The 250,168-nt window shown below is 36.6% G+C and overlaps 10 protein-coding genes, 1 non-coding gene and 4 pseudogenes across 14 annotated transcripts; 8 read left to right on the top strand and 7 right to left on the bottom strand.

Annotated features, from left to right (window-relative positions):
* Window positions 1–9,981: 9,981 nt before the first annotated feature.
* Window positions 9,982–14,204, bottom strand: LOC126698557 (MDIS1-interacting receptor like kinase 2-like). Its single transcript, XM_050395866.1, has 2 exons — window positions 10,912–14,204; window positions 9,982–10,542 (listed from the first exon to the last, which is right to left on the bottom strand). The coding sequence occupies exons 1-2, from the start codon at window positions 14,201–14,203 to the stop codon at window positions 10,154–10,156; spliced, it is 3,681 nt and encodes a 1,226-aa protein (XP_050251823.1). The 5' UTR covers window position 14,204; the 3' UTR covers window positions 9,982–10,153.
* A 4,223-nt stretch (window positions 14,205–18,427) lies between these two features.
* LOC126701071 (MDIS1-interacting receptor like kinase 2-like) lies at window positions 18,428–21,429 on the bottom strand. The gene is made up of 3 exons (XM_050399210.1): window positions 21,038–21,429; window positions 20,521–20,917; window positions 18,428–20,353 (listed from the first exon to the last, which is right to left on the bottom strand). Exons 1-3 carry the CDS (start codon window positions 21,427–21,429, stop codon window positions 18,584–18,586), a joined length of 2,559 nt encoding a protein of 852 aa, XP_050255167.1. The 3' UTR covers window positions 18,428–18,583.
* Window positions 21,430–25,125: 3,696 nt separating this feature from the next.
* Window positions 25,126–27,576, bottom strand: LOC126698556 (eisosome protein SEG2-like). Its single transcript, XM_050395865.1, has 4 exons — window positions 27,234–27,576; window positions 26,640–26,734; window positions 25,468–26,491; window positions 25,126–25,387 (listed from the first exon to the last, which is right to left on the bottom strand). The coding sequence occupies exons 1-4, from the start codon at window positions 27,321–27,323 to the stop codon at window positions 25,307–25,309; spliced, it is 1,290 nt and encodes a 429-aa protein (XP_050251822.1). The 5' UTR covers window positions 27,324–27,576; the 3' UTR covers window positions 25,126–25,306.
* A 4,362-nt stretch (window positions 27,577–31,938) lies between these two features.
* Window positions 31,939–32,023, bottom strand: TRNAM-CAU (transfer RNA methionine (anticodon CAU)). Its single transcript is given in 2 exon segments — window positions 31,939–31,974; window positions 31,986–32,023. It is a non-coding gene; the product is annotated as a tRNA-Met (tRNA).
* Window positions 32,024–32,101: 78 nt separating this feature from the next.
* Window positions 32,102–36,170, top strand: LOC126698555 (heterogeneous nuclear ribonucleoprotein 1-like). The gene is made up of 2 exons (XM_050395864.1): window positions 32,102–32,521; window positions 34,825–36,170. The coding sequence occupies exons 1-2, from the start codon at window positions 32,300–32,302 to the stop codon at window positions 35,932–35,934; spliced, it is 1,332 nt and encodes a 443-aa protein (XP_050251821.1). The 5' UTR covers window positions 32,102–32,299; the 3' UTR covers window positions 35,935–36,170.
* Window positions 36,171–55,328: 19,158 nt separating this feature from the next.
* LOC126698553 (protein NRT1/ PTR FAMILY 5.2-like) lies at window positions 55,329–116,705 on the top strand (annotated as a pseudogene).
* On the top strand, window positions 55,488–61,061 carry LOC126698554 (protein NRT1/ PTR FAMILY 5.2-like). Its single transcript, XM_050395863.1, has 4 exons — window positions 55,488–55,697; window positions 56,123–56,340; window positions 58,537–59,108; window positions 60,004–61,061. Exons 1-4 carry the CDS (start codon window positions 55,565–55,567, stop codon window positions 60,914–60,916), a joined length of 1,836 nt encoding a protein of 611 aa, XP_050251820.1. The 5' UTR covers window positions 55,488–55,564; the 3' UTR covers window positions 60,917–61,061.
* A 4,506-nt stretch (window positions 116,706–121,211) lies between the features above and the next one.
* LOC126698552 (BRCA1-associated RING domain protein 1) lies at window positions 121,212–128,192 on the bottom strand. The gene is made up of 13 exons (XM_050395862.1): window positions 127,896–128,192; window positions 127,727–127,780; window positions 127,533–127,603; window positions 126,885–126,980; window positions 126,360–126,784; window positions 125,543–125,845; window positions 125,291–125,391; window positions 124,795–124,984; window positions 124,571–124,677; window positions 123,530–123,620; window positions 122,801–122,966; window positions 122,254–122,372; window positions 121,212–121,771 (listed from the first exon to the last, which is right to left on the bottom strand). The coding sequence occupies exons 1-13, from the start codon at window positions 128,015–128,017 to the stop codon at window positions 121,433–121,435; spliced, it is 2,184 nt and encodes a 727-aa protein (XP_050251819.1). The 5' UTR covers window positions 128,018–128,192; the 3' UTR covers window positions 121,212–121,432.
* A 25,820-nt stretch (window positions 128,193–154,012) lies between these two features.
* Window positions 154,013–212,813, top strand: LOC126698550 (uncharacterized). Of its 4 annotated transcripts, none has more exons than XM_050395859.1 (12): window positions 154,013–154,160; window positions 154,301–154,543; window positions 154,645–154,705; window positions 155,092–155,162; window positions 155,917–155,981; window positions 156,799–156,843; window positions 156,944–157,024; window positions 157,270–157,337; window positions 158,456–158,507; window positions 158,929–159,089; window positions 159,319–159,424; window positions 212,652–212,813. In XM_050395859.1, exons 2-11 carry the CDS (start codon window positions 154,435–154,437, stop codon window positions 159,389–159,391), a joined length of 786 nt encoding a protein of 261 aa, XP_050251816.1. In that variant the 5' UTR covers window positions 154,013–154,160; window positions 154,301–154,434; the 3' UTR covers window positions 159,392–159,424; window positions 212,652–212,813. The 4 variants fall into 4 exon arrangements, with proteins under 4 accessions (XP_050251816.1, XP_050251815.1, XP_050251814.1 ...); XM_050395858.1 differs by lacking the exon at window positions 212,652–212,813 and adding an exon at window positions 160,351–160,512; XM_050395857.1 differs by lacking the exon at window positions 212,652–212,813 and adding an exon at window positions 159,525–159,892.
* On the top strand, window positions 154,018–210,706 carry LOC126698551 (uncharacterized; annotated as a pseudogene).
* On the bottom strand, window positions 160,880–166,801 carry LOC126701070 (exocyst complex component EXO84B-like; annotated as a pseudogene).
* LOC126698544 (hyoscyamine 6-dioxygenase-like) lies at window positions 173,977–177,497 on the top strand. Its single transcript, XM_050395852.1, has 4 exons — window positions 173,977–174,325; window positions 175,269–175,519; window positions 175,618–175,936; window positions 177,106–177,497. The coding sequence occupies exons 1-4, from the start codon at window positions 174,125–174,127 to the stop codon at window positions 177,355–177,357; spliced, it is 1,023 nt and encodes a 340-aa protein (XP_050251809.1). The 5' UTR covers window positions 173,977–174,124; the 3' UTR covers window positions 177,358–177,497.
* LOC126701069 (uncharacterized) lies at window positions 182,475–183,047 on the top strand. Its single transcript, XM_050399209.1, has one exon. The coding sequence runs from the start codon at window positions 182,475–182,477 to the stop codon at window positions 183,045–183,047; it is 573 nt and encodes a 190-aa protein (XP_050255166.1).
* Window positions 212,814–222,463: 9,650 nt separating the features above from the next.
* Window positions 222,464–227,573, bottom strand: LOC126701068 (exocyst complex component EXO84B-like; annotated as a pseudogene).
* Window positions 227,574–229,686: 2,113 nt separating this feature from the next.
* LOC126698545 (hyoscyamine 6-dioxygenase-like) lies at window positions 229,687–233,663 on the top strand. Its single transcript, XM_050395853.1, has 4 exons — window positions 229,687–230,066; window positions 231,073–231,323; window positions 231,436–231,754; window positions 233,393–233,663. Exons 1-4 carry the CDS (start codon window positions 229,866–229,868, stop codon window positions 233,642–233,644), a joined length of 1,023 nt encoding a protein of 340 aa, XP_050251810.1. The 5' UTR covers window positions 229,687–229,865; the 3' UTR covers window positions 233,645–233,663.
* The last annotated feature ends 16,505 nt before the right edge of the window (window positions 233,664–250,168 follow it).

Raw genomic sequence — 250,168 nt, 5'->3', positions numbered from 1 at the left:
TCTATTTTACACAACCATTTTTACAAAACACCCATATTAGATTATCTATTATACACTATATTTTATTTAAATAATTATTTTTTATTATTATTTTTACATTTATTTTTTCCCCTAGTTCTTCTAATCATTGGCTATAACCCTACACTTGCATAAAAAAAGAAGGAACATTTTGAATAATTTTTTCCAACATAAATTTATGGAATAGGTTTGATTAACGGATGTCCTTATAGCATTTGTTAATGGACTATTTTAGAAAAATTTTAATATTACTTTCATGAGAAATAGAAAAAGTTGTAAAAAAAAGAAAAATTTTGTTTTTTTTTTTAATAAAAATATTTCTTAAATCAATACCCTTAGTCCATTGGTAAACTTTTCCCACCGAAAAGTGTTACGTCTATGGCATTTTCATAACAAATCCTAGTTAGTAGATTGTTATTGGTTCTAACTTGAACCCACCACTAAAATTACTTTTTTTTTTTTTTTGCCAATCAGTTACAATTAGAGCATCAATATTGGTAGAGGCATTTTGCTAAAATGCTATTTTTACCACCACAAACTACAAAATGTTGTGCAAATTGGTGATGCCATAGTTTAAAAAATATGGCAATTTGCTACAGTAAATTGGTACTAGTACCAATTGCTATTAATACTTTTTTTTATTCTTTTTTCCTGTTTCTACTCTCTTTTTTATTCTTTTTTTCTTCCAGCTCATCTCTCTCTTTCCATTATAGACCAAAGTTCCTCTCTCTCTCTCTCAAGTCACAATGTTCCTCCTTAACAACCACTCACTTCCTACTACTTCAACTCCCTCCATGACTGCACCAAGGATATCCTTGTTAGGATTAATGCCCTTAAATCATATTGTATGATATTATGTATGACATTATGTATGACTTAATATTGTAATTAATAAAATTGTTTTATTATTATCTAAAATAATGGTAACATGAATATTTGGACATTATCATATAACCCATTAGATGCATAGTATGTGATTTATGTGATTTAGTCACAGAAGATATAAATCACAAGTTCTTTGTAAATTTGGAATTTTAGTTTGTAATCGATGATGAAATTGAGCATTTCATTTGTGAAGACTATAACATATAAACTAAGATGATTTGTCTTGATCATGAAAGTGGAGACTTCTAATTGATATGTTGATATGTTTTAAGAGTTAAGACATATTAAACTGGACTGCTGTGAGATTTATTATTCTCCTAACGACTGTCAAATGAATAATAAATCTCACGACTTCTATTTACATGAACTCTTAATCCTAAGAGAATAATGGATCTGATTATGAAGTGTAGACTGCTTTGATATATCAGGATGAGATCTAAAGTCAAGATCAAAATCTCAGTATGTTGGGCAGCCACATTTAGTGTTGATGGAACATATATTCTCAAGATGGAATATATAATCTCTTAACGGAGATATAAAATATTTCATTGAGATAAGTTTAATGGGTTTGGTTATTCAAAATGTTAGGCCTAACTACTTTAGTAAGGAATTACTAAAGTATATATTTATGAAATTAGATTTCATAAATATATGATGAATAACTTAAAGGATTAAACTGGGTACTCAAGGATTAAAATGTAGTAATATTTAAAGTGGCAGTCTACATTCATGACTTTGTATTACTACAAATATTTTATGAAAGGGTTGCATGTATAATAAAGTCTTGGGATATAATTTACTAATAAGGCCTAGAGTACAATTATATTTATATAGTAGTATTAAATATAATTAATGGTAATTTTGGATTTGCCAAGAGTTGACAGAAAAGTCTAAGGCCCATTGGAGCTAGAATCTTATTTGTTCCCTTTTGGTCCCACTCCAAGCCACATACAAAAGCCAAATTAGAATGGCCTAAAAGGCTAATCCAATTAGATAATTAGTTAAATATAAGGAGAGAAACATATATAATTATATAAGAGTTTTTCATAAGGAATGAAATGGTGTGTATATGAGTGTAAGCCACTCTCTTATTCTCTCATTCGAAACCGATTGAGAGACCACACTTCTTGGGCATAAAGTGGAATTGGAGTGAAGATTAAAAGTGTTCTCAAGTACTTCTAATTTTTTGTTTTAAATTTCACCGCATCAAGGTACGCTCATTTGTTCTTGAATTCTGAAATTTGCATAGTACATGTTATCAATTGCGAATGAAGTAGATTCGTTAATTTTCCGCTGCGTATGTCTTGTATGTGATACAAACATGTATTTTTCCAACAATCCTAAGTGTTGCCGTCGCTCTCTTCTTCGGCATTAGCTGCAGAGCCCTCGTCAATGCCACCATGTACCTCGCTTGGTCTCGCTTTTCCCTCTCCTTTCTTCGACGATGACAACAACAATGACGATGATTTTTTTTTTTTTTTTTGGTTTGTAGCTCTATGATTTTGGCCCTTGATTTTAGCTTGTAGCTCTTCTTTCTTCAACGAAGACGACAATGATGACGGTGTGGCTTGTAGCTCCATGATTTTTTTTTTTTTTTTTTGGATTTTTTCTGCTAGTTTTTATTTATTTATTTATTGGTTGCTGGTTTTTTTTTTATTGAGCTTGCCGTTACTGTGATTGTGGTGAGAATTGATTTGGAGAAGAGACAACGAAGAAGAGAGAAAAATAAATAAATAAATAGTGTTTAACTTTGTTGTGAAAATAAGGATATTGATGTGGTTCTATCAACAAAAAAAATATATATATATTGATGTGGAGCAAGTTGTGAAATAGTATTATTATTATTATTTTTTTTTTTTTTTGGGGAGTGAAATGATAAGTTAATAGGTAAAGTAACTTCTTTTAGTGCTAAAAAATAAAATATTTAGCACCATTAAGTGAATTAGTGACAAACTGTCACTTAAAGATTTATTGTGAAAGTGGACATTTGGCAACCAAAAAGAGAGCCTTACACACCTTTTATTTATTTTTTTTTTGTGATTAGAGCCTTACACACATTTTATCAAGCAACTAGTCGCTAACCTGTGCAATGCACGGAATAGTTGAATGAAGGTTATACACATTCACTTTTATTGGTACAATCATTTGAAACCAATCAAATTAGATAATTCTAATTCTAAATAATTGTTGAAAATATGTATAAATAGATTAGTCAAATAAACAACATTCATCTAAACGCCACTATGATATGGTTCAAGCATGTTCCAATAAAAAACAATTTCAAATAATTACAACATATCAATTTCTAGAAAGAAACTTGATCAAACATTGTATTACTTTCTCTTTTTTAAATTATCCACATAAAAAAATAAAATTAAAAAATAAGAGACTCCATACAACCTAGAGATCATTACCAATTATCACAATAAAAAATGATATGACTGAAAATAAAGGTGGATAAATACTAAAAAAATTATATAAATCACAACAGTGAGCTATTATACATTTATAGGATTTGAATCCCACATTATTTAAAAAGAGATTGAGCTTAAGAGTAAAATAGTGATCCTAGACCAATTAAATATTTTATTAAGCCACTCTACCACTCTCAGTGTCCTCAAATTACTAACAAAGTGCATTAAACACACTCAATTCAAATTCACTAATTCCGAAGAATTTCCAAATATTATTTTATATACTACAAGCAACATGCAATGCCTTATCTACTTTTGACTTCCATCAAGTGTAACAATTTATATTTTGATAATTATTAAACAAATGCAAGAGAATCAAATTTTACAAAAATATTTCTTCTTCATAAATTTATTTATATTTATTCCTTTTAAAAAAATCTATACTATGCAAAAAACTAATCAATTTATACAATGCAAACTATTGGGCTCTCTTAATTGTTAGACAATATACCTTGCATTTAACTTGTGTAAAGATTCTAATCCCAAACAACATATGTTTGTTTAACGAATAAATTATAGACAACTTTTAGCCTATGAGCACGACATCACCTATTCTCATCCCAAACAATACGTATGTTCATAGTCTTGGCATAAATTACGGAAAACTTTTAGCCTTTGAACACAACATCATCTAATGTTAGTTGGTATGAGAGAAGTCTTTTGCTTCAAGAATCCAATCAACAAAAAAATATTTCCCACAAAAACCATAAGTCTAGAAATAAACAATTATATATTGAAAAAAATGCATTCACTCATTTTTCCTATTCTATCGCAACTCTCGCACCAAGAAATAGACGTTGGACCAAATGATCTAGGTGAATGTCGTATTCCCATTTTCCTTGTCTCTTTGTTTTTCTCTTGTCAACTATCATTTGGCCAATCCTTGCAATTTGAGTTACTTCTCTAGTCACCTCTTTCTATTTTATTGTATTTAAATTAAAGATTATATAATATAATATTTACAAAGGGAAAAAAATTAAAGATAATATAATATTTACAAAGGGGAAAAATCATATAATGAGCCAATGAGCTTTAATCTTTAGCTCAAATGACACTTCCTCTTCCTATAAAAGCAAGGTGATGTGTAATTTACCAATTAAAAATGCAAATGGAAATTAAATAAAGAACTTGAAAAACATTGATTCTTTTTTTGAAGAGAAAAATTTTAATTTATGTTAAATAGAGTTCAATACAGCAGTGGCAATTGGGGTTGTAAGAATTGTGGACTATGACCAATCCAAAAATTCCTATCAACCAAATGAACTAAAAATATAGGTAAAGAATGTGATCCTGTGCTTGCAACTCCATGAACAAAAACTTTAACTGCCTAAACTTCTCAGCTCTCTCTTTAAATGTGCCATTGAAGCTTGTCATCCCCTCAAGTATCACTTGAAATCATCACATATCTCTAGCCAACCTTATAGCTTCCATGGCTGCCATTAATTACCTCCGCTGTGGTTGAATCCTTATCATAACACTTATGCTTACTCAGTGTTGCTACTATTACTCTCCTTGCATCCAGATGATTACTCTAGGGCTTCCTTAAAGAACACTGCACACTAAAGTTTACCTTTACATACTACATTGAATTTATAAGGTTTCCAACTCAAATTGATTCAATTTTTAGATGTATAATACTATTGATATATTTGAAATTAGACATTACATGATTTCATTCTTGTGAAGTGTGAAACTGCCTGGAAAATATTTATACCATTTAATCATCTATTTCAATAAATTTTAGAGAGTTAGAAAAATAAAAAAAATAAAAGGAAACATTTTTAGAAGGTTTTTTTTTTTTCCTCTCTTTGAATCAATAACCTATTGCCTTATATCTCAAAACAAAAAAAGACAAAATCATAATAAATAAAGTAAGAATAGCTACAAACATTGAGAGAAAATATGAGTTTCAATTTTAATATATATTTTTCAAGATTTAAACAACGCTAATGAGCTAAATCATATAATAATGGGCATAATGCATAACCTTGTCATTGTCAACATTATATTAAAATAATAAAATATTTAATTAGAATGGATAAGAGGAAGCTTGACTATGCTCCATCTAAAAGCTCTCTAGCTTCAGATTGTACATGCCAGTTTAGGAAGAGAAATGAATGAATTGATAGAAAAACAAAGAATCAAGTCAACCCGAGGGGGGGGGGGGGGGGGGGGTGGGGTTGGTAATAAAAGGCTGAAGAATTGGAGTTCAATAACATATAATGAGAAAGGATGCTCACAAACCTATTAAAGAATGATCATTTGAAACACAACTCCTACAAAATGATATTAACTCAACAAAGCAATTAAAATTTTACTTTTAGTAATATCAGAATTGATGCATTGTTCAAAAGAGTAGCATATATTTTTTTTTTAATAAGCATGGAGGTGAAAGCTTCCAACTATATACTATATTCAACTTTTCTTTTTATTTATTGAAAATGATAGATTTTTATTATGTAAACAACAATGTGTAATGGTTCAAACAAATGTGCTAAGAAAGGAGGGCAACCCATCCAAACACCCTCCACTTTGTCAACCAGATTTGCACTTGACATGATGATGTATACAAAAGAAATAGTTCTAAACTAAGAATTGAATGAGTGAATTCAACAACAAAACCAAGGTAAGTGAGATTCGGGAGATTGCTATCAAAAGTCTGGAGTGTTCTTTGATTATCACCTTTACAATAATGTTCCTCAGCCCAGTCCTGATTGCCAATTGAGCTATTTCTCTCATCACCCACCCAGCTACCATCACTACTTCTATTTTACCTAGAAGAGCTTTGTTCATGGGAAATAAAACACACCCAGAGTGATCCCTAGCCACAGTTCCAATTCTAGTTCATTTTTACCATAGCGACACACCAGAAAGACATATCCGATGGTTTTAATATTCTAGTAGGTCCTTAGAGTCTATAGGGGTCATTTCATTGCTAGTTAAAAGTTAACGCCCTTCCCTTTCATATGCAGGGATGCAAAGTTTTTATTTTTTTTATATTTTTTTTAAGTCAATCTAGAGGTAGATGTTCATATCTATACAAATATAACAACCATCATTAATTAACCAAATCAACTAACATGTGTAACCCAATTCATGAAGGCCCCTGGCTCATGAAAAAGGTGGGGTTGAATACCTAATCTTCTTGCACTTTCCATGCTTAATTTATTTCAATATGAGAACATCGTATTTTGGGAAAATGAAAAAGATAGAAACAAAAAAAACAAAAAAACAAAATAGAGGAAATCTTACTACATAAGTGGTGGTAAGCTTTTCACATCATGCAAATCTCTTAGAGGCCTTTGGTCGAACACCTAGCAGATATGGGCATTTGATTTTCCACACATAATCTTTCTGCACAAACGGGGTAAGTTTTTAACACCTGCAATCCATGAACCATAGCATTACAATTAAATTCAAAAGGTTAAATGATAAGATTTATATATATATGTATATAAACCAATGATGTTTGGAGCTTTATAAAACAAAATCTTAACTGTTGTCTTTAAGCTTCTCTTGTCCTACGTTATGTGTTGTTCTTCCTGAGCAATTCCACCAATTTCTCCACATGAACTTGAGTTCAACCCACTTCTAAATATAATATACTGGTTGAAAGTGGAACAATACCACATTTGTGTTGCAATTGCGGGAGATGAACACAAAACGACTCTCTAAATTCCTTTAAAGGTAACTGTCGTTTGAAACTCCCTGTCATAATATTGAATTTTCTATGGTTCTACACTTTCAATCCTATTTATTTAGTAACAGAAATTTAAGGGCAAACATCAGGATAGGGAAGGACACTGAAAAGGCACAATCAATACTAAATAGAGAGAGAGAGAGAGACAATTACGTTGTGGACCTTAAAATGAAGAAAGAAGACAGAAAGTCCATGTTGAATTTGAGGTAAAGAAAAAGGGAAAAAAAAAACACATCAAGCAACAAAAAAGAAAAAAAAAAAAAGACTTTCCCCATTTTCTGTTGTAATAAAAGGTTCGCTATATATCAACTATTTATTTTTGTTCTCCATCGCAATACAACTTGTTTTCACACACCTCATTACCACTTCATACAATAAGCTTTGTCTCACTCACAGAGTTTGTGTTGGTATTTTAGAGTAAGACAGCATCTTTAGTTAGTGAACATGATCTTCGACTTTATTTGGATATAACTCCTAGTTTTACTGCTAATTTTATATATGTTTCTTTTGAGTTATAAAAATAAATATATGGATAGGTATTTAATCCTTGAAACCAAAAAAAAAAAAAAAAAAAAAAAATGTCAAATTGAGCAGAATTCACGTATGTAAATGTGAAGTAAATGTGAAACTATAGAACAAAAAGGTGGGGAGAAACAAAACGTGTGGAAGGGGAAGGCGAAGGAATCTGAAACCGTAAAGGAAACGGAAAACAGAAAGTTTAAAACCGTGAAAAAGGGTTTGACAAAGGGGTTTGTGTGAGAAACAAAAGGTGGGGAAGGGTTTAGGTTGAAAAGGCTTTCAATTTGGGCTTATAGTGGAATTAAATTAATAAGAAGTGGTCTTTATGGTGGAGAAAGGGGTGGAAATTAAATTAATAAGAAGTGGGCTTTATGGTGGAGATATGGGTGGGATTTATTTTATATTTTTTAGTATTTTAAAAACTATTTTTAAATTGTTGAACAAATACAAAAAAATATGTTGGAAATGGCATGGCTGTTGACGTGGCTCAACGTGAGCCTAGCATCATTAAATAAATTATTTTTAAATTGTTGAACAAATACAAAAAATATGATGAAAATGACATGTCTGCTAATATGGCTCAACGTAAGCGTAGCAACATTAAATACTACGCTTCAGCTTTTAGTAATATATAGAATGGCGTAGTTGCCCATTGGAATCCCAAATGGAAAACTGGAAACACAAGTACACAACCATGGAAAAGCGTATTATGAGTTTTGGACATCTTCCCTTGATATCAACCAACCCCAGTCCCTAGTAACGCAGTGGTTCAGATGACTGAAAATTTAGTTGTTAGGAAGGCATTTCAAAACACCCACCAAGGTTCCAAAGATGGAAGTTTCTCTCTCTTCTCTACAACAGCGGTTTGGGAAATAAAAAGTGGAAGGTGCAGTTGGGGTTCTCTAACACAACAATGGTTTGGAAGTGGTGAGAAAGATGAGGGGGTGAGAGCAGGGGCAGAGCCAGAGGGGGGCGAGGGGGGCACCTACCCCCTCTGACTCCTAAAATTTTCTTGTCTATGTAATCTTAAATAGTTACTCACTGGCATAGAGAAAAAACAAAAAAGGACTCTCGCTTGGTTGAAACTTGAAAGTGACTTTGACTAGAAAAAAAAAGTAAAAAATAGTTTTCTCAAATATCAAACCATGTCACATTTTCATCTATTTCACTGTTCTTGTATGTAGCTTTTGTCTTGCGCCACGTTTGACACTTATTTCACAACTGTTTTCTTTTTTCTTTTCTATCATTATTTTTATCATTTTCACTATAAATGGTACTTTTCACAGTATTTTATTGTTGAGTAATGTTAGAGATGTTACAAATTTTACTATTTATATATCTTACAAATTGGCACGTCACCAATCACAAAAAAGTAATTCTAAATATCTATTCATTATATTGTTTTTCACAGTATTTTATTGTTGAGTGACGCTAAAAATGTTACAAATTTTACTACTTATATCTTACAAATTGGCATGTCACCAATCACAAAAAATAATTCTAAACATTTATTCATTATATTGTTTAAGTAACGCTAATCACATTTTTACCACATCAATTTATAAACTTTTTGTTGTAAATTTTGTATTATTTTTGTTTTTTTATTTTAATGATATGAAATATATTTATTTTCTTATAATTGTTTATTTATTTTGTTATTATTATCTATTAATATTTTTTTTGATTAATTTCACTTTAACTATTGTCTTTCAATTTTGCCCCCTCTTAACCAAAATCTTGGCTCCGCCACTGGGTGAGAGCTTGGATAGATGACGGGAGAACAAGAAAAATCAGAAATCAATCGGCACATAGACTTACCGAAAGATATTGCAATGCCCAAAATGTTTTAAGATACCTGTTGATCTATAACATCCTTCAAAATCAATTCTTGGTTGTCCAATAAGGTTGTTGTAGTTGACGTCAACGATGGTGATAGGGACACTAGGAGTTCCCCCGGGTGCCATCCTATCATTACTTCCAATACTATGTTTATGTAAAGAGTAAGAGTAAAGAACACAAAGAATGCGAATAAGCTTTTCTATATAAACTAGAGGTGTATATATCCAAATAGGAGGAGGAGGAGAACTTATTTATAGGCTTAGTGAATTGCTATATTGAATTAGACTGCATTCTTGCCAAAAGACATTACATGTCTAAAGAGTTTAAGATACTGTCCACATACCTTGACATAACGATTGAGATGTTCTACAGCCATAAAGTTGTTTACAGGTTACAGGTTACAGGTTACAGCCTTGAATGCTCTAGATCTTACTATTCAATCATAGAAAATAATAAAAAATTTATATATATTTTTTCCCAGTCCATAAGAAATCTTATTTTGAGCCTAGAGATTGAACATCTTATTCACTCAGCACTTGCATAGACTTAGAAAAAAAAATTTACACAAGCCATTTCAAGAAAACTTTGATCCTAACTTCCTAAGATTATGAACTAGGATTTAGTATTCTTCCAAAAAAAAAATCTAGGATTTAGTAAGCATAGCCACAACCCTTCCTAGGCCATATCCAGAAAACACACTCACTAGCCAAAGAGTGTTTTATTTTTGAAAGCCTGCTAGCTTGCTAATAGTAATCATGCCAAACGGCTCAGACTGAAAAGCGTGGGTTCGAGCTGATAGTTCTTGTGCAACAAAACGCATATTTGGTCGTGATTTTGGAGTGCTACGCGTACATGCTAAGGCTATGGTGACAACAAACACCACTGCCTCTGCCAATTGACCTGTGGGAGGAGGAAGGCGTTGGTCTAGAATATCCTTCAAAAGCAATTCCTGGTTTTCAAATAAGGTTGTTGTAGTCGATGATGATGATGATGATGACAAGGATGCTAGAAGTTCCCCTGGATGCCTTCCCATCATGACTTCCAATGCCACCACTCCAAAACTATAAACATCACACTTATCTGTGACCCTCATTGTGAGTGCCAGTTCTACAAATTAAAATAAGTAGAAAATGAAACAAAATAAATGTTATTTGAAACATTTCCAAACCAAAACTGTAAAAATCATTTATGTTCAATGTATAATCTAAATAAGAACATAGTAGAGATATGAGGAAAATACTTTCTATTTTGAGAACATTGTCTTTGAAAAGTATTATAGACTGGAAAATAGTTTACCATGTGACAACAACCCATATTGTTTCAATCTTTTATTGTAAGCAGGGTTTGAACTGCTAATCTCTTGCTTGACAACAAAAGATTTTACCAGTTGAACTAACTGGAACCCACTTTTTTGACTTGGAAAACTATTGAAGAAATGGGAACAAGAATATACAGATTAATAAAATGTTCGATTACCTGGAGCAATGTAACCATAAGACCCAGCAATTGTTGTCCAGTTGGATGACTCTGAGCTTAATAGTCTCGCAGTGCCAAAATCTGAGAGCCGTGGTTCGAATTCCATTTCCAGCAATATGTTGTTCAAAGACACATCCCGGTGCACAATTGGCGGAAAGCAATCATGGTGCAAGTAGGCCATAGCATGAGCCACTCCTTGCACAATTTTCACCCTTGTAGACCAGCCTAGTTCCGCTTCCCCTTCCACCCCATACAATACTTTTCTTAGACTACCTCTCTCTACATATTCATAAACCAAGAACAAGCATCCTTTCCAGGAACAAAAGCCATATAGCTTAATGATATGTCGATGCCTAACCTCTGTTAGAGTTCGTATCTCATTCTCAAAACTTCGGCGATTTATTGTGGGAATGTCACTAGAGTCTGATATGTTAAGCTTTTTAACTGCTACAACTTGACCTGTTGGCAACACCGCTTTGTAAACGCTTCCAAATCCTCCTTTCCCAATGCAGTACTTCTCATTGAAGTCCTCAGTGGAATTCAGTATATCCCCAAACATAAATTTTGCTTCTCTTTCCCATATCATTGATTCAAATCTCTCATACTTTATACTACTACCCTCTTCATCATAGAACTCGGTGGTTCGACTATATACTAGAATTCCAACAATAACAGTTGCAAGACATAATAAGCCAGAAACCCAAACAATGGCACCAATAAGGACCTTTTTCTTAGTATTTGAGGATTTGTGGGGAAGGGATACTGGACTGCAGGGAGTTAATCCTTCTACTTTTCCACAAAGACCTGAGTTTCCAACATAAGATTTTGCTGGCACTTGCTGGAAAATTTTACCAGTTGGGATTTCACCCGTCAAGTTATTGTAAGAAAAATCAATGGAATGTAGACTAACCATGCTTGATAATGCTTCGGGGATTCTCCCAGAGAGGTGGTTATGTGAAAGATTGAGATACTCTACCGCTGTAAGCTTTCCAAGGTTTTGAGGTATTGTTCCGGAGAGGGAATTACTGCTGAGATCCAACATATATTGCAGTGATACTAGGTTGCCAAGCTTGGATGGTATGCCACCAGATATCTTGTTGTGGCTTAAGTTCAAGGTCAATAAGCCATTACAATTGCCAAGCTCTACTGGTATGTTACCAGTCAGGCTGTTCTCTGAAAAATCAAGAAGCTGGAGCTTGCTTAAATTGCCTAGACTCTTAGGGAGCTCCCCTGTCATATCATTCTGGCTCAGATTAAGCCTGTAAAGCAGGCCTAGATTTCCCAGCTCATCTGGAATTTCCCCAGACAGTTTGTTCGAGTCCAGCGTTAGAACTTGCAATTTGGTTAACTTCCCAAGCTCAACAGGGATTTTTCCAGAAATTCTATTTCTGTCCATCTGTAAATTGGTGAGATTTCTACACTCTCCCCACATTGATGAGAGATGACCAACAAATTGGTTGTCCCTAAGAGCGAGGAAATTAAGATTTTGATGAACTCCAAAGGATTCTGTAATGTTTCCAGTGAATTTATTCCCATCAAGCCGGACTCTATGTAGCTTCGAACAATTCCTCAAGCACTCTGGCAAGGATCCTGTAAATCCGTTGCTATTCACTGTTAAATCTTCAAGAGCAAAACCACTGCACAATTCAGATGGCAGTGCCCCAAAGAAGCTGTTGTTTGAAAAGCTAATGTAGCTTAAATCAGGACTATACTTCCCAAAGTCAGTGGGTATGCTGCCAGAGAAATTATTGGTGAACACAGAGAATGACTGCAAACTATTTAGTTGAGAAATGGTTTCTGGCAACTGTCCATACAATCGGTTAGTGTTGAGATCAAGAGTAACCAAAGACTTCATTTTTCCAATCTCTGGTGGAAGTATGCCACTAAGATTGTTATAGAAAAGCTGTAAGACTTGAAGGTTTGTGAGATTCCACAATGTCAGAGGAATTGGACCGGAAAGCTGGTTCCCTGAAAGGTCTAAAGCAAATAGATCTTTCAAATTTCCTATCTCTAAGGGAATTGATCCAGAGAGCGTATTATTGTACATAAGAAGATAGTTTAGCTTTGTCAACAGGCCTATTTCTGATGGAATTTTCCCGGAGAACTGATTATTTTGGAGTTGCAATGAGACTAATTGAGTCCAATTGGCAATTAAATTAGGTGAAATATCACCAGAAAGAGAGTTATCAGATAAACCCAAATTGGTAATTTTGGTCAGATTGGACAATGATAAAGGACGCAGGCCAGTGAGATTGTTCACTGCTAAGGCCAAGTAGGTGAGGTTGGTACAAAGGCCTAGCTCAGAAGGGATTGTGGAATTCAAGGCATTTTTTCGAAGATCAAGGGACTGAAGCTCCCTGAGTTGGCCTATTGAGGAAGGAATCATCCCTTGGAATGAATTGTTATACAATTCAAGTGTTTGAAGATCGGACATCAAATCCATTTCTCCAGGAATTGGACCAAAGAAATTATTATTTCCTAGGCAAAGTTCTATGAGCTTGGAAAGCTTGGAAATATTTGATGACAATGGTCCTTGGAATATGTTGTTAGTCAGGTGGAAGTGTGTGAGCTTGCCCAGATTGGTATATACCAATTCTGGTATTGGGCCCGTCAAATAATTCTGAGACAAGTCAAGGTATGTCAAATTCTGGCAACTTGTTATGAACTCTGGGAATTCAGAAGTGAGTTCATTGAGCATTAAGTTGAGGTGGGTCAAGAAAGGCATGCCTGAAAAGTTGGACCAATCAAGACATACTAAGTAGTTTGCTCCAAGGTCTAAGTACCATACCTTTGGAAGATTGCTGAGTTGATAGGGGATGGTACCATTGAGACTGTTGTTGTAAAGACTAAGATACTGAAGCTCTGTCAACTGTGCTATCTCAGTAGGTATGTTTCCTTCAAACTGGTTGTTTCCCAAGTCCAAGTAAGTGAGCATCCAGAGGTTGCCGATGGCTGGTGGTATCGATCCTCCAAGTGTGTTGTTGTTGAGGTCCAAGTGGGTGAGATTATAAAATGAAGTGAAGTTAAATTGGGTAAGTGTGCCAGAGAGGTTTGCATCGGATAGTTTTATTTCTGAGATAGTTCCTGTGGTGTGGCAAACTATGGCTGTCCAGTTGCAAAGATTGTTGAGGTTGGTGAGGTACCATGAATTAAGAGATGAAGAGGGAGAGAGACTGTTTTTCCATTTGATGAGAGCTTCGGCTTGTGTTGTTGGAGATGATGTGATCCTCACTGGAAGTAAGGAGAGCAAAAGAATATGAAATAGAAGAAGAGACTTTTGAATGGTTGTCATGCCTAGCTTTCTAACTGCTAAGTATACTAACTTATAACTGATACGAATTCTTGTCACCCCCCATGCCTGGTTATATAGTAAGGTATGAGTTGCAGTGCCAAGTGACACTTGGCAGAATTACAAATTACTGGCAGTCATACTTGGGAATCTTTTTTTCTCCTTCAGTAGGAATATTTTGGATTCTATTCAATTGGATGGAACTTAGTACCACAGAAAGCACGGACAATTCATTTGGGATGTCGTATACGAGAAACGTCTGTGACTTTTGCACGCATATCCCAATTGTATCCTTTCTAAATGAAAAAAAAAAAAAAAAAAAAAAAAAAAAAAAAAAAAAATTGCAGGACACAACTGGGACACAGGAAGGACACTTATTATTATTATTATTATTTTTTTTTTTTGAACACTTATCTTGTTATCTTTTATTTACTCTTTTGGATCTTATTATTAGTTTGTATTTTAATTTCTAAACATCATTTATTAGTTATGAATTCATTTTATTATCTCTTAAATTAATATAAGTTTAACATTATATGAAAAAAAAAATGTTTAAAAATATATTTAATAATTAATTAATATGCATATCTTTGTCGTGTCATGTTCTAATTTTTCAAAAATTGACTTAAAGTGATAATTTTAGTTTAAAATGCACGCGTGTATAAGTTTAAGTCACGATTTCAATTTAAAACTCGCAAGCGTGTAAGTTTGTGTGTATAAGAGTCATTTTTTGTTGCACATATTTCATATTTTTTGCATCGTACATATTTTTAGAGTCAATGCATATCAATTGGCATTGGTTCAATCCTCATCAAAATCATCATATCAACTAGCATTGTGCTCCATTTCAACTGGTTCGAAGCTATTTGTTTGCTACGTTGTCTCTTGTTTGTTACTGCTTTTTTTTTTTTTTTTCCTTTTCTTTTCTTATCAGTACCCACTTGTTCTTTTATTTGTACAATATTTACACTGACAGGATTTGAAGTAAAAATTTTCAAGGAAATATTGAAGAATGTTAATTTTGCAACAAAATGACCAAGATTGACCGAAAATCAGACCGTCCAATCAGGATAATTCTAGCTCCATCATGAAGGGAATGAAGCCTTTTTCTTTGTGGTTGCTCATACGTCAAAATCGGTTTTGAATCTCATAAGATATTGTAAAGCAATTAGGTCAACACTCAAATCATTTTTTTACTAAGTGTTGGAAGAGTACAACGTGGTCAACAAGCGTCAAAGAACGTCAAGTTTGGGTAAGAAATGTCTTTGGAATGTGCATCACACAGGTTCTGATTTATTAAGGATGGTATTATAGACCATGGACAAAGACAACAATCTGTGCTCCTCTAATTTTTAGAACGTGAAGTGGGGACTGATGATGAGCACTTCTCTTAGTGGAATTCTAACTATGAACGTAGAGAATAAATATTCAACTGTAAGAAGACCCCGTGTATTTGTACCTAATTACTTACTCTTGGATACTGAGTGACCAAATCCCTACTTCACTAGCATTCGGTCCATGAATCATAATTGTGGCTAACTTGACTTGTGGATAGCACAATTAATTTGCAGCATATTGACTTAGAGAAAGATGTTGAAAGATTAATGGATTTGACATTGAAGTCAGGGCTGAACAAGTCTAAACCCAAGTTCTACCTTCATTGAAGGCCTCCAGGAAAGTTAGATTTGGATACAAATTTATCAATGAGAAAATTCCCCAATTGATACCAATTAAACCGACAGGACCATGTTTGCCTTGCCCAATAGTCCTCCTAACCAATAAATCACAGCCACTTGTTTCAAATGATGATATCAGATCTTTGAAAGCCTGTGACATAGTTTATGTTAGGGGTTTAGGTTATTTATTTATTTATTATTATTTAAAATTGCTAGGGTTTTGAGATCCGGTTGTGTGAATTAACAAATTTAAGGCCAAGTTATTAATCAGTCAAATTATAAACAATCTTTGCACAGTGATCAAGACCATTATTGTGTAAATAAGATGAACTATGGAAAATCAATCAACACACAGTAGAAAAAACCAACGAAATAACTACTTCAAAGTAAAAACCACAAGGGGAACCCTCCCAACAAGTTAATCCACTATGATTAGAGAAGTTTTACAATCAAGGAAAAAAAAAAACTTTTTCTAAACCCTACTACCTATGCACAAGTTATAGAGAAAACCTTTCATTGTGTCAGTACATCTAGACTTTTCAATCACATGGACAACTTCACAAACGACACACTGCGGTATGATTGGAACTTCCGACCAACTCTAAGAACTTCTTGAAGGTTTTCTTCACAACAGCTAGTCTGTGTTGGTGGTATGATTTCATCTTTTTACTGACAAATTTACTTAGAACTCTCTAGTATGGTGAATTTGAGAGAAACTTTGTTACCCAACCCTAGCCACACAAATGAAGTGTTTCTCTCTTTGAAAAACCACTCTGGGGATGACTTATGATGTCCCTTTTATATCCAAATAAGTAGGGCTTCAATCAAGCTTGAAATGGACAAGTTATTGGGCATTTCACGTTGTTATGTTTTTTGTTTTCCATAGTCTCAATCTATCGAGTTGGTGTCAAGTTGCTATCAAGATGGTGTGGAGCTTGGAAACTCTGCCCAAATTTCTCCAAAACACTAAGTTTTGTTAGGATCATCAGCCAAACCAAAACGAATCATAATCTTTGTTTATGCAGGTAGTATGTCTTTTTCTTTTGAGTGTTTGATCTTGCTTGATTACCCAATTATTTCATAAACATGTTTGTTTATAATGATATGGGCTAATTTAGGATCAATGCAAGCTAGATTTACTTTATTTAGTTTGATTGTTCATAGGTTACGCTTATAATTTTCACATGCTAAAAAACTCTTTTTCAAAATCCTAGATACTAGGGGCCTATTTGGTAGTGGCTTTTAAACATCAGTTTTCAGTATTTAAACAACAATAATACTTCTGACATGTATTTTTATAACACTCAAACATGTATTTTCACAACACTGAAAACTGAACAACAATACTTAAACACTGCTTCCAAACGAGCCCCTAGATCTTTCTTCTATGAAAAACATGTTTTTATGTCTTTCTATGACATGTTGGATGAATGGATGATATGACATGATTAAGGTCACCATAATCTAGAAGACCGGTTCAATGGGCAAGGTGGGTGCCAAACACGTTCCAACCTCATAACTTAACCTCCAATCTTGGATCAACGGTTCATAGACAAGATCATATCCAATGTAAATTTTATCTTTTTAGAATGTAACTACAATTTCAAGCCATGTAATTTTGTAGAGCACATCTAAAACTAAAGCCACGTAATGTTCTTATTATAATCAAATATATATATATTTGTATAAATTTGATATCATTTCTCCAATTCAATCCATATTTTTTCAACAAAAAAATTGTGAGTACTCTCTCTCTCTCTCTCTCTCTCTCTCTCTCTCTCTCTCTCTGCTTTAGTTGTATTTTGGTTTGGGTTAATACTTAGTTTTTTTGCAAATAGTGATTTGAGTTTATATCAAAACATAATCTACATGGCTATGAATTTGACTATGCCTACCAATTGTTTGAGTATAAAATATTATAAAGTCTTTTTTGTATTCCTTTGTTTCATTTTAATTTTGATTAAAATAATATTGTAATTTTGTGATGAGTTTTTATTGTTACAATAATCTCCTTTTTCCTTGAGAGGTGAGAAATTTGAATAATAAATTTGAAACTTATAAAATTTTATTTTATTTTAGGCAAATATTGTATTACACACTACAACAAAAGTTAGAAAAATATAGTTCACCTTAAAAATATATTAATCAAACATATAAAAAATACTTTAATATATATATATATAATACTTGAAGTAATTGTTACTTTTTATTTACTACATCCTATTACATAATATTTATATATTTCTACGCATCGCGTGGGACTGCAGTTACTTTTTAATATTTTAATTGTGTTGTTTAGGGCTTTGAATGTTCTTGGCAGACAACGGTTCTTAAAAATAATGAATTTTATATTTTTTCCAGTCCGTAAGAATGATATTTGGAGGCTACGGATTGAACATCTTATTGACTCAGCACTAACATAGACCAAGAACATAAAATTAATACAAGCCATTTCAAGCAAAGCTTTGATCCTAAGATTTTGAACTACAATTTAATAAGTACTAGTCACAATCCTTCCTAGGCCAAATCCAAAAATCACTAACTAGCCTACGAAAAGTAATCGTGCCAAATGGCTCAGATGGAAAATTGTGGGTTCGATCTGATAGTTCTTGTGCGACAAAACGCATAGTTGGTCGTGACTCTGGAGTGCTACGCGTACATGCCAAGGCTATGGTCACCACAAAAACGACTGCTTTTGCCAATTGACCTATAGACCTGAGTTTCCAACAAAAGCTTTTGCTGGTGCTTGTTGGAAAATGTTACCAGTTGGGATTGGTCCCATCAAGTTGTTATAAGAAAAATCTATGGAACCTAGACTTACCATGCTCGACAATGTTTCTGGGATTCTACCAGAGAGGTGCTTATGTGAGATATTGAGATACTCCACTCTCATAAGCTTTCCAAGGTTTTGTGGTATTGTCCCGGAGAGCGAATTACTGCTGAGATCTAACATATACTGTAATGATCTTAGGTAGCCAAGCTCCAATGGTATTTCACCAGATATCTTGTTGTGGTTTAGGTTCAAGCTTAATAAGCCGTAACAATTGCAAAGCTCTATTGGCATGTTACCAGTCAGGCTGTTCTCTGACAAATCAAGATGCTGGAGCTTAGACAAATTTCCTACACTCCTAGGATTCTGTCCTGTCAAATGATTCTTACTAAAATTAAGCTTGTAAAGCATACCTATATTTCCCAGTTCAGTTGGAATTTCCCCGGATAGTTTGTTTGAGTCCAGGGTTAGAATTTGCAATTTGGTTAACTTCCCAAGCTCAACAGGGATTTTGCCAGAAATTCTATTTCTGTCCATCTGTAAATTGGTGAGATTTCTACATTCTCCCCACGTTGATGAGAGATGACCAACAAATTGGTTGTCCATAAGAGTGAGGAAATTAAGATTTTGACGAACTCCAAAGGCTTCTGTGATGTTTCCAGTGAATTCGTTCCCATCAAGCCGGACTCTATGTAGCTTTGAACAATTCCTCAAGCACACTGGCAATGATCCTGTAAAGCTATTGTTATTCACCGTTAAATCTTCAAGAGCAAAACCACTGCACAATTCAGATGGCAGTTCCCCAGAGAAGTTGTTTGAAAAGCTAACATAGCTTAGATCAGGACTATACTTCCCAAAGTCAGTGGGTATGCCGCCAGAGAAATTATTGGTGAACACAGAGAATGACTGCAAACTATTTAGTTGAGAAATGGTTTCTGGCAACTGTCCATACAATCGGTTAGTGTTGAGATCAAGAGTAACCAAAGACTTCATTTTTCCAATCTCTGGTGGAAGTATGCCACTAAGATTGTTAAAGAAAAGTTGTAAGACTTGAAGGTTTGTGAGATTCCACAATGTCAGAGGAATTGGACCGGAAAGCTGGTTCCCTGAAAGGTCTAAAGCAAATAGATCTTTCAAATTTCCTATCTCTAAGGGAATTGATCCAGAGAGCGTATTATTGAACATAAGAAGATAGCTTAGCTTTGTCAACAGGCCTATTTCTGATGGAATTTTCCCAGAGAACTGATTATTTTGGAGTTCCAATGAAACTAATTCAGTCCAATTGGCAATTAAATTAGGTGAAATATCACCAGAAAGAGAGTTATCAGATAAACCCAACTCGGTAAGTTTGGTCAGATGGGACAATGACAAAGGAAGTGGGCCAGCGAGATTGTTCACTGCTAAGGCCAAGTAGGTGAGGTTGGTACAAAGACCTAGCTCAGAAGGGATTGTGGAATTCAAGGCATTTTTTCGAAGATCAAGGGACTGAAGCTCCCTGAGTTGGCCTATTGAGGAAGGAATCATCCCTTGGAATGAATTGTTATACAATTCAAGTATTTGAAGATCGGACATCAAATCCATTTCTCCAGGAATTGGACCAAAGAAATTATTATTTCCTAGGCAAAGTTCTACGAGCTTGGAAAGCTTGGAAATATTTGATGACAATGGTCCTAGGAACAGGTTGTTATCCCAGTAAATAACAAATACCTGAAATATTAGATAACAATCAATAGCTAAGATAAAGATAAACTCCTAAGGAAATTCAAAAGCAAGAACCAAATCTGATATGGCAGCTGGTACGTAACACTCCCTTCCCCTTAAAATCATCCCTTGTCCTCAAGGGATCCTTCTCCATGCTCATCCGGCCAACCCACCTCAATAAAAAATAGCTTCTTACATTGATGTCCTGGTGCAAATTTTTCATCACAATTAAAGCACAAGCCCTTGTCTCGCCTCTCTTTGAGTTCAGTAGGTGTAAGTTTCTTGATAGTCTTAGTAGTAGGACTCACTTTGCTAAGAGATAGAGGCAAAGGTTCTTCATTTTCTTTAGATGGAGGTTGTTGATGTTGAAATTGGGACTTGGCTTCACAGAGGCGAGCTAAGCCCACTGCAGCAGATAAGGAAGCTGGTTTGAGGGCTTGAACATCAATTCGTAGATGTTCTTTAAGGCCACTAATGAAGCAACCCACTTGTTGTGCTGGTGGTAATTTTCCTACTCTGCTAAGCAATCTTTCAAATTGACTTTGATACTCTCTCACAAATCCCATTTGCCTAAGCTTTGTTAGATCACCAAAGAAGTCATCAAACTCTGTTGGGCCATAACGTGTTTACAAGCCTTCTTTGAGGAGAGGCCAAGTGATCACTCTCTCTTCTTCCTTTAGTAATTGATACCATAATTGTGCTTCCCCCTCCAAATGGTAGGCAGCCAATGAAATTTTTTCTTTCTCAACAATATTTTGGAATTCAAAAAATTGCTCTGCACGGCAAATCCAACTAGTTGGATCTTCATTTCCGTTGAAGCATGGGAAATCTAGTTTTGTCACCCTTGGAATGACAGCACCATGTGAGCCGGATGGTCCAGAGTTGAATCTACCTGAAGACCTTTCCCCCTCACCACGCTTGTGAGAACTCTCGCTGCTATGATTACTCGAAAGGTTGTCAAAACGAGTATGCATTGCAGCAAGCATTTCCTGTATCTCCTTCATCATCTTCTGTTGTTCCGAAACCATGGAAGTCAAGTTGTTAACCTCACCTTCCAATCTGTCCACACGATCCTCAGCCATAACCTGCTTTGATACCAATTTGATACGACCCCCTCCACGGCCGCGTGAAGATCCTCTTTTCCCCCGAGAGGCTATGGTTAGATCTAAGGATTTTCAGAAATTAAACAGTAGACAAGAGGAAATTTATGGTTATACTTCGAGGGATAACCGAGACCTCCTTAACAAACAAAGCTTGATTTTTACTAAAATATTCTCCTCCCTCTTTATTAAACATAATAGGCCTTATATAGGCTTACAACTGATCATAAAAAACAAATCCAACACCTAAACGATAGAAACAATTCCTACAATCTAGCCTACTAATCTGATAAGGATAAAGGCAATTGTTATCCCAATAAATAACAAATACCTGAAATATTAGATAACAATCAATAGCTAAGATAAAGATAAACTCCTAAGCAAATTCAAAAGCAAGAACCAAATCTGATATGGCAGCTGGTACGTAACACATTCAATTTGAGAACATCAACTTCAGACACTGCAGAAATTCTTTTGAAGGATGTGCTAGACCAAGGACTTCCACCACCTACAGGCCAAATAGCAAAGGAGGTGGTGTTTGTAGTTACCACAGCCTTAGCATGTGTGCGTGACACTCCAACGGCACGACCCACCATGCGTTCTGTGGCACAAGTACTATCAGCTCAAACCCATGTTTGCCTGTCCGACCATTTCGACAAGATTACCATTAGCAAGCTATTACAGGCCTTCTGAAATAGATCAAATTGGCATCAGAGGTTGAGTTGTGAGTCTTGTGACTAGTGTTTGTCAAAGGTATTGTCAGGCCTGAAATGGATTCTGCAATATTTATGGTCCTATTCCACGTGGTAACAAGTAAGTGAGAACAATAAAAGAAACACCAATTTCACGCAAAATTCACAAACTATCTAGGTAAAATTATGTAAGTGGTGGTTCCAAGTAAGAATTAATAAAAACTGGTTTACACAACTATTGTGAAAGATATTATAAAATTATTGCATTTGTAACGTTGTTCAAATAAAAATGTTACTTTGAGGTCCCTATTACAATAATCTTTTTCTTTTTTCTTCTTTTTCCCTTTCATTTTACTCGAATCTCATTCTGCTTGAATCTTCGGTCGCAACATGGCTCTGCCACTGCTTGAATATATGTTGGGCGGAGCACTAGTGAGGGCTGTATTGGTACTTTTGCTCTGTTATATATATAAACAATGTTTCATGTATAGACCCCTAATTTCACAAAAAAGTGGTGTTTATTACACATACTCAAAGTCTCAAACAGCAAATTCTCAACAACAAAAAGAAAAGTCTCAAACAGCACTTAAATTGTGACTTGAATTGGAAGCTATGACTTCATGTCACGATTTATGTGCAGTTTGTGTGTGTATAAAAGTGTATATAATAGGGTGTGTAAGCTAGATTTTACCCTCAAAATAATACCTGCTAGACTTTTCTTTTCCTCATTTTCTTTCCTTCCCTCCAATGAAGCTCACGACTTCCTAATCATTTTCCTCTTAGTAAATCTCCTTATTTGTTTACTAATCGTTTTCTATTTTTTGATGAATTTTCTACCAAGCACGTGAACTAAAGAATATCAGCATCCCTTTTGTCTCTTTTCTTCTCTGGCTGCTCAAAGTTGACTTCTGACTAAGTGGAAATGTTTGCAATCTGGTTAAACTTAGCCAGCTTCCCATGGTGGTTCTTGAAAAGCAGGCACAAGTTAACATGGCTGTGAAAGGGATACCATATGGTTCCTGGGAAAATTAAACCAGCCAACATGCCTGTGAATTGGACAGGCTAATGAGTAATGACTCTCAAAGAACATTTGGGATTCTCTTGAGTACATTTGGCAACAGCTTTATCTTGGTTTTTTCTGAAAATTTTTTACTTAAAGTACCATAGATAAAAGGTAAAAGTTAAATAAAATAAGTAGGTGATTTACATGGAACCCGTAAATAGTAAGAAAAATAAGCAATAAGCTAACTTATAAATGCATTCCAAACAGGCACGTGTGTTTGTATGGAGGCGAGGAGAGGAGTAGATGAAAAAGGGTATGGAAGGTTAATTCAGCATGTTTAGATGCCTTAAGGGAAGGAAATGATTTGATGAGATTTAAGAGGTAAGATATCCTCTAAAACCTTTTTTTAATTTAAATCAGAAGACTTTAGAGGACAGGTTTCACTTAAATTAAATTAAAAAAAATAATAATAATAATCAATTTATATCTATTTCTTTGAATTGAATAAAAAGATGGTATAATTATTAATTTATATAATATCTTATCATTTTCTATTTAATTTTTAAAACATGCGAGAAGAAAGGATACCATTCCTCCCCTCTCCTCTCAGCTTCTTCTATTTCTTACTCTACTCCTTTTGCCCTTCAAACTTCGATATGCTTAGTAAAAAATTCAAAACAGGGTTATACAAAAGAGTATATTGTGTAGGAAGTCAATAAACTGGGTTCATAAGGCAATCTACCTATTTAAATCTTAGGCTTCTGGAGTTCTGAATCTTATAATGATTACTTGAAATAAGATAGGTATGGATATAATAATTTCACAGAAAATAGCATAATTTGCATCGCTCACACTTCTTCTATGGGTAATTCGACTTTGCTTTTTCTTTTCCTTTTTTTTTTTTTTTTTTTTTGTTGTGGGGGGGGGGGGGGGGGGGGGGGGGGGGTTCTATTGGTCTGACACTTACAAGAACAAGTCTTATAATGCTGGTGACTGAAACTCAGATAGAGAGAGCCCCTAAAGTCAGCATACTACCAATTTTAAATCGATTCAAGAGTCAAAAATATTTTGTCATTCTATACAATTGCTGCAGCTTCAAACATGCTGGCATAAAAAGTTTCAGTTATGGAAAAAGACACTCCAATTACTAAAAAGAAAAATAGTTGGGCAAAATTGTGGCCTATCATTGCAGCCACTATTGCGAGAGTGGGATCATCAATTTATCTTTTCCAAAAATGGTTTACACATCTCACCTTCTTCTTGTTTAGCAAGACGGAGACAAAAATGGTTTACAACCAACAAGCCCAAAGCTAACAAACTTAGACCAAAAATCAGCTTAAACTTGCTCCCATCAACCTCTTAGATTACTTGAAATAAGATAGGTATGGATATAATAATTTCACAGAAAATAGCATAATTTGCATCGCTCACACTTCTTCTATGGGTAATTCGACTTTGCTTTTTCTTTTCCTTTTTTTTTTTTTTTTTTTTTTTTTTTTTTTTTTTTTTTTGGGGGGGGGTGGGGGGGGTGGGGGGGGTGGGTTCTATTGGTCTGACACACACAAGAACAAGTCTTTAGCCTACAAACCATGACAATGAGATTTGTTGACCATTACATTATGTAGCCATGTCAACTGCCCCAATAAGAATTGTTAATATTACATTATGTAGCCAATAAACGTTGTGATGTTGGAAATCAAATTGTGATTAGACAAAAATGTACAACCATTACTGGAATCTCCAACTAAATAGATCTCTATGCTTTAAAAGTCATCAAACCATATAGAATTCTGATCTAGTGACTGAAATTCAGAAAGAGAGAGAGGCGAAGTTTTGGTAGCTGTAAATCAAGAAACAGAATGTAGGACTTTCCCTGGTTTAAAACTGAAATCCAGGGGGGCTGAAGGGCTCTGGAATATATAAAAACCAAACTGATCTTCATAAAATCATAGATCAGCATTGCAGAAAGAATTATGGATACAATTAAAAAGAATAAATTCAATTATATTAATCACGAAATTACAACAGGCAAGCAGATGTCACAAACAACCAAATTGAATTTTACAAAAGAATTAAAAAAATATAGATGCTGAGAACATAAAACAACAATCCAACACCAAATCACTCACAAGCTTGTCTAGCATACACCAAGAGTAAGAGTAGTTTAAGCCTCAGCAGAACCACTTTTCAAAGCTCTCTCCAACCTTGCCTCAAATGGAGTAGAGTGCCAATTCACTCTCTTATCCTGCACACCCACAAAAACTTAATCAGAACACTCCTCCATCCCCTAAAACAAAAATTTCACTAGTTTTACTTCACATATACCTCTCTGTACTTGCTGGTTGTGTTTGGGATTCCTTTGTAGGAAGAGGCTGAGACAGAATTCTTGGTAGAGCCAGTGTGACTCCAGTAGGTCCCAACAGTCCCTATTATAGGCATGTCATCGGGGCTTGGACTTGGTGACCTCCTTGGTGAAGAAGTAGACGAAAACTGTTTGAGTTCTTCAACAGTTAATGCTCCCAAAATAGGTCTATCTTCTGGGCTCCTTGATGAGGTTGATCGTTGTGACATGCTTATCTCAGGTGTAATGGTGCTAGACTTATTGATGGGAGTCGCCTCAGATGATTCCAACCAGTTGGAAAGGCTAGCATCAACTGCTACTTCCTGGCTTGACTTCTTGGATTGATTAGTTTTTGACTTAAAACTGAATGAAACCTCAGATTCTTGATTCAAAACAAAATTCTCTTTCTGAGGCCTCAATGGTGATGCCCCTTTAGCTTTAACAGCTTTCCATTGCGTAAGATTTTCGACAGGGTTTAACACAGGATGAACATAAGCACTCCTATCTCGAACATTCGGGTTATACACATATGGCTTAACCTCCCGTTCATCACATCTTATTGGACAATCATCAACCACCTCGGTAACCACAGGAACAACAGGAATTCTTCTCCTTGACTCAACAATTCCATCATCATCATCCTCATAAATTTCATTCACCTCAAGTACCCCATCATCGTCGTCGTCGTCGTCATCGTCATTGTCATCATCAAGATCACTCTCCTCATAATCTAATTCTTCAAACTCATCATCACTGTCCCTGCAATTCTGGTATCTATGATTCGGAGGATAAGATACTGAACTTGAAGTGATTGAATTTTCTTCTGAAGAAGACTTTGTTTGACTTGATTTTGCTATATTTTCCTCCTGCCCCTTTTTCCCACTGCCTTCAGTCTCTGGTACAACATTCTTGACTTCCTCACACAAAACATGTTCATAGGTTTCCACATTGGAGTTGAATGTTACTTTCCTTCTGCTTCTAAAGCTCGACTCTCTCTCAGGCTCATCCCTACACTCAAATCATATCAAAAATCAAAAAACGAAGAAAAAATAATAACAATAAGCCTATAAATAAAACAAATTTTGCTTTTGCTCTCAAAAAGCAAAAATTAGGAAAGCATTGAATCCCAAAAAAGATAAGGAATTTGATAACTCACTGGACTTGTGAATTCGTGATGTCGATGGGTGTTTGGGAGTCCTCTTCTTGAGTAGAATGAACAGCAGATTGCGCAGGCGTGCAACTTGCAGTTCTCTGCAACAATTTTCAGAATTCAAATTCAGTTTTAAAAGTTCTCTAAAAACAATAATCAACTAAAGTTCTGTTTGACTGCTGAGCAAACTTAGGGGGCCAAAAAAAAAAACCAAAATCTTCAATCTTCAATGAACTGTGCGTCAAGATACAGGTATGCAACTTTATGAACTTGACTATATGCCCTTTTTAGAAACCATATAAAAGAAACAAAAAAAAGCTTTCAAAGCTTGAAAACAGTACTTAAGCTCTGTTTGGCTGTTGAGAAAAGCTAGGAAACTAAAAAGAAAGCGAAAATATTACTTCTTGAAGAAACTGGGCGTAAAGATTCAAGTCTGTAACTTTATTAACATGACTATTTGACCTTTTTTAGAAACCAAAAAAAAAAAAGGAAAACATCAATCTTGATATCTTTTCTTTCTTTATGTCAAACAAAGGGTTAAGAAAGAACAAAACACTAAAAGACATCATCGCAAAAACAAATCTTGAAGACAGTACTTACAGGTTGATCACGAGGTTGAACCTTGTTGCGTCTGGGTTTCCTTCTTTTCCCATCTTTGGAAGAACCAAAACAACCAAGAAAACAACCCATTTTGACAACAACAAAAAAACCGAAAAAATTTCTCTCCCTCTAGAAGAAAAATCTCAAAGATTTGCCAAGTGGGTTTTCTGAGTTCTACCCAGAGAAAGATTTGCCTTAATGGGTTTTCATTGTTTACTAAAAAGAGAAAGGAGAGCGTCAAAGAAAAATTTGAAGTGTAGAGAGAGCGGTTCTGTAATAGGGGCTCTTCCTTCTTCTACTTCTAGTTGGAGAGTTTGTTTTGTAATTTTCTTTAAAAAAAATTCTTATTTTAGTGAAAAAGAGGAAGTGACCGTTGGGACTTAGGATTCGTTGATTGACTCAATCCATATCACAGCCTGTAAATCTTTTTGTGTTTTCTTTTGCCAAAAAAAACAAACACAACTCTAACGTGTTGTTCACAGAAACAACGTTTGTGTGTGTGTGTGTGTGAGAATAGGCTTTTTGATCTCAGCCATTGCATCATTTGTAGGGACCCACTTTGTAAATGATGACTGATTTTTGTATTTAAAGTGTGATTGGTTCCATCAACTCTATAACGTCTATTTTGTATACAAAAGAAGTAAAGTTCTTTTTCAAGTACCAATAATACATACAATAGGAATTTCTTTTCTTGGAAAGAGAACTTAAGTGGGAGTTTTTCAGATTAGATATTAAAAGATTTTACTATTTGCTTCTTCTTTTTTTCCTTAATGATCTTTTGATCAGATTTTATTAGACAAAGATTGTGTTCGAACTTTCCATGTTCGAATCCCACTTTGTCTTGTCTAAAAACACAAAATTGTCCTTATCAAAAATTGAAAAATAAAAAATAAAAAACAGAAAATTGTATCACATGCGTCTTCTTTAATAGGCTCAAATTATTGGTTTTTCGGTTAGTTTATTGGTGTCTTGTAATTTGGATGCACCATCTCACATAATTATAATTATTAAATTTTCTCTTTAAAAATAAAAAATATTATTGGATTATTAAAAAAATCCAATTTCTTAAAACAACCCTAAATAATACCTCCCTAAAAAATAGAACAATATTGGTATGACAAATTTCGACTTTGAGATTAAGATTTAAAATATATTCAGTATTTTTGTTAAAAAATTTTAAAAATATATAAATAAAAAAGAAGAATAATAAAATAAATATATTCAATAATATATTAGAAATCAATCCCAAAAAATATATGCAGAAAATAAAAAATTAAGAATGTGGGGGCAGGTGATCCGAGCACATTTTTGGGCTACGAACCCTGTTTGAGGATGATCAAATATCCGAGGACAGTTAAAAGATCCATGTGTACATGGGCTAAAAGGCCGAGGAAGAAAGAGGGGACTGACATGGTAACCGAGGTTCCTGAGGAACAAAAGCACCTCGAGAACACTTTAGGAAACCAACCACTCTAGAAAGATGAGCTCTAGGGGAAGTAGCAAACTGTATCAGTAATGTAGAGAAGAAATATTTGGGATGACTGCCAGCACCACATTAAATGCAATGCACCAACTGAATGACCGCATTTATGAAGAAATGACACCTAAATAGTATTTTTCTAGCTCACAACTCTTCTTATTACCTCCAAAAGAGCCTTGATAGGACAAGCATCCAAAGGATTTCCTAGAAATTGAACAGGTGGAAAGCTAGAATGTATTGGGGGGGACTATATAAGGAAATTGTCTCCATTAAAACGGGCATGCAAGATGGAGAGAAAGAGAGGAGAGAGAAGAACACTTTGTAAACAAAAAAACTTGATCAATATAAGAACACTTTGTCCTCGGATTGGTTCGAGGAAGATATTTTGTTGAATTTGTGTGTCTAATCCTATCAACTTGAACCTAATCTATCTTGAGCCTGAACTTACGTGGTTTAGTAGTTCGCTTATAAGATCCACTCTCTAACAAATTTATCGTTTTGGGCTTATTGGGCTAACCTTCACTGTTCTCGGTAGGCTTGGGTTGCAATTCTAGTCCTTACAAAGAATGTTTTGAGGATATTAAAATTATGTCTAAAATAAAATTTTCATCCCTAAAAATTTAGTTTAAATTTAAGTATATTTCCCTACATTTAAAAAGCTATAATTTGTCCTAACAAAATTTAATAGATATCAATGTTACACTTTTGTCTATTTATCATTATATTTATTTCAGGCCATATTAGCTTTTAAACATGTCATGTTAACATTTTGTTATTAAAAAAAAAAAAAAAAAGTAATTTCTTTATGACATAGATGGAAAGACAAAGTTCATATCAGAAAAATTTGAAAGGAATGAATATTACAATTTTTTTTTTTTTTTTTAATTTGAGAAAGGAAAACCAATCTATATATACATGTTTATGCTTAGAAATATTGAAGATTGATTCACAATGTCCATATTTTATTTTATTTTTTATAACAAAAAATTTATATTAAAAGATATATTGGGTGTTTTCTCAACGAGATTAACCATTATGAAAACATTTGGTTTTATAGTAGACCGATTAAATGAATACTTACTAACCAATCGCCTCTTAGGGGGATTGGTATCTCCTGTGTGCATAAATGCTTGGAATGCATGGAATGGAGGGGGTTTGGGATTTTTAACTAATATCTAAAACAAAACAAAACAAAAAATCACAATTTGTCAATTATCAAAATAATATGTCATGAGCTCAATCAGACCATGGGATTAAAAGATATGGAAAAATCACATTTTAATGGCTAAAGATGCATCCGCATGATGGAGTCTAATTACATGTGATTATGGACAAAAAAATTTGATTAGTTCCATGAGGAATTAATTTGAACTAAAAATTTGTCATAATTCTACTAGATTAGATTTAAAATATAATCATGAGGTGCACACATAATCACATTAGACTTAACAACTAATTTTCCTACAATTTCAATTTTGAATTCAAACTTCTCCGGGCCTTCTATAAATAGAGGATGTGATTCACTATTCCCCTATAGCTCTATAAGAAGTGAGCTCTATGTGGTAATCTTTCAAGAATTAATTAAACTTTTCTTCTTTCCTTTTTTTTTTTTTTTTTTTTTTTAAATTATTTTATAATGATTCTTTTGTATATAACAGAATGCACAATAGTAATCTAATGTTTTCCAAGGTTTTTCTAATAGTCCAATACTTTTGACATCATGCGAAATTGCACAGTAATGGTCTAATACTTTTCATGATGCAATAGTAGTAACTTTAAAAGAAAACCTTGAGATTAATATATATTTTGTGGCTTTTAGTTTTTTTATTACTCAATAATTAGGAAAGAATGAAAATACCAAAATGTGTCAATCAGTTGAGTTATAAAGCTATTAACATTTTTTTTTTTTTTGTGGTTTATGAATTTATTAAAAGCTTTTTCTAATTGTGTACTTTTTTTAAGGGTTATTTGTGTGTTAAGTATGACCACTGCCACTGGTTGGTATTTGAGTAATTGATAAGTTTTAGTTTTTATTTTTAGAAATATTTTTTCTTTAATTTTATATTTTAAAATTAATTTATTTTTGTAAATTAATTAGTAATTGTCAAATTCGCAACTAAACTGATATCCCACTGGTTAAACCAATAAGCCGGTATATTGGTCTTTTTAATGGTTTGATGCTTGACACAATTATGATAACTATGGTTTAAAACCTTTATTTTTTAGGAAAACTATGGTTTAAACTTTACAACTATTTTTTACTAGATATATATATATTTGAATTTTACTCACCTACGGATCTTACGGTAGTGATTCTAGTGACTTTATGTTTGCTAAATTTTTTTCTTCAATGTTTAGAAAATTTAAGTTGTACTTAGCGATTTAATCAAGCCTTTTTTTTTTTTTTTTTGGGATAGGAATCAAGTCAATTTTGTTGTTGACTTGTTGGTCTTTGTGTATGGTATTTTTGTATGACCTTTAAAAAGTTAACACATTATTCTAGTATTTTTGTATGACCTTTAACAAGTCATTGTGTATAGTATTTTTGGTCACTATGTTCTAAGACCTTAAAAGGAAGATGCAATAGCCAATGAAAGAACCTTCTCAATTAGTTATCTATTATGGGTTTGGTTAATAGATGATCTTATCGCATTTGTTAATGGAAGATTTTAACGTCCCTTTAATTAGAAAAATAAAAAGCTGTTAAAAACTTAGTTACTTAATTTTTTTTTTTTTTAAAAAAAACCAATTATATTTTACGGTTTACTCATAATGGGTTCCCTTACCCTAATTATTATGTAAAAGTTAATAACCATTTAATTAATGCAAAGGTTGAGTAACTTAAATGTTAAGAAGGCCTTAAAAGGAAGATGCAATAAGTGAATAAGAACTTTTTCAACTAGTTATATATTATGGATTCGGTTAATGGAACATTCTAATGCCCCTTTAATTGGAAATTAAAAAAAAAAAAAAAAAAAAAAAACTGTTAAAAAGTTAGTTACTTTTTTTTCTTATAAAAATTATTTAAAAATATTTCATAAACCCTTAAGAGAGCATTAATTAACTTTTCACATATATTATTTATTATTCAAGAAAAAAAAACAGTTTTAGTTTACTCAATTTCTTACAGGGCTTGAAAAAAAAAATCTAAAAAACTTTTTTCCCATATAATTTATTGAGGGGAAAAAAAAAACCAGTTAATAGGTCTTGAGAAAAGAGATACGTTGGGGTGAGAGAGGCTCGAACTCTCGACCTCAGGATAACTCAGAAGCTATGAGACCTACGCGCTAGCCAACTGCGCCACCACCCCCGTTGTTTTCTTACGTTGTTTAATATCTATAAATAACTTATTTGTAAAGACTAAATTTCTTCCATGGAATCTAGGCCGAGCCCAAGTCGGCGTCGTTTCAAAACAAAACCCTAACCCAGTAATCGCTTCTCTTCCCTCCTCGAGTCCACTCAGTCTCTCTCTCTCTCTCTGTCATATTAACAAAAACTCACAGAAAACCAAAAACAGAGGGCTTTTCCATTTTGAGCCTCTCTAAGAGAACACACAGAAAAGAGAGGCAAAAAAATAAAAGAAGATATGGATTCAGACGAAGGAAAGCTATTCATAGGAGGCATAGCATGGGACACCAGCGAAGAAACCTTGACTGAGTACTTTACCCAGTACGGTCAAGTCACCCAAGCCGTTATCATGCGCGAGAAACCCACTGGTCGCCCTCGTGGTTTTGGCTTTGTTGTCTTCTCTGACCCTTCTGTTCTTGACCGTGTCCTCCAGGATAGGCACACCATCGATGGCCGCACCGTTAGTCCCTTTCCTCCCTCTATTTGCATTCACTTTCTTGTTTCAATTTTTTTTTGCATCTGGGTTTTGGTTTTTTTTTTTTTTTTTTTTTTGGGTTGGCCTTAAGTTTTGATTTTGAGTTGTTTTGGTTTCTGGGTTTGTTTTGGGTTGGCATTAAGTTTTGATTTTGAGTTGTTTTGGTTTCTGGGTTTTGCTTATTTTTTGTTGGGTTGGCTTCAAATTTTGATTTTTAGTTGTTTTTGGTTTCTGGGTTTTTTTTTTTTTTTTTTGGTTGGGTTGTCAAGTCCAATGGCTTATTATCTTTGAATTGCTTTGTCGATTCTGTTGAATTTTTGTGATATCTAATGGGTTCTGCCTATATTCATCTGTTTGTGCCTGTGGACATTGGGTTTGCCCTTTGCGGTTCCTTAAGTATGCTGAAAATCATGAAAATAACAGGGTTTAGGACAATTTTACCAGTTTTATGATAGGAAATCTGCAAAGGTTTAGCATTACCAAGTAGTGGAGCCAAACTAGTTACAAGTTGTTTCCTGGTTATCTTGGCCTTGCAAGAAACTTGTATACATACTTGTAATCCATAGCATCTCCTCATTGAGGAAACAACTCATAACTTTTCTCTCTCTAGTTCTCTTTCTCAATTCTCCCTTCTTCTTCTTGGAGGGTGACTACCTCAAATTAAGTTTATTTCATCCATTCCTTTTCATTTCCCCTAGAAACCGGTTTGATCCATGACATGGTCTGTTGAATAATTAACTTCACTTCCACGCTAACTTTTTTGGAATTATTTTTACAACCCTATAACGTGTGGTTAAGTGTTTCATTATAGGGTTTTACTACCGTATGCCGTTAGGGCATGCATTAGTAAACCATTTTAGAAAGCTCTTTATGGGAAAATGAAAACTAACTTTTTTGACGGTTTTTTCAATTTCCTATAAAAAGTTATCTAAAATAGTTCATTAATGTATTCCCTTGGACAGACCCTTCATTATATCGGGTTTGGTCACTGTAGTAATTTATTTTGATTTCATTATCATTACTCTTGGTTACTGGCCGGGGGGGGGGAGGGGTCTTTCTTTTTCCTCTGTTTGGTTTCCTTTTGTGTGGTTTAGAAATTATAAAAATACATTCTTTATAACAAGCTCACTTATGTTTGGGTAAAAGGGATGAGACTTGCTCTTACAATTATGTAACTTCATTTGTTTATTAGATTTTCATATTTCTGTTGGCTATGTGTATACTTGTTCGTAATTTTTATTTTATTTTAGGGTTCTGTCATCTTCTATTAGTTTTTCTCTATCAGTTTACCCTGTTAATAATTATTTTTCATTAGTAATGGTCACTTTCACAAATGTTTTGCCTCTTCATTCCTTCATTTGGGTTTCATTTTGTTGAATTGTTTAGGACAAGCACCTTATCCATGGTCAAACATGAATAGTCTTTCATCCCTCAATGATTCAATAGTTAATAAAAATTATTTTAGTGTTATTTTGCATGTGTTTGAGATTTTGTTTATTTTTCAAAAGGGTTTTCTTTTATGTATTTTTGTATTAATTTATTGCAGATGTACTACTATTTCTTTATGGGTATTCCTTACTTGACAATAATATTTTGCAGTCACTTGATTGCTTTCTGGAGTTTGCCATTTGCAAAATTTTTTTTTATTTTTTTTATTTTTATTTTATAAAAAAAATGGGTTCGTGTTTTCTTCATCATTGCTAATGAATATATTATGCATGGGAATGTCAACGTTGTTTCCATGTTGCCTCCACATGATAGGAAAGAAAAAAAAATTATGTTTTAAGGAAACAAATTGCATATTAGTAAGGATAACCATGAACAAGTTTTTTTTTTTTGGTATTGTGAGAGAGCATGAGCAAAATAATGTCTGTGTCTTCTTTTTGTTTCCTTTGTTTTCTTATTGGTCTATTGGTATTTCATCTTTTCTTTAGGTTACTGATAAATTGTATATGAGAGAGAGAGAGAGAGCCTAGGAAGCGAAATCTTCCTTAAGTTAGCTTGCTGCTACTTGTATCGCCATTTTTTTCTTTATATTATGGAGGGTGGCATAGGTTAAATAGTTTTTAAATAATGTGTGCAAAATGCACCCACAAAGAGATGAAAATGATCTTTTTTGGTTCTTGCGTGAAAGGATTATCCAATTGTTAAAATAAACTTGTTGGGCACATTGTAAAATTTTGTTTTCCTAGATCATTGTATATATATACATGAACAGCATGCTTGTATATGTCTTTTTACACTTGTTATGTCCCTCCAGTCATTAAAATTTCATTTCAACTACACAGGTGGAGGCAAAAAGGGCTCTATCAAGGGAAGAACAGCAAACTTCCTCTAGAACTGGAAATTTTAACACTGGCAGAACCTCTGGAGGGGGAGGAAATTTTAAGACAAAAAAAATATTTGTTGGAGGATTGCCTTCCAACCTGGCAGAAGATGGATTTCGTCAGTATTTTGAAACTTATGGACAAGTAACTGATGTGGTAATAATGTATGACCAGAACACTCAACGGCCTCGTGGTTTTGGTTTCATAACATTTGACACTGAGGATGCAGTTGATAGAGTTCTTCATAAGACCTTCCATGACTTGAATGGTAAATCAGTCGAGGTAAAACGAGCCCTTCCCAAAGATGCAAATCCAGGTGGTGGGGGCCGTAGTGGGGGCTATCAAGGTTATGGGGCCTCTGGTGCAAATACAAATACGTTTGATGGTCGAACAGATGGAAGTAGATATATGCAGCCTCAAACTGCTGCAGGTGGTTTTCCGCCATATTCTGGCTATGGTGGAGCAGGTTATGGTTATGGAGCTGCTAATAGTGGAGTCGGTTATGGTGGTTATGGCAGTTATGGTGTTAGTGGTTATGGAACTGCAAATGCTGGATTTGGCGGTCCCATGGGGGCATATGGAAACCCAAATGCCCCTAATGCTGGTTATGGAACTGGGGGGCCAGGTGCAGTAAAAAATACTTGGACAAATCAAACTCCTTCTGGGTATGGCACATCAGGCTATGGTGGAAGTGCTGGGTATGGAACTGCAGCCTGGAATGCTCCAGGTAGTGGTGGTGCTGTTTCTGCTCCAAGGGGTCAATCCCCAAGTGCAGCTTCTGGGTATGGGAATCAAGGCTATGGATATGGTAGTTATGGTGGAAGTGACGGTTCTTATTCTGGTGGGTATGGGGCTACAGGGGGACGTGCTGGAAGTGCCCCAAGTAGCAATGCTGGTGGTGGTGCTGGTGGTGGAGAGCAACATGGAATGGGTGGTAGCTACATGGGAAGTGGCTATGGTGACACAAATGGAAATTCGGGGTACTCCAATGCAGCATGGAGATCTGACCCTTCACAAGCCACTGGGGGTTATGGTGGTGGATACGGTGCTGCTCAGTCCAGGCAGACTTAACATTAGTGATCCAATGGTTTGATTTTCTGTCGAAGGAACTGTTATGCAGGAGGTTGTACTTGCTATTAGCAAGGATGGCAACGGAATTGAGATTGTTTCGATTACTTTCTTCTCACTGGTGTATGCAACTGGTTTGATTGCTTTATTTCTGTTAGTATATTGTGATGGGTAGTTTCTATTAGTAGTTTTATTTGTTCTATTACCTTTATATAAGGAAGGTTTGAAGTTTTGCTATAGTGGGTATGAGCTGGTCCTATTTCTGTGCTATCCTCTATGTATGATTGTTCCTTGCTTCCTCCCTCTCTTTTTTTCCTTGATAAGTGTTACTGTTCCTTGCTTCTATTACCAGTCCCCAGCCCTTGCCTCTCCAATTTCTTGGTTTCTTATTAAAATATGTGACTGGGGCATCAACTATGTTGTTCTTTTTGTCTCTTCATTATTATATTATTCTTTATTTTACTTTCACTAGTTTTTTACTATTGAATACCCAACAGGAGGGACTTATATTGAAGTTTTTCATGTATTATTATTTTAATTTTTTATGGATAATATTTTTCATGTATTACTCTGCGACTAAGTTTTAAATATAAGACGCTAGTAGAGCTTTATATTTGGTTCTGCTCTCGCGAGTTCAACATATTTTGAACTCGTTATGCTTTTCTTTTTTTTCTTTTTTTGAAAGAACTCGTTAATCTTATTAGATGTTCATAATTTTGAAAAATTATACATTCTAAATTAATGTACGGCTTTGATTCCAACTGATTTTTATTCCAAGATCTATTAAATATACGTAAAACTTCAATATATTTGCGTTTGACTCTGAAAGAAGAGGTTACGGTACGGCTAGGCTTCTTTTAAATTTAAAAGAAATTTGCTTTGACTTGGTTAAAAACTAGCTGCCTAATCAATATTTTTGGTTTACTGCTGAATTTTGCTCCAACAATATTACAAACAACTATTTTCACACTCAATTTCACAGCTCTCTGACTTATACAATTGTAAGTAGTTGATAAAAAGTAACAAGTTTCACAAGTTAGTGGTGGGTAGACAATGTCAAACACTCACAATCGCACAAGTTAACAATTGTGAAATTGGGTATGCAACTGGATGTTTCTCAAGAATTATTCATTTGTGGTATATTCAGCCTGCAGGTGTAGCATCTGATACTGTTTGCTTGGCTTTAAGGAATCTATCTAATGCATTTTCTTTGATTCTCGAATTAAAGATTTGGCATGTCCTTGTGAAATGGAAATAAGAATCGGAAAACACATCCATCGGGTTCGAAAATAACATAAAGCTTTTTAAAAACATCATGAGAAAAGCTTTTCAAAAACATCATGAGAAAAGCCCAAAAGGCGATATCTTTGCGGATTTGATGCCTTCTAGAAGGCTTCTACGAACTTCTTGTTGGGAACAAGATCAGTGAGTGTCATTTTGGACATTCTCCGCAGCCTGCATAAAGTTGAAAATCTTAACATCTTGAAATGTGGAATTATATCACCGGAACTTTAGGACTTACTGTCTGCTATTCTTTTTTTTCGTTGAATAGCTGCTTTTAAACCAAGAAGCTCCTATATATCTGGGTAGGAAATAACCCAAAGCCTTCCGGTCTTGTAATGAGATAAAACACATGACTGGGCTGTAAGTTGTAACAGTAGAAACATCGAATGGCCTGATGATAATGACATCAGTTACCTTACCAAGAATGTGCAAATTCCAAATACATAGACCTTAATTACGCAAAGTTCTTTTTTTGGTAAATAGGGAAATATATTAGCTAAACAGAAGGAACAACTAGATACAAATGTCTGAAGAAATATCCGAATCTACAAAGGACTTAATACAGTCGGGGGGAGGAAAACAAAACAAATCAGTAGTCCAAGTCCGTTAAAAGGAAGCTAAAGTATTCACACATTTGTTTGCTTTCATGAACACATGTTTTATGTGAGGGATCCTCCTCAATTGACACTAGTAGCAGTAGGGGTAAATTTCTCAAGGGAGAGAATTATACCAAGGATAACAAGTGAACAAGGCATTAGATAGTGATCAACCGGTGGGTTGATCGGAGGTACTGCAAAGATTAAGTTGGTGAAAATTTTATGGAAAGAGAATTTTTTGTGTACATACCTCCTTTGATTCAAAAGGGGTATTTTTATGTTTTTCTCGGGTGGGGTTGGTAACAAGTTCTCTACATGTGGAAGTCTAACAAACCACTATTCCCCAGGTCGATTGAGGGGATATGATTCAAAGGTACTCACCTAATGCTGTATAATGTGGGTTTATCACATTGCATTTAATACAAAAGGGGTGGCAATAGGTCGTGGTAATCAATGCTAACATGATGGTGCAAAGACTTTCTTTCAATTAGGAACGAAACCAAGATTTCGAGTTAGGAGAGCACCAATTAATTTAACAAATTATTAACAAAGACAAAAACATAAAATCATTGTTTTGTAATATATTACAATGCAATTATCTACTAACAAAAACAAAGACACAAAACATCATTATTTCTTATTTCATTAGAGTATTCACATCAGTTCGTGCAAAAATTCATGTCTAGTTTAGCATAAGCACCTACTTTTTCTATTTTTACATACTCACTTTTCAAAACACTCCACATCATATTTTACATTACATTTCATTAAAATGCTATTACTTTGTCAATTTTTTATTTATTATCCCAAATCATATCTCTCTCTCTCTTCATCAACCAAAAACCACTACCCTAAATCTAAAGAATTACTAAAATCTTCATTTGCCTATAGCAATTGTGTAAATTTACATAATTACTATAGCACAAATTTTTTATTTTATTTTATTTTTAATAATGATACATAGACTGATGTGGGCATATTTTGAGATTGATTGAACAAATTTGGGATTTTATACTATTTTACAACAACTGATGCAAATACTCTTACAATGAAATCAATGTAAAAATTGTAGGGCCTCAGGGACCAAGATTTTCGGAAGAGGGCCCAAATATAAAGTTTAAAGATTATACCAATTTTCTTTTTCTCTTCTTGATTGGAATTACAACATTGTCATCATCACTCTATTTCCATCACTCAGAAACACCTTCTTTTCTTTCTTTTTTTCGTTCTCACTCACCCATCACTCATTTTGTTGAGGTATGGGCGATGAGAACTAAGCCAAACATGCATCTTAGGTGTGGGACCCATCCAAAATGAGTAATGGGTGATGGAAATTGAGCATTAGTTGTTGGAAATTGCCTAAACCAAACGGGCTCTTGGTCAATGAGCTCAAGGAAGTATGGGATCAATCCAATGGCCTGTGGCTAAGCACTTTTATCTGAGTTTCCTCCCAGAGACATAATCGGTGCAGAAAGTACATTGATTAAAGGGGTAAGGTAAAGTTGTTACCTTTGGACCAAGCACCCTTTAGGTTTAAAGTTGGCCAAGGGGGTTCGTTGGACTTAGGCCCCAATGCCCTTGTTCAACATTAGGCTTCGACCTTAACGATCCCTTTTTGACACTCTTCAATGGTCACCTAAGCTTCCGCTCTTCCGGAACTTACTAGATGAGTGGGATCTTGACACATACACTACCAATTAGGCCCCCAATTACAGTCACTACTCATGCTCTTTAAATACCCTTTCTCCAATCCTCATTTCTCTCCTCCTCTCTCTCATGTCCTTAGCATTCTCTCTTATTTTCCAATCTCGCTTCAATGGTTGGTCTCTTGCTCTTCAATCTTGTAAATATCATACCAGTACTACTCACTAAACCTGAAACGTACTAGAGAATATACAAATCTATACCAACTTGTACTGGCAGTAGCCACAGTACCAAGATTTTTGAAGTGTTTTGGTCAGTTTAATGATTCAATTGGTAAAAGAAAAATAACTAAAAAAAATTTCAAGATAAGGTCCTAAAACATGTTATTTGAGCAAAAACCTTAGGTTAAAGTACTTAGGCTAATATTTTGTCATCAGCCCTCAACTCCCTATGTGTTTGTTTAGAGGTGAAATAAGATGGATGGAAAACTTTTGAGAGAAAATAGAAATGAAAACTTTTTGGAGTGTGTTTGGTTGAGTGGGGAGGAAGGAAAATAAATGGTAGGACTCAGGTGTTTTCTCCTCGGGCCTACCAAAAAGTTTTCTCCCCAAAATGGAGAGAAAACTGAAGTGAAAAATTGGACATCATTTTTGGACGAAAATGCCCCTGTGCAGTTGCACATGAGCTTGTCCACACTGATCTTCTTCTTTTTTTTCTTCTTTATTTCTTTTTCTTTCCTTTGGATGCTGCCTCTTTTTTTTTTTTTTTTTTTTTTTTGATTTACAGCCTTACAGGGCAGGCTTTGTACACGTCTAGTGCTCATATATATATATATATATATATATATATATATATATATATATTTTTTTTTTTTTTTTTCTTTTGCTTTCTTTTATGTTTTGTTTTTGTTTAGATGTGATTTTTTTTTCTAGACATGATTTTTATTTTTTAATAAATTTAGGTGATTGATTTTTTTTTTTTTTGGTTGTTTATCACTTTTTTGGTTTTAATTAGGCATCATTTTTTAACAAAGGTATATACATAAATTTATACAAACTCACTTTTTCCATCCTTCTACTTTTCCACTCCTAACCAAACAAAAATGAGGGAAATTAAAATCTTTTCTATCCTCCCACTTTTCCATCCTTCCACCATTTTCTATTCTCTCACTTTTCTACACCTCTAACCAATTGGACCCTAAATAAGAAACTGCAACCCCCATCTCCATACATGTGGATTTTAAATGGTACGTTTATAAACATATAAATAAGTAAATACATACATACATACACACACACACACACACATATATATATAAAGTTAAAATACAAAAAATTATATTTGGTCCTCTTAGATTAAAAACTAGCATTTCCAAATTGAAAGCTGGCCAAAAAATCAAATCAAATCAAATAATCACTTAACCTACATGCGTTTGGCATTACATTTTGTGTTTGATGTTTGGACTTAAAAGTAAAAAACTTGAGAGTTTGAGTTTTGAGTGATGTTGTATTTCATGTTTCCACTTAAAGGATCTTTTGAGTGCTTTGTTTTTTAATTAATAACACTAATTGATTTTTGGTATATATATTGGATATATAAGGATAATAAAAATGATTTTCAACTTCATTTAATGTTATTTCCTTTATAAAATTGTTGCACTTCTAATAACCTTTGTATATTTATTGCAATTATAGTAACAATCATTTTCAATAATAAATTTTATTTAACTAGGCTTCACAACAAAAGAAAATATAATTTTCTAATGGATTTTTTGATTTTGTGCATTGAAAATAAATTATAACGACATTTGGTCCAAAATCAATTATAAATTATTGTTATAATAGTAAACCAAAAAAAAAGAGTCAAGTTCCATTTTGATAAATCACAAATAATTAAGTAGTAATGTATTAAGAAAAAATCATTTTATATCTTTTCTTCTGTTTACATTTTGTTAATATTGACTATATGCCAATTTATTTTTCATATATTAATTAAGTTTGAATTTTAGTTTGTTTTATGTGGGGCCCGGCCCAAAAATGATGGGCTATTCCAAACGCAGGCCCAGCCGAGGAGCGTCCTGGCCGAAGAGAAGCCTCATATGAAGCGTTACTCAATCCCAATAGCGCCAAGGAGACCTGTCCGAGGAGTAACTCCTCCTCGGACATCATGAAGCCCAGATGAGGAACTTTCCCCAGCCATTTCAGCTCATCTTCACAACATATAAAAAGAATTAAATCCAAAATATCTCATGGAAGGCTACCACCACATTAATTGCGCCCCAACCACCCTCTTGGCCGCATTAATGAGGAAAAGACACCTGAACAGTACCGCCTTGGCCTCTGCAACTCACAAAGGGACTGATGAGGGCGTCTGATGGGACAGGTGCTCAAGTGGATGCTTAGATGATCAACAGGTGTAAGGTTGAGATGAAAAGAAGAGAACTATATAATGTAGTGGAGTCCCTTAAAGAAGGGGACAGAAAAACTGTATCAGGAACAAAAAGAAATAAAATCATACTTGAGAAAGATCCATTCTGGTGTTTTTATTTTCCTTTTGCAAACAATACTATCCATGCGTTAGACCGAACAAGTTCACTGAGACTAAGTTCTTTGACCCATCCTCTACAAATATTTATTGTGGGTTGCGCTTTGGGCCAAGACCTAATCAACATAAGTTGGGCCAGGAAAATCGTGCAACTACAATTGGCGCCGTCTGTGGGGAGAACTAAGGCATTAGCTAGTACAGCGGTCGAGCATGGCAGAGCTAGGCCCGCACCAGGAAGATCCTCACCAAGCTGACTCCCAACGAACACAACCCGCCGAGTCCCAAAGGCAAAATAACCCAACCAACCCAGGCGGCAAGGGGAATTGTGAGGGAAGTGTGCATACTATCCGGACGAGCCAGAGTCACACTCAAACAGGAAGTCACGTGTCTCAGAGGCGAAATAGTCACCAGGCCATGCAGCGAGAGATAGATGACCTAAAAAGGAAGTTACGACGTGTACAGCGAAGACGATCTCCCACTGACTCAGGCGAGTCTTCTAATGCGGAGGACGTGAGTTACAGACAAAGGTCAAGGACCCCCCCCAAGTGAGACCTTTTCTTACGAAAAGGAACCACGCCCAGTACGGAAGTATGAGAGCCCATCCAGCAAAGGTTCGGGGAACGACGCCATGAAGAAGGCGCTGGATCAGGTCTCGAGGTCACCCTTCACGAGTAGAATCGAAGGGGCTAAGCTTCCAAGACGCTTCAACGAACCGGTGTTCGCCATCTATACCGGCAGAACAGACCCGGTAGAACACGTGAGTCAGTTTAACCAAAAAATGGCGATCTATTCGCAAAACGAAGCCCTAATGTGCAAGATCTTCCCATCCAGCTTGGGATCGATGGCAATGAGGTGGTTCAACAGCCTGAAGACAAACTCCGTAGGCTCCTACAAGCAGCTCACTCAAGCTTTTTGCTCCCGTTTTATTACAAACACCAGAGTCCCTCGACCTCTCAGTTCGCTACTGTCCTTATCCATGCACGAAGGAGAAACCCTGAAAGCGTACTCGGATAGGTATTAGGAGGTGTATAACGATTTAGATGACAACCATGATAATGTTGCTATCAGCACGTTCAAAAGCGGCCTCCCCACCGGGCATGGCTTAAGGAAATCCCTCACCGGAAAACCAGTTACTAACGTCCAACAGCTAATGGATAGGATCGACAAGTACAAAAGAGTGGAGGAGGATCAGCTGTAAGGGAAGGGAAAGGAGAAGGTTATCCCCCTTAAAGCAAATGATTTCAGGACGAAACGTCACAATCATGGTCATCAGAGGAGAGATTTTCCGCGACAGGCTGGGCAGAGCAACCCGCAAACAGTGAATGCCGTATTCAGAGAGCCGGTACAACAAGTACTGGAGAAAGTAAGGGATGAACCCTATTTCAGATGGCCGGGAAAGATGGCTGGAGACCCTGCCAAACGTAATCAGAACTTGTATTGCCACTATCATCAGGACCACGGGCATACTACTGAGGACTGCAGGAATCTGTGGAATCACCTGGATCAATTGGTCCGAGAAGGAAAGCTACGTCACCTGCTGCACCCATCGAGCGGCCATTCCAGCCAAGCAACACAAGAACCTCGAAGGGACGTGTCTTTAAGACCCCCCACCGGGACGATACATGTCATCCTCGTTGCACCGGGAAGAACTGGGCCACCCATCCCCAGGGTATTAGCCGTGGATCGCCTTCCCTCCGAGGGCAGGCAAAGGGAGCCCAAAAAGTTAAAAAAGGGAAGCTCTTTGATACTGGGATTCTCGGATGAGGATAAGAGAGGAACAATTCAACCTCACGATGATGCCTTGGTGGTCACCTTGCGGATTGGGGGTTTCGATGTGAAAAGGGTGTTAGTAGACTCTGGAATTGCGGTGGAGATAATGTACCCCGACCTATACAAGGGGCTGAACTTGAAGCCGGAAGATTTGACAGCTTATGACTCCCCCCTTCTCAGCTTCGAGGGGAAGATTGTTACGCCAAAGGGGCAAATCCGACTGCCCGTATAGACTGGGGCGGAAGTGGTGGAGGTGAATTTTATCGTGGTCGACGCTTATTCACCCTACACCGCGATAGTTGCAAGGCCATGGATCCACAGCCTAAAGGCCGTGACCTCCACACTTCACCAAAAAGTAAAATACCCATCCAGAGGACGAGTGGAAGAGATCCGAGGAGATCAGGCCGTGGCCAGGAAGTGTGTGGTGGCCGCCATTTTACATCGGCCCTTGGTCGAGTCCTCGGTCCCAAAGAGCTTATAGCAACCAACCTCCTCGGCAAAGCAAAACGAGGGGCTGGCCGAGGAGATAAGGTGTGAAGGTTTAGATAAGGTTGCTGTCAGCAATGACTCGGAGAAGTTCTTTCAGGTCGGCTCTGAATTGCCCTCTCAAGAAAAGGAGGAACTGGTCATATTTCTCAGAGAAAATGTCGACGTATTCGCTTGGGACGCCTACGATGCCCCGGGAGTTGATCCTAGCCTCATCTGTCACCACCTGAACGTCAACCCCTCTTCCACTCCGAGGAAGCAGCCACCCCGACGCTCTTCAAAGGAACACGCTAGTGCCGTAAGAGACGAGGTGGCAAAATTTAAAAGAGCAGGGGCTATCAAAGAGGTCTTTTATCCCGAATGGTTGGCGAACACAGTGGTGGTAAGGAAGAAGACGGGGAAGTGGAGGGTCTGCGTGGACTTCACGGACCTGAACAAGGCGTGCCCCAAGGACCCCTTCCCTCTACCCAAAATCGATCGATTGGTGGATGCAACCGTGGGGCACCCTCGAATGAGCTTCCTGGACGCCTTCCAGGGCTATCAACAGATACCCCTTGCGCTAGAGGACCAAGAGAAAACGGCTTTCATGACGCCCATCGAAAATTATCATTATAAGGTGATGTCATTCGGGCTAAAGAACGCGGGCTCAACCTACCAAAGGATGATGACTCGGATGTTCGAGCCACAACTGGGCAAGATCATTGAGGTGTATATAGACGATATGGTTGTGAAGAGTAAGAGGGTGTCCGAGCACGTGAAAGACCTTGGAACAGTCTTCGCTATCTTAAGGGAGCACCGGTTGCGGCTGAATGCCTCCAAATGTTCATTCGGGGTCGGGTCTGGGAAATTCCTAGGTTACATGGTCACCCACAGGGGAATAGAAGTAAGTCCCGACCAAATCAAAGCCATTAACAGTCTACAGACTCCTCGGAACCCGAAGGAGGTGCAGAAGCTCACTGGCATGATTGCGGCATTAAACCGGTTCATATCGCGATCGGCGGATCGATGTCGGCCTTTTTACCTCCTGATAAACAAGTGGAAAAAGTTCAAATGGTCGGAGGATTGCGTTCAGGCTTTCCAGCAGCTTAAGGACTACCTGTCCCGACCACCCATCATGTCCAGTCCTGAGGCAGACGAGGTGCTGTTTGCCTACATCGCCGTAGCTCCCCACGCAGTAAGCCTGGTACTAATACGGGATGATAATGGGGTGCAGCGACCGGTGTACTATGTGAGCAAATCACTACATGAGGCCGAGGTGCGATACCTACCTTTAGAAAAGGCAATTCTGGCGATAGTGCATGCAACCCGGAAGCTTCCTCATTACTTTCAGGCGCATACGGTCATCGTTCTGACTCAGCTTCCCCTTCGAGCCGTGCTTCGAAGCGCTGACTACACAGGAAGGATCGCCATGTGGAGTGCTCTTTTGGGGGCTTTTGATATTAAATATATGCCCAGACCCTCCGTCAAAGGACAGGTCCTCGCAGACTTGGTAGCGGAGTTTGCTGAGCCCTCTATAGAAACGATGACCGAGAAGAAAGACCTGGGTGGAAAACTGGTTGGCACAGTTTCAGCCGGGGAGACCATGCATTGGAAGGTCTACGTGGATGGCGCGGCCAACCAGAGAGGATCAGGAGTTGGGATAGTTTTAATATCGCCGGACGGCGCTGTCATTGAAAAATCATTAAGACTCGGATTCTCGGCTACGAACAATGAAGCCGAATACGAAGCCTTACTTCAAGGAATGGCAATGGTTCAAATATTGGGTGGAAGAGTAATAGAAGCCTTCTCGGACTCCAGATTAGTGGTCGGACAAGTGATGGGAGAGCTAGAAGCTCGAGATACCAGGATGCAAGAGTATCTGGGACAAGTCAAACGGCTACAGACGAGTTTTGAATCCTTCAGTCTGACGCACATCTCCAGGAGCGTAAACACTCATGCAGACTCGCTGGCCACTCTTGCCACGTCCTCGGCACGTAATTTGCCACGAATGATCCTAGTCGAAGATCTAGCCAAGGCCAGTCCCATCAGCGGAAACCCGACCCAAGTCCATTAGATTAGACAGAGCCCCAGTTGGATGGACCCCATAAGGAATTTCCTCCAAGACGATATCCTACCGGAAGAAAAACTAGAAGCCGAGAAGATACGTAGAAATGCTCCTCGTTTTTGGCTATCAGAGGACCGCAAACTTTATCGGCGCTCCTACTCTGGACCGTACTTACTCTGCGTACATCCAGAAGAGTCCGAGTCTCTTCTTGAGGAGTTGCATGAGGGAGTATGTGGAAGTCACACCGGAGGAAGATCGCTGGCGCACAGGGCACTCACCCAAGGATACTGGTGGTCGAACATGCAGAGACAGGCCCAGGAATATGCTAAGAAGTGCGATTAGTGCCAAAGATTCGCCCCGAATATCCACCAACCCGGAGGGGTTCTCAACCCACTCTCCAGTCCATGGTCGTTCGCGCAATGGGGTCTTGATATTGTCGGGCCTTTCCCCAAGGCTGCGGGGAACAAGCGATACATAATAGTCGGAACCGATTACTTCACTAAATGGGTGGAGGCTGAACCTTTGGCCAACATCAGGGACGTGGACGCCCAGAAATTCATCTGGAAGAACATTATCACCCGCTTCGGAACTCCGAGAACACTCATTTCCGACAATGGTCTTCAGTTTGACAGCAAGAATTTTAGGGAGTATTGCCGTGAATTTGGGATCATTAATCAATATTCCACCCCCGCATACCCCCAAGGAAATGGGCAAGTCGAGGCCGTAAACAAGGTCATAGTGAACGGATTGAAGAAAAGACTGGATGAGTCAAAGGGGAGATGGGTAGAAGAACTACCGCACGTCTTGTGGACCTATCGGACAACGCCGCGGCGTTCAACCGGTGAAACCCCCTTCTCAATGACTTATGGGGCTGAGGCCGTGCTTCCGATCGAGAACAATTTCCCCACGTTGAGGTCTAGCTCGTTTACCCCAAGCGATAACGATGAGTTGCTAGGAAGAAGTCTGGACCTAGCCGAGGAAAGAAGGGAAAAGGCCACGATTCACATGGCCTATTATCACCAGAAGCTGAGACAAGGGTATGATGCTAACGTCAAATTGCGGCCTTTGGGTCCAGGTGATCTCGTGATGAGGAAGATTCTTGGCAGCGCAAAGAACCCCACTTGGGGCAAGTTAGGGCCCAATTGGGAGGGACCATACCGTGTCACGTCCGTGGCCGGAATAGGCGCCTACTACCTAGAAGATTTGGATGAAAAAGCTGTACCTCGACCATGGAATGTAAATAATCTCAGAAGATATTGTTATTAATGAGAATGGCTTAGCATACGTTTTCTTTCATGACTGTCCGCTGCTTGCTGTTCCACTAACAACTATTTATAAGTCTTAAACAGAACCAAGGCCTTGCATGGTCCTCGGACTCAAGCCTATGGGAAAATTAATACTTAAGGCAACTATCCATAAGTTTTGGACAGAACCAAGGCCTTGCATGGTCCTCGGACTCAAGCCTATGGGGAAACCAAATGCACGAGAGAAAAACCATAAGTCTTAAACAGAACCAAGGCCTTGCATGGTCCTCGGACTCAAGCCTATGGGGAAATTAATACTTAAGGCAACTATCCATAAGTTTTGGACAGAACCAAGGCCTTGCATGGTCCTCGGACTCAAGCCTATGGGGAAACCAAATGCACGAGAGAAAAACCATAAGTCTTAAACAGAACCAAGGCCTTGCATGGTCCTCGGACTCAAGCCTATGGGGAAATTAATACTTAAGGCAACTATCCATAAGTTTTGGACAGAACCAAGGCCTTGCATGGTCCTCGGACTCAAGCCTATGGGGAAACCAAATGCACGAGAGAAAAACCATAAGTCTTAAACAGAACCAAGGCCTTGCATGGTCCTCAGACTCAAGCCTATGGGGAAATTAATACTTAAGGCAACTATCCATAAGTTTTGGACAGAACCAAGGCCTTGCATGGTCCTCGGACTCAAGCCTATGGGGAAACCAAATGCACGAGAGAAAAACCATAAGTCTTAAACAGAACCAAGGCCTTGCATGGTCCTCGGACTCAAGCCTATGGGGAAATTAACACTTAAGGCAACTATCCATAAGTTTTAAACAGAACCAAGGCCTTGCATGGTCCTCGGACTCAAGCCTATGGGGAAATTAATACTTAAGGCAACTATTCATAAGTTTTAAACAGAACCTAAGTCCTGCATGGTCCCTCGAACCACAGACTTAGGGGAAATTATTACTTATGATAGATTAAGAGATTATTACTTAAAGGAAATCATTTTTAATACATGCGCGCAGTCTAGCACCATCACGACCCTCAAATGCGCAACCCAAAAACCCATTTTCATTTTGACCGTTTGCCTGTATCTACATCGTTGCAAATGTTTAAAAAAGAGCGCTACTGACATACATCCATAGTAAGCAAAACGAACATTTTATATTAATATTCCGAATACATTAGAAAGAGAGGTCCTTACAAAAGAATGAAAAAACAAGACAACTCTCATTTAAAAAAAAAAAAGAGTGCAAAGATCAAAAGCCTAAAAGGCTAAGCCTTAGCGGGAGGATCTTCTTTCTGCTCGGGCTGAGGAGGAGGAACCTCAATGGTAGAGTCTGTGGCAGGATCCTTAGCCATATCAGGCACGAGGACGGCATCAGGCACCGCCAGGTCTTGCTCCGAAGCGACTTGGGCTTCATCAGGATTAGCACGGATCTCCGGAGGATAGAAGATGCTCTCGGGCAGTCTTAGTGCCGAATCCGTAGGAACTTCTGCAGCATCGAGAGCATGAGCCCATGAAATACTACAGTAATCCCTGCACACCTCGGGGATCTCCTCGGATAGCCTGGCTTCCGTCTCTTCAGCCCCGAGCTGGCGAGCAGCATTCTTCTCGGCCTCAGTAGCCTCTCGGATCAGCTGGGCCTCCTCTTTGGCCTGCCTCAGCTCATCCTCAACTTTTTGCAGGGCAGTCTTGAGATCCTGCACTGCCCGCCTCTCAGTGGCGAGGTTAATCTGTGTCAAGAACAGCTCTTTGCGCTGGTCCTCCGCCTGGGTCTCGGCACTCTTTAAACCAGCCTCTGCACTTTTGCGCCGGTTCTCCGATACCTTGAACTCGTCTGTAAGTTTAAGGTGCTCGTGCTTGAGGGACCCTAAGGCTTTCTCCATCTCCGCCCGAGCCTGGGTCTCAGCCTCAACCCGACTACGGCTGTCACGGCAAAACTCATCAGCCACGAACACCTGCTGAGTAATCTACGAACGAAACAAGATTGTTTTGAAAAAGAAATCCAACAGGGGTAAACAAATTAATAAAACAGTAAAAGGATTACTTACCAACGCGAGATCCCTTTTTAGGGATAGGAAGAGCTCGGGCTGAGAGAACCGCCTATAAGCCTCCATGTCCCGAGGAAGGAGTAAGGGTTGCTCTAAGGCATCAGCCACGTACCCTGCCCGGCCTCGGTTATACTCTCGGACCGAAGCATTGGAAAGGATGGCAACCCCATCCAGTTCCAACTTGGGGTTCCATGCACGAGGGGAAGCGCGCACTTCAGCAAGGTTCTCCTCATCCCGGCTCTCCGAGGAGTTACCCCTTCTGCTCCTTGGCGCCCGTGTGGTCTTTTGCTGCTTGGTCGGCTGGGCAATCACCTCGCCTTCCTCAGGAGTGTCAACCGGCCTCTTCTTCTTCAGGTCCGGATTAACCTTAAGGCCAGGGTCCGAGACGCCCTGAGGGACCACAGGGGGAAGGGTTTTGACCTGTGATGGACTTGGTCCCTTCGATGACTGACTCTTCGATGACTGACCTTTCCCTCGGGAGGACATCAGCTCCTTTAGAGTCTTTCCCTTTCCTGCCATGGGCTCTACCTCTTCGTCTGAAGTATCGTCCGAGCAGATAACGACTGAGGGAACACCAACTACGGAATGTTGGTCCTGCTCTACTTCGGGATTAGAAAACTCCACCAAGGGGTTTTGCTGAATTTCCTCCTCGAAATAAAACTTATCTATCTCTTCCTCAAGGGAAAGACGAGATGATTCAGCCTCTTCTTCAACCAAAACAGCAGCGCCAGGCTTGTTTACCGGAGGAAGCTGCTCTGCTAAGTAGGGATTTCTGACACCTGGCAACACAACTGGTGGCAAATTGTGGTCAGCTAGGAATCCGTCCTGGGACACGTCAATTCTAGCCAGCCTCGGACTGCCAGCCCTTATAGCGTGACCGACTGCCTGAAAAGTGCTGCTCAGAGGTTGATAACCCAAAACCAGATGGGCCGCACGCAACTGTCCGTCCTCGGCGACGTAAATCTCCGACCTAAGGAGATAGTTCAACGCTGGCACGTTCGCAAAGTTTATCCGAGGAGCGACGTGAATTTTGTCTGCAAACAAACCAAGAAGAGTGAGGTTAGACCATGAAATTTTCCAATTACAAAGAAAGCAAGAAAAATAACCCCTCAACACTAAATCCTTTCCCAAAAAGGACCGATCCTAAAAGCGCCGCACCTGGGTTTCCTGCCCGAGTTGGACAATGAATACCGTCGAACCACTCCCCAGAAGCAATGAGGAAGTCATTCTTCACGGTCTTATTGGAAACTGGAAGACAAGAGATCAACCTAACGTCCTCGTTCCGGGATTTAAGATAATACCCATCATCCCCGAGGCGGTGACATTCGTACAGATAAGCCACATCGTGCCAAGTAAGGCCTAGATTCATCCGCTCGTCTAAGACATCTACACAGCCTAGTATCTTGAACATATTCGGGGCACACTGATACGGCGTCAACCTATGGTTGAACAGGTATTCCCTTGTGATCCTACGCATGGGAAGTGTCATCCCTCCCTCTATGAAAGCAATCATGGGGATAACGACTTCTCCCTCAACTCTATCTGTCAATACTCCTTCCAGAGGACAGTACCGCAGCCCAACCCGAGGGGGAATGTGGTATTTAGCCCTAAAGGCCTCCATAGCGGCAGGAGTTTTTACTAATTTTTCGAATCTACCCATCTGAACTGAAAGGGGGAAATGAAAGTAGAGACCAAGAAGAAAAGAAAAGTCCGAGGAGGGACTTGAAACGGTGAGAAAAACGAAATGTACTGGTACCTTCACAAAACGCTCAATGGGACGCCTGGAAATCTCTCTTGGACGAAACGCTTCACAAAGACGGCTACGGCGGCGTAACGGACGCAAGTGTTCGTATATCTCTGGGATTCGATGGAGTTCTCTGGAGTCCTTTGAGGTTTGTGAAATGCAGATGAAAGAAGGAACTGAACCCCTCTGACGTCTTATATAGCCGGGAGGAGAGAGAAAAGATCATCCCTGCCTAAAAATACGGGAAGAAACGATGGCCATTCGATCCATGCCAAGCCGTTGGATGAAGGGAACATAACGCCTCCAGAAGTTAATGGCCGCGCCTCGTAAATTGTAGCGCGTCAAAAGTAACGGTCCGCACGCGCGCCCCACAATCTCCTTATTTCCACCCTCTCACAAACATCAAAACCTCGCTTTTCTCCTCGGAGGGAGGTAAAAACCGGAGTTTTGAGGGGCTATTGTGGGGCCCGGCCCAAAAATGATGGGCTATTCCAAACGCAGGCCCAGCCGAGGAGCGTCCTGGCCGAAGAGAAGCCTCATATGAAGCGTTACTCAATCCCAATAGCGCCAAGGAGACCTGTCCGAGGAGTAACTCCTCCTCGGACATCATGAAGCCCAGACGAGGAACTTTCCCCAGCCATTTCAGCTCATCTTCACAACATATAAAAAGAATTAAATCCAAAATATCTCATGGAAGGCTACCACCACATTAATTGTGCCCCAACCACCCTCTTGGCCGCATTAATGAGGAAAAGACACCTGAACAGTACCGCCTTGGCCTCTGCAACTCACAAAGGGACTGATGAGGGCGTCTGATGGGACAGGTGCTCAAGTGGATGCTTAGATGATCAACAGGTGTAAGGTTGAGATGAAAAGAAAAGAACTATATAATGTAGTGGAGTCCCTTAAAGAAGGGGACGGAAAAACTGTATCAGGAACAAAAAGAAATAAAATCATACTTGAGAAAGATCCATTCTGGTGTTTTTATTTTCTTTTTGCAAACAATACTATCCATGCGTTAGACCGAACAAGTTCACTGAGACTAAATTCTTTGACCCATCCTCTACAAATATTTATTGTGGGTTGCGCTTTGGGCCAAGGCCTAATCAACATAAGTTGGGCCAGGAAAATCGTGCAACTACATTTTATATTTTTGAATGATCATTTTTTTTTCACGCTTTAAATTTTAAAGGTCAAATCTTAATGCAATGACAAGTGTCATTCATCCAATGCGATGGGTCACGTGTTCAAACCTAAGAATTAGCTTCTAAAAAATAGTACACTAATATTAACAAATATCCAAATATTTTATTCTTATGGATAAATCGAAATGGATTCCAATATACTGTTGGAATCGTTGACAGTAACACCAAAAGAAGCCAAGGTTACATTAAAGAAAATTATAAGTTCACAACAAATTTCACACTCATTTTCACAACTATTAATTGATATGTTTGTTTGTGAGTGGTGAAAAAAAAAAGTAATTGGTCAATGTGAAAGTGACAAATCACAATTTGCCACATAGTATAGTTGTGAAAATAGGTGTGGAATTAGTTGTAGTCCTAAAATAAATACACTCTAGCACGATAAATCAAGTGTGCCTAGATGAATCTAATCCCACCATTGACCATTGTACTTCTTCCTCTTGACAATGTGGTATTATATGTTTTCACTCTTTCACATGGGAGTAGACCCCACACATGTGGGAGTGGAATCAACGGATACGTGTATTGGAAATGATAGATTTTCTCAATGATAGATTTTCTCATTTTTGATAATACATGGAACCTACCTCATGTGAAAGGATAGATACATATATTAGATACGTGATAGATTTTCTCCCTCTTGACTATGTGTCTACGCCTCATTTTTCCTTACCAAGAAGGCATAGCCAAGGGACTAAGGGACCCTAATACAGTGCATCCAGTCGTCTTCCTGAATTTCTTCGGTATCAAAACCTATAGGTTTACTTCTTCGACTGGCTAGTAACCATCCTTAACATAATCCAAAATTAGATATGTGGCCTGTAGATAGAGTTGTTGACTATCTTAAATGAGACAATGAAGTAGAAGAGTTTCAAAATTTCTTGGACCCATTTGAACTTTGATTGCCTCGTTGATTCAAATGGGAGGGATCTAACAAAGTGAACTTGTCTTTATGGTTGTCTTGTCTTCATCTACAAGCCTTATCTGTACCACAGCTAGCCCCCCCTTTTTTTTTTTTTTTTTTTTTTTTTTAATTTATTTATTTTGATTTATATACGTATCAACCTCCTTTCTCTCTTGAAGATTTAAGTTCTCACAAGAATCATACTTCAGCTCGATCTTCTAGAGGCTGTAACAAAAACAAAATAATTATCATTGAGGTTAAAAAGGTTAAAAAAATACCAAATAATTATGGAAAAAATTAACAAATACCTTAAGGACATTATAGTTTAGAAATTATTTTTATAAACTTTTTATGTGAAAAGAAAATTTCAAAAAAATAACTAACTTTTTTTTACAACTTTTTATATTTCTCATGAAAGCGGCATTAATTTTTATTTATTTTTTAAATGGTCTATTAGCAAATGTTCGAAGGGAAATTATTAACTAAACCCAATAATTCATTCTCAAAAAAAAAAAAAAAAACTAAACCCAATAATTATTTTAGTAGGTTATAACCTACATAGGTTAGTCATTTTAGCTAACAAAGGCAATCTAGCTAGGCAGCTGTATAGTCTTCCTTATGGATTTTGTAGGGACAATTCAAATATATGGATAGCAATATATTCTTCTCTTCTGTAAGCAAATGTTATTATGTCTAGTAAGCAAAGCTCGTCGAAAAATATCTTCATCTAAAATTTACAAAATTACCGGTATTTAGTTAGATTATCCAAAAGTATAAGAAAAATACTAAATATATTATAAATTTTACTGTATTATATATTGGTAATGATATGGTGGATTTTTAAAATATAATAAATAAATATTTGAATTATTATTCTTTTTTAATACATCAATCTGTAAAAGTTATATAATTAATTTTATAATATATCCTGCTAACTAGCATCGTTTAAATTTAAAATAAAATGAATAGGTTGAGAATAGAGCCGCAATTTCACATGTACTCATGAGTCATGCATATATAAGCCTTACGTAAGAATGAGAAAGAAATTTGAATAAAAGGAAGGACCACGTTTGGAGGAGAACACTTTTTCTCATATGCATATGTACATTGTACATGTGGTGTCACACTTCTTTCTAGAGCTCCATTAAAATTAAAATGGACTTTTTCCCCTCCCGATTTCTTATCCTATTTTATTTCTATATTATTATAATGTCATTTGTGAACGAAAATTAATGTTTGATCATTAACAATCTGATCATTTCGGATAATCAAAGCATATCCATGTTCTGATAAGTGTTTCCCAAACAAAAATAAACATTAACGACAACAAAGGCATTTTCAGTTTTTTTTTTTTTTTTTTTTTTTTTTTGGAAAGAGAGTTTCAACCTATGATGTCTACTCCTGATGATATTTCTTTATCATTAAACTAAGATACCAATCAGTTTTTGATGTAGGCGGGAATTGAACCCCATATCTCTTATACAACCATCAGAAACTTTATCAGTTGAACTAACTAGAACCCACATTTTCAGTTTTTTTTAGTAATACAGATTACAGAATAATGTGGGCTGTCAAAAATAAAATACAATTGATTATGATGAAATTAACTCTCGCAGTTATAATTATTAATTAATCCTTAAATTCAATGTCATTAGAAATAAAATAACCATTTCTATTATTTTGTAGTTTATGATCTTTACTACCATGTCAACATCACTCTTCCTCTCATAATTGGTGCTAGTGACTAGTTCGATAATTTGGAGGCAAATTAACATCACCAATAAATAAATAAATAAAAATGACAGTATGCTTGATTATATTGGATAAAAGGTATTTAATAGTTTGAAAGGAAAAAGAAGTGAACAAGAAAGCAAATAGAAAATATATGATTCTAGAATCTCGAGGTGGAAAAGGTCTTTTTCATTTTTTTTTGAGAAACAAGCCTTAGATAGTGTGGTTCAGTGGTTCTATATGGAGCCAGAGACGTAAGATAGTGGTTCAATGACAGGTGGAAAAGGTCCTTGGCTACCATATAACTTTATAAAAAGCTAAATGCTCACATGATTTCAAATTAGACGACCCAAGTAGTCCCTATTTTCTTCTCTTTAACAAGATGGCAATGGTAGAAGAGAAAGGCCCTGCAGATGAAAGAGAGGATTACACGCAAGATGGGACTGTGGATCTCAAGGGTAGACCTGTTTTAAGATCAAAGACTGGGAGATGGAAAGCTTGTTATTTCATTGTAGGTAATGTATATAGCCTTTTTTCTCAAGGGTAGACCTTTTTTTTTACCTTTTTTTTATTTCATTGTAGGTAATGTATATAGCCTTGTTATTTCATTGTAGGTAATTCAGCTAGGCCAAACTTCAAAAGTTGCTGAATAAAGATTTAACTCTTTCATATTTGTTAACCAAAAAACTCTTTCATATTTAAGATACCTAGCTAGCCCTAGCCAATAAACTAAGAAACAGGCTTACATAGTCACAAATTTTCAAAGAGAAACTATAACTCATATATGGATCGTAAACAAACACAACTGTTTTCATTTGAATTCTATTTCTATTAATATTTCTCATTCACTTAGAATAACATATCTTTCAAAAATTTCCTAGGATGCTTCACAATTTCACTATTTATTTTATTTTTTTTTTTTGTATATGTTTTTTTATAGGGTATGAAGTGTTTGAGAGGATGGCATACTATGGGATTGCATCAAATCTAGTGATATATCTAACAGATAAGCTCCATGAAGGCACTGTAAACTCTGCAAACAATGTGACCAATTGGGCTGGTACTGTATGGTTGACACCCATTTTAGGTGCCTACATTGCAGATACTTATCTCGGCCGATATTGGACTTTTGTAATTGCATCAGGAATTTATCTCTTGGTAAAATCTCGAATCCCAAGTTATTAATATATTTCTTTTTTTTTTTTTTTAATTTTGTTAAATAATTAAAGAGAGAAGAAAATAAAATAGGTGAAATTGATCATTTAAAAGACTCAATGTTAACATTTATTGCATGCATGATGCACCATGCACAATCGAACACGTATGTGATTATTGTCCAAAGAAATAAGAACCTCATGCAAGATCTAATAGTTTCTGATGGTGGGGAATCACTGTCTGATTAGAATCCAACATGGTTTTTAATGTGATTGGCACATATTTTTTAGATGAAAGCAAACTTTGGCCTTCACTGGGGCCTCAAGTATAATACTTGTGACCGTACGGAGTGTTGCATCATTATTAATCAATGATAGATAGACAAAAGATAGATAAACGAGATATCTTTTTTTTTTTATCCTAAAACCTTAAACCATCAGGTTTTGGGACCGATTTTCAAGTCCACACAAACAACCCCACCCCCAAAAAAAAAAAAAAAACTCCCAAAACATAGATCGGCTCAATACAATTTAAAGATTAAGTGACAATTTTAAAATTTTTACTTTTTAATATTACTTACTTTTTTTTATTAATATAACTAATTCACTGAATGATAATTGGGATGGATTTATTTAATTCATAGGCCTTCTTATAAGTGGAGGGAAATATAAGTACAGTTCATACATGTTTTTCTAAATTAAAAATAAATAAATAAATAAAAAATCACTTATTTCACTTATATTTGAGAGCCTTTCTCCATAGGTTCCTGGATTATGGCCTAAAGTGGCCTATAGGCCTAGGATTAGCTCTCCCCCAAAAGAAATAAATAACAAGTAGCCAAAACAAAATATGACGCCAAAAGAATATATTGAGCGAAAATTCTTGTTTGTTGTCAATTTGTTAAGTTATATTTTTAAATAAGCTCCATTAATTTTTTTTAAAAATAAAATAAAATCAAATGGTAATACTATTAGACTACATTATGTAGAGTCCTCTCAATCCTAAACTCTCTCCCTTTAATAAAGTAGGACCTAGTTAAGAAAAAAGCTACAAAAAACTATTACTTTGATTATTTATTTAATAAGATCTACCCCCATCTCCTTCTATTCTATTGTGTTTCATAAGTTTGTAATAAATAATAGTATTGATTTAAACCCCAAATTTTATGGCTTATTCAATTTTAAGCTAAGTATGGAAATTAAGCCCAATTGTTAATATACTTGACCAATAATTGACATAAGTAAAAATAGATAAACACAATAGCAATCCCAATTACAAAAGATATCAAGCACTCACAACAACAATGAAGTGCTTACAAAGAGAAACACCCAAGAACCAAATGGAAAAAAACTCTCTAGGGTCTCTAGCACCAAATGATCCACAAATCAAGAATAGTTGCAATGCATATCTCTAGCACAAAATGATCCACAAAACCCTTCAAGTTAAGTAATGATTATGTACTTAAGCTTCTCGCTCCTGCTAGCAACTGATTCTTTGAATCATTTCTTCTTGATAATCTCTTGATCCACAATTGAGCCTCCAAGTGCAATGACCAAGACTACTTGGTGATTTTGGGATATTGCTCTAATGATACCTCAAGACCAATCAGCACCAAGAACCTTGAAGGTTGCTTTGTGTATGATGGTTTTGATCTTCTTTCATGAAATTGGTTAAATGGAGAGGGAGAAGATAGAGATGTGGAATGGGTTTTAGGACTTTCTCTAACTCTTTAATATGGAAATTGGGTCTTAAAAATTCATGGAAAATGGGGCTTATAAAGAGAGGTTGAGGGCTCATTTTGTAGTGAGGGTCATAACTAAATTCTCTCAAAGTTATAGAATTTTAACTCAAGCGAAATGTCCTAAAAGTGAGAGGCGAAATTGTTGCCTCAACTGTTTTTCAAAAAGTGAATTCGCTAGACCCTCCAAGCTCATTCATGCAAAGTGTCACCTCTTCAACGTATTACAAATTTAAATCCACAACAATACATTAATTGCATTGTAAAATTGAATTTCAAAATTACACCCAAACTTATCATATAATTTGCCATCAACCTAAAGATCCTAACAATTAAAAGTATTCAGGCATTTTATGATAGTTTCATCAATACATTAGTTTAATTTATTCAAAGTGAATAAAAGAATTCTTTACCTATGTTCACTCATGGTGACACAGTATTACGTTAACTGTTGTACACAGGGAATGTGCCTCCTAACCCTAACAGTCTCATTGCCAACCTTAAAACCACCATCTTGTGGTCATGAGGTCAAAGTAGTGGACTGCAACAAACCAGCCTCTTCTTTGCAAGTGAGTATATTTTATTTTGCCTTATACATAATTGCTATTGGGACTGGTGGAACCAAGCCCAACATTTCAACCATGGGAGCAGACCAATTTGATGACTTTGAGCCCAAGGAAAGGTTCCACAAGCTCTCCTTCTTTAATTGGTGGATGTTTAGCATTTTCTTTGGCACCCTCTTCTCTAACACTTTCTTGATCTACATACAAGCAAATGTGGGTTGGAGCCTTGGCTATGGCCTTCCAACAATTGGCCTATTGATTTCAGTTTTGGTGTTCTTGGTGGGTACTCCATTTTATAGACACAAACTGCCTTCAGGGAGTCCTATGATTAAGATAACTAAAGTACTTGTGGCTGCTGTAAGGAAGTGGAAGGTAACTGTCCCAAATGACCCAAAAGAGCTTCATGAGTTGAGATTGGAAGAATATGCCAAAAATGGGAAATACAGAATTGAGTACACCCCTTCATTAAGGTTAACCCTCTATCCTATTTTTTACTTCAGAATTTTCGGTCACAATATTCATACACATGTTCACTTTTACAATACATATTTACTTCTGAGCTTTTTTTATTTTTTTTAATGAATGAAAATTTCCTAAAGCAAAACAAAATTACACAGCATAAGCCTGGGCACACAACAGACCAATTGAACAAACAAGCATACTACATCTGCCAACCAGACCAACCTACTCACTCAAGTAGCAAACATACAGGAATCTTCTAGAGACCAACCTACCCTATAGTTTCAAAAGTAACAAAGTAAATCCCAAAATTTCAAAAAGCAACATATTAAACTTTCAGCCGATGTTAAACGTCAAATTCAATGCTCTCAGGTTTAATTTGTGCTTTTCCGAATATTATGGTTTAATTTGATACTTTTGAAACTATAAAGTTTAATTTGTTACTTTTTGAAACTTCAAGATTTAATTTTGTTATACCCCTAAATTATAAGGTTTAAAATGTCTTTTGGCAAAAGCAATTTTATTATCTTTTGCCAAACTATTCAGTTTCTTTGAGAAGATTATGGAAAACAGCCAAACCTACAAAGTACTAAAAAGATCATTTTAGCATACCTCCACCATCTTACAAACTGTTAATCCATGGCATAAATTTGAGGACCACGATGCAAAAGTTTGGCCAAGACTTGGAAAAATGTTGTTTGTGTTGGAAATATTTTCTGATAATGCACATATTCTTTGTACATTTCATAATATGAAATGGAAAATTCTCTTCCCAGAATTTGATCAACCAAAGAACTCCCATATTTAAAAAAAAAAAAAACAATCATACAAAGGGAACTAAAATACTTGCATTATTTGACCCTTTTGGTTCCCCATCTCCCCCACCTTGCTCAAAATTGCCTGCAGATTCCTTGACAAAGCAGCGATAAAGACCAAGGCAGCCTCACCATGGATGTTATGTCCAGTGACCCAAGTAGAAGAAACAAAGCAAATGATGAAAATGCTTCCAATTTTGATTGCTACAATCATACCAAGCGTCATAGTAGCTCAATCAAATACACTTTTTATCAAACAAGGCACCACCCTAAATAGGAGCATGGGTCCTCATTTTGAAATCCCTCCAGGATGTCTCCAAGCATTTGTGACCATCTTCATGCTGATAAGCCTTGTAATCTATGACCGCCTCTTCGTTCCAACAGTCCGGCGCTACACAAAGAACCCTAGAGGGATTTCATTACTACAAAGACTAGGAATTGGCCTTACGTTGCATGTTATTATCATGGTCACAGCTTGCCTTGCTGAAAGAAAGAGACTCAAGGTTGCAAGAGAAAACCAAATATTTGGCAAAAGTGATACAGTTCCTCTTACTATTTTCATTCTCCTCCCCCAGTTTGGATTGGTGGGCATCGCTGAAGCCTTTGTGGAAGTTGCAAAGCTAGAATTGTTCTATGACCAGGCTCCAGAAAGCATGAAAAGCCTGGGGACCTCATATTTCACTAGTACCTTGGGAATTGGTCAATTTCTTAGTAGTTTTCTTTTAAAAACAGTGGCAAATATGACCAAGAGGCATGGCCACAAGGGCTGGATTTTGGATAATCTAAATGCATCTCATTTAGATTACTATTATGCTTTCTTGGCCATCCTCAGCTTTCTCAACTTCTTCTTCTTTCTGCTTATAGCAAAGCACTTCATTTACAATGTTGACGTGACGGAATCCAGGAGGGGCATAGCCATGGAAACTTCAAGCAAAGCATCATCTCAAGATAATGAAGTATCATCTCGAGATAATGAAGTCTTGAAGACGGGACTAAGCTTATAAAAAGTTATGTATATTGCTTGTTTTTCATAATCAAATACAATTATTGTAAGCGTACCTCAGAAATTTTCAATTTCCATTCTAATGACTCAGAAAACTCAGGTATAAAAGAAATTTTATCCAATCTTAGAAGACTCATTCCAATGAATTTCACAAGCATGTTTCACAATACTAAGGAGTGGCATTGACATGGTTGTATTTTCCCACTGAGGGGAAATTTAATTACTACAGCCAAAGTGAGAAGACTGTCAAGGGTTCTTTTTACGTTTCTTGTACCTTAGACACGAGTCTTGATGTTATTGGACAACGCTTAGTTTAGGCTTTTTCTAAAAAGGAAGTTGGGTCTGGCGCTTCATGGAATGGGCTCCAAAGTACCATTCTACCATTGCCAGTTTGTACGTAAACGTTGAGTCCAAAGTCCAAGGGAAGACGCTACAAAGTGAGCTTATTCTCTATTTCTGCCACAAAATGAACTTTTCTCTAGTTTCTGCCACAAGATTGACTTTTCTACTGTACAGTAAAGCCTTCTGCTGTGCAGTAAGGATCTGTTTGGTTAGGAGGATAGAAAAGTGAAAGGATAGAAAATAGAGGATGGAAAAGTGGGAGGATGGAAAAGTTTTTAGTTTTCCTAATTTGTATTTGGTTGAGAGTATAGAAAAGTGGAGGAATAGAAAACTTTTTTTTTTTAGTTGAAAATAAGGTTTGTATAAATTTACCATCATGTCCCTATTAAATAAAACAAAAAGTAATACATTATACTTTAAAAAAAAAAAATTGTATATAGATGAAAGTGGACATTTCAAAAAATAGCACAAAAAATAATAAAAATTAAAATAAAATAAAATAAAAAGGAAAAGAAGAAGAACCCACCACGTCCTGAAAAAACCAAAGAAAAAAAAAACAAAAAACAAAAACAAAAACAAAAAGCTAGCACTACCAAAGAAAGGAAAAGTAAAAAAAAAAAAAAAAAAAAAAAAAAACATTAAAAGAGATGGAGACAGTTTCGTCCAAATATTTTTCCCACTTTTCACTCCAATTTTCTCTCAAATTTGGAGAGATTGTATTTTGAAGGGGGAGGAGAGAAAACTTGTAGGCCCCACCACTTTTCTCTCCCCCTCCCCCTCTCAACCAAACACCCTTCCCACTCATTTTCTCTCTTATTTTCCATTTTTTTTTCCATCCTCCCTAAAATCCACCCAACCAAACATACCCTAAAGCTTTCTGCTGTGCGGTAAAACCTTCTGCTGTGCAGTAAAGCTTTCTACACTTTTCTACAACATGAATGACCACTCTTCATTTCTTACTACAGAAATATTTTTCTACTTCCTTCACATAAACAAATCTAAAACCTGAAACGTACTAGAGAATCAACAAATCTATACCAACTTGTATAGGCAGTAGCCATAGTACCAAGATTTTTCAAGTGTTTCGGTCAGTTTGATGATTCAATCGGTAAAAGAAAAATAACTAAAAAAAATTTCAAGAAAAAGGTCCTAAAACATGTTATTTAAGCAAAAACCTTAGGTTAAAGTACTTAGGCTAATATTTTGTTATCGGCCTTAGACTCAACTCCATATGTGTTTGTTTGGAGGTAAAATAGGATGAATGGAAAACTTTGGAGAGAAAATGGAAAGAAAACTTTTTGGAGTGTGTTTGGATGAGTGGAGAGGAAGAAAAATAAATGGTGGAACTCAGGTATTTTCTCCCTATGTCTACCAAAAAGTTTTTTTCTTAAAATGGAGAGAAAACTATAGGGAAAAATTGAACATCATTTTTGGACAAAAATGCCCATGTGCAGTTGCACTTGTGCTTGTCCACATTGATCTTCTTCATTTTTTTCTTTTTTCTTTTTCTTTTTCGTTTTCTTTCCTCTGGATGTTGCCTCTTCTTTTTTTTTCTTTTTCTTTTTTTCCTTTTTTCTTTTGATTTACTGGGCAGGCTTCATACATGTCTAGTGCTCATATATATTCTTTCTTTCTTTTTCTTTTTTTTCTTTTTTCCTTCTGCTTTCTTTTATGTTTTTTTTTTTTTTTTTTTTTTTTGTTTAGATGTGATTTTTTTTTCTAGATATGATTTTTATTTTTTAATAAATTTAGATGATTGATTTTTTTTTTTTTTTGGTTGTTTATCACTTTTTTGGTTTTAATTAGGCATCATTTTTTAATAAGGGTATATGCTTAAATTTATACAAACTTACTTTTCCATCCTTCTAGTTTTATACTCCTAATAAATAAAAAAATGAGGGAAATTAAAAATTTTTCTATCCTCCCGCTTTTCCATCCTCTCATCATTTTCTATTCTCCCACTTTTCTACACCTCTAACCAATTGGACCCTAAATACAGTTGGGGGGAGGAAAACAAAACAAATCAGTAGTCCAAGTCCGTTAAAAGGAAGCTAAAGTATTCACACATGTGTTTGCTTTCATGAACACATGTTTTATGTGAGGGATCCTCCTCAATTGACACTAGTAGCAGTAGGGGTAAATTTCTCAAGGGAGAGAATTATACCAAGGATAACAAGTGAACAAGGCATTAGATGGTGATCAACCAGTGGGTTGATCGGAGGTACTGCAAAGATTAAGTTGGTGAAAATTTTATGGAAAGAGAGATTTTTTGTGTACATACCTCCTTTGATTCAAGAGGGGTATTTTTATGTTTTTCTTGGGTGGGGTTGGTAACAAGTTCTCTACGTGGGGAAGTCTAACAAACCACTATTCCCCAGGTCGATTGAGGGGATATGATTCAAAGGTACTCACCTAATGCTGTATAATGTGGTTTTTCACATTGCATTTAATACAAAAGGGGTGGCAATAGATCATGGTAATCAACGCTAACATGATGGTGCAAAGACTTTCTTTCAATTAGGAACGAAACCAAGATTTCGAGTTAGGAGAGCACCAATTAATTTAACAAATTATTAACAAAGACAAAAACATAAAATCATTGTTTTGTAATATATTACAATGCAATTATCTACTAACAAAAACAAAGACACAAAACATCATTATTTCTTATTTCAGTAGAGTATTCACATCAGTTCGTGCAAAAATTCATGTCTAGTTTAGCATAAGCACCTACTTTTTCTATTTTTATATACTCACTTTTCAAAACACTCCACATCATATTTTACATTACATTTCATTAAAATGCTATTACTTTGTTAATTTTTTATTTATTATCCCAAATCATATCTCTCTCTCTCTCTTCATCAACCAAAAACTACTACCCTAAATCTAAAGAATTACTAAAATCTTCATTTGCCTATAGCAACTATGTAAATTTACATAATTACTATAGCACAAATTTTTTTTATTTTAAATAATGATACATAGACTGATGTGGGTATATTTTGAGATTGATTGAACAAATTTGGGATTTTATGCTATTTTACAACAACTGATGCAAATACTCTTACAATGAAATCAATGTAAAAATTGTAGGGCCTCAAGGACCAAGATTTTCGAAAGAGGGCCCAAATATAAAGTTTTAAAGATTATACCAATTTTCTTTTTCTCTTGTTGATTAGAATTACAACACTGTCATCATCACTCTATTTCCATCACTCAGAAACACCTTCTTTTCTTTCTTTTTTTCGTTCTCACTCACCCATCAGTCATTTTGTTGAGGTATGGTCGATGAGAACTAAGCCAACCATGCATCTTAGGTGTGGGACCCATCCAAAATGAGTAATGGGTGATGGAAATTGAGCATTAGTTGTTGGAAATTGCCTAAACCAAACGGGCTCTTGGTCAATGAGCTCAAGGAAGTATGGGATCAATCCAATGGCCTGTGGCTAAGCACTTTTATCTGAGTTTCCTCCCAGAGACATGATCGGTGCAAAAGGTACATTGATTAAAGGGGTAAGGTAAAGTTGTTACCTTTGGACCAAGCACCCTTTGGGTTTAAAGTTGGCCAAGGGGGTTTGCTGGACTTAGGCCCCAATGCCCTTGTTCAATATTAGGCTTCGACCTTAACGATCCCTTTTTGACACTCTTCAATGGTCACCTAAGCTTCTGCTCTTCCGGAGCTTACTAGATGAGTGGGATCCTGACACATACACTACCAATTAGGCCCCCAGTTACAGTCATTACTCATGCTCTTTAAATACCCTTTCTCCAATCCTCATTTCTCTCCTCTTCTCTCTCATGTCCTTAGCATTCTCTCTTATTTTCCAATCTTGCTTCAATAGTTGGTCTCTTGCTCTTCAATCTTGTTAATATCATACCAGTACTACCCACTAAACCTAACTTGTACTGGCAATAACCGCAGTACCAAGATTTTTCAAGTGTTTTGGTCAGTTTGATGATTCAATCGGTAAAAGAAAAATAACTAAAAAAAATTTCAAGAAAAAGGTCCTAAAACAGGTTATTTGAGCAAAAACCTTAGGTTAAAGTACTTAGGCTAATATTTTGTCATCGGCCCTCAACTCCCTATGTGTTTGTTTGGTGGTGAAATAGGATAGATGGAAAACTTTGTAGAGAAAATGGAAATGAAAACTTTTTGGAGTGTGTTTGATTGGGTGGAGAGGATGGAAAATAAATGGTAGGACTCAAATGTTTTCTCCTCGGGCCTACCAAAAAGTTTTCTCCCCAAAATGGAGTGAAAAATGAAGTGAAAAATTGGACATCATTTTTGGACAAAAATGCCCCTGTGTGGTTGCACATGAGCTTGTCCACATTGATCTTCTTCATTTTCTTTTTTCTTTTTCTTTCCTTTGGATGTTGCCTCTTTTTTTTTTTTTTTTTTTTTTTTTTTTTTTTTCATTTACAGCCTTTACAGGGCAGGCTTTGTACACGTCTAGTGCTCATATTCTTTTTTTTTTTTTTTTTTTTGCTTTCTTTTATGTTTTTATTATTATTATTTTTTTGTTTAGATGTGATTTTTTTTTTCTAGACATGATTTTTATTTTTTAATAAATTTAGGTGATTGATTTATTTTATTTTTTGGTTGTTTATCACTTTTTTGGTTTTAATTGGGCATCATTTTTTAACAAAGGTATATGCGTAAATTTATACAAACTCACTTTTTCCATCCTTCTACTCTTCCACTCCTAACCAAACAAAAATGAAGGAAATTAAAATCTTTTTTATCCTCCCACTTTTCCATCCTCCCACCATTTTCTATTCTCCCACTTTTCTACACCTTTAACCAATTGGACCCTAAATAAGAAACTGCAACCCCCATCTCCATATGTGGATTTTAAATGGTAAGTTTATATACATATAAATAAGTAAATACATACATACATATACATACATATAAATATATATATCTATATATAAAGTTAAAATTCAAAAAATTATATTTGGTCCTCTTAGATTAAAAACTAGCATTTCCAAATTGAAAGCTGGCCAAAAAATCAAATCAAATCAAATAATCACGTAACCTATATGCATTTGGCATTACATTTTGTGTTTGATGTTTGGACTTAAAAGTAAAAAACTTGAGAGTTTGAGTTTTAAGTGATGTTGTATTTCATGTTTCCACTTAAAGGATCTTTTGAGTGCTTTGTTTTTTAATTAATAACACTAATTGATTTTTGGTATATATATATATATATATATATTGGATATATAAGGATAATAAAAATGATTTTCAACTTCATTTAATGTTATTTCCTTTATAAAATTGTTGCTCTTCTAATTACCTTTGTATATTTATTGCATTTATGGTAACAATCATTTTCAATAATAAATTTTATTAAACTAGGCTTCACAACAGAAGAAAATATAATTTTCTAATGGATTTTTTGATTTTGTGCATTGAAAATAAATTATAACGACATTTGGTCCAAAATCAATTATAAATGATTGTTATAATAGAAAACCAAAAAAAAAAAGAGTCAAGTTCCATTTTGATCACAAATAATTAAGTAGTAATGTATTAAGAAAAAATCGTTTTATATCTTTTCTTTTGTTTACATTTTGTTAATATTGAATATATGCCAATTTATTTTTCATATATTAATTAAGTTTGAATTTTAGTTTGTTTTACATTTTTGAATGATCATTTGTTTTTCACGCTTTAAATTTTAAAGGTTAAATCTTAATGCAATGACAAGTGTCATTCATCCAATGCGACGAGTCACGTGTTCAAACCTAAGAATTAGCTTCTAAAAAATAGTACACTAATATTAACAAATATCTAAATATTTCATTCTTATGGATAAATCGAAACAGATTCCAATATACCATTGGAATCGTTGACAGTAACACCAAAAGAAGCCAAGGTTACATTAAAGAAAATTATAAGTTCACAACAAATTTCACACTCATTTTCACAACTATTAATTGATATGTTTGTTTGTGAGTGGTGAAAAAAAAAAAAAAAGTAATTGGTCAATGTGAAAGTGACAAATCACAATCTGTCGCATAGTATAGTTATGAAAATATGTGTGGAATTAGTTGTAGTCCTAAAATAAATACACTCTAGCACGATAAATCAAGTGTGCCTAGATGAATCTAATCCCACCATTGACCATTGTACTTCTTCCTCTTGACAATGTGGTATTATATGTATCCACTATTTCACATGGGAGTAGACACCATACATGTCGGAGTGGAATCAGTGGATCATACGTGTATCGGAAATGATAGATTTTCTCATTTTTGATAATACGTGGATAGATACATATATTATATACGTGATAGATTTTCTCCCTCTCGACTATGCGTCTACGCCTCATTTTTCCTTATCAAGAAGGCATAGCCAAGGGACTGAGGGACCCTAATACAGTGCATCCAGTCGTCTTCCTGAATTTCTTCGGTATCAAAACCTATAGGTTTAATTCTTCGACTGTCTAGTAACCATCCTTAACATAATCCAAAATTAGATATGTGGCCTGTAGATAGAGTTGTTGACTATCTTAAATGAGACAATGAAGTAGAAGAGTTTCAAAATTTCTTGGACCCATTTGAACTTTGATTGCCTCGTTGATTCAAATGGGAGGGATCTAACAAAGTGAACTTGTCTTTATGGTTGTCTTGTCTTCTTCTACAAGCCTTATCTGTACCACAGCTAGCCCTTTTCAGTTTTTTTTCTTTTGATTTATTTACGTATCAACCTCCTTTTTCTCTTGAAGATTTAAGTTCTCACAAGAATCATACTTCAGCTCGATCTTCTAGAGGCTGTAACAAAAACAAAATAATTATCATTGAGGTTACCAAGGTTAAAAAAAATACCAAATAATTATGGAAAAAATTAACAAATACCTTAAGGACATTATAGTTTAGAAATTATTTTTATAAACTTTTTATGTGAAAAGAAAATTTCAAAAAAATAACTAACTTTTTTTTACAATTTTTTATATTTCTCATAAAAGCGGCATTATTAGTATTATTATTTTTTTAAATGGTCTATTAGCAAATGTTCGAAGGGCAAGTATTAACTAAACCCAATAATTATTTTAGTAGGTTATAACCTACATAGGTTAGTCATTTTAGCTAGCTAGCAAAGGCAAACTAGCTAGGCAGCTGTATAGTCTTCCTTATGGAGACAAAATCGTAGGGACAATTCAAATATATGTTGTAAGCTCACGATTCGCGTTAAACCGCCGTTGAGTTGGGTTCGCACGTAAATGGGCCCGTACAATATCATTTGTAGAGAGTGGGATCGAAAGGCTAAGCCATGTTTTCCCGGCTGTGTTTGGGTTAAGATATTTATGCATGGTTCCAGTATATCTGCCTCTGAAACCTCTTTTTCTTTCCGTGGGGCTCCCCCCATTCAGGTTACATATTTGTTCTTTTATACTCGCATGCGTTCAATTTCCTTCGTCCACGTGTAGGGTCGACCCTTTCAAGACTGATACTTGTCCCATCAGTTTTAGACCCGAGTTGTTGGGGAGTGGTTGAATAGGCTAAAGAAACACGACTCTGTGAGAGGCAAAGCTCTGTCTAGGGCAGGTGGTATGGGCAGCCTTTTCTAGATATTTTAGATTTCTTACAAGATTATCACTATGCCACTTTTGCCCCTTCCCTTAGTGTAGTTCTGGGCCAGCTGAGGGCTGTACCCTCCTCGGCGGCTTCTCTGGCCCATTGATGCTTTGCGTTATTGGGCTTGGATTACTATCTTCTTCGGCTTGGGCCTTAAGTCTTCCTGTGAACAGGTGGATCTGGCCCATCTGCTGTCGGGCCCCACATATGTATAGCAATATATTCTTCTCTCCTGTAAGCAAATGTTATTATCTCTAGTAAGCAAAGCTCGTCGAAAAATATCTTCATCTAAAATTTACAAAATTACCGGTATTTAGTTAGATTATCCAAAAGTATAAGAAAAATACTATATATATTATAAATTTTACTGTATGATATATTGGTAATGATATGGTGGATTTTTAAAATATAATAAATAAATATTTGAATTACTATTCTTTTTTAATACATCAATTTGTAAAAGTTATATAATTAATTTCATAATATATCCTGCAAACTAGCATCGTTTAAATTTAAAATAAAATTAATAGGTTGAGAATAGAGCCGGAATTTCACATGTACTCATGAGTCATGAATATATAAGCCTTACGTAAAAATGAGAAAGAAATTTGAATAAAAGGAAGGACCACGTTTGGAGGAGAACACTTGTTCTCATATGCATATGTACATTGTACATGTGGTGTCACACTTCTTTCTAGAGCTCCATTAAAATTAAAATGGACTTTTTCCCCTCCCAATTTCTTATCCTATTTTATTTCTATATTATTTTAATGTCATTTGTGAATGAAAATTAATGTTTGATCATTAACGATCTGATCATTTTGGATAATCAAAGCATATCCATGTTCTGATAAGTGTTTCCCAAACAAAAATAAACATTAATGACAACAAAGACATTTTTTTTTAGAGAGTTTCAACCTATGACGTCCACTTCTGATGATAGTTCTTTATCATCAGACCAAGACACCAATCAGTTTTTGGTGTAGGCGGGGATTGAACCCCAAATTTTTTATACAACTATCAGAGACTTTATCAGTTAAACTAACTGAAACTCATATTTTCAGTTTCTTTTTGGTAATACAGATTACAAAATAATGTGGCTATCAAAAATAATATACAATTGATTATGATGGAATTAACTCTCCGCAGTTATAATTAATCCTTAAATTTAATGTCATTAGAAATAAAATAACCATTTCTATTATTTTGTAGTTTATGATCTTTACTACCATGTCAACATCACTCTTCCCCTCATAATTGGTGCTAGTGACTAGTTCGATAATTTGGAGGCAAATTAACATCACCAAAAAAAAAAAAAAAAAAAATGACAGTTTGCTTGATTATGGGTGTGTTTGGATAGAACTTATTTTGCTGAAACTGAAAACTGAAAACACTGTAGCAAAATAATTTTTAAATGTGTGAATAGTACTGTGGGACCCATTTTTAATGAAAAAATTGATAAAAAATGAAATTTGTGGGTCCGTAAACAGTGCATATGTGCACTGTTCACTGCAGAAAGTCAACTTTTGTGATTACTGTTCATTGAACAGTAACCGCAATACTCAGTGTATGTTTGGATAGCAAATCTCACATCTGCGTCCGCGTTTTCCTTTTTTTTTTTCTTTTTTTCTTTTTTTTCCAGCCGCATATTGTTGACTTTTCAGCCATGAACAGTGACTTATATACTGTTTATGGGTCCCATAAACTCCACTTTTTATCAACTTTTTCATTAAAAATGGGTCTCACGGTACTATTTACACATTTAAAAATTATTTTGCTATAGTGTTTTCAGTTTTTAGTTTTCAGTTTTCAGTTTCAGCAAAATAAGTTCTATCCAAACAGACCCTCAAAACTCGTAAAAAAAAAAAAAAAAAAAAGAGCAAAACGCAGCTTGGAAACGCAGAAGCTGAATACAAACACACACTATATTGGATAAAAGGTATTTTAATAGTTTGAAAGGAAAAAGAAGTGAACAAGAAAGCAAATAGAAAATATATGATTCTAGAATCTCGAGGTGGAAAAGGTCTTCTTCTTTTTTGAGAAATTAACAAGCCTTAGATAGTGGTTCAGTGGCTTTATATGGAGCCAGAGACGTAAGATAGTGGTTCAATGACAGGTGGAAAAGGTCCTTGGCTATCATATAGCTTTATAAAAAGCTAAATGCTCACATGATTTCAAACTAGACGACCCAATTAGTCCCTATTTTCTTCTCTTTAACAAGATGGCAATGGTAGAAGAGAAAGACCCTGCAGATGAAAGAGAGGATTACACGCAAGATGGGACTGTGGATCTCAAGGGTAGACCTGTGTTAAGATCAAAGACTGGGAGATGGAAAGCTTGTTATTTCATTGTAGGTAATGTATATAGCCTATGTTTTTTTCTCTTATTTGTGCCTTTTATCCTTCCATTAAGAGACTAATTCAGCTAGGCCGAACTTCAAAAGTTGCTGAATAAAGATTTAACTATTTCATATTTAAGATACCTAGCCAGCCATAGCCAATAAACTAAGAAACAGGCTTACATAGTCACATATTTTCAAAGAGAAACTATAACTCATATATAGATTGTAAACCAACACAACTGTTTTCATTTGAATTCTATTTCTATTAATATTTCTCATTCACTTAGAATAACATATCTTTCAAAAATTTCCTAGGATGCTTCACAATTTCACTATTTTTTTTTTTTTTTTTTTTTGTATATATTTTTTTATAGGGTATGAAATGTTTGAGAGGATGGCATACCATGGGATTGCATCAAATCTAGTGATATATCTAACAGATAAGCTCCATGAAGGCACTGTAAACTCTGCAAACAATGTGACCAATTGGGCTGGTACTGTATGGTTGACACCCCTTTTTGGTGCCTACATTGCAGATACTTATCTCGGCCGATATTGGACTTTTGTAATTGCATCAGGAATTTATCTCTTGGTAAAATCTCGAATCCCAAGTTATTAATTTTTTTTTTTTTAATTTTGTTAAATAATTAAAGAGAGAAGAAAATAAAATAGGTGAAATTGATCATTTAAAAGACTCAATGTTAACATTTATTGCATGCATGATGCACCATGCATAATCGAACACGTACGTGATTATTGTTCAAATCAATAAGAACCTCATGCAAGATCTAATAGTTTCTGATGGTGGGGAATCACTGTCTGATTAGAATCCAACATGGTTTTTAATGTGATTGGCACATATTTTTTAGATGAAAACAAACTTTGGCGTTCACTGGGGCCTCAAGTATAATACCTGTGACCGTACGGAGTGTTGCATCATTATTAACTTATATATCCTAAAACCTTAAACCATCAGGTTTTGGGACCGATTTTCAAGTCCACACTTTTATGCTTAGATTTTTTACATGTAAATATGTCACTCCTACACTCCAATAATCTATACAAACACACCCCTCCCCCCCCCCCCCCCCCCCCCCCCACAAAAAAAAAGAAAAAACTCCCAAAACATAGATCGGCTCAATATAATTTAAAGATTAAGTGACAATTTTAAAATTTTTACTTTTTAATATGACTTACTTTTTTTTTATTAATATAACTAATTCACTTAATGATAATTGGGATGGATTTATATTAATTCATAGGCCTTCTTATAAGTGGAGGGAAAAATAAGTACAGTTCATACATGTTTTTCTAAATTAAAAAAAAAAAAAATCACTTATTTCCCCCATATTTGAGAGCCTTTCTCCATAGGTCCCTGGATTATAGCCTACAATGGCCTATAGGCCTAGGATTAGCTCTCCCCCAAAAGAAATAAATAACAAGTAGCCGAAACAAAATATGGCGCCAAAAGAATAAATTGAGCGAAAATTCTTGTTTGATGTCAATTTGTTAAGTTATATTTTTAAATAAGCTCCATTAACTTTTTTTTTTAAAAATCAAATGGTAATACTATTAGACTACATAATTATGTAGAGTCCTCTCAATCCTAAACTATCTCCATTTAATAAAGTAGGACCTAGTTAAGAAAAAGCTACAAAATAACTATTACTTTGATTATTTATTTAATAATATCTACCCCCATCTCCTTCTATTCTGTTGTGTTTCATAAGTTTGTAATAAATAATAGTATTGATTTAAACCCCAAATTTTATGGCTTATTCAATTTTAAGCTAAGTATGGAAATTAAGCCCAATTGTTAATATACTTGACCAATAATTGACATAAGTAAAAATAGATAAACACAATAGCAATCCCAATTACAAAAGAAATCAAGCACTCACAACAACAATGAAGTGTTCACAAAGAGAAAAACCCAAGAACCAAATGGAAAAAAACTCTCTAGGGTCTCTAGCACCAAACGATCCACAAATCAAGAATAGCTGCAATACATATCTCTAGCACCAAACGATCCACAAATAATGATTATGTACTTAAGCTTCTAGCTCCTGCTAGCAACCGATTCTATGAATCATTTCTTCTTGATAATCTCTTGATCCACAATTGAGCCTGCAAGTGCAATGACCAAGTATCCTTGGTGATTTTGGGATTGCTCTAATGATACCTCAAGACCAATCAGCACCAAGAACTTTGAAGGTTGCTTTGTGTGTGATGGTTTTGATCTTCTTTCATGAAATTGGTTAAATGGAGAGGGAGAAGATAGAGATGTGGAATGGGTTTTAGGACTTTCTCTAAATCTTTAATATGGAAATTGGGTCTTAAAAATTCATGGAAAACGGGGCTTATAAAGAGAGGTTGAGGGCTCATTCTGTAGTGAGGGTCATAACGAAATTCTCTCAAAGTTATAGAATTTTAACTCAAGTGAAATGTCCTAAAAGTGAGAGGCGAAATTGTTGCCTCAACTGTTTTTCAAAAAGTGAATTCGCTAGACCCTCCAAGCTCATTCATGCAAAGTGTCACCTCTTCAACCTATTACAAATTTAATTCCACAACAATACATTAATTGCATTGTAAAATTGAATTTCAAAATTACACCCAAACTTATCATATAATTTGCCAACAACCTAAAGATCCTAACAATTAAAAGTATTCAGGCATTTTATGATAGTTTCATCAATACATTACTTTAATTTATTCAAAGTGAATGAAAGAATTCTTTATCTATGTTTACTCATGGTGACACAGTATTACGTTAACTGTTGTACACAGGGAATGTGTCTCTTAACCCTAACAGTCTCATTGCCAACCTTAAAACCACCATCTTGTGGTCATGAGGTCAAAGCAGTGGACTGCAACAAACCAGCCTCATCTTTGCAAACGAGTATATTTTATTTTGCCTTATACATAATTGCTATTGGGACTGGTGGTACCAAGCTCAACATTTCAACCATGGGGGCAGACCAATTTGATGACTTTGAGCCAAAGGAAAGGTTCCACAAGCTCTCCTTCTTTAATTGGTGGATGTTTAGCATTTTCTTTGGCACCTTCTTCTCTAACACTTTCTTGATCTACATACAAGATAATGTGGGTTGGAGCCTTGGCTATGGCCTTCCAACAATTGGCCTATTGGTTTCAGTTTTGGTGTTCTTGGTGGGTACTCCATTTTATAGACACAAACTGCCTTCAGGGAGTCCTATGATTAAGATAACTAAAGTACTTGTGGCTGTTGTAAGGAAGTGGAAGGTAACTGTCCCAAATGACCCAAAAGAGCTTCATGAGTTGAGATTGGAAGAATATGCCAAAAATGGGAAATACAGAATTGAGTACACCCCTTCATTAAGGTTAACCCTCCATCCTATTTTTGACTTCAGAATTTTCGGTCACAATATTCATACACATGTTCACTTTTATAATACATATTTACTTCTGAGCTTTTTTTTTTAATGAATGAAAATTTCCTAAAGCAAAACAAAATTACACAGCATAAGCCTGCGCACACAACAAACCAATTGAACAAACAAGCAAACTACATCTACCAACCAGACCAACCTACTCACTCAAGTAGCAAACATACAAGAATCTTCTAGAGACCAACCTGCCCTATAGTTTCAAAAGTAACAAAGTAAATCCCGAAATTTCAAAAAGTAACAGATTAAACTTTCAACCTATGTTAAACGTCAAATTCAATGCTCTCAGGTATAATTTGTGCTTTTTAGAATATTATGGTTTAATTTGATACTTTTGAAACTATAAAGTTTAATTTGTTAGTTTTTGAAACTTCAAGATTTAATTTTGTTACACCCCTAAATTATAAGGTTTAAAATGTCTTTCGGCAAAAGCAATTTTATCATCTTTTGCCAAACTGTTTTAGTTTCTTTGAGAAGATTACGGAAAACAGCCAAACCTACAAAGTACTAAAAAGATCATTTTAGCATACCTCCACCATCTTACAAACTGTAAATCCATGGCATAAATTTGAGGACAACGATGCAAAAGTTTGACCAAGCCTTGGAAAAATGTTGTTTGTGTCGGAAATATTTTCTGATAACGCACATATTCTTTGTACATATCATAATATGAAATGGAAAATTATGTTCCCAGAATTCGATCAACCAAAGAACTCCCCTATTAAAAAAAACAATCATACAAAGAGAACTAAAATACTTGCATTATCTGACCCTTTTGGTTCCCCATCTCCCCCACCTTGCACAAAATTGCCTGCAGATTCCTTGACAAAGCAACGGTAAAGACCAGGGCAGCCTCACCATGGATGTTATGTCCAGTGACCCAAGTAGAAGAAACCAAGCAAATGATGAAAATGCTTCCAATTTTGATTGCTACAATCATACCAAGCGTCATAGTAGCCCAATCAAATACACTTTTTACCAAACAAGGCACCACCTTAAATAGGAGCATGGGTCCTCATTTTGAAATACCTCCAGGATGTCTCCAAGCATTTGTGACCATCTTCATGCTGATAAGCCTTGTAATCTATGACCGCCTCTTTGTTCCAATGGTCCGGCGCTACACAAAGAACCCTAGAGGGATTTCATTACTACAAAGACTAGGAATTGGCCTTACGTTGCATGTTATTATCATGGTCACAGCTTGCCTTGCTGAAAGAAAGAGACTCAAGGTTGCAAGAGAAAACCAAATATTTGGCAAAAGTGATATAGTTCCTCTTACTATTTTCATTCTCCTCCCTCAGTTTGGATTGGTGGGCATCGCAGATGCCTTTGTGGAAGTTGCAAAGCTAGAATTGTTCTATGACCAGGCTCCAGAAAGCATGAAAAGCTTGGGGACCTCATATTTCACTAGTACCTTGGGAATTGGTCAATTTCTTAGTAGTTTTCTTTTAAAAACAGTGGCTGATATGACCAAGAGGCATGGCCACAAGGGCTGGATTTTGGATAATCTAAATGCGTCTCATTTAGATTACTATTATGCTTTCTTGGCCATCCTCAGCTTTCTCAACTTCTTCTTCTTTCTGCTTATAGCAAAGCACTTCGTTTACAATGTTGACGTGACGGAATCCAGGAGGGGCATAGCCATGGAAACTTCAAGCAAAGCATCATCTCAAGATAATGAAGTATCGTCTCGAGATAATGAAATCTTGAAGACGGGACTAAGCTTATAAAAAGTTACGTATATTGCTTGTTTTTCATAATCAAATACGATTATTGTAAGCGTACCTCAGAAATTTTCAATTTCCATCCCAATGACTCAGAAAACTCAGGTATAAATGAAATTTTATCCAATCTTAGAAGACTCATTCCAATGAATTTCACAAGCATCTTTCACAATACTAAGGAGTGGCATTGACATGGTTGTATTTTCCCACTGAAGGGAAATTTAATTACTACAGCCAAAGTAAGAAGACTGTCGAGGGTTCTTTTTACTTTTCTTGTACCTTAGACATGTGCCTTGATGTTATTAGACAACGCTTAGTTTAGGCTTTTTTTAAAATGGAAGTTGGGCCTGGCGCTCCATGGAATGGGCTCCAAAGTACCAATCTGCCACTATCAATTTGTGCGTAAACGTTAAGTCCAAAGTCCAATGGAAGACGCTGCAAAGTGAGCTTATTCTCTATTTCTATCACAAAAGGAACTTTTCTCTAGTTTCTGCCACAGGATTGACTTTTTTACTGTGCAGTAAAGCCTTCTGCTGTGTAATAAGGATCTGTTTGGTTAGGAGGATGGAAAAATGAAAAGATAAAAAATAGAGGGAGGATGGAAAAGTGGGAGGAAAAAAAGTTTTTAGTTTTCCTCATTTGTGTTTGGTTGAGAGGGTAGAAAAGTTGAGGAATGGAAAACTTTTTTGTTTAGTTGAAAATAAGGTTTGTATAAATTTACCATCATGTCCCTCTTAAATAAAACAAAAAGTAATACATTATACTTAAAAAAAAAAAATGTATATAGATGAAAGTGGACATTTCAAAAAATAGCACAAGAAATCATCCAAAAGTGTTTTCTTAAAAAAATAATAAAAATTAAAATAAAATAAAATAAAAAGGAAAAGAAGAAGAACCCACCATGTCTTGAAAAAACCAAAGAAAAAAAAAACAAAAACAAAAACCCAGCATTACTTGAGAAAGGAAAAGTCAAAAAAAAAAAAAAAAAAAAAAGAGCCAGAAACATTAAAAGAGATGGAGGCAGTTTTGTCCAAATATTTTTCCCACTTTTCACTCCAATTTTCTCTCAAATTTGGAGAGATTGTATTTTGAAGGGGGAGGAGAGAAAACTTTTAGGCCCCACCATTTGTCTCTCCCCCTCCCCCTCTCAACCAAACACCCTTCCCACCCTTTTTCTCTCTTATTTTCCATCCTCCCTAAAATCCACCCAACCAAACATACCCTAAAGCTTTCTACTATGCGATAAAACCTTCTGCTGTGCAGTAAAGCTTTCTATATTTTTCGGCAACGTGAATGACCACTCTTCATTTCTTACTGCAAAAATACTTTTCTACTTCCTACACATAAACAAATCTGAAATTTGAAATGTACTAGAAAATATACAAATCTATACCAACTTGTACTGGCAGTAGCCGTAGTACCAAGATTTTTCAAGTGTTTCGGTCAGTTTGATGATTCAATCAGTAAAAGAAAAATAACTAATAAAAATTTCAAGAAAAAGGTCCTAAAACATGTTATTTAAGCAAAAACCTTAGGTTAAAGTACTTAGGCTAATATTTTGTTATCGGCCTTAAACTCAATTCCCTATGTGTTAATTTGTTTGGAGGTGAAATAGGATGAATGGAAAACTTTGGAGAGAAAATGGGAAAGAAAACTTTTTGGAGTGTGTTTGGATGAGTGGAGAAGAAGAAAAATAAATGGTGGAACTCAAGTATTTTCTCCCCATGTCTACCAAAAAGTTTTTTTCTTAAAATGGAGAGAAAACTATAGGGAAAAATTGAACATCATTTTTTGATCTTCTTCATTTTTTTTTTCTTTTTTCTTTTTTCTTTTGATTTACAGGGCAGGCTTCATACATGTCTAGTGCTCATATTCTTTCTTTTTTTTTTTTCTTTTGCTTTCTTTTATTTATTTATTTTTTTGTTTAGATGTGATTTTTTTTTTTCTAGACGTGATTTTTATTTTTTAATAAATTTAGATGATTGATTTTTTTTTTGGTTGTTTATCACTTTTTTGGTTTTAATTGGGCATCATTTTTTAATAAGGGTCTATGCGTAAATTTATACAAACTCACTTTTTTCATCCTTCTACTTTTCTACTCCTAATCAAACAAAAATGAGGGAAATTAAAATTTTTTCTATCCTCCCGCTTTTCCTGTTTTCCATCCTCTCACCATTTTCTATTCTCCCACTTTTCTACACCTCTAACCAATTGGACCCTAAATAAGAAACTGCAACCCCCATCTCCATATGTGGATTTTAAATGGTAAGTTTATAAACATATAAATAAGTAAATACATACATATATACATACATATATATATAAATTTAAAATACAAAAAATTATATTTGGTCCTCTTAGATTAAAAACTAGCATTTCCAAATTGAAAGCTGGCCAAAAAATCAAATCAAATCAAATAATCACTTAACCTATATGTGTTTGGCATTTCATTTTGTGTTTGATGTTTGGACTTGAAAGTAAAAAACTTGAGAGTTAGAGTTTTGAGTCATGTTGTATTTCATGTTTCCACTTAAAGGATCTTTTGAGTGCTTTGTTTTTTATTAATAACACTAATTGATTTTCGGTATATATATATTAGATATATAAGGATAATAAAAATGATTTTCAACTTCATTTAGTGTTATTTCCTTTATAAAATTGTTGCATTTCTAATTACCTTTGTATATTTATTGCAATTATGGTAACAATCATTTTCAATAATAAATTTTATTAAACTAGGCTTCACAAAAAAAGAAAATATAATTTTCTAATGGATTTTTTGATTTTGTGCATTGAAAAGAAATTATTACGACATTTGGTCCAGAATCAATTATAAATTATTGTTATGATAGTAAACAGAACAAAACAAAAAGTCAAGTTCCATTTTGATAAATCACAAATAATTAAGTAGTAATGTATTAAGAAAAAATCATTTTATATATTTTCTTTTGTTTATATTTTGTTAATATTGAGTACATGCCAATTTATTTTTCATATATTAATTAAGTTTGAATTTTAGTTTGTTTTATATTTTTGAATGATCATTTTTTTTTTACGCCTTAAATTTTAAAAGTCAAATCTTAATGCGATGACAAATGTCTTTCACCCAGTGCGACGGGTCATGAGTTCAAACCCAAGAATTAGCTTCTAAAAAATAGTACACTAATATTTACAGATATCCAAATATTTCATTCTTATGGATAAATTGAAACGGATTCCAATATACTATTGGAATCGTTGACAGTAACACCAAAAGAAGCCAAGGTTACATTTAAGAAAAATTATAAGTTCACAACAAATTTCACACTCATTTTCACAATTATTGATCAATATGTCTGTTTGTGAGTGGTGAAATAAAAAAGTAGTTGATCAATGTGAAAGTGACAAATCACAATCTGCCACATAATATAGTTGTGAAAATAAATGTGGAATTGGTTGTAGTTTTAAAATAAATACACTCTAGCGCGATAAATCAAGTGTGCCTAGATGAATCTAGTCTCACCATTGACCACTGTACTTCTTCCTCTTGACAATATGGTATTATATGTATTCACTCTTTTACATGTGAGTAGTCCCCACACATGTGGGAGTGGAATCAGTGGATACGAGTATCGAAAATGATAAATTTTCTCATTCTTGATAATATGTGGGACCTACCTCATGTGAAATGATAGATATATATATTAGATGCATGATAGACTTTCTCCCTCTTGACTATATCTCATTTATCCTTATCAAGAAGGCATAGCAAAGGGATTGAGGGACCCTAATACAGTGCATCCAGTCGTCTTCCTGAATTTCTTCGGTATCGAAACCTATAGGTTTAATTCTTCGACTGGCTAATAACCATCCTAAACATAATCCAAAATTAGATATGTGGCCTGTAGAGTTGTTGACTATCTTAAATGAGACAATCAAGTGGAAGAGTTTCAAAATTTCTTGGACCCATTTGAACTTTGATTGCCTCGTTGATTCAAATGGGAGGGATCTAACAAAGTGAAGTTGTCTTTATGGTTGTCTTGACTTCACCTACAAGCCTTGTCTGTATCACAGCTAGCCCTTTTCAGTTTTTTTTTTTTTTTTCTTTTGATTTATGTACGTATCAACCTCCTTTCTCTCTTGAAGATTTGTTCTCACAAGAATCATACTTTAGCTGGATCTTCTAGAGGCTGTAATAAAAACAAAATAATTATCATTGAGGTTAGAAAGGTAAAAAAATACCAAATAATTTTGAAAAAATTAACAGATACCTTAAAAACATTAGTTTAGGAACTATTTTTATAAACTTTTTACAGTTTTTTATATTTTTCATGAAAATTGTATAATTTTTTTTTTTTAAATAGTCTATTAGCAGATGCCCAAAGGGTAAGTATTAACTAAACCCAATAATTATTTTAGTAGATTATAACCCACATAGGTTAGTCATTTTAGCTAACAAAGCTAAGGCCAAACTAGGCAGCTGTATAGTCTTCCTTATGGAGACAAAATCGTAGGGACAATTGAAATATATATGTATATATAGCAATATCCCATCAAAAAAAAAAAAAATGTATAGCAATATATTCTTCTCTCCTGTATAAGCAAATGTTATTATGTCTACTAAGCAAAGCTCGTCGAAAAATATCTTTATATAAAATTTCGGTATTTAGTTAGACTATCCAGAAGTATAAGAAAAACACTAAGGGTGTGTTTGGATAGAACTTATTTTGCTGAAACTGAAAACTGAAAACTGAAAACACTGTAGCAAAATAATTTTTAAATGTGTGAATAGTGCTGTGGGACCCATTTTTAATGAAAAAATTGATAAAAAATGAAATTTGTGGGTCCGTGAACAGTGCACATGTGCACTGTTCACTGCAGAAAGTCAGCATTTGCGGTTACTGTTCAATGAACAGTAACCGCAATACCTCCAAAACGCGTGAAAAAAAAAAAAAAAAAAAAAAAGAAAAAAAACGCAGCAGGGAAACGTGGACGTGAATACAAACACACACTAAGGGTCTGTTTGGATAGAACTTATTTTGCTGAAACTGAAAATTGAAAACTGAAAATACTGTAGCAAAATAATTTTTAAATGTGTGAATAGTACCGTGGGACCCATTTTTAATGAAAAAGTTGCTGAAAAGTGTAATTTGTGGATCCGTGAACAGTACACAAATGTACTGTTCACGGTGGAAAAGTCAACAAGTGCGGCTGCCAAAAAAAAAAAAAAAGCCTGAAACGCTTGAAGGCAAACGTGGACGCAATATAAGCCGAATCCAAACTCAACCTAAATATATTATAAATTTTACCGTATAATATATATAAATTGATAATGGTAGATTTTTAAAATATAATAAATAAATGTTTGAATTACTACTATTTTTTATGATTTATTATACATCAATTTGTGAAAGTTATATAATTAATTTTATAATGTATCCTGCTAGCTAGCATCATTTAAATTTAAAATAAAATGAATAGGTTGAGAATGGAGCTGAAATTTCACATGTACTCGTGAATATATAAGCCTTACGTAAGGATGAGAAAGAAATTTGACACGTTAAAAAAATAAATAAATAAATAAATAAATAAATAAAAAAAAGAGAGAGAAATTTGAATAAGAGGAACGATCACGTTTGGAGGGGAACACTGGTTCTCATGTCAAAATTCAAAATTAACATTGTTTTTCAAATAATATAATTAATAAACATTATTACAAAACTATATTTTTTTTCCTGGAGTTTAAAAAACTTGATTCACGTGAAAATATATTTGTGCTGTACCTAATGTTTAAATAATTTTTTTTTTTTGACAAAAGTAATAAAATTATATTAATATATGAAAAGTACAAAAAGAAGAGACACAAGTGTCAGAGGAATTTACATCAAACTTGACCTCACCTCCCACTAACTCCATGGCCCAAGAAAACTCCTTACACACTAGCACTGATAATGTTTGATTAATATATATATATATATATATATATATATATATATATTTTTTTTTTTTTATAGAAGTGATAGAATTATATTAATATATGAAAAGTACAAAAGGAAGACACACGAGTGTCAGAAGAGTTTACATCAAACTTGCCCTCACCTCCCAGTAACTCCGTGGCCCAAGAAAACTCCTTTCACACAACAACCGGCAAAAATGGCCCATTACCATCAATTTTGGAAATAATTTGCCCAGAAACACTGTTTCTGAACTATATAGCAATGTATCACTCTTTCTGGTACTCGAGCTTGGTGAGCTCGAGTACCATCTTTTCATTGGTCAAACATCTTCTTAAAAAAAAAAAAAAAATGCTGCTATAGGGCCCGAAAACGTCACTATAGGGCTTAAAAACGCCACTATAGGGCCCCTTCAACCTGTTATGGGGACTTATAAAAAAATTTTTACAGGAAAACGCCGCTATAGGGCCCAAAAACGTCACTATAGGGCTTAAAAACGTAACTATAGGGCACCTTGAACCTGTTATGGGAACTTATAAAAAAAATTTTGCAGGAAAACGCCGCTATAGGGCCTGAAAACGTCACTATAGGGCCCCTTAACCTGGTATGGGGGCTTAAAAACGCCGCTATAGGGCCCAAAAACGTCACTATAGGGCCCAAAAACGTCACTATAGGGCTTAAAAACGCTACTATAGGGCTCCTTGAGTATGGGGCGACAGTGGATTAAAAAAACATGGTACTCGAGCTCACCAAGCTCGAGTACCAGAAAAAGTGGTACATTGCTATATAGTTCAGAAACAGTGTTTCTGGGCAAATTATTTCCAAAATTGATGGTAATGGGCCATTTTTACCCACAACAACCATCCCACTAACTCTGTGGCCCATGAAAACTCCTTACACACAACAACCACATAGAAATCGTCAGCTGAGTTTTAGAGACTTGATTTTTAAGTGAACGCCTCTTTGAGATCTGAGATGTTAGTAATATATATAGTTTAAAAATAGTATCTATTAATTATATTGTTTGGAAAGCAATGTTAATTTCCAATTTGGCCCTTGTTCTCATATGCATTTGTGGTGTCACACTTCTTTCTAGAGCTCCATTAAAATTAAAATGGACTTTTTTCCCTACCAACTTCTTATCCTATTTTATTTCTATATTATTATAATGTCATTTTTGAACAAAAATTAATGTTTGATCATTAACAATCTGATCATTTCGGATAATCAAAGCATATCCATGTTCCGATAAGTGTTTCCCAAACAAAAATAAACATTAATGACAACAAAGACATTTTCAGTTTCTATTTGGTAATACAGATTACAGAATAATGTGGCCTGTCAAAAATAAAATACAATTGATTATGATGGAATTAACTCTCCGCAGTTATAATTAATCCTTAAACTCAATGTCATTAGAAATAAAATAACCATTTCTATTATTTTGTAGTTTATGATCTTTACTACCATGTCAACATCACTCTTAGTGTGCGTTTGGGTAGAAATTATTTCTACCCACGTCTGCATTTCCAACGTTTTACTCTTTTTTTTTTGGCACACGTTTCAAGAGACAAATTTCACTGTTACGACTACTGTTCATGCACTGTTTATAAACATTAGCCGTAATATTTGACTTTTCAGCCACTTTTTAGCACATCAGTAGGTCTTGTGCACTGTTCACAGGACTCACAAACTTCACTTTTCAGCAACTTTTTCATTAAAAATGGGCCCCACGGTACTATTCACACATTTAAAAATTATTTTGCTACAATATTTTCAGTTTTCAACTATATCTAAACGGACCCTTACTCTCATAATTGGTGTTAGTGACTAGTTCAATACTTTGGAGACAAATTAGCATCACCACAAAAATATATATTTATATATATATATATATATATATATATATATTTATATATATATAGGTCCGGTTAATGTTACATTCATTTTAGAAATATTTTCTCGGAAATTGAAAAAGCTATCAATACTTTTTCAATTCTCAAGAAAATTTTTTCCAAAAATGAAAATTATTGTGTGCCCTTATGGCACATTTTAGCAAAATTCAATAGAAAATATAGGGGCCATTTGGTCACCCATTTCAAAACATAGTGTTTAGTGTTTAAACACTGAACACTAGTGTCCAAAATTTAAAAAACATGTTTGGTGGACTATTTCTCTTCAGGGTTGTTTGAAAAATATTGTTCAAAAACCCATGTTTAAACAAATGTTTTTGAAATCACCTCGAAGCTGATTTTAAACAACAAACACTAGTTTTAGTGGCACTTTGGTAATTATATTGAACACTCTTATGGGGCCCACTTGGTCAGCTTTTTTTCAAGTTTGTCTCCTCTCTTTACTCTCATCTCTTCACACCAAATCCTCTCGCACTTGGTACGAAGATCACACAGTCAGAGCAACCCAAAACTCTCACCCACCTCCATAACTCCCCTCACCGACCCAGCGCCATTCCACCTCCATAACTCCCCTCACCTCCATAACTCCCCTTACCGACCCAGTGTCATTCCACCTCCATAACTCCCCTCATTGACCCAACGCCATTAAATCCTCACCGACCCATCATAAACCCGTCTTCTACACACTTAGTTTACACCGCATCACCAACCTCAGTCAATCAAATTAACCCCTTGCTTAGAATCATAATTCCATGCCCAACTGCCTCTAATCCTCGTAGAGATCCCACCCTCACCTACAAAGCTCTGGTGCTAACGAAAAGCCAAACTCACACAGTCCGAAGGGCTTGATCAAGTAAAGATTTGTAATTTTCTTAATTACTTGTTGCAACTTTCTTCCACATCCCAATCTAACTCAGATCAATTGACATTAATCCAGCTTAGGGCTTATTTAATCCCACATCTTCATTCAAATGGAAGTCTCATTCTCATCCTCATCCACCTCTCTCGTGCTACACAGAGTATCTGCTTCCTCTTCTCACCGTGTTCCCTTACTGGTAGGTCTACCTAAATGTAAACTGTTATAATTTCGTAGGTAGTGAATCATTTGTTTGCTTGTTCTGTTATAATTTTGTACCAAGGTCATGTATTTTGTCTTCATTTTGTGGCCTCTATGTTGTTGCTGATGTGAACTTGAGATCAGTAGGTGTAAGTGTAACTGTAAACTGTAAATTGTAAACATGTATATTTTGTTGTCAAAAGAATGAAGGGCATAAAGTTAGGTACTCGGGCCATTCTCCCTTACCCACTGCTTCAAAGGAATAATCCATCTTTCTTACAGTACCTCTGCATTTGTAAATGATGCACTATATAAGTAAACATGATCTACTTATAATCCGTTTCATTTGACAAAATTTTAAGTTTTGATGGAATACAATATTGTTAGGTTCTAAAGTTTAGGACTTTGTGTATTTAGAACTCTAATTTGTATTGTTGGCAAACCATGATCAAAACAATGTGTTTAAAAGTGTTTAAAGCTAGCTCAAAGTTGTATGTCAATGTAAAGTTGGAATCGAGTGTAAAGCAGGAAGCACTGTGGCTTTCGGCCTGGCTCGATCGATCGAAGCTTAGGCTTGACTGATCGAAGCTCGGGCAAATCGCTTTTTTGCAGAATTTTCCAACTCAGCCCTAATTGTTTTAAAACGTTTTTAGGGTTTCTTATTTGTCCTAAGTATAAAAGGCAAACCCTACCCATGTTTTAGTGTTGCACATATTGCGGTTTGTGTAAATCTCTTGTGAGATCTAGAGGAGTTTTCCTTTATACAAACTTAGGGTTTTCAAGGAGGAGATATTTTCTACACCTTGATGATTAATTCAGTTGCTGCCATTAAAGCTTAAAGAATACACAAGCGGGGGTGCTTGTAGCTGGTGGGAATCCAAGAAAGAAGGAGTCCGTGGATTTGGAGCTTGCACGTGGTCGTGTCAGTAAGTTCTACTGGTTGGTAGCATTAGGAAGTCAAGCGGGGGTGCTTGTAAGTCTTTCAAGATAGTGGATTCAAGTTTACTTTGAGGATAGCTAGGTCAAATCCTCCCCAGGTTTTTACCGGTTTGGTTTCCTGGGTGATCATATCTTGTGTTATTTATTTTCCGCTGCTTTGCATGATTTGACTTTTTATATTGTGATAACCTAGACTTGTTTAATTGGACTAAGTAACAACTTGACTAATTACCTAGGTTTAATCAATTGTTTAAGGGGTCTAAAAACTGTCAAGTGGTATCAGAGCAGGTAACTCTTTTGTTGTTGATCCTTTGATCACTGAGCTAATCCTTGACCCCTGTTGTCATGGAACACGGACACTCTCTAGTTATTTCTCCTCACTTTGATGGGAATAATTATGCTTACTGGAAAGTAAGGATGAAAGCATTCCTGAAATCCATTGATGAGAGGGTGTGGAACTCCGTTGAATACGAATGGGAGAAGCCCACTACTCCTGTTAGTGAGTGGGAAACTTCTCAGAAAGAAGCAACTTCGTTTAATAACAAGGCTATGAATGCGATTTTTAACGCTGTTTCTATGGAGAAATTTAAGAGAATCTCGAATGTTGAGATTGCTCATACTGCTTGGAATGTCCTCCAGACTGTGCATGAAGGCACAAAGGCTGTCAAAATAAATAAATTGCAGCAATTGACTTCTAAATTTGAAAGCATTAAGATGTCTGATGATGAATCTTTTGATGAATTCTATACTAAACTGAATGATATTGTTAATTCTGCTTTTAACTTGGGTGAAATCTATGATCAATTTAAAATTGTTAGGAAGATTCTTAGATCTTTGACTAAGGAATTTAGACCCAAGGTGACTGTCATTACTGAAAGCAAGGATGTGGACTCCATCCCTGTTGATGAGCTTGTAGGATCTCTTCAATCCTATGAGTTGGATCTACCCAAAACTACCAAATCCAAATCAATGGCTCTTAAGTCAGTTGATGATGTTGATAGTGGTGGATTTGATGATGAGCTCTATGCTACAGAGATTGCCTATCTTGCCAAGAACTTTAGAAACTTTCTCAGGAATAACAATAGAAAGGCAAGAGGCACAAACACTGCTGAACCTAGAAATTTTAGGAAGCATGATCCCAGTAAGGTGAATAACAATGATAAACCTAGAGAAAGAGTAAGTCAATCTTCCAATAATTCTTTGGGCTCTCAATGTTTTGGATGTCAAGGGTATGGACACATGAAATCTGAATGTCCAACCTATTTGAAGTCTATGGGTAAAGCTATGGCTGTAACCCTTAGTGATGGTGAAGTTTCTGATCATGAGTCTGATTGTGATGAGGATGGAAACTTCATTGCTTTCACTGCTACTGCTATAGTTGATGAAAGCATATCTGTTGAAGAGGACCCTTCTGATGGGGAACTCTCTGAAGATGCAGATCTTCAAGAGGCCTATAACAAACTTTGCAAAGTTGCTGCAAAGGATGCTATGAATGTTAAACTTGGCCTAAAGAAAATTGAATCTCTTGAACTTGAAAAGAAAAATTTGCTTGTTAAATTGTTTGATGCTAATGATCTTTTGAACAATGTGAAAACTGAAAACATGCTTTTGCTTGATAAAGTTAAATCTTTGGAACTTGATTTATCTGTTGCTAGATCTGCTAGTTCTAAACTTGATCAAATGCTGAGTGTTCAAAAGTCATCTTCTGACAAAACTGGTTTAGGTTATGTTGATAGCATCTGTGTGTCCGCTCCCCATTCCACTAAGTTTGTTCCTTCATCTTCTTCTTCTGAACCTTCAGTGAGTGAGATAGTGAGTGAAACTGTCAAACCCTCTGTGAGTGAGGTTGCTAAACCCTTAGAAGGTTCATCATCTAGGAAGATTAGGGTTGATCTGAAAGAATCTAAGCCTAAGAAGCCTACCCTATCTAAGGACAAGACACATGATAAACCTGCATGGGTTTGTCACTTTTGTGGAAAGACTGGACACATACGTCCAAATTGCTACAAGCTGCAAGCTGCAAAGAGAGCAAACAAACCAAAAGTACCTGTGCCTCAAGCACTTGATCCTATGGTACTTATTGGTGATTTGGTAAAGGCTTTAAACCTTTATTCCAATCCTGGAGTTGGTAATCATTCTCAAGTGAATAAGAACTCCAATGCTCGTGGTGCATCTAAAAAGTTTTGGATGCAAAAGACTCGACCTAACTGAGTCTTTCTAACATGGTCCTTGTGCTTCATTGCTCTACCCTTTGTGACCATTGTTCTTTGGTTGTGTTTTTTTTTTTTGTCTCTAGGATTTGCATAGCATAACATTCATGTATTTCATTCTAGGTGTTTTTTATTTTTATTAAAATAATAATATAAAAAAAAAAGGGAAAAGGAAGCACATTTTGTGTTTGCACTATTCTTCTTGGTTTTTAAGAACAAGGTTGATCAATTTATTTTCACATAACATGTCTTTTGTACCTTGTTTAGCTTTGATAAGCTTATTTATTGCACTCTACTATTTGAAGATTTGAAGTGCATGTTGTGTGGGAAAGATGTGTATAGTTTTTGATTACTATGTCTTAATCTTGAAGTTACATGTTTTTAAATGTTGGACTTGAACTTTTAGAGAAAGGCATAAATAACCATCTCACCACTGTTCACTAGCCAATCATGAACACCTTAGTGCATATCATAAGATTTTGTGCTCGAGAAAGTGTAGCACATGCACAAAAAGAACATAAGGTGAAGCCTCGGTAAAAGTGCTTAATTCTTAAAATCTAATTGGTGTGTACTATTAGGCTTGATGCTAAACTCACATAAACTTAAAATTGGTGTGTATATTATGAGGCATAAATTCAAGAAACTTACATGATTGCAAGTTTATGATCTAGGAGATGTGGGAGTTATATGATGTAACTCTTTAAGTGATAGTCTCTTTTAAATTCTTTGTGATGAATTTTGTAAACTTTGTGATGAATTTTGTAAACTTTGTGATTGATTGTTATTCACATATCACCTCACATGTATCTCAAGTCTTTGCTAGTCGCACACACTACACGAGTTACTCGTTGCTAAACATTGTACATGTTATTGTGTGTGTTTATGGTCTGACCAACCAAGTTTTTGCAATTACCTTCAATTATGTGCAAACTAAATTTGTTGCTTGAAAATTTGTGGAGGATGCAAAATTTTGTTTTTGGGAACATTGGGCTTAAAATTCTTGTTTGGAAAATCATATCATCTCATACTCATGCATTTTTGTTCTTAAATTTTAATGCTTTGAGTCAAATCAACTTGTTTTTCAAAAATTGTGTTTTTCCTGAAAAATATGGTGAGCCTCTGCCTGATTCGATTGGCCCATTCTATTTTTCGACCGATCGAAATTTTTAAAATTTTAAAATTTTTGAGAGAGGGAGTCTCTGTCTGTTTTGACCGGTCGAGGCTGATTTTCGACCGATCGAAACTCGTGAATCAGGTTTTTCAAAAAGGCAGAATTGGACTTTTTCAAACATCTTTTTCAAATAGTTCTTTTCCTTTCTCTTTCTCCGCGTTGGCTCTTGGCTCCACCAGTCAATTTTTGTCGTTTTCCTTCAAGATTTTTGTCCTTAGAAGCCGGTAAGACCCTTTTGCCCTTCTTTTTCAAATTTATTTCTTGATTTCATGCATTTTTCATGCATTATCATGGGTATTTTCGGCATCTTCAAAATTATTGGGGTTTTTGATGATTCAAGACTATTCTTGTGTAATTGATCAATGGGTTTTTGTGCCATGATGTTATATTGATGTTCCCTATAGTTTAATTTGATCAATTTTGTGGTTTTTGAAAAATTGGAAATTCTAGGGTTTTGAATTTGATCCGAATTGGGGATTTTGTCAAATTGGCTTAAATTGATGAAATTGGCTTCTTCAATTGATGTATTTGGTCATTATTTTGGTTATTATATCATGTACAATGATCAATTCGTCAATTTTTTTAAAATTGATCAAGTGGTTTCTATATTTTGGGGTTTTTGTGTTAAAAACCTTTATGTGCAAGCCAATTTTGTAATTTGAACCTTTTTGACTTAATTCACTGCATTAGAACATGCATCATGACATTTAAACTTGTTCATGCATCATATAGATTTTGATTCTATATTTTTGTTTTTGTGCTAACTTGCAGTCTGCCCTTGGTTTTGGTTTTGTGGTTTTTGTTCTTTCGCTTTATGTTTTGATCCTTATCTTAGCACCATGCCTAGGAAAACTAGAGCTCATAGGACCACTTCCACTTCCTCTGAGTCTCCACCTAGAGTTGAGCTGTTTAAGAATGATAAGTGTAGAGAAGTTTATGACACCTTGAATTGTAGGCGTAAGATCTGGTCTGAGCGAGCTGTTGTGTTAGATGCGCTTGATCCGACCATTAGGGCCAATTTTAAGTCTAGGGGTTGGTTGCCTCTTGTAGAGATAGATCATCCACCTCCGACCGCCCTAATTAGAGAGTTCTACTCGAACCTCTCTTGCCACATCTATGATTCCAACACCCTAGTTAGGAGTTGGATACGAGGTGTAGAGTTCACCATTACCCCTCGAGTAGTGACTGAGGCTCTTTGTTGTTCGGGATGCTGACTATCCCTATGATGAGTCACCCTCTTTAGATGTTGTCATGTCTTACATCACTGGGTCATCTATCCAGTGGGGTTTTGATCCTCGGATCACGTCCGCTGAGCTTACCAAGACTGCCTATCTCTTCTTTAGGATTGCATGTCATTCCTTGTGGCCTATCTCTCACTTCCACACCATCCCTTTAGAGCGATGTGTGTTTTTGTATGCCTTTGCTTTTGGAGCGTCCATCAGTTTTCCTCACTTGTTCCTTCGTTCTTTGAACGAGGTTCATAGGAGTTCTGCCGTAGGGCATGTGCTAATTTATCCTATTTTCATTCATAGGATTCTGCTCTACTTAGGTCTAGATGGTTTTCCGTCAGGTGAGCCTGTTCATGTGATAGCTCCCATAGGTGCCACCTTTCTTCGTCAGAGGGCTGCTTAGTTGAGAGTTCCTCCTTCTCGTCCTAGAGGTGTGTCATCTAGTAGTGTTCCCCCTCCTCCCTCTTCTACAGGTATAGCTATTGCTGAGACTTCAAGTGCTGCTGCTGATGCTGATGCTGCTGTTCCTCCACTGACTGCTACGGATGATTCAGACATTCGTCGCACGTTGGATCATGTCTTGACCGTTCAGGCGGCTCAAGGACAGATTTTGGTGGACGTACTTGATGAGATCCGTGCCTTGCATGCGGAGTTGGCGCAGTTTAGACCACCTCCCTTTTGATGATGGATATTTTGTTTGCCCTTTGGCATTCCGTCACAAAAAGGGGGAGTACTTGTAGGTTTTTTGTTTTTAGGGGGAGACTATTTGTTTTTGATTGGAGCTTGTGGAGTTTTAGATTGTATCTAGGTGCTTCACTATGTACTTAACATTTTTAGCTCTTACCTTGTTTTTGATGGGATATTCATGTTAGGGGGAGTTTTATGTTTTTGTTGGTACTTTATTTGTTTCTTGTTTCAAACTGCTTATTGATCTATATTTATAAGTTATTCATTGATATATGTCTTTATTTGTGTGTTGTTTGAAATCAAGAAGTTATTTTGTTTACTTGTATTATTTCCACACATGCGGTTATGCATTTTGTTTAGTGTTTCAGGAAATATACAGGTTGATTCAATTGAGCTGCTGTCTACACTTGCAACTGATGGATAGTAGTTAGGATTGAATTTGGTTTATGTGCATTATTTTGTAAAGGGCTTTTCATTTTGTAAACTTTGAGCTTCTATGTTGTGTTTTGTCACGGATTGCCAAAAGGGGATTTTGTTAGGTTCTAAAGTTTAGGACTTTGTGTATTTAGAACGCTAATTTGTATTGTTGGCAAACCATGATCAAAACAATGTGTTTAGAAGTGTTTAAAGCTAGCTCAAAGTTGTATGTCAATGTAAAGTTGGAATCGAGTGTAAAGCAGGAAGCACTGTGGCTTTCGGCCTGGCTCGATCGATCGAAGCTTAGGCTCGACCAATCGAAGCTCGGGCAGATCGCTTTTCTGCAGAATTTTCCAACTCAGCCCTAGTTGTTTTAAAACGTTTTTAGGGTTTCTTATTTGTCCTAAGTATAAAAGGCAAACCCTACCCACGTTTTAGTGTTGCTCATATTGCGGTTTGTGTAAATCTCTTGTGAGATCTAGAGGAGCTTTCCTTTACACAAACTTAGGGTTTTCAAGGAGAAGATATTTTCTACACCTTGATGATCAATTCAGTTGCTGCCATTAAAGCTTAAAGAATACACAAGCGGGGGTGCTTGTAGCTGGTGGGAATCCAAGAAAGAAGGAGTCCGTGGATTCGGAGCTTGCACGTGGTCGTGTCAGTAAGTTCTATTGGTTCGTAGCATTAGGAAGTCAAGCGGGGGTGCTTGTAAGTCCTTTTGTATGAACTTCGATTCTTTCAAGATAGTGGATTCAAGTTTACTTTGAGGATAGATAGGTCAAATCCTCCCCAGGTTTTTACTGGTTTGGTTTCCTGGGTGATCATATCTTGTGTTATTTATTTTCCGCTGCTTTGCATGATTTGATCTTTTATATTGTGATAACCTAGACTTGTTTAATTGGACTAAGTAACAACTTGACTAATTACCTAGGTTTAATAAATTTTTTAAGGGGTCTAAAAACTGTCGAATATTTTAAAAATTAATTGTACTTATATCATATGTATTTATTATAGTCTCTATGTACGTTGTGTTGACAAAATAAGAGGCTAGTGTCAAATATAGTACATAATATGGATAGAGATTGTCCTAATTTCCTCCTGCCTTTTGTACAAAGGTTTTGATTGAATTAGTTCTACTATCATTTTAGTTAGTAAAAAATAAAAGGGTCCATGATATAATTAAATTGACATCACTATAATTTTTTTTTTAGGGATAATCGCTTACAATTATATAAATATACAATGTCACTACAAGTGTATGATAAACTGATGTGCATACAATGCATACCTATGTATTTTTCCTTTAGTTTTGTTAAATTTTCTTGTAAAATAAATCAGGAACAATTATATTTTTGCAGTTACAAACACACAAACCATATGATGTGTTCAGTATTACTTGTTTCCATGCCCAAATAGGAATGTCCACATGCAACTGATTACTACTCTTTGGCTCTCTTGCTGTATAATAATCTAATTAGATCATTTTTACCCTTGTTACCTCCCCCCTCCCCCTTCTTTTTTCATGAAAAAATAAATAGTAAGGCTAGCCATTATCCCAACAAAGAGTAAGTAGATGTATGGATAAAGATGCTCTCAATACCAAGCTTTTCAATTATTGGGTTCTCATATCATATATGACCATTTATGGTCCTTGGCCTTGCTTATATTAAAATTCAGAAAATCTATCTTAAAATTTCCAGATTTAGACCTTAGTTTCTCTTATATGCCTGCTGCTTGGGTCTTTTAGTGAGTACGAAGTTAATGTTTTTTAATCCATATCATACAATTTCAAATGACGAGTCTATGTAAGTATACCAAAATTTATTTAGATGGAAGAGAGAACAGCTTATGCCGAGGATATGAAGTTGTGGCCTGAAGCAGTCGAGAAACATTTCATTGATGTATTGTTAGAAGAGGACGCTAAAGGGAATATGCCTCAAGGCCAGTCCAAGACTGGAACTTGGACAGTCGTTATGAATGAGTTTAACAAATGCGCGAATAAAAATTACAACAAGACACAACTTACACAAAAATATCAACAAATGAAAGGTCAACACCGCACATTCTCCCAGCTCATCACACGTACAAGAATGGGATGGGATCCCATTTCAAATACGGTGACGGCCAATGAGGAAGCATGGGCTGTTGCATTTGCAGTAAGTCCTTTAACATACTCCAAACAAAATTTATTACAATTAGCTATATGCATAGTTTATGGTTGTAATTAAAATGATGCTGAAATCTACCTTGTGTTCATAATAGCATGGCCCATCTTTTAAACACTGAATGTATTCACAACTAAAAAAGAGAAGAAAATCAAAAACAAAAATGTTTATATGGACCAGCACTATGTTGCAAGTGTATACATATCTTTGTTTACCTTTCCCTACATATCAAGAACATGAGGTTTAGTAAATGGTGTATTAATAAATAGTGTGCTGAAATAGTTTTTTTGTAGCATTTTCTCATGATGAAGCTTTTAGGAATGGAATAAAATCTTATCTAAGGGGTTTATTACTGTAGAAAACAAAAATGTGATTTTGGTATAAAGTTAAATTTTGAGGAAATGTTGTTACTCTTTTTGTTTTTGGTATCTAAGAGTGGATGGTTATTATAGAGTTATTATAATTACCCATCTAATTTGTATTGGGTTTTATATGAACTAGTTGCAAACCTGCGTGTTGCGCATGATAATTTTTTATTTATTATTTTTTTTATTTATGATTGTGTTATTATTTTGAATATTTTGAATGTATTACTACTTATGATGCATTATATATGTATGACCAATTTATTGTAGAATTCATGATGATAGGAGTTATTGGTCTTGAAATTAGACGTGGAAAGGATACAACTATTATTTTTTCATTTCAATTTGGCAAGCTCTTAACCATAGCCCTTATTTTTTCATTTCATAGAATGGACCTCACAAGAAGACTAAATTACTGAACTTATTTTGAGAATCAACTAAATTATTGAACTTAATGAGGTATATAAGGCTACATTCAGGAAATAATTAATTAACCATGTTCTAAGGCATTGACATGGTTGCTGAAAAATGTCCTAGAGACTGATCTCAATGTTGATTTCTTTTTCCTTAGCTCATCGTGCTTAAATAATAGTGATATTACATAAGAGGCATAGATTTAAAAAAAGTCTGCAGTTAATTAAAACTTCTCAATTTGAGGAAAATATCGCACCTACATTAGTTTAGGATGTGCCCATTAGGAAAAAATATCACAAAAGATCCAATGAATTTTCCAAACAACTCAATAAATAATTTGGGATACATCTCAAGGCTAAAAATGACTAAGATAGACAGTTTACTGCTCAAGGCACCATTTGAGGGACTTTGATGGAGACATATGGCTACATAGGACTAATAGACAACAAATCCCAAACTTTAATCCAATTACCGTGGGTACCAATCTGTACTAACACAGAACACTTGATAGAAGTGGAGACAAACAACAAATTGAAAACTCTAATCCCACAATCACAAAGGTGATTTAAATGTTTTGACTCCAAATATTTATGGCCATTTAAGCATACTATTTTCATGAATACATCTCTGAAGTGGACTCCGTTAAAGTCAAGTTTAAGGTAAGTACTCGATTTCCTTCAAAGACAATATACTGATATAGGGAAAGTAACCTATCATAGAAACCACACTCACATAGTTCTCCAAAATGCAAATATGATAAAAAAAACTTGATGTATTAAACCGTGCTTCGTAACAAAACCTGTATTTAGCAAGTTGTTCAATGCAGATAATAAAAAAAAATATCCAATAGGGAAAAAAGAAACCCGAAGATTCCCATATGTATTGGGATGCCTTGTGAGGATATTTTGTGTTCTAAATGTTTCTTAGATTTGTAAATACCCCCAAGTCATACAAAGGATATTGGGTAGACTGTAGAGGAGTACCCCCCCATCCTGTATTGCGTCTCTTCTCATTACTGATGTGTAGTCAGAATTTTGTTGGACTGGACTGTAGTTTATCTTCCATACAACCATTGTCTTGTAAAAATTAATAAAAATTACAAGGCAACTAATAAAAATTAATACTAAAGTTAAATGCAAATACATATTTTGCAGCAAGAATTGTATCTTAAATGTAATATGGGACAAATAAGTGAATGACTGATAACTCAAGACATGGAGTGATGGAGGTACTAACCTATATGTGGAAGAAGAGAAGATGATAGGGCAAGTATCTCATGAAAACCTATTGCTCCAAACTTCTATAATTTTGTGTCATACTACCAACTTAGTCCAATAATGTGGTAAAATTAAAACTGAGAAAAAGTAATAAACCTTGTTCTACATGAAAAGAAAACATACAATTAGATGAAAGGAACTAAAAGACCAACACAAAATGCTAATCCCCTACACAAGGACATGATGCACAAGCCCATCACTTTCGAAATTTAATTAAGTATAACTAGTCGCGGCCCTGCGCGTTGCGCGTGATAATTCTTTTAGGGTGCTCTTATTTAGTTTATTTTTTACAATTAGGACTAATTTAATAAAGAATAATGTATTTTATAACTATATTTTCATTTACTATAGGAAAAATCACAAATGTAATATATATAAATTTTGTTGTATCAAATGAAAATAATATAATTTTTCTCAAGAATTCAAAAGGTAGGTTAGCGAAAATATTCATTTTTTAATAAAACTTATTTATAACATTTTGTGTATTATTAAAAAATATATAAAATTTAGAAATTATTCTTTTAGTTTTAAACAAACTTTCTCAAACCCAATTTTTTCTACCCTACACACCAAAAAATATATCTAAAAATAATAATAAAACTCAACAAAACTATAATTTAAAACAAAAAAGAAAGAGAAAAATAAAAATCGCATCAAACCAAACTCCTTCCCAATATGTAAAACATATCAAATGTAATGTGATCAAGCCAAATATCCAATGTACAATCAAATTCAAAAATTTTAATAAGGTTTTGAAGTTACGCAATAGAAATAGATGGTTGATTCTTAGCAAAAGTGTTAGTTGTAGCTTTATTCATGATGATCTTAACTCTTTTACCTTAATAATATAAAAAAATATATATAAAAATAAAAATATAAAAAAATAAATCAATAAACCAAGAGTACAATTCCAAATGGGAAAAAATTAAGGAAAATTTTTGAAAAGAAGAATTAGAAGTATTGTGTAAATATTGTCATAATCTAATCCAATATTTGAATAATAAATAGATAAATAAATAATTTTAAGCACAAAATTGAATTTGTTTTCTTAAAAATCTTCAAAAATATACTAATGAGATATGGAAGATGAAAAGTAATATCAGATATTCATAAACACTTAAAACAGTTACTCAAATATCTAGGAACAACATATAAAAAAGACATAACAATTTGCTGCTAATTTGTTAAAAAAAAAATTACAAATAGTAAAAGGAAACTATACAAAGCTCATCTTCTTCAACTGCACAAACTATTCTTCATCATATTGTCCAGACTATCTTTTTCCAAATAAACAAAAACTTGACAACAACACAAAATAGGACATATTATAATATGATTTTTCTCCAAATTAGGTCAACAACAAACACCATTAAGTATAAACCTCTAGTAGGAGATCTATAACATCCTTGATTTGGATTCCTCCCATGGGGTAGTTGTCAGGTTATGTCTTTTCTACCACCAAATATTAAGCAAGACTTGTGAATGCCATTTTATAAATAAATAAATAAATAATTGTTTTATGTAAAGTTAAAACCGCTCAAGATGAATAAGTATAGACAAAATTTTTTGTTTTGATTTTTTATTGATTTATTATTTAGTTATAACATCATAATTAAAGTAGATGAATATGTAAAACCAATATATATATATATATATATAACATTTTCAAAAAAAGTAAAGTTAAAAAATAATAAGAAAAAGAATAATAATGTGACGGATGAGGTGGCTCAATAGGAGTGTAGTAATAATAAATGTTATATATATATATATAAGAGTAACTCTAAATAATATTAAACAATAACAACATAATACAATAATTAAATAATAACAAATCCACCTTATATATGTTGGGAAAAAAAATCTATTTACCTTAAATCCCAAATCTTTACTATGCCATTCTTAGAACCTACATACATCCAAGTTCAATCACATTGAAGCCCCACTACCATCATGTTATTGGTATATTAATCATAGCTCATCACCTACCATGTCATTAGAGATAAGTGTCCACATTAGCATTTGGAAAGATATATGTAAAACACTATAAAAAAAAAAAATTAAAAAAATGTAAGGCTAAACTATTTTGTTTTTTCTTTTATAAGTAAAAGTAAGACTACTTATGGGAGTGACATACTCACTGAGGGTAGTTTGATTGAACATCAAACCATCGAATGTGCGGATTATTAGCTATAGCTAGGTAGTGTGTATCTTGGATTATCTCAAGCCAATTAACATACTATACACATCACATATGGCATATCAAATCCAACAAATTTAGAAGCATCAAGCATTACAAAAGTTACAATATATGAAAAAAAAAAAGCATGATGGCCAAGACAGAAAAAACTGTAAAGAAAGAAGGATGACAATTGAGTTTTACTTTGTTTTATTATTTGGACATGTCATAGAAAAAGTTCCCTAAAATATGAAAAAACATATGCCAAAAAATAGTTTTTTTGTTTAACTTATATTTCTAATTTCTTATTGCAATACAGAATTCAAAAAAGAAACAAAAAACAATTGTTCAACTTATGGTAACAAATAAAATACAGAATAAAAGTGGAAAAAAAGACATAAATTATTGCTCATGTCAAACATGGTCCCAATTCGAATACTACTAACAAAATATAATAGAGGTATTTTACAAATTAGAGATATAACCTTTTGGTGGAAACCATTGCCAGTGGAAATGGAGATCCTACTCAATGTATAGCTCTCATCAAGCATGAAAACTACATAATGAATGAATATGTTAATATAAAAAGAAATCTCATCTCCCTTGACGTTGGCATCCTACCTATTGCAAGGCTCTCTTCAACACTTGGGGCATCCTTCTTCAGGTTAGCATTGTCACCTTTAAAGCCACCAAACATTGTGCTCTCTCGCAATTGAAGGCATCATCTGCAATGTCACCACACCAGAATGGTATTGTTTGTTTTATACTCCATGTAGCAAAGAAAACGTTTTGGTATAATATTAAATAACTAAGGAAATGATTGGAGAAGACGAAATGATCACTGTCTCTTCATAGGAAATGATTGGAGAAGACGAAATGATCACTGTCTTTTCATATACACTACGGAATCAACTGTTACAACATACAAATAAATGTTTTATAAAAGTTTTAAAAATTACAAATAAATGGAAAACCAAAATTAAAGTCTGACTGACTCTTTGAAAAAGAAAAAATAGTAAGAGATGAATAGTGATTATAATCATTTTCTTTTTCATAGTAGTATTTCCTTTTCTTTTCTTTTCTTTTTTTTTTTTAAAAAGAAAATTTAGTTAACTTATGGTGGTAGTGCAAAAGACCACCTTGTATCCCATGCTATTCACATTAAAACTAAAATTTAATATTGAAAGGAGCTTTGAATATAGACAATAGAGTTTATGGTGGAATGTAGTGCATCATATTGGCCACAAAAAAATTAATTTTGCAATAGGAAACTAATAAAGTTTGTAAACCAAAAAAAAAATAAAAATAAAAATAGTGACGTGGCCAATGATGTGGCTCAACAAGAGCGTAGCAATAATAATTGCTACGCTTTAGCTTTTAGATATATATAGATATAGATGTGGGGAAAGAGAAGGTATGATAATTTCTTACAGATGAATAATGAAGGTACATGAAAGAGAGAAAGAGGTCTTGGGACCAAAAACAATTAAAGAAAGATTGAACAAAGAGGAGACCCATGTAACCCACTTCATTGTCATACCTTGGTTTATACATGTTTGGTTCATTGTCTGGGTCACATAATCCAGCTCCTACAACCCAAAAATAAACTACCCTTTATTGGTTCATGTGTTCAGCCGATAACCAAACAAACCATCCAAAGATAATCCAGTTGGTTTCACTTTTAGGTTAACCAATCTCAAGTCACAACTTACACCAATGGTAACAACCAATTACAAAATGAAAATGGAGGTAATGTCATTAGAAAATACAAAGCAGAATAAGAATAGAATATATCTTATAACCAAAAATTTCCATATCATGCCCTCCTGAACACTGAAATTCTATCTGCAAAACACTTGTATCTGTTACATAGAAGTGTAAGATACAGGTTCCTTTGGACGTAGTATTTTTTTTTTTTTTCCAATTTTTGAAAATTGATTAAAAATAATTAATTTATATATAGATAAAATTGATTAACTACTCAAATTTATAAATTGAGTAGTTAATCATAAATGGAAATGAAAATAAAGGCGTTTACATCAACCACTCCAATCCTATTAATTATTATAACCCCACCATCATTGTCTCAAGCGGGCCTATAGCCAGAACCACCATACCATCTGCAACACCTCTATCATCACTGCCTCTAAGGACACCACAATCACCAATACCATCAGTATTGCCCTTACTACTACAACCGTCACTACTATGTCTATGTAAAATATTATTATTTTTTATTTGAGTCAAACAATATAAATTATTTTTAGAGTTGCAGTCAAATTCATCATTCTTTAAAAAAATTATATCTTCTGCCAATAGAAACACAGCGATAAGTTCGTGTTATTCAATATTGTTCTTGGAAAGTAAAAGAATATTGAAGTTAAATCATTACTTCATTACTTGGAAAAGATATATAGAAGATGATCAATTTTTACATTTACCAAATAATAAACTTTACAAACACACAATGAACATAAACTAATCACACTTGAGAGAAAAATATCGATCAATCAATTATATTGAAAAATTAAATATAACTCGAGATAAATGCACAATAGAGCAAGCAAACTACACGCACAACAGACTATGCATCTTGCAAGTTGCAACACTGTAAAGAGTATTACCAGCAAAGAGATACAGGTAGAAACTGCAGCAACAAAGAAAGTACCAAAGAAAGAGTCAGCAACAATTGTTCCAATGACCAGAAGCAAATTGGTGCTACCACTCACTATGTTTGAAATCTGAGCAGCATTTATGTTTTTCAAATTGAACACCTGAATTAGATATACGATTAGGTTGAATATCCATCCCCCACCTCCAAGTGTGAAGCCTGTCGTCACCCCTGCTTGATATAAATATAAATAAGAAATATATTGATCCAAACAAATTCTGTGTGTGTTAAACAGACAGAGAGAGAGAGGTTGACCAATGATGAAAGGGAAGGTGATACAACCACCACATTTGGTACCGGAGCTCGATAATTGGGTTTCTCTACCACCCATATTGCTGATTAACTTTTGGTGCCAAGTGATGGTCTATTTATGCTACTTGTGAATGTTATATGCTAATTAACAAAACCGTATGAATTATTTTCAGATTTCTCTAGTACTAACCTACCATGGACTTCTTAAACTTGGAAGATCAGCAATAAGAATAACCCAATGCACAATAATTAGAAAAAAAGTGATGGAAAAAAAACTATCAAGGCTTCCACTATAGAGCAAGAACCCACTACCAAAATTACCCGGTGATGCCTGTAAGCATTTGACTAGACCTTCATGGCCACTTATGACTCCAACTTTACTAAGCTTACCATAAGCCTCTCTTTTCCATATACCAATACTCTTATTAGCAGAGCCACTGCACAAAAACTCCACCATTTGACACATACATAGGACAACCATTTGATTAGCTTTTGTCTCATTAAAGGTGACAAATTTAAATCTGTGAACAAAACAAAGGCAACGTGATTGCCACAAATTGGCACACCTTGAGCTTTTGTCAGCTTTGCTTTGCTACATGATTGTCACACTATTTCTGGGTTTTCCTAACCTAAAAAATCCCCAAAAGAACTCCGAATGAACATACCCAAAAAAGCAATGCTCCAATTAAATAACCCAGCAGTAACAAATTCAACACCCTAACAACCATCCACACCACAGCAAGAAATAGGCAGAAACAAACGTAGAAAGGGAAAAAAACCATCAAGCAAAAGAATAGAGTACAAAAGAAATTAGGATGTAGGGATACCTTAATTGAACCACCCAGCTTACATCAGTATTTATATAGATGTGAGGAGAAGAAGGAAGACAGAAAGGCTGCCATTAGAAGCCAAAACAGAAGCTGAAACCGTAAAACAAGAAGATGAAACCATGAGTGAAATAGTAGAATAGATGCTGAAACCGTGATAATCAAAAGGTGGGGAAAGGGAAGGAACTAAACCTGAAACGATGAAACAAAACGTGGGAGACAGGAATTTGAATCCGTGTAATAGAAGGGAATAGCATATGTTGTAATCGTGAAAAGCAATAAAGTTTGACAAAGGGAGTAAGTTGAAAAGGCTTTGGGTGTGGACTTGGGCTTTATAGTAGATTTAAATGTATAAGAAGTGGACTCTAAAGTAGAGATAGGGCTGAAAATAATTTTAATTTTATTAGTATTTTAAAATTGAATTAAAATTTCAGAAAATAAGATGGGAATGATGTGACTGCTGACGTGGCTCAATGTGAGCGTAGCAACATTAAATGCTACGCTTCAGCTTTTAGTAATATATAGATAAGTCATCTAACCCAATATATATGGTTGTTAATAGGTCAATCATAAATTCAAGGACTTCAAGAAAAAGGGGCTGAAACACTACGACCTGTTGGGCAGGCTTTTCAATTCAAACACAGCCACGGGTTTCCTCCAAATTTCATCTGCCCAACCAGCTCCCAGCAGTGACGAAGAGAGAGAGAGATGGATGCAGCCTTCCTATCATCGAGGTTACATGTCAACGTCAACACCGATAGTGTGGATGATGTGGAGGAGCTGCCCACACCAAGTGAAGCCTAAAGCCGGAGGCAAGCTGAAAAGCGGCCAACTGAACCATCTCATTCAAGCGGAAAAAGGAAGAAAGGGCACTCCCTTGAAAGCATGACTGAGGCTATTTGGGAGTTTACTGACATGGGGAACTGGAGGGGGAAAAGGTCCACTGACACTGTAGACTCTGGTGTGAGGGGTGACATTGAATCAGTTACACAAGCTATAACACTGCTCAACCAGTACACCGATGTGGATCATGTCACATATTGCAAGGTCGTGCAAGAGCTTCATAACTTCAAGAGTAGAGCCATTTTTTTTGCTATGACGGTCGATAGGAGAAGGGCTTGGATTGAGTTCATTGGGGGTGGATTGCAGTAGTTGTGGGGGTGGTTGAAAATGTGCACCATTTAGAGACTACTAGGAAGTTAATTAGTTTAGTTATTTTGCTTTAATGTGAATAGACAAAGTCTATATTATGTTAATATTTTGGACAATGTTTGCATGCTACATTCCTTTATTATTACTATATAATGCTTTGGACATCTATGCTAGTTATGTAAGAAATATGTTTTGTGGTTGTCATCTCTTATATGAATTGCTTTGTTTGGTGACATATATATATATTTTAGAAAATCTGATGTGTTCTTTATGGAATTTCTATGGTACACACAGTAACATCTATATATATATATATATATATATATATATATATATGTAATTTCTTTGGTACACACAGTAACATCTATATATATATATATATATATAATTTCTTTGGTACACACAATAACATCTATATATATATATATATATATATATAGATGTAGTGCTTCTAGCAACATATAGACTCACTTATATATACATACTCATTTATATATACTCACTTATGCAGAATCACTTCTCAAAAAAAAAAAATGCTATGCAAAATTATATTTTCTCACTTACGCAGAAATATATATACTCACTTATATATACATACAGCCATATATACTTATTTATATATATACTAACTTATATATATACATACAGCAATATATATATATATATATATACATACAGAAATATAGATATATATGTGTGTGTGTGTGTGTGTGTGTGTGTGTGTGTGTGTACTTCTTTATAGTGGATGATGTGAACTTTTTAGCTGCCCAGAGGTATGATTCAATTATAGCCGATACCGATTCAAATCATGATTTAGTCATGACTGACCCCGATTCAGATGAGTACGATAGTGAGGTAGAACTTGAGATTGCCACAGCCTACGTTCAGCTATGTATAGAGTACGTGCAAAAGTACTACATAAAGCGACCTATGTGCACTAGTATCCTGAGTGGGAGGTCATATGTAATTGAAGTACTAGAAGGAAATCGCCAAGTGTGTTACGACATATTCTGCATGGACAAGACCATTTTTAGGCACTTGTGTAATGAGTTGAAGCAGCTGCACCTATTAGAGGAGGACACTGGTATTGTTTCAGTTGAGGAGGTCGTTGGGACAGTGCTATTTATTGTCGGACACAACGCTGACTACCGGCTAACTGCCAACCGCTTTCAACATTCTCTTGAGACCATTCAAAGGCGGTTCCGGCATGCCTCGCGTGCTATCCATGCTTTAGGATGTCTCATCATCCGGCCCGACGCTGATGTAGCTGAGCTTCCTCATTCACTTCGAGGGAATGAGAAATATTACCCATGGTTTGAGGTATGCTTTGATTTTTCTTTTTTTAGTTCTTAGATAAATTATCACTTTGATTCATTAAAATTTGAAAAATCTGTAATAGAGAATAGAAAGAACCCCCTACGAAGTGTGAAAGAGATTCGATTGCACATAAGTTGAATTTACCTAATTAGAGCTACCTATTTTTTTAACAAAAATGTGTGGGGGCCATCGATGGAACACACATAAGTGCTTCTGCCCCATCCGGTAGGACCACCGCATTCATACATAGATGAAGTGACATCACCCAAAACGTGATATGTGCATGCAACTTTGACATGCAGTTTACGTATGTGCATTCTGGATGGGAAGGGAGTGCGAATGATTCACGAGTCATGCAGGACACATTTGGACATGTTGAGTATGAGTACCCTTGGCCGCCTAGAGGTAAAAAAAAAAAATTGGTGCATTAGGTTTTGGATTTGTTCTTTGGGATTGAGATTTGTTGGGTATTTTTGGTAAGCAATCTGGTCAATAGTAGCTATGTGTTTTAGGCACTTGTCATCCTCTTTTTTTATTTAAACTTATTTTAAGTAATTCAGTTGGATTTGAAATGTGGATTACCAGAGATGGTTCCCTTATTTGAGCTGAATAATTAAACTGCCGGGGCTAAAAATCCAAGTTTGATTTATTTTTAAGTTAATACTATCTGTTAAGGAATTTTTAGCTTTTGATAGGAAAAGTAAGGTATAATTATGGGTTTTTACTTTACATCTGGAAGAAGATGTTTATTATTACTATATAATTTGAGTTTTTGATCAATGTTCTCATGGCTACCTAAATAATTAGACAGCAAATTAAAACAAATTGTTATTTACATTTTTCTGTTCTGGTCAAGTGTGTGTTGAATTGAGTTTATTTTATTTATTTCTTTTTTGGCTTAAAGAATAAATTGTGTAAAAAAAATGGTAGATGCACATACACACAAGAAGAGGATCAAAATCCAAACATGGAGAATATTTGAATACCAAATAAAAAATAGCAGATGATTGAGGTTCTACATGTAAACAAACAAAACCTTGTGGCTAAGTAAGGATGAGGTGGTCCTTTTTAGTGACCATTCAATATTATATGCTTTTGTATTGTATGCGGGAAAGGCTATGAGAGACCGTTGTTGTTGTTGTTGTTGGGGGCGATGGGTGTTTTTGTTTAATGTTTGTCAAAACTTTATTTATCTTTCCTATTCTCAAATTGACAGTTTTTAGACCCCTTAAACAATTGATTAAACCTAGGTAATTAGCCAAGTTGTTACTTAGTCCAATTAAACAAGTCTAGGTTATCACAATAATAAAGATCAAATCATGCAAAGCATCGGAAAATAAATAACACACGATATGATCACCCAGGAAACCAAACCGGTAAAAACTTGGGGAGGATTTGACCTAGCTATCCTCAAGGTAAACTTGAATCCACTATCTTGAAAGAATCGAAGTTCATACAAAAGGACTTACAAGCACCCCCGCTTGACTTCCTAATGCTACCAACCAGTAGAACTTACTGACACGACCACGTGCAAGCTCCGAATCCACGGACTCCTTCTTTCTTGGATTCCCACCAGCTACAAGCACCCCCGCTTGTGTATTCTTTAAGCTTTAATGGCAGCAACTGTTTTAATCATCAAGGTGTAGAAAATATCTCCTCCTTGAAAACCCTAAGTTTGTGTAAAGGAAAGCTCCTCTAGATCTCACAAGAGATTTACACAAACCGCAATATGAGCAACACTAAAACGTGGCTAGGGTTTGCCTTTTATACTTAGGACAAATAAGAAACCCTAAAAACGTTTTAAAACAACTAGGGCTAAGTTGGAAAATTCTGCAGAAAAGCGATCTGCCCGAGCTTCGATCGGTCGAGCCTAAGCTTCGATCGATCGAGCCAGGCCAAAAGCCACAGTGCTTCCTGCTTTACACTCGATTCCAACTTTACATTGACGTACAACTTTGAGCTAGCTTTAAACACTTCTAAACACATTGTTTTGATCATGGTTTGCCAACAATACAAATTAGAGTTCTAAATACACAAAGTCCTAAACTTTAGAACCTAACACAAATTGTAACATAAAATTACATATAGATTAATAACTAGCAAAATTGAATATTGAAATGGTGATTTTATGAGCACATACTAAAGTTTCTCACCTCTTTATTAACTTCATATTTATGTGTAGTTTATGAATTTAGATTCTAATCTTCCATAATCCATACTATGCAAATTGGTTTATATGCATAAAACAATTTTGGGAAAAAGGAAGAAGACAAATATGTTGACCTTATTGAAGGCCTTTTGGTTTCTTGTTAACAATCTACTAGGATTTTTTTTTTCTTCAGGAGATGACAGAAAACCCAGAATGTAGCTTCTAAACTTGTTACCATGACAGGTTTTGGGATTAAGTTTAAAATGGCTAAGAACAATTCTGTAACTATGAATCATGAAGAAGACGAGCAAGTACACCTAGACAGATGAAAAAAAATGTTGTTGGGATGGTATGTACATGATCTATGTAGTATGTAGAATCCTAGACTATGGTATTGTGGTAAGAAAAGGGAAAAACACAGCTTTCGTGAATTTCATGTCTTGAGGTAGGATTCAACAAGGTGATTTTTCATAAGCAAGATCAAGTTTTTGACCTTCTATGCTATCTTATGTTCGTCTCTTGGTGTGTTACAGTTGTCACATTTCTCTCCTAGAACATTTATTCTCACAACATTTCAACCTTTAATTTATATGCCTAAACAAAAGACAATACAATGAATGACATAGAATGAGAAATAAATGCAGAAAATTTGTCTTTTCATGTTACATTCCTTTATTCCATCCTATGTAATAATTTTCCTATAAACTTCAGCTGCTAGCTAAAAACTCTCCAATTGAAAGCAGGGCAGGTACCTCCAATTACAGTGAGCCATAATCTTACTAGACAGCTAAGAAGAGAATGACAGAGAATGAGAAATTAAAGAAGAAAATTTCTATTTTTTCATGTCACATTCCTTTGTCCCATCCTATGAAATAATTTTCCTGTAAACTTCAGCTAATAGGCATCATCACTTCTATAAATCGTAACTATGTTTCTGTGTATGGTGATCCTTTTGCAATTTTTCCTTTATTGTCACTTAAAAATAGTTGTGTTGGGTAACATTAATTGCCAATGGTTATTACTCTTATTGCATGATCGTACTACCTCATTGACTCGGGGTACGCAATAGGCAATGCATTCCTCCCCCCACACAAGTCTGCACGCTACCATGCCCAAGAGTTTCGAGGTGCGAACCAGCAGCCTACTACCCCACAAGTGTTGTTCAATTATAGGCATTCGTCATTGCGGATGGTGATTGAATGATGCTTTGACGTGTTGAAGGCGAGGTTCCCGATCCTGAATGAAATGCACTCCTTCTCCCTCTCTAGACAACGGCTGATTGTGACCGCTTGCTATGCACTGCATAACTTTATCCGCATGTATAACCGAGCGGATGAAATGTTCCATGTGTGGAAAGGATCATTTGTGTGTAACAGCGACGCAACCATAACGGGAGCTACACGCGTAGGTAGTGGGGGCATTGAAGAAGCTTTTAATACTCGGGCACAACGAGCGATGTTGGAGTATCGTGATGCAATAACTGCTGTTATGTGGGCAGATTACACAGGCAACCGTGATTAAGCTTTTTGGGAATAGACTGTAAAAAATGTGGATATTACAGTATTCAAACTCTGTTTTAAGTTTTAACCTTGTTTTTGTTGAAGAATATGTTGTGAAAAAAATAGATGCTAGTTATGGAGGCATTATGCAATGACATCATGCTATGTTTGCATTTTTAACTAGACTTTGCTTTTTCTATCTTTTTGGTTTGTTCCTTTTGTGCTTCTCAAGTGGTTAGTAAGATCTCTTGAGATTGGACCACTCTTGTCAGGGAGGTCGTATCTTATGTAATTGTCCCATAAGATATTATTCCCTTATCAAGGCACCTAAGTACTCTATTTGAGGTTTGATATGGTTCTCATTCCTATTGAAAGGAAAGATGGGTGTAAGACCCTATCAGGTATTGTGATGAAATTATTATGTTCAGGGATATAGTAAAAGTGCTGAATGAAGGTTAGTAATATAGTTTCTAGGTTGTGTGAAGGCAATTCAATATATAATGAAGCAGTTGAGATGCAAAAATTATGAACCATTTGTATTTCTTGGAAAGTCTATAATGCAAGCTGTGTTGTTAACATTTTTGGTTTTCTTTTATTTATAAGTGTTGTTAACATTGTTGGTTTTCTTTTATTTATAAGTGTTATGGCAATTAACTTGAGACTGTTTTTTGGACTGAAATTGTTGGTAAAAGATAGTAAATTTGGTCTATTGTTTAAAACATTAATTCCAACAATTGGCTAAGCAGAAGCTTCCAACTTAACAATTTCTTGACAAAATTAAATTTTAAGCATTCACTATTGTGCTGGTACAATATATATGTAGGAAAAAGGAAAGCTAGAGGAATGCGACAATAACATACTATTGTAAAAGTACTATTAAGCCAATAACATACAGTTGTAAGAGTCAAGAGTCAGCCCCATGCATATACCTAGCACTAGCAAAATGGATGACTCAAGATTGCCCAAAAATAGTACACAGTGCATCAAGTTCATGAGGAGTCGGTAGTACATAATAAGATAATATGGTTACAGGACATCATCATAACAATTTGGTTTAGACCATTGTCATAGTTAGCAGTAGTACAAGCGCGGTGCATAACAAACACCATCCAATGAACATTATCTTGACCATTTTTTTTGTCTGATCTAAGGGGTGGACCTTGTCATGCATGACCCTCAATTCCTCTCGCAATACACACAACTCTTCTTGTAGTTGCTGGAAATCCTCCGCATATGACAATGGCGTCTTCAAGGGAATACACCATTGAAAAAACTCACATGCATCCTTTGGGCAACATTGAAATAGCCTATACCGGTTCTCATTTCTTTTATCCAAAATCCTCACGCTTGCTCTCAAGCCACATAAATAGTTGGAATTTCAAAACCGAAGGCCATCGTCAATATCCTCATGCATTGCGTCCGACATCTGCGAGAAGAAGCCACAAACCTACTCACTTACACATTATAGAACGTAATCAACACTATTAAACAACCATTTGAACATGCTATCAATTCGTGCAACAAAAAATATAGCAACATATCCAAGCAAACCCTATGGCTATGCAATTTCCTATGACTGTTTTCAATTTTCGGTGCAAGATTAATACAAACTTTCAAAATTTTGAATTAGAAAACCATCATTCACAAAACTAGAACAGAGAAAACCAAAAGTAAACCTCACAAAACCTTTCTGTTGATCACTATAATTGAGGAATTGGCCTAAACAGCACCACATTATATCCATCATATCCAAATTGAATTCAACGAAATTCAGTCAAACCGACCACAAAAATCATCAAATTCACCAAGCTTAAATTCATTAATAATTAAACTAAACCCAATCAACTAAAACTAATAGTAAAAATTAACTAACGGAATTCAGTCAAACCAACCACAAAATCATCAAATTCACCAAGGTTAAATTCATGAATAATTAACTAAACCCAATCAACTAAAACTAATAGCAAAAATTCACTAACGAAATTCAGTCAAACCGACCACAAAATCATCAAATTCACCAAGCTTAAATTCATGAATAATTAAACTAAACCCAATCAACCAAAACTAACAGTAAAATGAAACTAATAATCAGTTTTCTCAGTAACCAAACAGAGTGTTAAGAAAAATGAAAAATCGAATGGGTTGTAAATCAAACATTATTTCAACAACAAAAGATTTAGAGAATGTACCTAAAAGATTTCAAGAAGGTAGGGCATGTATGTTTGGATTGTAAATCATATATTGTTTCAACAGCAAACAAAGAACAGAAAAATTGGGGGTTTTCCCAATTGGTGAGGAAAACAAAAAACAAAAAAGTGAGAAATCTGTGAGTGAAGAAAGAATGGTTCGGTCTTTAAACAAAAACCCATTCACAAGCAAGGTGAAAGTGAGATTCGAACCTGGATCTTGGAGTGATGGGTCGGCGACTCGGCGGCAACAGAAGCTCGATTAATTGTTAGGTCTTGGAGTGTTGACAGTGGAGATGAGATCTGAGGAACGTGAAGCCCAGCCGTGGATCTTCTTTGGCATCGATGGAGATGAGGACTGTGCGTGGGATTGGTTTTCTGCTCTCAGGGAAGAGAAGGGATAAAGAAGGAAAGAGAGGAGCAACAGGAATATATGGATGTTCTCTCTCCTAATTAAAAAAATGTTATTTTGTACTTTGGTCAACTTTTTTTACCATCCAAAACACATATACCAAACACATATTTTATATTTTTTGAACACTGAAAAATATTATTTAAATCATGATACTAAACAAATTTTTTTTGTTTTATCCACACTAAAAACACGTTTTTCAACAACACTTTTTAAACCAAAGTTTTCACATCTTTTTAAATAACAATTTTTGAAAACTATGACCAAACGGGCCTATATGATTCTAGAATCTCGAGGTGGAAAAGGTCTTTTTATTTTTTCTTTTTTGAGAAACAAGCCTTAGATAATGGTTCTATATGGAGCCAGAGACGTCAGATAGTGGTTCAATGACAGGTGGAAAAGGTCCTTGGCTACCACATAACTTTATAAAAAGCTAAATGCTCACATGATTTCAAACCAGACGACCCAATTAGTCCCTATTTTCTTCTCTTTAACAAGATGGCAATGGTAGAAGAGAAAGGCCCTGGAGATGAAAGAGAGGATTACACACAAGATGGGACTGTGGATCTCAAGGGTAGACCTGTTTTAAGATCAAAGACTGGGAGATGGAAAGCTTGTTATTTCATTGTAGGTAATGTATATAGCCTATGTTTTTTTTTTTTACTTATTTGTACCTTTTATCCTTCCATTAAGAGACTAATTCAGCTAGGCCAAACTTCAAAAGTTGCTGAATAAAGATTTAACTCTTTCATATTTAAGATACCTAGCTAGCCATAGCCAATAAACTAAGAAACAGGCTTACATTGTCACATATTTTCCAAGAGAAACTATAACTCATATATAGATCGTAAACAAACACAACTGTTTTCATTTGAAGTCTATTTCTATTAATATTTCTCATTCACTTAGAATAACTTATCTTTCAAAATTTTCCTAGGATGCTTCACAATTTCACTATTTTTAAATTTTTTTTTTTTTTTTTTGTATATGTTTTATTTTATAGGGTATGAAGTGTTTGAGAGGATGGCATATTATGGGATTGCTTCAAATCTAGTGATATATCTAACAGATAAGCTCCATGAAGGCACTGTAAACTCTGCAAACAATGTGACCAACTGGGTTGGTACTGTATGGTTGACACCCATTTTAGGTGCCTACATTGCAGATACTTATCTCGGCCGATATTGGACTTTTGTCATTGCATCAGGAATTTATCTCTTGGTAAAATCTCGAATCCCAAGTTATTAATATTTTTTTTTAAAATTTTGTTAAATAATTAAAGAGAGAAGGAAATAAAATAGGTGAAATTGATCATTTAAAAGACTCAATGTTAACGTTTATTGCATGCATGATGCACCATGCACAATCGAACACGTATGTGATTATTGTTCAAAGAAATAAGAACCTCATGCAAGATGTAATAGTTTCTGATGGTGGGGAATCACTGTCTGATTAAAATCCAACATGGTTTTTAATGTGATTGGCACATATTTTTTAGATGAAAGCAAACTTTGGCCTTCACTGGGCCCTCAAGTATAATCCCTGTGACTATACGGAGTGTTGCATCATTATTAACCTATATATCCTAAAACCTTATACTATCAGGTTTTGGGACCGATTTTCAAGTCCACACTTTTATGCTTAGGTTTTTTACATGTAAATATGTCACTCCTGCACTCCAATAATCTATACAAACACAATCAAACACCCCCCGCCCCCCCCCCCCCAACCAAAAAAAAAAATCCTCCCAAAACATAGATCGGCTCAATACAATTTAAAGATTAAGTGACAATTTTAAAATTTTTACTTTTTAATATGACTTACTCTTTTTTGATTAATATAACTAATTCACTTAATGATAATTGGGATGGATTTATATTAATTCATAGACCTTATAAGTGGAGGGAAAAATAAGTACAGTTCATACATGTTTTTCTAATTTTTTTTTTTTTATAAAAAACATCACTTATTTCCCCCATATTTGAGAGCCTTTCTCCATAGGTCCCTGGATTATGGCCTAAAGTGGCCTATAGGCCTAGGATTAGCTCTCCCCCAAAAGAAATAAATAACAAGTAGCCAAAACAAAATATGGCGCCAAAAGAATATATTGAGTGAAAATTCTTGTTTGATGTCAATTTGTTGAGTTATATTTTTAAATAAGCTCCATTAATTTTTTTTTTTTTTTTAAATCAGATGGTAATACTATTAGACTACATAATTATGTAGAGTCCTCTCAATCCTAAACTCTCTCCCTTTAATAAAGTAGGACCTAGTTAAGAAAAAGCTACACAAAACTATTGCTTTGATTATTTATTTAATAAGATCTACCCCCATCTCCTTCTATTCTATTGTGTTTCATAAGTTTGTAATATATAATAGCATTGATTTAAACCCCAAATTTTATGGCTTATTCAATTTTAAGCTAAGTATGGAAATTAAGCCCAATTGTTAATATACTTGACCAATAATTGACATAAGTAAAAATAGATAAACACAATAGCAATCCCAATTACAAAAGAAATCAAGCACTCACAACAACAATGAAGTGCTTACAAAGAGAAAAACCCAAGAACCAGATGGAAAAAAACTCTCTAGGGTCTCTAGCACCAAACGATCCACAAATCAAGAATAGTTGCAATACATATCTCTAGCACCAAACAATCCACAAAACCCTTCAAGTTAAGTAATGATTATGTACTTAAGCATCTAGCTCTTGCTAGCAACCGATTCTTCGAATCATTTCTTCTCGATAATCTCTTGATCCGCAATTGAGCCTCCAAGTGCAATGACCAAGTCTCCTTGGTGATTTTGGGATTGCTCTAATGATACCTCAAGACCAATCAGTACCAAGAACTTTGAAGGTTGCTTTGTGTGTGATGGTTTTGATCTTCTTTCATGAAATTGGTTAAATGGAGAGGGAGAAGATAGAGATGTGGAATGGTTTTTAGGACTTTCTCTAACTCTTTAATATGGAAATTGGGTCTTAAAAATTCATGGAAAACGGGGCTTATAAAGAGAGGTTGAGGGCTCATTTTGTAGTGAGGGTCATAACTAAATTCTCTCAAAGTTATAGAATTTTAACTCAAGCAAAATGTCCTAATTAAAGTGAGAGGCGAAATTGTTGCCTCAACTGTTTTTCAAAAAGTGAATTCGCTAGACCCTCCAAGCTCATTCATGCAAAGTGTCACCTCTTTAACCTGTTACAAATTTAAATCCACAACAATACATTAATTGCATTGTAAAATTGAATTTTGAAATTACACCCAAACTTATCATATAATTTGCCAACAACCTAAAGATCCTAACAATTAAAAGTATACAGGCATTTTATGATAGTTTCATCAATACATTAGTTTAATTTATTCAAAGTGAATGAAAGAATTCTTTACCTATGTTCACTCACGGTGACAAAGTATTAAGTTAACTGTTGTACACAGGGAATGTGCCTCTTAACCCTAACAGTCTCATTGCCAACCTTAAAACCACCATCTTGTGGTCATGAGGTCAAAGCAGTGGACTGCAACAAACCAGCCTCATCTTTGCAAGTGAGTATATTTTATTTTGCCTTATACATAATTGCTATTGGGACTGGTGGAACCAAGCCCAACATTTCAACCATGGGGGCAGACCAATTTGATGACTTTGAGCCCAAGGAAAGGTTCCACAAGCTCTCCTTCTTTAATTGGTGGGTGTTTAGCATTTTCTTCGGCACCCTCTTCTCTAACACTTTCTTGATCTACATACAAGATAATGTGGGTTGGAGCCTTGGCTATGGCCTTCCAACAATTGGCCTATTGATTTCAGTTTTGGTGTTCTTGGTGGGTACTCCATTTTATAGACACAAACTGCCTTCAGGGAGTCCTATCATTAAGATAACTAAAGTACTTGTGGCTGCTGTAAGAAAGTGGAAGGTAACTGTCCCAAATGACCCAAAAGAGCTTCATGAGTTGAGATTGGAAGAATATGCCAAAAATGGGAAATACAGAATTGAGTACACTCCTTCATTAAGGTTAACCCTCTATCCTATTTTTGACTTCAGAATTTTCGGTCACAATATTCATACACATGTTCACTTTTACATTACATATTTACTTCTGAGCTCTTTTTATTTTTTTAATGAATGAAAATTTCCTAAAGCAAAACAAAATTACACAGCATAAGCCTGTGCACACAACAAACCAATTGAACAAACAAGCAAACTTCATCTGCCAACCAGACCAACCTACTCACTCAAGCAGCAAACATACAGGAATCTTCTAGAGACCAACCTATCCTATAGTTTCAAAAGTAACAAAGTAAATCCCGAAACTTCAAAAAGTAACATATTAAACTTTCAGCCTATGTTAAACGTCAAATTCAATGCTCTCAAGTTTAATTTGTGCTTTTTAGAATATTATGGTTTAATTTGATAATTTTGAAACTATAAAGTTTAATTTCTTACTTTTTAAAACTTCAAGATTTAATTTTGTTACACCCCTAAATTATAAGGTTTAAAATGTCTTTTGACAAAAGCAATTTTATTATCTTTTGCCTAACTGTTTCAGTTTCTTTGAGAAGATTATGGAAAACAGCCAAACCTACAAAGTACTAAAAGATCATTTTAGCATACCTCCACCATCTTACAAACTATAAATCCTTGGCATAAATTTGAGGACAACGATGCAAATGTTTGACCAAGACTTGGAAAAATGTTGTTTGTGTTGGAAATATTTTCTGATAACACACATATTATTTGTACATATTATAATATGATATGGAAAATTCTGTTCCCAGAATTTGATCAACCAAAGAACTCCCCTACTAAATTTTTTGTTTTTACAAAAATCATACAAAGAGAACTAAAATACTTGCATTATTTGACCCTTTTGGTTCCCCATCTCATCCCCCACCTTGCTCAAAATTGCCTGCAGATTCCTTGACAAAGCAGCGGTAAAGACCAGGGCAGACTCACCATGGATGTTATGTCCAGTGACCCAAGTAGAAGAAACCAAGCAAATGATGAAAATGCTTCCAATTTTGATTGCAACAATCATACCAAGCGTCATTGTAGCTCAATCAAATACACTTTTTATCAAACAAGGCACCACCCTAAATAGGAGCATGGATCCTCATTTTGAAATCCCTCCAGGATGCCACCAAGCATTTGTGACCATCTTCATGCTGATAAGCCTTGTAATCTATGGCCGCCTCTTCGTTCCAACAATCCGATGCTACACAAAGAACCCTAGAGGGATTTCATTACTACAGTCTACAAAGACTAGGAATTGGCCTTACGTTACATGTTATTATCATGGTCACAGCTTGCCTTGCTGAAAGAAAGAGACTCAAGGTTGCAAGAGAAAACCAAATATTTGGCAAAAGTGATACAGTTCCTCTTACTATTTTCATTCTCCTCCCTCAGTTTGGATTGGTGGGCATCGCTGATGCCTTTGTGGAAGTTGCAAAGCTAGAGTTGTTCTATGACCAGGCTCCAGAAAGCATGAAAAGCCTGGGGACCTCATATATCACTAGTACCTGGGGAATCAGTCAATTTCTCAGTAGTTTTCTTTTAAAAACAGTGGCTGATATATGACCAAGAGGCATGGCCACAAGGGCTGGATTTTGGATAATCTAAATGCATCTCATTTAGATTACTATTATGCTTTCTTGGCCATCCTCAGCTTTCTCAACTTCTTCTTCTTTCTGCTTATAGCAAAGCACTTCGTTTACAATGTTGACGTGATGGAATCCAAGAGGGGCATAGCCATGGAAACTTCAAGCAAAGCATCATCTCAAGATAATGAAGTATCGTCTCGAGATAATGAAGTCTTGAAGACGGAACTAAGCTTATAAAAAGTTATGTATATTGCTTGTTTTTCATAATCAAATACGATTATTGTAAGCGTACCTCAGAAATTTTCAATTTCCATCCTAATGACTCAAAAAACTCAGGTATAAAGGAAATTTTATCCAATCTTAGAAGACTCATTCCAATGAATTTCACAAGCATCTTTCACAATTCTAGGGAGTGGCATTGAAATGGTTTTATTTTCCCACTGAGGGGAAATTTAATTACTACCGCCAAAGTAAGAAGACTGTCAAGGGTTCTTTTTACGTTTCTTGTACCTTAGACACGTGTCTTGATGTTATTAGACAACATTTAGTTTAGGCTTTTTCTAAGAAGGAAGTTGGGTCTGGCACTCTGCGGAATGGGCTCCAAAGTACCATTCTGTCGCTGCCAATTTATGCGTAAATGTTGAGTCCAAAGTTCAAGGAAAGACGCTACAAAGTGGGCTTATCCTCTATTTTTACCGCAAAAGGAACTTTTCTTTAGTTTTTGCCACAAGACTGACTTTTTTGCTGTGCAGTAAGGATTCATTTGGTTAAGAGGATGGAAAAGTGAGTAAAACTTTCTGCTGTGCAATAAAGCCTTCTACTGTGCAATAAAACTTTCTGCTGTGCAATAAGGATTCGTTTGGTTAGAATGATGGAAAAGTGAGAGGATAGAAAATAGAGGGAGAATGGAAAAGTGGAATGATGAAAAAGTTTTTAGTTTTCCTCATTTGTGTTTGGTTGAAAATAAGGTTTGTATAAATTTATCATCATGTCCATCTTAAATAAAACAAAAAATAATACATTATACTTTTTAAAAAAATTGTATATAGATGAAAGTGGACATTTCAAAAAATAGCACAAGAAATCATCCAAAAGTGTTTTCTCAAAAAAATAATAAAACTTAAAATTTTAAAAAAAAAAAAAAAAAAAAAAAAAAAAAAAAAAAGGGAAAAGAAGAACCCACCAACCAAAGAAAGAAAAAACAAAAAAATACAAAATACAAAAACAAAAAGTCAGCGTTACCTGAGAAAGGAAAAGTCAAAAAAAAAAAAAGCCAGAAACATTAAAAGAGATGGGGGCAGTTTTGTCCAAATATTTTTCCCACTTTTCACTCCAATTTTCTCTCAAATTTGGAGAGATTGTATTTTGAAGGGGGAGAAGAGAAAACTTGTGGGCCCCACCACTTTTCTCTCCCCCCCCCCCCTCTCAACTAAACACCCTTCCCACTCATTTTCTCTCCTATCTTCCACTCTTTTTTTTCCATCCTCCCTAAAATCCACCCAACCAAACATACCCTAAAGTTTTCTACTGTGCAGTAAAACTTTCTACTGTGTAGTAAAGTTTTCTGCACTTTTCTGCAACATGAATGACCACTCTTTATTTCTTACTGTAGAAATACTTTTCTACTTTCTGCACATAAATAAATCTAAAACCCAAAGAAAATACCCTTCAAGCAAATGTTAGTTTACATGGGTTAGCATATTCTCAAATATATACATACATATATTCATAAATACACTTATATGTATTCACATATACATATATAAAATATATTTTTGCAGAACATGAGAAACAATGTATATGTATATATACTTATGGCAGGATAACGATTAATTTGTGTCAAAAGTAAAACACGTAATAACAAAGGAATAAGAAAGTTTCAGTAGAAAAGGTTTAGCTAGTATAATAGGTAACAAAGTAAATATAATAAAAAGGTGTTACAGCAGAATAACTAGTACAACAAGTAAAGATACCACAGCAGGACAACTGATATAGCAAACGTGATAAAAACATGCTACAGTAGAATGACTAAATACAGCAGATATAAATTCTAACAAGTGAAATAAAATATTTTTGCAATCGAAATCAAGTATTGAATCTTCCCATAGAATAAGTAAACCAAGAAGGAATCCAAACCGCAACTTGAACAACCTTGTCATAGGCTTTTGCCATCAAAGTTGTGCATTTTGAAGAATAGGCCTAAATGGCTACTAGCTCTTACTTTTGGAGGACTGCAAAGAGTGGGTTTGCTAAGGAGGGAAAAGATGGTCTATTGATACCTATTTCTGCTGTGTTTTCTCTCTTCTTTTTACCACTTTCTTTCTTTCTCTTCATTCTTTTACTCTTAGGATGTGTTTGTTTTGGGTGTAAATGATTTCTGAAAAATATTTTACACCCGAGTCCATGTTTGGCACCACCTGAAAATAAAGTCAAACTGAAAATAGAATTCAGTTTGGGCGAAAAAAAGACTTGCCAACCCGTAAAATCATTTCCGTTCCCATTTTACCTTCAAATGCTTTCTGGAATTACTCACTCCTCTCACACACGCACCAACCTCATTTCAACTCCAGCCCATACACCAACCTCAACTCCACACACAGTCCGACGCCAAGCCCCGACCGCCCAGCCAAGCCAAGGCCAGCCTAGATCGTGCCGCCCCCACTTCCGCGCCCTTCGCCTAGATCACTCCACCTAAAGCACATCCTCGTCGGACTCACACCCAAAGAAAGAAGACCCATCCCTCAAGCCGAGCAAGGAAAGGGTACTCCGCCAACCCATCCCTTGTCCTCATCCTCCGTCGATCCATCCCTCGTTCTTAGAGTAGCCATCGGAAAATAGATTGGACCACCGTGAGTCCATGACCTAGTGAACGACCCACCCCTGAGCCAATCGGACCGCCATGAGCAACCCACCCATGAGCTGATTTGTCCTCCGTGTGCGTAACCCACTCCTAGATCGAACCACCTAGTGGGTGACCCACTCCTAGCTCGAGCCACCACCTTTAGATCGACCCACCGTGTCCATGTCACCACTACCGTCGCCACCACCAAGTCACACGAACTAATCTCTCTCTTTCTGTCCCTCTCTCACGACTGGTCTTATGATTTTGATTTTTGCTTCTTTAATTGTTTATATATTTTGATTTTTTGTAATAATATTGGTTTGGATCCTAAGAAAATGTAAGAATTTTTCTGTTATAAAATTTGTTTGGGAGCTGAGAAAATGTGAAAAATTTGTAGGAAAATAACATTTTCAGAATGTTACCAAACACCGGAAATCGTTTTCTGGACTATTTTCTATTGCAGAACCAAATATCCAGATTTCATTTTCCTTACAGGAATTCACTTTCCCCTGCATTCATTTTACACTCGAAATTCGATTTACATTGAACCAAACGCAGCCTTAGTTTCTTACTACTCTTTTGTCGTAGGTTGTTCCCCCTTTGGTCTTTTCCTTTCTTGGGTCCCTCTCTCTAGGTGACTCTCTCTTTCTAAGTGCCTCCCTTAGGTGCTTCCCCCCTTAGGTGCTTATTCTTTTTATAGTGAGCCAATTCAATGGGATTTCTCCCTTTTACCCTTAGTACTTCATCAACTGTTTTTGGCTTGTTGTGGGCATTCCTTCAATATTGCCCACCAACCCATTGGTTGCCCGACCACTACCTCTGCCCAGAATACATTTGCTGCACCATTACTCATTTTGTGACAAAATTCTCTTTTGTTTGTTCTTGCTGTATACCTCTACCTCTATGTTCAAATGAATAAAGATTAGACTACCTCACTACCTAGCTCTATGGCATGCGTCAGATAGTCTCAACCATCTATTACTTCTTTGGATAAGATACCATCCCAGTAAGGTATATTCCCAAAAGAAGTCACGACTGGAAACCAAATATAGACCCCATTTCCCCCCCCCCCCCCACCACCAAACCACTCTCTAAATCCCCTTGACCATGGGTCCACCTCCCTTGTATTGGCTAGGTACAGGTTGGTGGTGTTCTGACCCTTGTGTGCTTGCTCCACCATCTTCTGTTTTTGTCTTCTTTCATTCCCACACCGTTTCTACTATAGTAGATTAACTTTGTTTTGTTCTATTGCATGTCTCTGTCTTATTTCTTCATGCGTTTCCTGCTGTGTTTGTCATTTCCTTTAATTTGACTTTTCTTTCCTTCACGCATTTCTTGCTACTGACACTTCCTGTTATTCCTTGTTTCTTTTTATCGTGTTTTTTCATATTAGTTTTCATACCTATCCTTTTGTACAAAAAGATTTGGGCCTTTGTAAACCAAATAATGTTGACTAGATCAAAAGAGTCTTAAGCCCAATTTGTCTTTATCTGCTAAAACCATTCTGCCAAAGAACTGTAATCTACGGCAAAACTGTATTCTGCGGCAAATTGCTATCCCTTACATTTCTTTCTTTGGACCTTTCTTGCTCTTTAGTCTTCTTTGTGGGTCTTAGGGCCTTACTTTTTATTGAGCTTTCCTCTGTATGGGCTTTTGGGTACAAATCAAAAAATGGGCTTCAAGAAAGACCTAAAGAAGGTAGGGTGCCGTTGTTTTCGATTTTTTTTTTTTTTTGAGGCCCGTTGGATGTCTTTGCAATTCGGTGGTCCTATTCTGTTTTCCTTTTAATATGAAGTCTGTATAGATAGGAAGATTCAAAAGCCTGTGACGAATATAAACAAATTAAAAACAGACGCATTTTATGGATCAATAACTCTAGAATAACGGTAATTTTCACAAAATATTTCACATCTACTGAGATTATAAGTCGTTAGTGATAGACAACAAAGTAGAGTTAGTGGTGAACCCCAAAAAAAACCCATAATCACATAAACGGGGTGCTTTAAATAAGAATGATAAACAGATTATAATCCTTAACTTATATGATAAACAAAATATGAGTGACAAATGCTTTTTATCAGCTAACAAAAAGTTAGCAACATAAGAGCCTGCAATTGTTCCCAAAATAAAATAAAGCTCTATCTAATTTTTAACTTAATTTTATACACGATAGCTTTGAGCAAGAATGGTAAGCAGGTAATAATCCTGTACTGATAAGACAACAAAATAGTTGACAAATGCTGTCAGCTGAAAAGAGGCTGCAACTCGCATGCAGCAATTGATTCCAAAAGCCATGTGTGACCAATGACTTGGGATCCAATATTGGCAGCTACATCCTGTGCCTCAGTTAATCTTTTCCAAAGAATATCAACTTCTTCTCCTACCTTGGATCCTTGTGGGGGATCAAGGTTGTAAACAACTAGTATCTTTGCCTGGCCATCACAGCTTTGTGGCACCAATTCTTCTTTACTTTTCAAAACAGTACCTCCTGCTGTCATAACCAAATCACAGAGGTCTTCCTCGTATTCAGGCACAAAGCCACCAGTGAAATAGAACTTCAACCCATTAAAGAGCTTTGGCGCCTAGAAGAGGATTAAGAAAATCAATTATCTAAACAAGATAGGAAACACAAATATCATGAGACGAAACAAATAAGAAAAGTATGCTAACAGAGAAAAATGTTGTACAATTCTTTTTCATGTCAAATAACAAATAGTAGGCCAAACAGCATGCATAGTTCTCCAATTTTTTCCATCCCAGCCAAAAGAAGGTTTTGATCCCAAATTTGATGACACCAAGATAATTTAACAGCTAGATATGGCTTCTTTTTTTTGCCTTCTGCCAAATTCAACATTACAATGCAAATTGGCATCATTCAAAATAAGATAGGCGTCCTACTTTAAGTGAATTATTATGAGAGAATGATTGGTAAACTAGTCCAGATATTCCATTTGCAAGACATGCCCGCTAAAACAACAGTGCTTGTAAATGTCAGAATATTCATAATCTAGATACTCCCATCAGTCATATTGCACGCAAGTATTCAAGACAGATTTAGCCTTACATTGTTTAAAGCCAAAAGCCTGCCAGTTTTGGGGCCATCACAACAACCATGGTTGTCAAGACCAACTTCATAAGGTTCTTCATTCACAGGATGCATGGCTTCCATGCATGCTTTTATCCCTGCAAAGCCAGCGTTTCAAGTTGCATCAACAACTAATCATTTAAATGAATAATAGCTACACAAAGAAACAAGAAAACGCATGAGATATCAATAATATTTTTTATGGCAGATTTCCAGTTTATTCATATAATATTACTCCATTTCTCAAGCAAAAGAGAGAGAATAGAAAACATTACGACTGTCCTCAATGTGATCTACAAGTCTTCCCCCGCCCCAAAAAAAGATAAATAAAAAAATAAAACCATCTCCTTGTCAAAATAAGGAAAAGAAAATAACCTTGCTCCTTTAAAGGAGCCAGCACAAATGAAAAAATGCAGACAAGAAACTAATTTATTCAGTCTTGAACTCAATAAAGCCAAAGAAGAGCAACAGTGATCAACACAATCAATGGCAACCAATAACGTTAAAGCCATAGGTATTAACTTACAGTCAATTTTAAGAATCCATCTCCCATTCAAAATGGCCATTAGAACTTTCAGTGTCCTGGTGCACGCACCCTGTGCATCTGTGGCTGCAATCACGTGTGTTACATTTGGTTTCCAGAACTTGGTCACAGTTGCACCACACATGCTCGCAAACTTGACCACAAGAATCTGCATAGGAAAATATATATTAAAAATAAAAAATAAAAAAAGGCAAAAGCATATGACTTGATTAATTACAAACAAGATAATTCACCACACATACTTTTATGGATTTCCAACTTTCCAACCACATGGAGGCTAATTGACACTACTTAGTGTGGGACCACGTCAAAATAAACCTAGTTAAGTATATGTTTTGTCAGAAATCTTTGAAGGCAGTTGCTTCAGTGTAACAATTCCAATTTAACATGACAACTTCCAATTCTCCCCCCCACCCCAAAAAAAAAAAGAAAAGAAAAAGAGAGACTACTCCCAAACAATCTTAACCAAACAAAGGAAAGGAAATCATCTAAGAGGATTTTGTGATAATATAAATGCAGTGATTTTCCATCAAAATGCGTTAAGAACAAATTAATCATTTGGTTGCAATGAGATCGTTGCAAACCATGCAAACAAAATCAATAATCTCAAAGTTTTGATAACATCCCAGAAAAGAAAACTATTTCATTTTCCTCCATGTTATGAGACTGAATCAAGCAATCAAAAAAAAAACAAACTCTGTTTGAACTAACCCTCTCTTCTGTGGATAGAGCAGATCCACATAAAACCCATTCTTTAGCTCCATCTGATGGAGCTTCCCAACCGTTGTACTGCTGCGTTGCTCTGCATTTAGAATGGCAGAAAATGGGAGATAAATCATATGTCATACAAACAATAGTACAGTAACTACCATACACAAGATACAAACATAAAAAAATTACCAAACATTATTTATTTATTTATTGGGGTTCTCTGCAGTCATCCTAAACCAAACATTTACCTTAAAACTCTCCCATAATAATGCTGAAAAGTGTCATTTTTTCATTAAACATAACCTACTCCTACCGAATGCCAAAGTGAGAGTTAGTGTGTGTTTGTGTGTAGGATGCAGCAAAAACTAAGAACATTACAGAATGTTACATTAATGCACACATACTAATTCTAGTTTGAAAGTTGAATTACAGTTGACATAAAGCATCAAACAGGAAAATACTTTTGAATCAATAGATAATAAAAGAATTTTCAAAAATAATATTAAAAGAACAAATGATCCAAGATCCATGTTTGGCATTTCTAGAGATTTGGAATTTTTTAAGTTTTTTGACTTTCCAAGACATTGGACACCATGTTAAAAATTCTTTTTACAAGTAAAAAGATTATGAAAAAAGAACAAGTTCAACAGGTGTAGAATGGATCTTTTCTAATGTACATATAAACCCCCATTTCCACTTATGAAAATTCACTTTCCACCTCCAAACTTTTTTTTTGGCCTTAGCAATGCTGTAACCATGAAATGAAAAATTCATCTTATTTTTATTTGTTTTAAAATGGGGACAGGGGATTCATATTAAGACTCATCATATTCATGTACTAACACTTGAGAATGAGATGATGCTATCAACATATTTTCACACTTCATTGAAAAAAGCAATCATTGGAAGAGCTGTGCCAATTTGCACTAACAGGGGGGGAAAGAAGAAGGAAGCCAATAGAAACTATTGGTTGGTAGGCAGCACTAAAACTAATTCAATTAATCACTCAAGTATCAACAGAACTAAGAAGTGATGTCCTACTTCTGAATTGGCTCAGGATGATCCTTTAAGACTTGTTTTCCAGACTTGGGCTTCTCATTTGGAAACCTGACAGAAGAATGAGCTGGACAGAGCATGAGAAAGTTTTCCTGTAAGAAATCAAAACCCAACAAGCCAATTAATACTTAATGCTTAACTCACTACATTGAAGCAAAAAGAACACGAAAAGAAACATCCCCAACTATGATACTAAGCATAACACTTACATTATCCCAACGACAATTTGCTATTTCTGCTGCACAAGGAACATGATAGCTTTTTCGACAGGATTTCATATAGCAACCCAGGGCTGCTCCCTTCTTTCCACACCTGCTGCACTTGAGCTTAGCACCCCTTGCCACTTCTGCCTTCAAATTCTTAACATTTTCATTATCGTCATAATATACTTGTGGTGCCCTGCATTTTGAAATTACATTATATCATCCTCTAATAGCAAAGATAAGAAAAGGAAAGGCTAAAGAGGATTTGGCTACATATGATTGCCAATAAAAAAACAAATAAATTAAACAAGACCAAATTTGACCTATTTTGGCAAAAAACAAAAAGGCATATGAGAACCATTAAAGTTATATAACCCTAATATACACAAAAAAAAGAAACCAATTTCATATAATTGTTTCTAAAATGTCTTAAGAGATAAACAAGAAAGCTAAATATCATTAAAATCACTTCAGAAATACTTGAAATGCCAAGATGACATACCAATCAATGCATATTGTGTGAACATGTATGACGTTTGAATGGGTTGCCTCATCTCCCACTACCTTTTTCCCATTAGCATAATGCAACATTGGGCCACTAGTCTGGAAGAATTTATCAACAAACCAAGGGGATTAGCACCAAAAGCATTGTAACTTGCAAAATATTCAGACAATCTTTCAAGGATATTCTTTAGCAACAAAAGAAATGGCACACAGAGATATCACTTAAATTGATCTAATCTGGAAAAATCACCTCCGAGACTTTGGAAGACTGGCAAAATGCACAAATGCTTTTATTTGACACAGCATGCTGCAGAGCAACAGGAGGCACCCTAGACTCAAGCTCCAATTCAGAATTGGGAGCCACCGAGATTTCAGAATGTGAAACAACTGAAGGAATGAACTCTGATGAGCCATCGTTTAATTTCTTTTGCTTCTTGATGTCCCTTGAATGACCATCTTCAGTTTCATTGCCAGAACGCTCATGTCTCAATAGCCTCTTCCTATCTTCAGAATTTTTGTTCATGGCTCCCTTGCTCAAAGAATTTTCTGGACTCTGAAAATGCAAAAAGGTAAACATGAGAATTCAAGCAACTCTGATAAAAATAAAATTTAGAAGAATGAAATACATCTATTTGCCACAAGATAGCTGACATTTTAATAACACAAAATATTACTAAAATAGAACAATGTGTGGAGGATAAAACAAAACATCTGAAATAAATCTGCATTTGTCAGAATTGTTTATACTCTCCCTATAACTAGTGGTGTCTACAATAATTTCCCCATTTCATAATTTCGCCAAGCTTGCAAAAAAAACACAAATACATGGGTCCAGTTTTTGTCTATGAAGCTGCCATTGTGGAGATTATGAACAAAACACAGAAAAACAATTGGGGAAAATCAATAAGGAACTGCAAAACATCTAACAATCACTTCAGCTTAATCGCTTACTGAAAAAGAGAAATGTGACAAAGTAGCAATGGTAGTAGTAAACAGCAAGAAAATAGAAACAAACTAAAAACCTATGTAACAAAGAAGTTATCAAGTCAACAGCAGTTAATTCCTACATGCTCACTGCCCCGATCACAGCTGTCGTCATCCGAACCCTTGGCATCACTAAACGATAGAGGGCTATCTGGTAGTGACTGTGCCCCCTGATTCATTTCTATTTCCACGACTCTGCACTCTTCGTGGTTCCCAGGTCTCATTGGTAGACTGTCTGATGGTGGATTCATATTCACGGCACCATTAAATTTGTCTCCTTCCCTGCCACCTTTACCAACTACTGGTGAATTGTAGTTCTCAAATTTATCATTCTTGCCAACCCCATCTTCAACAGAACAATTCAAATTCAACGGAACCTGAACTCGCTTATTAGCCGTTAATGAAAAGACAGACTGCCCACTGCTTGATTTAGCCCCTTCAACACTCTCCTTACTAAATTTACCAGTATAAAGTGAAGCCTGGCCTTGCTCCAAAACCCTCCCAGAATCTACATGATCAGCATGTAAAAACACAATAAGTAGCTTCCAATTTGAAATCTTATAAAGGAAACAAACTCAATTTAAACAACATAAGCGGCTATACTGTACCAGATGAAACAGGCTGAAAAAGATTGGAACAGTAAGTAGCTTCCAATCCCCTGAAGATTGTAACCAAATTTTCTATGAAAGGTGCAATCCTTAAATCTGCCAGGCCAGAGTAATTTAGTTAGACAATCAAAAAAGACAGGCCAGGGAAAACAAAAATATAAAATCAGCATGTCTTTTGCTTGTTCTGATGAAAAATACTTTAAATTTTCCATCTTATTTTTAACAAAAACCCTCAAAGTAAGCTTTAAAAACATGAAAAGCATTGTTCAGCAACACTGCAACAATGTATACTACCCATCAAGAAAACAACATTAAAAAAAAAAAAAAAAAACATTCTGAAATTATATTCCTGATGGGTAACATCTAAATAACATTAATATTTACGAAGAATACTAATGAACCCTGCAAAAATACATGTTTGGTGTGTAATTTCAAGGGTAAAATGATTTTATTAGAAAATAATATAATTGGGGCAGAGGGAAAAATTTTCCTTGAAATTTTCCATCAAAACAAACAACAAGCCATGCAGTATGATATATCCAACAGATAAATGATGCCAAGAAAATTCATTTAAAAGAAGAGTAAAAATCATTGCAACCTATTTAATTTGTAGAAAAATAAAAGGAACCCAGCATTTATTATATATACCTTTGTTGAAATACTGAGCTTTACAGACAGAGCAGTCTGATCCAACCTGTGCTGAAATGGGTATACAGCAACTGCAAAAAAAAAAAAAAAAAAACCCAAACCCAGAATACAAGTCAGATCAAGGACAACATGTGAAAAATAAATAAATAAAAAAGTAAAAATATCAAAGATTAGTTGAAGAAGAAGAAACTAACCTGCAGAAAATGTGATTGCATGGGAGTAACATTGGTTTGCGAAGCAAGTTTAAGCTGCAACATCATTCAAAACCCATATTAGATTTACCCACAAAAATATTAAATTAGCATTTTCTCAAATCCAAAAGAAAGTAAAAAATAATTGAAGAGAAATATATATATATAATACCAGAGAGGGCATTTGAGCTCGAGAGCGAGTTTGTGGTAATGGAAAAGCCATGGGTTGATGAGAAGTGTTTTACTACTACTACTACTACTCCTATCACTCTTCATATTCATAGAATCCTCCATTGCATTTACCACTGGAAACAACAGCAAACTGCAACTATTGTAGATAATAAAAACAACGAAACCCAAAGTAAAGCAGAGACCACAGAGAGTGGTTTTAGTTTGGAAATGTGAGAGTGAAAGAGAAAGAGAGAGAGAGAGAGCGAGAGTAGGAGGTTTTATGTGTTTGGCGCGTCGGAGTTTGAGATTTTGAGAGAGTGGGAGTACACGTGTACGGTTGGGATTTATTTTATGGGAATTAGCAGGGCGCGCAGATTTGACATTTTGATTTGATTTGACTGATTGGGTTTGGGCGAAGGGGGGAGTTTTTTCTATTTTTTGAAGTGCGCGCGCTTTTTCATGTGTTTTTTTTATTTATTTTTGGGGTTTTTTCATTTTCAGGAAATCCCGCCGGGCGTGCTTTGTTGTTAATGTTGATTTGTCATTTGACGGGACACATCTTAACTTATGGGCAGAAAATGGTAGAGCTACTATTTTGGTTACAATTTACTCACGTGAAAAATTAGAGCGCGGAATAAAAACGGTAGGTTTACAAATTTATCATACACGACTTCTCTTGTAGGTGAGTTGTGATAAAATTTGTAATAACTATTTTAGCCCTAACATTATTCTTATAGATAATATTTATATGCATTTTTTTTAAGGTCCATTTAATTGGAGGGATAAAAAAAGTGAAATGATATAAAATAGTGAGAAAATAAAAAAATTTTAATTTTTTTACTTTTTGTTTGGTTGGAAGTGAAAAATTAGAGGATGAAAAAAGTGAGTTTGTATAAATTTATTCATATACTTTTGTTAAAAATTATGCTTAATTAAAACAAAAAAAGTGACACAACCAAAAAAATCACAAAATAAAGCAAAAATAAAAAATATGAGCAACGTATACTTAAATAAAAAAATAAAATAAAAGAAGGAAAGAAGAGATAACAAGGAAAAAAAAGAGCAGTGTACGGACAAAGCTCATTTGCACAAGGGTATTTTTGTCCATTAAACAGTCTCATTTTTTCCCTTTAGTTTTTTCTTCATTTTTGGGAGAAAACTTTTTGATGGGCTCAAAGAAAAAACATCTGAACCCCACCATTTATTTTCCTTCCTCCCTACCTAACTAAATACATTCAAAAAAAGTTTTTCTTCCCATTTTCCCTTTATAGTTTTTTATTCACCCTATTTCTTTTTTTCTTTTTTTTTGGTAAACTATTCATCCTATTTCACTTCCAAACAAACACACCCTTAATCTATGAATATAAAAGTTACAATAACAAAATTTGATACTTGTTTATGTGATGGTAAGTAGTAGGTAAGAATGTGAAATAGGATGTGATATCAATGATAGCTTGTAGGTTCAGATAATATTCAATGAAAATTTGACAATTCAACAAATATGAAAAAAAAAATGTATTGTTTGTGTGTGTGTAGCAGTACTCATTATTATTATTATTTTGCTAATAAAAGAATTTGGGACCATTAAGGATTGCATTAACTAAAAAGGAAACAAAAAGCCACACATATTTTGGTTATAAAAAATTACCTTATTTGAGTTACCAAATTTGGTTTAGCAATTCAAAATTTTACTTCCTTTTTTCTTAGCCTGTCCATCTTTTATAAGTGGTCTTTTTTCTTTTCTTTTTTTAATTCAATATTCTTCTTGATAAGAAATTTGTGCTTCATGACATATACCAATGTTTTGAATATTATTTCAAACTTTGTCCAGTTTATTCATGGGAACAAAATATTTTGACGTACCATTTCAAGGTGAGTTCAAAGATTTAAGGCAATTTAACAATGCTCTATTGGGGAAGCAGGTATGGCAACTACACCATGAAACAGATATTTTATTACACAAAGTCTTTAAAGCAAAATACTTTCCTACAAGGACTATGCTCAATGTAGAGATTAATCCTCAAAGCTCTTACGATTGGAGGAGTATAATGCAAGCTAGGGAGGTGATTTGTAAAGGTGCATGGTGGAGGGTTGGGGATGGAAGCACCATTAATATTTGGTAGCATCGATAGCTCACTTCTTCAGGTGGAGGTGAAGTTTTATCACCTTAGAGGGATTGCTCTTTAAATAATGTGAGTTACTTGTTTTTCTTTTCAGGAACTAAATAGTGGCACACAGGGTTAATTGATCAAAACTTCTATCCATGGGAGGTTGAGTGCATCAAAAGCATCCTAGTCAGTGCACGTGTGAATATAGATTTACTAGTTTGGCATTTGAGTTCCGATGGTTCATACTCGGTTAAAAGTGCTTATACATTGTTGGCATTTGGGGCTTTATGCACTCAGTCAAGCTCTTCCAATTTTGAAGCAAGTAAAAGTTTGAGGAATGAAATCTGGAAACTATCTATCCCAAAAAAAAAGAGCAATTTCTCTAGCGTGCTTGCAATGGGTCTCTTCCCACAAAAAATAATCTTCATACACGGCATGTTATCCCTGCTAAAAAATGCAATATTTGTGGTGATTTCCAGAAGATACTGTTGGAAAATATGACTAAATAAACAAGTTTTGATTCAACAATACAAATCTTAAAAAATTAGCAATGACAAAAATAAATAGATAGAGTTAGAAAGATCTCACAAACTATAGAATCACACGCAAAATGCGTTGTCTTTAAAGGTTGATTCGTGCCACCCGGAGTAGAACTCAGTGTGAATGGCTTTCTTAGCCGAACAACCCCCCAAGATTAGACTATAGTAATTTTTTCAAGTTGATCACACACTCAAGCAAGAAAAACTAGGAACAACCTTAATCTTGCCTTTCCTTTCCTTAAAAAAAAAAAATTACTGAAGTTGAAATTTTTGCAGCAAAACAAAATAAAGACAAAGGAGATATACGACTGGAGAAGAGGAAGAAAAATTATGTATGAATAGTGTGTGTTGTAGGGTTTATATGCTAACTAAAGGAAGATAAGTGGGCTGACTAAAGGACAAGTCCTCCAACGGCTACTATGCAGATTTGGTGCCCAACGGGCTGCTCAGAAGCTCACCAACGGACACAACAAAATCAAATCAAGTTTGGGCTAAAAGAAAGTAAGGAAAAAGGTGAGGCCCAAAAATGATGTAATAAACCCAAACCCAAGCCCAAGCCAACACCTAGCCCATTGTGATCCAACTTACCACCTAAGATGTGCAAAGTCTTATAAACTCATAACAAGATTCATTCCTAACTAATGTGGGACATAAACATACCTTAAGTATTTGAAACACACATACTCCAACAATCCCCCACATGTTACAAACACTAAACTAGGAAAGGCAATAAACTCAAGAAGGCATGCATCAATATGGTACCCTAAGGTTTTAACCATACTTAGGGTAAATAAGTAGGAACTACTAGACAATGATAGAGTTAGACTCTTTTAACCAAGCTATTAGAAAACCAAACTTACCACCCACATACCTTTCTTTACCAAGGTTGTTCCATAAGCGGGTTGGCGCCTTATACAGGCCATGCACCATTGGGTTTCATGAGAGCTCTAGAGACCTTCCCAAGTCTCATAGAAAGCGGCATAACTTCCACTCCCACATAGGTGGCATCCATCAAGAGTGTGTGCAGTACACTCCATCCCAACAGGTAGGGACTATGGATCCATTAAGAGCTAGCTCAACCTCCAACAATCTGCAACTTAGCACTGTTTCAAACCATAGGGATTGACTCATCACTAATCTCCTCAATGAGATAGCGGAATACATAATAACTGATAGTGCCCATATAGACACAAATGACCCCTACCCATTTAACCTCTTGCGTGGAATCACTCATCATCGAGGTTGGGTATTGGCCATAGTGTCACAATTTGGGTATCAGTTCTATCCCCCTCGATGTCTCACTCACCAGCCTTCTTGCTAGTGGCTTGGTCAAAGGATCGGCAAAATTCCTTTCTGACCTTACAAAGTTCAAGGACATTACACCATTATCAATGAGTTGCCTCACAATATTGTGCCTCCATTAGATATGTCGACTTTTCTCATTATAGATTTTGTTTTTAGCACGTGCTATGGTAGCTTGGCAATCACAATACATGCAAATAAAGGCAATAGAGTTAGTATACAATGGTATATTAATTAACAAACTCCTAAGCCACTCAGCTTCGAACTCAGCCTTTTCTAAGGCTACTAACTCTGATTCCATGGTCGATCTCGCTATGCAAGTTTGCTTGGATGATTTCCAAGAGACAGCCCCTCCAGCTAGTGTGAACACATATCCACTAGTGGACTTTACCTCATCTGTATCAGAGATCTAATTAGTATCACAATATCCTTCTAAAATAGTAGGATAACCACAACATGACAAACCATAATCAAAAGTACCCTTTAAATATCTCAATAATCTAGATATTGCATCTTAATGTTTAATACTAGGATTATGAGTATATCTACTCAATCTACCAACAGCATATGCAATATCAGGGCGAGTACAGTTTGTCAAAAACATTAAACTACCAATGATTTATGCATATTTATCTTGTGAAACATTATCACCACGATTTTTAAACAAGTGCACATTTGAGTTAAAAGGAGTAGACATAGGTGACATATCAAAGTGTTCAAACTTTTTAAGAATTTTCTCTACATAGTGAGATTGTGATAGTGTAATGCAATCATTATCCCTAAAGATCTTAATGCCCAAGATTATATTTGCCTCACCTAAATCTTTCATATCAAAATTAGAGGCAAGAAAGTGTTTAGCATCATGCACAACATCAAGGCTAGTTCCAAATATAAGCAAGTCATCAACATATAAACATATAATAACACCTTGATTATTAATAAACTTGCTATATATGCATTTATCGACACCACTGATCACATACCCATGTGTAAGCATAACATTATCAAATTTTTCATACCATTATTTAGGTGCTTGTTTTAAACCATATAAAGATTTAATTAACTTACAAACTTTATGTTCTTGTCCAAGAACTACATAACTCTCGGGTTGCTCCATATAAATCTCTTCTTCTAAATCATCATTTAGAAAAGCAGTTTTAACATCCATTTGATGTACTACAAGTTTGCAAATAGAAGCAATGACAAATAAAATTCTAATAGATGCAATTCTAGTAACCGGAGAATAAATATTAAAATAATCCACATTATGTTTTTGCTTATAGCCCTTGGCTACTAAGCGAGCTTTAAACTTATCAATTGTACCATCCGGTTTTAATTTCCTTTTAAACACCCATTTGCAACCAATAGGTTTAACCTTGGGTGGAAGCTCAACTAATTCCCAAGTGTGATTAGACATAATAGATTCTAATTCATTATTAATTGCTTCCAACCAAAAAGGTGCATCTACGGATTTAATTGCATCATAGTAACTTACAGGTTCATCTTCAACGACATAGGCAAGGAAATCGTTACCGTAATCCTTTTCCTTCCTAGCTCGCTTGCTCCTTCTTATTTCTTGCACATCATCAACAAAGTCATTAGAAATTTCAAGAGAATCATGTAATTCTTTTTCCTTATTTTTCAAAGGAAACACATGCTCAAAGAATATGGCATTTTCGGATTTAATAATAGTGTATGATTCTAATATATCACTTTTGATGACAAGAAATCTATAGCATGAACTATTACAAGCATAGCCAATAAACACACAATCACATGTTCTAGAACCAAGCTTTCTCCTTTTAGGTTCGAGTAGCATGACCTTAGCCAAGCACCCTCACACTTTGAGATATTCCAAGTTAGGCTTACGCCTTTCCCAAAGTTCATAAGGAGTTTTACCGGTTTTCTTATGAGGTACCTTATTTTGAATATGGCAAGCCAAAAGAATGGCCTCCCCCCACATGTTGGAAGATAGCCCGGAACTAACAAGCATAACATTCATCATCTCTTTAAGAGTTCTATTTTTCCTTTCGGCTATTCCATTAGATTCCGGTGAATAAGGTGAAGTTACCTCATGTATTATGCCATTTTGTTCACAAAATTCCTTAAAAGAATTAGACTCATATTCACCACCTCTATCGGTTCTAAGTCTTTTAATCATTTTATTATTTTGGTTCTCAACTTCACTTTTATACTTTATAACATCTCCAAAGCTTCATCTTTGGTTCTTAGTAAATAATGTTTAGTGAATCTAGAGTGGTCATCAACAAAGATCACATAAAATCTTTACCACCTCTAGTCATAGTGTGTTTTAAATCACCCAAATCACTATGTACCAATCCAAGAAGCTCGATTTCTCTTGTTATGGATTTACAAGGTTTCTTGGTGATTTTAGTTTCGGCACAAATTTCACATTTGTCCATATTAGCTTCACTTTATGAGTTAATAATTGTTAGGACATATGTGTTTCACTTGTTAAGAACATATGTCATTCTTTTATGTAATTGGCTAATCCTTTGATAAAACACACTTTACTTGTTTTTGGGTAGATCTAGAATGTGTTTAATACTTCAAGAAACGTGTTATTCAAGTCTAGTATTAAAGTCATGAAGATTGGACCAAGAAACAAGTGAAGAAAAGCTGTTCATTAAAGCTGGACAGATAGCTTGACACCTGCGGACAGATAGCTCGACACCTCTCGACAGCTGCGGGCAGATAGCTCGACACCTCCTGATAGTTGGTGGATCGATTGAGAAAGCTTCTATCTCCTCGACAGCTCCTCGATAGCTTCTCGATAGCTGTATCTGTTGAGGTTTAAAACTCGACACCTGCTCGACACCTGCTATCTATCGAGGTTACGAAAATCAGAATTTTCAGATCTGATTTTTGGGCCAAGCTTTTGTATTTGTGTAGGGTTTCTTTTCTCACAACCCTAGACCTATATAAAGCTTATTTTAGAGGCCGTCACATAAGAGAATACAAGGAGAACATATGCAAAAGGTGACCGATGCCTTATTCTCTCTGAAAGAAGCTACTGCGTCTTTGCGCCTTAGGATTTTGTAACCAAGTGCTTCTTGATCTTCATTGTTGATGAAGTGAAGAACTTTACAGCCAACAATCTTCTTCAAGTTGGTGATTGAAGTTGCGTACTAGGATCCGCGCAATTGGTTAGTCACGTACTAGGATTTGTGCATCAAAGGGTGGCGTTCATATATTGAAGAATTCAAAGGTTTGAAGCGATAAAAGGTTTCTGCTGTAAGTTCATCTACGGGGATTGTAGAGTCTAGGGACAAAGGTTTTGTACTAGATCTGAAACTTCTCTTTACTATAGTGGATTGCTTTTTGGGAAGGTTTCCCCCTAGGTTTTTTACTATGAAACTAGTTTGTTTCATTGGTTTTCCTGGGTTATCATATCTTGTCTTATTTATTTTTCTGCTGCATGATTTTGACATGATATTGATGTTTGTTTGTTTTAACAAGTTTTATTGATAATAAATCTAATTAACAACTTAGATTTAAAACTTGTTAATTATATCAACCGGGATCTAAATTTCCTAACAATAATTCCACATTCTTTCATTTTCTTTATATAGCCAAGATTAACATGTCCAAGTCTACCATGCCAAACATCAATGGAATCAACTAAGTAAGTACAAGAAGATGAACCTTTTTCATTAATAGCTTGATCAACATTAAGTACAAAAAGACCTTCATCATCATAGCCCTTACCAACAAAAACTTCATTCTTAGTTAAAGTAACTATGCCACCACCTTCTGGCTTTCGGATTCCTCCTTTCCGGATGTTGTTCGTAATGCTTGGGCAAATCAGTCCAATCTTGATCAGGCAACTATAACTTTTGTTAGAGAAGCCCAAAGCCCAAGTCTGGAACAGGGAGCACTTTGGAAATATTCTTGTTAAGAAGAAAAGGTTGTTGGCTAGGTTATTGGGCATTCAGAAAGCTTTGGCAATTAGCCCAAATTTGTTTCTTGTCAATTTGTACAAACAGCTTCAAGGAGAGCTTAACAAGGTGTTGAATAATGAAGAAGAATTATGAGCGATGAAATCTCGCATCAATTGGATGATCCAAGGTGATCGGAATACTTCTTTCGACCATGTGTCCACCCTTATTAGAAGAAAGCACAATAAAATCCTTAGTATCAAAGACGGCCAAGGAGAGTGGATTTTTGAGCAATCAGCAGTTATGGATTTTATTCAGAATCACTTCCGGAATCTTTTCTCCTCGGAAATGCTTTTTTCTTCCAAGCAAGCTTCTTTCACTCATGCTGATGCTCCTCGCCTCTCTAATTCAGATGTCCAAACTTTATCTCTCTTGGTTCTGGACGATGAAATTAAAAATGCCCTCTGGTCTCTTAAACCCTTCAAATCCCCCGGGCTTGATGGCATTCATGCTGGTTTCTACCAGAGATTTTGGCTGCTTGTCAAGGATTCCGTAACAAATGAGATTAAGAAAGTTTTTAGGGTGAGGAAAGTTCCTGCCTATCTGAACCAGACTCATATCGCCCTTATCCCAAAGATTAAAGGTCCTGAAACCATCGGAAACTACCGCCCTATATCCCTTTGTAACTCAGTTTATAAGATCATCTCCAAAATTATTGTTACAAGGATTAGACCATAGTTGGACAAGCTGGTGTCTCCTTTTCAAACAGCCTTCGTCCCTAATTGTAAGGGCATTGATAATGCCATTATTGTGCAGGAGATTATTCATACTGTTGGAAGGAAAAGTGGGAAAGTGGGGAACATGGTCATCAAAATCGACCTTGAGAAAGCTTATGATAAATTCGAATGTTCTTTTATTCGGGATGTTCTCCATGCAGCCAACTTCCCTTCAGAGATGATTCAGTTGATTATGAGCTGTGTTTCATCATCCACAGCTTCCATCTTAGTCAATGGTGGAGCCCTTGACCCTTTTCTCCCCTCAAGAGGAATCTATTAGGGCGATCCTCTGTCTCCTTATCTTTTCATCCTTTGTATGGAAGTTTTAGGCAGAATTTTTGAGGAAAAATGTTCTCAGAAGGTTTGGACCCCTCTCAAAGCCTCTTCTAGTGGTCCAACTTTTTCTCACTTGTTCTTTGCTGATGATTTGCTTCTTTTTGTGAGAGCTAATGAGGAAAATTGTGGTAGTGTGAGAGAGGCTATTGAGGAATTCTGTTCACTGTCTAGGCAGAAAGTTAATTTCTCTAAATCCAAAGTTTTCTTCTCCCCCAATGTTGACCATGAGTAGAGAGATCGTCTTAGCAATATCCTTGGTTTTCGCTCCACTTCTAATCTTGGTAGTTATTTGGGGTTTCCCCTCAGACATGCGCAATCTTCGAACCAAGATTTGAATTTCGTTTTGAGCTGTGTTGAACAGAAGCTAGCTGGATGGAAGTCCAACCTTTTGTCTTTTGCTAGTCGCCAGGTTCTTATCCAAGCTTCCATTAGTTCGATCCCTTCTTATATCATGCAATCTGTTCTGCTCCCTTCGAGAATCCTTGACAAATTGGATAAATCTAGCCGGAATTTCCTTTGGGGCTCCTCGAACTCAAAGAGGAAAATGCACTGGGTGGGGTGGGATAAAGTCACTAAATCTAAAGCTGAAGGTTGCCTTGGTCTTCAAACGGCAAAGGGTAGGAATATAGCCTATCTCTCCAAGTTAAATTGGAGATTTCATGAGGAGAAAAATGCTTTCTGGTCCCAAGTCCTAAGAAAGAAATATTTAACTCATAGAAGACTCTCCTCTAGTAATGTGAATTCCCTTCCTAGCTCTCATACCTGGAAGGCTCTTTATAAAGGCAGTGATATCTTCAAGGAAGGAACTAGATGGAGTTTGGGTCGGGACAGTAACATCAGCTTCTGGTTTGACAGGTGGACCTCAGAAGGTCCGATAAGGAGTCTTATCCATGGTCCTCTCACTAGGGAAGAGGAGGAGTTGAGAGTTGGAGATATAGCGTCGGAATTTGGATGGAATTGGTGCAAAATTTCTATGGAGCTTCCTGCAAAGACCTATATGGAAATCAAGGCCATGCCTTATTCTCGTGTATCAGAAGAGAAGGATAAGCTCATATGGGCTGCTACCTCTAATGGAGAATTTAACCTTGCCAGTGCTTACAAGATTGCTTCAAATTAGGTGGATTTTGTCCCTGCTTTTAATGGTTATTGGATTTGGAAATTAAAAATTCTGCCAAAAATCCAGTCTTTAATCTGGATGTGCTTACACAGAAGTATTGCAACTCGGGAATGTCTTGCTAAAAGGGGTATTCCGATTAACCCTTCTTGCTCCCTTTGCCACCAATCTTCGGAATCAATCCTTCATCTTCTTGCCCTGCGATTTCTACTGTTTGGCATAATCTAAATCCTCTTAGCCTTGCTTCTACCTTCTTCTCTCAAGACTTACACACTTGGCTTGAATCCAACTGCAGAACCGGGAATAAGGTCTGCTCCTTCTCTGTTCCATGGCATATCCTTTTCTCTTTTGGAATTTGGTCTATTTGGAATCACCGAAACAAGGTTGTCTTCCAAAACCGTACTCCCTCTTCTTCTCTTCATCAAGAAGTCATCCAAAGGGCAATGGAATTTTTCTTTTGTGCCCAAGGCAGCAGCCTTCATAAGCCGAAGTTGATCAAGATGATTAGATGGGAAAGACCCTATAGGGGTTGGTATAAGCTGAACACGGACGAATCTGCAACTGGGAATCCTGGGGTTGTTGGGGGAGGCGGTGTGCTTAGGGATGATGCAGGTGTGTGGGTTAAAGGCTTTGCTAGACAAATTGGTCATACTACCAGCTTTTTAGCAGAGCTTTGGGCTCTTAGGGATGGCCTTATTATGTGTTCAGAGCTGCATATTAATGCTCTAGAAATAGACTTGGATGCCAAAGTCATCGCTGATCTGATGAATAACTCAGGGTCTTCCACTGCTTCTAATTCCTCTATAGTGGCTAATTGCAGGCTCTTGATTTCCCGTTTTCCTCAAGTTAAAGTGAAGCACTGCTATCGAGAATCAAACTCCTGTGCAGATGCCCTTGCCTGTCAAGGATCCAACCTTCCCTCTGATTTTTTGTATTTCTCTTCCCCTCCCCCCTGGTTGTTTAACGTTTATGTTTCAGACCTCTATGGTCTCTATCATTCCAGGCTTTGCCCTGGCCCAATTGTATCTTCGCCTCTTTTTTAGTTTAATGCAATCTCCAGTTTACCAAAAAAGAAAAAAAAAAACTATGCCACCATCAAATAAAACTTTAATACCGGCCTTATCAAGCAAATGTACCGAAATGAGATTGTGTCGAAAGTGAGGTATATGAAGGACATTATTGAGTGAAAGAGTTTTACTGGAAGTTAACTTCAAGAGTATCTTTCCTTTACCACTCACCGGCACGGACCTATTGTTTCCAACATAAACACATTCGGTGCCTTCCGCCATAGGAGTGTAGGAACTAAACTCCTCTTTGAATGCATCAATGTGTCTTGTGCAAGCCGAGTCAACTACCCATCCCTTCACTTTTGTCACCAAGTGTGCCTCACACACCACGGCTGCAATGATCTCTTCAGTTTGCATCACGTTTGCCTTATTTGATGTAGAGCCTTTGTTGTTGTTCTTATTGTTGTTGAAGTTGCCCCTCGCCCTACATGTTGCCGCATAATGACCTACCTTGCCACAAATAAAACAATTACCCTTTTTCTTTTGGATTTGAGGATTTGGGCCATTTTTATTATGAAATTTTCCTTTTCCCTTAAAATCATGTTTCTTATTATATTGTGGAGGTCTAGAGGGTCCTCCCTCTACAACATTAGCCTTGGAAGTAAATTCCTTAACTCTAGAAACCTTTTCCGACATCCTATTTGTTTCTTCAATTTGAATATCAACGATAGTTTGTTGAAGATTCAAATAGGTTCTATGGTGGCTATACCAGTGTTTATACTCTTTCCAAGAGTCCGGCAACTTAAACACTAAGCCATGAGCCACAAACCTCTCGGGAAAAACATCACCCTCTTTAGCTAGGTCGGATACTAATTTTTGAAAATCTTCAATTAGGCTAGAAACACTTTTTTCCTCAACCATTTGAAAAGACATAAATTTAGCCGTAGCAAACTTTTTAGCACCCTCATCCTCAAACCCATAACGACCATTAAGTTCATCCCATAAATCTTTAGCACAAGTAAAATGACAATAATTATTAAACAACTTGTTAGATAAACCACATTTAATAGTATGAACACACAATTTATTTGTTTTTTCCCACTTTGCAATATTTTTAGGATCTTCTTCGGGTTTAGGCTCATAAAGAACCCGGTCAAGTTCGGTAAATTCCAAGATGAGCAAAACCCTTTCTTTCTAACGTTTAAAATTATTTCCATCAAAAGCCTCAAGCTTTGTAATTTCCGAAATGACCTTAAGAGAATCAACAACTTGTTTCTTCATTTTTAAAACACAAAGATCAACCTTTAAAATTGTTGGAAAATATGACTAAATAAACAAGTTTTGATTCAACAATACAAACCCTAAAAAATTAGCAATGACAAAAATAAATAGATAGAGTTAGAAAGATCTCACAAACTATAGAATTACGCAAAATGCGTTGTCTTTAAAGGTTAATTCGTGCCACCTAGAGTAGAACTCGGTGTGAATGGCTCTCTTGGCCGAACAACCCCCTAAGATTAGACTATAGTAATTTCTTCAAGTTGATCACACACTCAAGCAAGAAGAACTAGGAACAACCTTACTCTTGCCTTTCCTTTACTTAAAAAAAAAAAATTGCTGAAGCTAAAACTTTTGCAGCAAAACAGAGTAAAGACAGAGGGGATATATGGCTGGAGAAGAGGAAGAAAAATGATGTATGAATAGTGTGTGTTGTAGGGTTTATATGCTAACTAAAGGAAGATAAGTGGGCTGACTAAAGGACAAGTCCTCCAATGGCTACTGTGCAGATTTGGTGCCCAACGGGCTGTTCAATAAATGCCTAACGGGCTGCTCAGAAGCTCACCAATGGACACAACAAAATCAAATCAAGTTTGGGCTAAAAGAAAGTAAGGAAAAAGGTGAGGCCTAAGAATGATGTAATAAACCCAAACCCAAGCCAACACCTAGCCCATTGTGATCCAACTTACCACCTAAGATGTGCAAAGTCTTATAAACTCATAACAAGATTTATTCCTAACCAATGTGGGACATAAACATACCTTAAGTGTTTGAAACACATATACTCCAACAGATACTATCTATGGCCCTTGGTTATGTGATAGTGTTAAACCAGGGTGGTTATCGAATCCTAGCTTTGGATTTTTTCAGGCCAAAAATTTCTCTAGCCAAGAGATTTTAATGACTTTTGTCCTATCGACAACCTCCTTCAACTCTGCTGCACTCTTCTCCTTGATTGCTTGGTGTGTGTGGCAGCGATTGAATAGACTCAAGGAGAAGAAACCATTGTGGGAAGTAGGAGACATAGTGAAAAGTGCCTCAAAACTGCTTCAGGAATTTCGTGATGTGCATAGATAGTGTCCGAGGAATATAGTTCATAAGGAAGAGATTCAATGGAAGCCTCCTAATACTAGGATCTTTAAGATAAACTTTGACGATGCTGTCTTCGAAGATTTGACAATGTCTAATTTAAGTGTGATTATCCAAGACTTCGCAGGACTAATTATTGTTGCCCTTAGTTAGAAAATTTGCCTCCCAAACTCTGTTGATCTATTAGAGGCCATGGCAGTAAGTCGAGCTCTTAGTTTTTCCCAAGAAATCAGCATTTTCCAAGTGGAAGTGGAGGGGGAATCACTCAAGGTTATTGAGGTGGTTAACAAGTTAAGGCCAAATAACACTATGTTTGGGCACATCATTGAGGAGATTATGAATTTTAAACGTTCTATGTTTCTATGCAGTTTCAAACATGTTAAGAGGGAAGGGAATAAGCTTACTTATGCCCTTACTAGAAGAGTAGTTTTAGCTGTAGATACTAATATGTGGTTAGAAGATCTACCACCATATTTTGATGGTGTATTCCAATACGATTTACCGCAATAAAATTTCCTTACTTTTATAATATATATATATAGATCAAAACTCATATAAATTATGCTGCATCTTAAAATTATAAGGCCAAATTTAAATTAATATTTCAATCTCTAAGCTCAAAACATCAATTTAATAATATTAATAAAAACTAATAGTTAATTTTTTAGATTATAATAAGAGTAATGTGTATCGAAAAAAAACAAGTGATAATAGGTGATAATTGCGTGGAATGGAGAAAGGCTTAGAGCATTCACATTAAATGTTGTAAAACCACTCCAAAAAAAAAAAAAAAAAGGAACTGATGGTGATCAACAACAAGTATTCTTTGTCTGTAGTGGTTGTCCAAGATTAGCAATGTCCAAAACAACCTTCAAAAAGGAGAAAGAAGAATCACAAACATAAAATAAAGACTTGCAAGCAGGTCACTGGTTGTCTAGCAAGGATCTGGTCGCCCAAGGAAAATACGGTTGTCCATACAATATTCAAGTATGGATGACTAATAAACGCTAAGTAAATTTCCAAGTGTTTTCTACAATCTCAAATGGTTAGCCCACTAACTTGCATCTCGAAACGTGGGGTGAATTCCACAAAATTCGCTCCACATTTCCCATTAAGTCCACACATCCCCCATGATGTTAGTGGTGCCCAATAAGTAGACCCACTCCAAATTCTCTATAAAATGACCAAGCCTCATCCAACCAAGGTACATTTTTACTATTCATACATTGACTACTTCTGTGTTCTAGAGAGAAAACTAACTTAATCATCGGAGGGTTCTTGGCTGGTTCACCCTGGTCATCTTTGATAGTTACTTTCTTCCTTTTCAGGTCATCCAACTGCCTTGAAAGTCCAGATTATTCAACCTACTGATTTTTGTGCATCATCAAAAACTATTTTAGCACCTTAAACCATGAAAATCATGCTACATCCGGATTGTTATATCTAACAAATTTTAGCATTAAGCTACGATGAACTCTTACTAGTAAGAGCATTCACATTGAAAGCTTATTTCAGCTCTCAAACAACCAAAACCTATGCTACATCCCAATTGCTAAATCTATAATTTTTTTCCAACCAGCTACAATATGAATTGCAATATATAGTAGTTCACTGTAGCTACAAGTGATACTTAAAAAACTTCATTTTATTTCGTTGTCTCTCTCTTCATCATTCAAAAATTATCTTTCACACTTTTTATCTTTATCTTCTCTCTTTTATTTCTCTCTTCTTTGTTTCTTTCACCCTAACGCCTCCTTCTTTTCCTCTCGATTGAAACCAAACCCTCTCGCCCAATGCCTCTCTTCTCTATCTTGCAACTAAACCCAAAGCCTCTTTATTCTCACTGTCTCTCACAAATTTCTTACCCATTTCTATAGTCTCTTATCTCTCTCTGACTGAACCCAAGGCATCTATCTTTTTGCCCTCTCTCCTCTCTATTCTTATCTCAAAATTGAAGCTTTAAGGGAGGGGATGGTGGTTATGGTTGTTGTTATGGTGGTTTGTTGGGCAATTGGTGGTTGGAATTTCATGGGTGGGTGTTTTATGTTATTTTAATGAGAAATGCTAGGTCTATAATATTTTCACAACAAATCATAAGTAGCATTTTCTTACATGTTGTTATTGGTGGGCAAAAAATAATTTCAGTGGTATATTCAAATAATAACTAATACTTTCAACCACCATATACAGTATCCAAATCACCAACAACTAAAAAACCATGCCACATCTTAACCAAAACCCCATCACAAAACCCAAAAAACTTCATGCCCTAAACTAAAAATGCCATAAAAGTCCCCATTGCCCAATCAACCATAACCCATTACCAATATCCTCCATAAACATAACCACGTATCTAAATCAAAACCTATTAATTAAATTCCTCATACACCAGCTCACAATTCCATGGTCCAAAGATGAGCTAGAGAAAGAAAGTGATGAGGCATGATAATGAGAGGTAGACTTTACGATAATCGAGTTAGAGAAAGCATGAATTTGAGAGGAGTTTTGAGAGGTAGTCTTCTAATAACTTATTTGCCTAATTTGGGGAAAATTAAAACTTACCCACTTGTAGTTTGGCTAAAATTGAAGTTGCTTACCTGTGGTTTGAAATTTGACATTATACCTACCTGAGATTAGTTCAATTAGATTTCCTTAATCCACCTCTGTTAAAAATATGGTTAAGGGTTGTTGAGGTACAAATTTTCGGGCCTTAAATTCTTTAGCCCACTCACAAAAATACCCACATGAGCCCACACATTATTTTGAGCCTACATAAATATTTCCCGCATATTACTCGAATATTCTCCATGATATTGGGCTCCCACAAATATTTCCTATATAAAGCCTCATAAATTTCCTTGGGTTTTCTCACAAATATTACCCATTACATCCCACAAAAAAAAAAAAAAATACTCACCATGTTACTACCAAAATTGGCCCACAAAATTATACCATCTCTATAAAAAGCTCAAGCTCATTTACCTTGTGGGCAAAGCTCAAAAGCCCAACAAAACCTTTACAAAGCCTATTGCTACACGGCACCTTTAAAGCCCGCTATGATGCGGCATCTCTAAAGCCCGTTGCTACATGGCACCTCTAAAGCTCGCTACGATGTGGCACTTCTAAAACTCGTTGCTACACGGCACCTCTAAAACCCGTTGCTACATGGCACCTCTAAAGCTAGCTACAATACAGCATCTCTAAAACCCGTTACTACACGGCACTTCTAAAGCCCACTACGATGCGGCATCTCTAAAGCTCGTTGCTACATGGCACCTCTAAAGCCCGGTATGATTTGGCACCTCTAAAGCCCGTTGCTACACAGCACCTCTAAAACCCGGTACGATGCGGCATCTCTAAAGTCCATTACGATGCGGCATCTCTAAATCCCGTTGCTACACGACACCATTTATAAAGCCCGCTACGATGCGGCATCTTTAAAGCCCGCTATGATGCAGCATCTCTAAAGCCCGTTACGATACGACAATATTTTTACAAATTCTATAAAGCCCAAATGCTAATTTGGCATCTATTTTTGTAAAGCCCAAACATTAATATTTGGTACTTATTTTACAAAACCCAAATCTATTTTGGCAATTATTTTACAAAACCCAAAATAATATTTTGGCAAAAACAATTATATTATGCTCAAAGCCCAAATACTAATTTGGCACTTATTTTGCAAAGCCTGAATATTCTTTTGACAACTATTTCATAAAGCCCAAATGCTACTTTGACACATATTTACTAAATTCAAATATTATATTGACACTTTTTAAATCCCTCACTCATGGGAAATATAATTGTTCATCTCTCAAGAAATACCTCTCTTACAAGATTTATAAAAGCCTATGAACATTACCCATGACAAAACTATTCATTTTGTAGGGATAACCAAGCCCAAGGAAGCTTAACTATAAAGCCCAGCTGAGTCAGGCCAACCTACACACAAATCCCAGCAGCCGGAGGTCACGTGAATTGACCAGCCAAATTTCAGTGACAATTGAACAATTGGAGCCCCTTCCTATCAGATCCCAACTTGTCCAATCAGACCAAAAGAGGACACGTGTCCATCAAGGGTTGAATCCTTCCTTCATGTGACATAAAGCTGAAACTGATGTGACAAAAAGCCGGGAAGCTTCAGCCAGTTGTCCCTTTTTTCTTCTCCAACCCAGCCGGTCAAAAATCAAGAGCAGCCATAATCAGACCACTAAAACTCCTGAAACAACATGAAATCAACTTATTTTCATACTAAAAATGTGTATTCTCTGGTTCATGGACCAAGCACATGAACCCCAAATGAGGAAACATAGGGAAATGTGGTTTGGAGGGCACCAAGGGGATCCCAGCAAGGGCTCCAAGGTTGACACCTGGCTTGGAGTGGTCCAATCTGCCCTAGGGAGCTTTGATTCTAGTTGCAGTACAACCAAGATCATTAGCCTAAATCATGCTCTAATTCCATCAGCCTAAAGCATGCTCTAATTCCATCAGCCAAGGCCAATCAGCATTCAATATTAAGTCAGAATCTCAACTGTTATTACCCAAAATAGCAAGAACCCTCTTAAGTTGAGCTTACTATTCTTAGCTAAAATTCTAAGAACGATTCTCTAAGAATTTTTTGAAGATTGAGGAAGATTTAGCAAAAATTATTTGCTAATTACCCCTTAAAACCCAACTATAAACGGAATTCTCCATTAATGCTTTAGGGCACACTAAGCTACACACCAAGATTTTTCCTTAACCTTCCTGTAAAAGGGCCTTCTCTAAGTTATGAAAAAGACTGAATTCTTAGTTTTTTAAGTTGTTACTGGTTGTTATTATTGGGTTAAAAAAGTAATCTCATTGTTAAATTCAAATTTAAACCAATAAAGATTCTCAAAAAAAAAAAAAAAATTTAAACCAATAATAACTGACTAAATATAATTTGTTGTAAAAATAATGTGAACGTATTTGTGGGGCCCAATAATTTATGGGCCAGGCCCACTTGCTCATGGGGAGTCCGAAGGCCCAAGCCGAAAAAAGGTTATGGCCCAAGCTCAAAAATATAAGGCAAAAAATGGCCCAAAGATGCAGCCGAGGACAGTTTAGTCCTCGGCAGACCTAAAGCTCCATTGAGAAGAGGGGTAAAAAAGAGGTATAGGAACAAATTTGTAAGGAGATCTAAAATATCTTGGGTAAGTTACCCTTACTACCCTTCCTAGATAAGACTCTGCACCTAACAGAACCGGATTCTTAGGCTTTATCAACCATCCCCAACAATTCTGGGATTAGACTGACGGAACAAATATCAGTCCTGGAAAAGTTGACCCTACACGTGGACGAGGGACAGCGAACGTAGGCTGGTATAAAAGAAATGGTAAACTAATTAGAGGGGGGGAGCCCATCTCACCTGGAGGAGAAAAACTCCAGGGATGAGAATGCCTTGACAAGGTATGCACACCACCATAAAAAACCCACCGCCGGGTAACTGGGGAAAGACATTAGTGCTCCTCGGACATGATCCGAGGAGTCCAATCCCTCAGGTTACGAAGTTGTAGGGCTTGGATATCTAGACTGAAGCCTTTTCTTACCTGAGTTCCCCTAAAGTCCGGTCTGGACCAACGCCCTGCGACCAAACGCTAGCCTTTCAAACCCACTCTCTACAAATCATATTGTGAGGAATCTTTCACGTGCGAGCCCGACATCATTATTGGGCCGTTAAATAATCGTGTCCCTACAATTGGCGCCGTCTGTGGGGAGGCTTGCGCGTTGGCACAAGTGGCGCATGAGTCAACTCTCTAGCAAGTAGAGATTCGCGGGTTTTTCCCCATCTCCGGTGACCTACAGTTGTCGCTTCGATATAAACTTGTGCCAGGGCTTACATCCTGTAGTGCCAACGGCACGGGCAGCTCTAGGGGCTTCCGACCTCAAGTCAGCTCTCCCCGCCATGGTCAAGGGGCTGACCTGGGAAAAAAGCAAATAAGTACTCAAAAAAGTTTTGGACAGAACCTAGGTCTTGCATGGTCCTCGGACTCAAGCCTATGGGGAAACCAAGTACACAAAAGAAAAAACATAAGTTTTGGACAGAACCAAGGCCTTGCATGGTCCTCGGACTCAAGCCTATGGGGAAACCAAGTACACAAAAGAAAAAACATAAGTTTTGGACAGAACCAAGGCCTTGCATGGTCCTCGGACTCAAGCCTATGGGGAAACCAAGTACACAAAAGAAAAAACATAAGTTTTGGACAGAACCAAGGCCTTGCATGGTCCTCGGACTCAAGCCTATGGGGAAACCAAGTACACAAAAGAAAAAACATAAGTTTTGGACAGAACCTAGGCCTTGCATAGTCCTCGGACTCAAGCCTATGGGGAAACCAAGTACACAAAAGAAAAAACATAAGTTTTGGACAGAATCAAGGCCTTGCATGGTCCTCAGACTCAAGCCTATGGGGAAACCAAGTACACAAAAGAAAAAAAAACATAAGTTTTGGACAGAACCTAGGCCTTGCATGGTCCTCGGACTCAAGCCTATGGGGAAACCAAGTACACAAAAGAAAAAACATAAGTCGCTGGAAGCACAATTGGAGTTCCCTACTTCTCAGTCAACTGCTCGGATGGATTATTTAGAGATTATCATTCTCAGACGGTATTCACGTGCTTATCACAGAATATTCAACTGTTACCCCGGTTAGTTTCCTAAGTTTGATTTACTATGAATTATCGTCATAATGCCTGGTAGTATTGGTAAATCAGAATTAGTTGGATTATGTTTCAAGGTTTCCTGCTCTAAATATCCTTGAAGAAACACACACATGGAGCACACCCATTCACAAAGTAGTGTTGCCAAAAGATCAGTATTCAAAACATGTAAATAAATTTCCATTTTTACTAAAACAAAGAAGTAGTACAACGTACAATGAAAAGCTGGAATCAGCTTATGTCAAAGCTCACTACATAATTGAAAAGGAAGATACAAAAAATAAAACAAAGCCAAGGAGCAGTACAGACGAGAGGTTGGCTTCTAAAGCTAACCACATAATCAAAAAGAAAGATACAAGAGAATAAGATAAAGCCGAGGAGGTGGCACAGAAGAGAGGTTGGCTACTGCTTCAAGACCTCGTTCTTCCTCAATGCTTTTACATGCCCATAACTCAGGCAGCAAAAGAACCCAACCTGGGGCCTGCAACATCGAAGAAAAGGTGCAGAGAGAACCCAACTTGAGCCTCACACCGCTGAAGGAAAGGTGCAGGGAGCTGGAAGTTGAGGAGCCTTCACTAAAAATTTGCCTGCAACAAGGCAGAGGCGCTGATGGCGGAGAATCTTTCTTCTGACACACCAAAATTCTGGCATGAACAAAACCTGCTTCGGATTTTGACTAAAAGAGGGAGAGACACCCTTTCCCATCGGTCGAAATGGAGTATTCTCTTGAACTTATGCTTCCCTTGCCCGTACCTCACTATTTTGAGTCTCAGGAGGACACGACGCTTCTGTGGTGGAGAGAGTTCCTTCTCCCCAACCCTCACCTCAAACATGTTATGCTAAGGGAGGATAGCACTGAATATAGGAGTTGTGATTTGGGAGGAAGTTGAAGGATTTGTGTGTAGGTAAAGCAACTGTCTCTCCCATTTATTTAAGAGGATAAGGTGGTGGCATTTAATTCACGCAGCGTCCCAAGGGACGCTACAGACAAAATGGCTCTGGCTCAATTTTCAACGCCAACTGCAACCACAAGATTAAAGGAGCCTCGTAAAGGCGCACCTCGAACACTGGGACGTCAAAGAGTATCGCATGGCCAAAGACTACAGAAATACCTCTTAATTCGTGGGCCTAGTGAATTCGCGGCCCAGGCCCGTTCTGCATGAGGGCCCAGGGACTATGGCCCACGCCGAGGAACAGCCGTTGCCGAGGACAACCTCCTGCTCGGCGCCTCGTGAAATACCTGAGGAAAGGGAGAAACTGAACTCAAAAAGTTTTGGACAGAACCAAGGCCTTGCATGGTCCTCGGACTCAAGCCTATGGGGAAACCAAGTACTCAAAAAGTTTTGGACAGAACTAAGGCTTTGCATGGTCCTCGGACTCAAGCCTATAGGGAAACCAAGTACTGAAAAAAGTTTTGGACAGAACCAAGGCCTTGCATGGTCCTCGGATTCAAGCCTATGGGGAAACCAAGTACTCAAAAAATTTTGGACAGAACTAAGGCCTTGCATGGTCCTCGGACTCAAGCCTATGGGGAAACCAAGTACTCAAAAAGTTTTGGACAGAACCAAGGCCTTGCATGGTCCTCGGACTCAAGCCTATGGGGAAACCAAGTACTGAAAAAAGTTTTGGACAGTACCAAGGCCTTGCATGGTCCTCGGACTCAAGCCTATGGGGAAACCAAGTACTGAAAAAAGTTTTGGACAGAACCAAGGCCTTGCATGGTCCTCGGACTCAAGCCTATGGGGAAACCAAGTACTCAAAAAATTTTGGACAGAACCAATGCCTTGCATGGTCCTCGGACTCAAGCCTATGGGGAAACCAAGTACTGAAAAAAGTTTTGGACAGAACCAAGGCCTTGCATGGTCCTCGGACTCAAGCCTATGGGGAAACCAAGTACTCAAAAAAGTTTTGGACAGAATCAAGGCCTTGCATGGTTCTCGGACTCAAGCCTATTGGAACGCCAACTACTCGGATGGGAAAGTCCTCGGCTCAAATACTGTAAAATGTTAAGGCCAATAAAAGTGTTAGGATGATGGCGGGACGCCCCATTATTCGGTAGCCTAAGGGGGCTGTTCATTTTTGCGGGTGATACGTCTTCGGATGATTACTTCCTACACCGTATAAAGCATCCAGTTCTAATCTCGGCATATGTTTTGGGTAAGTATCGTTATTCACAGGTAGGTATTGCTGTGTCAAGCAATTCTATTAAAATTATGGTGACATCTTTTTATTAGCAAGTATTTTGTCCTTAGTTGTCATTAATTCAAATGCTATATTATTGTGCCGAGCAGCGCTTGCAAATTTGTAAAAACATAGAGACAGAACATACGAAGTAAAATAACAACAATTTTTATTAATATGAAAAATTATTACAACGTACAAAGAGGGGCTTAAACAAGCCTATACAAAAGGTAAATTGCCGAGGCAAGGACAACATTAGTAATACAGATAAGTGAACAGTCAGGTGTCTTGTGAACTCGTCTTCAAAGTCTCTCCAATCTCTGTCTCAGTATTGCTCATATTGAGAGAAGAACCTTCTTTAGAAAAAGATGAAGGAGAAGGAAGAAGAAGATGAAGGAGAAGGAAGAAGAGGATGGAGGAAATGAATGAGGAAGATGGAGGAGATGAATGAGGAAGATGGAGGACATGAGTAAAAGAAGGAGGAAAAGAAGAGGGAAAAGGTGAGAAGGAAGAAAGAGAGGCAAAATGAGGTACCAGTGAACAAAGAGAGGAAGAAGCAGGGGCACTTAGTCCCTGCCCCAGTCCTGACTCCTAACACACTGGTGCCATGTTAGATATGCTCGTGAAAGAGCGGGTGGTACTGATAGTGTGTGTCCTCGGCTCAGTCACGCCGAAAGTGTGACGTGACGAGTCCCTGCTTCGGATTTTGGCTGAAAGGAAGGCGAGGCAAATCTTGAGTCTCCGCCATCCTTGCCCTGACCGAGCCATGTCGAGTTTCGTTAGAACATGGTGTTTCTGGGAGGGAAATGGTTTTTTCATTGCTTATTACTATGGTGAGTATATTTCAGGCTAAGGTATAACCAGAGAGTAAAAGTAAACTCCGGAATGAATCTAAGGGTTCCAAATTTTGGAGGGATTAAAGGGATTCATCTATATGAGAAACAACTCTTGTTTCTTCTCTTTATATAGGGGACGAAGAAGAGGGTACTTAATGCGTTCAAATCTCCAGGGAAATCTGCAAACAAGAGTACGCCCGTTCCGCTCCCCCGCGCCATCAATAACCGTTAAATCTGGGAGGTCTCGTAAAGGGAAGATATTAAAGACGCGCTTCGGATAACCAAACGGCATAAGAGCATCGTGCGCAAATTAAGGGGAACATCTCGTAGATCGGTACATTCCCTGGGCAGGTGAAGAGTCGCCAGCGTCAGTCAAGGGCTGAAATAAATGAGCCATAATAAAGGCTCGGTATTACCAAAACCCCCATCTCCAACCAAGATGTTGGACATCAGGGTTTTGAGGGGCTATTGTGGGGCCCAATAATTTATGGGCCAGACCCACTTGCTCATGGGGAGTCCGAAGGCCCAAGCCGAAAAAAGGTTATGGCCCAAGCTCAAAAATATAAGGCAAAAAATGGCCCAAAGATGCAGCCGAGGACAGTTTAGTCCTCGGCAGACCTAAAGCTCCATTGAGAAGAGGGGTAAAAAAGAGGTATAGGAACAAATTTGTAAGGAGATCTAAAATATCTTGGGTAAGTTACCCTTACTACCCTTCCCAAATAAGACTCTGCACCTAACAGAATCGGATTCTTAGGCTTTATCAACCATTCCCAACAATTCCGGGATTAGACTGACGGGACAAATATCAGTCCTGGAAAAGTTGACCCTACACGTGAACGAGGGACACCGAACGTAGGCTGGTATAAAAGAAAGGGTAAACTAATTAGAGGGGGGGAGCCCATCTCACCTGGAGGAGAAAAACTCCAGGGATGAGAATGCCTTGACAAGGTATGCACACCACCACAAAAAATCCACCGCCGGGTAACCGAGGAAAGACATTAGTGCTCCTCGGACATGATTCGAGGAGTCCAATCCCTCAGGTTACGAAGTTGTAGGGCTTGGATATCCAGACTGAAGTCCTTTCTTACCTGAGTTCCCCTAAAGTCTGGTCTGGACCAACGCCATGCGACCAAACGCTAGCCTTTCAAGCCCACTCTCTACAAATCATATTGTGAGGGATCTTTCACGTGCGAGCCCAACATCATTATTAGGCCGTTAAATAATCGTGTCCCTACAGTATTAATTTTCAAAATTACAAAAATATTATTATACTATTTTTACTGACTCTTTTGCACTCTAGCTAAAACATGTTAGCTTTCAAGATTTTTCTTATTGTATTTTTCACTTTATGGCTGGCCCATGAATAGTGCCTCTCCCATACGCAAAACATGTAAACATTCACATTGGTGGAGTCATAAATTTAGCAATATGGCTCCACAAAAAGCTACTTTATCTATCTTACTTTCTCACTTTACAAAACACCCAATATCAGTGGTTTTATTTTAGTTTTCAACACAATAAAATAATATAAATAATATGATAAAATAACATATCCATTACAATAAAATAATATATTCACTACAAAGCAGTGTGAACACATGAGTAAAATAATATATTTAATATAAAGCAGTGTGAACACATAAATTAATCATATATATACATATTTTTTTTTTACCTATGACCTACTGTGGCTGTGCACTGTAGTTGTGGAGCCAAATTATTTAGCTTTGGCTCCACCAATGTAGTCATAAATTTGTATTTGGTGGTGCTAAGATTGCAATATAGCTTTTTAGCACCACCAATACTAATACTCTTAAAAAGCTAGTTTTTTTACTATTTATCTTATTTTTGCTATAATTCATGGGTCCTATTGCATTTTTTGGTGTTATTCATATGCTCCACTATACTATTTCAACTATTTTTTAGCTTTATTTACAGTATTTTTTAGTAAAAAAGTTTTCAGTTAAATAAGTTGTTCCCAAATGGACACTAAATATGTGATTTTGCTTTTCTTTTATATTTCTCTCATCTAAAAACTCAAAAAAAATAAAAATATAAGATCAAAAAGAATCCAGCGGAACACTTGCATCATGGGATTTCAAATTATAAATAGTCAACTTAAATTTTGATCAAACCTTGTAAGGTATCAAATTTTAAATCACAGGTAGACAACTTAATTTTGGGTAGTGACTAGGCTTGTCCACGGGTTGGGCCAGGTTGGTTTTGGACCTAACCTAGACTCGACCCACCGGCGTTGGGTGGAGGAACTCGAAACCGACCGCTGGAATCAATCGGTCGAATTGGTTTTGGGTGAGGGTGAGTGTTGGTCGGTTCGGTCGGTCGCTGGAAATTAAAAAAAGTCATCGAAATCTGCAAAAAACGTCGTTGAAATCTGGAAAAATTTGCCAAAATTTGTAAAAAGTCGTGGAATGTGGAAAAAGCCATCGGAATTTGCATTTTATCGTCAGAATATGCATTTTTTTGCTGGAATCTACATTTTTTTTGGCTAAAAATTGCTGAAATTTAGCCGGATCTGGCTAAATCCCACCAGGTCTAACAGGATCTCATCGAGATCTCACTAGATTTGGTCGAGATCTCACCAGATCTAGTCGAGATCTTGTCGGATTTGGCTTGTTTTTGTAGATTTGGCTGGATTTTTTATATGACTCTGGTAAGGTTTAGGTTGCTCGGGTTTTGGAGAAACAAACCCACCACTTGACTCGCAAGTGTTGGTTCTTGAAAACGGAAACCCGTCGCTGACTGACTGGACCTTCAGTTTGGGCCAAAATTGGGTTGGTGTTGGGCGGTTTAGCCAGGTTGTCGGGCTTCGGTTGGGTCCGGACAAACCTAGTAGCGACAACTACAACTTCACATAGGCACTGTTTTACCTGCTGTTTAAGTGATTAACGGCATAATCATGTGAGACGCACGTGCAGTAGAGAGAGAAAAACTAGATTTCAAGAAAGAGGAACTGAGGAGAGAGAGAGAGGCTGCGGCATCGTGGGTCGGCCGCCATTCGTGGTATTCGCCGCCGGTATCTCCGTTTGTGGGTCAACCGCCGTTCGTTTCATATACCTCTGTTACCGCGGATATAGGCCACCGTATAGCAAAGACATCTCAACGGTAGGTTCTCTGTAATGGGTTTTCGAATATTTTGAATTTTGTTTATATAGATTTTTTTTAGCTGCAACTTAGAAAATGATTTTGTAAGCGCTGCAAAATGACTTGTGATTGGATTTGGTTGTCGTACTTTGTGTTGAAAGGAGTTCCCTCAGTGCCCATGAGGTGTTTGACAAAAGTCCCCACTGATAAGAAAGTTGAAGAAATTATTATTTCTTTTAATTTGATCACAAGGTCCAATTAACATTGCGCTTGGAAAATTTTTGAGGGGAATAAAATGGCATGGGTATTGGTTGTTGCTTCTCTGGTAGTGCTCTGGGTAGCATCTCTCTGTAAAATTCTCTATACATCAAGCTCACCTTCCCGGAACTCATTCTTGACTACTGGTGGGTTATTCACACAACCATTATTTGCTTGATTTCTCTTTTCTATATATTGATTGGTTAGTAAGTCTATGTGTTAATGCTTTTTCTGTCATGAAAACTAGGTGGGGCTTTTCAGAAAAGGAATGTCTTGCTGGTTGTTGCTCACCCAGATGATGAGTCTATGTAAACTTTCTTCAATTCTTGATTTTTTAACTCCAATTCTGCTCTAGTGATTGATTTACTTTTTTTTGTTTTTGGGTTTTTGTTTTTTTTTGTTTTAATAAATGCGTTGCTATATTGTTGTATTAATGTATGCTTTCAATTAAATACCAACGATGATGTTACCACTATTTGTAATGATTTCTTGATTTCTTCGCATATTTCATTTACTTGAAGGATCAAGTGTTGGGTATTTTTTTTTATTTTTTATTTTGACAGACAAATTTTGCTTTTTGTTGTCCAAGTCACTTAATATACTGCAATTTTTGTTTTTTGCTGTTTGAATTGATGAATTGTCCTTGTTTATGTGATTTTACGTTGTATTGAAACATTTTACAACATTTCTGCAGGTTCTTTTCTCCAACAATAAGCTACATTACTGCTAGAGGGCATAATCTGCACATATTGTGCTTATCAATCGGTAATACTCTTTCATCAATACAAGATTTGTTCATATTGTTCTTTTAGATCAAGATACACGTGCTTGTGTAACTACTTTATTTTGGGTATTTGAATTCACCAGCCATATCTGTATAGAATAAAAAAAATAAAAAATTTCACTACTTCAAAATCGTGGCATTTGCATGGCAGATGAAATAGGAGCTTGAAACTAACAGACTCCCTTTTAGTTGGTATTGACGTATTCTCGTCTGTAGCTGATAAGACAACCTTCTTATGTCAAACATTTCTTCTTCAGTGTTCAAGATGTCCTTTATAAAAGGCACTTTTTTGAGCCTTGCTGATTTTATATCCTAACTACAGGATGTTTGCAGTGTACCCTGTCAATCTTGATTGTAAATTATACCATGGATGCTGTTTGAATTGCAATTTATGCATGGAAATGCCTTCCTGCTTTCCCACAATGTCTTAGACTAATCTAGCTAAATCTATTGCTTGAGTGGAATTAGAGTCTCCCTTTAGTATTTTCCCTTTCTTGTTAACTCCATGTTTTGGTTTTATTCTAGTTTTCTCTGTCATGTGGGTATTTAGTTTTGTTAGTTTGTTCTACAAATTATTGAAACAATAGGTGTAATTGTAAAGTCTCTATAACTACTGTTTCATGTATAATTCCTACAGACAATTGACGTGGGGCACCATTGAATCATCTCTACTGATGTTTTCAGTGTATGCTATCCTGGATATATCTCTTTTACTTATTTTCATTTATTTTGTAGGTGATGCAGATGGCAAAGGGAATATAAGAAAAGAAGAGCTCTATCAAGCTTGTGCAATTCTCAAGGTGAGTTGCTAGGTACCATTTGAAATTTACTTAGAATGCCAATTCAAGACAACAAATATTAGTACGAAGTTTCCAACTAAAACCCAAGGATATGTATGGTAACTGTTATTTCCCCTTATTTTTTGTTTTCAAAAACAATTTTATATTTTTGAGACTAAAAAACATGTTTGGCAACCCAAAATAGATAGAAAACAAAAACTGTTCTTAAAACTCAATTTATAAAGGAAACTGAAAACATGCAAGAGGCTGTTTTCAATTTCTAATTTTCAAAAGTCAATGAAAATACGCATTTAATTTAATGAATTTGTCTCATTTAATAAGTTAGTATTAAAGTTCAAATCCTAGTAACGACATATTTTAGTATTTTCTATTTTTTTTTTCAAAAAACTATTTTTAATTTCAACTAACCAAACATATTTTTGATTTCAAAAATACAAGAATTTTTTTTTTTCATTATATTCCCAAAAACAAGTTTTTGAAAATAGAAAACAAAAACTGTTACCAAACATAACCCAAGCTTCTCTATGCATGCCTGTTAGCCTAATATTCAAGTTATTTTCTAGTGCCAACTTACCCTGCCATTCCAATAATTCATGTTGAGGGCCTACATAACAGAAAACTTCATAATTCTTTTCTTGTAACTCTAGTAAAAGATTTTCACCTTCTCTCTCAACCATCCTTTGAACATTTGGTCTTGGGGATACTGAGGTAGCAAAAAACCAACTAACATCAAAACAAAAAGAATGTTGGTAGTCAGAATTTCTTGTTGGCATTGATTTTGATTGTATAACTATAACATGTGAAATTTTACATGCAGGTTCCACTTCAACAAGTGAAGACTCTGGACCATCCTGAGTTGCAGGTTCTACTCCAATAAGTTCATGGAAGAATGTATATATCTTTGTATTGTTTGAAATGCTATTTGAGGCAGCAGCTATAATTTGACAAGGTGTAATTTTTAGGATGGTTTTGGCAGGGTTTGGAACCATACTTTATTGGCTAAGATTATTGAAGGGGAAATTAATAGTCATGGCATTGACTTGGTGAGATTGTTTTTCCTAATAGTGATAAACATTATCATTTCATCATTTCTTATTTATTTATTTGTTTTGGATGAGTTCCTTTCTTCAGTTCTATTGTGGTTTTTGGGATTGTTAATTTTTATGTGTTGGGGTTCTGAAGTCCTTGGCTTTTCAGGGCGATGCTACAAACTTGAAAGGCTCTGTTTTGTATCACAAATTTGTGGTATCTCCTCTAAGATCTCATTTTTCATGTGGGCATTTTGCAGATTATTACTTTCGATAGATATGGTGTTTCAGGTCATTGTAATCATCGTGATGTGCATTATGGAGTACGGTAAGTTGAATTTTGATTTATTTATTTACATTTATCTACTTTTTATAATTTATAAAAAAATAAAAAATAGATAAAAATCTACTTTTCATAACTGTAAGATGTTTAGCCTTTACATTCATCTGGCATATAACTTAATAGCTATTAGTATTGTTGACAAGCACTAGCACCTAAAATACCTTTTATGCAGGTCAGTTTCACTACCCATTTTAATCATGCATATCTGGACATAGTTGTCTAAATTGTATTGTGGATTTAATAGCAGAGTTGTAAAATGTAGAAGAAGCTGTTATAAATTTTTGCTAAGCTGGATTTATTGTGCTTTATATGATTGCAATAACATCTACTATTTATTATCTAGTTAGTCAATCACTTACATGTTCTTGTTATAGTTGTCTTAAACTGAGTCAAGCATTTATATTCACTTAGTATTCCTAAATATTGCACTTTCTGGTTCTACCTGTCAATGGAACCTCTACCCCGATCTCTTGCGGAAAGCAAGGTAGCTCACCCTGCTCAACTGCTTGCTGCTTGAGAGCATGAGAGTGGTTCTTGCTCCAATTCTCAGGCGGCAGGTCCGTCTGCAGCAGTATTATACCAACTATCACTTCTGGTTCTGGACCCTAGTCATTACAAAAATAAAAGGAAATGGAATTTCTTTACTGTAGTGTGAGTGCTGAAAATTGATCAGTTTAAACTAGAATTTGGCATGTGGAATGCATCTTATCTGGCTCAAATTGTACAAAAATTGGTTGAAGCCCACACAACCAAAAGATACAACCTGGTAATGTAAACCTGTAAGGGCTGTGAGGTATATTTGAGTCTGAGAAGAATCTTCCTAAAAATTTTGCACCATGATTACAGCATGAGGTTGGGATTGGTAATTTACACACACCCTCCCTGGGTCTTGAACCAGTACGTCTATCAGAATGAGGGGATATTTTCAATAAATGTCATTGGCATGAGGCAAATTATGTATCCACATTAGATGAATTCAGCCAGTTACTGAATATTAGCAAATTACCATTTACAGTATGGCTGCTTTGATGATTATGTTATTATGACAAAAATACAATATGTTTTGAGATTTATTTATTTATTTCTTTATTTATGTTTGTAAGCAGCAAGCTCTTGCGCGATACTCCACAAGGAAATATTGAGGCTTGGGAACTTGTACGTTTTCTTTTCTTCAGTTTTAGTTTAATTATACCAATAAAAAAGATTCTATTTTTATTATAACATTTGATGCATCTTGATTAACATTGCCAATTTATGTTGTTGAAAAATTCATAATGATATTGCACAGTTCTAAATACCTTGCTTTCGATGATTATAATTATTATTCTATTCAAATATTAGAATGCATCCATAGTTTTATATGATTGTGTCCTTATTAACTTTTCATAGACAACATGATGGGTTGGTTTAAAATTTTTTCAATTTGATACAGAATTACTAATGAGTCTGCTGAGCAAATTTGTAGATGAACACTTTATACACTTCTTTTGTTTGACCTAAAATGACATGTTACTCTTCTTTGGGGCTTCTTGCTCAGAATATCATACATTTGGTTTTTTTTTTTCATTGTTCTCAGGTCAGTACCAACATATTACGCAAGTATATCGGTCCAGTTGATATCTGGTTTTCCATTTTAGATGCCATGCAGCACTCAGGTGAAGTGATGCATTGCTTGCTAAATGAGCATCCCCAGAAGAGCTTCCTCGCAATGGCACAACACTCAAGCCAGTGGGTTTGGTATGTATTTATTCTTGTATTTTCCCCAGAAGAAGGAAACCTTTTTTGTCATGAGATGTTTTCTACCAAAGTCATCTCTGTTTATTTGTTTCCTTTCTCAAATGTACTGCCTTGCTTTTGATTGTCAAGCTGATATCTTCATTAATCATAAAATATCCAGGACTTATGATCTTTTTAATTAGACATATTTCTAGATAAATCTACCAATGAACCATGTTTATTTCTGCAGGTTCCGCAAGCTTTTTGTAGCATTTTCCAGTTATACCTATGCGAACATGCTTAGAAGGATCGAGTGTATTTGAAGTTACAGGATTGGAGAATATATGGATTATGAGGTCTGTTTTGAATATGAGTATCATTGGTAATGTTTTGTATTTATCCATGGATATATTGCCAATTTTATACATGCGTTTGAATGTGCTTCATGTGCATCAGTCTCTTTTCTAGCACAATTTTTGGCAATTGAATAGAAGGCTCTTCAGTCAGGACTCAGGTGCACAGTGCCAGGCAACTGTATTTTGTCATATTTTTACTGAAATATCCCATCCTCTTTGAATGACTGGGGTGAACGAAAAGCAGGGGAGAAAAAGAAGAATTTCACAAACAAATTCTGCACTATGTTTAGGTTACTTGAAATAGTTTGGTCGTATATCACATAAAACTCTGTGTTGGCATGCATTGGTTTTTGTTTTTGGTTTTGGAAAATGTATAGGATTAATTTTGATTTGTGCTAATTTCTGAGTGACCCAAAATAATGCTTCTTCATCGCTTATAAAGCAATAGATGCCCACCTCTTTTTTCAATTTTTATTTATGTATCAACTTCAACTGCGTCCATGATTTCTCTCCTTTTGAGGACATGTCTATTTTTCACATTAGACTGTGAGATCCCACGGTTCACTCAAATAAAGCGGTTTCTCTTTTTCTGTCAAATTTTGTACATTTTTATTAATTACCTCGAGCATTGCATGGGGATACTATTAAAAATGTGGTGACTATTTGGCCTCTCTTTCTCATACGTTATTGTGTACAAATTGGAGTACTATTATTTCCACTTTGTCATGTACCTGGATGAGGCACTACCTACTCTGCTTACTGATTCAAAATTTACTGCTTCATACTCATGCTTTGATGCAAAGGGATCTTGTATTTTGGTCAGTTCTCACATTCTGTGTCTAGAGCCACAAAGAGTCCCTGTGCTCTCTCTCACTTTTCTCTCCCACTGTAGTGCTGACAAACTTGGGATCTTTTTCTGTCATCAGAGAATAGAGATGGTCAGCTGTTCTATGAAAACAAATCAAGAAGGAATCAAGCCTTTAAATTGCAGTTTAACATCCCCATCTCTCGAATTTTTCAACTATTGATGAAATTGTATGAAGATTGAAAATTTAGAGGTTTTTATTATTATGGATTTCTTTCGTAAATTAATTTTTGGCTCAGATGTTTAACTGCATTTATATTCCTTTGTGTTATAAAGAGTTGTGTTTTAGCGTTCCTCTCTTCAGATATACCTTTTTTTCTTCCTCAAAATCATCTCAATCTTCTTCTTCCTTAGCAAATGGATATAAGGGTAAGATTGAACTAGTTTCAAAATTTTAGAAACTAACATGGTTTAGGAAATGAAATAGTAATTTAGCCAATAAAAGAAAAGAAGTATGTATGTTTTTTTTAGAACAGTGCATTTGCTATATACATATGGCGCAATTTCAAAATTCATATCAGATAATGAAGATTCTGAAATGTTTGTTAGGTTTGATAAAAACTAGTCTGCAAAACCTAACTAGTCATGTCTCGCTCACCAAATAAATTACTTTACAGAAAAGCAACTTTAATTTTGAGTTTCACCAATCTCATTTATGCAACATATTTGAGGCAAGAAAATCCGGCAACTTGCTGCACCACCCTTTTTTTAACTCACATTTCTAAAAGGTAGATTTTTAAATCCAAAATCTTCTCAACTGCCTTACCACCAACAAATCATCTAACCTGTCCCTCCTAAATCATGGAACATTAAGAACTTCAGCTGGAGTCCTTATCAACCCAACGTCTATGCTGAATTTATCAGAATTGCTCTACTTGTTGCTTGACATTACCATCATCCATCCCAACATGCCCTTCAGTTTCCCAATTCATGCATTCAATTTCTCTTACGTTAATTTCCTTATGCTTGAAGAGAGTATTGACTGCATTAATATGAACATTGTCGCAATCATTTGTAAGAACAGAATCAGTCTGATTTATGCCCTCTTTTTCATATTCATCAGAGTCTTCTGCAGTAGCAACCACAGTCCCTGAAACACCCAAGCGTCCACCATCTTCTAGCCTGTTACTTACAGACTCAGCCACATTAACTCGATGACTACTCTCCTCCTCAATGAAGGTCCTTGCCTTATAATATTTTCCATCAATGTCCAAAGATAATGTGGCTGGTAAATCAGTTTTCTCAATGATCTGGGGTCCGTCATATACTGCATTAGCCAGTTTTCTGGAGACATTATCTTCAATTTCTACAAAACTGTCTGTTGAATTTATAGCACTCCCGTAAAAAGAACCATCCTTCTCTTCACGAAGATCCAAGAACCCTCCAAAAGGGCTATATTCTGTATTCAATATCATTTTTTCTGCTTTAACAGAAACTTCTGATTTACTACTTTCATCATCCCCCGAGTCCTTACAAAATTTCAAATAACTCCTAGAATCATCCTGAAAAGAGTCACTTCCATAGTCAGATTATGGTGTGGACATGAGGTACAAGCCCCCAATTACACGCACATATAGGAGGAAGAGCAAAAAGAAGACGGCTCAACCTGTGACCTTATGGATGGAGCCTATTAGTTATTGGGCTTGAGATTAAGCAAGCCCAAGCATTTAATAATTAGGGTTCCTTATGCACTTTTTCTGATTATTGTAAGATAGCTTTTGAGAATTATTAAAAACGTGTGTTTTCTTTTCACTAGTGCTGACTCCAATTTTGCTTGGTGCTGACTCCAAGCAATCCTTAGGTGCTGACTCCTAGGGTTTATCTTTTTGTTCTATTGTTAGTGTTGTTGTCTTACGTTAGATTGGTTAAGCATAATTCTTTTTTCGATCTCTAGGAGTTTTGTTATTGCTTCGCTAACAACGTTTATAGCCCATCCATCTTCATTGACATCTCTGCTAAGAGAAAATAAGACCCCATCTTTTATTAGGGACTTAATTTGGCTTACTGAAATAACAAAGTAGGCAGCAGTTAATGAAAATCATTTAAAAGGTGTAGTTTCTAGTTGTCCATAAAGCCCAATGGATTCCTGACCTCATATTGCAGCATGAATGCTAGTTTATTACTGTATATGGCTGTGTGCTCAGTGTTTGTTGGCTTACAGAAATCTTGAATAAATTTACAAGTGACTACTGGGGTTTTTGACAAAAGATGGAAATGTTCCTAAATGTTGGAGCTTAATCAAATTAAAAATCAAATAACTTAATGCAGAACGGAAGCCTATATAATATATACTCGCATGATGAATGTAATATTTGTGTGTGCACGTGCGTGCACTGTGCATGAATGTTCAAGCATATACAGTCATGGCTGAAAATATTATATTAGACTTTAACTACAGTAAAAGGAAAAAAGACAATAAAATCAACTCATGAGCTCCTTTTCATTATTCAACAAAGTACTGTAAAGTATCAAACTGCATCAGCACCTACCTATCAGGATTCAGTCCAGCTGAGGCAAAGGCTGATCTCATATAAGTTACAAGAACCAAGGTATTGTTGGAGAAATATCCTCCACGCATTGCGATTTCCTCCAGAAAATACATGTCCAAAACAAACTGTTCTAGGAACAACAACATTATTGAAATAATTTTAGTGGATGAATTGGTATCATGGCAAAAGATTAGTATAAATTTCCTTACGGATTAAAAACCCTCGTCACATCATCATAAGGCCGAAGAAAACTCAGGTTCTCCAGCTAATTTCACGTGCAAGCCAACCAAAAAATTGGGAAGGGACAGACATGGGGAGCCATTTAGTGTTTAGCCATGTAAGTTCAATGGTACAGTGACAAGATTGCCTCCAACATGAAACTAAATCATACTATATTGAAACTAGGAAATGAAAAAAGGAGTTGATGTCAAGCTTTAATTTAACTGAAGCTAATGGAGTAATGTTCTAAATAAAGTCTCTCACCTCTGAGAAATTGTACTCCAAGGGAGCAGGGAGGTTCTACAAATTCACCTAAAAAGGTTCAAACAACATTTCCCTCCATATTCATTGTGTAGTATAAATTTTGACTTACACCGAAAAGATTATTGAAGACACATAATATTAAATATGTCTAGAAAGGTATCACTGGCCACTTCTAAATTTTAAATTAAATCTTCCGTTTAAGTATCAGTATCATAGATATTAATCATACATCAAAATTTTTAAAATAGGGTTCAATGCAAGGGTGTAGGAATTAAAAAGAGGAAAGAGTTTGATTTATGTTTTAAGAATACAAGGGTGAATACCTATAGTTGTAAAAGCTCATGGTGTAAAATTGGGTAGAACAATTAATAAGAGAAGCAAATCCTGATGCTCCAACCGGGATATCACTGTGAAAAAGGTTTTAAATGGTGAGGGAAGGATTGATATTGTTATCACACATACTCAGGAGAAGAAACCCTTTAATGGACATGAAATTCTGTGCATCCAAAAAAAAAATATATATATATATATTTATATATTTTATATTGGCAAGTTACACATGCATCCCATTGATTTTGAACCCAACCTCGATGTCCACCCATTCTTGTGGGAGGAGGAAGTGCCATTTGTGAATTTAAGTGCTCAAAACTTGCAAAGCATCCAAGCAAGAAGGTGAAGCAGATCAGCAGATAAAAGAGGGCAATGGAAGTCAAGTAAGTCGAGTATGCAGAAAACTGCAAACAAATTTCGGAATAATAATTGTATATAATGAAAATAAGCGTAAATCTTAAAAAGATAAATCTGCCATGAATTCTCTAAGCAGTACTCAAAGGGAGAAAAAAGAAAAGAAAAGGGAAATATATACCCTCTTGAAATTGTCAGAATGTTGGGCAGAAAAATTCTCTTCACTAGTTGCCCAGATTGCTTTATTGTTGGATATCCAAACATATATGGCCTCTATTAGTTCCTTCAAAAGTTCCATCAACCAATCAACTTCAATAACACCATCGTCAGCAAGTTTTTCTAATTTCCTCAGTTCTAAGAATAGTACCTGATTATATCACACCAAAAATTGAAAACCATGTAAGTAGCAATTATGTAGAGAAGCAATTGTGTCTCTTCAAAAGAAACAGGTAACAGCTGTCTACTTTTTGATCAGGTCCTCTTCAATAAATTTTTTTACTCATGAGGTTTTAATTTTGAAATTGTGCTGATCTTTATAGATGTTCTTCAAAAATAAAGGGTTACCTGAAAGGCAACAGGGGGCATCAGATCATGTTGATCATCAATGCAAGTTTCTGGTGTATTTGTGGAGCCAGTTTCCAGCAACATTATTCTATGTATAAATTTCTGGCAGAAACAGTCTCTGAGCTGACTGGAAGCCTCTTGAATAAACAATATACAACTATCAAGTTCCTCCAGTTGACCACCAACTAAATGGCTTCTCACTGGGTCAGAATTGATATGACTAATGCTCCCAAATATATTTTCAATGATGATAGAGAAGAACTCTAGTGTTGATAGATTCGCTAGAATAGAGACCTGTTGGGGCAGTGACTCTGCCAAATTGATTCTTGAACCATTTTTTTCAGCAGCAATTTTTTCACAGGTGATGGCTCTTTCAAGGATGATAGTATATTCCACAAAAAGGTTCATGAGTCCACTGAGGATTGAACCTTCCATTTGAAGGGCAACCAGAGGTGAAGCATCCTCTATGATAGCCTGAAGAGAGGAAAGGATATATGTAAGAGTAAAGTCATACCTATAAAGCAAATATGACTAAGAAAAAGAGTATGTTTCATTTAATATAGATATAAAATGGTCATATTTGGCTCCCCATTCAACAACAATTGTCATTTCACAATTACAAATCCTTACAGTGAAAAAAGTCAAGCAGTAACATGACCTTGACTTCTTTATGTGTAACTAATTAGCATTTGTTCAGATGAGCTTATTTTCTTCTTAAAATAGAATGTGAAACTTTTTGAAGCACCACATTTTACAAGGTAGAACTGTATTTTTGTACAACAAACCAAATAAACTCATCCAAACACACTAAACGAACTAACAGCTAAGTTTGTTTGTTTGTTTGTTTTTTTTTTTTTTTTTTTAAAAAAAAAAAAAAAAAAAACTAACAGCTAAGGTGATTGTTTGGTTGAATGTAATAATTTTCGTATTGAATTTGAAACCCCTTTCAGGTCTTATTGAAGAAAACAGAAGTATAAAGTGCTTCTTACATTCATGAAAATTAGTAAATTGCAAACAATGAAAATAGCTTTGAAGCCATTATTATAGCTGACAGTTTAGGAATTTACTTAACAGGTCTTTCCAAGAACAATAGATATATTAGTTGTGTGCTTTGAAACCTATGGCAGTTTTTATTGCTTGGTGAGAATTACTACTGTGGCATTGACAAACAACAGAATGAAATTGTATTAAATGAAACTCTTATAAGTTATGTATTTAAACTCAAGCATGGGATAATGTATACTTTCCTGGCTTTACTTTTCAAGCTAAACTAACAAGAAATAAAACAAACCTGTAAGAGTGTTACAAACTTATGGCCGCTGCTAGTGAGCAAGCAATATTCTGGTTGTTGCCCAACAGCCATAGAAGAGCATCCTTCATTTACTATTCCTGATACAAGATATCTATATGTATTTGTAGAACCTCTTCCACACAAGGACAAATATTCTTGATCAGTTGAGGCCACAACTCTAATTTCTGAGTTTCTAACAAAGAGCAAAACAACATTGCAAACTGCACAGCTTCTACCACTGTGGATAATCTTCCATTTATTTCTGAAATGGACTTAACATATTTATTAAAGCAAACAGCAAATACTTTGGTTTCTTTGCAGGCCCGCTGAATAAGTTCTGAAGCATAAGGAAAAGCTTCCCCATGTAACATTATGAAGCTCCTTGAGGCTTGAGAAATCATAGAAAACCCAAATTTTGCAAGCTCCCTAATGTAAATCCCATATAAATACGTTTTTGAACACCACAAATCATGTACTCCAGTTGCAATACGTAAATGGTAATATTCAAGCAATAATTGAGTTGCAAGATGACTGTCTCCAAGTCTGCAAAGTCCATCTAGTGCCATTTGAAGTTCTGGTGCAGCTATTCTTGGGTTTTCAGCCACCAGCGTCAACTGGTGTGTAAGCATGGCCTTCCTCTCACAAATTGCAGAGTTATATTACATTAAAACATCTGATGGAGTATTTCCTTCGAACTTCAGCCTCTGAAAATTTTCATCCTCCAAGTCCATATTGTCCAGAGCTTCATCTATCTTGTTTTCTGATAGGAGAAGATCCAGGGTTTCTGAAACGTCATTAATGAGAGCATCTAACTCACTTGGCTGAGGTGAATCAATGCAAGCAGGTTCTTCTATAATTGATTCTATTGTATCTTCCGATAAAAATTCTAGATAGATGCCATCTACTAGTTCCTTCACAAGCTTTTTTTGGGTCAAAACATGGTTTTTCAGTTCCACAAGTTCATTATCAACACCTTCTACTTCTTCGAATACTCTGCACATGTAAATAGCATATCTCACTAATACTTGCTTAAAAATCACCACCTCAATTCATCATATTCAAGTAACTATAATGACTTTATATACGATTTAATTATGATTAACGCTATGGTTATTACAAACTTTTAGCTCAATTTTGTTACATATTAACAAACATACGTGGTGGTGCCTAGTGTAACGTATGGCACCCACGTATTGCGCATGGTGCAAGCCAAATTCAACAAATCTGGATAAGCGTGGCATTTGACATCTTACTCGTCACACCAATTTGCTTATAGTAACCTCCAAAGACAAAGTCTTCTTCCAACCCATTACCGTTGATAAGACTAGCCATGTGCATTAAATCACATGAGTTATTAAAGGCGGAAATATCATGTTGGCATTTCGTCCTTGTTTTTTTCAACCCATAGTTAATTTGGATTTTACTGTCATCTCGTTGAGTGAAATTGAAAATAACAGAGTCCAAATTGATAATGACCCTAAAATGCAAGGACCAAAATATTGTTTTTGCCAACAATTTAAATAAGTCACATTACTATTAAATAGGTCATGCCACCAAAAATACACGTGAATGGTCTTAAGAACTGCCACATAGTGTGTTGGAAGAACATTTTCAGTCCTCAAATTATACATAAGAAATGATATGCTTAGTCCACCCCAAAACTTTGAGAATTCTTTATTGTTGTTTCTACATAATCAAACAACGAAGAATAACCAAATTTGGCTCAAGTATGTTACCTAACGAAGGCTGAATAATTAGAAATGACGTTTCTTTGAAACTCTTCATTCGAGGTCGGCTTTAGTTCTGATTAGGGACTCTTCATATAAATTTTAGGGTTTCTCTTCGCTAGCGAAAGGTGGGTCTCCATCTTCCCCTAGGTCGTAGAATAGCCGTCCCTTCTTTGAAGGTGTCTGTGTCCCCCAAGGTAACAAGTTTGCCTTGAGGCTTTGTGGTTTCTTTTCTTCCAGGGGTTTAGGGAAACAGTTTTCTTTATTCCTTAGGATGGATGACCTAACGAGATCATGGAGTTGTTTAACACTATCGGAGTGCGAAGGATCAAATCTTCGAATTTCGGAAGAACAGGCAGCAACAGAGTACACATTAGCTGCAAAATTCTTGACTAAGCGAGCCCTCAACATTGATGCTATAGCCAAAACGTTCACACCATTATGGAGATCAGTGAATGGTTTTAAAATAAAAAAAGAGGGGGATCATGTGGTTTTGTTTACGTTTGATAATAAGGAAGAGATGGAGAAAGTTATTGGAGTCGAGCCATGGAGTTTTGATAAACATCTCATGGTACTACAATGCTATGACAGAGATACAGACGTGAAGGATATGGAGTTTAATAGAGCTAGCTTCTGGGTGCAAGTTCACGACCTTCCAGTGAGATTTTGTAGGCGAAAAGTGGCCGAACAAATATGTGAGGCGGCAGGGAGAATTAATACCTCGACTGATGATTCTGATTTGGAAGGAGAGAACTTTATGAGAGTTAGAGTCTCAGTGGATATCACTCAGCCTTTGTGCAGAGGAAGGGTAATCTCACTTGACAATGGCAAAGAATTGTGGGTGTCTTTCAAGTATGAACGACTCCCCAATCTGTGCTATTGGTGCGGCTGCCTAACTCACAATGATCGTGATTGTCCTCTTTGGATTGAGAGTGAAGGAAGCTTGAAGACTGAATCACAGCAATTCGGTTCCTGGATTAAGGCAGCGCCGTTTGTGCCTGCTAGGAGAAATACGGTTAAAGTCCCTGGTTTTTTTGCTAGCAGGAAATCGGGTGCATCGACGACGAACAGTGAACCAGTTCAGAAGCCTCTTGTGGTGGTTGTCCGTTCAGGTAAACCTTCGTCGGAGGTTATTCGTCCTACTAAGGAAAGTATCAATCAGTCCTCAAGTGCAAATCTTGCTTCGGATTTCCAGGAGAAAAATATGGAGAATTTGCCGCCACAAGAGTCAAGGAGTGTCACGAATATGGAAAGAACAAATCTGCCGGATTTTGAGGAGAGAAATAAGCAGGCCTGTGAGTTCGAAGAAGTAATAAAGGATATTGATAAGGAAATTCGAAAGTTTGACTTGGTGGATTCGGATATAGCTAAAAACAGAGCATGTCTTGGTAAGGTTCATATTGTAGAATCACCTTTTACTAAGGATTCTAAGGAGCTGCATGTAGAAGCACGTGCACCACTTAACACCTCCTTACCACGTGCCCCTCAAGCAATGACTTCCAATCTTCAAGCCAGACCCGTGCATGTTGAAGGCTCATGGAAAAGAGTTGTTAGAACTGAGATAGGGACAGACACAGTCATGATCGAAGCAGTAAGGGAGAAACGTGTGGCTGAGGAAACAGAAAGCTTACTTAAGTTACCAAAGAAAAGAAAGGTTTCCCAAGCAGGCACAACCAAGAAGAAGATATTGGCAGAGGCTGAGTTCCAACCCTACCAGAAGCAATGAGTCTACTAGTGTGGAACTGTCGTGGGCTTGGGAACCTGCGTACAGAAAATGAGCTCGTTACTTTGATACGGGCTAAAGATCCCTCTGTCGTGTTCATAGCCAAAACATGGGCAGATGATGCAAGGCTAGACCGTACGTTGAGCAAAATAAACTTTGATCAGAAGTGGGTGGTGTCGAGGGTTAACAGAGGTGGTGGCTTAGTGTTATTTTGGAAGAATTCTGTAAACCTTACTGGAGTAGATTCACACAGGTATTACATTGACACTATTATCAATGGGAATTCCGAGAATGAGTGGAGATTTACTGGCTTTTATGGGGAACCTGAGACCTCAAGGAGAATTGAAGCTTGGAACAAATTGAGGTCTTTAAATTCAAGGCAGAATAGACCTTGGCTCTGTGCCGGGGATTTTAATGAAATTATTCGGCATGATGAGAAGTTGGGTGGACCTAGGAGGGAGCACAATCAAATGCAGTTATTTAGAGATGTGATTGATGAGTGTGGCTTCATGGATTTGGGTTTTGTAGGTTCAAAATTTACATGGGCAAGACATTTTGATGATGGACACTCTGTTAGACTAAGATTAGATCGGTGCCTAGCCACTAATTCCTGGTTTCACAAATTTCCGGGAACTAGAGTCCATCACCTTCAATCTATGTCATCGGATCATTCTGCACTTTGGGTAAATTTATTGGGATTGGAAGAGCCGAGTAGGAAGAAGTGCTTCAGGTTTGAGGAAATGTGGTTGTCTGAGCCCTCTTGTGGTGAAACTATTGAAGAAACTTGGAATAATACTTGTGATCCGAATCCAGGCTTAGCTATCTTGAAAAAGGTGGCTCAATGTGAACAGGATTTAACTCGGTGGAGTAAGCATAACTTTGGTCATGTGAGAAGGGAATTAGCAGAGAAGAAGAAATTGCTTGCGGTGTCTGAAAATGAAGCAATAGTCAGTGGGAACAACTCTCGGGTTAGGGGTCTCAAGGCTGAAATCAATATCCTTCTAGAAAGAGAAGCTAGAATGTGGTGTCAAAGGTCACGAGTCTTATGGCTTAGTAAAGGCGATAGCAATACAACTTTTTTCCATAGCAAGGCAACAAAGAGGTTCAGGAAGAATGTAATCAGGGGGATTAAAAATGCTAGAGGTGAGTGGTTAACCAAGAGGGAGGAAATGGGTTTGGAGTTGACGACCTACTACGAAGAGCTTTTCTCCTCTTCACATCCGAGCCTTACTGTGGAGGCTCTTGAGAAAATCCCTTGCTTGGTGACGGAAGAGATGAATGCAGACTTGGTGCGTGATTTTTCAGAATTGGAAGTGTGGGAAGCTTTAAATCAAATGGCACCTTTAAAAGCTCCGGGTCCGGATGGAATGCCTCCACTCTTCTATCAGCATTTTTGGGAGCTTATGAAGTTTGATGTAACCACTGCCATCCTCTCTTGGTTAAATACAGGTACTTTACCCAACCCTATAAACCATACTCTAATTACTCTTGTGCCAAAAGTTGATAACCCTGAACTTGTAACGGAGTTTTGACCTATTAGTCTATGCAATGTTCTCTACAAAATATATTCCAAGGTCCTAGCTAATAGACTAAAGAAATTCCTTCCATCCCTTATCACTGAACACCAATCTGCTTTTGCTAAAGATCGCCTAATTTCAGATAATATTATGGTTGCCTTTGAAACCCTCCATCATATGAAGCATCATAGCTCGGGTAGACATGGTTTTATGGCCTTAAAACTAGATATGAGTAAGGCTTATGATAGGGTTGAATGGGTTTATTTGGAGAAACTTATGGAGAGAATGGGATTTTGCTCTAGGTGGATTGCTCTTGTTACGAGTTGTGTTAGAACGGTGACATATTCCATTATGGTTAATGGTGAACCCATGGGAATGATTCATCCCAAACGTGGTATAAGGCAAGGGGATCCACTCTCCCCTTTCCTTTTCCTCCTCTGTTCTGAAGGTTTACATGCTCTCATTAAACACTCGGCGAGAATTGGTGATCTCAAAGGTTTTTCCTTATGCAAGAGAGGCCCGAAATTAACCCATTTGTTTTTTGCAGATGATAGCTTGCTTTTTTGCAGGGCAACCTATGAGGATTGTAATAATATTTTGAAGTTGCTTGCTGAATATGAGTCGTTGTCGAGGCAAAAGATCAACAAAGACAAGACTGCAATTTTCTTTAGCAAGTCTACATCGGAAGAAGCAAAAGCAAATATCAAAAATCTTCTCCAACTTCAAGAAGTTAAATCCTACGAGAAGTATTTAGGGCTGCCATCCTTTGTGGGTAGGGGAAAAAAGGCGAGTTTTGATTATATAAAAGAACGGGTATGGAGGAAGCTTCAAGGATGGGAGAGCAAGTTGTTATCACAAGCCGGTAGAGAGGTACTCATTAAATCTGTAATCCAAGCTATTCCCTCCTATGCCATGGGTTGCTTCAAACTCCCCATTGGGCTTTGTGAGGATATTGAGGCTATGATTAGAAGATATTGGTGGGGCCAAAGGGGGGATCGTAGGAAAATTCATTGGCTTCGTTGGAGTGAATTAACAAAATCTAAGATAGTAGGAGGAATGGGCTTCCGTGACTTGGCTCATTTTAATGATGCTCTCCTAGCTAAGCAAGCGTGGCGTCTTATCCACAATAAGGACTTTCTCTTTTACAAGGTGTTTAAGGCGAAGTTTTTTCCTCATGGCTCTCTAATTGATGCAAAAGAATCCTCTTCCGGATCGTATGCTTGGAAAAGCATCTTGAGGGGTCGTGACGTGGTCCTAGAAGGAGCTTGTTGGAGGGTAGGCAATGGGAAATCTATCAAAATCTGGCAACATTATTGGCTGCCACGAAAACACCCAACTATGGTAGCATCTCCGATGGTGGAATCTATGGAGGAAGCTACTGTGGATTGTTTGATAGATGAAGGGACACGCACATGGAATGCTGATATGGTGGATGGAATGTTTGCTCCGGAAGAAGCAGAAGAAATTAAGAACATTCCATTGGCCCGGGTAGCTACTGAAGACTCACTGTTTTGGCCACTAGCACAGGACGACAAGTTCAATTGCAAGCTAGGGTACCGGTTCTTAAAGGAAGCAAAGGATGGTTCTCACAGGGAGGCTCGGCCTGATCATGAAAAAGGCCTATGGAAGAAAATCTGGGCTCTGGCATGTCCGAATAAGGTGAAGAATCTAGTTTGGAGAGCTTGCCGTAACTCCCTTCCATCAAAGAGCAATCTTCTACGTAGAACTATTATCACGGATCAGACCTGTGACCGTTGTCGAGGTGAAGCGGAAGACATGATTCATGCAGTTTGGACTTGTAAAAACCTGGATTGTGTGTGGGATAAGGATACCGCATGGAGTTTTCGGAACCAGATTTCTTTTTCCAGCTTCAGTGAATTGATGGCTTGGGTATTTGAGCATCAACGGAAGCCAGCTCTCTTTGCTTTCACGGTGTGGTCCATCTGGACTCAAAGAAACCATATGCGTTCTCAACAACCATGTTGCTCCCTGAACCTTCTTTCTCAATTTGCAGCTGAGAGATATTCAGAATACCAAGCTATCTTACCGCCATCTTCACCTAGTAGACCACGCATGAGGACACGTTGGAACCCTAAAATTTAAAAAGTCCCTAAAATTTATATGTTAAAATTTTTTGGTCCTATAAAGTTTCAAAAGTAAGTACTATTAGTCCTTCCATTCGCTTTTGTAAGTTTTCTTATTTGTTCAATAAATTGAGGGTCCCATAAGTTAGTGACCAAACTATTATACTAATCCAATCCTAGTGATTTATGTGTAATATAGTGGGGTGGAAGAGAAAATATATAAAATTGTAAGTAAAGAGTTCTCACTTATAATTCTCTAACCTTCGGGGGCAATTGCAATGCGTTGACAAACAATATTGCACTTTGTAGATATCGAAAATAAAATTTTTATATGATTAAGAAAATTAAAAGAGTTTCCTAGTTATTTATTTATTTTTTAGAAACAGAGTTTCCTAGTTAAGTCCATAGCATTCTAAAGGTATTAACTGACCCTAGTTTGAAGATTAAAATCCTTAAGGATTCGAAGTACTCTTCTCTAGGGTTTTACCAAAAATTTTATAAATAAGATATATGACATTGGTGGTTGGCCTTCAAAACAATTGCGTAGTATTACAATAGTTTGCAAAACCGAGGTTCTAAGAATCTATGATTATGTGGTGTAACGATTCTTGAATTAAAAAAATAAATTTTACTTGCTATAACTTTTGCTAACTAACAATTTGTACTTGAATTAATAATAAGTATTTCAAGAAGTGTTGGGTTAATTTTTTTTTTTGAGTAAACAGTAATACTTATTAGAACACACACGAAAATAGTAATACTAGTATTTTAAATTGAGTTTATAACACATTATATAACCAGAGTACAACTACAAAAATAGTTTTAAATTATATGGACCCCCTTATGCTTAAGGTATTAAAGAGGAGTTGTTGGGTTCCTAAAAAAAAAAGTGGAGATGTTGAATGCAATAGTAGATTTGAAATCTGATTTGAGACAATTGATAGAAACTTAGAGTAGATTAAACTAATCCTTTGAATTTTAGTTAATTAGTATAGATTAATTTGATAAACCATTGATTGATTGATTTAAAAAGCAACTTGTTCATTTATTTTTATTAAATCTTTTTTAGTAGCAAGTTGTTCAAGATATATCTCCTATTAAGGTTCACTGTGGGAGCTAGGAATATATATAATATGCTTGCCCAAATTTTCAATGTTTTCCTTTAGTCAACAACTTCAACATGGAAGCTTTTTAATAAATGAGTTGTTTATGGTTGATGTTCACTTCACACCATAGACATCTTTTTCTCCCTCACCGATCTGAGTTGTAAGTGATGGAGGATCTTCTTGTTTCAAGCTGGTGTAAGGATCGAGCTGTGCCAGAAACGTATATATTCCCACCGGAACAAAGACCAGGGAAGCTTATTGATGTTCCTGTAGGCAACAATATTCCAGTGGTTGATCTTGGGGTTCATGATCAGACTCAGATAATTCAACAAATTTTTGAAGCTAGCCAAGACTTTGGATTCTTTCAGGTTCCACCCACATCTTTTTTCCTTTGAGATAATGATTTATTCCTAGTGGATTCTTGGCATCAAACATGAACATACATGAACAACTTTTGACTACTTTTTCCCCTTCCCCCTTTATTTTATATAATATATTATAATAAATGTTTAGATTAGTTCAAAATTTTATATATATCCCCTTCATTTTTAGAAAAAAAAGGGTCTCATTTTTTTGTGTGCTTACAATTCCTTTTTTGACTTTTTATTTTTTTTTATTTTTTATAACTAAAGATAAAAAAGGGACTAGTAACTAGTCAGTGTGTTTACTATTTTTGACCCACTTAAATTCTGTTATGCATAGTGTGGAACCATCTAAATATTTAAAGGCTAAAGAATATATTTATTAAAAAAGAAAAGTAAAAAAAATCTATTTTGTATATATTTTTTCTTTTTTAAAACAAACACTATTTTATTTTGCATTCAAAGGAATTGTATATATATATATATATATATATATATATATATATATATATATGTGTGTGTGTGTTTTAATTAGAAGAATATATGGTATGATTTTTATGGTTAAAAGTTTGGGACATCTTCTACTTTGTAATCCTTAACATTTATTACTTTAAAAAGTGGCATTTATTTTAAATTAATTGAATTGTGTACAATTTCTTTAAAACTATTGTTATACTCTAATATGTAATATTTTGAATTAAAATAAAATCTTGAATTGAGTAAAATTTTAAAGAAAAATTATACGTAAATGCAGGAAAGAAAATATTTGTTTTTTTTTATTAAAGCATATTTAGTGTTTTAACCAATAAAGCATATTAAGTATAAATGTTTTAACCAATAAATGTGTATATACATGTGTGTGTATATATGTGTGTATTATTTTGTGAATTTAAAAATTATAAACATATTTAGATTGACCCTTGAAAACATTTTCTGGCTCAACTAAAAGGTGATCAACCATGGAGTCCCTAACCACTTAATGGATGATGCCATGAGTGTTTTTAAGGAGTTTCATGCAATGTCTGCCAAGGACAAAGCATTTGAATGCTCAAAGGACCCCAATAAGAGCTGCTCCGTCTACACAGGCAGTCAAAATTATGCAAAAGAAAAGTTCCACCTTTGGAGGGATGGATTGTTACACCTTTGTAATCCTCAAGAGAAATACATCCAATTTTGGCCTGAAAAACCAACTAGATATCGGTAAATCCTCATAGTCATAGACATGTAAATTTGTTCTATTATGCTATTGAACCTTTTTCATATGTATACATCATGATGTTTCATGTAACCTTTTACAGAGAAATTGTTGGGACATATACAACTGTAGTAAGGAAGTTGGGGTTTAGAATTTTGGAGTTCATTTCCCAAGGCTTGGGAATCAGCCCTGGTCATTTTAGCAGTGGACTTGCTGAAAATCCGAGACTGTTAGTCAATCACTATCCACCATGCCCAGACCCAAGTTTAACCTTGGGACAGGGCAAACATAGAGACCCTAGCATCATCAATATTCTTCTTCAAAGTGAAGTATATGGGCTTCAAGTCTTCAAGGATGAGGAATGGATTGGTGTTAAACCTATTCCTTATGCTTTTGTGGTTAACATAGGTTATCCTTTGCAGGTACGCACATATATCTTCACAAGCTCTTAGTATATATAATGCACTTGGTTTGTTTTTGGGAAGGATATACTAGCTTATTTGTAATTGCAATATGTTTAAATTGTGAAAATTAGTTTTTTTTTTTTTTTGGGATACAAGATAGAATTTTTACTCTAACCTAATCTAAGTGCATATGTGTGTGAAGTTTTCTCCTGGAGAGTTGAACTTCGGCTCTTGCCTTCCACACCTCACAAACATTTATACTTGTGGAGTGACCACCGCACCAAGGGTGCGCGGTGGTAATTTGTGAAAATTAGTTGATAATCCATTTGATTTGTGGTACTTCACCACATTGATTTTGAAATATGAAGGCATTAGGTAAATAATTGTTGGGTAATACATTATTGTGCAATAATCAATCTAAGTTATTTACACGACTATGGAAAGCTTTATTTGTAGGCAGTCTTTTTAATTTGGGATATCATATAAATTGTAAGAAATAGTACCACATATATATATATATATATATATATATATATATATATATAGTCATAGAAAACCACCTTAAACTTCAGGTACCTACTACACTTTGCACTCCTAACTATAAAAACTTGTAATCACAACCCAATTGTAACAAACTTTGCAAATTGCATCCCATAGCCTGATTGACAATTAAAATTAATAATCATACCTGAATAAAAAATAAAATTGTGCGAGTTACCTAGACCATAAAAATTTAGTACATGAACCGACTATAAAGGCAAAACATAGAATTTATTTCTTTAGAGTCATGTAACTTGCATGCTATCATTAATTTCAACATTCATTCAAGCGGGAAATTATTGTGTACTCCTAGAGTACCATAAATGCGTAGTCCCTTCTCTCACATGAATGATAGGTCCCACTATGAATTTAATTAGTGAGACCCACCATTTATGTGAAAAGAGGGACGACGCATTTATGGTACTCTGAGAGTACCTAATAATTTTCCCATTCAAGCTATGAGATGCAAATTATCAAGTTTGTTACCATTGGGGTGGTGAACGCAAGATTTCATAATTTAGGGTATAAAGTGTAAGTACCTCATAGTTTATTTATTTATTTTTTTTTTTGTGATGAACTTTTTTGTTTTAAAAAATATTATTGTTTCTTAATTATTGCGCTTGAAATTGTGCTGCATTGAATTGTAGATTATTAGTAATGGGAAGTTGAAAGGTGCTGAACATCGAGTGGTGACAAATTCAAATTTAGCTCGGACAACTGCTTCCTTCTTTATTAATCCATTAGATGAAACAATTATAGAACCAGCAAAAACTTTGGTTGATGCAAGCAATCCTGCGCTCTATAGGTCCTTGCTATACAAAAACTTTCTTATCAAATATTTAGCTGCCTCCGGCAACACTCAAGCATTAGAGGAGGCTTTAAGTAGTAGTACTGAATAGAGGGGAGGAGAAAACCTATTGTGCTTTATCAATCTATGACCATTTGTATCAACAGGAAAATCTTAATTGGATCATCATAATAAATGTCTTTGTCAACTCTTGCACTAATAAAATATGATTATTGTCAGTCTTTTTATTTATTTTATTATTATTATTTTTTTTTTTACGGATTAAATTTTAGTGTCATGAACCTTCTAAAAAAATAGTGTAGTGAACACCAATTGAATATGTAAAGTTGTGATTTTCAACTAGCCTTTGTTGGCTTTAATTCTGTGCCAAATTTGATTGTAATTTCTTCAATCATTTCCTTGTATTTATGTGGGTTTATTTGTAAGGGATGAGTGTGAGAGATTGGTGAAGAATCAAGCTTTAAAGATGAATCAGTGCAGTTCACGACTAGCTCGCGAGAAGAAATAACCCGCGAAAGACCACGTGTGAAGCACATGACTGAAAGCTGAAGAGTCATGCTAGGTTGTCAAGTTCGTGAGTACTTTGTGAGAAGGGCCATCTCGCAGGGTACCTGCGAAACATTCTGTTTGGCAAAAAGATAAAGTGTTTTACCAAATTCTTTACGCACATTATAAATACACTCATTACCCATAAATTGTAAGGAGTGCTTTTTAGAGAAAAAAACCCTAACAAATACATTTGAGAGTTAGAGATTGTTATACCCACAATCATTTACACATTTCCTCTTGGTTTTCCTCTACTCCTACCTCTCCATCTCTACATCCTTGCGAGATTCTTAGTCCAAACACTTACCACACCCAATCTGAGTATTAAGTGAGTTTTTGGTGCTGTTGGGAAGCATTGGAAGGAGCCATTTAGTGGTGGATGCAATCGGGTTGAATTGCAGGATCCGAAAAGCTAGTGAAGACAAGACTTCGAGAAGTCCATTGGTAACAGGAGCTTGGAGGGCTCAAGTGCATGGGGGTAGACTTGGCTTGGAAGGTCTTTTATTATTCGTGTATTTCAACTTTATTTACTAGTGGATCGATTTTGACTTGGAGGGTCGCAAAGAGGTTTTTTGCCAAGTTTTTCGGTTTCCTCTTTGATAACACGACTTGGTGTTATCTTGTGTTTGCATTTCTCTTCCCTACTCTTTAAGCTTTCATTTTATCATTCATTGCGGATGGATATGGCTTAGAGTAGTGTTATCGGTTCATTGCACATATTTACTTTTATTCTGCATTTTGTTAAGTTAGAGTGAAAGCAACCTAGCCGTAATTTTTTATTTGGTATTTAAACAAGCTATAGAGTTTTCACATTAATTTGAGCTTTTAGAATATAAGATTATAAGTGTGGGTTTCAGTTAGTTCAACTGGTAAAGTTTCTAATAGTTGAATAGGAGATCTAGGGTTCAATTCCTATCTACACCAAAAATCGATTGATTTTTTGGTTTGATGATAAAGAGTTATTATCAGAAGTGGACTCATAAGTTGAAACTCTCAAAAAAAGAAAAAAAAAAAGATTATGAATGCAATGTAATAAATTATGGATTGATAAACTAAATAAAGACATAATTGATTTAGCAAACTAAATAAAGATAATGGTATATTGTGAGATATAGCTCTCATGTTGAAAAACATATGTGTGCAACAAAATGAATTATCACCCAAAACCTAGGTGAGATACTACATTTGGTTGCATGGACAGAAAGACCGGAGGTGCTTAGAGAACGTAGTTATGCAACTTCTGCTTTGGGGACACAATTGGTTGGTGTTAGGCATAAAAGCGAGGTGAATGAGCACTGCATAGCTACATGCACAACATAGCTCAAATAGTAAAATTTCTTTGATAAAATCTTTGGAGGAAAAGCTTCTTGAATACTCACTTGGAGGAAGTACATAACATAAAATGCAGTATACCACGAAGGGTGTGATTAGTAGAGCATGACAAAGATGTGTACACAGTTTACCCCATTCAGACATTGATGTTGATCTATGAAAAGCATAGATGATAATCAGCATAAGGGCATAAGGCAATACTGCGGGGACCAAAGTATATGCTAATTGTAGCTAACACCATTAGTTATGGTGTGATCAAGTGGAAGAAGTTAGTGTATAAAAGTGATGGGTGATTACACCATAATATGGAGCACTCTCATTTATGCAATAACCCCCATTTGGTGGATGATGTTGCTTCACCAGCATTTCAATAGAAATTATATTTAACATTAAGTTAGTTACCCCGTTCATCCTGAATTGTTTGTCTTGTATTCCATTTTGGAATGTCCTAAAATATTGTCTTGTTTATAAAATTAGAATCCTATAGATTACTAATTTTCCTATTATGCTCTTATTTATTTTTGGGAGCATTTAAAAAGAAAGAAAAAAAAAATCTCAACCTACGCACTGTAGTAACGGGGAGTAATTTTTTAGATTTCATTTAAATGATAAGATTGAATTTGAAAGCGAGACAATAGTGTTTATATTGTATTATGAGTATATATTTTTAGGTTTGATTTGATTTGATTTTTTGAGAATACCCAATAACCCAACACTAACTGTGAAAACCCTTCTAATCAAGTCTTAGTTTGTAAATAAAAAAAAAAAAAAATCCAAAATAGGTTTATTCCAACCGGTAACTATGTATTTTAAATTTTTAATAACTACTTAAAAAAAAAAATTTTAAAATGGAATATTTTTATGACTTTGTTTAAGGGTAATTTTGAAAAGATGAAACTAATGGGATTACCATCCACACCATTAGAACCAACAATTCCAAACCCATTAAACCAAAAGGTAAATCTTAGATCTCTCACTCTCTCTCTCTCTCTGTTCCTTTCTTTCTTTCATTTTCTCAGGAGACAGAGTCCACTGAAATCAAAGAGAACTGGCAATGAAATGAATACCAAATATGTATATCATGAACTATGGCCATCCAATGCACCCATTCCAAGGCCCTCGTCATTTTTGGAAACCAATTGTTCAATTTTGAGCAGTTTCTAAGTGAGATTCACAATTTTTAAGAACCCATATAATTTCTTTCATCAAGGAATCAGGTTATATATATATATATATATATATTTCTAAAATTATATGTCCTGCTTTTGTTTTAATTTGTAAAAGAGTTGTGATTTCGTGTGTATTGTGGTAGTGGTTTGTTTTGTCTTTTTTTTTTTTAATAAATATTTTATTTATTTATTATTATATAATTATTTTTAATAAATTGATAGTTATAAATTATAATGGGGGAGGGGGAGATTTGAACTCCGGATGTCTCTCTTAAAAATACCAAAAGTTGCTCATTAGTTGAGCTACAAAGACTCTTTGCTATTTGAGTTGGTTTTGAGTTGGGGAGAAATTAATGAGTAAATGGTATTTTGGTCTTATTTGAAAAAACAAAATTAAAATTGTCAAATTTCTTTTTTCTCCCTATAAAAAATTTGGACAACATTCTGCTCCAAATTAACAAGTATAGGAGTTATCTCATTCAATATACTCTGTGGTGATTTATATTTTATAGTACTATTCATATGTATTATTTGAATAAGTCACATAACTCATTAAAAAAGTCATTTGACTAAAACTATATATGTATGCTTTCTTATAATCTGGTTTGAAATTAAACCTTTTCCCTAAAATTTGGAATCATAGTTAGTAAAATATGGTACATGTTTAATACAGTAAATATATGGACAAGTATAATTTGGTATATTTTAAAAAATTATTGTGAGGGCCAATTATCTAGGAGGTACTATTAAGACTGTATGAATTGGGCCTATGGCCCAATCCGAGGATGTCAACCAATCTGAGGATGGTCAAATAAGGTTATAATGGGAATGGTATAAGAAGAAGAAACAAATATTGTATGTGATAGTCCAAAATACATCCGAGGATAAAAGTCATCTCAGAAACGGAGATCCGAGGTCAGTAAAAATGTCTTATCATCCCAAACAACCTTCAAGGTTGCATCACAACTAAGAGTCGGACATTGGATAAGGGATGAGCAAAGGGAGGCAACAAATATCTTCAAAAGCTGCTACCTCCACATTAAATGCCTCCCAACTAACTCTCTGGCTGCATTAATGTGGAGGTGATACCTGAACAGTGGTTAAGCAGCTTTACAGCTACTAGTTAATGGTTCTGGGAGGTGTTGAATGAGACAAGAAGGAGTTCCTAGAATCTAACCTACACGTGTATGGTAGGGATGATACCAAGATTGTAGTATATAACATGGGAAGGTAGCCTAAAGGAGGAGGATCAGAAAAAATCAAGAAATCTTTGTAATAATACTGTGAACTCTTGTAACTTTGTTCATCAACAAGACATTATAACATAAGCTCCTCAGGCCGTGCCGATGACAGATTTTCTTATTTTACTTATGTTTAATGATCTTAATTCAGCAACTTTTATTGTCTTTTTTCTGGAGTAGAACTGGTTCTTTCACCCACGCTCTATAAATTCATTGTTTGGGCTTGTTGGGCAAAAACCCAATCATATACTGGGTCCAATCCAAATTCAGTCCTTACAATTGGCGCCGTTTGTGGGAAGGACTTGATCTATTCTGAAAGAGATTCAGGTACAACGTTTGAGATGGAAGAAGTAGGTCCACACTAGGTAGCAATAGGACCACACCAGGTGGGTGCTAATCTACACCAAGCAGAATCAAGGGGTTCTCAACATAGCAATCCACCTAGGAGCCTCGAATAGAGAGGAGATCGTGAGGAAAGTGTGCACACAACTCATACTAGTAAAAGCTAGTCTCGAGGGAAGAGCTGTGTTTCCCATGCAAAGAATGATAGGGACATGCAACGTGAAATCGATGAATTGAAGAGGGAATTGCGCCACGCACGGCGAAGGCATTCATCGCCTAACTCCGAGCTCTCCTCTGAGGAGACAGATGGTGCTAGTTATAGATGGAGATCCAGAACTCCGCCCAGCAAGACTTTCTCCTACGACGAGGAGTATCACCATAGACTTAGATATAAGAGCCTGCCTCGCAGAGGCCTAGGGAACGATGCCATGAACAAGGCGCTGAGTTAGGTTTCTAAGTCACCCTTCACGCGAAATATAGAAGGTGCGAGTCTTCCTCGGCGATTCCATTAGCCTACGTTCACCATTTATAATGGTCGAACAGATCCAGTGGAACATGTCAGTTATTTCAATCAAAGGATGGCTGTTCATTCTAAAGATGAGGCTTTGATGTGTAAGGTCTTTCGATCTAGCTTGGGCCCAGTGGCGATGAGGTGGTTCAATGGTTTAAGGGCGAATTCTATTGATTCCTTTAAGAAACTCACCCGGGCCTTTGGTGCTCACTTTATCACTTGTAGCAGGATTCCTCGGCCTTTGGGATCCTTGTTATCTATGTCCATGCGGGAGGTAGAAACTCTGAAGACCTACTCAGATAGATATTGTGAGATGTTTAATGAAATAGACGAAGACTATGACGATGTGGCCATTAGTACTTTCAAGGCTGGCCTCCCAACCGAGCATGACCTGAGGAAATCTTTGACTGGTAAGCCTATTACTAGTGTGCGCCAACTTATGGATCAGATTGACAAGTATAGAAGGGTAGAGGAAGACCAAATACAGGGGAAAGGAAAGGCTAAGGTGATCCCTCAGGAGATGAGGGATTTCAGGTTGGACTGGTACAATAATAACCTACCTCGGAAAGATTTTGTTGGGCAGCCAGTATCTGCCAACACCCAGGTGGTTAATGCCGTATTCCGAGAACCAGTACAATAGGTTTTAGAGAAGATTAAAAACGAGCTGTTCTTTAAATGACCGAACAAAATGGCTGGAAATCCTATGAGACGCAACCAAAACCTTTACTGCCAATATTATTAGGATCATGGACATACTACCGAGGATTGCAGAAACTTGTGGGACCATCTAGACCAACTAGTCCGGGAAGGGAAGTTAAAGTAACTCTTGCATCATTCCAGTAGTCAGGGAAGCCAAACGGGTTCAGAGTTTCGGGGAGATGCTTCTTCAAGACTCCCTCTTGGCATAATAAATGTCATTTTTGCTGCCCCGGGGAGGACCGGATCTTGTCCTTCCAAAGTAATGTCAATATCTCGTTACCCAGCTGAGGAATCCAGCTCAATGCCTAAGAGAGTCAAGATGGGCATCCTACCAGTGTTAGGTTTTTCAGATGAGGACAAACTTGGAACCATACAGCCCCATGATGATGCTTTAGTGGTTACACTTAGAATTGGTGGGTACGATGTGAAAAGGGTGATGATTGACCAAAGCAGCGGAGCTAAGATAATGTACCCTGACTTATATAAGGGGCTAAATTTGAAACCTGAAAACTTAATAGCCTACAGTTCTCCTTTGGTGAGTTTCGAAGGTAAAATAGTCATTCTGAAAGGTCAGATCAGATTACCTGTGTAGACCAGCCTGGATGTGGTAGAGGTGGACTTCATTGTTATAGATGCTTTCTCTTCATACATGACCATTATGGGCAGACCTTGGCTTCATACCCTGGGGACCGTCTCCTCTACTCTTCACTAGAAGATGAAGTACCCATCCGGAGGCCAGGTTTTTGAGATATTAAGAAATCAGTCTACAGCCAGACAATGCTTGGTAGCGGCCATCCAACATCAGCCTGAGGCTGAAATCTCGGCCACCGCTGATAATGGCTTATAGCAATTAGAAACTCCGGCGTTGCCCTTCAATGGACCAGCTGACGAGGCGAAATGTGAAGATCTAGAAAGGGTAATTGTTGGCGATGATCCGGAGAAGTTCTTTCAAGTTGGAGCTCAACTACCTCTGCAGGAGAGGGAACAACTAGTTGAATTCCTCAAAAAAAATATTGATGTGTTCGCATGGAGCGCGTATGAAGCCCCGGGTGTAGATCTAAGTTTCATTTGTTATCATCTGAATGTTAACCCTTCCATCATTCTGAAGAGACAGCCACCTCGGCATCCGTCAAAAGAGCACGCTGAGGCTATCAGGAATGAAGTAACAAAGCTCAAATAGGCAGGGGCTATCAAGGAAGTTTTCTATCCTCAGTGGTTAGCTAACACGGTGGTGGTAAAAAAGAAAACTAGGAAATGGCGTGTGTATGTGGACTTCACGGACCTTAATAAGGCTTGTCCCAAAGATCCTTTCCCTATGCCTTGGATAGATCAGTTGGTGGATGCGACAGTAGGCCATCCTCGGATGAATTTTTTGGACGCCTTTCAAGGATATCACCAAATACCATTAGCGCTGGACGATCAGGAAAAGACAGCTTTTGTCACTCCCATTGGAAACTATCACTACAAAGTGATACCCTTTGGTTTGAAAAATGCAAAGTCTACTTATCAATGGATGATGACTAAAATGTTCGAACCACAGTTGGGCAGGAGCATTGAAGTCTATATTGATGATATGGTTGTAAAGAGTAAGGTGGTGTCTGAGCATGTGAGAGATCTTGTGAACATTTTTGGAATTCTAAGAAAGCATAAGTTACGCCTGAATCCTTCTAAGTGTTCGTTTGGTGTAGGCTTGGGAATGTTCTTGGGCTACATGGTGACTCACAGGGGAATTGAGGTAAACCCAGATCAGATTAAGGCCATTAACGGCTTGCAAGCACCTCGAAATCCCAAGGAGGTCCAGAAACTGACAGGGATGACTGCTGCTTTGAATCGATTTATTTCTAGGTCAGCAGATAGGTGCGGACCCTTTTTTCTTTTGCTGCATAAATGGAAAGGATTTGAATGGACCGAGGAGTGTGCTGTAGCATTTCAACAGCTTAAAGAGTACCTATCTCGGCCGCCTATCATGTCCAGTCCTAAGGTGGACGAGGTTCTGTTTGCCTACCTGGTGGTAGCCTCTCATGCGGTAAGCTTTGTTTTGATACGAGTAGACAATGGCATCCAAAGACCAGTTTATTACGTAAGCAAGTCACTTCATGAAGCCGAGGTGCGGTACTTATCACTAGAGAAGGCCATCTTGGCAGTAGTGCATGCTACACGAAAACTCCCCCATTATTTCCAAGCGCACATCGTGGTTGTTCTAACTCAATTACCACTCAAGTCAATACTTCGGAGCGCGGATTATACCGGGAGGATTGCTAAATGGGGCACGATTTTAGAGGCTTTTGACATCAAGTATATACCTCGTACCTCTGTAAAAGGCTAGGTCCTCGCCGATCTAGTAGCCGAGTTTGCTGAATTTCTTGAAGAAATAGATGTGAAGCAACATGGCATGGATGAAAAATCAGTTGGCCTAATCTTTGCACAATATCCCTCACCTTGGAAAGTATATGTGGATAGAGCAGTAAACCAGTGGGGATCAGGAGTGGGGCTGGTTCTGGTATCTCCTGAGAAGATCACCATTGAAAAATCTTTGAGGTTGGGGTTCTCGGCTACAAACAATGAAGCAGAATATGAAGCTTTATTGATGGGAATGGGAATGGTCTAGAAAATGGGTGGAAAGACAATGGAAATGTTCTCAGATTTAAGATTGGTTGTAGGCCAGGTAAAAGGGGAATTGGAAGCTCGAGATACAAGAATGCAGGAATATTTGGGCCAAGTTAGGCGTATGCAAACAAAGTTTGAATTCTTCGACTTATTGCATATCCCCAGAAGTGGAAATACCCATGCAGACTCCTTGGCTACCCTTGCCACTTCCATGACACAGGATTTGCCCCGAGTGATACTTGTCGAAGACTTATGCACCCCTAACCCAATAAAGAGAGACTTGCTCCAGGTCCATCAAATCAAGTTAGGGCCGAACTGGATGGATCCTATACTGTTATTCCTTGAAAGGGATATATTGCCTGAAGAGAAATCAGAAGCTGAGAAAGTACGAAGGAAAGCTCCTCGGTTTTGGCTGTTCGAGGATAAAAAGTTGTACAAACGTTCTTTTTCTGGACCATATCTGCTTTGTGTACATCCCGAGGCCTCAGAATTACTCCTAGAAGAACTACATGAAGGAATTTACGGAAGTCACACAGGAGGAAGATCTTTATCTCACCAGGCCATTACTCAAGGATACTAGTGGCTGGGCATGCAAAAGAAAGCACAGGAATATGTTAGAAAATATGATCAGTGTCAAAGATTCGCGCCAAACATTCACCAGCTTGGAGGAGTTCTTAATCCTCTTTCCAGTCCTTGGCCTTTTGTTCAATGGGGTTTAGATATTGTAGGCCCTTTGTCTAAAGCACTAGGAAATAAAAAATATCTGCTGGTTGGCACAGATTATTTCACCAAGTGGGTCGAAACTGAACCTTTGGCTAATATCAGAAATGTGGATGTCAAAAGGTTTATCTAGAAGAATATCGTTACTCGATTCAGGGTTCCCCATACCCTCATCTCGGATAATGGCCTTCAATTTGATAGCAAAGCCTTCAGATAGTACTGTTCTAATCTGGGGATAAAGAATAGATATTCCACTCCAGTCTATCCTTAAGGAAATGGGCAAGCTGAAGCTGTCAACAAGGTTATAGTAAATGGACTTAAAAAGAGGTTGGACGATGCAAAGGGAAAATGGGTGGAGGAATTACCATATGTCCTTTGGACGTATCGAGCAATGCCTCGACAGTCAATAGGAGAGACCCCTTTCTCAATGACATATGGAGCCGAGGCTGTAATCCCTTTGGAAATAGGTTTCTCGACGTTGAGAACAAATGCATTTACCTCGGACGGCAATGATGGGTTGTTGGAAAAAAGTCTAGACTTGATCGAAGAGCGAAGAAAGAATGCAATGGTCCAACTGGCCTACTACCAGCATAAGCTCAAGCAAGGTTATGATACCAATGTAAAGCTAAGACCATTGGCCCCAGGAGATTTGGTGTTAAGAAAAGTTTTGGGGACTACCAAGAATCCAACCTGGGGAAAAGTAGACGAAAAAACTGTACTCTAACCTTGGAATGTAAACAACCTAAAGAGGTATTATTATTAATAAAAATAGCCTTGTTTAGTCCTTCTTTAATTTGTCCTAAACACATATCATGTGTTCCCCCATCTGTTGAAGTATTAAACAGAAATTAAGTCATGTCAGGTTCCTCGAATCACAGACTTAGTGTAAATTAATACCCTTTGACATCTATTGAAGTATTAAACAGAAACTAAGTCCTGTCAGGTTCCTCGGACCACTGACTTAGTGTAAATTAATACCTTTTGACATCTATTGAAGTATTAAACAGAAACTAAGTCATGTCAGGTTCCTCGGACCACAGACTTAGTGGAAATTAATACCCTTTGACATCTATTGAAGTATCAAACAGAAACTAAGTCATGTCAGGTTCCTCGGACCACAGACTTAGTGGAAATTAATACCCTTTGACATCTATGGAAGTATTAAACAGAAACTATGTCATGTCAAGTCCCTTGGACCATAGAATTAGTGGAAATTAATATCATTTGACATCTATTGAAGTATTAAACAGAAATTAAGTCATGTTAGGCTCCTCGGACCATAGACTTAATGGAAATTAATGCACTATGGTACCTATTAGAATGCTAGTTCAACATGTACTTAAGCATTTAAAGGAAATAAACCCCTGACCCCTTTTTCGGATCACAAGGTTTGCTATCACCTAATAAAGATGTAGACCGCAGTAAGCCCATGAGCATCACTTAAAGTATTCTAGGGTGCCATGGACTTAGCTTTATTTGATCAAATATTAGAACATTTTCTTGAAGTTAAACTTGTTAGAATTGTTAGATTCAAAATATGTCTTAATATTACTACGGATTCAATGGTTACAATCCACTCTGATTACCAATTAAAAAAATGTGTAAACTTTGTTCTTCTCTTGTGTAAGCAACTTCTTTCCTGGCATATGATTATGTTCAAATAAAGGACAGTCAAAATGAAAATTACTTAAAAAGAGAAATACAATATAAACAATAAAACAAATAAAATAAAGATAAAATAAATAACAACTCATACAAATTTGAGAAGGTAAAAATGCATATTTCATTAAAACATGTCTTGGAAAAAACAAATTCCATTAAAGAAATCATAATTACATTACAAAATCAAGATTTAATGTTTCACTTTTATCTTAAACTTTTCCTTGGAGGTTTTGTTCGTTGGTTTATCCGCTTCAGTAGGAATCGTTTTCTCCTTCTCTTTGGGGGCTCCCTCGGCAAGCATAGTAATTGAAGTTAAGGCCTGTTCAAAACCTTGGGAAGCTGCCCTGTCTTGTGGAACCTCTACGGCCTTGTTTGAGGATGTTTCCTTTGAAACTTCAGGTTTCTTTGACTGCTCCTGCTGATTGGGAGGAGGAGGATACTGAGGTTGTGCTTCCTCGACCGGGTCAGCAACTGTAGAGGCCACCTCCCTTTGAGTGGAAGGAAGGTCTGAGACTCATATGGCTGGTGGGAAATAGGTGTTTTCTAGCCTTCTCAGCTTAGAAGAAGCCTCAACCCCAGCTCGGTTGAGAGCTTCCTCCCAAGTCTGAGCATAGTAGGTTCGACATACAGCAGGGACCTCTGCCCGGAGGGTATCCTCGGTCTTGGCTACGCCGACGTCGTAACCATGCTGTTCAGCCTCGTCCCTAGCCTTCTGGGCCTTTATTTTTGCCTTCTGGGCCTCAGCTCTCAATTTTTCAGCCTGATCCTTGAGCTTCTAGGCTTCTTCCAGTTTCTTCCTGAGGGCTGCTATTTGCTCATTGGAAAAAGCCAGTTGGTCATTGGCCTCACAAAGGTGTTGCCTCTAATCCTCGGCCTACCTCTCAGCGCTCTCCAGAGCTGAGTTAGCACTCCCCCGAGCCTTTTCCTCCTCGGTCAGCTTCTTCCTTAAGTCTGCATTGCTTTGATCAGCAATGTTGAACGACTACACGGCAGCTACACGCCTTTTCCTCTCGTCGTCCAACTGTTGATAGCAAGCATTAGTTATCTCCTCAACCCTGAAAGTGGCTTAGACAGCCTAAAAGAAAATGTTAATAACATAACAAATAACAAAAAAAAAAAAAGAAAAAAGGATAGCATCATACCATGCCCAAATTTCTTTTAAGGTCGAGGAAAACCTCATTCTTCTTGATGTTCCTCAGCTCGGCCATATCGTTTGGGAGTAATAAAGCCCCCTCCAAAACTGAGGCAACATGGCATCCAATACCCCCATTGAAATCCCTGAGTGATGCATCATCCCTCAGGGGTTCACCATTTAGCATGGGTGTTGGAGGCCAAGCCTGAGGCCTTGGAAGCTGATTATCCCCCCTCTCCACACCTCTTTGTGATGAATGGCTAGTCCTTTGCTACTTTGCAGCTCTTTGGGTCTCGTCTTCATGAGCAATACGAGACCTTCCAACATCCACTACATCTTTTCCCTTCTGCTCTCTCTTCTTTTTTAGATCAGCAGGATTAGGTCTAGATGGCAGAGACGGCTGAGAGGAGGAAGAGGAGATTTGGGAGGAGGAGGAGGAAGCTTTGGCTGTGCGGATTTCCTCGGTGCACCCTTTCCAGGCTGGGATTCTATTAATTCCATCAAACTCTTTTGGGGTTTCCTCTGGATACCCATCTCGTCCAAAGTGGTGATTTCTGCTTGATGTTGGAAGTCATCGTTAACCAATATACCCTCGGGAGATGGAGCTTGGTTGAACATTTCAAATTCCTCTGAGGAATTTGACAAATCTACGATCCCCCCTAGACTTTTCTTCTTCTTCTTCTTTTTTCTCTTTTTCTTCTTCCTCTTCCTCTTCCTCTTCTTCAAGAATGAATTGGGACGAGGATGCTCCTACTGAAGGGGTGGCTATGAAGAGTGGCCGAGTAAGGGGTGTACCTTCAAGAATGGGAATACCCTCTGGAATAACGAATCCTTCGTAGGCAACACTAATACGGTGGAGCCGAGGATCGTTGGCTTTTATCACGTACTTAGGGGCTTGAAATGCGAGAGAAATGGGTGTGTACCCAAGAATTAAGTGCGTTGCTCGCAGTTGACCGTCGACTTCGTTTACGTACACCTCAGACCGTAAAATTCTATCTAAACTCTCTTTGTTGACTAAGGCGAGCTGGGGTTTAGTGGAACGCTTATCTGCAAAATCATTAAAATAGAAGAAAATTTTGTCAGAAGTAGGGATATTGGAAATAAAGGAGAAATACAATCCAAGACACATAAATCTATGGCTATACCCCCACCTGGTTCTCCCTCCTTAGTTGGACAGGGTAGGCCATCATGTCATTCTCCAGAAAAGATTAAAAAGTTTTCATTTAAGCCTTTGTTTGATGTGGGGAGGCATTGGATTAATCTTACTGCGGGATACCTAGACTTAAGGTAATATCCCTGTCCCGTCAGATGGTGTAAGTTGTATACCCAATTCACATCATGGTGGGTCAAATTTAGGTTCATTCTTTCGTTTAGAATTTCTATACTCTCCAATACCCTAAACATATTTGGGGCGCACTGTGTGGGAGATAGTTTAAAGAACCTAAGATAGTTCTGATCTCACCTGAGAAGCTTACCATTGAGAAATCATTAAGATTGGGCTTTTCAGCCACAAATAATGAGGCGGAATATGAAACTTTGCTGGAGGGAATGTCCATGGTTCAAAGAATGGGAGGAAAGTCAGTAAAAATGTTCTCAGACTCAAGACTAGTTGTCGGCTAGGTGAAGGGCGAACTAGAAACAAGAGATGAGAGGATGCAAGGTTATTTAAGTGAAGTTAGGCATTTGCAATCAGAATTTGAATCCTTCAGCCTACTGCACATCCCCAGAAGTGGAAACACACATGCCGATTCCCTAACCTCGCTTGCAACCTCTTCGGTGTAGAGCCTACCTCGGGTTATCCTTATAGAAGACTTGTGCAAACCCACAGAGGTAAAGAGAAGGGTGGTTCTTGTTCACCAAGTCAGAGTAGGGCTTAGTTGGATGGATCCCATAGTACTATTTCTGAAAGAGGACATCTTGCCGAAGGATAAAACAGAAGCTGACAAAATATGGAGAAATACGCCTCGTTTCTGGTTATCTGAGGACCAAAAACTATACAAGCGCTCTTTTTCTGGGCCGTATCTACTCTGCATTCATCCTAAGGCATCAAAGTTGCTCCTTGAGGAATTACATGAAGGGATTTGTGGAAGTCATACAGGAGGCAGATCTTTATCTCACAGAGACATCACTCAGGGTTATTGGTGGCCGAATATGCAGAAAGAAGCGAAAGAATATATGAGGAAATGTGATCAATGCCAAAGATTTGCATCAAAAATATACATCAACCAGGAGGAATCCTTAACCCCCTTTCTAGCACTTGGCCATTTTCTTAATAGGGCTTGGATATCGTTGGTCCATTCCCCAAGGTCGTAGGGAACAAGAGGCATTTGCTAGTCGGCACGGACTACTTTACTAAATGGGTTAAAACTGAGCCCTTGGCGAATATCAGAGACTTGGACGCCAAGAAATTTGTCTAGAAAAATATTTTTACTCGGTTCGGGATCCTTTGCATCCTCATCTCGGACAATGGCCTTTAGTTTGATAGCAAATCTTTCAGAAGATACTGTTGTGATTTGGGAATTACGAACATATATTCTACATCAGCTTATCCCTAAGGGAATGGATAAGTCGAGGCTGTTAATAAGGTCATAGTGCATTGACTCAAGAAGAGGTTGGATGATGCAAAGGGAAAATGGGTGGAAGAGCGGCCACATGTCCTTTGGACGTATCGAACCACACATCACAAGTCAACGGGGGAGACTCCCTTTTCAATGACTTATGGGGCCGAGGCCATTATTCCGTTAGAAATTGGCTTCCTAACACTAAAGGCCAACTCATTTAATCTGAGTAGCAACAATGAGTTACTAGAAAAGAGCTTAGACTTTATTGAAGAAAGAAGAGAAAGTGCGATGGTTCAGTTGACACACTACCAACACAAGCTTAAGTAGGTTATGATGCCAAGGTAAAGCTGAGGCCATTAGTGCCTAGTGACTTGCACTACAAAAAAAAGGGTCTAAAGCTGCGTTTGAAAAACGCAGCTTAAGACCCCAAAAACGCGGCTATAGGCTTTTAGCCGCGTTTCCTATGGCCGCGTTTGTAAACGCGGCCTAAAGTCCGCGGCTCAAAGCTTATAGCCGCGTTTTTTGAAAACGCGGCTAAAACCGGACCTGGAGCCGCGTTTTCTAACCGCGGCTATAGGATTCGACCTATAGCCGCGTTTACTAAAAACGCGGCTCCAGGACAGCTTCGAGCTGCGTTTCAAACGCGGCTATAGCTATTTCCCAGCAACATTGATCACACTATAGCCGCGTTTTAAAAAACGCGGCTATAGGTTTTTAAAAAAACAAAAAAAAATTCTGGGTAAATTTTTCCCCAGAAAATTCAAAATTGAAAAATCAAATATAAAAAATTCAAAATTAAACACAAATACAAAAAATTCAAAAACAAATACAAATCTAGAAAATTCAAAATCAAATACAACATACTCACAATACAAACACACCCAGAAAATTTTAAATTAAAGAAAATATACTCACAATACAAACACATGCACCCAAAAAATTAAAAATCAAACATAAACCCAGAAAATTTAAAATCAAACACAAACCCGAAAAATTAAAAGCAAACACAACATTCTCACAATACAAACACAACGAAAAAATTCAAAATCAAACAAAACGTGTTTCAAAATATAAAACAAACCCATGAATCTCCTCTCATTCAACAAAACCAACCAAATCTAACACTAATTCCATTCAATAAAACAAAAGCACAAGCTCAGAATCAAAAAAGAACACAAGCCAGTGAAGAAGGAAGAAAGAAAAAGGAACAAAAAAAAAAAAAAAAAAAAAAACGCAGTACCCAGATGTGAAGGAAGAAAGAAAAAGGAAAAAAAAAAGAAAAGAAAAGAGAAAAGAGAAAAGAGAAAAGAGTTACCTGGATGTTGAGAAGGAAGGAAAAAAAAAAGAAGAAGAAGAAGACTTACCCAGATGTGAAGAAGGAAGAAAGAAAAAGAAAAAAAAAAAAAAGAAGAAAGAATGAACCATCTGAAGAATGAAGAAAGAAAGGGAAAAGGAAGAAAAGAGAGCAAGTGGGGGTAGGTGGGAAAGTGGGGTGCAGGTGTGAAAGGTAGTGTACGTGGGAAGTTCAGGAAAATTTTTTTTTTTTTTTAAGCGCTACCTATAGCCGCGTTTTTAAAAAACGCGGCTATAGGTCGGCGCTTAAGTACGATTTTTTACAGGAGCTATAGCCGCGTTTTTAAAAACGCGGCTATAGGTAACCTGTAAAGCATTTTTGAAGCTGCGTTTTTTAAACGCAGCTCAAGCTATAATTTAAAAAAAAAAAAAAAAAAAAAAAAAAAAAAAATCCGGACGGGACTGAAGCCGCGTTTTGGAGCCGCGTTTTTGGAAAACGCGGCTCCAGCCTTCCCTTTGAGCCGCGTTTCTGGAAAACGCGGCTCGAGCCTTCCCTTTGAGCCGCGTTCATGAAAAACGCGGCTCAAAGGAAAAGCTGTAGCCGCGTTTTCCGAAAACGCGGCTAAAAAACGCGGCTGAAAGTCGCGTTTTTTGTAGTATTGGTATTGAGAAAAGTTCTGGGTACTGTGAAGAACCCAACATGGGGAAAGTTAGGACCCAATTGGGAAGGACCATATCGCATCACCTCGATGGCTGGTATAGGAGCATATTTTCTAGAAGACTTAGATGAGTTTGTAATACTGCGCTCTTGGAATGTAAACAACCTGAAAATGTATTATTATTAATGAAAGTTTTCTTTGTCAATATGTTCATATGAAGACATTATACTTTCCTTTATTCATTCTTTTATAAGTGTTTAAACAGAATCTTAGTCATTCCTGGATCCTCGGACCAGATGCTTTGGGAAAATTAACACACTATGACATCTATTTGAGTGTTCAAACAGAATCTTAGTCATGCCTGAGTCCTCGGACCAGATGCTTTGGTGAAATTAACACTCAATGATATCTTTATAAGTGTTAAACAGATCCTAAGTTATGTTAGGTCTCTCGGACCACATATTTAGGTGAAATTAACACTCAATGACATCTTTATAAGTGTTAAACAGATCCTAAATTATGTTAGGTCTCTTGGACCACATACTTAGGTGAAATTAACACTCAATGATATCTTTATAAGTGTCAAATAGATCCTAAATTAAGGACCTTGATTATTTATAAAAGTGATCAGTCATTTCACAGTGAAAGCATAGGGTAAATCTCTTTGTTACTGATACATAGTTGTTTCCAGTTTTTATTAAAGTTAGCATAGCAACAGTTCAATACCATTTATGACAATCATAAGCTTCGAAGCACATAAAAGTAAAGGTACGAGAGATAAAAAGAAAAACATTTTTTATTAAACAAAAGAGGGAATACATTGTCAAAGGGCAGAACGCCATTACAAAAAGTAAAAAAAAAAAAAAAAAAAAAAATTACAAAAGAAAATGTTGTATCTGGGATCTTAGGCATTGGCTTGAGAAGGGTCTTTCTTGGGATCAGCATCCTCGGAGTGGACATCACCAGCTTTAGACTTAGTCTCTGCATCCTTGGCCTGGGAGACCACAACCCTGATTGTAAGGGCATCCTCGAAGGGGTTGGCCTTCATTGGAGGCTGAGCCTCCTCACTCACTCCAGCCCCTTTAGAAATTTTAGCATCGGGATAGGGAGCTTGGGTGGTGGGGAGTTGCTCGAAAGGAGGAACCGTACCCAAAATTTCTCGAATATCCTCTAGGAAGATGATACTCTTGGCCCTCCTCAGCTCAGAGTTTGCAGGGACTCCCACCCGATCCATTGCTACTCCCCAGGACTCGGTGTAGTAGTCCTTGCACATTACAGCCACCTCCTCTATCAGGCGGGTCTCTGTGTCTAGCACCCCAGGTTCATAGGATGCGACCACCGCGGCCTTAACGGCTTCCTTGGCCACCCAAACAGCATCCTTGGCTTTTTGTAGCTCTGCCTTAAGATCCAAAACATTTTGCTTTTTGGTGGCCAAGTTTATCTCAGTTATATGCAATTTCTGGCACTAATCCTCCATTTGCCTCTCCGTGGTTTTTGGGCTTGCCTCGGCACTTAGGCCAACCTTGTCCGCCTTCTTCAATTTCTCGGACAATTGGGCATGTTCTTCTTTAAGGGCCTCGAGGGCCTTCTCAACTTCAAAGCGGGAGTGGGCCTCGGCTTTGACTTTATCATAAGCGTTCTTGATCCACTCCTCGGCCACGTAAACCTGCTGAGTAAGCTACATGACAATAGTAGAGTGATCAAGTATATGCATATGAACAAATAAGAATCCTAGCGTTAAACTCAGAAGAGTATTGACTGACTTAACATGGCAAGGTTCCTCTTCAATGACATGAAGAGGCCAGGTTGCCTAGTATGCCTAAGGCCCCAGAGGAGAAGTAGAGGTTGCTTTAAGGCCTCAGCGAGGACGGTGGCGTACTCCCTTTGGGATTCCTAGATCGTGGCATCCCAAGGAATGGGAGCACCCTCCACCTCTAGCCGAGGGGCCCAGGAGCGCTGCTCTCAGCGTACTTCAGCTTTATCCCGGCTCTCCACCGATTTGGCCCTTTTGTCCTTGGGATCCTTGGCCTTCTTTTGTTGCTTGGCCCCCTTTTGAGGCACTACCTCGCCTTCCTCCAGATCTTCAACTGGCCTTTTTTTCCTCAAGTTCAGAATGGCCTTCAGTCCGAGGTCTGTAGGTGGAGGAGGAGGAGGAAGAGGAAAACTAGGAGGAACTTGGGTCTTGGGAACTTCCTTTGACGTGGACCATTTGTTCCTGTTTGCTAGCAACCCCTTTAAGCTGAACCTTGGCTTCAAATCCATTCCTTCTTCTTTGACTTCTAAGTTAGTGTCGGCCCGAGTGACAATTAGCTTCGGAGGATGAGCCTAGAGAATCTGTCAGACTCATGTTCAGAATCTGAGAGCTTCATAGGCCTTTCTGGTGCTCCTTTTACCTCCTCGAAGCGGAACTGATCGATCTCAGCATCAAAAGTATGACGAGAAAAGGCTAACTCTTCTCTCAAAGCAGCTACTTGAGGAGGAGTGCGTTGAATAGGCAATTCAACGGGTGGGAGATCTTTTTGAGCCAAAAATCCTGGCTTGGATATGTCTATGCGGTTCAGCCCAGAGTCACTGGCCCTTATTGCCTACCCCGCGTCCTAGAATTGACGAGACAAAGGCTCGTAATCTAAAATCAAATGAGTAGCTCTTAATTGTCCGTCTTCGCTTATAAATACTTCAGACCTCAGCAATTTGTTAAGACTTGGTATGTTGACAAAACTTAGTCTCGGGGCGACGTGGTTTTTATTTGGAAAAAGTATCCAAGAAGGAGATTACAGTTAGATCAATTGAGACTATTATTCGAGAAGATGAAATGTTAAGGCAGGGTGTAAAAAAAAAAGAGAAGAAGAAAAATTTTGCTAAAAAATTAAGAGTGCTAAAATCCCTTGCCAAAGGGACTAATCCTAGAGGTACCCCACTTGGCTCTCCCGCCCGAGTTGGGCAATGAAGACCATCGTTCCACTCCCTGGAGACAATCAGGTAGTCATCCTTCATGCCCTTATTAGATTTGGGGAGACAAGATATCAGCCTGACGACCTCGGACCGGGACTTGAGATAGTATCTCGTGTTGGCGAGCTTGTGGCACTCGAACATGTGAACCACATCATACCACATGAGCCCTAAGCCCATCTGCTCGTTGAGAGCGTTTATGCAGCCCAAGACCTTAAATAGGTTAAAGGCGCACTGATGGAGGGTCAGTCTGTGGTTAATCAAGTAGTCTCTGGTTATCCTACCTATAGGAAACATCATTCCTCCCTCTATGAAAGTGATCATAGGAACGACGACTTCACCCACCTCTCTATTGGTATGAATTTGGTCTGGGGCACAATATGACAGAGCTATTCCCTGTGGGATGTGAAATTTGGCCCTAAAGCCCTCCATGCCAGCCGGAGAGTCAACTAGATGTTTAAATCTAACAATTTGAACAAACTAAGAAGATGCGAAAGAAATTTTTTGAAGAGAAAGAAGGCCAAGGGGTTGGTCGAGGAGGAGAAGAAGAATTTAAAGAGACAGAAACTTACAAAAGTAGTGTATTAATCCTGATCCTTTAGAAATGATCTTTCAAAAAATTTCTTAAGAATAGAGTTATAGAGTCTTAGGAACTTAGAGTATTTTGCGGGCTGGAGCGTTGGGATTCTTTGGAGCACTTGAAGATTTGTGAAGTAAAGAAGAAAATAAGTTCCTTCAAGGCTTTATATAGAGGGAGAAAAATAGTGGGAATACTCTCGCTCAAAATTCTAGTAAAAATGTCAGCCGTTGGATTGATGCCTTACCGTTGGATGCGGGGAACATAACACCGCCTAGAATAATTAATGACGCCTCATGGGTTACGAAGCGTCAGTAGCAATTATAAGGCGCGTAAAACCGCACTCCCGCACGTGTGAATCAAGGAATTAGTTGGTCTTATCTCTTAAAAATCAAAACCCCACCTTTTCTCCTCGGATGAGAGGGAAAAACCGGAATTTTGAGGGGCGATTGTAGGGATAAGGGTCCAAGATCATATATTTGGCCTTGGACTTTGTCCTAGGACATTGAAAGGTCCGAGGAGGAACAAATAGTTATTAAGGGTTCCAATTTAAAGTTTCATAAGTAAGGAACGAATGGAAGGTGATCTGAGGAGGAACTCTTCCTCGGATATGATGAATGCAGCTCAAGTATCTATTCCAGCAATTAGAATGACCTTCCAGAAAGCTCCAATGATAGGGACATGCCTCATGAACATACTAGAAAGAATGAAACCCAAAAATATCTAAGGAAAAACTACTACCACTGCATTAAATGCATTGCAGCTAATTTTCTGGCCGTATTTATGTGGAGAAGACCTCTGAACAATGCTGCCTTGGCTATTACAACTCACAGAAAGTCAAAGAGGGTGCCTGATGGGACAGGTACTTGAGTAAGGGCTCAGATGATCAATAAGTGTAGGATCAAGATGATCCTAAGGGAGTTATAAAATGTGAGAGATCCTCCATGAGAAAAGGATCGGAGAAATGGAGAGAGTACATTGTAGCAATCTGAATTGTCTTTATATCCAGTTGTGATCAATTTATACAAGGTGACCTCCTCGGACTGAAAGTCTATTGATATCAAGATCTTTTATTTGTGTTTGACCGTTATTTAATTCAGTACTAACCGTTATCCAACTCACTAGGGCCTAGTTCTTTGACCCATTCTTTACAAATTTACTGTACTGGGCTTATTGGGCCAAAATCCCATACATCTTGGGTTTGGACCGTAAATCTGGTCCTTACAGGACCATTAAGGATTGCATTAACTAAAAAGGAAACAAAAAGGCACGCATATTTTGGTTATAAAAAATTACCTTATTTGAGTTACCGAATTTGGTTTAGCAATTCAAAATTCTACTTCGTTTTTTTTAGCTTGTCCATCTTTTATGAGTGGTCTTTTTTTTTTAAAAAAAAAAACAAATTAAATATTCGTCTTGATAAGAAATTTGTGCTTCATAATATATTCCAATGTTTTGAATATTATTTCAAACTTTGTTCCAGTTTATTTATTGGAACAAAATATTTCAACGTACCATTTCAAGGTGAGTTTAGAGATTTAAGGCAGTTTAACAATGCTCTATTGGGGAAGCAGGTATGGCAACTGCGCCATGAAACAGATATTCTGTTACACAAAGTCTTTAAAGCAAAATACTTTCCTACAAGGAGTATACTTGATGTAGAGATTAATCCTCAAAGCTCTTACAATTGGAGGAGTATTATGCAAGCTAGGGAGGTGATTTGTAAAGGTGCACGGTGGAGGGTTAGGGATGGAAGCACCATTAATATTTGGTAGCATCGATAGCTCACTTGTTCAGGTGGAGGTAAAGTTTTATCACCTTAAAGGGATTTCCCTCTAAATAATGTGAGTTACTTGTTTTTTTCAAGAACTAAATAGTGGCACACAGGGTTAATTGATCAAAACTTCTATCCATGGGAGGTCGAGTGCATCAAAAGCATCTCAGTCAATGCACGTATGAATACAGATTTACTAGTTTGGCATTTGACTTCCGATGGTTCATAATCAGTTAAAAGTGCTTATACATTGTTGGCATTTGGGGCTTTATGCACTCAGTCAAGCTCTTCCAATTTTGAAGCAAGTAAAAGTTTGTGGAATGAAATTTGGAAACTATCTATCCCAAATAAAAATCGGCATTTTCTTTAGCGTGCTTGCAATGGGCCTCTTCCCACAACAAAGAATCTTCATACAGGGCATTTTATCCCAACTAAAAAATGCAATATTTGTGGTGATTTCCAGAAGATACTATCTATGGCCCTTGGTTATGTGATTGTGTTAAACCAGGGTGGTTATCAAATCCTAGCTTTGGATTTTTTCAGGCCATAAATTTCTCTAACTTAAGAGATTTTAATGGCCTTTGTCCTCTTGACAACCTCCTCCAACTCTGCTACACTCTTCTCCTTGATTGCTTGGTGTGTGGCAGTGACTGAATAGACTCAAGGAGAAGAAACCATCGTGGGAAGTAGGGGACATTGTGAAAAGAGCCTCAAAACTGCTTCAGGAATTTCGTGATGTGCATAGACAGTGTGTGAGGAATATAGTTCATAAGGAAGAGATTCGATGGAAGCCTCCTAATACTAGGATCTTTAAGATAAACTTTGATGGTGTTGTCTTCGAAGATTTGACAATGGCTAATTTAAGTGTGATCATCCAAGACTTCGCAGGACTAATTATTGTTGCTCTCAGTTAGAAAATTTGCCTCCCAAACTCTGTTGATTTGTTTAAGGCCATGACAGTAAGTCGAGCTCTTAGTTTTGCCCAAGAAATCAACATTTTCCAAGTGGAAGTGGAGGGGGACTCATTCAAGGTTATTGAGGCCCTAAACAAGTTAAAGGCCAAATAACACTATGTTTGGGCACATCATTGAGGAGATTATGAATTTTAAACGTTCTATGTTTCTATTTAGTTTCAAACATGTTAAGAGGGAACAGAATAAGCTCGCTTATGCCCTTACTAGAAGAGCAGTTTTAGCTGTAGATACTAATGTGCAGTTAGAAGATCTACCACCATATTTGGATGGTGTATTCCAATACGATTTACCGCAATAAAATTTTCTTACTTTTTTTATAATATATATATATATATATATATATATATATATATTGATCAAAACCCATATAAATTATGCTGCATCTTAAAATTATAAGTCCAAATTTAAATTAATATGTCAATCTCTAAGCTCAAAACGTCAATTTAATAATATTAATGAAAACTAACAATCAATTTTTTAGATTATAATAAGAGTAACATGTATCTAAAAAAAAAGAAGTGATAATAGGTGATAATTGCGTGATATGGAGAAAGGCTTAGAGCATTCACATTAAATGTTGTAAAACCACTATAAAAAGGAAGGAGAAGAACTGATGGTGATCAACAAGTATTCTTCGTCTATAGTGGTTGTCCAAGATCAGCAACATCTAAAACAACCTTCAAAAAGGATAAAGGTATGTATCACAAACATAAAATAAAGACTTGCAAGCAGGTCACTGGTCGTCCAGCAAGGATCTGGTCGTTCAAGGAAAGTACGGTCGTCTATACAATATTCAAGTATGGACGACTAAGTGTACGTTTGGATTGCACTAATTGCATGTTTTGCGTTTGTGTTTGGCATTTTAAATGAAGACAAACGCACAAGCAGCATTATAGACAGAATATTCAATAGTATTAATCAATATTATATTATTATATATCCACGACACAAATACACTAAACACCAACCATTCATTCAAATATAATTTTTTAATCAAAGTAAATTTCAGCCATTCATTTTAGTAACCTTTTGGCTCAACACCCAACCATTCACTATCAGTGATAGCTTCATGTCATGAAGTAATACTTTAAAATAATTTTTGATGTAATTTGTCTTGTCATGTCATGTTCGTACTGGGACCCGCGTTTAAAATTATTTTACTACAATGTTTTCAGTTTTAAGCAAAATAAGCGGTATCCAAACAAACCCTAATAAACGCTAAGTAAATTTTCGAGTGTTTTCTACAATCTCAAATGGTTAGCCCACTAACTCACATCTCAGAACGTGGGGTGAATTCCCCCAAATTCGCTTCACATTCCTCACTAAGTCCGCACATCCCCCATGATGTTAGTGGCGCCTAACAAGTAGACCCACTCCAAACTCTCTATAAAATGACCAAGCCTCATCCAACCAAGGTATGTTTTTACTATTCATACACTCACCATTTCTGTGTTCTAGAGAGAAAACTAACTTAATTGTCGCAGAGTCCTTGGCCGGCTCACCCTGGTTACCTTCGATAATTACTTTCTTCCTTTTCAGGTCATCCAACCACCTTGAAAGTCTGGAGTATTCAACCTACTGATTTCCATGCATCATCAAAAACTATTTTAGTACCTTAAACCATGAAAATCATGCTACATCCAGATTGTTATATCTAACAAATTTTAGCATTAAGCTACGGTGAACTCTTTTTCTTTTTGTTAAATTGCTACGATGAACTCTTACTAGTAAGAGCATTCACATTGAAGGCTTATTTTATCTCTCAAACAACCAAAACCTATGCTACATCCCAATTGCTAAGTCTATAATTTTTTGCCAACTAGCAACAATATGAATTGCAATATCTAGTAGTTCATTGTAGCTACAAGTGATACTTAAAAAACTTCATTTTATTCCGTTGTCTCTCTCTTTTTCATTCAAAAATTATCTTTCACACTTTTATCTTTATCTTCTCTCTTTTATTTCTCTCTTCTTTGTTTCTTTCACTCTAATGCCTCCCTCTTTCCCTCTCGATTGAAACGAAACCCTCTCGCCTAATGCCTTTCTTCTCTATCTTGCAACTAAACCCAAAGCCTCTTTATTCTCACTGTCTCTCACAAATTTCTTACCCATTTCTATAGTCTCTAATCTCTCTCTGACTGAACCCAAGGCATCTATCTTTTTGCCCTCTCTCCTTTTTATTCTTATCTCAAAATTGAAGCTTTAAGGGAGGCTATGGTGGTTATGGTTGTTGTTATGGTGGTTTGTTGGGCAATTGGTGGTTGGAATTTTGTGGGTGGGTGTTTTATGTTATTTTAATGAGAAATGCTATGTCTATAATATTTTCACAACAATTCATAAGTAGCATGTTCTTACGAGTTGTTATTGGTGGGCAAAAAGTAATTTCAGTGGTAAATTCAAATTATAACTAATACTCTCAACCACCATATACTGTATCCAAATCAGTAACAACCAAAAAACCATGCCACACCTCAACCAAAACCCCATCACAAAGCCCAAACAAGTTCATGCCCTAAAAGTCCCCATTGCCCAATCAACCATAACCCATTACCAATATCCTCCATAAACATAACCACATATCTAAATCAAAACCTATTAATTAAATTCCTCATACACCAGCTCACAATTTCATGGTCCAAAGATGAGCTAGAGAAAGAAAGTGATGAGAGGCATGATAATGGGAGGTAGACTTTACGATAATCGGGTTAGAGAAGGCATGAATTTGGGAGGAGTTTTGGTAATGACTTGATGAAAAGATAATGAGAGAGTGTCAATTGTGATTAAGTGGAAGTGGAAAGAGAGATCTATAAGAGACACCAAGGTGTGCTTGCCCTCACGAGAGTGCTTGTGAGTTTTTAGGAAAAGTGCAAGACAAATGCATAATCATATATGTTAAGAACAACGGAATTAAATCTAAGATACGAAAGAGACATTAGAAAAAAAATATTGTTTAAAAAAAAAGTTGTTGAGCTATTGTGTTCGTGTCCATTTGTTAATTGTTCTTTGTTTTTTGTTTTGTTTTGTTTTGTTTTTTTTGTTTTTTTCCTAATAACTTATTTGCCTAATTTATTAATGGGGAAAATTACAACTTACTCGCTTGTAGTTTGGTCAAAATTTAAGTTGCCTACTTATGATTTGAAATTTGACACTTTACACACCTGAGATTAGTTCAGTTAGATTTCCTTAATCCACCTCTGTTAAAAACATGGCTAAGGGTCTGTTTGGAATCCGCTTATTTTGCTGAAATTGAAAATTTTTTGTTGAAAGTATTGTAGCTTAAGGTAAAAGTTAGTTGAAATAGTACAGTAAGACCCATGAATAATACCAAAAAGTGTAGTGAGACCCATGAATAGCAGCAAAAATAAGCTGAATAGTAAGGGTCTGTTTGGATACCGCTTATTGCTGAAAACTGAAAACACTGTAGTAAAATAATTTTTAAATGTGTGAATAATACTGTGGGACCTAATTTTAAAGAAAAATTTGTTGAAATCTGTACTTGCGGGTCCTGTGAACAGTGCACGGGATCCACAGAAAAAACGTAGACACGTTAGTTTAGTTAGATTTCCTTAATCCACTTCTGTTAAAAACATGGTTAAGGGTCCGTTTGGAATCTGCTTATTTTGCTGAAACTGAAATTTTTTTGTTAAAAGTACGGTAGATTAAGATAAAAGTTAGCTGAAATAGTACAGTGGGACCTATGAATAGTACCAAAAAGTGCAGTGAGATCCATGAATAGTAGCAAAAATAAGCTGAATAGTAAGGGTCTGTTTGGATACCGCTTATTGCTGAAAAATAAAAACATTGTAACAAAATAATTTTTAAATGTGTGAATAGTGCTGTGGGACCCAGATTTAAAGAAAAAATTGCTAAAATCTGTACTTGCGGGTCCAGTGAACAGTACACGGGACCCACAGAAAAAACGCAGATGCGCGTTTGCTTTCCTTTTCTGCTCTATCCAAACTTACGCTAAAATAAGTTGGTAAAAATAATCTTGGCCAAATGGACACTAAGTGTGTGTTTGGGATTGCTTAGAGCATCCACATTGGTGGTGCCATAAATTTAGCAACATGGCTTCACAAAAAACTACTTTATCTATCTTACCTTCTCACTTTAGAAAACATCTAACATCAGTGGTTTTATTTTAGCTTTCAATACAATAAAATAATATAAATAGCATAATAAAATAATATATTCACTACAAAGCAGCGTGAACACATGAATAAAATAATATATTTAATATAATGCAGTCTGAACACACAATTTAATCATACTTTGTTTTCCTATGACCTACCGTGCACAACCACTTTTGGCTGTGCACTGTAGCTGTGGAGCCAAATTATTTGGCTTTGGCTCCACCAATGTAGTCGTAAATTTGTATTTGGAGGTGTTAAGATAGCAATATAGTTTTTTAGCACCACCAATACTATTATTCTTAAAAAAACCAGTTTTTTTACTATTCAGCTTATTTTTGTTATTATTCATGGGTCTTATTATATTTTTTTGGTATTATTTATGGGTTCTACTATACTATTTCAGTTATCTTTTAGCTTTATCTATAATACTTTCAGTAAAAAAAAGTTTTTAGATTCAGTTAAATAAGCTGTTCCCAAATGGATACTAAATATGTGATTTTGCTTCACTTTTATGTTTCTTTCCTCAAAAAATATAAAAATATAAGATCAAAAAGAATCTAGCAGAACACTTGCATCATGGGATTTCAAACCACAGGTAGACAACTTAAATTTTGGTCAAACCTTATAAAGTGTCAAATTTTAAATCACAGGTAGATAATTTAACTTTGGATAGTGACTAGGCCTGTCCATGGGTTGGGCTGGGTCGGTTTTGGACCCAACTTAGACTCGACTTGCTGATGTCGGGTGAAGGAACCCGAAATTGACCGTTGGAATCAATCGTTCGAGTCGGTTTCGGGTGAGGGTGAGCGTCGGTTAGTTCAGTTAGACGTTGGGAACTAAAAAAAGTCATTGAAATTTGCAAAAAATGTCGCCAAAATCTGGAAAAATTTGCCAAAATCTTGAAAAAGTCGCGGAATGGGAAAAAGTCTTTAGAATTTGCACTTTTTGGCTAGAATCTACATTTTTTTTTTCTAAAAATTGTTGAAATTTGGCCAGATCTAGCTAAATCCCACTAGATCTAGCCGGATCTCGTTGAGATCTCGCCAGATCTAGTTGAGATCTCGTCGGATCTAACTTGTTTTTGCAGATTTGGCCAGATTTTTTATATGGCTCCGGTTGGGTTCGGGTTGCTCGGGTTTTGGAGAAGCAAACTTGCCACTCGACTCTCCAGTGTCAGTTCTTGAAAACAGAAACCCGCTGCCGACCTACTTGACCTTTGGTTTGGGCGGAAATTGGGTTGGCGTTCGGCGGTTTGGCCGGGTTGTCAGGCTTCGGTCGGGTTTGGACAGCCCTAAGTGACCAATACAACTTCACACGTGCCAAATAGAGGCACTGTTTTACCTGCTGTTTAAGTGATTAACGGCATAATCATGTGAGACGCACGTGCAGTAGAGAGAGAAAAACTAGATTTCAAGAAAGAGGAACTGAGGAGAGAGAGAGAGGCTGCGGCATCGTGGGTCGGCCGCCATTCGTGGTATTCGCCGCCGGTATTTCCGTTTGTGGGTCAACCGCCGTTCGTTTCATATACCTCTGTTACCGCGGATATAGGCCACCGTATAGCAAAGACATCTCAACGGTAGGTTCTCTGTAATGGGTTTTCGAATATTTTGAATTTTGTTTATATAGATTTTTTTTAGCTACAACTTAGAAAATGATTTTGTAAGCGCTGCAAAATGACTTGTGATTGGATTTGGTTGTCGTAGTTTGTGTTGAAAGGAGTTTCCTCAGTGCCCATGAGGTGTTTGACAAAAGTCCCCACTGATAAGAAAGTTGAAGAAATTATTATTTCTTTTAATTTGATCACAAGGTCCAATTAACATTGCGCTTGGAAAATTTTTGAGGGGAATAAAATGGCATGGGTATTGATTGTTGCTTCTCTGGTAGTGCTCTGGGTAGCATCACTCTGTAAAATTCTCTATACATCAAGCTCACCTTCCCGGAACTCATTCTTGACTACTGGTGGGTTATTCACACAACCATTATTTGCTTGAATTCTCTTTTCTATATATTGATTGGTTAGTAAGTCTATGTGTTAATGCTTTTTTTGTCGTGAAAACTAGGTGGGGCTTTTCAGAAAAGGAATGTCTTGCTGGTTGTTGCTCACCCAGATGATGAGTCTATGTAAACTTTCTTCAATTCTTGATTTTTTAACTCCAATTCTGCTCTAGTGATTGATTTACTTTTTTTTGTTTTTGGGTTTTTGTTTTTTTTGTTTTAATAAATGCGTTGCTATATTGTTGTATTAATGTATGCTTTCAATTAAATACAAACGATGATGTTACCGCTATTTGTAATGATTGCTCGATTTCTTCACATATTTCATTTACTTGAAAGATCAAGTGTTGGGTATTTTATTTATTTATTTTTAAATTTTGACAGACAAATTTTGCCTTTTGTTGTCCAACTTAATCTGCAATTTTTTTTTTGCTGTTTGAATTGATGAATTGTCCTTGTTTATGTGATTTTATGTTGCATTGAAACATTTTTCAACATTTCTGCAGGTTCTTTTCTCCAACAATAAGCTACATTACTTCTAGAGGGCATAATCTGCACATATTGTGCTTATCAATCGGTAATTCTCTTTCATCAATACAAGATTTGTTCATATTGGTCTTTTAGATCAAGATAAATGTGCTTGTGTAACTACTTTATTTTGGGTATTTGAATTCACCAGCCATATCTGTATAGAATAAAAAAAATAAAAAATTTCACTATTTCAAAATCGTGGCATTTGCATGGCGGATGAAATAGGAGCTTGAAACTAACAGACTCCCTTTTAGTTGGTATTGAAGTATTCTCGTCTCTAGCTGATAAGACAATCTTCTTATTTCAAACATTTCTTCTTTAGTGTTCAAGATGTCCTTTATAAAAGGCACTTTTTTGAGCCTTGCTGATTTAATATCCTAACTACAGGATGTTTGTAGTGTACCCTGTCAATCTTGATTGTAAATTATACCATGGATGCTGTTTGAATTGCAATTTATGCATGGAAATGCCTTCCTGCTTTCCCACAATGTCTTAGACTAATCTAGCTAAATCTATTGCTTGAGTGGAATTAGAGTCTCCCTTTAGTATTTTCCCTTTCTTGTTAACTCCATGTTTTGGTTTTATTCTAGTTTTCTCTGTCATGTGGGTATTTAGTTTTGTTAGTTTGTTCTACAAATTATCGAAACAATAGGTGTAATTGTAAAGCCTCTATAACTACTGTTTCATGTATAATTCCTACAGACAATTGACGTGGGGCACCATTGAATCATCTCTACTGATATTTTCAGTGTATCCTATCCTGGATATATCTCTTTTACTTATTTTCATTTATTTTGTAGGTGATGCAGATGGCAAAGGGAATATAAGAAAAGAAGAGCTCTATCAAGCTTGTGCAATTCTCAAGGTGAGTTGCTAGGTACCATTTGAAATTTACTTGGAATGCCAATTCAAGACAACAAATATTAGTACGAAGTTTCCAACTAAAACCCAAGCTTCTCTATACATGCCTGTCAGCCTAATATTCAAGTTATTTTCTAGTGCCAACTTACCCTGCCTTTCCAATAATTCATGTTGAGGGCCTACATAACAGATAACTTCATAATTCTTTTCTTGTAACTCTAGTAAAAGATTTTCACCTTCTCTCTTGACCATCCTTTGAACATTTGGTCTTGGGGATACTGAGATAGCAAAAAACCAACTAACATCAAAACAAAAAGAATGGTGGTAGTCAGAATTTCATGTTGGCATTGATTTTGATTGTATAACTATAACATGTGAAATTTTACATGCAGGTTCCACTTCAACAAGTGAAGACTCTGGACCATCCTGAGTTGCAGGTTCTACTCCAATAAGTTCATTGAAGAACGTATATATCTTTGTATTGTTTGAAATGCTATTTGAGGCAGCAGCTATAATTTGACAAGGTGTAATTTTTAGGATGGTTTTGGCAGGGTTTGGAACCGTACTTTATTGGCTAAGATTATTGAAGGGGAAATTAATAGTCATGGCATTGACTTGGTGAGATCGTTTTTCCTAATAGTGATAAACATTATCATTTCATCATTTCTTATTTATTTATTTGTTTTGGATGAGTTCCTTTCTTCAGTTCTATTGTGGTTTCTGGGATTGTTAATTTTTATGTGTTGGGGTTCTAAAGTCCTTGGCTTTTCAAGGCGATGCTACAAACTTGAAAGGCTCTGTTTTGTATCACAAATTTGTGGTATCTCCTCTAAGATCTCATTTTTCATGTGGGCATTTTGCAGATTATTACTTTCGATAGATATGGTGTTTCTGGTCATTGTAATCATTGTGATGTGCATTATGGAGTACAGTAAGTTGAATTTTGATTTATTTATTTACATTTATCTACTTTTTATAATTTATAAAAAAATAAAAATAAATAAAAATCTACTTTTCATAACTGTAAGATGTTTAGCCTTTACATTCATCTGGCAAATAACTTCATAGCTATTAGTATTGTTGACAAGCACTAGCACCTAAAATACCTTTTATGCAGGTCTGTTTCACTACCCATTTTAATCATGCATATCTGGACATAGTTGTCTAAATTGTATTGTGGATTTAATAGCAGAGTTGTAAAATGTAGAAGAAGCTGTTATAAATTTTTGCTAAGCTGGATTTATTGTGCTTTATATGATTGCAATAACATCTACTATTTATTATCTAGTCAGTCGATCACTTACATGTTCTTGTTATAGTTGTCTTAAACTGAGTCAAGCATTTATATTCACTTAGTATTCCTAAATATTGCACTTTCTGGTTCTACCTGTCAATGGAACCTCTGCCCCGATCTCTTGCGGAAAGCAAGGTAGCTCCTGCTCAACTGCTTGCTGCTTGAGAGCATGAGAGTGGTTCTTGCTCCAATTCTCAGGCGGTAGGTCTGTCTGCAGCAGTATTATACCAACTATCACTTCTGGTTCTGGACCCTAGTCATTACAAAAATAAAAGGAAATGGAATTTCTTTACTGTAGTGTGAGTGCTGAAAATTGATCAGTTTAAACTAGAATTTGGCATGTGGAATGCATCTTATCTGGCTCAAATTATACAATAATTGGTTGAAGCCCACACAACCAAATGATACAACCTGGTAATGTAAACCTGTAAGGGCTGTGAGGTATATTTGAGTCTGAGAGTCCAAGCAACCAAACCAACCACAGTTTTCTTGATCAGTAGCAAAGGTTTTACATTGATGAGAAGAATCTTCCTAAAAATTTTGCACCATGATTACAGCATGAGGTTGGGATTGGTAATTTACACACACCCTCCCTGGGTCTTGAACCAGTACGTCTATCAGAATGAGGGGATATTTTCAATAAATGTCTTTGGCATGAGGCGAATTATTTATCCACATTAGATGAATTCAGCCAGTTACTGAATATTAGCAAATTACCATTTACAGTATGGCTGCTTTGATGATTATGTTATTATGACAAAAATACAATATGTTTTGAGATTTATTTATTTCTTTCTTTATTTATGTTTGTAAGCAGCAAGCTCTTGCACGATACTCCACAAGGAAATTATTGAGGCTTGGGAACTTGTACGTTTTCTGTTCTTCAGTTTTAGTTTAATTATACCAATAAAAAAGGTTCTATTTTTATTATAACGTTTGATGCATCTTGATTAACATTGCCAATTTATGTTGTTGAAAAATTCATAATGATATTGCACAGTTCTAAATACCTTGCTTTCGATGATTATAATTATTATTCTATTCAAATATTAGAATGCATCCATAGTTTTACATGATTGTGTCCTTATGAACTTTTCATAGACAACATGATGGGTTGGTTTAAAATTTTTTCAATTTGATACAGAATTACTAACGAGTCTGCTGAGCAAATTTGTAGATGAAGACTTTATACACTTCTTTTGTTTGACCTAAAGTGACATGTTACTCTTCTTTGGGGCTTCTTGCTCAAAATATCATACATTTGGTTTTTTTTTCATTGTTCTCAGGTCAGTACCAACATATTACGCAAGTATATCGGTCCAGTTGATATCTGGTTTTCCATTTTAGATGCCATGCAGCACTCGGGTGAAGTGATGCATTGCTTGCTAAATGAGAATCCCCAGAAGAGCTTCCTTGCAATGGCACAACACTCAAGCCAGTGGGTTTGGTATGTATTTATTCTTGTATTTTCACCAGAAGAAGGAAACCTTTTTTGTCATGAGATGTTTTCAACCAAAGTCATCTCTGTTTATTTGTTTCCTTTCTCAAATGTACTGCCTTGCTTTTGATTGTCAAGCTGATATCTTCATTAATCGTAAAATATCCACGACTTATGATCTTTTTAATTAGACATATTTCTAGATAAATCTACCAATGAACCATTTTTATTTCTGCAGGTTCCGCAAGCTTTTTGTAGCATTTTCCAGTTATACCTATGCGAACATGCTTAGAAGGATCGAGTGTATTTGAAGTTACAGGATTGGAGAATATATGGATTATGAGGTCTGTTTTGAATATGAGTATCATTGGTAATGTTTTGTATTTATCCATGGATATATTGCCAATTTTATACATGCGTTTGAATGTGCTTCATGTGCATCAGTCCCTTTTCTAGCACAATTTTTGGCAATTGAATAGAAGGCTCTTCAGTCAGGACTCAGGTGCACAGTGCCAGGCAACTGCATTTTGTCATATTTTACTGAAATATCCCATCCTCTTTGAATGACTGGGGTAAACGAAAAGCAGGGGAGAAAAAGAAGAATTTCACAAACAAATTCTGCACTATGTTTAGGTTACTTGAAATAGTTTTGTAAGGTTGAATTTATTCAACCATCTAATTGGCTTTATTCCGTGCCAAATTTGCTTGTAATTCAGCATTTAGTAACCCTGTATTTAGGTGGGTTTGTTGTAAGGGTAGTGAGTGAGATAGAGTGATGTTTGCTCAAGAGTGTGCAAGAAAACAGAGACTCGCGGCTGGGACTCGCGGGTGGACTCGCGGCTGCAAGCCGCCAGAAGCTGCACACGTGCCAAGCGTGCTGGAAGATGAACAGTCATGCTAGCTGGAGCACTACAGGACAAAACAGGACAACTGGCCATACGGTTAACTCGCGACTGGATCTCGCGACTTGGTCAAGCCGCGAGGTCAAGCCGCGAGCCACCCCTGTTTTGTAAAAACCTGACGTTTCAAATTCCTCTCCCACTCCAGTATAAATACCCCTTTAACCCACGATTGAAAGAGAGCTTCCAGAGAGAATTTTGAGAGAGAAACCCTAAAGAAAAACCAGATTGCTTCACCCACAATCTATACCTTAGAGTCTCTTCAAAATCCCTTACTCTCTTCCTCTCCATTGTCAAATCCTTGAGAGGCTTTATACCAAACCTGGTTCTCACCATTATCATCTCTGTGAGACAGTTGTTTGGAGTTCTGGGAAGCAGTTAGGAAGGAGCCAATCTTCATTGGTTGATGCTACGGTCTAGTAGCGGAATCCGGGAAGCTAGAAAAGAAAAAGGTTCAGCGCAACCTCGTTGGAGCAAGAAGCTTGGAGGGCTTAGGTGCACTGGGTAGATTAGGCTTGGAGGGTCTATTGCTGTCCTTGTATCCCAACTGTATTTTCTAGTGGATTGATTACCGCTTGGAGGGCGAAGGAGAGGTTTTTCGCCAAGGACTTCGGTTTCCTCTTCGATAACACATCGCGTGTTGTCTTTGTGTTTGCATCTTCCTTCCTCTCTATCTTTGCCTTTATTTTATCTGCTGTGGTTTTATTTTGTTATGGCTTAGATAGTTGTTTAACTAATTTCATATTATAGCATGTGTTAAGTTTCCGCACACTAGTTGTTTGACATATTGCTTGAGTTGGTTAAGTTGTATTTTGGGGATCTAAACGTTCAAAGGTACTTTGTACACGTTTTTGAACTTTCAAGTTTGGTCGTATATCGCATAAAACTCTGTGTTGGCATGCATTGGTTTTTGTTTTTGGTTTTGGAAAATGTATAGGATTAATTTTGATTTGTGCTAATTTCTGAGTGACCCAAAATAATGCTTCTTCATCGCCGATAAAGCAATAGATGCCCACCTCTTTTTTCAATTTTTCTTTATGTATCAACTTCAATTGCGTTCATGATTTCTCTCCTTTTGAGGACATGTCTATTTTTCACATTAGACAGTGAGATCCCACGGTTCCCTTAAATTAAGCGGTTTCTCTTTTTCTGTCAAATTTTGTACATTTTTATTAATTACCTCGAGCATTGCATGGGGATACTATTAAAAATGTGGTGAATATTTGGCCTCTCTTTCTCATACGTTATTGTGTACAAATTGGAGTACTATTATTTCAACTTTGTCATGTACCTGGATGAGGCACTACCTACTCTGCTTACTGGTTCAAAATTTACTGCTTCATACTCATGCTTTGATGCAAAGGGATCTTGTATTTTGGTCAGTTCTCACATTCTGTGTCTAGAGCCACAAAGAGTCGCTGTGCTCTCTCTCACTTTTCTCTCCCACTGTAGTGCTGACAAACTTGGGATCTTTTTCTGTCATCAGAGAATAGAGATGGTCAGCTGTTCTATGAAAACAAATCAAGAAGGAATCAAGCCTTTAAATTGCAGTTTAACATCCCCATCTCTCGAATTTTTCAACTATTGATGAAATTGTATGAAGATTGAAAATTTAGAGGTTTTTATTATTATGGATTTCTTTCGTAAATTAATTTTTGGTTCAGATGTTTAACTGCATTTATATTCCTTTGTGTTATAAAGAGTTGTGTTTTAGCGTTCCTCTCTTCAGATATACCTTTTTTTCTTCCTCAATATCATCTCAATCTTCTTCTTCCTTAGCAAATTGATATAAGGGTAAGATTGAACTAGTTTCAAAATTTTAGAAACTAACATGGTTTAGGAAATGAAATAGTAATTTAGCCAATAAAAGAAAAGAAATATATATGTTTTTTTTAGGAAAGTGCATTTGCTATATGCATATGGCGCAATTTCAAAATTCATATCAGATAATGAAGACTCTGAAATGTTAGTTAGGTTTGATAAAAACTAGTCTGCAAAACCTGACTAGTCAAGTCTCGCTCACCAAATAAATTACTGTTACAGAAAAGCAACTTTAATTTTGGGTTTCACCAATCTCATTTATGCAACATATTTGAGGCAAGAAAATCCGGCAACTTGCTGCACCACCCTTTTATTCAGCATTAACTCACATTTCTAAAAGGTAGATTTTTAAATCCAAAATCTTCTCAACTGCCTTACCACCAACAAATCATCTCACCTGTCCCTCCTAAAATCATGGAACATTAAGAACTTCAGCTGGAGTCCTTATCAACCCAGCGTCCATGCTGAATTTATCAGAATTGCTCTACATGTTGCTTGACATTACCATCATCCATCCCAACATGCCCTTCAATTTCCCCATTCATGCATTCAATTTCTCTTACGTTAATTTCCTTATGCTTGAAGAGAGTATTGACTGCATTAATATGAACATTGTCGCAATCATCTGTAAGAACAGAATCAGTCTGATTTATGCCCCCTTTTTCATGTTCATCAGAGTCTTCTGCAGTAGAAACCACAGTCCCTGAAACACCCAAGCGTCCACCACCTTCTAGCCTGTTACTTACAGACTCAACCACATTAACTTGATGACTAATCTCCTTCTCAATGAAGGCCCTTGCCTTGTAATATTTTCCATCAATATCCAAAGATAATGTGGCTGGTACATCAGTTTTCTCAATGATCTGGGGTCCGTCATATACTGCATTAGCCAGTTTTCTGGAGACATTATCTTCAATTTCTACAGAACTGTCTGTTGAATTTATAGCACTCCCGTAAAAAGAACCATCCTCCTCTTCACGAAGATCCAAGAACCCTCCAAAAGGGCTATATTCTGTATTCAATATCATTTTTTCTGCTTTAACAGAAACTTCTGATGTACTACTTTCATCATCCCCCGAGTCCATAAAAATTTTCAAAAAACTCCTAGCATCATCCTGAAGAGAGTCACTTCCATAGTCAGATTGGTTTTCAAGCAGTTTCTCTTCATGAATACCAATAGAATTGATGTTTGGAGGCATAATTCTTTTTTTGATCTCTAGGAGTTTTGTTATTGCTTCGCTAACACCGTTTATAGCCCATCCATCTTCATTGACATCTCTGCTAAGAGAAAATAAGACCCCATCTTTTATTAGGGACTTAATTTGGCTTACTGAAATAACAAAGTAGGCAGCAGTTAATGAAAATCATTTTAAAGGTGTACTTTCTAGTTGTCTATAAAGCCCAATGGTTTCCTGACCTCATATTGCAGCATGAATGCTAGTTTATTACTGTATATGGTGCAGCTGTGTGCTTAGTGGTTGTTGGCTTACAGAAATCTTGAATAAATTTACGAGTGACTACAGGGGTTTTTGTCATAAGATGGAAATGTTCCTAAATGTTGGAGCTTAATCAAATTAAAAATCAAATAACTTAATGCAGAACGGAAGCCTATATAATATATACTCGCATGATGAATGTAATATTTGTGTGTGCACATGCGTGCACTGTGCATGAATGTTCAAGCATATACAGTCATGGCTGAAAATATTATATTAGACTTTAACTACAGTAAAAGGAAAAAAGACAATAAAATCAACTCATGAGCTCCTTTTCATTAGAGCATTCACATCAGTTCTTTTAAATTTTCTGTCTATTTTACACGAAAAAACCTACTTTTTTTATTTTATACATCCATTTTTACAAAACACATACATTAGTTTATCTATTCTATACATTTATTCTATAAAATATTCATTATTTTACTAATTTTTATTATTCACTCCCTCACTGCCTCTCTCTCACAGACCCACAGCCACCATCACCACCATCATCAGAAACCAAAGAAAAATCAGATCAACCCACACATACCGATCAACCTGCACGAAAAATCAGATTCAACATCAGATCAACCAACACCGATCAGCCCACACAAAGAAAAATCAACGCCGATCAAAATGCCATCGTCTCCATGCCTCCACGCCTCCACGCCTCCACAGATCAACCCACAACCCAAATCAACCTAAACCAAGCAAACCCACACAAACCAAGACCAACCCACACCATAAACTCAGATTAAACCACCATCGAGACCTCCCTACGTTGCCGACATCGATCATCGACCCAAACCCACACCGCCACTATCGAGACCACGCCACACGCCACGCGCCGATCTCGCCACGCTGTGACCCACAGCGCCGATCTCGCCACGCTGTGAACTCCGGTGGCATGCTTTAAACGAGAGAGAGAGAGAGAGAGATGTGAGAGAGGGAGAAAGAATTGAGGATGAAAGGATGGGGTGGGTTTTTTGTGAGAGAAAGAGAGAGCACACAGCTGAGAGAGAGGGAGGTGAGAGTCAAGTGGAGAGGAGAGAGAAAAAACTAATAAAAAACTAAATACACATGCTACAGTGCCCGTGTAAATTTACACAAGTACTATAGCTCGTTGAAAAATATAGAAGACTTTACACATTTTTAAACGGACTGATGTGGAGTGTTTTTTGGTTCAAAATGTGTAAAAGTGGCCAAAATGTGTATTTTACACATTTATACAAGAGCTGATGTGAATGCTCTTAGTCAACAAAATATTGTAAAGTATCAAATTGCATCAGCACCTACCTATCAGGATTCAGTCCAGTTGAAGCAAAGGCTAATCTCATATAAGTTACAAGAACCAAGGTATTGTTGGAGAAATATCCTCCACGCATTGCGATTTCCTCTAGAAAATGCATGTCCAAAACAAACTGTTCTAGGAACAACAACATTATTGAAATAATTTTAGTGGATGAAAAATCTGCATAGTTTTAGTTTAGTCCTTAACCTTTTAAAGTTATTAGTTTTATGGGTATGAGCTCTCTCTCTCTTTGAGTTGAGAGGAGGCCCGGCTACCTCGAATTACCACAAATCCTGTTTTAGTTTTATTTCCTAGGGACAGTATGGGGGGATTTCAAAGTTTCTTTATTGAATCTAAGTTGTTTCAGTTGGTGATTGAGGAAGGTGGGAATTTTTTCTCCCTCAAGATTTTTGAACGAGGAAAATACTACATGCAATCGGTGTTTATGGGCAAGAGTGCAGCTCTTTGGACAATGCGGAATTTGGAACACACCGTGAGTGGGGTTAGTCCTAAACAATTTTTTACGTTTAGGGAAGGTGGTATTGCTTACACGATGCAAGGTGAGCTTAAGGTAGGTGGGCTGCGGCGAACTATTATTATTCTTGCCGGAAAATTACAATAAGGATGGAGAACTTTTGGGATTGAATTAAGAAGGCTATTGGAACCTTCTCAATATGCGTTGGGTGGATTGAAGTTTGTACTGTATAGGTTTAAGCAAATCCCAAAATATCAACCTGCCAGGTCTTATGTGGAGGCTGTCAAAGCTCCAGTACAAGCAAGGTTGAAGCATGTTTAGCAACCCCTCCGCAAAGAAAAGGTTCAGGTTGGTACCGTGATGAATCTTGTGGAGTTTTCGAGTGATAATTCTTGCACATAGGTAGCAGCTTCTGAAACTCAGGCTGGTAGCTGTTCCCAGTCAGCCATGGGTGGTGGTGAGGGGGGCAAAGGTGGTATTAATGATAAGAATAAATTTGAGGAGAAAATCCCGGAAGGAAATAAATTCAATATTTCCTTGAAGTCCAATTTGAATTCAAATATGTTTGAGTTTAGAAAGTTACGTGATAAGAGGAAGGGACGTTGCCTAGGGAGAGGTCTGATTGTGAATGTGAATGAATATGGAAAGAGGCAGGTATCTTGGGATGGTGTTAAAGATGTTAAACAGGCTGGCAAATGGGTGAGTAATACTGCCCATAATATTAGTATGGGTCTGGGTTCATCCAAACAGAATGCCCAAGCCTTGTTGGGAAATAAAGAACCACTTTGGGCCTAGGTCTGTCAAGCCCACTTTCTTTTGAGGTTGGCGAGAGTCATCTAGTGGACTTAAGGCTCTGGAGACTTCGTACCAGAATGGGTTTAGTATGCCGAGCTCAAGTAGGAATGCCACGAAGGATTTTGAGAGCTCAAGGACCACACCCACCATATCGGAGCAACGTGCAACGTCGTCGTGGGTATCGGTGGGCATGAATTCATCCTTAGCAGTGATGGAAGTGGCGGGTAAGGGAGGAGAGGACATCACGATCCCTCTAGTTCAGCCACCCACTGCGTCGACTGGACTAGCAGTGGTGGCCCAAGCCTCCCACGATCAGATATCGTAGATCGATGAGCTAAGTGGGTCAAAGTTGGTGCTGGTGGGGTCATCGGCCATGATATCGGAACCGGTAATGAACCTGATAGTACTGGCGATAGTATCTTTGGATTCTCTAGTGGCATCGGAGCTTGGGGAGGAGGATTTTGTGGGTTTGGAAGGACCAGGTACTTCTGTTTTTGAGGGAGCTCAATTACCTGGCCCAACTACAAGGGACTTGGTAGGAGACTTGGATAAGTCTTAGGGTAATTTCAAAGACTGGATATTACAATTACATGATGGCAGGCGATTAGTGCTCCCATTGTCTCTGTATCGTTCTCCAGATAGTATGTTAGTCAGCTCAAGTTTGGAGGGAGACTGTGTACCAGGTAATGATTCTAGTACTTATGAAAGGTAAAGGGTTAGTTAGGCAGATGAGTGTGCGGGGCTAGTAGAGTAATTTCCTGGGTCAGAGAGTGAGTTGTGGGAAGTTGGTGAAAGGTTGAAGTCGTGTGAGGATGGTGATGAGCCATTAGTTGTGGTACCTTTGGCCACGGAAGGTCCGACAGAGTTGGAGTCTAGTCATGCGAAGGAGATTGGGTGTAAGGAGAGTGTGGATAGTTGCCAACTATCACATTGGGTAACCAATAGGATAAAGACTTTTAAGAAATCTATGGGCACTTCATTGGAAGGTTTTGAGGAGCAGATTACAGGTTTGTTATTAGCCATTGAGGCTAGAAAGAAAGATAAAAAGAGACGTGAGGTGGGTGATCAGACGAAGTTGGTCAAGTCAGGCCAGAAAGGTCAACAGGGGTTGAAGAATCTGTTGACATCTTTGAATGTTGAGTATGATCCAAATAAAGCAAGGAGTGCAAGTTCTGAGCGGGCTCTAGTATCTTATCAATGAATGTGAAGATTATTTCTTGGAATGTAAGAGGGTTGAATGAGCAGAATAAAAGGCTCAAGGTTAGAAACTTGATTAGAAAGTAGGGGCCAGATGTGGTTTGTCTTCAAGAAACCAAAATGGGGCTGATTAATAGAGCGGTGATTCGTAGCTTGTGGGGTGGACAACATGTTGACTGGTCTTATTTAGGTTCTTGTGGAGCTTCTGGTGGGGTGTTAGTGATGTGGGACACTTGGGTAGTGAATAAAATGGAGGAAGCAGTGGGGAGATTTTCGGTTTCTTGTAAGTTTACAAATGTGTTAGATTAGTTTGTTTGGGCGTTTTCTGGTTTTTACGGTCCTAATTTACACAGAGACAGGAGGTTTTTATGGGCGGAACTCTATGGCTTGAATAGCTGGTGGAGTGTCCCATGGTTAATGGGTGGGGACTTTAATGTGGTTAGGTTCCTTTCCGAACGATTGAGGTTTAATTCTTTCACTACTGTTATGTGGGAGTTCTCCAATTTTATTTTGGAATAGGGTCTCATTGATTTGCCATTGCAAGGGGGTTCTTTTACTTGGTCAAATTCTAGAGAAGTTGTCTCGAAGGCTAGGCTGGACAGATTCTTGTTTTCTGCAGGTTGGGAGGATAGGTTTCCAACAGTTTCTCAAAGACGGATGTCTAGGTTGTGCTCGGATCATTTTCCAATTGTCCTTGAGGGTGGATCTTTTCAGAGAGGGAGTATGTCGTTTAGATTTGAGAATATGTGGCTCAAGGATGAAGGCTTTGTGGATAGGGTTCGGTCTTGGTGGGATTCCTATCAGGTTCATGGTGCATCGAGTTTCATTTTGGCCAATAAATTGAAGCTTTTAAAAAATGATTTGAAAAGATGGAATGTGGAGGTGTTTGGTCATGTTGAAGTTCGGATTAAAAAATAGTGGAAGGACTTAAGTGCTTTAGAGAATATGGAGGAGAGTTAGGGTTTATCAGCGAACGAAAGGGTAGAAATGGGTAGAATCCGTGATGAATTAGAACAAGCTACTCTGTTGGAAGAAATAAGTTGGAGGCAAAAATCTAGAGTTCTTTGTGTCAGGGAAGGTGACAGGAACACTAAATTTTTTCACCGCATAGCTAACTCTCATAGGAGGGTTAATTCTATTGATAGGCTTATGGTGGATGGGGTGTTGTCTTCGGACCCGACTGTTATAGCAGACTGTATCTCTCAGTTTTATAGGCAGCTTTATTTGGAGGATGTGGCTCATAGACCTATATTAGATGACGTGGAGTTTTCTAGTATCTCGGTGGAAGATGCAAATTGGCTAGATAGGTCTTTTGAAGAAGAAGAGGTGTTTGGGGTGATCAATGACTTTAATGGTGACAAGGCACCTAGCCCGAATGGCTTTTCAATGGCATTCTTCCAGTCTTGTTGGGGCATTTTGAAAACAGAAATTATGGTTGTGTTCCACAATTTCCATACTCAGGCGGTGTTTGAGAAGAATCTTAATGCCTCGTTCCTTGCCCTTATTCCTAAGAAAGTGGATGCTGGGGAGGTCAAGGACTTTCAGCCCATTAGCTTAGTTGGTGGGATTTATAAGATTATTTCTAAGGTGTTGGCTAATCGACTTCGTAGGGTGGCGCATGGGCTTATTTCGGATTCACAAAATGCTTTTGTGAAGGGTAGACAGATTTTGGATTCCGTCCTGATTGCTTCTGAATGTATTGATAGTAGATTGAAGTCAGGAGTTCCAGGTGTGTTATGTAAATTGGATGTGGAGAAGGTGTATGATCATGTGTGCTGGGATTTTTTAATGTATATGTTGCAGCGTTGTGGTTTCTCAGAGAAATGGAGAAAATGGACATGGTATTGCATTTCAACTGTAAATTTTTCTATTCTGATCAATGGTAGCCCATCTGATTTCTTTGGAAGTTCTAGGGGGCTTCGGCAAGGAGATGCTTTATCTCCGTTGTTGTTTGATATTATGATGGAGGCATTAAGCCGTTTGTTGGATGTGGCTGCCTCCGCGGGCAATTCTCAGGTTTTTCTGTGGGTAGTACGGCTAGTTCATTAGTGATGGTGTCTCACCTTTTATTTGTAGATGACACTTTGATTTTTTGTGATGCTGAACCTTCTCAGATTGCTAATCTGAGGGCGATTCTTGCTAGATTTGAGGAGGTCTCAGGGCTTCATATTTATGGGGAAGTCTGAGTTGGTTCCTGTTGGTGGGGTACACAATTTGGAGGATTTGGTGGGTCTGTTAGGGTGTGGGCAGTCTTCTTTGCCCTTGAAATATTTAGGCCTTCCATTAGGTGCAAAATTTAAGGATTTATTTTTTTGGAATCCAATCCTAGAGAGAATGGAGAGGAGATTAGCAGGTTGGAAGAGAATGTATTTATCTAAAGGGGGTAAGGTGACACTCATTAAAAACTCACTCTCGTCTTTACCTACATACTTTCTTTCCCTTCTTCCTTTACTAGGGAAGGTGGCAAAGTGTATGGAGAAATTACAGAGAGACTTTCTGTGGAATGGGATTGGTGGTGTACTTAAAATACATTTAGTTAATTGGGCCAAGGTTTGTAGGCCTTTGCAGGTGGGGGGGTTGGGTATAAGACGGTTGGGGAACTTTAATTCTACCTTGCTAGGTAAATGGTTGTGGAGGTATGGCATGGAGACTGATACTTGATGAAGGAGGGTTATAGAGGCAAAATATGGGAATATTTAGGGTGGTTGGTGTACGAAAAAGGTGACAAGTCCTTATGGGGTCAGCCTGTGGAGATACATTAGAAGTGGCTGGTTGAACTTCTCTAAATTCCTTGTTTATGATGTGGGAGATGGTACTAGAGTGAAATTTTGGAAGCATGTGTGGTGTGGGGATTGTACTCTCCAAGAGGCCTTTCCAGAGCTTTATCGTCTTAGTAGGTCAAAGGATTCCTCAGTGGTTGAAGTTATGGGTTGGTCTGCTAGGAGGTTTCACTAGAATGTGCAATTTCGTCGTTCACCACAAGATTGGGAAGAATAATTCTTTGACCGGTTTATGGAATTGGTCTATTCTTCGACAGTGCAGGGGTTTGGTCCTGACAAGATTTGTTGGAAACTTGCAAGGAAAAGAGGTTTTGAGGTTAGAGGTTATTATAACTCCTCCTACCCTCCTACTTTTGTTTCTTTTCCACGGACAATGATATGGCAAGCGAAGGTTCCTCCAAGGGTGGCTTTCTTTTCTTGGTATGCTTCCTTAGGTAAGATCTTAACAACAGACAACCTTCGTAAAAGACGAGTGATGGTGCTTGACTGGTGCTATATGTGTAAGAGGTGTAGGGAGTCAGTGGATCATCTTCTACTTCATTGCTCCATAGCTTGGGAGTTGTGGTCCATGGTCTTCTGCTTGTTTGGTATTCAATGGGTTATGCCTCATATTGTTCTTGAGTTGTTTGAGGCTTGGCAAGGAAAGTTTGTGTGACATCGTCATATTGATGTTTGGAGACTAGTGCCTCATTTCTTGATTTGGTGCATTTGGCGTGAAAAGAATGCTAGAAGTTTCGAGGGTTGTAAACGCTCTTTGCTAGAGATTAAGTCTTTCTTCTTACACACTCTCTTTGAATGGAGTGTGGTTTTTTCTCATTTTTCTTGTTCTTCCTTTTCTTTGTTTCTTGACCGTTGTTCTTTTGTTTCCTGATTTGTGCCCCCCATAGTACATCCCCAATGTACTTGGTTTGATAATCTTTTTATTATTAATAATATTCTTATGTTATTTATCAAAAAAAAAAAAAAAAATTTAGTGGATGAATTGGTATCATGGCAAAAGATTAGTATAAATTTCCTTATGGATTAAAAACCCTCGTCACATCATCATAAGGCCGAAGAAAACTCAGGTTCTCCAGCTAATTTTCACGTGCAAGCCAACCAAAAAATTGGGAAGGGACAGACATGGGGAGCCATTTAGTGTTTAGCCATGTAAGTTCAAAAGTACAGTGACAAGATTGCCTCCAGCATGAAACTAAATCATACTATATTGAAACTAGGAAATGAAAAAAGGAGTTGATGTCTAACTTTAATTTAACTGAAGCTAATGGAGTAATGTTCTAAATAAAGTCTCTCACCTCTGAGAAATTGTACTCCAAGGGAGCAGGGAGGTTCTACAAATTCACCTAAAAAGGTTCAAACAACATTTCCATCAATATTCATTGTGTAGTATAAATTTTGACTTACACCGAAAAGATTATTGAAGACACATAATATTAAATATGTCTAGAAAGGTATCCCTGGCCACTTCTAAATTTTAGATTAAATCTTCCGTTTGAGTATCAGTATCATAGATATTAATCATACATCAAAAATTTTAAAATAGGGTTCAATGCAAGGGTGTAGGAATTAAAAAGAGGAAAGAGTTTAATTTATGTTTTAAGAATACAAGGGCGAACACCTACAGTCGTACAAGCTCATGGTGTAGAATTGGGTAGAACAATTAATAAGAGAAGCAAATCCTGATGCTCCAACCGGGATATCACACAAACTCAGGAGAGGAAACCCTTTAATGGACATGAAATTCTGTGCATCCAAAATATATATATATATATATATATATATATTTATTTTGGCAAGTTACACATGCACCCCATTGATTTTGAACCCAACCTCAATGTCCACTCATTCTTGTGGGAGGAGGAAGTGCCATTTGTGAGTTTAAGTGCTCAAAACTTGCAAAGCATCCAAGCAAGAAGGTGAAGCAGATCAGCAGATAAAAGAGGGCAAAGGAAGTCAAGGAAGTCAAGTAAGTCAAGTATGCACAAAACTGCAAACAAATTTCGGAATAATAATTGTATATAATGAAAATAAACGTAAATCTTAAAAAGATATATCTGCCATGAATTCTCTAAGCAGTACTCAAAGGGAGAAAAAAGAAAAGAAAAGAGAAATATATACCCTCTTGAAATTGTCAGAATGTTGGGCAGAAAAATTCTGTTCACTAGTTCCCCAGATTGCTCTATTGTTGGATATCCAAACATATATGGCCTCTATTAGTTCCTTCAAAAGTTCCATCAACCAATCAACTTCAATAACACCATCGTCAGCATATTTTTCTAATTTCCTCAGTTCTAAGAATAGTACCTGATCATATCACACCAAAAATTGAAAACCATATAAGTAGCAATTATGTAGAGAAGCAATTGTGTCTCTTCAAAAGAAACAGGTAACAGCTGTCTACTTTTTGATCAGGTCCTTTTCAATAAATTCTTTTACTCATGAGGTTTAATTTTTGAAATTATGCTGATCCTTATAGATGTTATTCAAAAATAAAGGGTTACCTGAAAGGCAACAGAGGGCATCAGATCATGTTGATCATCAATGCAAGTTTCTGGTGTATTTGTGGAGCCAGTTTCCAGCAACATCATTCTATGTATAAATTTCTGGCAGAAACAGTCTCTGAGCTGACTGGAAGCCTCTTGAATAAACAATATACAACTATCAAGTTCCTCCAGTTGACCACCAACTAAATGGCTTCTCACTGGGTCAGAATTGATATGACTAATGCTCCCAAATATATTTTCAATGATGATACAGAAGAACTGTTCTAGTGTTGATAGATTCGCTAGAATAGAGACCTGTTGGGGCAGTGACTCTGCCAAATTGATTCTTGAACCACTTTTTTCAGCAGCAATTTTTTCTACAGGTGATGGCTCTTTCAAGGATGGTAGTATATTCCACAAAAAGGTTCATGAGTCCACTGAGGATTGAACCTTCCATTTGAAGGGCAACTAGAGGTGAAGCATCCTCTATGATAGCCTGAAGAGAGGTTAGGATATATGTAAGAGAAAAGTCATACCTATAAAGCAAATATGACTAAGAAAAAGAGCATGTTTCATTTAATGTACATACAAAATGGTCATATTTGGCTCCCCATTCAACAACAATTGTCATTTCACAATTACAAATCCTTTCCATTTGAAGGGCAACTAGAGGTGAAGCATCCTCTATAATAGCCTGAAAAGAGGAAAGGATACATGTAAGAGTAAAGTCATACCTATAAAGCAAATATGACTAAGAAAAAGAGCATGTTTCATTTAATATACATACAAAATGGTCATATTTGGCTCCCCATTCAACAACAATTGTCATTTCACAATTACAAATCCTTACAGTGAAAAAAGTCAAGCACTAACATGACCTTGACTTCTTTATGTGTAACTAATTAGCATTTGTTCGGATGAGCTTATTTTCATCTTAAAATAGAATGTGAAACTTTTTGAAGCACCACATTTTACAAGGTAGAACTGTATTTTTGTACAACAAACAAAATAAACTCATCCAAACACACTAAACGAACTAACAGCTAAGTTTTTTTTTTTTTTTTTTTTTTTTTTTTTGAGGAAAAACTAACAGCTAAGGTGATTGTTTGGTTGAATGTAATAATTTTCGTATTGAATTTGAAACCCCTTTCAGGTCTTATTGAAGAAAACAGAAGTATAAAGTGCTTCTTACATTCATGAAAATTAGTAAATTGCAAACAATGAAAATAGCTTTGAAGCCATTATTATAGCTGACAGTTTAGGAATTTACTTAACAGGTCTTTCCAAGAACAATAGATATATTAGTTGTGTGCTTTGAAACCTATGGCAGTTTTTATTGCTTGGTGAGAATTACTACTGTGGCATTGACAAACAACAGAATGAAATTGTATTAAATGAAACTCTTATAAGTTATGTATTTAAACTCAAGCATGGGATAATGTATACTTTCCTGGCTTTACTTTTCAAGCTAAACTAACAAGAAATAAAACAAACCTGTAAGAGTGTTACAAACTTATGGCCGCTGCTAGTGAGCAAGCAATATTCTGGTTGTTGCCCAACAGCCATAGAAGAGCATCCTTCATTTACTATTCCTGATACAAGATATCTATATGTATTTGTAGAACCTCTTCCACACAAGGACAAATATTCTTGATCAGTTGAGGCCACAACTCTAATTTCTGAGTTTCTAACAAAGAGCAAAACAACATTGCAAACTGCACAGCTTCTACCACTGTGGATAATCTTCCATTTATTTCTGAAATGGACTTAACATATTTATTAAAGCAAACAGCAAATACTTTGGTTTCTTCGCAGGCCCGCTGAATAAGTTCTGAAGCATAAGGAAAAGCTTCCCCATGTAACATTATGAAGCTCCTTGAGGCTTGAGAAATCATAGAAAACACAAATTTTGCAAGCTCCCTAATGTAAATCCCATATAAATACGTTTTTGAACACCACAAATCATGTACTCCAGTTGCAATACGTAAATGGTAATATTCAAGCACTAATTGAGTTGCAAGATGACTGTCTCCAAGTCTGCAAAGTCCATCTAGTGCCATTTGAAGTTCTGGTGCAGCTATTCTTGGGTTTTCAGCCACCAGCGTCAACTGGTGTGTAAGCATGGCCTTCCTCTCACAAATTGCAGAGTTATATTACATTAAAACATCTGATGGAGTATTTCCTTCGAACTTCAGCCTCTGAAAATTTTCATCCTCCAAGTCCATATTGTCCAGAGCTTCATCTATCTTGTTTTCTGATAGGAGAAGATCCAGGGTTTCTGAAACATCATTAATGAGAGCATCTAACTCACTTGGCTGAGGTGAATCAATGCAAGCAGGTTCTTCTATAATTGATTCTATTGTATCTTCCGATAAAAATTCTAGATAGATGCCATCTACTAGTTCCTTCACAAGCTTTTTTTGGGTCAAAACATGGTTTTTCAGTTCCACAAGTTCATTATCAACACCTTCTACTTCTTCGAATACTCTGCACATGTAAATAGCATATCTCACTAATACTTGCTTAAAAATCACCACCTCAATTCATCATATTCAAGTAACTATAATGACTTTATATACGATTTAATTATGATTAACGCTATGGTTATTACAAACTTTTAGCTCAATTTTGTTACATATTAACAAACATACGTGGTGGTGCCTAGTGTAACGTATGGCACCCACGTATTGCGCATGGTGCAAGCCAAATTCAACAAAGCTGGATAAGCGTGGCATGACATCTTACTAGTCACACCAATTTGCTTATAGTAACCTCCAAAGACAAAGTCTTCTTCCAACCCATTACCGTTGATAAGACTAGCCATGTGCATTAAATCACATGAGTTATTAAAGGTGGAAATATCATGTTGGCATTTCGTCCTTGTTTTTTTCAACTCATAGTCAATTTGGATCTTACTGTCATCTCGTTGAGTGAAATTGAAAATAACAGAGTCCAAATTGATAATGATCCTAAAATGCAAGGACCAAAATATTGTTTTTGCCAACAATTTAAATAAGTCACATTACTATTAAATAGGTCATGCCACCAAAAATACACGTGAATGGTCTTAAGAACCGCCACATAGTATGTTGGAAGAAAATTTTCAGTCCTCAAATTATACATAAGAAATGATATGCTTAGTTCACACCAAAACTTTGAGAATTCTTTATTGTTGTTTCTGCATAATCAAACAACGAAGAATAACCAAATTTGGCTCAAGTATGTTACCTAACAAAGGCTGAATAATTAGAAATGACGTTTCTTTGAAACTCTTCATTCGAGGCCGGCTTTAGTTCTGATTAGCTCCGAACAAAGATGCATATGCCCTAAAAAAACCGAAAACGCAACAAACAAACAAAGCAAACTAATCATTCACATTTTTTTTCTTTCTTTCTTTTCATAAATTTTCTCGGCAACCAAGCAGTGGTGTATGATTAGATTTAGACCTTTCCAGTCATGGATTGGAGTTCGGAGTCGTCATCGTCGTTACGGTCGGTGGAGTCGGAGGAGAAGTCGGGGCTGGTGTTAGACTGCGTTTGGTTTTCCATGTCTTGGAATCGGAATCTTCTGGTCTAGGTTGAAGGAGATTCCGTGGAAAATGGATTCCCGAGAAACAAACAGGAAAGCAGAATTCCAATTCCAAGCGATGAAGAAGAAGAAGAAGAAGTGAGAGTGAGTTAATATATTAGGTAGTGTTTTTTTGGATGTCTCCGTCGTCGTTTTGTGAAAGCTAAAAGCTTTGGTTTCTTCGTTGCCCCAAATCAATCTATGAGAACAATGCTCTGTGTCTCTCTTTCAGTTTTATATATAACCTTTGGCGCCCGCGCCAATTTGCCTAGCGTACGGCGTCGTTTGATTTTTATTTAAATATATTTTTTTGGGGGAGAAAAAAGTCCCTAAAATTTAAATGTAAATTTTTTTTGGTCCTATAAAGTTTCAAAAGTAAGTATTATTAGTCCTTCCTGAACAGGGACAGAGCAAGGTTGTTTCTCCTCGGCAAGACGCAGAGATCAGTAGAGTGCATGATTTATTCTATCCAGATACAAGAGTGTGGGATTCGGGTTTGTTGGAGAGATGCTTTCTACCATGGGAGGCAGAGATGATCAAACGGATTTATGTGCATGATGGGGATGGGGAAGATGTTTTGGTGTGGCCACTTACCCCAGATGGTAACTATACTGTAAGGAGTGCGTATCGTATGTTGGCAGCAGAGGGGATTAGCCAAAACCCGAGTTCGTCTTCTCCATCTGATGCTGAGAGAGTTTGGAAGGGCATTTGGAAGATTAAAACCCCTAATAAAATTCGCCACTTCATCTGGAGAGCTGCAAAGGATTCGCTGCTAGCTAAACAAAATTTGAAGATCAGACATATTCCGTTGGATGATACCTGTGCGATGTGTGATGATCATCCTGAATCTTTACTGCATTGTCTCTGGCTTTGTCCCCATGCTCAATCGGTTTGGAGGTCAGAGATCACCTTTGCTAATCTGTATACAAGGAAGCACAGGAGTTTTTTCGATTTGCTGGATGACGTAATGCAGAACAGCTCGGGCTATCGTGTGGCTCTGTTTTCCACTATTGCGTGGAGTTTGTGGCAGCGACGGAATCGACTTAGGGTGAATCAAGGAACTTGGCCACTGCATGAAGTTGGTGAAAGAGCTAAAGCTATGGTTGTAGAGTTTCTAGAAGCGAACAAACATATCAGTAACCCAGGCCCAAGATTGGTAGCACGGTGGTCGCCTCCACCTGAGAGTTGTTATAAGATCAATTTCGACGCAGCTCTGTTTGATCATTTGGGCTCTGCGGGTATTGGGGTGGTTGTTCGAGATCATAGAGGAGAAGTTATGGCAGCCCTTAGTCAGAAAATTGCTCTCCCTCAGTCAGTTGCATTGGCAGAAGCTCGGGCAGCCCATAGAGCAATCACTTTTGCTCAAGAAATGTCTTTCTTGCATATCCAGGTTGAAGGGGATTGTCTAGGGGTTATTCGTGCTTTGCAATCCCAGGGACAGTGCAAAACCTTGTATGGACACGTGATTGATGATGCTCGGAGATTAGGCTATGCTTTACATTCTTGTCAGTTTTTTCATGTTGGAAGGGGAGGAAATAAGTTAGCTCATGAATTAGCTAGAAGAGCAGTTTTATCTGCAGATACTGATGTATGGGTAGAAGATCTACCTGATGATTTGGACGCTGTGTTCCGATCTGATTTTTATTAATAAAATTTCCTTACTGTTTTCTCAAAAAAAAAAAAAAAATTAGTCCTTCCATTCGCTTTTGTAAGTTTTCTTATCTGTTCAAGAAATTAAGGGTCCCATAAGTTAGTGACTAAACTATTATACTAATCCAGTCCTAGTGATTTATGTGTAAAATAGTGGGGTGGAAGAGAAAATATATAAAATTGTAAGTAAAGAGTTCTCGCTTATAATTCTCTAACCTTCGGGGGCAATTGCAATGCGTTGACAAACGATATTGCAATTTGTAGATATCGAAAATAAATTTTTTATATGATTAAGAAAATTAAAAGAGTTTCCTAGTTTTTTTATTTATTTTTTAGAAACAGAGTTTCCTAGTTAAGTCCATAGCATTCTAAAGGTATTAACTGACCCTAGTTTGAAGATTAAAATCCTTAAGGATTCGAAGTACTCTTCTCTAGGGTTTGCGTAGTATTACAATAGTTTGCAAAACCTAGGTTCTAAGAATCCATGATCATGTGGTGTAACGATTCTTGAATTAAAAAAAATTTTTTTACTTGCTATAACTTTTGCTACCTAACAATTTGTACTTCAGTTAATAATAAGCATTTCAAGAAATGTTGGGTTAATTTTTTTTTGAGTAAACAGTAATACTTATTAAAATATACACGAAAATAGTAATACTAGTATTTTAAACTGGGTTTATAACACATTATATAACCAGAGTACAATTACAAAGTAATTTTAAATTATATGGACCCCTCTTATGCTTAAGGTATTAAAGAGGAGTTGTTGGGTTCCTAAAAAAAAAGTGGAGTTGTTGAATGCAATAGTAGATTTGAAATCTGATTTGAGACAATTGATAGAAAATTAGAGTAGATTAAATTAATCCTTTGACTTTAGTTAATTAGTATAGATTAATTTGATAAACCATTGATTGATTGATTTAAAAAGCAACTTGTTCATTTATTTTTATTAAATCTTTTTTAGTAGCAAGTTGTTCAAGATATATCTCGTATTAAGGTTCATTGTAGGAGCTAGGGATATGATATGCTTGCCCAAATTTTCAATGTTTTCTTTTAGTCAACAACTTCAACATGGAAGCTTTTTAATAAATGAGTTGTTTATGGCTGATGTTCACTTCACACCATGACATCTTTTTCTTCCTTACAGATCTGAGTTGTAAGTGATGGAGGATCTTCTTGTTTCAAGCTGGTGTAAGGATCGAGCTGTGCCAGAAATGTATATATTCCCACCGGAACAAAGACCAGGGAAGCTTATTGATGTTCCTGTAGGCAACAATATTCCAGTGGTTGATCTTGGGGTTCATGATCAGACTCAGATAATTCAACAAATTTTTGAAGCTAGCCAAGACTTTGGATTCTTTCAGGTTCCACCCACATCTTTTTTTCTTTGAGATAATGATTTATTCCTAGTGGATTCTTGGCATCAAACATGAACAACTTCTGACTACTTTTTCCTATCTATATATAACTGTGTTCTATCTATATGATGATTTGTTCCATCTGGTGGAGGCAGGGACCACCCAGTCCCTGGGTTCTCCAAAATTTTCCCCTTCCCCCATTATTTTATTATAATAAATGTTTAGATTAGTTCAAAATTTTATATATATCCCCTTCATTTTTAGAAAAAAAAGGGTCTCATTTTTTTGTGTGCTTACAATTCCTTTTTTGACTTTTTTATATATTATTTTTTATATCTAAAGATAAAAAAGGGACTAGTAACTAGTCAATGTGTTTACTACTTTTGACCCACTTAAATTATGTTATGCATAGTGTGGAACCATCTAAAATCTAAGTATTTAAAGGCTAAAGCATATATTTATTAAAAAAGAAAAGTAAAAAGAAAATCTATTTTGTATATATATTTTTTCTTTTTTAAAACAAACACTATTTTATTTTGCATTCAAAGGAATTGTATATATATATATATGTGTGTGTGTGTGGGTGTGTTTTAATTAGAAGAATATATGGTATGATTTTTATGGTTAAAAGTTTGGGACATCTTCTACTCTGTAATCCTTAACATTTATTATTTTAAAAAGTGGCATTTATTTTAAATTAATTGAATTGTGTACAATTTCTTTAAAACTATTGTTATACTCTAATATGTAATATTTTGAATAAAAAAAAAATCTTGAATTGAGTAAAATTTTAAAGAAAAATTATACGTAAATGCTGGAAAGAAAATATTTGTTTTTTTATTAAAGCATATTAAGTGTTTTAACCAATAAAACATATTAAGTATAAATGTTTTAACCAATAAATGTGTATATACATGTGTGTGTATATATATGTGTGTATTATTTTGTGAATTTAAAAATTATAAACATATTTAGATTGACCCTTGAAAACATTGTCTGGCTCAACTAAAAGGTGATCAACCATGGAGTCCCTAACCGCTTAATGGATGATGCCATGAGTGTTTTTGAGGAGTTTCATGCAATGTCTGCCAAGGACAAAACATTTGAATGCTCAAAGGACCCCAATAAGAGCTGCTCCGTCTACACAGGCAGTCAAAATTATGCAAAAGAAAAGTTCCACCTTTGGAGGGATGGATTGTTACACCTTTGTAATCCTCAAGAGAAATACATCCAATTTTGGCCTGAAAAACCAACTAGATATCGGTAAATCCTCATAGTCATAGACATGTAAACTTGTTCTATTATGCTATTGAACCGTTTTCATATGTAGAACATAAATGAACTACATCATGATGTTTCATGTAACCTTTTACAGAGAAATTGTTGGGACATATACAACTGTAGTAAGGAAGTTGGGGTTTAGAATTTTGGAGTTCATTTCCCAAGGCTTGGGAATCAGCCCTGGTCATTTTAGCAGTGGACTTGCTGAAAATCCGAGACTGTTAGTCAATCACTATCCACCATGCCCGGACCCAAGTTTAACCTTGGGACAGGGCAAACATAGAGACCCTAGCATCATCAATATTCTTCTTCAAAGTGAAGTATATGGGCTTCAAGTCTTCAAGGATGAGGAATGGATTGGTGTTAAACCTATTCCTTATGCTTTTGTGGTTAACATAGGTTATCCTTTGCAGGTACGCACATATATCTTCACAAGCTCTTAGTATATATAATGCACTTGCTTTGTTTTTGGGAAGGATATACTAGCTTATTTGTAATTGCAAGATGTTTAAATTGTGAAAATTAGTTTTTTTTTTTTTTTGGATACAAGATAGAATTTCTACTCTAGTCTAATCTAAGTGCATATGTGTGTGAAGTTCTCTCCTGGAGACTTGATCTTCGGCTTTTGCCCTCCACACCCCACAAACATTTATACTTGTGGAGTGACCACTGCACCAAGGGTGCGCGGTGATAATTTGTGAAAATTAGTTGATAATCCATTTGATTTGTGGTACTTCACCACATTGATTTTGAAATATGAAGGCATTAGGTAAATAATTGTTGGGTAATACATTATTGTGCAATAATCAATCTAAGTTATTTACACGACTATGGAAAGCTTTATTTGTATGCAGTCTTTTTAATTTGGGATATCATATAAATTGTAACAAATAGTACCATATATATATATATAGTCATAGAAAACCACCTTAAACTTCAGGTACCTACTACACTTTGCACTCCTAACTATAAAAACTTGTAATCACAACCCAATTGTAACAAACTTTGCAAATTGCATCCCATAGCCTGATTGACAATTAAAATTAATAATCATACCTGAATAAAAATAAAATTGCGCGAGTTACATGGACCATAAAAATTTAGTACATGAACCGACTATAAAGGCAAAACATAGAACTTATTTCTTTAGAGGGACAAAATGGGCTTCTGCCCTTTTCGGGCAAATTAATTAGCCTTTTGCCCTTCTTCCCAAACTAAATAGGGAAATGCCCCTCTTTTGAAATTTGACTTTTTCAAAATCGAGTTAAGCCCTATAGTGACGTTTTCAAGGACCTATAGTGACGTTTTTAAAAACCTATAGTAACGCTTTGTAACTTGCCTATAACTCGATTTCATGGATATCAAGTTATAAAACGTCACTATAGATTCTTAAAACGTCACTATTGATCCTTAAAAATGCCTATAACTCGATTTCATGGATATCAAGTTATAAAATATCACTATAGGTTCTTAAAACGTCACTATTGATCCTTAAAAACGTCACTATAGGGCTCCAATTTTTTTTTTTTTTTAACTCAATTTTGAGAAAGTCAAGTTTCAAAAGAGGGACATTTCCCTAATTAGTTTGGGAAGAAGGGAAAAAGGCTAATTAATTTTCCCGAAAAGGGCAAAAGCCCATTTTGTCCTTCTTTAAAGTCATGTAACATGCATGCTATCATTAATTTCAACATTCATTCAAGCGGGAAATTATTGTGTACTCCTAGAGTACCATAAATGTGTAGTCCCTTCTCTCATATGAATGGTGGGTCCCACTATGAATTTAATTAGTGGGACCCACTATTCATGTGAGAGGAGGGACGACGCATTTATGGTACTCCGAGAGTACCTAATAATTTTCCCATTCAAGATATGAGATGCAAATTATCAAGTTTGTTACCATTGGGGTGGTGAACGCAAGATTTCATAATTTAGGGTATTAAGTGTAAGTACCTCATAGTTTATGGTTTTTTTTTGTGATGAACTTTTTTGTTTTAAAAAATATTATTGTTTCTTAATTATTGCGCTTGAAATTGTGCTGCATTGAATTGTAGATTATCAGTAATGGAAAGTTGAAAGGTGCTGAACATCGAGTGGTGACAAATTCAAATTTAGCTCGGACAACTGCTTCCTTCTTTATTAGTCCATTAGATGAAACAATTATAGAACCAGCAAAAACTTTGGTTGATGCAAGCAATCCTGCGCTCTATAGGTCCTTGCTATACAAAAACTTTCTTATCAAATATGTAGCTGCCTCCGGCAACACTCAAGCATTAGAGGAGGCTTTAAGTAGTAGTATTGAATAGAGAGAGGGGGGGGGGGGGGGTTTGGATTAGAGGAGGCTTTAAGTAGTAGTACTGAATAGAGAGAGGGGGGGGGGGGGTGTTGGAGAGAAAACCTATTGTGCTTTATCAATCTATGACCATTTGTATCAACAGGAAAATCTTAATTGGATCATCATAATAAATGTCTTTGTCAACTCTTGCACCAATAAAATATGATTATTGTCATTGTCTTTTTTTTTTTTTTTTTAATAATATTTTTTACAGATTAAATTTTAGTGTCATGAACCTTCTTAAAAAAAAATAGTGTAGTGAACACCAATTGAATATGTAAAGTTGTGATTTTCAACTAGCCTTTGTTGGCTTTAATTCTGTGCCAAATTTGATTGTAATTTCTTCAATCATTTCCTTGTATTTATGTGGGTTTATTTGTAAGGGATGAGTGCGAGAGATTGGTGAAGAATCAAGCTTCAAAGATGAATCAGTGTAGTTCACGACTAGATCGCGAGAAGAGTAACCCGTGAAAGACCACGTGTGAAGCACATGATTGAAAGCTAAAGAGTCATGCTAGGTTGTCAAGTTTGTGAGTACTTTGCGAGAAGGGCCATCTTGCAGGGTACCTGCGAAACATTCTATTTGGCAAAAAGATAAAATGTTTTACCAATTTCTTTACCCACACTATAAATACTCTCATTATCCACGAATTGTAAGGAGTGCTGTAGGGTTGAATTTATTCAACCATCTAATTGGCTTTATTCCGTGCCAAATTTGCTTGTAATTCAGCATTTAGTAACCCTGTATTTAGGTGGGATTGCTGTAAGGGTAGTGAGTGAGATAGAGTGAAGATTGCTCAAGAGTGTGCAAGAAAACAGAGTGTCGCGGCTGGGACTCGCGGGTGGACTCGCGGGTGGACTCGCGGCTGCAAGCCGCCAGAAGCTGCACACGTGCCAAGCGTGCTGGAAGATGAACAGTCATGCTAGCTGGAGCACTACAGGACAAAACAGGACAACTGGCCATACGGTTAACTCGCGACTGGATCTCGCGACTTGGTCAAGCCGCGAGGTCAAGCCGCGAGCCACCCCTGTTTTGGAAAAACCTGACGTTTCACATTCCTCTTCACTCCAGTATAAATACCCTTTTAACCCACGATTGAAAGAGAGCTTCCAGAGAGAATTTTGAGAGAGAAACCCTAAAGAAAAACAAGATTGTTTCATACACAATCCCTACCTTAGAGTCTCATCAAAATCCCTCACTCTCTTCCTCTCCATTGTTAAATCCTTGAGAGGCATTATACCAAACTTGGTTCTCACCATTATCATCTCTGTGAGACAGTCGTTTGGAGTTCTGGGAAGCAGTTAGGAAGGAGCCAATCTTCATTGGTTGATGCTACGGTGTAGTAGCGGAATCCGGGAAGCTAGAAAAGAAAAAGGTTCGGCGCAACCTCGTTGGAGCAAGAAGCTTGGAGGGCTTAGGTGCACTGGGTAGATTAGGCTTGGAGGGTCTATTGCTGTCCTTGTATCCCAACTGTATTTTCTAGTGGATTGATTACCGCTTGGAGGGTGGCGGAGAGGTTTTTCGCCGAGGTCTTCGGTTTCCTCTTCGATAACACATCGGGTGTTATCTTTGTGTTTGCATCTTCCTTCCTCTCTATCTCTGCCTTTACATTATCTGCTGTGGTTTATTTTGTTATGGCTTAGATAGTTGTTTAACCAATTTCATATTATAGCATATGTTAAGTTTCCGCACACTTGTTGTTTGACATATTGCTTGTGTTGGTTAAGTTGGTTTTTTGGGGGTCTAAACGTTCAAAAGTGTTTTTGTACACGTTTTTGAACTTTCAATTGGTATCAGAGCAGGTACACTGCTGTTTGGTTTCATTACCATTTGTGTGATCCTTGACTCCCTTTTGAGATGGATAGGTCTCAATCCCTTAATGCACCTCCATATTTTGATGGAAGTAATTATGCGTTTTGGAAGGTTCGTATGAGAGCCTTTTTGTGTTCTATTGATGAATCCGTGTGGGATGCTGTTGAGATAGGTTGGACCAAACCTGAGGCAGCCAAATCCACATGGGATAAGGCAGCACTTGCTGCATCTAATGCTAACAGTAAAGCACTAAATGCTATTTTCTGTGGTGTGTCTCCAGATGAATTTCACAGGATTTCTCACATTACCATTGCCAAAGAAGCATGGGAGATTCTGGAAACCACTTATGAAGGCACGAAGAAAGTGAAAGATACCAAGTTACAAATGCTGACCACTCGGTTTGAGGAGCTCAAGATGAGTGAGGATGAGTCTTTCGACTCTTTCTATGGGAAGCTAAATGAGGTGGTTGTCAGTAAGTTTAACTTGGGGGAGAAAACGGAGGACTCAAAGATTGTAAGGAAGATCCTTCGATCATTGCCGGAAAGTTTTCGTGCTAAAGTGACTGCCATTGAAGAGAGCAAGGATCTTGACGACATTAAAGTACAGGAGCTGGTTGGTTCTCTGCAGACTTATGAGATGTCGCTGCCAAATCAACGGAAGAGTAAATCCCTTGCTCTAAAGACCATTAATGAGAAGGTGGAAGATCAAGACTCATCGGGAGATGATGTGGTTGACAAAGATGTAGCCTATCTTGTTAAAAATTTCAGAAAGTTTTTGAAATTCAAAAACAATGGAAAATTTGATGATAAGAGAAAATTCCAAAATTCTGGTTCTGGAAGGGAGAAGAGGGATTTCAAAAGGAAAGATGGAAAAGAATCCCAATCCACACAAGGAGTCACTTGTTTTGAATGCAACGGGCATGGACACTTTAAGAAGGAATGTCCGAATTATTTGAAATCGAAAGGCAAAGTGTATGCCACGACCTTGAGTGACTTAGACTCTTCTGACTCAGAATCTGAAGAGAGCTGTGATGGAGAGGGGAACTATTCAGCTTTCATGACTATTGCTCATGTTGAGTCTTCGGATGAGTTGAATTTGCTTGTTCAAGACCTTGGAGAACATAGTGATGATGACTCACTAGGAATTGTTGAAGAATCAGAAGCTGAAGAAGAAGAAAGCACAGCAACTCTTCAAGAAAATTACAACTCACTCTTGGAGAAGTCGGGTGAATACACAAGGGTAGCCAAGGCTGCTGTAAGAAAAATGAAAAAGGCTGAGGAGGACTACAAAAGTCTCCTAATCCGGTATAGGGAGGCCAAATGCGAGATTGAAACACTGAATGGTGAGCTGTCCGAAGCTTACACTAAAGTGAGATTTCTTGAGAATGAGGTTGTTCAAGCAAATGCAAAAATAGAGAGGGTCACCACCAAGAAGCTAGATGATGTTATATCATCTCAAAAGAGCTTTTCAGACAAATCCGGACTGGGATATACCGGAGGAAGTAGTTCATCTGGAAATGTCACCAAAGAAGTGAAGTTTGTAAAGGCCAAAGATCCAGTTGTAACTGACCGTACTGGTGTGAAGCTCGAGGTGGAGGAGAAAAAGAATGTGGTGGACCAACGGATGCTGAATCATCGTAATCAGTATGCGGGCAGGTCTGAATCTCGTGCCAAGTCACGTCCACAACCACAAAGAGGTCCTAGAGGAATGTATGTGTGCCATTATTGCGGACTTCAAGGGCACACTTGACCAAATTGCCAAAAGCTGAGAGCAAAGAACAGTGCAACTCCTCAAAGGTCAGGAGGACCAAGAATTGATAGGAGAACTTGGGCAGGTGATCAACCTAGAGAGCAAAATGGAGATCCCGGAATGATGAACGTGATGAAGATGATTGGTGCATTCACCAACTGCTTGGAAAGCTTCTCACGAAGGTTTGAAAGCCCTAACTCCCGTACCCAATCCTTTAAGGAAATCACCCCAAACGCAAGTGACGTGTGGGTGAAAAGGGGTACTCATGCATAAGCATTACAACATGTCCATGCATTAATACTTCCTATGCTTTGTGACTATGTTTGTTTGGTATGCCTGTTGTTGTTGTTTTTGGTTGTTTGCTTGTCTTCTTGTGAATATTTATTAATTTTGTTCTATCAATCTTTTTGTTTCATGTGTCAAAAATCCAAAAAATCACATAAAAATTAGAAAATCAAAAAGCTTGATTGACTTTGTTGAGTTTTGTCTCAAAACTTGTTTTGCCTTGTACCTTTGTGCTAATGGCTTTGTGCATTTTCGAGCATTGCTTGTTTTCATGCACTCATATCACTGTGGGAAAAATCTTGAAATCTATGTGATTGTTGTAAATAGATCTTCAAACTTGTCATGAATGATTAGTGAATGGTTATGTTGATCTTGAGACATGCATAGACTTGTGTCTATATATCTTCCCACTTTTTATTTTTGTTTTTGCTAAAAAGAGCTCACCAAATGTAAATCTCAAAATGAAAAGAGATATTGAGCTGCAAAAGCCTGTCGCACATTCTAGTATTTGACTAGGAAAAAGGGTAAGCGACCTTATATTAAAAGTGAAATTTCATTCAAAAAGGCCAAAGGCCTGTTCTTCAAAGAGAAATGTTATATATCCCTCTCACAATGAGAGATGATTGCCTCAAAAGATCAAAAAGATCAAGTGTTATGATTGTTAGTGGAGTCAAATGAAAAGCTCCAAGTTATGTTATCAAGTTGTGTGGGAGGTCATATATACATATTTCTATAATTGAGATGGGTCACATGATCTAGTGCTAATTGTGTATGCCTTGGTTGAATTGATCATTGAAGCTTCACATTAGACAAAGGACTATCTCATTGTTGATATCCACACACAACACACAAGTTTATGTTCAATAAATGCCATATTCATTTGTGTGATTGTACTTGATAAAATGTGTTTTTCACATGCTCAATCTTTGTTAATTCAAGCACAAAAAGATTTTTGAGTGTTTTAGGTGTTTTTGGAAAGTATTTTGTTTGAAAAATCTGAAAATTTCAAAAATACATTTTTGCCCTGTTTTGGCGGCTCAGTCGCGGGTATGTCAAGTCGCGAGCCTCAGTCGCATCTTCGCTGGTCATTTTTGGCGACTTGTTCGCGAGTGGAAGGTCCAGTCGCGAGGTTCACTCAGAGATTTTCGCGGCTCAGCTCGCGACTCACTCGCGGGTAGACCTTCCAGTCGCGAAAAACACTTAGAAAAATTTTTCAAAATTTTGTTCTTGAGTGCTTTGGCGGCTTGAGCTGGCGACTATGTGGCGACTTAATCCAGTCGCGAAAATCGCGTGTTTTGCAGAAACAGGAGCAGTTTTTAAACTTTTTCAGTTTTTCCCTCGAACTTTTGTAACTGTTCATCTTCTCTTTAAACTGTTCTTCCTCCCAAACACTTCGTGAATCCATTTTTCAAACCCCTTTGGTGCTTCGCTTCCTATCCAAATCATCAAGAAAAGGTATGGGTTTTTGCTTTCTCAATCTCAGTTTCTTTTTCCTGCATATTTCTGTTACTGTTTGGACTGGTATTGTGTTCGTTATTCTTATCTCTGTGTGTAATGGGTATGGAGTGTCTTGTTTGATATTGTTCTCACCAGTTTTCATGCTGAGCAATCAATGTGTATTTCATTGTTCTGATTTTTTTTGCCTATTATTGAATCTGAGAATCTTTTCTGAAATGGGTTTGGTGTCTATTTGACTTACTCATTACACTTGCCTGAATATTGATGTTGGTGTTTGGTTTTGGTCACTGAGTGGTTATGTTACAGTAATGTATGTCTCTCATCCACGTGCTTCAGTGTGGATGTTTGGTTTATTCATGACTGAAATATTTTCCCCATGTTCTTGCCTCTGATGGAGTGATTTATGTTATCTGCTCTAAATGTTCAAATGCTGTGTCTTATTGCATATCATGGTCATGTTAACCTGTCTCAATGACAGTTTTGTCTGTTGTGCCGTCTATCTTTGTCTTGGTGCACTTTCACCAAGGTTGATACACGTATTAGTTTGTGCTTCTGTGTATTGTTGAAAGTTTTGGTTGGGTCTGCATTATCTTCAGTTTGTGTTTATATATTGAAATATTGTTTACACTGAATCCTGTTGACAATCTTTTTGTGGGGTATTGTTGCTTGGTTCTTTTCTGTTGGCCTTGTTCTCTTGCAGATGTCTCGTCGATCTTCCAGGGGCAAAGACATTGTTGCTGACGAACCAGCAACACCAGTTGCTAAAAGGACTCGTCTATCATCTCAGGCATCTCAAGATCCCAATGAGGACAGATTCAGAATTCCCCTTAACTCACACGCCTACTCAAATCTTTGAGAAACGAGATTGGGCAAACTTGTTCGGAAACTTTGATGATCCAATGGATGAGCTGGTCAAAGAATGCTTCTCCAATGCAACTGATCTTGGACCTAACCTCATTTTCTGGGTCAGAGGAACAGAGTTTTGTGTTACCCCAGACTCCATCGCAGATCTTCTCGGCATCACCAGACCTCAGAATGTGAATTTGACTCCCTATGATGAACGAAATCCTGAGGTTGGAGAAATTTTACAAATCCTAGGACACGATCATGAGGTATCCAGTGCAGGAACTTCCATCAGCACCGCAAAGTTTGCACCTAAGCTGACCACACTGAAGTTGATCATGTTCACCAATCTCTACCCACTGTCCAACACTACATTCATCAATCTTGGGAGAGCTATATTTCTGTGTGACCTCATTACAGGAGCCCCCATTGATATATGTGCTCACATCTACTACAACTTGAGGAAGACCGCGTGTCGATCTACAGCTCGAGGAATCATTCCATTTTGCAGTCTCGTCATGAAACTCATTCTTAGTGCTGGCATTATTCCTCCTGCAGATGGTAAAATGTTGACTCGTCAACGTCCCATTTCCTTGTTCACTCTTCAAGCGAGCAGAAGTCACTCCTCTAAATCACCAAGAAGTGTTCACATCTCTTCGTTTATTCCATCTGCCCCTGACTCAGAGACACCTGCACATACCACATCTGCATCACGTGCTGTTCCTGAAGCTTCACCGACTGGTATTCCGCAAGCACAAACTGCTCCTCATACTGACAGAGTTGGCAGTGTACTTGAGCATATTCAGAAACGCGTTGATGAGCTTGTGGCACTCCTCTACTCCACAAACAACCATGTCCAAATGCGCCTCGAAACTATGGAGAATCAGCTAGATGAGATTCAACGAAAGTTGGACGAGAGTCTTTAGCTATTCGTGACAAAAAGGGGGAGAGCATTCAGTAAGGGGGAGAAAAGTTCAAAGGGAAGTGTGCATAGTGATAGGGGGAGAACACACATACTTCTGTCATACTTTTGTTTTTAGTCTTATCTTCTAAACTTATGGTTTTTATGGTTTTGATACACTGTGTTTTGGTGTATAACTGTTTCTAACTCTTTTCATATACTCTTGGTTTAAACTTTAATATATGTTTGATGATGTTATTCAGGAAGTTGTTGGTTTGTACCCATATGCTTATGTAAGCTTTTAGGGTTTATGGTTTATGCATAGTTTGTAGGCTTTATGGTTTGTACCTTGCTTAAGTGCAGCCTTTATACTATGTTTGAAATCAGTACTTTAATCTTAATGTTATGCATTTTGGTTTATGTACTGTCACTCTTGTGCCCTTGTAGGATTGTTCCTAGATGCATATGCCATGTGTGCTATGCATTGGTTGAGTGTTGAGCATACAAGTGTCTTGCCTTGTGCTTGTTAACTTGTATGTCCTTGTGTTCATTCCAAGTGTGAATGAGCACTGTGATCACTACCTTGTGGTGTTCACTTGGTTGATCAAGCCATGGTTTGTTTATTAACTCCATCTTTGCTTGATCTCATATTGCCTGTTTCATATGCATTTATAATTTTCTGCTTACAATGATCATGGTGTATTGTTGTGTTTCAGGAGTTTATGTTCATATGATTCAAGTGCTTCACAGCTTCTAGAGTTAGGTGTGAGTGAGTTTTGTTCAACTGTTCCCAACTCACATGTTAAGTCTAGAGTCTGTTTTAGGGTTTTGTCACGGAATAGCCAAAGGGGGAGATTGTAAGGTTGAATTTATTCAACCATCTAATTGGCTTTATTCCGTGCCAAATTTGCTTGTAATTCAGCATTTAGTAACCCTGTATTTAGGTGGGATTGCTGTAAGGGTAGTGAGTGAGATAGAGTGAAGATTGCTCAAGAGTGTATAAGAAAACAGAGTGTCGTGGCTGGGACTCGCGGGTGGACTCGCGGCTGCAAGCCGCCAGAAGCTACACACGTGCCAAGCGTGCTGGAAGATGAACAGTCATGCTAGCTGGAGCACTACAGGACAAAACAGGACAACTGGCCATACGGTTAACTTGCGACTGGATCTCGCGACTTGGTCAAGCCGCGAGGTCAAGCCGTGAGCCACCCCTGTTTTGGAAAAACCTGACGTTTCACATTCCTCTTCACTCCAGTATAAATACCCTTTTAACCCACGATTGAAAGAGAGCTTCCAGAGAGAATTTTGAGAGAGAAACCCTAAAGAAAAACAAGATTGTTTCATACACAATCCCTACCTTAGAGTCTCATCAAAATCCCTCACTCTCTTCCTCTCCATTGTTAAATCCTTGAGAGGCATTATACCAAACCTGGTTCTCACCATTATCATCTCTGTGAGACAGTCGTTTGGAGTTCTGGGAAGCAGTTAGGAAGGAGCCAATCTTCATTGGTTGATGCTACGGTGTAGTAGCGGAATCCGGGAAGCTAGAAAAGAAAAAGGTTCGGCGCAACCTTGTTGGAGCAAGAAGCTTGGAGGGCTTAGGTGCACTGGGTAGATTAGGCTTGGAGGGTCTATTGCTGTCCTTGTATCCCAACTGTATTTTCTATTGGATTGATTACCGCTTGGAGGGCGGCGGAGAGGTTTTTCGCCGAGGTCTTCGGTTTCCTCTTCGATAACACATCGGGTGTTATCTTTGTGTTTGCATCTTCCTTCCTCTCTGTCTCTGCCTTTACATTATCTGCTGTGGTTTATTTTGTTATGGCTTAGATAGTTGTTTAACCAATTTCATATTATAGCATATATTAAGTTTCCGCACACTTGTTGTTTGACATATTGCTTGTGTTGGTTAAGTTGGTTTTTTGGGGGTCTAAACGTTCAAAAGTGTTTTTGTACACGTTTTTGAACTTTCAAGTGCTTTTTAGATAAAAAAACCCTAACAAATACACTTGAGAGTTAGAGATTGTTATACCCACAATCATTTACACATTTCCTCTTGGTTTCCTCTACTCCTACCTCTCCATCTCTACATCCTTGAGAGGTTCTTAGTCCAAACACTTACTACACCCAATTTGAGTATTAAGTGAGTTTTTGGTGCTGTTGAGAAGCATTGGAAGGAGCCATTTAGTGGTGGATGCAATCGGGTTGAATTGCGGGATCCGAAAAGCTAGTGAAGACAAGACTTCGAGAAGTCCATTGGTTACAGGAGCTTGGAGGGCTTAAGTACATAGGGGTAGACTAGGCTTGGAAGGTCTTTTATTATTCGAGTACTTTAACTTTATTTACTAGTGGATCGATTTTGACTTGGAGGGTCGCAAAGAGGTTTTTTGCCAAGTTCTTCGGTTTCCTCTTCGATAACACGACTTGGTGTTATCTTGGGTTTGCATCTCTCTTCCCTACTCTTTAAGCTTTCATTTTATTATTCATTGCGGATGGACATGGCTTAGAGTAGTATTATCGGTTCATTGCACATATTTACTTTTATTCTGCACTTTGTTAAGTTAGAGTGAAAGCAACCTAGCCGTAATTTTTTAGTTGGTATTTAAACAAGCTCTAGAGTTTTCACATTAATTTGAGCTTTTAGAATATAAGATTATGAATGTGGTTTCAGTTAGCTCAACTGATAAAATTTCTAATGGTTGAATAGGAGATCTAGGGTTCAATTCCTATCTACACCAAAAATCGATTGATTTCTTGGTTTGATGATAAAGAGTTATTATTAGAAGTGGACTCATAAGTTGAAACTCTCAAAAAAAGGAAAAAAAAAGAAGATTATGAATGCAATGTAATAAATTATGGATTGACAAACTAAATAAAGACATAATTGATTTAGCAAACTAAATAAAGATAATGGTCATATATATTGTGAGATATAGCTCTCATGTTGAAAAACATATGTGCGCAACAAAATGAATTATCACCCAAAACCTAGGTGAGATACTACATTTGGTTGCATGGATAGAAAGATCGGAGGTGCCTAGAGAACGTAGTTATGCAACTTCTGCTTTGGGGACACAATTGGTTGGTGTTAAGCATAAAAGCGAGGTGAATGAGCACTGCATAGCTACATGCACAACATAGCTCAAATAGTAAAATTTCTTTAATAAAATCTTTGGAGGATAAGCTTCTTGAATACTCGCTTGGAGGAAGTACATAACATAAAATGCAATATACCACGAAGGGTGTGATTAGTAGAGCATGAAAAAGATGTGTACACAGTTTACCCCGTTCAGACATTGATGTTGATCTATGAAAGCATAGATGGTAATCAACATAAGGGCATAAGGCAATACTGCGGGGACCAAAGTATATGCTAATTGTAGCTAACACCATTAGTTATGGTGTGATCAAGTGGAAGAAGTTAGTGTATAAAAGTGATGGGTGATTACACCATAATATGGAGCACTCTCATTTATGCAATAACCCCCATTTGGTGGATGATGTTGCTTCACCAACATTTCAATAGAAATTATATTTAACATTAAGTTAGTTACCCGTTCGTCCTGAATTGTTTGTCTTGTATTCCATTTTGGAATGTCCTAAAATATTGTCTTGTTTATAAAATTAGAATCCTATAGTTTACTAATTTTCCTATTATGCTCTTATTTATTTTTGGGAGCATTTAAAAAGAAAGAAAAAAAAATCTCAACATACGCATTGTAGTAACGGGGAGTAATTTTTTAGATTTCATTTAAATGATAAGATTGAATTTGAAAGCGAGACAATAGTGTTAATATTGTATTATGAGTATATATTTTTAGGTATGATTTGATTTGATTTTTTGAAAAGAATACCCAATAACCCAACACTAACTGTGAAAACCCTTCTAATCAAGTCTTAGTTTGTAAATAAATTAAAAAAAAAAATCCAAAATAGGTTTATTCCAACCGGTAACTATGTATTTTAAAATTTTGATAACTACTTAAAAAAAAAAATTTAAAAATGGAAAATTTTTATGACTTTGTTTAAGGGTAATTTTGAAAAGATGAAACTATAAATGATATCTCCTTGAAAAATTGATTTTTTTAAACAGGACATTAGTAGATTAATCTCTCTATCTCTCTATTATTGTGTTGGTAATTTCCATCCTAACGGGATTACCATCCACACCATTAGAACCAACATTTCCAAACCCCTTAAACCGAAGGGTAAATCTTAGATCTCTCTCTCTCTCTTTGTTCCTTTCTTTCTTTCATTTCCTTAGGAGACAGAGTCCACTGCAATCAAAGAGAACTGGTAATGAAATGAATACCAAATATGTATATCATGAACCATGGCCATCCAATGCACCCATTCCAAGGCCCTTGTCATTTTTGGAAACCAATTGTTCAATTTTGAGCAGTTTCTAAGTGAGATTCACAATTTTTAACAACCCATATCATTTCTTTCATCAAGGAATCGAATCACAACTCTTTTACAAATTAAAACAAAAGCAGGACATATAATTTTAGATATATATATATATATATATATATATTTCTAAAATTATATGTCCTGCTTTTGTTTTAATTTGTAAAAGAGTTGTGATTCGTGTGTATTGTGGTAGTGGTTTGTTTTGTTTTGGTTTTTTTTTTCTTTTGTCTTCCGATTTGAGTTTTTTTTTTAATAAATATTTTTTTATTTTTTATTATATAATTATTTTTAATAATTCGATAGTTATAAATTATAATGGGGGAGGGGGAGATTTGAGCTCCGGATGTCTCTCTTAAAAATACCAGAAATTGCTCATTAGTTGAGCTACAAAGACTCTTTGCTATTTGAGTTTGTTTTGAGTTAGGGAGAAATTAAAGAGTAAATGGTATTTTGGTCTTATTTGAAAAAAAAAAAATTAAAATTGTCAAATTTCTTTTTTCTCCCTATAAAAAATTTGGACAACATTCAGCTCCAAATTAACAAGTATAGGAGTTATCTCATTCAATATACTATGTGGTGATTTATATTTTATAGTACTATTCATATGTATTATTTGAATAAGTCACATGACTCATTAAAAAAGTCATTTGACTAAAACTATATATGTATGCTTTCTTATAATCTGGTTTGAAATTAAACCTTTTCCCTAAAACTTGGAATCATAGTTAGTAAAATATGGTACATGTTTAATACAGTAAATATATGGACAGGTATAATTTGGCATATTTTAAAAAATTATTGTGGGGGCCAATTATTTAGAAGGTACTATTAAAACTGTATGAATTAGGCCTATGACCCAATCTAAGGATGTCAACCAATCCGAGGATGGTCAAATAAGGTTATAATGGGAATGGTATAAGAAGAAGAAACAAAGATTGTATGTGATAGTCCAAAATACGTCTGAGGATAAAAGTCATCTCGGAAACGGAGATCCGAGGTCGGTAAGAATGTCTTATCATCCCAAACATCCTTCAAGGTTGCATCACAACTAAGAGTCAGACATTGGATAAGGGATGAGCAAAGGGAGGCAACAAATATCTTCAAAAGCTACTACCTCCACATTAAATGCCTCTCAACTAACTCTCTAGCTGCATTAATATGGAGGTGATACCTGAACAGTGGTCAAGCAGCCTTATAGTTACTAATTAATGGTTCTGGGAGGTGTTGGATGGGACAAGAAGGAGTTCCTAGAATCTAACCTACACGTGTATGGTAGGGATGATACTAAGATTGTAGTATATAGCATGGGAAGGTGGCCTAAAGGAGGAGGATCAGAAAAAATCAAGAAATCTTTGTAATAATACTGTGAACTCTTGTAACTTTGTTCATCAACAAGACATTATAACATAAGCTCCTCAGGCCGTGCCGATGACAGATTTTCTTATTTTACTTATGTTTAATGATCTTAATTCAGCAACTTTTATTGTCTTTCTTCTGGAGTAGAACTAGTTCTTTCACCCACGCTCTCTAAATTCATTGTTTGGGCTTGTTGGGCAAAAACCCAATCATATACTGGGTCCAATCCAAATTCAGTCCTTACAATTGGCGTTGTCTGTGGGAAGGACTTGATCTATTCTGAAAGAGATTCGGGTACAACGTTTGAGATGAAAGAAGTAGGTCCACACCAGGCAGTGACAGGACCACACTAGGTGGATGCTAATATACACCGAGTAGAATCAAGGGGTTCTCAACATAGCAATCCACCTAGGAGCCTCGAACAGAGAGGAGATCATGAGGGAAGTGTGCACATAGCTCATACTAGTAAAAGCCAGTCTTGAGGGAAGAGCTGTGTTTCCCATGCAAAGAATGACAGGGACATGCAACGTGAAGTCGATAAATTGAAGAGGGAATTGCGCCACGCACGGTGAAGACATTCATCGCCTAACTCCAAGTTATCCTCTGAGGAGACAGATGGTGCTAGTTATAGACGGAGATCTAGAACTCCGCACAGCAAGACTTTCTCCTATGACGAGGAGTATCACCATAGACGTAGATATAAGAGCCCGTCTCGCAGAGGCCTAGGGAATGATGCCATGAACAAGGCGTTGAGTTAGGTTTCTAAGTCACCCTTCACGCGAAATATAGAAGGTGCGAGTCTTCCTCGACGATTCCATCAGCTTACGTTCACCATTTATAATGGTCGAACAGATCCAGTGGAACATGTCAGTCATTTCAATCAAAGGATGGCTGTTCATTCTAAAGATGAGGCTTTGATGTGTAAGGTCTTTCCATCTAACTTGGGCCCAGCGGTGATGAGGTGGTTCAATGGTTTAAGGGCGAATTCTATTGATTCCCTTAAGAAACTCACCTAGGCCTTTGGTGCTCGCTTTATCACTTGTAGCAGGGTTCCTCGGCCTTTGGGATCCTTCTTATCTATGTCCATGTGGGAGGGGGAAACTCTGAAAGCCTACTCAGATAGATACTGGGAGATGTTTAATGAAATAGACGGAGACTATGACGACGTGGCCATTAGTACTTTCAAGGCTGGCCACCTAACTGAGCATGACTTGAGGAAATCTCTGACTGGTAAGCCTGTTACCAATGTGCGCCAACTTATGGATCGGATTGACAAGTACAGAAGGGTAGAGGAAGACCAAATACAGGGGAAAGGAAAGGCTAAGGTGACCCCTCAGGAGAGGAGGGATTTCAGGTCAGACTGGTACAATAATAACTGACCTCGGAAAGATTTTGTTGGGCAGCTAAGATCTACCAACACCTAGGTGGTTAATGTTGTATTCTGAGAACCAGTACAACAGGTTCTGGAGAAGATTAAAAACGAGCCGTTCTTTAAATGACCGAACAAAATGGCAGGAGATCCTATGAGGCGCAACCAAAACCTTTACTGCTAATATCATCAGGATCATGGACACACTACCGAGGATTGCAGAAACTTGTGGGACCATCTAGACCAACTAGTCCGGGAAGGGAAGTTGAAGTAACTCTTGCATCATTCTAGTGGTCGGGGAAGCCAAACGGGTTCGGAGCTTCGGGGAGATGCTTCTTCAAGACTCCCTCTTAGCACGATAAATGTCGCTTTTGCTGCCCTGGGGAGGACCGGATCTTGTCCTTCCAGAGTAATGTCAGTATCTCGTTACCCAGCTGAGGAATCCAGCTCAATGCCTAAGAGAGTCAAGATAGGCATCCCATTGGTGTTAGGTTTTCCAGATGAGGACAAACTTGGAACCATACAGCCTTATGATGATGCTTTAGTGGTTACACTTAGAATTGGTGGGTACGATGTGAAAAGAGTGATGATTGACCAAAGCAGCGGAGCTAAGATAATGTACCCTGACTTATATAAGGGGCTAAATTTGAAACCTGAAAACTTAACAGCCTACAGTTCTCCTCTGGTGAGTTTTAAAGGTAAAATGGTCGTTCTGAAAGGTTAGATCAGATTAACTGTGCAGACCAGCTCGGATGTGGTGGAGGTGGACTTCATTGTTGTAGATGCTTTCTCTCCATACATGGCCATTATGGGCAGACCTTGACTTCATACCCTGGGGGCTGTCTCCTCTATTCTTCACTAGAAGATGAAGTACCTATCCGGAGGCCAGGTTTTTGAGATAATAGGAAATCAATCTACAGCCAGACAATGCTTGGTAGTGGCCATCCAACATCAGCTTGCGGCTGAAATCTCGGCCACCGCTGATAATGGCTTATAGCAATTAGAAACTCCGGCGTTGCCTTTCAATGGACCAGCTGACGAGGCAAAATGTGAAGATCTAGAGAGAGTAATTGTTGGCGATGATCCGAAGAAGTTCTTTCAGGTTGGAGCTCAACTGCCTCTGCAGGAGAGGGAACAACTAGTTGAATTCCTCAGAAAAAACGTTGATGTGTTCGCATGGAGCGCGTATGAAGCCTCGGGTGTAGATCTAAGTTTCATTTGTTATCATCTAAATGTTAACCTTTCCATCACTCCGAAGAGACAGCTACCTCAGTGTCCATCAAAATAGCATGCCGAGGCTGTCAGGAATGAAGTAACAAAGCTCAAATAGGCAGGGGCTATCAAGGAAGTTTTCTATCCTCAGTGGTTAGCTAACATGGTGGTGGTAAAAAAGAAAACTGGGAAATGGCGTGTGTGTGTGGACTTCACGGACCTTAAAATCCTTTCCCTATGCCTCGGATAGATAAGTTGGTGGATGCGACGGTAGGCCATCCTCGGATGAGTTTTTTGGACGCCTTTCAAGGATATCACCAAATACCATTAGTGTTGGACGATCAGAAAAAGACAGCTTTTGTCACTCCCATTGGAAACTATCACTACAAAGTGATGCCCTTTGGTTTGAAAAATGCAAGGTCTTCTTATCAATGGATGATGACTAAAATGTTCAAACCACAGTTGATCAGGAGCATTGAAGTCTAAATTGATGATATGGTTGTAAAGAGTAAGGTGGTGTCTGAGCATGTGGGAGATCTTGCGAACATTTTTGGAATTCTGAGAAAGCACAAGTTACGCTTGAATGCTTCTAAGTGTTTGTTTGGTGTAGGCTCGGGAAAGTTCTTGGGCTACATGGTGACTCACAGGGGAATTGAGGTAAACCCAGATCAGATTAAGGCCATTAACGGCTTGCAAGCACCTCGGAATCCCAAGGAGGTCTAGAAGTTAACTGAGATGACTGCTGCTTTGAATCAATTTATTTCCAGGTCAGCAAATAGGTGCAGACCCTTTTTCCTTTTGCTGCATAAATGGAAAGGATTTGAATGGACTGAGGAGTGTGTTGTAGCATTTCAACAGCTTAAAGAGTACCTATCTCGGCCGCCCATCATGTCCAGTCCTAAGGTGGACGAGGTTCTATTTGCCTACCTGGTGGTAGCCTCTCATGCGGTAAGCTTTGTTTTGATACGAGTAGACAATGGCATCCAAAGACCAGTCTATTACGTAAGAAAGTCACTTCATAAAACCGAGGTGCGGTACTTATCACTGGAGAAGGCCATCTTGGCAGTAGTGCATGCTACACGAAAACTCCCCCACTATTTCC

The sequence above is a fragment of the Quercus robur genome, chromosome 9, assembly GCF_932294415.1.
Source record: "Quercus robur chromosome 9, dhQueRobu3.1, whole genome shotgun sequence".
Taxonomy (NCBI): Eukaryota; Viridiplantae; Streptophyta; class Magnoliopsida; order Fagales; family Fagaceae; genus Quercus; species Quercus robur.
Note: the sequence above shows the minus strand (reverse complement) of the source record. Positions and strands in the feature narration are given on the sequence as shown.

Coding starts and splice junctions, on each gene's coding strand:
- LOC126698544 (XM_050395852.1), top strand. CDS start 174,125: ATGGAGGATCTTCTTGTTTCAAGCTGGTGTAAGGATCGAGCTGTGCCA. Junction 175,520..175,617: donor GAAAAACCAACTAGATATCG/GTAAATCCTCAT, acceptor AACCTTTTACAG/AGAAATTGTTGGGACATATA. Junction 175,937..177,105: donor ACATAGGTTATCCTTTGCAG/GTACGCACATAT, acceptor ATTGAATTGTAG/ATTATTAGTAATGGGAAGTT.
- LOC126698554 (XM_050395863.1), top strand. CDS start 55,565: ATGGCAATGGTAGAAGAGAAAGGCCCTGCAGATGAAAGAGAGGATTAC. Junction 55,698..56,122: donor AGCTTGTTATTTCATTGTAG/GTAATGTATATA, acceptor GTTTTTTTATAG/GGTATGAAGTGTTTGAGAGG. Junction 59,109..60,003: donor GAGTACACCCCTTCATTAAG/GTTAACCCTCTA, acceptor AATTGCCTGCAG/ATTCCTTGACAAAGCAGCGA.
- LOC126698545 (XM_050395853.1), top strand. CDS start 229,866: ATGGAGGATCTTCTTGTTTCAAGCTGGTGTAAGGATCGAGCTGTGCCA. Junction 231,324..231,435: donor GAAAAACCAACTAGATATCG/GTAAATCCTCAT, acceptor AACCTTTTACAG/AGAAATTGTTGGGACATATA. Junction 231,755..233,392: donor ACATAGGTTATCCTTTGCAG/GTACGCACATAT, acceptor ATTGAATTGTAG/ATTATCAGTAATGGAAAGTT.
- LOC126698557 (XM_050395866.1), bottom strand. CDS start 14,203: ATGACAACCATTCAAAAGTCTCTTCTTCTATTTCATATTCTTTTGCTC. Junction 10,543..10,911: donor TTATGGTTACATTGCTCCAG/GTAATCGAACAT, acceptor TTTAATTTGTAG/AACTGGCACTCACAATGAGG.
- LOC126698552 (XM_050395862.1), bottom strand. CDS start 128,017: ATGGAGGATTCTATGAATATGAAGAGTGATAGGAGTAGTAGTAGTAGT. Junction 126,981..127,532: donor AGCTCAGTATTTCAACAAAG/GTATATATAATA, acceptor CTGGCCTGGCAG/ATTTAAGGATTGCACCTTTC. Junction 124,678..124,794: donor CAAATTGTCGTTGGGATAAT/GTAAGTGTTATG, acceptor GATTTCTTACAG/GAAAACTTTCTCATGCTCTG.
- LOC126701069 (XM_050399209.1), top strand. CDS start 182,475: ATGGCTGTTCATTCTAAAGATGAGGCTTTGATGTGTAAGGTCTTTCGA.
- LOC126698555 (XM_050395864.1), top strand. CDS start 32,300: ATGGATTCAGACGAAGGAAAGCTATTCATAGGAGGCATAGCATGGGAC. Junction 32,522..34,824: donor ACACCATCGATGGCCGCACC/GTTAGTCCCTTT, acceptor TCAACTACACAG/GTGGAGGCAAAAAGGGCTCT.
- LOC126698550 (XM_050395859.1), top strand. CDS start 154,435: ATGGCATGGGTATTGGTTGTTGCTTCTCTGGTAGTGCTCTGGGTAGCA. Junction 154,544..154,644: donor GAACTCATTCTTGACTACTG/GTGGGTTATTCA, acceptor CATGAAAACTAG/GTGGGGCTTTTCAGAAAAGG. Junction 157,025..157,269: donor ATAGTCATGGCATTGACTTG/GTGAGATTGTTT, acceptor GGCATTTTGCAG/ATTATTACTTTCGATAGATA.
- LOC126698556 (XM_050395865.1), bottom strand. CDS start 27,323: ATGGGTTGTTTTCTTGGTTGTTTTGGTTCTTCCAAAGATGGGAAAAGA. Junction 26,735..27,233: donor TTCAACCTCGTGATCAACCT/GTAAGTACTGTC, acceptor AAATTGTTGCAG/AGAACTGCAAGTTGCACGCC. Junction 26,492..26,639: donor ATCACGAATTCACAAGTCCA/GTGAGTTATCAA, acceptor ATTTGAGTGTAG/GGATGAGCCTGAGAGAGAGT.
- LOC126701071 (XM_050399210.1), bottom strand. CDS start 21,429: ATGGCTGAGGATCGTGTGGACAGATTGGAAGGTGAGGTTAACAACTTG. Junction 20,918..21,037: donor GAGGGGGAAGCACAATTATG/GTATCAATTACT, acceptor AACAAAGCTTAG/GCAAATGGGATTTGTGAGAG. Junction 20,354..20,520: donor AGAAGCTATTTTTTATTGAG/GTGGGTTGGCCG, acceptor CTAATATTTCAG/GTATTTGTTATTTACTGGGA.